Genomic DNA, 288358 nt, shown 5'->3' on the forward strand with positions numbered 1-288358 from the left:
GAACCATACAAGGCGGAAAAAGAATCAATATAACATTTGCATTTTGAATGTAGGTCATAAATAATGATTTCTTCACGCCCCCAAATGAATGCAACACAGTTTCAATCGGCTCCCTTCCTCAAATATGCAACAGTTTGCTTTTTATTGTTCTTTCCAATTGTGCTCTGTATTCAGCTATCACAAAGAAACGACGACAAGGCTTAGGCAGATCCTTTTCGCCATTCATTTTTTACAGAGTTGGGAAAATATTCAAAGAATATCCATGGAAGATTAATTTTTCGTGAAACAAATTTTGGGGAAAGGGAATTTAAAAAAAACAATGGTGGTGAATTTCTTGTCGGCTTTTTTTGGGACTAAAGAAGAAAACAATTTAAGTGGCAGACGAGGATGTTTTCAGTATGGGATGAATTTACTAGATTAGTAAAGCGAAAAACTTACAAGGCTTTCGGCATTTTTAGGCCAATTGTTTAATGTTTTTTTTTTATTTTATTTTTACCATCCTCCTAAGATATATTATATTGAAGCTCCAGTATTGTAATTATCCGAAAAATACAATGTATTTTTTCAATATTTTTATTCTCAAACATTTCAGTAATTTCGAATCTGCCGAAGTATGTGCCTGTTTACCGACAGATACATACCCTCATTACTTTAACATTTATTTATGTCTACTTATTTTAGGACGCACCATAAAGACTGAACCAACATATCCCAACTTTAACCTAATGTTTATACACATATTACAATTTGCGATCTTTGAATAGAACTCGGGAATACAGGGTCAGATATAAACAATTGTTTACATTATTGTTAAGTTTTATTGAATGAATGCAAAAAATGTCGGAAAGAGCATCAAATTTTAGAATAAATTCAGATTTGTTCGAATTGGTCACTTTTGGCACAAATTATGGCCTTCAAACGGCCAATGAAACGGTCATACGTTTACCGAATTTTGTTCTGCGATATTTTGGCCCATTCCTGGCCAAGCGCTTGCTTGAGGTGATCGGCACCTTGGTATTTTTTAGTGTCAACCTTGCTTTTCAAAATAGTCCAGACACAATGGTCCAACGGATTGGTATCTGGAGATGGTGGTGGTCATTGTGCGCTGAAAATGAAGCGAGAAACCTCATTTTGTAACCATTCTTGGGTGGCGTGTGCTGAGTCCTGCTGGAATGTTCAAAGTCTGCGGCCAAAATGTTTGCGTACCCAAGGCTGTGTATACCCTCAGAATATTTTCTCCATAATATTCGGCATTTATTCTGATGCCATGGTCGATTAATGCGAGCGGAGATCGACCATCGGCTGTTTAGGTGGCCCACACCATCACCATGGCCGGCGCTTGAGTTCTGGTGACCAACCGAAGTTGCACATTGCAGCTGAGATTTTCGCAAGTAAACACGATCATTTTGTTTTGCTTATAAACTGCTGGACAGCGAATGTTTTCTTATCGGAGAAAACCAAGTTCGGCAGTTCCCCACTTACGGCCAAGCTAAGCAACTCTTTAGCTTTTTTGAGTCTATTTTCTTTCTGTTGCGGTGTAAGTTCTTGCACTTTTTGGAATTTATGGCTTTACCCCTAGCTTATTTTTCAATATTTGCCGAATGGAATATTGCGCGATGTTCAGCTCACGAGCCATTTTTCGGCCACTGCGAAACCATTTCGAACCATTTCTGCTGATGTTGCTGTTTTCTTTCAGCAGTTTTTTTCCTTGACGTCGGGCTTCGCTATCAGTATCACGGTAACGAGCGATGATACAAAAGATTTATTCACATTTAAATGCTGGAGTGCTCTAACGATAGCCACTAGTGATTTTCCAGCCAAATATAAAGAAATCACAGTATCACGCTTGAATTCCATGACGATTGACTTTTTTCTGGAAAATTCTCACAAAAATGCTTTTGTACGCTTGTAAACAATATAATGAGCTGTCACTGGAATAATTTTAACAGCTGTCGGACGAGTGGCTTAAAAATGACAGCAGTCTGAAGCAGTCTGAAGCAGTCTGAAGCAGTTTTTTCATATTTGGATTTTATGAAAGGACCAGAAGGAATGGTCAGATCTACCCAATTTTCACCTCAGATCTGGTATTGGTAGAAATATTGGAGATGTGCCAAGTTCGAAAAGAATCTGGTGGTACCAAATGGTGTGGTCCAATCTATATTGGGAGATGGGAAATTTGAAGGCAGTTGGAGTTTTCTTTCACATTTAATAAAAGTTGTGCTTTACTTCGACTCCTTGTGGGAGAGCAACTAGAGGGAGTGATTTGATCCATCCTATCTTCGCATCAGACCTTGTGTTGGTAGAAATGTCGGAATATGCCAAGTTTGAAAAGAATCAGATACTCTTTTTGTATTTTATGTGGGTTACGAGTATTTGACATTTTGACCGGTTGTGTGAGAGGTACCAGAAGAAGTTGGGATTATAAACATTTTGACCGTCTGTAGAGGGTGTACCAGAAGGATATGGACCGAAATTGTCAATTTTCAAACCCAGCTTAGACCAGATAAAAATATTACGATGTTGCAAGTTTTACGCTCTGTGAATCATTCAATTTTTATAATTTCGCCAATTTGTACCATTTATAGGGGTACACAAGGATATTCTTCAAATTTTACTGCAATTGACTTTTGATTTCATATAAATCGGATTTTGAATTTTGATATTTTTTTTCTGATTTAAGTAAAAAGTAAAGATCAAAAAAGTCATTTTTTTAAGGGAAAATTTGAACAGTCGAAGTGTCATATTTTGTTTTCGACTGTTTATATCTGATTCGGATTGGAATTTACAATATTTCTGTTCATTTGCGAAAAAGGACTAAACTGTAGATTTAGGGTAAGAATGATTTAGTGTTAAAACTTCTTGGATGTTTCAATATATATGTTGTTTTCTACTTTGGCCCTGCTTTTGTATGTTTAAGTGAATGTGCAAGAAAAATACAATCAGAAAGAGCGGGAGGTACTCTCAAATTCTTCGTTGTGTGTGTGGAAGCAATTGCATATGTATGGCTTGCCGACCCCCGGCTTAAATTCTACACGACCCCAAAATGTGTGTGACGTAACACATTTAGGACTTGCCCTCTCTTGTTTTAATATTTTTCACCAGTCCCAAATTATTAAAAATAAACAAAATTGAATAATTAATTAAATATGTCTGAAATATAATTAGCATTAACGTTTTATTTTAAGTAGCACAAAATTTAAATAATTTATTTTTGTAATGCAATGGTCATATGCGGGGGAAAAAAAGAGTTAAATATTCCTAGAACCCTTACATAATTAATAACTGATAAGTGTTTGTTTTTGCAAACACTTCAGAAATATGCATTCGTTTTAATACGAAATCGAATCGAAGCGAATTCCACACATATGCTTCGATTCTCACAGCAGGGCAGGCAATCCTTTGATAATTCCAATTAAAATAGAATATTTTGTCAAGTTGCCGCACTTAATTAAGAGTGAATACATTATTAATAATAATAAAGGACAAAAGGTATTACATTTGTTGAGTGGCACTCCAAAACGACCATTTGTGGCAGAAGTGGGGTGCAGGAGCAAACATGCCATTAAGAAGTGTTTTCGAGGTAAATAGCTTAGGTGGTTTTAATGCTCATCTGAAGTTTAAACATCCATTCGACATTTTACACACCTTCCCACTTGAATAATTTCCTCATAAAAACCCACTACCCAATAACAATTATGGCCAATGAACTCCTCGTCGAATGCCTATTGAACCATATGTTGCCAGCAAGCCAGTGTTGCTAGCCTTACTAATAGCGACGTTGTTGTTCTTGTTGTTTCAGTTCCTAAAAGGAGGCATATGAAAGGAAAAAATAACACAAGAAACAAGCCACATTTTCGGGCACTAATTTAATAACGTTTGACGTTTAAGTTTTACGAGTGCGACAATGACGTTGACAATAATGACGACAGCGCTTACAACGATGATGACTAGAATGGAATGTCTAACATAATGACATTCTGCGTTGGAGCGGAGGGGACGGGGGAGTGATTACGGGAAATTATATAATAACAACTCCGGCTGCAGTCACATCGACATTAACAGCTGCGACATGTGGTGTTATGTTTAACACACACCCTCCTCGAAGCGCCTTGCCGATTTTTTTTCTTTATAACTGTAAATGATGGTGTTTGCCATTTATGTGGCTGGAACGACAGCAACAACAACAACAACAACAGCGATGGCGGCAGCACCAAAAGGCGTTAATACCTATTGTGTTTGTTGCGGTTTACACCATCCGTGCTATGCATCCCGGCCCAATAATAGCGATGAATAGAATTGGGGGAAATCGGGATTAAACTAAAAGCGAATATATCACGAGCATGGGCGAACAACGGATGATTACGGCGATGATTTTGAGTTTTATAACTAAATTAATGATGATTTGTGATTTTGTGTGTTGGCTACGAACGAAGCAGTAAATAATGTCGTTAAATTATTTTTATTGGGTTTGTCAAAAAAACGCCTTTGCAATTTAGAGGTGATTGTGGAGGGTGGAGACACCATGTTTTTGTGTGGGTTATATTTATTATTGAGAAGGCAGAAAGGAAGGAAGGAAGGAAACAATGTCATTTATACATAAACAGCGACAGTGTTATTTTTGTTGTTGGGTGTTTTAGGTGTTTTTTTCTTTTGTTCTTTCGTTCGTGTTTAGTCGTGTGAATTTGTATTAACGAGCCTGGTTAATACTTAATTTGAAGCATTCTAATCGACTTAATGTTTTAATGTTGAGGAAAAATAAAGGAGGAGAAGCGAGCGTTTGTTAGCAACAAATTTAATTATTGCAAAATGTTTCATTAGATGCCAAAAAATGTAATTCAGTAATGAGTGGAAATGTATTACAGTATTGGTCTGCTTGAGATAGGTTTCCATTTCAAATTGAACTCAGTAAGAAATTTTAAATCAAGATATATCCTGATTTCGGCAAATAATAAAAAAATAAATATCGGAGTGGAGTGGGTTGAAATTGAACACAAATTAAACTCGAGTAAGCAAAGTCTACAGATGGGCAGGTCTGACCAGGGATAACTCACTGTAAAATTTATGTAGATCTGACACTCTTTGGACTGGAATGAACGAATCTCTTAACATATTGGGATACATAAGTGGACTTCAAATAAACAAGCTGTAATTTCAGTCGGGCCGAACTTTAAATACCCTCCACCATTTGGAAAAAATTTGGAAATTTTAAAAAAACAAAAATAAATAAATAAGAATAAAATAATACACAGACGGACGGTCATCGTTAAATCGACATAGAATTTTATGCTGATCAAAAAAAAAAAAAAAAATATATATATATATATATATATATATATATATATATATATATATATATATATATATATATATATATATATATATATATATATATATATATATATATATATATATATATATATATATATATATATATATATATATTGTGGGGTCTAAAATATATATTTCGAGGTGTTACAAACAGAATGACAAACTTAATGTACCCTCCATGGAAAAATCCTGTCATAAGTAGCGGACATAATCCCGATAATAATGGGCATAATTATATTCCATTTGGATATAAATCTCATTATCGGGTAGGTATTTTTAACCTGATTCATTTAAAAGGTCATGGAAATACCTATTCAAGAAGTGGTCACATGATGGAATTGTTTGAATCAGTTCCCGAACAATACAAGAAAATTGGTATTTTCTACTGGAACTTTCTGAAAAACCCCGAGAAAGTCGAAAATTGACCTATTATGGGGCATTAAGATCTACATACTACATTATAGCCTACACTCTGGCCTTCCAAAACTTTTCCAAATGTGCTGGTTCCAAAGATATTAGCGATGAAAATCATGCAATTGAGATTTTCTCTACCAATATGTATCTAACTTCTACAGATTTTTTTAAGTAGAAGGCCTCCTCTAGATTATGTCCAACATCGACTACGCAATCCATAGTTTATCTAAACTTCATAACTTTCGTAAGTAGCCCCTTTGGTTGGGGCTATCGATTTTCTTCAGAGTGGTATGTCCGAAACCGTCTACGCCATCTATATATTTTTTTTTTTTAAATTGGACATTCCTTTTGAGTAGCAAGCCTTCGGCTGGGGTTTGTGATTTTCAACACCGTATATGCAAACCAAGTTATGTATTTCCAAACTTGATACTTCTTATAAGTAGCCGGCCCTGGGCCAGGGCTTTAGAGTATGTCAAACTCTGGCTACACTATCCATAGATTCCCTAAACTTTTTTAAGTGCCTGTAAAAAAATTTCAGGTCAATCCGAGCATAGTCTCTAAACTCAACTTGCTTTCTTTCTGGGGATAATATCAAAACAAAAAAACCAACAGTAAGTGGTCATACTCCCCATGGGGATTATGCCCGTTTAGGAAGCGGACATAATCTCCTCTTTCGTATGGGGGTTATAACCCAAGAAAACCAGGAGAATATGGCCGGGCACCTTAAAAATATTGACAGTTGAGTGGAAATATATAAAATTTTCTCCGACAAATTAAATCATTTTCACCCGCTAAGGATTATCCGATGACCATCCAAAATGGTAGTCTTCTGCACTGTCCTAATGTCTATTCGACGCAAAATTACACTTCGATCGGTCTATTATTTCGACGACTGCAAAAAATAGTTTTTGTTCCTTTTCATTCCCTTAATATTTTGGGATCATCTCCCCAATAACAGAATTTTGATCCCAATCCTAACTACATGCAACATGTCGTGAGGATCAGAAAATGTTTGCGACCTTTAGCGTCATTCCAAATTACCATCGAAGGGGGGGGGGGGGGTCGTGGGTTCAGGTGTAAGAACGGGCACACCTTGCTACGTCGACTCAGTTCGACATATATCGGTACATCGTGGGTCTAGGACCAATATTGTTGCAAAACTATTGGTACCAATTAAACTTATAATACCCTCAACACATAATGTTGCTGTAGAATGAGACTTCTGGATTTATTTATCGTCGGTTCTCGAACAGCAAAAATGTAAAAGTTTCTACTACGATATCCGATTTTACCTTTACGATATCCAAAAAAAAAAATTCTAAAAATAGTAGATGCTTGCACTTGGCTTTGTACCAGAATTACCTGTTTCCTTTTCATGTTCATATTTTGATAGGGAATTTATAGGTTGGTTTGTAATATCAAATTAGTCAGACTGAACATTTGCATTGAGGAAGCTAATCTTTAAATTTAAATTTTAGACTTCGGCGGTGCACTGCTACACCCATTATTTATTTGAATATCCATTATTTAAAAAAGATTTATTGCTGGGAAAGAGTTGATGAAGGGGTCATAGTATTGGTATATTATGGTGGGTATTTTAGTAAAAAACAAGGTCTGCCAAATTTAAATAATATCCCCTTGTTTCATATTTAGGACATTTTAAACCCAAAATATCGGATTACTTATATGAGAGCTATGCTACATATTTGTCGAAGTGGTTTGCGGTTAGATATCTCTCGACATTTATGTGTCCCTCTCAAGTTCACACATAAATGCGCAGATAATCGGCTTTTTCCAACATTAACCCTTTAACTTAGTACAAATGCAATTGTTTTTTTTTTTACTTCCGCCTCCTGACTTTCATCTCCAATTGTGTTTAGTCATCGCTTCTTTTTGCGTTTATGTTTCTTTTTCCATTCGTTGTTTTTGCACATTAATAGGCGACTTGAGGCACTCACTGCACGAAGCGAGTGTGAAAAAATCTCAGCTGTTCTACGCTCGAATACAAATACGAATGCAATAAATTCCACACAAATTGTGGCAACAGCTGGATGCTTTCGCCAGTTTGTAAAACCAAAACGCAGCTAATGCACAGCAACTGTAACAGGGCTACAGTGGTTGTGGACCAACTCAAGATTATTTATAACCCCGGAAAGTATTTGATTAAATTGTTAATGCAACAGCAATCCGCAGAGAAGTGCCAGGACCACAAACGGCAGTCAGAGCAGTTGAAGTGTGGCAAACAACAGAACACAACAACGCAGCAGCGAACAACGTCCGAATTTATTAACATCCTATCTTATTTTGATTGTATTGTTGAATGGCTGTCTGTGTTTGTATTTCTTTTTTTTTTTTTTGTGCAACTCCCAAACCTTGCCACCAAACCAGAAAAGGGATAAAAATAAATTTATTTTTAAATTATCTACAACAACATTTACATGTTGCAAATAAAAATTGTGCATTAACAACGAAATGAGATACATTTGGCTTACGTTTATTTATTACAATTTACATTTACATGGCACTTGCTACGATTGCCACTGCTCCGACCCCCCCTCCCCCTGGCACTGGGTACCGTAGAGCAGCATCCATTTGCAGCAGCATCACCACAGCCAAACAAATTGATTTTCATTTCATTTATTTATTGATTGATTTGCAATTTCGTTCTGTGTGTAAATATCTGTGTCGGTGTGTGTGTACGAGTGTTTTTATAAAACGCACCTGCATATTTAAAAGAGGTCGATATACAGCGGCTCCATTTGAGGTTCAACAAACCACCGGGCAGGCAAACGGAGGATGGGACGGAGCGCCTGAATTGTGAAATAAAATAAACTAGCATTTCGTTTAAGTGTTTTGGTTTTTATATTTTGCAAAATTTATGCTCTTATTCTGGTTTTCTCGTTGCAAACATATGAATGAATGTAGAACAGTACAATGTGTCTAGCAATGTGACAGGTGTACATTATTTTTCAATTGGGGGCTAACAAAGGATACAATAGTGAAAAATTAAGAAATAAAATGGTTCTTTTTGTGAAGCTGTTGAATAAGAAAATGAAATGAAATTGAAAAAGGAAAACGAAAAAAGGAGAATCTCTAGAAAATGAGCTACAAATGCCAATCAATCTCTAAAAATAAATTTCCCATTAGGGTCTGGAAGTGAAAAAAGAGCATATATAAGAAGCAACCTTTGGTTGGAAACGTTTCTTCAAATTTAGAATTTTTATTTATTTTTTGTTGTTGTTGAGAGTTGCCTTTATAAGTTGGGAAAATATATATTTTTTATACCCTGCAACACTATGTATTGGGGTATTATAAGTTTGATTGGGCCAAAATTTATGTAACACCTCGAAATATTGATTTCCCACATAGGAAAGTATATATGGATCTTCCTATCTCGCCGAGCTGAGTCGATCTAGCTATGTATGTCCGTCCGTCCGTCTGTCCGTCTGTCCATGTTAATTTGTAATCACTCTACAGGTCGCAATTATGGCCCGATCTTCACGAAATTTAGAATGGAGGTCGGGCTAGAGCCAGAATAGAACCCTATTTCTTTTTAAGATGATCGCGTAATTATCGATCGCGTAATGATTATGCAGTTGCTCTACAGGACGCAATTATGGACCAATCGAAGCGGAAGTTAGCATGGGGCTGGGCATAAGCCTTTAATTCCAATTTTGGTGGTCATCGGGTAATATTTAGTGGGTGAAATAGACCATAAAATTTCTGTTTAATAAAAGTTAAATTTTCCATTAAAACGCGAATATTTCTAATCCCGACGAAATCACAAATAGACGAACAGGTCAATTCTGACCGTTACGTAGATGCCGATAGTAAATATATCGGATACCATAGTAAATATAGCGAAATATATACAATGTGTATATACAAAGGAAGGGGATGTTAGTTAGAATGCTTATATCTCAAGAATAGCTGGACCGATTTTGACAAATTTTGTCAACTCAGAATTCTCTCTTGACATAAAAGTATAAAATATAAAAAAATCGCAGAATAATATTCCAATAATGATGTTAATATAGATGTTGTAGTATTTTGTGACATTTTTTTATTTTTTCATATTTTTTATCGCATGCGATTTTTCCAATTTGACTTATAATATTGAAGTGTATATTTTGAAATATTTTTTCACCTTACAACACAGGTTGAGGTTATTATATACAGATTGCAATTATCATCCGATCCTATCGAAAAGGGTAGGGTTAGACTCAGAAGGGCTAGGCCTATAGTTTTCAAAGATGTTCGCAATATATTTAGGTGTTGAAATGGACCAACAACTTAAAAATTTCCTGATTTTGCAGCCGTTATAAAGGTCACAAATAGAAATCAAAGGACCACTACGGAATCCGAAATACACAAAAGGCGAACGTCTGGCTTTTTATGCTGATTTCGTTGACGAGTATAGCCAAATATCGTAAACAAGAAATTTATATACATGAGTCTAAATTTGGAGATACAGAAGGACCTCTTGCATTATGAGATGATCGCAAAATATTTAGGGGTTCAAATGAACAAAAAATAGAAAAAATATCTTGATCAAGGGCAAGGAAGAATTCTAGCATTTTGGATAACCGTTGGATTATATTTAGCTGTAAAATGGATCACAACAACTAACAGCACGACGGAGTGCTTAAATATTGGTCAAATGTCCCTGATCAAAATGTTAAGGGTAATATATGCGCAGTGCTCCGCGACATAATTTCAAAAGCGAAATCTTCCAAAATGGATTTGGACATAAGGGGGCTTCTTACATATTATAGTGTTGTAGGGTATCAGATGGTCGGCCCCGCACGACTATAGCCTTTGCGCACTTGTTATTTTTTCTTTCAAAATTTTCTACAGCTGTGAGAGCTGAGGAGGGCAGTTTCACGATACTGAGATACGAAATCTATGAGGAATTTGGATCTCCTCAATAGTTCGATGTGTTGTAGCTCATATGGAGTTATTTTTTATTATTTTCATGAATATCATATAAATAATATTTCCTCAATAATATATATGTAAATGATAAAAATTGTTGACATATATTTTTGAGTCGTTTTTTTATAGAATTTGGAAAATATGGTTTTTCTGCAGATTTTAGACACTTCGACAAAGTAGACTAACCTATGAATTAGAAATGTTCTTCTCTTCGAATGTGTAACGTGGTTTTGTCGTCGGCTTCCATACGCTCAGTGGCGTCCAGGATCAACATTAGGACCCACTAAACCTTGCGGAATGAATAAATGAGTGTTTGTTGACAAATTATACCTCAAATGAAATGCGACGGGTTTCTGTGGGGAACTGAAACCTTCGTGGGGAACGGGAAACCAAGGTCTCTGAGTGGGACGAAAAGCCGAAGCTTCCGTGTAGTACAGGAATCCAAAGATTCTGAGTGCGACGGAAAGCCGAGGCATTCGTGGGGTACAGGAATCCGAAGTCGCTGTAGGGAACGAAACCGGAGTCTCTGAGCGGGACGAAAAGTCCAATCTTCCGTATATAGGGTGAGATGAAAAAAACTACAACCAAATTCAGACTGCTGTCATTTCTAAGCCACTCGTCCGACAGCTGTTAAAATTATTCCAGTGACAGCTCATTATATTGTTTACAGGCGTACAAAAGCATTTTAGTGAGAATTTTCCAGAAAAAAATTATTCGTGAATGCCGATGGTCTCCGCTGGTAGTAATGAGCCGTGGCATCAGAATAAATGCCGAATGTTATCGCGAAAATATTCTGGAGGGTTTATTAAAGCCTCGGGCACGCAAACATTTTGGTCGCAGACCTTGGACATTCCAACAGGACTCAGCACCATCGCACTCAGCACCATCGCACTCAGCACGCGCAACCCAAGAATGGTTATAAAATGAGCTTCCTCACTTCATTTCCAGGCCACCAAAATCTCCGGATACCAATCCGTTGGATTATTGTGTCTGGAGTATTTTGGAAAGCAATTTTGGCACTAAAAATACCAGTGTCGATCACCTCAAGCAAGCGCTTTGCCGGAAATGGACCAAAATAAAGCAGAGCAACATTCGGGCAGCGTGTGACGATTTCATTGGCCGTTTGAAGGCCAAAATTCGTGCCAAAGGTGAACTTATTCTTAAATTTGATGCTACCTCCGACATTTTTTGCTTTTGTCTAATAAAATTTAAAAATGTAAAAATTATGGCGTTTGACTTAATACAGGAATCCAAAGACTCTGCGTGGGACGAAATAGGGAAGTCTCCGTGACGTACAGGAAACCGAAGTCTCTGAATGGGACGGAAAGCCGAAGCCTCAGGAATCCGAAGTCACTGTGAGCAATGTAACCCTCTGTGGGATACAGGAAACCAACGTCTCTGTGTTATGTATTGATATGGCTTCTACTAGGGGACGCCTTTTAATAAAGGCGTTAATAACACCTGTTGTAAACGACTATCAAACTATGGTAACAGGCTCCCTTCAGTAGCCTCCCCAAATACAAAGCAAATACCAAAGTATTAAAGGTTCGGGTGGAACGAGGTGAATGAGAATTTGATTAGTTGACCACAATATATAAAGCTGTGAAATGCAAAAAAAATAGTACGTAATGGGTAGTACCTATTACGGTATCTACCCGACACTTATCAATAATATGAATCAGTCCAAATTTTTAAACGAATGAATTGAATTAGATGATTGCTAATAAATCGCGTACTTTATATGAAATTCTCAATCACATTGATGTTAAACACATCAATATCAGAAGCTTTGTTTTTCACCAATAATACCAGAAAAGATTATATAGATAATTAAATTATAATTTTTAAGCCGCTGTAATTGGAACCTGCTTGACTGTAAATAGATGAACAATTACAACATGGGGATCTCATGCAAATCGTTGATTCTATATGTGGGAGTTCAACCTTTAATATCGCTATCAGCTGCAGGTGTTTATCTGTAACATATGCACCCATCATATTTCTGGTGACGGATTGGAAAAGGCCTTTGAAATCAAAATATCATCATATTTATTAAAAAAATTATTAATGAAAACCAAATTAGTTAGAATAACATAATTATGTGTAAACTATCAAGAAAACTTACCTCACATTTTACAACAATTTCCCCTCCTGTAAAACGGTACGCTACTGCTGAAACAAACGTGAAACATATACAGATGAATGCATTGCCATATATTAGCCCGCATAAAACTTCATGGAAATATGGAAGAATTTTAAATGGAATATAATATTTAAACCACATTGGGTGCAAAAATTAGTTTACATATTAAAATTGCAAAAATTACACAAAAACACACACATGCACACATACGGGCATATACGACTGTGCTGCGACTACGTTGTTCGGCAATTCTGAAAATATATATTAAAATGGTTTGCGGTTGCTGGGAGCCACACAAACACACACACGTATACCAACATCCGTGCACACACACATGCACACAATCAGACTCAGATGCGTTCACGAAATTGATTAAAATTCTTGAAATAAATAGCCTGAAAAACATTGCTGACTGCAAGCCAGTGGTGTCAGAGTGTTGAAAACAGCAGCACATAATCGATCAACAGCGTGTTGAGGATACAATGCAGGTGTAGCGTTGAAATGGCAAATGAACTGTACAACTCGAAGTCGTCGTCGTACAAAAGAAAATTTCGTTATGTGTTCAACATTAAGGCATAATTTTTCGGAATGTTGTAAATAATCGTACGAAATAAATCATTTGGCTCAGTTTTATTGTTGAGTTAAGATTTCGTATGGTTGTAAGAATGTCTACATGTTTTATAACATATATCATTTTTGTTACATATCCACTGCCATAAGGTGAGGGGAAAATTGATGTGGTCATTACGTTTGTAACACTTGGGAGTTATGGTTAAAAAGGGAGATGAAACGTGTTTCTTGATGAGAAATGAGGATTTGAAAACAACAAAAAAATTTTTATCTTGTCAATTTTTTCTTAAAAAAATATTTCCATCTCCAATTATGGCCAATTACGTAAACATCGATTTTGACTTTTCCAACGAGATTTTAGATTTTATTGATGTGGAAGATCGATTACTTGAATTTTTGATTACTGATTATTTAAAAAATAAGGAATCAATACTAAAAAGCGTTGATTGTTGCCGATTTTAACACGTAAATTGATTCGAAGACAATGAATGACTCGAAATCGGTAAAAGGCTTTTGGACATTATTTGCTCGTATTCGCTCGGAAGTTCGAAGAGTGGAATTTTTTTCAGTCATTCCAGTTTAAAAAAAATTAGAGGGAGAGCGGGTTAAAAAAAAAAAATAAAAGAATGCTCGACAATAGTAGAATCTGTTCAATTTTGAACGAATTTTGCTCCCACTCAAAAACGAGAAAATCATGATCACTTTTATTCGAGCAATCAGCGAAACATTGGGATCGCTTGATTTGGACCAAATTCCGCACCAAACGGTGCTCATTTTGGGAGAATTAGCTTCTCAATGTTTGCGTGCGGTTTTTCTGTACCCCGCATAGGACTTTCTGATTTTTAATTATTTTGCAAACCATGAAGGTTGAGGTTTAATTTGAAGCGACGTCCACCTTTTCTGCTTCCATTATTTGGCATTTTCTTCACATAAAGGTACCTTAAATACTTAGTTTCTCTCTAAACTTAAAACTTTTGTCGGCGGTTTTCCAGACAGAGAGGATATTCGTACACGATCTAAGTTTGATAAAAACAAGTTAAAAAGTATCGGCGGGTTTTGCCGACAGATGTATAACCCCAGCCTTGGGTTCTGATTATTTTAACTGTTGGCCCTTTATGGGGGAGGTGTCGAAGCAGTTGGACAATATTGCCCAATTCGATTAATTACATATTCACATCAAATTTCAGAGTAAGGGAAATATTTAGATATAGTAAGTTGTATAGAATCGCCGACTTGTTTCGAAAGTTATGAGAGATAGAAGTATTGGAAATTGTCACCCTTTGTGGTTGAGGTACCAGAAGGGTTGGGAGATATCTATCATCTTCACAACAGATTTTGCGTTAAAAAAAAATGTTTGGATGTGTGAAATTTGAAGAGAGTCGGATGTTTATTACGCGATTTTTTTTTTTTCAAAATTTTTAACATTTTGTGAGGGTGGTACCAAAAGGAGAAGATCGATATATCCCATTTTCACAGCAGATCTAGTAGAAATAATGGGATGTATGAAAAAATCAAGATAATTGGATGCTTATTTCTGATTTTATAATCGTTTTGGTTATTCAAAATTTTGACCCTTTGTGGGGGAGGTACCGGAAAAAATGGACCGATCAATGCCATCTTTATAACAGATGCTGTGTTGATAGAAATATTGAGATGTGCCAAGGCTGAATGGAATCGGATGTCAATTTCCTTTTTTATGAGATTTATGGACGTTTAAAATTTTGACCCTTTGTGGGGGTGGTACCAAAAATAATGGTCCGATATCTATCATCTTTATAACAAATCTTGTGCTGATGGAAATATTGAGCTTCATGGATATTGAAAATTTTTACCAGAAGGAGCCGACCGATATATCCATCTTCACAGCAGATTTTATGTTAGTAGATATAAAGGGATGTATGTGATTTGAAGACGGTAGGACTCTAACATCACATTTAATAAGAGTTATAATTATACAAAATTGTGAGCCTTGGTTGGGGTGGTACTTATGGAGCGGACCAATATTGTCCATTTTTGCCCCTGACCCAGCACTGATGCAAAAATTTGGATTCGCAAAGTTGGAGCAAAATCGGATTATCGTCTCTCCTTTTGTGCAGAAAATATGAAATTTGAAAATTGAAAATTTCTACCTTTGTGGGGGAGGTACCAGAAGGAGTGGACCGATGTATTCCATCTTCATAGCAGACCTTGGATTTATAAAATTATTGGGATGTGTGAAATTTAAAGACAATCGGACTCTTACATCACATTTTATAAGAGTTATAATTATTAAAAATTATGACCCTTTGTGGGGGAGGTATCTGATGGAGTGAACAGATATTGTTCATTTTCGCACTTGACCTAGATCTGATGCAAATATTATGATTTGCATAGTTGGAGTAAAATCGGATTGTCCTTTCACTTTCTGTTCAGTAAAATATTTTCTTTGAAAATTTCGAGTAGGAGGTACCAGAAGGAGAGGACCGGTATTGCTCATGTCCGTACTCCATCTTAGTTTGATAATAATATTATGATGTACCAAGTTTGGACCAAATCGGATCGTGCCCACTAGCCAGACAAACGTACGAACGGACATGGCTATATCGTCTCCAAATGTCCTGAAACGGATTTTATATAAAGAACTTATACGCCATTGCTTTAAGGTTTAAAAGTTTTAGGGGCTCCTCCGTGCATGCAGGGCTAAATGAAATGATCGTTTTACATATGACTCTAACAGGATATTAACGACAATAGTTTATTTTTTTCTCTCCAATTTGAATCCCTATACCATTGGTTTATATTGCCAAAAACGAGAGACTGCCACACTACCTAAGCAATATGTTTCCTGTCAACCCAATGTAAAACAATGTATGAACTAATTTACACGAGCTTTTGTAACAGAAACCAAAAAACACATATGTCCGTAGCCTAATTTAGACATTTCACAGCCTTTCATGTTGCTATTTTTGTACATTCTAAGAGGTTCGTTGGGACCAGATCGAAATCATTAATCACTTCTGTTGTATTGACCATTCTTGTTGCTGCTGTCCCATTTTTTGGGATGTAAAAGTTTTATTATTAGATTGTTGCCAACCGAAAATAATTTATATAAATGTTAATCCTTTATGCTAAATTACATGTTAAACTCATATTTTGCAGGATGGCATAATTCATGACACATTATTCTCAATTTTCAACATCATAAACGCAATTTCAAAAGAATATGGATCGTCGTCTAAGCTAAGGCCGGAATTATCGAAAACTTGTGTTTCCTTTGAGTAAACGGTTTCCTTCAGCCTTAAGAGAACCTTAAACATATTTCATGCCTGAGAATTTTTTCCAACAAACAATCATTTGTTTATGCGTTCGTTGCCTTCTACGAAGCTGATAAATTACCGACAATTTAAGGAGAATTTGCAAGGAATCGTCGTTAACACCAGATAGCTGCAGCTAAAGGCATTAGCAACGCTAGTCTCCAGAGGCCGGCCGGCCAGCCAGCAGCAGAGGAGTGTTTTATTTTCCACATTTATTTAAATTTTCTCCGGGTCTCCAGGGAATCATGTGTCCTAATGTTCTAAAATATCTAAGCAACGAAGAAACCTTGACCCAACTAAATTCTGTGTTAAAAATTGACCTTTTTCTTTCCTTCGCTCGTTTCGTTGTCTTTTTTTCATCTTCCATTTTGTGGGTTATTTCAATTAATATTTCTAAATATCCTCTAGGAGACAGGGATTAGGCAGGAGCAGCAGCGGCAGTATTAGGATTTAAAGGCAAAACGAAACTGTTATGATATTTACTATTTTAGTATTTAGGAATGTGGGTGAGAGTGTGCGTGTGTGGGTGGATTGGCCTTCTATTTGAATTCTACTATTGTATATCTATTTACCAATGGAGTTGTTGTTGCTGTTGTTTGTTTGGCCTTTGTTATTTGGGGTTAAATGGAGTGTATTCAAAATGAATTCATCGGCCTAAGTGGCCATTATTCATGTAAAGTTTTTGTTTTGTATTCGTGGTTTTGCCGAGCACTCACACATCTACACACACATATGCATGCATGTATTGTTTGTTGCAAAAAAAAAAAAAGGATTTGGTTTTTGTTATGTCGGTGAATGTGGGATAAAACGAGACAGGCAGGACGAATGAATGTAATGTAACATATGTAGGAGCAGGAGGAGAAGGAGAGGAGACTGTATGCTGTGGGAATGTGTGTATGATATTAAGGAAGTTGTGGTTTTCGCGGTGTCCTCAAATGCATTGGAATCTGGCAGTAGGGCTCGTAATGAAGTATGTTCATAATGTATTTCATGGATTGGCAAAAGCCTTAATTTGCTCCGGTCATACATGAGTGTTACTACGGAATTTAAAAGGGGAATTTTGCGGTTCTGCATTTCATTTCTGATTATGCCGAAGAGGAAAATTAAATCTAAGATTGATTTGATAATATAATAAGTTTTAAACATAAATACATGAAATTTAGTTCGTGGCAAAGAAAAATGCACTGTGCTGAAAGAAGACTGGAGCGGAAGTAACTTATATCCCTTCTTATATAGAAAGTGAGATTTTGAAAAAGAAAAATGTCCAACGTGCTGCCATAAAACCACGAGAAAGATCGTATCATTTTCTATACGAAGATGGCTTCTATGCGAAAACCGTATCGGCTTCTATACGAAGACCGTTTCGGCGTCGATACGAAGGCCGTTTCGGCTTTTATACGAAGACCGCTTTGGCTTCTACACAAATATCTTCTCTTCTTCTATACGAAGACCTTCTTGTTTCGGCTTCTATACGAAGATCGTTTCGGTTTCTAAACGAAGACAGTATCGGCTTTATACGAAGGCCGTATCGACTTCTATAGGAAAACTTTCTCATCATAGGAAGACCTTCTTGTCCTCCATATATAGACTTTCTGGTCCTCTATAGGAAGACCTTCTGGTCTTCTATACGAAGACCTTCTGATCTTCTATAAGCAGACCTTCTGGTATCCTATACGAGGACCTTCTGGTCTTCTACGTCGGTAAGTTAGCGATGAAATCAAAGTAACCGCTAAGACCTGATACTAATGATGTCAACCTCAACTTTTTTATATCAAAATTTTAGTTTATGTACAAAGACCTTCTGGTCTTCTACGTCGGTAATTTAGCGACGAAATCAAAGCAGTCGCTAGACTTACGGGATGATGCTAATGTTGTCAACTTTAACTTTTTTATATCAAAATTTTGGTTTTCCAAAAATGAGTTAGAGAATCCCAATCCTGGTTTTCTGTACGAAGACCTTCTGATTTCCTTTTATACGAAGATCTCCTTGATTTCTACACGAAGACCTCTCGTCTTCTTTATGAAGAACTGTCCGTCTTCTACACTAAGACTATCTTGAAGGCTTTGTGGTCTTCTAGCAGAAGACCACGTCTTGTATTTCATCAGAAGACCGTCGGTTCCTCTTTTATAAGAAGATCTTGTTCTTATATTTTATAAAAAGACCACCTATTTGTTTTCAATGACTTTCCTCAGGAATACTTAGCTGGACTTCTACCAGAAGACCAGAACTTCTTCTACGAGAATACCGCATATTGTTCTTCTATCAAAAGTCCACCTGTTGGTCTTCTTTGAAAAGTGCACCTTTTGGCCTTTTATGAGAAGTCCACTCTCTGGTCTTTTATGAGAAGTTCACCTTCTGGTCATTATGAGAAGAAATATATAAATCGTGAAATCTTCTGGGCTTCTATGCGAAGTCCTTCTTCTGGTCCTCTATAGTCGTCTATGGGAAGTCCATCTTTCGGTATTTTATGAGAAGAAATATATAAATCTTGAATCGTTTTTTTTTAAATAAATTTAGAGACGGTCTTCAGTTCCGCTTAAAGTTAACCATTGATAAATAAGCGATTAAATTCCATTCGGAAGTTTACCCAAAATAAAGTCATATCCATTTCTATGGAGATTTCAATTCTACCCATTTAAAGGAAAACAATTTTCATTTTGACACATTTCTACGTTATTCGCAAACATACACAGGATAATGAGGAAATACATAGATTTCCATAAAACAATGGTTGATATTGCATAATATTCTACATAACATAAAACACAAGCATTTATACCTTTATCTATATTTTTTATCAATTCGATGCATGTAAAATGTGGATCTGCTCTCGATTCACGTTTAAATTGTTAAAGCTAATCCAATGAAATTGATACTTGTTATAGTCAATTCGTTTATATGTTATTTTATTATACTCCAAAACCCCCTTCAAGTGACTTGGATATCCCTGCAAAATGTCTGTTACCGACCACTAGCACCACCACCACCCCTCCTAAGTCCCACTCTCTGCCAGTAATGCCATTAGTTTGGGATGTTCAATTCTTGTTGTCATAATTCCCAGAAGACACAACAAGCATGGCGTTGCCATTTCTATTATGCTGACATATGGAGCAAAAAAAGAAAACGAAGAGGGGAAGAAACAAAAAGCAATAACAACAATAAATAGCTATGCACCGAAACAATCATTGAAGGCAATGTATGAACATTGTTTATAAATTTAAATAAAACAAACACACACACGCACGCACGCGACATAAAGCAGCAAAAGAGCAGTACAACGATTGGTTTTCATTATATCGGTGGAGGTTCAAACGCAAAATGGGATAAGTGATAATAATCCTCAAGATGGAATGCAAGCTACTTTAACACGATTTCTAGTCTTAAAATCAGTTGCAAATAAATTCATACAGAGCTCGCAGTATTAAAGACAAAACTTTTATAACTTGAAGGTATGGAAGTTGTTCCCTGAATGTATAGAAAAATGCTATATATCGATTCACGATTATGTATAGCCTCAATATGGCGGTTTCTCCCGATTTTTTGGTATTTCAGAGAATATTCTGCGCGTACTATGCGAGATATGCCCCTAATCGCAGTCATGTACTTATTATGGATTCTTTAAATCTAAATATTTTGATTTAATAAAAATACCAAATAGGTTATATAGCAATTTTCCTTCACCTAAAGATAAACAGTGAATATATCTCTCAGTACTCAAAAATGTTTCGAATATGCTTGGCAGCCATAGAACAAACACTTAGGCAGCAGTGAGCAGCGCCACATAAGGTTGAAAATAAGAAAATCACTTTTGACACGTAAGACAGCAGTAAATCAAGAAAATATAAATTTTACATTAGTTGTGGTAATTGAGATGAGCACGAATCGAATAGCAACGCTAACACCAACAGCTACGACGACCTAGTACTAGGACGAAACAAGCAACAACAAAAGTGGCGGCGGCAGCAGCAATGAAACCTCAACGGTAAATGGGAAACGGAAAGAAAATATTAACATAAACACCGGCGAATAAAAAGCAAACACACACACCCACCCATGTACATTCAGCTATCTATGTATATGTGTGTAATCATATTTTGGCGGGGCCCATGCATGTCTTTGTTTATAAGCCATTACCATTATAAATGGCTGTAAAATCGTTAAGGTGATTTAAATTTCATAGATTTTTGGTCGTTGTGGTTGTAATCAAATTGAAAAACGTTTACCCACACAATTTGGTTATACCTCAAAGTACTAAAATCACACACACACACACCCACATGCATATGCACACGCACACAAATATATTTTATATCCAGATAAGCATATGTGCAAAATAAAATTCCAATATAATAATAATTATGCAATAATTTTTAAACATAAACCGCTTAATATGACATTAAAACTCGCCTGCCCACGCATACCCCTCTTGGCAATATACGCAGTACATACATGTATGCCCTGAATGTTTTCATCCGAGTGATTTGTGAAATACGAATATTTGTTTATAATTTGTGTCTCTATTTTAAATTAAATATTTATAAAAGCCATCAGTTGATCGAATTTATATTATAGTATATTTCTTTTGGTAGGTGGGAGGTGAAAAAAAGGACATGTATGGGTGTGCGTTTGACTTTGTATTGGTAAAATGATTACATTGATCCGAAAGGTTTACTGACGGGGATTAGTTTAAAGTTGAAGTTGGAGCAAACGTGGGTGTTTTAAACAATATCGTTTTAAACGTAGATTTTTAACAATATCTTTTTTATACGGGGAGTTTTTTAAATTCCCGTTACCACAAGAAATTTAAAGAAAAGTGTAGGAAGATGTTAAATCTTAAAAAATAAGACTTTACTGTGCCTGATGGGTCAGGAAGTCTCTATAAACGATCTGATGGGCCAAGGAGCCTTTATAGGTGAGTTAGAGGGTTAGAAGTCTCAGAAGTTGAAGAGCCAGGGAGCCTCTATAGACGAGTTGAAGGGCCAGGAAGCCTCTATAGTCGGTCTGAAGAACGAGGGAGCCTTTATAAGCGAGTTGGAGGGCCAGGGAGCCTCTATAGACGAGTTGAAGGGCCAGGAAGCCTCTATAGTTGGTCTGAAGAACGAGGGAGCCTTTATAAGCGAGTTGGAGGGCCAGGGAGCCTTTAAAGGCGAGTTGAAAGTCCAGGGAGCCTATATAGGCATGTTTGAAAGTCTTTTGCCCCACATACAGGTCTTTATATATAAAGCTTTGAAGTCTAAAATGTCTTCTGTCTTATTGAAGATCTCGAAGGTCTTCTGACTTATAGCAGACATCAAAGATCCTGTCCGTCCATCTATTTAAATTAAACAAAAAAACAAATTAAGATATCTGCAGGCAGATCAAGTTCGAAGTTGGGCTATATCGGTCCACGATATGGCATAGCCCTCATGTAAAGGTATCCCCCGATATTCTTTATTTTTATGATTTATTTAAAGTTCGTAATGGGTACTTCAGCCTGTGACAAAAAAATGCGTACGCAGATCTACGTCTTCGTATAGCCCCCATATAACTAAACCTCCCAATATTTGATATTTTGATCATCTTAGCCACATTTTCAATGGAATTGTCTGAAATTCTACATAAGGAGTTCTTTATGAGTACTTTACCCCTTGAAAGAGAATTGTCTTAATTGGTTCACGATATCGTATATTCCCATATTATGGTAACGCCCGATATTCGGTATTTTGATGATTTTAGCGGCATTTTTGACTGTAATTGTTTTAAATTTCCATTTAAAGTTAATTTTTTTGACATTTTTTCTTCAAAATAGTGGAGGAAGTTTGGTACGGCCGAAATTAGCTGCTGTTTTACTTGTTTGTTCTTAATTGTTTTTAAAAATTTAAATTAATTCTATGACTTCCGAAAACTATCAGCTCTGTAGAGGACTTCTTAGGTCTTCACGCGTTTTAAACGCCTTTGAGTTCTCCTCCCTATGGAAGACCTTTTATATTTTCTTTATTCAGAGAATACATTTAAGGCCTTCATTGAATGTATTTTGGGTTCCAAATTAAACTGGTCGTTCCAGATTAAACAGTTTTGTCCATTAAAAATCCTTTTTTTAAAAAAACGTTAAGATTTGAGTCTTTTGAAAACACTTAAGGTCTACTTTGAACATTTTACTTCCAATTATTTTTTATTTATGGTATTTTGGGCAACACTAAACAAAAGAGTACTCACCCATAGCAAGACGAAGCCTCAATTTATTAAAGAAATCTCGAAATTAAAACAATTCTTAAAAATATTGGAACCTCTTAAGGTATTAAAAAGCTGGTCATTTTCTCTCTCTTTCTCTCTCTCTCTTAGTGGTGTTTCTTGAAAACGTCTCTAAAGCGTTTGAGGAATTTAATTATTTAATCTGTAAGTTATTTACATTTCCTCAAGTTTTTAATAAGGTAAAAACTCTGCCATGGAAGTGGTAATTCAGATTTTTTAATAATATTTATATAAGCAAAGACCTATGTTGCAAGTACCTGGAGCATTTTCGGTACAATTTTACGTAAACTGTATTCTAATTTTCTTTTGAACTCCCTTGAAATAGTTTTGAAATACAGTTCTAAATACGTAGTTAGTTGTGAGGAAACCTAAAAATGTTCCAACGGAATTTATTAATTTAATCCACATGTTATTTGTTTGCATTCTAAAAATGTTTCAATTTCAATATGAATTAATTCATACATACATATGTGTAATGCAGACAAACAAATCGCATGCTTTGTCCGCATATTTGTTAGCCCACAATGTATGTAATGTCCCCCTTAGCCGTTATCTGTAGGTTATTGTTTTTGAAAATTACATGCACTTTAAACGTGTCCAAATTAAATTTTAATGTTACACAAAAAGGTACTTAAAATGGACAGCAAAGTATTTGAATGCATAATTTAAGCATTTCAAAATGACAATTGTTGCACACAATTTGAAAATAAAAGACAATTAAAAACCACCAACAAAATTACATTTAAATGCCGTTGGTATCGGGCGAATAATGCAAAGTTATGAGGTCAGTGGTTTTTAATGTGTAATAGGCAATTAAAAAAAAACAATGGCCTCGCATAGCTTGCAAGAAATCCGTTCTGCAGTTATGAAGAACCAATTAGCTAAATTGTGGGTGGTTATATATTTATTTCAAATTCATATGTTTGCTAAATTTTTCCTTGGTACAGAACCAACATCAATGTCATGATATGAGATAATAGCGACTTCATGTGGCTCTCAACAATGATCGGTGGCTACCAAAATTCAGTGGAAAAATTATGAAATACTTTCCAATGCACTACCAATTTGCAGCATTTTTGTATAATATTTACATATGTATGAGTGTAACTGAATGTAATTTAAATATATTCACAAACTCGGTTTTTGTGCAACTTAAATTAACATTATGTACCATTTAATATCGTAAATATTCATGAATGGATCATATCAGCGCAGTTTTCCACGAATTCGACATTGTTTTGCATTTAGAATTTTTTATTATTATTAAATGTATATGAAGCGTTTTTACACCGCGCCGCGATTTGTGCAATACAAATTAATGTTGGAAACATTGTTTTGCATTTCGAATACAAAAGGGCAATTAAAACAAGAAACTGCTATTTATTATTTCAATTCAAATATGAGTGGCATTTAAATATGAATACCATACACATGTTTGTTGTTGTAATTGTTGAGGAGAGTACAAACGGCGTTTGAATAGTTCTCAGGTGTCGATGTTATAGGAACGCAGAGAGCTGAAATGTTGGCTATATGGAAAGGGTGAAGCGAAATTATGGAAAATTATTAAAAAAGCGGACAAATTCTCCGAACTTATAACAACTTCCACAATTTGCAAAATTAAAAAAAAAAATACTTGTCGCTATAGTTTTAAAAATTCTGAATATCAGGTGTTATCTATGGGGTTATACGAAAATGTGCACCGCCACAGCCAATTATTTGCCAAAGAACGTGGTTCTCATTACGAACTCCAAACACCATACTTAAGATAATTTTCCTGAAAAATGTAGCTATAATTAACAAAATACCGAATATTCTGAGGTTCCGTTATATGGTGTCGATATGAAGACGTGCATACGTGCGAACTCCAAAAACGAAAATAAATCAAAGTAATATCGAATATCTGGATGTAAAGTTTATGAGGCCTATACAAAACCATGAAACCGTACAGCCAATTATCTGCCAGAAAATCCTTAAAAACCCGAATTTTGGGAGGTATCGTTATGTCCGGAGATATATGAAGATGTGGACCTGTACGTATATTTTTCTATCATAGCCGGTAGTACCCATTAGGAATTAAAAAAAAAATTTGGAAACAAATCTGGTGAAGAGTGTGATACAAATTCGTTATTGAAAATTGGAATCTAGCTAAGTCCCACGCATCAACCAGTATACGACGCATTTCGTTCGGAAGCTAGAGCGATTTCCACAGATGGACAGACAGTTGTTCGGACATCGCTAAATCAACATAGAATTTTAAGCTGATAAAGAATATATATTAATTGTGGGATTCAAAATATGTATTTCGATGTGCTAAAAATGGAATGATAAACTTAATATACCCTCCATAATAGGATGCAGGGTATAAAAAATTTAAGACAGACACTGCTAATATGAAAAATGAAAAAAACCCTTCAAAATACCAACATCGAGCATTTGGAAGCATTTTGAAGCTAGAAAACCTTTACATTTGGAGCATTCGGCTCACCCTGGGTCTAACAATGTGTCATCGGCGTATTTGCCTGGCCGATTATTAAAGTTAGATTACTAATCTTAAAACATATCATTAGGTCTCTAATTGGGCCTTTCTGACAAAGTTTGTGATTTTTACTAGGGAGGTATGGGGGAAGATAATATCGCAATATGACAATTTCAAATTCCACAATAATTGACGGAAGCTCATGCTGTTGCATTAAATTTAAAAAAATAGGACTGGGCCAATAAAATCCATATTCACATCAAATCTCTGATTGGAAAAAAATTAGATATACCAAGTTTGAAAAGAATCGGTGACTTGTGAAAGATGTAAATACTGAAAATTTTAACTTTTTGTGGGAAGGTACCAGAAGGGTTTGGACCGATATCTATCATCTTTAGACCAGATCTTTTTTTTTTTTAATAATAATAGTGAGATATGTGAAATTTTCTGAGAAGTGGATGTTTACTTGGAATTTCATGAGCGTTTTGCTATATATCGGCCTACTCCTGCTGATACATTGTGGGGAATGTATCAGCAGGAGTAGGCCGATATATCCCATCTTCACACCAGATATTGTGTTAATAAAAATATTGGGAGATTGAAGACGATCGGACTTTTATTTCACATTTTATAAGATTATAACTTTTCAAAATTGTAACCCTTTGAGAGGCCGCTAGATTCCGTCTTTACACTAGATCTTCTGTTGATAGAAAGGTTTCGATGTACGAAATTTGAAGACGGCCTGACTCTAACTTTACATTTTTAAAGAGTTATAAATATTCAAAATGTTGACCCTATATGAGGGAGGTATCGAGTAGAGTGGGTCGATAATGTTCATTTCAGCACCTGAACTGTCTATTTTAGCACCTGATTTAAAAGATTTGAACTAAATTGAATGATTCTTTCTCTTTCTGTGTGTGAAATTATTTTTGGTAACATATTTACCAAACAATTTGTGGAGGAGGTACCAGAAGGAGTGGACCGATATTTCCCTTCTCTAAACTCGATCTAAGTTTGACAATAATATTACGATGAACCAAGTTTGGATCAAATCGGATACTGTATTCTAGAGTTATAGAGCGCACCAGCCAGCAAGACAGACGAATGGTTAACCCGCAATCGACTCCGAATGTCATGAAACGGATTAGGTCCAAAGAGACCTAGGGTCTAAAATCGCTGTTTTGATGAGGCACGTTTTCGTCGCATCAAATGATATATACCCTCTGTCGCCATATGGCTGAGGATATAAATAACTCCATTGGGCACATCACATAATTTCCTCTGGATTACTAATCACAAATAATCCATATTCGCCGTTTTAAAATACAAAATTTTCATTTCGAAGTAAAATAACACACCATACTGCCTCCCCGTTTCGGTCATCAAAAATAACAATAATAAAATATTTATTCTAAAACGTCCTCAAAACATGTCAGTAAAAAACTATTCAATCTTTTCTTGGTCTTTTGCTTGGTCATGATCAATATTTTCCTTTTTTGCATAATTCTTTAATAAAATGTCTTTCTTTTCAATTCTCTGACATTTTAATAACTGCGCAAAAATGTTGGACAATCCATTCCAAGTCTCGAAGTAACACAAACGATGACTAATCAATTTTCGCATACATGTCGAACATTGCATGGTTGTTTGCCCAGTCAGTTTTCGTATTTAATAGAATGACAATTTTGAAATGTGTGTTAGTTCATGTATTGCTCGCTGTAATGTTGTCGTTTACAATTAGAAACACACACACACACATACATATTAAGCTAAACACATCCATGTGTGTGTATGGGTCAATTGTTTGCTAAGGAGGACCCCAAGTATTTACAGCTTTGTCAATCCACTCCTCCAATAGATAATCACTGACAAATGTTGAGTTTGTACTAAAAACTATATTTGCATACTTTGCTGTTACCTGGTTATCTGTCTGTCTCTCCGCCCGTCCGTCCGTCTATCTATCTGTCTGTCTGTGTGTCTACTTGTCTCCTCGATGACTCTGTTTACCACACGTCAGTGATCCAAGGGAGAAAGTTGAGGGAGGTGAACAGCATATTCAAATGTCCATCAATTGTCAATTGCGTGATAAGCCATCTCTTACGGGCACAATTAACAACGAGGACGTTCAAAATGCCAACAGAACCGACATCCAGGGTTTGGAGGTGGTTAATGTCATTCGAAAATGGTGATGGGTTCTATAAACCAAATAAATGGTCACTTAGTTTTCGATGTTGGTAATTATGACAAGTTAGCAGATGGTAAAAATTGTGACACCATCGTTTGTTAATCATGTTATATATGACACGTTTTTTTTTTTTTTTAATTGCAGTTTGTTTTCATTAATGAAATGGTTTAAAATTTGAATATACAAGAATATTTTATAGACCTTTAAATGCCATTCAAAATTTGCATTTAAAATTTATCCATGGGAATGAAAAACTATAGAAATCACTCACCTTGGCATTATCACTTTCTCTGCGGCAGAAATCTGAAAGGAAAAGAAACAGATTTTTAGCAAATGTTAATAAAAAGTAATAAAAACGCCATTCAGTGTTTTTTTGGCCACTTAGGCGTATTAGCAACAAGATTCCAATAAACAGGCTACGGTGCGTATAAGTTATTTTTAATAGACCAGTGAATAGAGCACATAATATGTTCGAAAAAAAAAAAACAACAACAAATTGCTTAATGATAAACCAGACACAATTATTGCCTAATCACAATAAGTGTCTCGTCCACTGCCTCATCATAGTAATTTAGCCACATTTCCTGGGGGCGGGATGGCTTTTTCCCACAGATAGAACTCTGCAACACATTACTATGGCCAATTTTCCAAGCTATTAGTCGAAATGCCACTTAATTCGTGTCACTTGTGCTTTCAGTTAAATAGCTAATTAACAACTTAAAGCAGCTACGATATTGCAGCTTCCACATTTTTTTTCTGTGCTTAGCTACTTTTCGACGATTTAATGCCGCCAGCAGACTAGCCAGGGCATTATGACTATAAGGATAAAGATGAAGCTTAAAACACTTAAGAAGTAGAGTGAACAATAAACACTAAAGTAGCTGCTAATCAAAAGAGAAGAACATAAGCTTTCAATTACGAAAAGTAAATGTTAACGACTACTTGGCGTATACGGCTGGTTAGGAAAGTGGACAAAAAGGATGTTTTCGTAGGGATTCAATAGAAAAAAATAGCAAAGGAAGTAATAGAGCTATAATTTCAGTATTGCTGGTGCCAAACGAGCTTTATAATTTGAATGTGTAATGAAAGAATGGGGACAGACAATTTTACAGTTTTCTCGTCAAGAAACCATTTTCAAAATTAGGAACTACCGGCACATTTAATCCTTTATGGACGTTTTGTCCTCCACTATAAGTTTGAGGTAATATCAACTTTATCACTCCATTTGCAACACCACGAAATATTCTTCGGAGACCTTATAAAGTATACATCGATCATTTAATCAAGGAGTGTCACATCTCAAAAATTCAGTTTCGAAGAAAACACATTTACATTGAAATTTAATTTCCTGAATTAAAAAGATTTTTACTCAAAAACTAATACAACTTCATAGACAATTATTTGCAGAGAGGTCACCAGACATCAATGCCAATTTTCTGTTCTAGTATTTTTTGAGTTTTGTCGCTCGTTAGGTCAATGAAGGATATATTCGCGATCAGCCTAAATTTCAACGCCGCTTTAACGATCGTTTATCTTTGAAATCAGGATGGAGGTTACAATTTTCAAGGCAATTGTATGAAACTTGGCACAGATGTTTGAAGAACTTGTAAGATGTATGGTATTGAAAATGGTCCATGTTTGCCCTTTCCTGCATTTTAGATTTTTTCGTCTAAATTTCCTATAAAATAAGTTGCAATTTGCTTTAGTTTAGCTTTTCTTAAAAAATATTTAATGTAGGTCCATTTTTTGTAAAGGTGCTTAGTGAGTTTTAGTAAATTGAAGGTTTCGGCCTCAACTTCCAACCAAACAAGCTGTAGTTTGATATTTTAGATTTCTTGTGTATATTAGTTCCATTGAAAATATTCAATGTAGGAGTTTTAAATTTAAGTTGAAGGGTATCAAAAGACTTAATTTGTTTTCCTTGCGTTTGGTCTTATAAAAAGACTATTTCCAAAATTGGATTGGGTTTACCCAGTTTTTAATCCGATGATTCCTGAAGTACTTAAATATATTAAATGTTGCGAAATATGTCTCAAAATGTGTAAATGGTTAAGGTTATATTAAGGTTTTGAAAATGTTTAGCCTAAGAATCCAAATCTCGTTCGGGGTGGTATTTTTTATACCCTCGCCCATATGGCCAAAACGTGTCTCATCGTTTCAGTTAATTTGAAGTTGATCTACAGATGTCCATCCGTCTGTTTGGCTCGTAATATTATGGTCAAATTTAGATCGAGTTCCGAGATGGCCCAAATCGGTCCACTCTTTTTTATATCGATTTTATTCAAACTTTGTGCATCCCAATATTTTTGCCAGTGCTAGGTCAGGTGCTAGAGTGGACAATATTGATCCACTACTCCACAAGTACCTTTCCCACAAGGGGTCAAATTTCTACTCCGATTGTCCTCAAACATCCCAATATTTTGGTTAATAAATGATCTGGTGTGAAATGGGATATATCAGTATTCTCCTTCTGGCACCTCACCCACTATGGGTCAATATTTTGAACATCCATGAAGTTCATTAAAACATTTCTGCTAGCACAAAATCTGTTGTGAAGATGATATATGTCTGCGAACTTCACCCACAAAGGGTTGCCATTTTCAAATTACACACATCACAATAACATCACAAATAACGGTCCACTCCTTCTAGTACCTCCCACACAAAAATTCGACATTTTAAAAAACCATGAAGCTCGTAAAACGCGAAGTGGGGATCCGATTCTTTTGAAATTTCATACATCACAATACTTCTACTTAAGCAAGATCCGGTGTGAAGATTGTAGATATCGGACGACTCCTTCTGGTACCTCCCCCATAAAGAGTGAAAATATTGAAATCGGAAAGTATTTAAATATTGAATCGAAATTTATAACAAATTATACACATCACAATATTTTTATAAACCCCAAGTTCTGGCATGAAGATGGAATATGACAGTCCACTCCTTCTAAATTCAACATTTTGAAAAATCATGAAGCTCGTAAAACTCGATATGGTCATCCGATTTTTTTGAAATTTCATACATTACTACTTAAGCAAGATCAGGTGTGAAGATGGTAGATATCGGACAACTCCTTCTGGTACCTCCCCCACAAAGGATGAAAACATTGAAATCGGAAAGTATTGAAATATTGAATCGGAATTAAGAGTCCGATTGTCTTTAAAATTCACACATCCCAATATCTTTGCTAAGACAAGGTCTGGTATTAAGAATTTATTCAACGGACCACTCCTTCTAGTAACTCCCCCACAAAGGGTAAAAATTTGTAATAACCATTAAGCACATAAAACGAAAGGAGTTCATTTGATTATTTTAAAACTTGGCACATCCCAATACTTCTGTTAACACAAGATGTGTTTTGAAGATGGACAATATCGGACCACTTCTTCTGGTCCGTTCTTGACCACAACCGGTTGAAATTTTAAAATAGTTAAAACTCCCATAAAACGCCTACACCAATACAAATCTAATACGTTTTAATATTTTTTATCAGACTTATGTCATATACGAAATGGAAAATATTGGCCCACTCCTTCGGAACCTGTCGTATGAAGGGTCAACAGTTTGAATATTCATGACGCAAGTCAAAATATCTTTAAATAACCGAACATTGGCTAAGGGTATGCAGCTGTCGACAATACCGACTAATTTGACTTAAGTTGTTAGCTTTACTTTTTATAGGTTTCTTGAATATCGTCACCTGTGAGCAATATTGGGGCATACAGAGTTAAAGTAACATTTATGAATCAAAAAACCATTTTCAAAATTTAAACATACGAACATTTTCTGAAAGCTATCAATATAAAAATTAAGGAATTTTGGAGATCTACAGGACGTCATTTGTGTTAAAAACTTGTTTTAGACCCGTCAAGATAGACATACTATATCGATATGCTGATCAAAATTGTACCTCAGTTGGTATAAAATCGGATATTTTATTTACTAAATAAATGCTTATGGAAACAATTAGTTAAAAAAAAATATTTATTTTTTCAACGGGATAACCTCTTACAAATCAGATTGTTCCTCTTCCAAATAATATCTAGGGGTATTTGATTTCTTCTTATTGTTAACCGAACAAAGATCTCCCCTCAGCAATGCTCTTTTGAAAATGTATTGAAAACCCATACAATAGAAATAACAATATAACATATCGCCGAACCCTCCCTATCCCTGCCCCTTAACCAATTCGTTAGTGCGTACTTTTACTCTTTTCCATCAAAATTCTTGGAAAAAAGTTTTGATTTCATTCACTTGAAATGTGAAATTGTTCATTTGTAGCACGTTTTTTAATTAACTGCTACGTAAAGTGTAAGTCATTTTTTAGAGTACAAAACGTGTTGTCATTGTATCCAAATGGAATCCCGGCACGTAGTATCCTGCAATAATGGTAAAAAGTCATCGACAGTGTACCCAGTTGTGTGAGCTGGCCAAGGGGGATGGAAGTGGGAGGGGGGTAAAGTAGATGAATAGCAGAAGGCCACATGAATACGAAACCAAAACAAAAAATCCAAAGTAAATTGAAGAATTCCCATTAAATCTTGTACGCATATTAAAAACAAAAAAACAACAACAACAAAAGAGGATTGATGCCGCCCAACGCACACACACAGACAAACCACAGTAATTGGCCTCAAATGGTTGTTGGGCCACCCAGACGGGGTGGTAAGTAAATGTTGTGTCTGCATTAAGAAAGAGAAAAAGATTCCGAACAAAAATCAAATTGAGTATTCAATGGAAAACGTGTAGCTAAGTTGACTGATCTAGCAAATCTTATGACTGATTAAGGGAAATTAATTAGCCGCACTTAATCAATTAAATATAAGACAGTAATTTTATTGAATTCCATATTAATTTAATGAGCAATGGTGTGGTGGTACATTATAATCTTCATAAATACAATAGAATCGTGACAAAGTAAAAGGTTTTAGAGTGACGAGCCATTGTTAATAAATTTATATTGAATTGAAAGGTAAAGTGGAAATCTGAAAACTATACTAAATACATAAAAGTTATTTCTACAAATAAAATAATAAGATCCTAAGCCTTATGTTAAAACAAGTTCAAACACAAGTTCAAATTAAAAACAAGTTAAAAAGTACCAGTCAGTTTGAACTGCAGAACCCTCAGTTAATGTTAGATTATTTAAACATATTTTGACTTATGTTAAGATTATTCAAATTCCTGACCTTCTATGGAGTACGTTCCGAAGGAGTGGTCCAATAATGTCCATTTCGTATCGGACCAAAACAGTATGACATAAATATTGCGATGAACCATGTTTGAACTATATTGGTCTTCCTCCACTTTATATAGATATGTGATAAATTTTAGAAGACATTAAAATGTGCGTGAGGTACCAGATGTAGTCGACCGAAGTATTCCATTTTCACACTTCATCGAATACAGGTAAAAATATTGGTATAGGCAAAATTACAAGAAAATCTCAAATATTTATGCGAAATTATAAATTCCAACCAGTACACCGGTTGAGAGAAATATTTAGTTGTAAAAAATATGATTTGTTTCGCAAGTTATGGCAGATAACTGTATAGAATATTGTTCGCAGATATATAATATTTTTACGACAGGTCGTGTGCTAGCAAAAATATTTGTAAGTGTGAAATTTGAAGAGGGTTGGATGCTTATTTTGCTTTTTTTAAACTTTTTTCAAATTTTGAACCCTATGTGGACAAGTTTAGAGAAAGCAAAATAAGCATCCAACCCTCTTCAAATTTCAAACATATAAAAGGTCCGATTTGAACCATCTTTATAACAGATCTTGTGTTAACGGAAATATTGAGATGTACCAAGTCTGAATGGAATCGGATGTTAATTTTTTATGGACTATTTGGATATTCAAAATTTTGACCCTTTGTGGAGGAGGTACCAGAAGGAGTGGACTGATATAATATCCCATTTTAAAAATAAGATATTGTGATATTTGTAATTTGGAGAAACCCAGATACTTATTTCGGATTTTATTGTCGTTTTGGCTATTTAAAACTTTGACCCTTTGTAGAGGAGGTACCAAAAGGAATGGTCCGATCTCTACCACCTTTATATCATATCTTGTGTTGATAGAAATATTGAGATTGAATGCTAATTTCGCATTGTATAGATGTTGACCCTTTGTGGGGGTGATACCGGAAGAAGATGGATTCCATCTTCAAACCAGACCATGGGTTAATAAATATAATTTTATATGTGTAACTGAAAGACAATCGAGCTCTTACATCAGAGTTGTAATAATTCAAAATGTTGACCATTTGTGGTGGAGGTACTTGATGGAGTTGGCCGATAATGCCCATTTTCGCACCTGACTGAAGCAAATACTAGAATTTGCAAAGTTGGAGCAAAATCGGATTATCCTTTCTCTTTCTGTGCAATAAAATATGTTTTTTGAAAATTTTTATCTTTGTGGTGGAGGTACTAGGAAAAATGGACCGATATATCCATCGCCGAACTCAATCTAAGTTTGATTAATTTATTATGATCAAATCGGATACTCCATTTGAGAAGTATTTTTAAAAGACATCAGATGGGAAAATATCATATTATTTTTACCATTTTCTCAATCATCGTCCATTGCAACATTACATCTTACGTCAAGTCGGGATATATAGTTCCATTCTTTCCGGTACCTCCCACATAAAGAGAAGACATACATAAAAACCAAATGCTGAGGCCACGAATTTGCGGAAAATAATGCTACTTCAATTAGTCAGAGTTATAATTACTCCCTAGCTTATTAAATATTTAATTCCCAATTTGTTCGAAAAAGATACCCAATAAGAGAGACCCAACAAAGCATACGTATTTCTTATTCAATCGTTGCTAATTTTGTCAGCTACATTGTAATTTCTATTATTGCGATTTTTTTATTATTCCCTTATGAACGAGTGATGAAATCAGCTTTCACACAACTCAGAGTTAATCAAAGAGAAATTGAAATCATAACGAAAGGAGAAAAGAACACAAAATATAAGGATTTCCCAAAAGCGTTTCTTCGAATTCCATTCAGAAGGCCAGTGTATGGGAGCTTAAGTCACACACAAACTCGCACTTACACACTGCAACTTATACGCATCGACTTTTATTCATTCATGTCAGTCACTGGGTCTGCCGACAATGGAATGACTTTCACATGTGAAGAACATAAAAAATTGATCTGTAAAAAATCATTAATTGGAAATCGTTAGACATGAAGACAATGAAATCAATGTTGTCAACTACATATTTCGAACGCAAACACACGCGCACACACATAACCACCAATAAATGAAAAAGAAAAATGAAAATGAAAAGGGAGAAAGACTAGAGTAAAATCTGAAATCATCAATGGTGAAATGACGTTGACGACAGCGATGACAAAGGAGAGAATATTACACCGATGATGAGGAGGATGAGGAATTAAAATCTCCCAAGACGAGGGAATTCGAAACCAGTTAGAAAGGAAGACAACTTAAAATTAAGACATTTATTACAGGGACAATACATCGTTCTTCATGATTGCAAGTTTTGTTTTATTTTGTTCGATTTTTATGACTATATTTTTGTATGGTATCCAATGAGATATGTTTTCTTTCTCGTATGCGTTGTAAAATGGCATACAAACAATGGATGTGGATGTAACGAAATCCAAGGGAGAAGGCAATACAGAAGAGTATTTATGGAATTCTAGTTTGGAAAACCTCTTATAAGTGTAGTTGATATTTGAATATTTTTGTACCAACATACTTTGGGCTATATGGAAAATTTAATTTTCACACCCACAGTGAACTTTTTCCATGAAAAAAACAGAATTTGTAGCTCATTAGAAACAAATAATACAAATTGCTATATTTTTACTATGCATATCTAGATCGGCCCACAAAAAGTCAACATTTATACGGGAAGAACAGCCGATTTGTATATCCTAGTATTTCTACAAATATTTTACATAGAGATGAGATATGTAAGATATATAGTCAAAATATGTAATATAATCATTAACGTCACATAAAAAATAAAAAAATCATTCTTCGATGTTAATAACTGGAGTCCTTCGAGCATTTTGTCTCGTCTTGAGATGTACATATCATCTGTATGATGTTTAAATGTTCATTTGGCAAGTTATCAGTTTAAAATAATTATTTAAAAGAATAAATTTCATTTTGCTATGTAAACAAATAGCAATAAATTCGAGTTGAATTAAGAGGCGCTTTTATTGAGATTTTGTAAGAAGACAAGCAGCGCCAGCTCTGTCTGTTAATAAGCGAAATTCTAGCATTTGGAGCTCAACAGGTTTCAATAGGACGGCGCTACTTACCATACAGCCGAAACTACAATCCATTTTCAAAACCAGAAAAAAAAATCCTCATAAGTTTCCTCACCTTTTTAATGCTTATGCCATTCCTTGGGAATATACGGCTGAATATCCGAAAAAAAACTTAAAAATCGTAAAAATTAAATGGGAGCTATAAGAAAACAGAGACCTATAAAAGATGAGAAGAAAAAACCTATTTCAGACTGCTGTCACTCGTCCGACAGCTGTTAAAACTATTGCAGTGACAGCTCATTATATTATTTTCAAGCGTAAAAAACAATTTTGGCGAGAATTTTCCAGAAAAAAGTTATTCGTGATGGTATTTAAGCGTTATAGTGTGATTTCTTTATATTTGCCTCGAAAAAGACATGTGGCTATCGTTAGAGCACCTCAGCATTCAAATATGAATAAATCTTTTGTTTCTCGTACAATCGCTCGTTACCGGACGTCAAGGAAATGGACGGAAGAAAACAGCAACATTAGTAAAAATAGTTCGAAAAGTAAAGAAGCGACTTGATCGAAACCCGCGTCGCAGTGGCCCAAAAATGGTACGTGAGTTGAACATATCGCAATATTCCATTCGGCAAAAATTGAAAAATGAGGTCGGGGTAAAGCCATTGAAATTCCAAAAAGTGCTACAACTTACACTGCAACAGAAAGAAAATAGACTTAAAAGAGCTGAAGAGTTGCTACGAAAGTGGTGAACTGCCGAATTTGGTTTTTTCCGATAAGAAAACTTTCGTTGTCCAGCAGTTTGTAAACAAACAAAATGATCGTGTTTACCTGCCAAAGAGGCCAGCTGAAAATGTGCACCTTCGGTTGGCCACAAGAACTTAAGCGTTGGTGTGGGCCGCCATAACAACCGATGGTCGCTCTCCGCTCGTATAAATCGACCGTGGCATCAGAATAAATGCCAAATTTTATCGCAAAAATATTCAGAAGGGTGTATTAAAGCCCTGGGCACGCAATCATTTTGGCCGCAGACATTGGACATTCCAACAGGACTCGGCATCATCGCACTCAGCACGCGCCACCCAAGAATGGTTACAAAATGAGGTTCTACGCTTCATCCAAAAAAATCTCCGGATACCAAGCCGTTGGACTTTTGTGTATGGAGTATTTAGGAAGGCAAGGTTGGCACTAAAAAATACAAAAGTGTCGATCACCTCAAGCAAGCGCTTCGCCGGGAATGGACCAAAATACCGCAGAGCAACATTCGGGCAGCGTGTGACGGTTTCATTGGCTGTTTGAAGGCCATAATTCGTGCCAAAGGTGACCAGTTAGAACAAATTTAAACTTATTCTAAAATTTGATGATATTTCCGACATTTTTTGCTTTCATTCAATAAAATTAAAAAAAAAAAAAAAAATGTAAAACTTATTGCAATTCGATAGCTAACACTTATGTTGTTTGTGTCCTCTTTGAGATTCATCGTCCTTTTTATTTTATTTTTAATTTTAACGTACAAAATATATCAATTAGAAGGGGTTGTCCTCCCAACTCAATGTCAAAATAAAATTTCAATTCGCGGTTTATGTTTTCTGACATTTAACTTTAATTAGTTGTATTCTGTCTTTGTTTCAATTTCAATCTTATCAATCATACTAACATTCACAGCTCAACATTCGTAAAGGTCGCGAATTCAGATTTCTTTATAAAAACAAAATTAGAAAAAGATGTTGAACTCAACAACAGCATTGCCAGTTGCGAATAAAAAACAATTTCTGTAAAAAAAAAGTGCGCTCAAATTAAAAAAGTACTAAAAGTACATGCGCCCTAATGGCAATAAACTCACGTGCTTCATACAAAGAGAGCATAAGTTTACTTTTAGCCGGCTTCTCGGCTGTACATCTCTTGCTCTTCTCCTCTGTGTGTGGCAGGCGTTATTAGACCGTTATAAGCGTAGCTGTTATGTTAACATAAATCGACACTGAGAACTGTGACTGGGACTACGACAACATTTTTACTATTGAATGAAATCACAACGTGTGGCACACTCTCTCAAAGAGTGAAATAAGAGAGAGTGTAAAGGAATTTATGCCTTCTGAGAGTGTCGTCCATTTGTGTACTAAAAAACCAGCCTCTCATCTATGCTGAAACACACGAAGCATGTTTGTGATTTCGTTGTGGTGTGTGGAGGCTCACTGAAGTGTAACAAACATCGAGTGGAATTGTATAGGTGTCGTATACAAAACTGCGACAATTTTCGTGAGGCAAATTCAGTACACGGACGTTATTTGCTAACGAAGCACCAGCTAGTTTTGTTTGAGCGGTTAAACAAAATGTTGTGTCTTGTGAGTGTTTGGAAGGAAATATTGCTAATGCCAGCAAATGGCAATACTAATTCAATTTCGCAATGAGATCGTGTAAACAACAACGACAACAAAAATTTTGAAAAATTATAATTGTGTAAAAATATAAATTTTGAAAAGGAAATTATTTTTTATTTATATCAAAAAGTGTTCCATTGAAAAGTCAAAAAAAAAAAAATATTGGAAAATATTTGAATTAAAATTAAATAAAAAATGCCATCATCGGGATTCTTTGAATCATTTCGAAAAGGATACACCAATGAAATAAATTGCCATGTGAAATCCCGTAAAACAAAATTATACACATAAATCAATATGACCTCCTTAAAGTATGTTAAGAAAAAAATATTTCTAAAAATCTGCCTAAGTATATACCTGTAAAAAATCTCCAGTAACAAATTGTATCCTCGGCCGTCACAAGGAGCAAAGAAAGAAAAGAAAAAAAAAGTCATCATCCGGTGGTAGATGTGATAGCAGAAGTGAAAAAAAAAACTATAAGAGGCAAACCTAACGTTGCTTGTTACGTGGTAGTGTGCATGGAATATGACGAGGATGCCAGAAATGTTCATAAGGAAATTTAGCAGAGTCAAGCAAAAGTAGGTTAACATTTTCTTTCATCTGATGGTGCACAAAATGTCTTGGTTTCCGACACACACACACACACACTTATACATTCACTAAACACACACTCACAGAATTATGCGCCTTACTAATCACAAATGAAATATAAATTATAAATGAAAATTATAAAAGTTATTCGACTAAACGACGTTCGTTCATATGCCATGGGGAAATGTTAATAATTAAAAGTAAATACACCCACACAAATATTTCTTTTAGGACTATTTATCATCTTTTAGATTTATATGCCAAATGCGTTTGTTTGTCTCTGTGTGTGTGTGCGTATTTATTTGGTAAACCCCAAAAGTATGCTATGCAAATAATACATTTGATATATTTGCAAATAAATACATATACAAAATTTGTTGACGCTCTTTATCATTATAGCCTCATTATCTAAACGAAACTGATTAAGGCTGGGATAATTGTTTTTCTGCTTTTCATTCTGCTTCTTCTGCTCAAACACGTTTCAACGATTTAAAGTTATGTTTAATGATTTGTAAAAATCAAACAAGTGAAGAGGAAAAGTGTAAACGTTATTTAAGCCAAAAATCCTCATGGATAACTTATTCCAGGAATTTCGAAGAAAGTTTCATGTTTTCAATAATGTTTTACGCCAGCTCTTCAGATTTCTCATGAATGAAAAATATTGTTAATGCATTTTCAAACCCCAATTTAATATTTTGCAAGGCATATTATGTACTTATCTCAAGTTTTCCTTTTTCTTGGAAAGATTTTATTAGTAATTTTTTTATTTTTTGCCTGGTGAAAGTGAAATGAGCGAACATTTATCCTAAATCAATAATGGCTGACAGACGAAAAAGTTAAGTGAGGCTAACAAAAAGGCCAGAAGGTAAAAACACTCGTTCATAATAACAATTTAATTGGGCTACATTTGATTTGGGACTTGATGCTTGGGAAAGTATTTTGTGAATATTTTTTTGTAGGAATTTAAAGGGTATTTTATTCATTTGAGTATCCCCAAGGAATATTAGAAATCTTAAAGATGATTAATTGATTTGTATATCTCCAAGATTGCATGGGAATGTCTTTTTAGTGCTTGAAGACTTGATTGAAGATTCATCAAGGTTGATCCCAAGGATCTAACCCAAATAACCATCAAATATGGAAGCTCAAATTATCCTATATCTAGAAGGAACATATTTTTTAAGTTTTTGGTACTTTTATTTTTATACCATTAGCTATATGGCTACAGAGGGTATATATGATTTTATGCGGCAAAAACCAGCCTCATTGAAATAACTGTTTTAGACCCTAGATCCGTTTGAACCGACTCCGTTTCAGGACATTTGGAGTCGATATAGGGATGTTCCTGCGTCTGTCTGGCTGTTGCGCACGATAACTCTCGAAAGTAGTACCATAATTGGTCCAAACTTGGTACATCAAACTTATCGAGTTTGGAGATGGGTAATATCGTTCCAGGCCTTCATGTCGAAATTTTCACAGAAAATAATTTAATTTAACAAGAGAGGATCATGCAAAATTTGAAAGCCCCGACATTTTTATCAGTGCTAGATTAAGTGCGAAAATAGACCAAGTCGGCCAACTTCTTCAAGTACATCCCGCCACAAAAGGTCAGAATTTTGAATAATTATAACTGTCATAAAATGCCTTCAAATTTCGCTCATTTAATATATCTACCAACACAACATCTGGTGTGTAGAGGGAATATATTGGCCCTGGTACCTCCCTCACAAGAGGTCAAAATTTTGAATAATTTTATCTTTCATAAAAAACGAAATAAGCATCCCATTCTCTTTAAAGCTCGTACTTTTGAATATTTTTAGTAACACAAGATCTAATGTGACGATGGAATATATCTGGTAGCTCCCCCAACGGGTAAAAATTTTTAATAACTAGCTCATAAATCGTGAAATGAGCATCAGATTCCCTTCAAACTCAGCACATCACAATACCTCCATAAACACGAGATCTGGTGTAATGATTGCATATGTTGGACCACTTCTTCTTGTAACTTCCCACGAAGGGTCAAACTGTTTGATATTTTTAACCTTTGTTACTTGTGAAACTCTCAGTGACTCTATTTTGACTATCCATAGCTCAATCATACATTCAGTTAGAGATCTTGTCTGACGGTATACATTTGTCGGAAAAAAAACAGACTGATACTTGATAGCTTTTGGTCTGAATTTGATAAAATTCAAAAATGTAGCCCCATCGGTTCCTATTTATTTTATTTGCCAATATGTGTCGAGACATTCCGATTTTCTGTAGATTTTACCTTTTCCAAAGAAATTGGTGGTAATTTATTATTTTGAGCTCTCAAAAGGTGTGTCAACTATTAAACACCTTCACTTTGGAGTAGCCTCTATATAATGGTATTGTGCAACTGTACCATATTTTTCCATGGAATTGTCTTTTTTTCATATTTTTAATTTCGATTATTTATTACACAAAATAATCTTTAAAGGTCCACATTTTGGTAATGTCAAAAATATTAGGAAATATAATTCCGGATTTAAGATATTTTTAAGTATTCAGGCCTTTCCTTCAACAAAATCTATATACTTCTATACAATAGGGTATTTTATAGTTTCGAATGGCTGAGCCCCAGTTTCAGTATAGCACCCATATAATGGATTTAAACATTGTGAAGGTTAACACCACAACTTTTTCGTGTTTAACTATAATTTGGTTACTGAGCTCTCAGTAGGCATTTTATGGTTTTTAATTTCAGTAAAGGTTATTGAATGTTTGAACTGGGCAAACATACCCTCTGTTTTATCGTGACAGCGATTATTTTTATAAAATTTTATTAAACGACATAAATCTTTAATATTTTTGATTGGATCTGAACAAGGTTCAAAATAACATTTCATAATCTCTGCCATGGTAAAATTAAAAACTTAAAGTCTTTTCAGATAAGAATATCCAGTTCTGCAATTTCCGTAATTTACCTTATCAAATTTTACTATACAGACATCCATCTCTGATTTGTGTATATACAATGGATTTATAGATCTAAATTTTGACAATGAGATGCTGTCAAATGAATAATTTTGAAAAAAAGAAAATTAAACATGTGATTGTATGACTTTATCTCCTTATTTCTTCCATGAGATCTGCTTTCCATTAAGTTATTTGAGGGTTTGTATATACTCCAAATTACCTGGTACTATTTTGCAGCTAAAAGTCCTAATATTAATATATTGTCCCAGCCTCATGACTATCTTCTCAATAAACTTAAGTACTTAGGAATAATAAAAAGTCAATAATTTTGTCACTTGTCCATATGATTGAAGAAAAACACCCAAAACTATGAGAACTCCACAACAATTCCGAGAACTTATTGATTTCTCAAGGTTTCAATGTTAATTGACGATTGCATTGAACAATAAATCAAATTTGTAATTTGTAAGAAAGCAATATAATTTAATATAGTTAATTTCCATTGTTTAGGCACTTTATACTGTAATCAGATTTCAATGGAAATTACAATAATTACACGACGACCATAATATGTATATAAGTATGCATATGTGTGAGTGTTTGTCAGTCATTGTATAGTGTAATTAATAATAATTTGTCATTCATCAAATTATGAATTCTCATTAAATGTTGTGGGTGATTTTCAAAGACATTTTCGGTTGTGTCACTTCAGCCGAATGATCCACACACAAGATTCAGTCAAGCGCTTAATTATTTACAACTACAAATTAAAATATTAATTATTGATTTCTTTAAGTGGAGTAATTATACTGCATCCGAATAATAAGAAATTCATCGAAATACACTTTTTGGAATATTACTCAATTTTCGAAATAATTTATCCATTATAATTTAGCTTTTCGTGCAATCTGTCGCTACATCAAATGTATGTCTCATATTAAGTAATTCGATTTATATTAATGCCAGGGTTTATTGTCTCTCACGGAAGTTAATTATAATTATACAATTTGGGGACTCAAGAGGATTAAATGATTTTCATGGTAAACGAAAATGTGTACACTTGAATAATTAAAAAGATTTGCAAATATGTAATAGGATGTTTGGATATGATACATGAATACAGGTTGAGATAAAAAAACTGCAACAAAGTCAAACGCCATAATTTTTAAATAAAATCAAAAAAAAAAATTCGGAAATAGCATAAAATTTAAGAATAAGTTTAGATTTGTTTGAATTGGTCACCTTTGGCACGAATTGGCCTTCAAACACCAAATGAACCTGTCAAACGCTGCCCGAATGTTGTTCTGCGGTATTTTGGCCCATTCCCCGGCGAAGTGCTTGCTTGAGGTGATCGACACTTTGGTATTTTTAGTGCCAACCTTGCTTTCCAAAATACTCCAGACTCAGTAGTCCAAGAGATTGGTATCTGGACCATTATTGGGTGGCGTGCGCTGAGTCTGTGGCCAAAATAACAATATTCGGCATTAATTCTGATGCCACGGTGGTTTAATACGAGCGGAGAGCGACCATCGGCTGTTATGGCGGCCCACACCATCACCATGGCAGCCGCTTGAGTAGTCAACCGAAGGTGCACATTTTCAGCTGACCTCTTTGGAAAGTAAACACGATCATTTTGTTTGTTTACGAACTGCTGTACAACGAATGTTTTTCTCATCGGGGAAAACCAAATTCAGCAGCTCTTTAGCTCTTTCGAGTCTATTTTCTTTCTATTGCGGCGTAAGTTTGGAATTTCAATGGCTTTACCCCGAGATCATTTTTCAATATTTGCCGAATGGAATATTGCGATATTTTCAGCTCGACCACTGTTCGACCACTGCGGCGCGGGTTTCGATCAAGTCGCTTCTTTACTTTTCGAACCATTTCTGCTAATGTTGTTGTTTTCTTCCGTCCACTTGTCTAGAAATGACAGCAGTCTGAAGTTGGTTGCAGTTTTTTTCATCTCACCCTGGATCAGTGTAAAAATCTTAGACGATTTAGCGATGTCTGTCTGTCTGTCTATTGTAATCACGAATTTTGAACGAATTGGCTACAATTTTGAACACCTGAGTATTTTCCAAGTAGGCAGGATAAGTTCGTAAATGGAACCACGTCTTCGTATAGCCCCTAAATAACGATACCTTCCGATATTCGGTATTTTGATGATTTTAGGCACATTATTAACCGCAATTGTTTTAAATTTCGTATTTGAAGATCTTAATGAGTACTACAGCCTATCACAAAAAAGTACTTATGCAGGTCCGCGTCTTCGTATAGCCCCGTAAAAAGCTCGTCATTTAAACGATGAATTTCCAAATCTGTTTTTTTCCAATATTTTCAATATTTGATCAATATTCCAATTTTTTTTTTAGATTTTCCTTGTATAGGGTGTGCTAACTCCCCAAAATATTGAAAAAAAAAAATAAATGAACAGCCCCAAAACCAGAACCTCAAGCTTAAATAATGTATTCCTTGTTTATATCAGTGAAAGGTCGAATGAATCCGAAATAAATTAAATATTATTTGAAGAGCAAACTGAAAAAGTAATAAATACATTTATTTTTTTTCGCAGTAATGATAAAATACAAATTACAAATGTTGATATTATCCCCTAAATATTGTTAACGATTTAACAATATTTGCCCAATTCCGTACTTTTTGCGGCTCACAAAATATCATCACCAGGTAGATAGTATGAGGCTAATTCAATGCAAATCAGCCATCTGTGAGAAAAATTATGAATTAATAGAATTTTATAAATAAACATATGTCAATTCACATAAAATACAATTCCATTTAAATAGTAATTTTAAATGTGCATTAATTTATAAGTCACCCTGGCCCATTTTACATCAAATAATTATATTATTTACTTTTTTAATTCAATAATAATTTCTGTTTGAGTGATTCGATTTTTTTGTTCACGTTGTTGTTTTATTTATTTACATTTCATATGTAATCTGCATAATTTGTTGCTTCAATATTATCAGTCAAACATGACGACAAAAAATATGCATAATTCTGTATTATTTATTTATTTTTTTTTTGTTTGGTGCAATTTTAGAACCATTGTTGGAATACTTAGAGATATCAACAAATTTTTTTTAGCAATGAAAAAGAATTGATTTTTTATTCTTTTTTTTTGTGTTTTTTGATTGGAATAAATTAAATATTTAATAAACAAGTGATAATCAGTTAGAATACTATAAAAATATTGAACGTATAGAAATGTTCGTTGTCAAAACAACATCATAAAGAAATAAGAATGATATTTAAATGGTTCCATATAATTTTGTAATATTAGTGTTTCAAACTGTATTTTTTATGTGATTAGTGATACTGATTTGCCTCAGTATATCCATAAAGGAATTATGGAATGGTATTCCTGTATATTCTGCAAATTACCTTTCTAATTTAACAGTATAGAAAGAAGGTTCACATCTTTGGCTTGAGTATAAAAGATAAATTTATGAATATAGATTTTAACAGTGAGATGTTGTCAAAAGTAGAATTAAAAATTTAAAAGGTATCAGTCTGTTTTGCCGACAGATGTATACCCTCAGCCAATGCTGGAGTATTTAAATATATTTTGACTTCTGTTATAATTATTCAAATTGTTGACCCTGTATGGAGTAGGTTCCGAAGGAATGGGCCAATTTTGTACATTCCGTATCGAACCTAAATAAATATGATATAAATATTGCGACTTGCCAAGTTTGGACTATACTTTCACTTTATATGAGATATGTGATAATTTTTAGAAAATGTTAAACTTTTCGCGAGGTACTAGATGTAGTCGACCGATGCATTCCATTTTCATAATAATACAGATAAAAATATTGGTATGGGAAAATTACAAGAAAATGAAACATTTAAATCGAATTTTATGCGAAATCATAAATTCCATATTCAACTCAGGTTTCTGGTTAAGATAAATACCTAGACATAGCATAGGTGTGATACATAAAAGTATTAAAAATTGTGGGTGAGGTACCAGAAGGCCTATATGCCCCATCTTCACAGCAGATCTGTTAGTTGATATAATAGGTTGTGTAACATAGAAAAAGAACAGGATGATTATTTCGGATTTTATAGTCGTTTTGGATATTCAAAACTTTGACCCTTTTGTGGGGGATGTACCAGAAATAATGGTCCGATCCCTACCTCCTCTATTACAGATGTTTATAGAAATATTGAGATGTGCCAAGTCTGAATGGAATCAGATGTTAATTTTGCGTTTTATAAGCTGGCCTTTTGATGTTGACCTATTGTGGGGCAGGTACCAGAATGAGTGGACCGAAAATTTCAGTGCTCAAAACCAAACCTTGTGTTAATAAAAATACTGTGGTCTGTGTAATTTGGAGACAATCTTACATCACATTTTATAAGAGTTATAATTATTCAAAATGTTGACCCTTTATGGGAGAGGTACTTGATAAAGTGGACCGATATTGTCCATTTTCACACCTGACCTAGTACTGATGCAAATGTTAGGATTCGCCAGTTTGGTGCATAATCGTATTATCCTTTCTTATTCTGTACTGTATTTTTTTATTTATTTTTTTTTTTTTTAAATTTCGACCATTTGTAATTTAATAACTGTGTTCTGGTCTCTCCTTGCTTTTGATATTCAAAGGGTCTGTACTATGATTTTTTTAAAATCTTTTCAAAAAATAAATTAAAGCACCTTCGTTTAACTGCAGCGTCCAATTATTGGTATTATGAGGTTACAATTGATATTTTCAATCAGAAATTAAATCCATTTTCGTTTAGGGGTACACCGTAAGTGAAGATTCGTATACCATCGGATCTGACTACCTTTCTACTTGCCCTCAGCGTAAATTTCAAAGACGGTTCAGCCCTGTCCGTCAATCTGTTATAATAGCGCTAGAGTCAAAACGAATAAAGATAGGAAGCTAAAATTTGCATCGATAAGTCCTTTGTCTGCAGGCAGGTGAAGTTCGATGATGGACTATATCGGTCCACGATATCATATAGCCTCCAAAAATATTCGATATTCGTTATTTTGATAATTGTAGCCAAATGTTTCAATGAAATTGTCTGAAAATCCACACAAGAAGTTCCTTCTAAGCATTTTATCCCCTGAAAGAGAATTGTCTGTATAGGTCCACGATATCGCATAGCCCCCACACAACGATGCCCCCGATATTCGGTATTTTGATTATTTTAGGGACATTAATCACCGGAGTTGTTTCAAATTTCGTATTTAGAGTTCGTAATGGGTAATACAGTCTATGACATAAAATTTTCCACACAGGTCCAGGTTTTCGTAATAGCCCCATATATAGGTACCCCCATATTCGGTATTACGACGATTTTATGTTCAAAATACACCGAAACTGTTTAAAATTTCCGTATTTCGCATTTAGAGTTTCTACTAAGTACTACAGCCTGTGACATGCAGTTGTCTATGCAGGTACAAGACTTCATATAGCCCCCATATATCGATACCTCCCTATATGCGGTATTTTGATGATTTTCGCTACGTTATTTACCCGATTTTTTCAAATTTCTTATTTGAATATTGTAATGGCCTATGACAAAAATTGCATATGCAGGTCCACGTCTTCGTACAGACCCCAATATAATGGCTATATTCGGAATATTTAAGATTTTAACAGAACATTTATCGGATTTTGCAGGTCCACGTCTTCGTACAGACCCCAATATAATGGCTCCGAATGTTCCGAATAACATTTTAGATTTTAATGGATTTCATTTTTTAAATTTTCCAAATTGGTCCCAAATGGTGGAGGGTATTCAAAGTTCGGCCCTGCCGAACTTACTAATTTTTTTCACTTTTTTTTTTTTTTCTAAAATTCAATAACGGGAATTATCCGCTTCAATGTTGTTTTGTTTGTAATAACTAAAAATCCAAAGATTTCTTCATCTTAAAGAGATCTTTCTGCAAAATAATTACTTATCCCAACTTTATATTAAATTTTTGCCAAAAGAAACAAGGCTTTATTTCACACTTATTTAGCACACAACAGGCACAATTATATGCCAAAAAAAGTAATGAACTGCCAAAAATACAAAACCCAACATTAATCAATCAAAAAGTAATACACTGTAAAATTCCAAGAATTTGACTTGATTTAATCTCGCCCACTTACATGTGTTGTTGTTGTTGCTGTTGTTATTGTTATGAAAGGTCATTGTTTAGAAACGAATTATCCTTTAACTGGAAATCATTTTGGATAACAGAACATTACTGAGATTTCTCGTTTTGTGTGTTTTCTTGGTCTATGCAACTGTCGAGGAGGCAGCAGTAATTGAAAATCAATCATGTGTCAATGCGAAAAAAATATGCCAACACAAGTTTACTCAGCACGCTTATGGAGAATGTAGCTACAATTTACAAAGGGTCTCGAACATATGAATGACATTTAATAGGTTTAATAAAAAAATAAATATTTAATTTTCCTATGTTTCTCTCTACATCTGATTTGGCCGTTTGTGTGGCATATTTAATCTTTACATGGTCACACACACACACATTTAAATAAAAACTTTGTTTGTTTTCTAAATCGAGCGTACAAAAAGCAAATGTTAATGAACAACTTTCGTGTTATTCACATACACACACACAAAAAGAGAAAAATATTTTTTGTGTAAATTTAACAAAAGAACTATAAAGTTCTACGAGAGACACTGCCACAGATTGGGGAGGCAGAGACTCAGTGGCAAATGTCATTAACCCGATAAATAACTTTAGTCAACTAAGTTTTTTGGTATTTAGTGTGAGCGTTTTTTTCTCTGTATTTTGATTTGTGTAATTTACTTAGGAAATGCTAACTAGTTTTCCACCTTACTCTGTATGGCATGTATGTAGGTTAGTGTATGTGTGTGTGGAAAAAAATCTGTTTTTGTACACGTTTTCGCTTTGTCTGAACCCAGCAGTCGACTATGATAATTGTTAGCAAATTTACGTGCCAAAAATGTAAGAATGAGAAAAAAGCAGCCGGAATTAAGCCAAAGAAAAATAAGCATATTCTTGCATAAAGCCAACCAAGAACGGAACGTGTCATTTAGTCCACACCGTTGCGAGACGAGATGAGACTGAGAAATGTCTGAAAGAGAAAATCCTTAAGTCTAATCCTATTTAAATTAGGTGTCTGACTTAATTTATTAAATTTAAAGAGTATATCACAGTTTAATGTAATAAATTTGATTTAATAGAATTATATTATTGTATTCAAGTTGAGTTTGTTGGGGCAAATCTGAGGGTTAAAATTCGACATGGGTACATTTTAAAGAAAGTAAATCGAAAGATTTTTGCAATCAACTTGTATGACTAATATAAATATTACAACGTGTAGTCCAAATCTGGCTATATCGACTACTTCCAATACTATATATGAGATATGTGCATTTTTTTGGAAAATGTGGAAATATGCTTGAGGTAACAGATATTGAGGACCGAAGTATTCCATTTTCATACTTAAAAATATTGGTGTGTGAAGAATATGAAGAAAATCCAACACTTATATCCAATTTTAGGCGAAATCATCAATTACGATAAACTATATATTCATATCTGATTTCTGATTAAGAGGAATATTTAGGTATGACATGCTGAAAAAAATGTTATGTCAGATAAAAATATTGAAATATGTGACTCTTTATATGTTAGGTACCAGAAAGGGTTCTCCAGGGGTTATGTCAAATAAAAGTATTGAAAATTGTGACTCTTTATGGGTTAGGTACGCAAATATATATCATCTCCAAAACAGACCCTGCGTTGGCAAAAATATTTAGATGTGTACAACTTAAAGAGAGTTGGATGCTTATTTCGCTTTCCTTGAGCGTTTTGTTTTTCAAAATCTTGAACCCTATGTGGGGAGGTACCAGAAGGAGAGGATCGATATATCCCATCTTCACACCAGGCCTTGGGTCAATAAAAATATTGTTACGTGTGTAATTTGAAAAGAACCGAATGCTTATTTCGGATTTCATGATCCTTTTTGTTACTTAAAAGTTTGACCCTTAGTGGCGGAGGTACCAGAAGGAATGGTCCGATCTCTATCAACTTTGTAAAAAATCTTGTGTTGATGGAAATATTGAGATGTGCCAAGTCTCAATGGACTTGGATGGTTATTTCGTCTTTTTTTGAGCTGCATGAATATTCAAATTTTTGGACATAAAATTTTATAAAAGATATAATTTTTCAAAATTTAAAACCTTTGTAGGGGAGGTACTTGCTGGAGTCAACCGGTATCGTCCATGTTCGTACCTGACCTAGCACTGATACAAATATTAGGATTTGCAAAGTTGGAGCAAAGTCGGACTATCCTTTTCCTTTCTGTGCAGTTACCTTTTTTTGTTTTTGAAAATGTGGACATTTTGTAGGGGAGGTACCCGAAGGAGTACACCATCTCCGAACTCGATCTAAGTTGGACAATAATATTAGAATGTACGAAGTTTGGATCGAACCCTGCGCACCAGCCAGACAGACAGACGGACATCGCTAAATCAACTCCAAATGAAACGGATTTGGTCCAAAGAGACCTAGGTTCTAAAACCGTTATTTTGATGAGGCACGTTTTGGCCGTATCAAAAGATATATACCCTGTAGCCATATGGCTGAGGGTATAAAAAATCTTTGAAATTCAATAATCAGCTTTTCGAATATGAAATATAATCCGATTATAATCATTAAACTAGCCTCGTACAACTTGAACGGTCAAAAAAGTGTTGTTAAGCTAAAACAAAGGTAAAACTCAACTCGTGTGCGAAATATACGAGCCTCGACAATAACAGTACGAACAGAGGCAAAAAACAACAGCTAAAGTCACTTTCGTACAAAGTGTGATTTAGCAAACAATGGCAATGGCAAACTGGGTTAAAACTTGGATATAACAACAGGCGCACGAACACAGTCACACACACACATACATACACTAAAATTACATTTACACAGATCCACTCATACATTAAGAGTCTTACTTACAATTTATGTTTGGTATTTCATTTTTTTGCAAAGAATGTTTTGTTGCTGTTGTTGCTTTTTGTTGAACTCTTTGTGTACGACGAGTATTTTGGGCTTTAAAATATGGCTTACATCCATGTATCATACACAGGAAATGGGCAGGGACAGTTCCTCAAGTAAGTATGTAAGGAAAAGTACTAAGACATTTAAAGAAAAGGAAAATGAAAGCGAAGATTTTCTAAATGGTTGTTTGGCATCTATGGCGGAACAAAATTTTCAAAAAAATATTATTACAGATGTATTGGTTGTTGGAGAAACAAGCTCATTTAGGAATGACGAAGAAAATGTATTTTTTTGTATGCCATGTAATTATGGCAGCCATAAAGTTTGCAAAGGAAAGTAAATCATTTAAAACCAAAACATTTCCGGCATTTGCTTCCTTTTAATTAGTTTGCATTAATTTCAAAGTCATTTGTTGGCATATCTGTGAAATTTTATTATAAATAAAAAAAATTACATTTTAATATACGTTTGAATAAAAAACGTGGTATATATTGGGGGGACTCGAGTTAAGTAATCAAATGGTAGAATACTATATTTTATGCGGTATTTTCAGAAATTAGATAGATTGTAGTGAGAGTTTCTAGAGGGTCCAAAACATTGTCAAATCCTAGTTTTGTGGTGGCTTATAATGCGATCTTTGGAAACAGGACACAAACATTGAGTATAGCTTTGGCTTTTTGTCGCATGGCGTCGTCCTGTTGTTGCCAATATCATCCTCTTAAATTTATTTGAAAAAAAAAAAACATGGCCCAATAATGTAATGGCCACTCGTTGCTCTTTATCGAAGAAAAATTACGCAATTATCCATCCAGACCAAAATCCACAGTTACTCGTTTTGGTCCTATCGTACGGAGGTCCGCTCCTTCTTTGTTAACAAATTCCATGAAAATAATGTCGCCGAACTTTACAGTGTTATTCAAACGTATACACAAACATATTTGTTCAGCGAAAAGATAAAACTAATTATCTTTCAAATCAGGCATGAAAAAAACGATATCAAGGTCGGCTGCCCAGAATTTTTTTAACCTCTGCCTTGTAAGACAGTGACTTGGAGACCAAGTCCCCAAAAACTTGAATATCCGCAATAAAGGGTAATTATTCTATCTTCCATCCCTCCCTTCGTCTGCTGGCTAATGCGCCAGCATCGGATACTCCCGATTTGATCGAAACTTGGTACATCGTAATATTATTATCAAATTTAGATCGAGTTCGGAGATGGGCAATGTCGGTGCACTTCTTCTGGTACCAACCCCACAAAAATTCAACATTTTCAAAAAATATGTTACTGCGTAGAAAGAGATAGGTAATCCGATTTTGCTCCAAATTTGCAAATCCTAATATTTGCATCACTGCTAGGTCAATGGATAATATGGGTCTACTCCATCAAGTATCTGCCCCACAAAGGATCAACATTTTGAATAACCAAAACTATTATAAAATTCGAAATAAGTATCCGGTTCTCTTCATATTTCACACATCACAATATTTTTATTTACCCAAGGTCCGGTGTAAAGAAGTGATATATCGGTCCACTCCTTCTGGTACCTTCCCCACAAAGGTTCACCATAGTACACAATTAACAATTTTGGCCTATTTCTTCGATTTATGACATTTAATGGAGCCATGAGACCCAAAATGCAAATGGACAATATATACGAATATCTTATCGAATTTATTTTCGAGTCTTATAATTTTCGCTTACCGCTTACAATTTTCGATTCCACCCAATGTAGAAACAAATCAAATTTCCCTGTTTTTCTCATTTTCATAATATAATAATTCATGGTTTTTTTTCTTCTTTCATTTCATTTCATTCCATAAGTATGTATTATTGTTTGACGTATTCCTTTCTTTCGTATGACTGCTAATGTTCTTTATTCATTTCCTTTTGCTTTTAAATATCCCACTCCTGTGGTATTTCGTGGTCTTGTATTTCCGGCGTCGGTGGCATTTGACAGCTGTATTTCCTGACAGCTAAATTAACTGACATATAATTTGCATAAACAAACATACTTAAATGTTTTGTTTCATTTTTGCTTTGAGTAACTCTCAAAAACCCATACATTTTTAAAGATATGAGTTGATGAATTAAAACAAGTAAAAACGGCTTTAAATTTGAAGCTTTAACTTTAAAACTTTACAAAACGACTTAAAATATATCAAAATTTGAGGGGAAAATATGTTTATGGTTGTTAAAACACCTTGAGTCTAGGATTACAATCAAAAACTGTACTGACATTAAACCTATCTTTGCTATATGTCAATAGGAAGTTCACAGTACCGGTAAGCGATTTTGTGTATTGAATATTTTTTTCAGGAGTAGGTTTTCAATAAACCAAGATTATTAAAATATCCTTTAACCGAAAATCTGGTTGACTCCTTCAAAATTTATAATTTATATTATAAATTTATCATCACTACAAACAAGTAAAAAAAAAGTAAGTTCGGCCAGGCCAAACTTTGAATACGACACGAATTTGAAATTTTTCAAAAAAAAATCTACTAACAATTCTGTTTAAATCTTAAAAAATCCATACGAAAACGAGGATGTGCATAGGAAATTTTTGCCATAACCATTATAGTAATCGAATATACAAAATACAATTCCGGTGAATAATTTAGCTAAAATCATCAAAATACCGAATACAGGGAGGAACAGTAATATGGGGGCTATACAAAGACGTGAAGCTGCATAGACCATTTTCAGTCACAGGGTATAGTACCCATTACGAACTTCAAATACGAAGTTGAAACAATTCCAATCAAAAATGTAGCTAAAACCACCAAAATACCGAATATAGGGACGTGGGTGGGCCATACCTAAACCTGTATATTTTCAACACCAAAGGTCCTGAACACTAAACACGCATTTGAGTAAAATTTTAACAACCTACATCAATTCGTTCGGAAGCTAGAGTGATTTCCACCGACCGACGGATATAGCTAAATCGACATAGCATTTTATGCTGATCAATAATATATATGCAGTGCGAGATAAAAAAAAGCTGCAACCAACTTCAGACAGCTGACATTTCTAAGCCAATCGTCCGACAGCTGTTAAAATTATTCCACTGATAGCTCATTATATTCTTTACAAGCGTACAAAAAGCATTTTGCTGAGAATTTTCCAGAAAAAAAGTTATTCGTAATGGATTTCAAGCGTGATAGTGTGATTTCTTCATATTTGGCTGGAAAGCCACAAGTGCCTATCGTTAGAGCACTCCGGCATTTAAATGTGAATAAATTTTTTGAGTCGCGTACCATGGCTCGTTACCGTGATACTGGTAGCGTCGCCCGACATCAAGGAAGTGGACGGTAGGAAACAGCAACATCAGCAGAAATGGTTCGTAAAGTAAAGACCGCGTCGCAGTGGCCGAAAAATGACTCGTAAGCTGAACATATCGCAATATTCCATTCGCCAAATATTAAAAAATGAGCTCGGGGTAAAGCCATTGAAATTCCAAAAAGTGCAAGAACTTACACCGCAACAGAAAGAAAATAGACTCAAAAGAGCTAAAGAGTTTCTTCGCTTGGCCGAAAGTGGTGAACTGCCGAATGAGTGAACTCCGATGAGAAAATATTCGTTGTCCAGCGGTTTCGTGTTTACTTGCCAAAGAGGTCAGCTGAAAATGTGCACCTTCGGTTGGCCACCAGAACTTAAGGGCCGGCCATTGAGAAAGTGTGGGCCGCCATAACAGCCGATGATCGCCCTCCGCTCGTATTAATCGACCGTGGCATCAGAATAAATACCGAATATTATAGCGAAAATATTCTTGAGGCCTTGGACAAACAAACATTTTGGCCGCAGACCCTGGACATTCCAACAGAACTCAGCACCATCGCACTCAGCACGCGCCACCCAAGAATGGTTGCAAAATGAGGTTCCTCGATAAATTTTCAGCGCACAATGGCCACCAAAATCTTCGGATACCAATTGTGTCAGGAGTGTTTTAGAAAGCAAGGTTGGCACTAAAAATACCAAAGTGTCGATCACCTCAAGCAAGCGCTTCGCCGGGAATGGGCCAAAATACCGCAGAGGAACATTCGGGCAGCGTGTGACGGTTTCATTAGCATTTTGAAGTCCATTATTCGTGCCAAAGGTGACCAATCCAAATCTTAAATCTAAACTTATTCTAAAATTTGATGCTATTTCTGACATTTTTGCTTTAATTCAATCAAATTAAAAAAAAAAAAAAATAAAAATTATGGCATTTGACTTTGTTGCAGTTTTTTTATCTCACCCTGTATATCTTCCCTTCCCAAATAACTGTTCATACTAAACATCGATTTCGACAATACTTGTTAATATATCACGCAATACTCGTAAATTTCTCTTTCTATTTCAAAAATAATGTCCCTTTGTAGAACATAAAACATAAAACTCTATAAAAATGTTTATTCTTTTTAAACTGGGTTAGTAAACATTTAAATTAAATGTATCAACATATTCTCCCCTTTATTTACCACTTCACCAAGAGCTCGAATAAAGGACATAATACATTGGTTAAGACTCAAAACTGTGAGTGTTGGGCCGATGGCAGTGCCAATGTGTGACTCAATTATGGCCAATTATTTATAACCACATAGCACAGATTTAACAACACCCCTTGTCAATAGGCTGGCAATATTTATGTTCTCCAAGACCAATTTAACAGCAATTTGTAGAGCTGTAGCCGGAGCAGCAGCGGCAGCAGGCTGGGGTTTTCATAATGAATACAAATTTATTACTCTGAAATAGCCCAAGTTCTTGCTTTTTATTCTATTTATCATATCCATAAAAAGCACCTGTTGTTGTTAACCATTTTTTAAATTGGCTTTCATTTACAACAGCACCAACGGAAACGAACAATGCAAGAAACCATAAATATGCAATAAAATGAGGCGTACGAGAACACAAGAACATGAATACACCATAAATTATCTTTAATAATAAAAAAAAAACAAAATATGGTAACCCCATTCGCAGCGAATGGCGATTTTTGGTTGGTGGCCACCAGACCTACAAGAACAGAGATTTTAAGCTTCTTTAAAAAGAATAAAAACAGAACCACTAATGGCGCCACATAAATTATGCAAAAGCAATCGATAAGAACAACAAATGGAAGAACGCCAAAGACCAACAATGCGAACAAAAGAAACGCGCATTGTTGATAGAGACCGTCATAATAAAATTAATCAAAATCCAATCAAAATTAATTAAACATGGTTTTATCTATAATTGCAAAGGTCTCAAAGGAAAATTGAATTTGTCTTATCTTCTGAGAATAAATCAAAACAGAATTGAAATTAGGTAAATAGAACAGTGGTGCGGAATGAAAGGAAAATGAGACAATAACAAAAAAAATGAGAACAATTAAAAAAAACATATTTTTTATTAAAGTATATTGCTGTTATTTTTTTTATCCCTCATAGGAAAATATTTCTTTATAAATGTGACATAAGTTTGAAAAATTATTCTTTAAACAATTTCGCATATTGAATAGTCTAATTAAAGGCTGTACTTTTTAATAACATCCTTTTGTTGGGAGTAAAAATGTTGTTAACTTGGTGTTAGGTCCATCTACGAAACGTAGGAAGAAAACCTAACCCCTCTCTTTTTTCTTTACACATACTGTACCTATAAAATATTAATCTTACCTAATGTATCTATCACAGCTTCTCAATTTATAAACTTCATTAGAGTTAATCTTCGAGAAAAACATTTATAAGGGGAGGGGGTTTTCGCACGAAATGATTTTCTTTGACTACGAATTGATTTCTATGTTAGACTTTTTTAGAACCCCAAACCAACTTTTTCTTCAATTTCCGTGTTTTGAGCATAATTGAAATAAGGTATTTTGCAGGATATCAAGTGTAACTGCCCACAAGCATATGTTCTTTGTAGGAGACAAAAAAACAGCATAGAATACTCGGAATGAAGATGGAAGAAAACAAAATAATTAACGCAGTAGGTAGGCAGTGATGCTAATGAATACCACAATGCGTGGGAATATTTATGCCAGTAAAAATATCCTTCCAAATTTAAAAACACAATCCATCTTACAAGCTTGTGAAAGTAAGATTAAAAGTTGGGGTCCTTAAATGAGGTTTTCAATCATTATTATATTGCGTAATTGAAGTTTCCAAAACAATTATAAAACAAGTTAAAAAGCAGTAAGTTCGGCCGGGCCGAACTTTGAATACCTTCCACCATTTGGAAATTTTAAAAAAATAAAATCCGTCAAAAGTTATTTTCAAATTATAAAAATACCGAATATAGCTTTTTTATTGGGGTCTATACGACGAGGACCTACATAAGCATTGTTTGTCATAAGCCATTACCATATTCAAATTCGAAACGTGAAATAAACGGTGAATAATGTAGCTGAAATCAACAAAATAGCGTATATAGGACCTGCGGAGACGAGTCTCTTTTACCGTCTTTAGCATCCATTACGAACTTCAAATACGGCATCTCGAACAATTTTGGTGAGTATTGTACCTAAAATCGTCAAAATACCGAATATAGGGAGGTACTGATATATGAGGCCTATACGAAGACCTGGACCTGCATAGACAATTTTCTGTCACAGACTGTAGTTCCCACTACGAACTCTAAATACGTAATTTGAAACTACTCCGGCGAATAATGACACTGAAATCATCATAAAATCAATTTAGAATTATGGCCTTTAAACGGCCAATGGAACCGTCACACGCTGCCCGAATGTTGCTCTGCGGTATTTTGGTCCATTGCCGGCGAAACGCTTGCTTGACACTTGATCGACACTTTGGTTTTTTTTTTTCTTTTTTTTTTTTGCCAACCTTGCTTTCCATAGCCCAACGGATTAGTATCTGGAGATTTCGGTGGCCATTGTGCGCTGGAAATAAAGCGAGGAACCTCATTTTGTAACAATTCTTGGGTGGCGCGCGCTGAATGCGATTGTGCTGAGTCCTATCGCAATGTCCAAGGTCTGCGGCCAAAATGTTTGCGTGCCCAAGGCTATAATATACCCTCCAGAATATTTTCGCTATAATATTCGGCATTTATTCTGATGCCACGGTCGATTAATACTAGCGGAGAGCAACCATCGGCTGTAATGGCACACCATCATCATGGCGGGCGCTTGAGTTGTGGTGGCCAACTGAGGGTGCACATTTTCAGCTGACCTCTTTGGCAAGTAAACACGATCATTCTGTTTGTTTACAAACTGCTGGACTGCTGTTTACAAACGGCAGTTCACCACTTTCAACCAAGCGAACGAACTCTTTAGCTCTTTTGAGTCTATTTTCTTTCTGTTGTGGTGTAAGTTCTTTTTGGAGTTTCCATGGCATTACCCCGAGCTCATTTTTTTAATATTTGCCGAATGGAATATTGGGATATGTTCAACTCACGATCCATTTTTCGGCCACTGCGCCGCGGATTTCGATCAAATCGCAAATCGAGTGCTCTAACGATAGCCACTTGTGGCTTTCCAGCCAAATATAAAGAAATCTCATTATCACCCTTGAATTCCATCACGAATAACTTTTTTTCTGGAAAATTCTTACCAAAATGCTTTTGTACGCTTGTAAACAAAGTAATGAGCTGTCACTGGAATAATTTTAACAGCTGTCGGACGAGTGGCTTTGAAATGACAGCAGTCTGAAGTTGGTTGCAGTTTGTTCATCTCACCCTGTATTACTTTAGTCGTGAAGTATAGATAACAGTCTATGTATTGAATTCTAATGTACACCTACAATTACATTCTCTTTATTTTTATTTATATTTATTTATTTATCTATTTATTTTTTTTTTCTTTTTTGAGGAAGTTCAACAAAAATTTAGGATTTTTAAGGAAAGCGACTTTGGAATTGGGGAGGAATTTCAGAAAAATTCTGACAACACTGTATGGGGGTATATCTAAATCTGAAGCCAGTTTTCTCAAAAAAAAAAAAAGAGTTTTTGTTTTTAATATGGGAAACACGGAGATTGTAAAAACGTGCAGAAAGCGCCTTTAAAAGTGATCCTTTAGAAGACCGCAAAAAGTGATCATTTAGAAGACCGCAAATTTTATATGTGGATCCTTCTGTATGTAAAAAACAAATGCGCCGAGATAAAAATTAAAACTTCTCTAACATATTTAATTTGCAAGAAATACCAACTATTCCAATCTAGGCTTCGATTTCAAAATACTGTGCTGTCAATACGCCGTAAATCCCCACAAGCAGCAACAAATAAAATTATAATCTATCGATTTAGGGAATCAAAATTCATCAGATATCAAATACCGAACGACAAACAAAATTACTTATATAAAAATCTCTCATTGTTTGTCAGAGTGTGTGTGGGGTGTGTCTGTCTGTCTGTCTGTCGTTTGCCATCATTCGCAAATTCCTTGGAAAGTCGTGGTGCTGCGCGTCTCACGTTTCATTCATTTAGTTTTCGGTTTCAATTTCAGAATGACGGGGAGGTTGTCAAATTGAAATATTGATATTGCCTTAACTTCTCCCTGTGGTTTCTTGCGTTCTTAATGTGTGCGTACCATCAGCATATAAAGCTACAGTGGCAGCAGCAGAAGAAATTCACCAGTAGACGGCTCTCGACGTCATGGATTTACAATGGCATGGAGGAGAGATATCATGACAGAAATTGTTACTGAATGTTTCCGTTTATGTTTTGGCTGTTTGATTGCCCGGTTGAATGGTCGGCTACTTGGTGCCATTCAATGAGGGTGCTATGCCACCACTGCATTACTGTTCGGCGCTTTCGCAGACTGGTTGTCATAAATGCTTATCAGTTGTCTTTAGTGACTTTTCAGTGTACTCCACGATTTATTGTTTTCAAATGAGTATTTTCCTTGTCCATGTCCTCTCGTTAACCGTGCCGTGTTCGGAGCGTTGAATTTGTTGACGTCGTTGCCGTTATCGTTATGGATGTCGCTTTGTGCGGTTATTCTGGTTGTTAGTCAATGCCATTTGGTTGGTGTTCTCTATCCAAGCGCAAAGCTATTCGAAAGCCACTCATCATCATTTATTTTTGTGATTATCCATTTTACAAGCCATGGCTCTTTATTTAAGCGGATTTTTATTGTTTTCCAGATGGCAGTGGTGGTGGTCGGGCGACAGTTTGTTAGTACAGTTTGATAGATTCTCTTTTTCGTTTTTTTCGTTTCTATCAAAATATTTCGCCCCTCTTTCATTTGAGAGTAGTATTACCAAAAATACGCTTAATATGCAATGTAAATTTGTCGATTTGCGTACTAACTGTTCGAAATAATCAGAAAGTTGGCTATCACAACAATTTCAAATAATTGTCTTCAATTAATGGTCATTATGTTGACTTCATCGAAGATGAGAAATCTGATTGAGTAAGGCATGTGGAAAATAATTTTTTTGGATCCTGGAGAAAATTGAGGTTAGAAAAAATATGTGGAATATTTAACTGAAAATAAGGGTGAACTTGTTGCAAAATTTTGAGGCTTTTTGAGTTTTTGGAAGTTCAAATTATGGTCCATTAATTTTGATTAAATTGACCAAATAAAATCCGAATATTCGGAATCATACTAAGATAAGAAATGAAATATCGTTTTTAACACAGATTATCATAGATTTAAATTACGACAAAACATGTAGGCAGCTATCAGTTGGTTTCCCGACAAATGGATGCCCTCAAAAAGTTGTTTACTTAAGCTAGGGGTACCAGAAGGGCGGTCCGTTATATCACAGCTTTGAACATGCTTTAAGATACACAAAAAATCTAGCAAGTTTAAAGTTCTGATCCATACTGTGAGAATTATCTTGCACATCAGGCAGATAGTTTGGTCATACAAATATACGGACTGGTTGTATCCATAAGGCTGAGGGTATACACATCTAACAGTTTTCTAAGGGGCTGAAAATTGGGCAATATTTTCGAAACGTCCAGACTCGACAATAATAAGTAAAAAAACAGGCCGTGCCGAACTTTTAATAGCCTCCATCATTTGGAAGGAACTTGAAAAATGTCAAAAAAAAAAAACTTCCGGAAACTACCACTTAAATAAAAACTTTTATACGGAGACTAAACGAAGATGTGGACCTGCATTCCGGTGAATAACTAATAACTTTAAATACGAAATTTGTTACATTTCCGGAGAATAATGTTGCACAAATCATAATAATACCAAGTTTCGGGAGGTACCGTTATATAGGGGCTATACGAAGACGTGGATTTGCAAACAATTTTGTTCCGTAGGTTGCAGTTAATGGTTACAATACGAAATTTGAAAGGAGCTGTCGTTATATGGGGCCTATACAAAAAGTGGGCCTGCATACAAAAATGTTTGTCATAGGCTGTAGTACCAATTACGAACTTCAAATACGAAATTAATTAATAAACAATATCACTGAAATCATGAAAATACCGAATATCGGAAGGTACTGTTATATGGGGGCTATACGAAAACGTGGACTGACATGGCCCATTTATGTAATTAACTTGCCTATTGGTAAGCTATGCATGTACGCAAAATTTTAGCCTGCTATCTCAATTCGTTCGGAAGATAGCGTGATAAGAACAGACGGACATCGCTAGATCGTCTTAGAATTTTACGCTGATCCATTATATATGTGCCTTGTAGGGTCAATTATGAATATTTCGAGAAGTTAGAAATAGAATGACAAATATAAAATATTCTCCATAGAATGGTGGGAGGTAAACAAATATATGGGAATACCATTCATAAAACTCTGCAAGGGGTTCCACAAGCCTTACAATTTTTTTTAATGTTCCTTTAATCAAAGAAAATATCTGCCTTCAACAATTATATTTTTTTCTATTTAATTTCAGCTGTTCAAAATAACTCTGGATCCTGACTGGTCACCTATGCAAAGGATACATTTGGCCAATTAACCATATCGAAAAATATATACACGAAAAAAATACACAAAATTCAAATAAAACTTTGGTGAATGTTGTTAAACGCTGGAGACCATTGCTCAGACACATGAAAATATTCAACACAATGGAGGTGTTTCTCTTGGCCAATCATATGATGTAAGTGACACTAACCCTATCATTCCAATCGAAATCAATATCGGCGTAATGACGCCAATTAAGGCTTTCCCCTCCGCCCAACTGAAAAGAGTTGGAAATGGAGTTGGGCCCAACTTACACATAATTCGGGTAATATATTTATGATAATTACATGTTTACTTGGTGTCGCTCGAACGAACTGGACAATTAAGTGTGGAAAATAAATATTTTTCTTTTTTATTTTGGGAACAAGGGAAAAATGCCAACGGCGTATGTAAGGGATTCGAAAAGGAAAAAAGGGACACAAATAATTCACTCATTAGACTTGTGAAACATGTCGGACAGCAGCACATGTTGACATTTTCCCTTTTTGTCTTCGGACAAACATACATGGCATGTATGTTTATGTCGCCTTGTGGGCTTTGTTGGAAATATAACGTGATTGTTATAAATTAAAGAAATAAAAGGCAAAACAAAAATCAACAACGACAACGGCTTTAGAAAAAAAAGAAACAAAAAACGAAAACGGAAAACTAAAACAAGGGACGCAACAGTGAAGACGGATCGACGGACGGACGAAGGTATGAACGAATGAGCAACTGGCTTGGACAGACGGCAACAGTTGTACGACAACAACAATGGCTGTTTGTTAATGATTGTTGTGAGTTGTTGGTTTTGTTGTTTTCTTAATGCGAGCTTTGAGAGACTAATTGTGGGTCATCATTTTAAATATGCACTAGTTGCAGATCCGCACTTGAGTCGACGACGACGCTACGGCCAAAGAAAGTGGCCAGAAAAAGGTATGAAAATTATTTCAAAACTCGTTAAATAGTTTGACATGCAATCTGCCGTAAAATGAAAATAAAGAAAACCCCTGAAATGCAACCACCTAAAAGCATGCTATACTTTTGAAAACGCCTAAAAGTTGAACAAAGAATGAAAAAAAGCACCACCCAGCCGGTCTTAAAACCTCTGCAGAAGAATGTCACTAGAAAATTTGCTGGCTGCCAGCAAATGCCCTGTTATTAACAAACACCAACAACTACTACTACAAAAATACACAACTCTAAGACAAATGACCTCAATTTAGTTATGAAACTTTAGGTTACAATTTGTTCTTGTTGTAGTTGTTGTTGCTGTCCCATTTTGTTGCGTTTGGTGTGAGTGTGCATTTTTCCTCCTCAAGTATGTATTACAATATTATGAAATGAAATTTATGACATATTTAAGGTTGTTGGAAAGTGATGTGAGCAGAGCCTAGTTATGAAGATTGTTATTTAGGGAATTTTCTTGCAGAACATATTTCCTCAATCCACAAAACATACATACACACTTAAAACAATGTATCATAGCTCATACTTGTATTCGTGCGGTGTAGCATATTTTTGCTATAAACATATTTTCCGAGAAATAATTCATAATTATTGCCATTCACTACGGCATGTTTCAGGGATTAGGGAAGAAATTTATTGCCAGGTATTTAATTTTAGAGAGTAACTATTTGTGCAATGGCAGGAGCTCTTTTGAAGCAAAATTCAACTACCCGTTTAGCAGAAACTTTAGAAGTAATATACGCAAAAACCTAAGCAACCGGATGGAAATTTTGATACCGTCCTCTAAGAAGTAATTGAGAAATTTCGATTAGTTGTACAATATAGCATACTAAAATAATCCTGTTGAAAATACTCAAACCCTGGTCCTGTATTGACCATTGCATGAAAAAGGGCAATATTCCAACTAACTGCCCCGACCATAGAGGGTAATTCCGCCAGTTCATAGGGGAAACATTCCGGTCCATAGAGGAACAACCCTATAACTTAAAGCAAATATACCAGGCTAGGAGGAAATCTCGCAGACCAAAGTGGGAATCCTCCAGACCAGAAGGTAAAGGGGGAACGCTCGACCCATATGAGGACCGTCTATATCCGCGACAATCTTCCCGAGTTGGCATCCCTATGACTATAGGGACCCCCTAAGATCCAGCTTGTTTGAAAAAACTCCCTAACATCCAGCTGTTCAAAAAGAAAAAAACTCCCTGACCTCAGGTACATCTTTACGGTACTACTGGCCCCACCTCGAATCTACGGACTTCCTGTTTTGATTTTTTTTTTTTTTTTTTTTTTTGAGACAAAAATATGTTCCAATAATGACGAAATTTTGTACAGGATTCTTCAAAAAAGCGAAGCCCAGTTCTGATGGATGTTTATACACTGCAACACGATATTGAGAGGGTATTTTATGATTGATTGGCCCAAAAGTCGATCAACCCATTTCGCTCAGCTGAGTCCATTTAGATATATGTGTCCGCCCGTTTTTATGGATAACACATGAAGTTGAATTAGTGTCTGAATATAATCCTATAGTTGTTAGATATATTCGCCAAATATTTAGGGGAATAATGGACCATAACTTTATGGGGATTAGAATTTGAGACAGTGCTAACATTAATAAAATCATATTTCAATCTGAATCGATTTCCACATAATTTGACAAAAATTACTTACACCAAATTCCATCACACCTTCTATATTTTATTGCACTGTGTTTGGTGCATCAACCATTTGAAATCGGTCGAAAATATATAAATATATGGGTGTTATATTCAAATCTTATCCGATTTATAATTAATTCGTAAAATTTATTACTGTAACCACACATTCTGAATTTCATTGTAATCGGACATACATATCGTGTTTGGTGCATAACATACATGAAATCGGCCAATATATATTTATGGGGGCTTTACCCAAACCTCAACAGATTTCAATATAATTTCACAAATTTCTTCGGGTATCAAATTTCATTGGAATTGGACATACATATCGCTTTGGGTGCATCAAATGTGTAAAATCGGCCGAGAATATATATATATATATATATATATATATATATATATATATATATATATATATATATATATATATATATATCTAAACCTGAAATGATTTGAGTATAATTTGACAATTTTTTCCGAACCGATTTCGATATAATTTTGGAAAATTTATTATTGTTCCGTTACGCATTTCAAATTAAGAGACTGTATGTGTAATCGATTAATAGATATGTGCATATAAAATCTAAATTTTTGTCAGGAACCTTTGATTCTGATGCTGTATATAAAGTTCAAAGTGGAATTTCAAAACGAATGTGGCCTAAGTTACATCCAGGCGATGTTGCAGTATATTTGGAACGTTTCGGTTTTCGAGTCCATAAATTACAAAGATACAAACATTTTCCTCTTTCATAAGTATATAGATTCCCGATTATATCCGATATGAAAACTGTAGTCATATTAAGGTATATAAATTTCCAACTATATTAGGCAACAAAATTTATATTTACAGAAATTGACCGCAAGTTATAGTGTCGTGGGGTATTCACGTCCACCTATAGCGTTTCCTTCTTTGTTTTAATATAGAATCTTCTAAGTATCCAAAATTTTCTTATAACCCCCTTTTGCCCATAAAAACAAATTTAGTTCGAAGTATTTATTGTATCTCCCTCTCCCCTCAAACAAAAAATAAAAGTAATTTCAAAACTAAATTCCTTGCTAGATATTGGTGTTCATATTGCTTTCGCTGAACTAATTTCTTTCATCCACCCACTTTAAACGTTAATGTTTGTTTAACAGTTAAAGTCTTGAAAACTCTTGTATTGGCCATTTTATTTTTCAGGTTTGAAACAGAAAAAAAAAGATCCCCCTCCTCCTCTTTGGGGGTATGAAGCTAAGTTTTTAACATTATGCGTAAACTTTGGTATGTTTTACTTTTTTTTTTGTTCTTCTTCCTTTCTGCTTTAACAGCCCATTTCCTCTTGCTGTATTTACGAGCCGCTTTACTCCAATAGACCGACCAGGCACAATTGTTCTCTTCGAATTGCTTACACTTAAACAAGAAACAAATATTGACCAAGTTTCTTCGCATACGTTGGGTTGGTTGTTTGTTTGTAGTTGCTGTCATCCTGTTGTCATTTACTGTGGCGTACTGGGCTCTGGCCAACACGACGACCACTATCAAAATGTCGAAAAAGAAACTTTAAAGTTTCCTGACATAAAATTGAATTAAATTTCTTTCCCAAAAGCTATGTGCTTGTTACTTTTTCACTTGCCAGAGTTTTTTTATGGGGAGGTTGGGCCGCTGTCATTTGTTATGACAACAATGAGATTAGTAAAAAATTAAGTCGAATTAAGCAGATGGGTCTTGGCTGGTCGCCCAACTGCATGCAAAGAAAGCTGCACGAGATGTTCGAAAAAACTTTCTTCTTTTGGAATTTCAATAGCAATTGAGAGAGCCACGCAAGAAAGTAAAACAGAAACTTTTTTATTTAACATTAAATCTTGAGGGAATTTAAACTTCTAAGTGTGTCGTTCAATTTCTCTTCGTGGCGGAATAGAACGTTCCACGCAAAGGCCTTGAAATAATTCGTGTTCTAATTTACGTTCTGATGTGCCATGGCAGCACAAAGGAGGCCACGAGGAGATATCGAGTTGGAGTCGTTAGCATCCGCGGGGAGAAGACATGTAATAATTATATTGTTGTCATTTTCTGTGGTGCAAAAATAACGAGCTTAATTTTGTGGGTTTCCGCTTTGTGTTATCTCACTCAAACTGCGGCAAACAAACTTTGCGGTCTTGGAATAAATCTTTTTGAGGCAAAACGCATGGAAAGTTAAGTGGCTTTTGAGTAGATTGCATGTGTTTGAAGAGGGGATTATGGGGCGTATGATGATTACATTTTAATTGCTCATTCATCATACGCTCCACGTGGGAGGGGGAGGGGGAGCCTTGAAGGGCGGGCCGAGAAGTATCTAAACTTGATGAGATTGTAGATTATAAAATTTGTATTTCAATGACACACGCGTTTTTGGAAATCTTCTTTGCGGTAAGCCAATATTTATTTCTTTTATTTAATTTAAAAATTGAATTTTTTGACTATTTTAATTAAAAGATACATATATTTTAAAGGTGTTCATTACATACAACACCGCAAAATCTTAATTATTGATGGTTTTTTTTTCGACAGCAGAATTTATTGCTTTGAAATTTTTATTTTGAATTTGAAGGGGGTTTATGGACAGAAAAATGCTGTTGTAAAAAAGTAAATAAAAAAGTTGTTCGAGAAAAAAATAAAAAAATATATACAAGTGGGCCTACTTATGAGTCCTAAAATCCAGAAGCACTGAGAACTAAGGAATAATTCCTCTTATGCCTATGTCTCTTTGGAAGAAGTCCGGAAACGGACGGATACGTACAAATGTGTAAGGGGAAGGCCCCTGGTTCCTATTGATTGGGCGGTAGAAGGTGTGGGGAATATTGATCGCTAGGCGTATTTGATTTAGCCTCAATGAATTTTTGCATAGCAGAAATCTTTTTGTCACAGAAGTGTGTATGTTTGGAGCTTCAGTTGAGGACTGACTGCATGTGATGTGTGCGTGTCATCTGTATGAGGAGCACAGAATGTGGGATTCAGTGGATATCACCTATGCTAATGGTCAATGGGATGTGAGTCGTACACACTCCACTAGCTCTACTCGTGCTAGTCTTGTGGAATTTGTAGATAGGGTTTTGTTTATACTGTTTTGTGGGTCAGTACAAGCGAATATTTTATCACTTCTTTGTGACATGGGACCATAACTCGGTTGCAAGATCTGACCATGAAACGAGACCTCCCAGGAAAATTCAACTCTATGGAGGGTACTTTCACAATTCATAATCAAAAGGGAATTGAAGCCCATGTAGCTGAAGCCCGTACCTGGGCGTTGACTTCTCTCTAAAAGAGCTCAGGGTCTAAGGGTGGTCGCTGGCCGACGCATTGTATCGCTACCCCGGTGAACTGGTTAATGTTTTAAGTTATATTTTTCTTAGCTCTTAAAATTTTCAAAAATTTCTCAACCAGTAATAGCAAAACACTTTGGCAACAAAATTCTGATTTTTCAAAAACGTGTTTTAATGACAATAAACGCTATGAATTTTGAGATATTTTTAAAATGACTTTCAACACTTTAACAGTGGATCTTTAAAAATATTTTTAGAATGACTTCCCGCACGAAATGGTGGATTTCTCAAAAATATTTTAAAGGAACTTCCTTAACAAAAATTGCGAATTTTTAGAAATATTTTTACAAAGAGTCTTTAGAAAAAATCTTAAATTTTGTTAAATATTTCCACAATTTCTAAAAAAAAAATTTACCTGGAAAATAATCAAAGAGTTTTTTTGCAACTAATTTTTACAAGAACGACCACTGTCGTGCATATTTTTCTATTTTTACAGACACTTCCAGGACAAATATTACAAACATATTAGGGAATTTTTGGATGAATTTCTTGGATTTTCTAAAAATATTTTTGCATTTTGACATAAAAAATATACTTCTTTGTGGAGTTTCCAAAGAAAAATTGTGAATTTCAAAAAAAAAAAATATGTGCTCAAAAGCTTCCGACTCTGCATACATTTTTCAAAACTTTCACGAAACGAGAATTTGTGGGTAAGCAAAGACTTCCAGGACAAAATTAAGATTTTTTTCTACCAAACGTCGTAAAATTGTTAAGAATGTTCAGGTAATAATTCTGTCCAAAAATCCTGATTTTTAAAGATTTTTTAAAGATCTCCTGTCCAATAATCATGAATTTCTTTATTCTTAAGATTTTCTGTCTAAAATCCTTAATTTTAAGGAATTCATCTACATAAGGACTCCTGTTGATATAAAATATACCTTGTAGTCTTAAATTATCAGTTAAAATATTTTGTAATTTATTGCTACATTCTACATGCTCCGTCTCTGATAGTTCTAAGTAAATTTTATTATTTACTGAACTATAATAAAATAAACCCTACACCCCTCAAATCAAAAGTTTATATCGAGTAAGCTTTATATGAGTCACTAATAAACTGATTTAATGGTGTTGCCGGTAATATTTGTAGTATTATGTCAATGTATTGGTCGGCCTACCATGTCGGTGTGACTTTTAGTGGCAGTGATAATGAATTATTGAGTTATAATATTCAAAACGACCTTTGCCGATACAGACATTTCCAACTTGATTTTCGTATTTTCGTTCCACCCCCCTTCCCACATAACATTCTCATCCAATAAAACCCTGGTTTACACCGAGGGCGAGTAGCTGTAATTTAGTATTCACTAACGTTTTCGCTTTAACGGCCCCTCCTTGTACGAATATTTCTGTGTACTTTTTCTAATATTTGTTTTTGCGGTCTATCCACGTTCATAACGGCAGTTGAGGTAAAAGTATTAGCAATATTTTAGGTAAGTTATGTATAACAGCTGTTGTTTTGGTATAGTTTTGTGGGAGCTCTTTTTTTGGCTGGGTCCTGCCGCGGCAGCCAAGCCAAGTCATACATGTTTTTGCCTTCTTCTTTTTTGTGGAGGGGATAAAAGAATGCCATGGAAATTGAAACCATTAGTGACTTTAGTATATTTATGGCAAATTAAGGAACCGTGTTAAATTGTGTGAGGTCGAATTGCCAAAGTGTTGCTAACCCCGTTGCCCCCACCTCCTCATGTAGTGAAGGAGTGCAATAAAATGTAAGGGGTTTATGACAATGCCAACAAATAAAACTCAGACAAACAAAGAGTTCAAATAACCCACGAAACGACCAACAAATTGACCTCAAATAAGTACTAAACATTAATGGCTGCAAATGATAATAATAGGTCATAATTTTGAGAATTATTACCTTTAATTAGGCAAGGGCGTTTAAGCTGCTGGCAATTTGTTTGTCGCTTAGATTCACTTGAATTTTAAACGATATCAAAGTTCATATTGACAAATGTCACAAATATTGAATAAATGGGGATTTCTTGTCTAAAGTTAGGCAAAGTAGAAGGAGGATAAGGACACCTATATAAATTCGAAATTCTTTTGCAACGTATACAGTATATTTGAAAAGTCCTCATTTAAATGTTTAATGTTAAAGATCTAAATAAACAAATATAGTGCTTGAAAAGGGATACATTCAACTGAAATTCTGCTTAATTTTTTAGTATTTTCTCAACCTTGGGACTAGAATATTAAAGAGCTCCTCAAGTTTGCCATTATGCGTTAGTTTTTCCGCAAAAAAACACGACAACTACTTCCATTAGTTTGCCAACAATACGAGAGAAAGTAAAAATTGGTCAATTTTTTCCAATCAATATTTACTCAAACGTGTATTTTTGTAGAATTTGATCCTTCTTTTTTTGGAATACCTTAAATATTGTTTATTTTTCTTGCCAGGAAAATGGGATTCGAAGGAAAAAAGGGTTCTGCTTTTAAACATATTTACAATGTAATATGATTTTCTTGTTAACGAAAAATAAACGGCTTTGTTCTCGTTCTTGTGCCCACATTCGCTTACCGGTATTTTATGCAAAGTCTGTTTTTTCTTCTTTATTCTCGGGATAGGCCATTTTCCCATTTTAAAGAAAACGGGTAATGGGATAGTGGAAGGCCGAAAAAAGGAAGGATAAGAGAAAAATCTGTTTTGTATAACAAGTTTAAGCAAATTAGTTTCGTTTAAGATTGCCTTTGTTGCCGCTTGCCATAACATTTGAAATTTGTACGTTTACTACACTCCAATGATTTGAGAAAACTCGATTACATCTCAATGAAACTTATTCAATTTTTTTCTACTTTCGCATTACTTTTTTGGGAGGGATAAGAATTTGTTTCCAATCAAAATGTAATGGAGCATGTGTTAAATTGAAATAAAATTTTGTTTTTATTTTATGTAAAAAAGGGCAAAAACACACGCAAGGGATGGCAGTTGTCTTGTTTTTAATGCCAGGTAAGATTATCGTACAATCCTTAGAGGAGGGATTAGAAAATGTATGCATTTGTAGGAAACATGACTGTGGATTTGGACTTGTACTTGAACTTAAATATCTTGAGAAGGGATCAGGTCCTACAGGAACAGCTGTATCGAGAGCTTATGGTATAGTGGTAAAGTAGTATATTTTATAATTTCTAGGTTTGGAACGAATCAAAAAGAAGTCAGAATTAATGGGTGTTGTTCGTCAATTAATATATTTCTATTGAATATAACCATTTTTTATTCTTAATTTTTTTTTCTAAAAACCTATTGAAAGTGTGGAAAATCTGTTAAAAAATCTTCCGAAATTTTTCCTAAAATATTAACTCAATTTACCAGAGTCTTCCATCCAATAAGAGGGCAAAATACAGAATTCCAAAATACGGGTTTGTATGTATATTATGACCCAGACTTACACGAGAAATATGTAAATATTGCTATTACAAAACGAAATCTTGAAATTAATGTGTTACCAACCACAGACGTACGCAGGATACCAAGAGATTAGAATTGTGTCAATTTAATTCATAGTACACCAGTTCCTTACGAGCGTATGAGTGATTTCATAAATTGCATATATTTTCCATAACTAATACGCAGTGTATTTATACCAACGACCGGAGTCCACGGATCTAGATAGGGAACTAGTAGTTCGTTTGATTGAACTAGTTTGGCACATGTCTAACAGGGAGTAGAGTCCATTCCGAAATGTTTACTTTTTCTGCCATTTTTTGTGCATATTACATGGGTAAGATAATTTTTTGTTAGTAGAACCCCAACCATTGGTTGCTGATTTAGACATTGCTTCGTAAATTTCAATAACCTAGTACTCATTTCCAATTCTATGAACATGTGAAATGAAAACTTTTACAATGGAAAAAAATCAAATGAAATATTGTATAAAGAAAATATTCTTCATTTCATATGTTTATAGAATAATTACCAGTCATAGGTCAGAAACTTGGGGTGTAAATATATATTTTCTGGGTTTTGTACAGAATATTTTCCAGGAACTTCGCCGGGAAGAAATGTGAATATTTACATAATTTTATTTGGAGGAACATCCAAGTCTTTAACTAGAATTTTCTTTGGCGCCATTCAAGCCACAGGATTGGAGTTTTGAACAAACGTGGAATATCCAAGCCGTAAAAGTGGAAAATTTAAAGAAGTTTTTAAGGAACTTCGAGGCCATAAACCGTGTTTTAATAATAATGTTTTAAGGAACATTCAGGCCATAAACTAGGCCTTTTTAGGAACCATCCAACCTTAAATAATTTCTAAAGCAAATCCAAACCATATACATTTTTAAAATTTAAGACTATTTAAGTTTAGGACTATTTAAGCCATAAACGCGTTTTTTAAATAATTTTTTTAGAAGAAATTTAAATTATTATAGAGGTACTTTCAAGAACAATCTAAGCCGTAAACGTTGGATTTTTTTAAATATATATATATATATATTTTTTTTTTTTTTTTTTTGAAGGACAGTCTATTTCTGTAGCATCATTATTATTAAGAATTTCTTTAAGGATTATTTTAAACTATAATTAATTTCTCTATATATATATATATTTTTTTTTTTTTGGTATGAATTTGGAATATAAGCCTTAGGTTTCAGCCCATTTATCACAGTACTCGCCAGACATCATATCCGACTACTGTCAAGTAAAAAAATTCGTTTATATTTAGATATAGCTAGTTTCCTTTGATATACGTAAGAGATGTATGGATGTATGGATAAAACTATGTTTTTATAACCTTCATTCGGTACGTAACTCCTAAAAATACCTAGACCCTACAAAGTATATATATGAGCGTAAAATTCTAAGCCGATTTAGAGATGTCCGTCTATCTGTGTGTCTGTCTGTTGGAAACGCACTATCTTTCGAATAAATAGAGGTAGAAGGCTTACATTTTGTATGTCGTGGGTCACGTTTTCGTATAGACAAAATACTTTGTACATACTTTTGAGTGCGGTTGAGGCGCTGGGAAAAACTAGAAATAAACAATCAATATTCAAAACTTACATATTTCCCAGCCGCCATAAAATACCACATGTGAACAATTCGGTGATCTTGTGCGCTGACGCATACGATAATGTGTCTGATAATAAAGGTTATGACCCACACGCACAGATATGGATGCGCTCAGTAGATGCACAAGACCATTAGAATGAAATTACAAGCAGCCCTGCAATGTTCTCCATTCAATATTAGAATAGATAAGAACAATTGTGTGGCTGCGACTAGGTTAAGTTAGATTAGTTTCAGTAGTACGTAAGGAACATGTATTTTAAATAAAATCAGAATTGAATCTACAGCCAAACCGTTCGGTTGGTTTTCTCTTCTCATTCACCCCGTACAACGGTATCTGCCGATATTCGGTATGTTGATGATTTTAGCCACATTTTCTAAGGGAATTGCTTAAAATCATAGAGTTCATCATCGCATCCAACCGCTGTGCAATATCACTGTCTTCATCCTCAAGCCCCTATAATTCGATACCTTCCGCTATTGGATATTCAGATGATTTTAGACATACTTTTTAGTGAAATCGTTTATGACAGAAGTGTGCTGAAATAGGCGCCTATGGTCGGATATATCTCATACCTATGAAGGTACCTTCAAATATTTGGTATATTGAAGGTTTTTTTCATTTTTTGTTACAGAATTATTTTACGTTTGACATAAAAAAATTCCAATAAAGAACAACCACTGTAGCTGGAAATCTGCATCATCGACAATACGAAAGTTCTAAAGACTTTATATACACCAATTTCATAATGGAAGTTGACCCATGGTGGAGGTTATTAGGTTCGTTCGGCCGAACTTAACGCGCTTTACTTTGTTTTAATTAATTGAGATGAATTTCACATCAATTCAGACTTCAATAAATTTTGGTATCATCCGATTTGACACTCATTTCTTCTCAAACTCATCCTATGCTTACTATTTAGGGTGTTGTAGAGTAGATCCCGCCCATTCCTTATTGGTTTGATGTTTAAAATATAAAAGAAATAATATTTTTTGAGATTTCGTAGAATTGTAACTTCTCTATGAAAAAATATCCTTTAGAAAAAAATGATTCTATGTCGTGGTATTTGTCCTAATTCTTTAACGGTGTTTTAAGATGAAGTTATTTTTACATTTCCTAGTTATAAACCCATTACCTTGGGCTTCCTGTAATGAAAAAACAATTAAATTTACCAAATTTTTTGTTGTACACTTAAAAACCTCGAATAGCGTCGTGACCTTTCTTTTAATGTTTTTTAAATACTTTAAGACCCACAACATCTGTGCGACCTTTGTTCACTTCTCGCCTAAAATTTTATTGAAGTACATTAATTTTTGCGTCGTTTTTGTAGATAGCAAAGTGAGTGGGACGCAATTTTACAACATAACCTTCTACTACAACATAACCTTTGACCAAATTACCTTTCATGTGAAACCCCTTTCACGGAAAATGAAAATGCGTACAGCAGCACGGGCCTGAAGCCTTTTGTAATGTACCGTAATGTGTTATATTAATGTGGGTAATTTGTTCCGATACCGAACACAAACATTTGTCCCAATTGTCACTATTTGTGTTGTTATCTCTTTATGCCAAGGAAATTACATAAATTAGAAGAATTAGAACAGAGCCAAGAAATATTGAAGCAGAATGGAAAGAAAGGGTCACAACCATGTTTCCTTAAAGAAAAATATGTGAGAGTAAACATTCAGTAAGGAGATTTTTTTTGTAACTTGAAGTTAAAATAAAACTAGTAAGAAAAAGTCAAAAGTCTGGAGGGGCCGACTATGCGATACCCACACCACTATGCATATTTAGTAGAGCTCCCGTATCAAAATAATTTATTTGAAGTAGATCATACCACCTATCAGCCTTTAGCTTTAGAGCAGTTATATTTTGGTTTCAGAGGGAACCAATATATGGGAGGTATATCCAATTCTTAAACGATTTTAACCAAATTTGATGGATAAATTTATAAATTTAAATTTGGAACCGAGTTCCACCAAATGGAAACTTACGTCCGAAATTCACTCCATTTAGGTTGATATTCGCAATTATTTAAAATACCATAAACCAGAAATCGGTGGAAGATATATATGGGAGCTACATCAAATCTGAGCCGATCTCAATAAAATTTTGCAAAGGCAAGATATCTGGTTTATAAGATATCTGGTACCAAATATCACTGTTGTGGAATGCATATCACGAATGTGAGGGACTTAAAGAACAAATCGGATGAAACATATATATGGGAGTTAAAGCTATGTCAGAACCTGGTACCAAATATCATTGTTGTGGAATGCATATCACGAATGTGAGGGACTTAAAGAACAAATCGGATGAAACATATATATAAGAGTTAAAGCTATGTCACAACCAATTTCCACCAAATTTGATATACTTACTTCGTGACTGAATTCAGTCTGATGTGCCAAAATTCAAGTCATGTGGGCTGATATCGGTGGAAGATATATATGGAAGCTATATCCAAATCTGACCAGATTTGTTAATATTTTCTGGTACAAAAGATCATTGTTGTGGAGTGCATATTTCGAATTTGAAAGGCTTAAACACAAAATCGTATGAAACATATATATCTCTTATACTCTCATAGCTATGGAACAAATCATTTATTGCATATCATTGCATATCATGAGCAGAGGATTTTGATTTTTTAATCATTTAATTCCAATGGAATGTTAATAAAATTTATATGTCAACAGCAAAAATATAAACTCTTTTTTTAATGAAGAAAATTAAGATTTAAAGCGGCAGTACTTCATCATAGTTGTCGCTTGCTTTTTTGTTTGCTATAATGAATGCTATTATTTATTTGTTGTATTAAATGCTAATTTGTTAATTATAGCATAATTTGTTTAATTCCCTTCATCTACATTTTTTTTCAGCTGTATTTCATTTAATTGGATTTTTTTTCGCACATCAATTAATTTCATAAAAACTAAAAGTGATAAAATTGGCTCAATCGAAAAAAAGGTTTACACGTAGATTAATGAGAATTTGAAGAGCGATTGTAGGTTATGTGATGATGCGGTTTTTATTTTTATCTGATTTTATAGAAAATAATTATTAAAAATATATAAAGCTGATGCAAGTAATAAGGATGTAAGCTTTAATCTATCCCTTAAATAACATAAGGAGTTTTAAACAGGTTTGTGCAATATTAAAAGTTTATAAATTAAATGGTTAAAAAAAATATCTGAAATATCAAAGTAGGTTGCCTACTTTTCGAATAGTGATAATTCCAATTTAAAAGTAGATGTTCTGATTATTAATTCCTACCTCTAAATAATCCTAAAGGATCTAAAATAAATATTTTCCAATAATCAACGATCTCTAAAACATACAGAAGTTAAGCTTCGGTATTTGACGAAGTAGGTGTCATCACTGAAATTATCTCCGTCGGAATGATATGATATGTGAAAGATTATCACAGTTTTTGACAGCAGCCACGAGATCATACTCATTTTCACTGCATTTGCCCCGTATTTGCGCTCTCTCTTTATCTCGTTCTAATAGGTATCAAAATAATATTTGAAAACTTAAATTCTGTATTTGCATTTTTTTCTGTCTCCGATATCTGACTATAAACGTCAAAGAAGCCAGCATCAATCTAAAGCTAACTTATGCCCTTTTTACGCTTTTGTGATCAATATTATCCAATGACCATCCACAATAGTTGGTTTCTGCCCTGTTTTAAAATGAATTCCCATGCAAAATTCTATCAAAATTGGTGACCCGTAAATCGACTGAAAAATCAGCAACATTTTCCTGTTTTTAGTCAATTTCATCCCCTAAATATTTTGCGTTTATCTTCGAAAACGATAGACTTCTCTTTTTATCCTACCTCAGTCATGTCAGTTCTGTTTTGACATTTTTTTTAGTAAACAGACGCGGAATACACGTTGTTAATAAAAAAATGTTACGCTACACTGCTCCAGAACGCGGAATATTTGTGACTATTTATTCGACAAATGATCGGTCGGTGACTTTTGCACAACGTGAATTTCGTCGCAGATTTCCAGGTAGTCTAACGCCTACTAGTGAAAAACTGCGACGTTTAGCCGCTCGCATCGAAAAGACTGGCACAACAAAAGATACTGCCAGGCGTGGCAGACCCCCGAGTATCCGTTCTGCAGAGAATATTGATGCTGTAGCCGAGGATGTCATGGAAGCGCAGATGGTGCATCAGCTGTAAGCCGCTGACGGCCAATCGCGTCTTATATACGCCCAAGCCATCCTTAATCACCACCAAGAAGAAGACGATTTTTCATCAAAAATAATCATGAGTGATGAGGCCCATTTCCATCATAGCAGGTACGTAAATAAGCAACATTTATGCTTCTGGGGCACTAAAAATCCGTGTGAAATCCACTAAAGGCCATTACATCCGCTCAAAGTTACTGTATGGTTTGTTATTTTTACTGGAGGAGTCGTCGGACCTTTTTTCTTCGAAGACGTCGCGAGCCAAACGGTTACTGTGAATGGTGAGCTTCTTTTTGTCGCAACTTGATGAGTTGGGATTGGAAAACATGTGCTCCTAACAGGACGGCGCAACGGCACACACTGCAGGTGCCACATTCGATATACTGAAGGATTCATTTCCCTGGTCCCTAATCTCCCGTTTTGGCGATTTGCACTGGCCAGTAAGATCGCCTGATTTGACTGCTCCAGACTTCTTTTTTCGTCAATAAGCCTTAGACTCTTTCAACTCTTAAAGATAATATCCGTCAAGAATGTGGGGACCTATAGCCGGAAGTTTTGGCGAAATTGATGGAAAATGCCTCTAAAAGGGCTCAAATGTCAATAAACAGTGGCTGCGGCCATTTACATGACATCATATTCTCGACTTGATATAAAAAAACTAAAAGGCCAAATAAAAATAATGCACAAGAAGAATCAAAACTTTTCTTTTTTTTTTTTAATTACAGCCAAATACGTCGGAAGTCTACTTTTGCGCCACCTTTTATATTGATTTAGCTCGGCAAGATAAGACTAATATTCCGATAGAGCCAATACAAAATATTTGGCCTAATCCAACTTATGATACTCTCAATGCAAAGTGTTGTGGTGTACAATAGCAAACAATTTGTAAACTTGTTTAAATATTTCTTGAACAAAATTAGTATGATTTTATTTTAAAAATATAATTTTAGAGAATTCTTCCTGGCACCTTTAACCACGATTATATGGCCTAAATTCTATTTGCCTTCAAAATACCTTAAATGTTTTTCTTGCTCTCAGATCTTAAAGTCTTAATAACTTCAGGGTTATTCCCAGCTACAGTTTAGGTCCCAATTCCAAAGAAACTTAATTCGGATACCATCCACATGAAGGAATTCACGTTGAACGGCGGTCTGTTTTCCCTTTGTCCAACAAGAAACAATAATATATTTGATTAACTAGAATTTGATAGAAATATTTGGTATGTGTGCAATACAAACGTACAAAAATTCCTGCATGGCAAAAACACAACGATCGATACAACGAATAAAACACTCACACACCCACATTCACACAACGATATATGACAAATCGCTCCTCGGGATGCCTTCATGGAAATACTATCTTTTTTCTGTCTTCCACATGACTGTATCGATGTATATATGTATGTACATACATACATACATATGTAGATATGCATGTAAATTTTCCTACCTGCAAGTTTTCGAAATCAACAAAATATTGTTCGATTTACAAACGTAGCAGCTATGGGGAAAATGAAAAAAAAACACAACAAATGTACCATTCTCCCTGTTCAGGTTTCTGCTCGAACACTCACTCACACACATACACAGGTACAGACACAATCAACTGTAGCAGCAGTTCGAACTCGTTTTCCAACGATTGATTTTGTAATTTTCTCAAGAGCATTCGTTACGTGATGCTTAAGTGCGTTTTATTTGTTGCCGTTGTCACTCCTGTTGCCATTGGTGCTGCTGCCAGCAAAGCAGCTCCCAGCGTTGGATTGTTGGGTATTTCATTGTTCATGTATTGCATATCGTCGCAACGCATTCAATTGTGTATGACACTTTCAATATAAAAAAAATTACAACAACAGCAACAACTGGGAATAAAGCGTATTGTTATTTAAAAACACAGTACGAGCGAGCATCGGCGGCGGCATCAGCTCCAGCAGAGTACCAAATAAATAAAATTGATGCAAAGGGAATGGAAAATAGCTGAAAATTCATATCCCAGTGATTTTTAGGATTCCTTCTTGGCAATAACATTCCCAGAGCTGTACTCAATACCGAGTAGCACTCACACACACATACATACATACGTATGTGTGAGCAGCATTGCTGGCTGACTGCTCCTTTGTTGCAATGCAATTGTTCAGGCAGAACAAATTGAAATCTTATGATTTGGAAACTCATAATGCAATAAAATTGCACAATGAACACGATCAATGAAAAATGCAGTGAAATGGTGAAATTCACAACTTTTATGGCATTGAAACGAAGAAGAAAATGAATGCCGAAAAGGGAAATAAACATTTAATAACTCATGTAAAGTTAACAGGTGGAAACGAATGTCAGTATATGGACATATGTAATTTATCATTAAATATTACCATTTTACGATACGAAAAAAGTAATTTATTCAATATTAACTAATAAATACTTCGCCGGAATAATTAAATACAGCTTTAGGGCAAACAGACTTCCTTCTTTCAATATTGTTTGATCAAATTAGCCCTTATCGATACGAACAGTCCCCACTAATTGATATTTCGTACCCACGAATTTCGTGGCTAATTGTTTGCATTTGTAATTAAAAGAAAAATCAAATCTTAGAATTATTTATTAGTGCATATAAATTTTCGAAATGGCCAACTGTGATTATTATTCCAAACCCAGAATCTATTATTGATGATAATTCATTTATGGTTCGTTAAATTTTAATACAATTTTCACGCCTATTCAAGCATAATGTTAAACAAAACCGCCATTATTGTAACGAAACGAAATGCCTTTGACGCCTTTTCGCCGAGAAAAAAAAAAGCTAACCAAAAACGTATCCTATTGATTTTCCTTGCCCCATGTTAAACAATGCATACACACACACAATCATTTATGGCCACATACAATACTATATTGGCAGGACAAGCAACAACTCCTTTGCATTTATTAGGCAAGGAAGGCAAACAACAAATTTCTTAACACAAACTAAAAGCCGGAAATTATTTGACTTTAGCGCTGTCAAAGCAAAACGTAAACATTTTTACTATATAAACGAGAGAGGACGAATAGACGAATTTTTATCATGGTGGCCAAAAATATAACCAAACAACAACAAGAACAACAACAGAATTTCAGGGTTGTACAAAAATGAATATTGGCCATAATTTATGGCATACAGAAGGACAAAGGCATCGCCACGACCACCAGCACCACCACCGCTTGTCATCGCAAGTGGGAAGCGAAGCCTTAACAAAACACACAAATATCTAAAACCATTTATTCCGTCCCGCAAGACACTCCGATACACACAGGGACGCACCCACAGACAACACAGCTAGCTGCTACCACAACTGTCAGGTCTAAGAAAATGTATGACGACAAGGCCTTAGACAAACAGCACAGAATAACAAATATTGTGTTGTCTTTTTTTGTAGGGGGTGTTGTTGTTGTTATTTTTTTCTTTTTTGTTTATTTGTTTTTTTTTTGTTTTTTGGAATATTGCAATGAAGGTCCTTTGCCTGCTCTTGGCAGCGTGTAGGAGACACATACCAACCAACATACATGGAATACATGGCAGATATGTATATTTCATGAATCGGTCGGTCCCACATTAAAGACATTTACAAAATGTCATTTATTAATATTATGGCAAAAATCAAATTATTGTTATTTATTGCTTAACAACATTGTCAAAAATTTCTAGGGAAATAAATGAAATTTTTCAAAAACATTGAAATCCATTCTATTAAGGTTTACAGTGACATTTTGGGGTAAATATTATTAGGAGGGGAAATATGGCTGGCTAAGGGTGTTAAAGTAATAAATATAAAATGAGCAGAGCAATATTGAAATGTTTAATTCTTCCTTTAGTTTATTTTAAATTGAAAATGGTAGTTAGGTAAAAATGTTCTCCATATGGTGTGAAATATTATCATATTATCTAATAAAGTATTATTTTGGTTGCAGCTGAACTATACAAAGAGTCAAAGAGGAATATCCCCTTAAGATATTTGTGTATTTTCCATTTATTCAAAATTAGAGATCATTAATACAAGAATTGGGAATCAAACGATGGTTATATGTATTAAACTATACATATTCTCATAAATTACTTCCCAGCTCTAGTAATAATGATATTCAATTTTATATAAATATAAAATATATTTTTAAAGGCTTAATGTAACGTCAGAATAGATTCAATATCAGATTCAAATGTATTTTTAATCTGGCAAAAAATCTGGAAGCTTCTGTGAGCCAAAACTAATCTGGACCAAAAATTAGCATAATAATCTAGAATGATTAAGTTGCCGATAGTATCGGTAATATTGACACTTCGAAAGTCAACTATCAGAAAAACATCGAACGTGGTTGCAGTTCATTTAAATGGGGTTAATATGTCCCGACGAGCTGTTATTGAAGTTGAAAACTATGACGATTTCTAATAAAGTTTATTCGAGCTGTTGTAGATGTAAAATAAAATCGACCCAGCGAGTTGTAAAAAAAAATAAAGTTAGTTTCATTTTCCAAGTATATCTCTTTTTGAATCGGTAACAACGTGTAGCTTTACCAAAATCATTTTCCAATCATCAAAGCACTTAAATAATGCTTTCGATTTTTTATAACATCAATGTTCACATCACATTAATCATAGCGTAGCATCAAATTAATTGGACAAGAGTGGCTATAAAAATATTGAAACCCATATTGAAAATTATCGGCAAAAACTGAAAAATTAGGTCAGGTCCACTGAAATACTGAAAACTAGACAGGATCGTTCCGTCATTGAACAGGCCGGCAGACACTAATACCTCTACGTGCGAAAAAAGAAATCGAACTCGATTTTCTATGCCACTTGAATAAGTGGAAATAAAAATCGATCGAAATTGAGAAAATTCTACCTTTACCGAGCTTTACTTAAATTGTTTGCATAACATTGTCTTATTTGTAAAAACTTTTTAATATTTTCTGAATACACAGTTAGAAACGGAACAAAAATAATCTATATCTTCTAGGCTTTTTTACCCGACTTTACCCGTCCTGAATCTACAACAACATCAAAAACTGTTTGCTGCCCAAATCAGCAAAAAATACTGCCCCCAGATTTCACTCCTAAAGTAAACACCCAACCTCAAAAAACTTGCTCGAATTTGCGCAAAGAGTGAAACTCACTCGAATTCGAGCGAGTGCGCTCGTGTGTGAAGAAAATGGAGCAAACTCAATTTTCCGATGTCGCTCGAATTTGAGTGAGCATATATTCTTCGGTTTTGAGTGGGAGAAAAAATTAGTTCAAAACTGAGCAGATTTCTCTCTTTCCGATCACTGTGTTGTTCGACAAACCACAGCAACATCAAATCCCGTTTGCTGTTACACACACACGCTCACACAAATCAGAAGACAAAATATTTTTTTAGGACTTGAGTGCCATTTAAAAATTAAAGTATTGGGATTCAATATTCGGACGGGTTCCATTTTTGCGGTTAGAAAATGCAGTAAAATGTGGACAAAAATGTGAGCATACATGGAAAATGTATTCTATAGGGGTTGATTCAAATATCAAATTTGAAGCATTTCCCATGAAAAATGGGACTAAAATCATCTAAATACCGAATATCGTTACTTGGTGGCTTTAAGGCAACTGGGGAAAGAGAAACAATTGCGAGCTACAAATAATGTAGGATAATGTGGCTGAAATCGTCAAAATACTGAATATCTGAGTCTGCCGTAATACGAACTCTGTGGTAAAACGTGGACCAACAAAATCCTAGCCTTCCATCTCAATTCGTTCGATGAATAAGGTATTTACAATAGAAAGACGGATACTGCAAAACAATTTTAGAATTTTATGCTGATCTAGAATTTATATACTTTGTAGGGTCCAACGTGGTTATTTCGAGGAGGTACAAAATGACAAAATTAAAATTGGAGGATATAAAAAGAATTACAGAAAATTTAACCGAAAAATTTAATTTTTGGAAAGACACTGTTAGCCAGACATCTTTGTAGCTCATATCAAAAATATTTTTGCATTTGCAGATGAAAAAGCTCAGTTTAATTGCTTTAACTTTTTTATTTGACAGACAAAATTGAAATTAGATGCTTTTTCATTCTCCAAAAAATTATCTATATACTTTTCAAATATTAAAAACGGTTACCATATTTTAAATCTCATGAAAAGTTTGGTAAAAATGTAACCAAATATCCCTATACTTAGAAGTACCCCATATTCAGAGACTTAACTTATTGCTTATTATAATATGTTCCTTGAAATTGAAGAACAGATCCTCAATCACTCAACCCTCTTCATACTGAAATAATGAAACTCATTTCCTTCGACACCCCCAGTATGTGTATGTGAAATTAATGAATTTAAATTACTGAAATATTTTCGCCATTTATTTCCTCTCATTCGTGTGTTTCTCTCTTTTTTTTTTTTTGTTCACATTCATAATTAAAATCATTTAACCCGTAATTGTTGTAATGTTCCCTTTTGTGGGCTTTTTCTGCTTTCCTTGACCACTTGTTAATGTTTCAATCACAGATTCTATTATGAAAACAAAAGCATTTTATGCCTTCATTGTGGTCAAGAGTGGCCACAAAAACAATCCATAAAACAAGAGCCAACAAGAACAGCAACAACAACAACAAAGGCAGCAACATACATACACACATACATATATCACTTCATGCTCCTGACATTCGCAGGCACCCCTTCCCCATCGAGTGATTTCGAACAAAGACAACAGCAACAGCCATTCGGCCACAATGCCATTACAAGGCAATAGAATCCACCAATCACCCCCCACAGACAATCAGTTGCGATGTTGGTTAGAATGAAGAAAACGCAAATAACAACTGGGAAAAAAAACTAAAACAAAACAACCAGTCAGCCAGCCAGGCAGGCAGGCAAGCAGAAGAACGAACCAGTCTAGGCAACACCAGTAGCATAAAAACCCTGCTCATTATGGGTATTGTTTATGTGTTAAGGTTTAAATGCATTCCGAAAAAAGCAACAGCAACAGCCACGACAACAACAACAAAACAATCTCAGAAAACTGGTTGTAATCGAAAGCTTAGGTGGTAGTCGTGGGAGCAAACCGGTAAACAAGGAAAAAACTTTAAAACACAGAGAGAAAATGTGGAGAAATTAAAACGCCCTCGAGCAAAAAAGCAAAATCAGGAAATGAGGAGGAAAACCTCAAGACAATAACAATAAACAGCACTAAGCAGCATAACTGAAATAGAAAAAAACTTCTGTTTGTTGTTTCCTTCGTTTTTCCGTTTAATTCTTATGGCATTTTGTTTTTGTTTTGTGTTCTTCCTGCCTTCCTCATCTTCTTCTTCTTCTCCCAGTGCTCTCCGCTAGTTGTTCTACTTGAAATCGTTGTAATTCACAAGAAAATTAAAGCGATTAGTTGTTTGGTGCTCTTGAAGTGAAGTGAACTTCACTCGACGAATGTCGTTGAAATGCTACTATTGTTGTTGTTGCTGTTTTCTTCTTCTTCTTCTTCTTCAGTTTGTTATGTCTTAATGTATGGCATGGTTTCTGTGCCAAGACGAACATGACAATGGCTTTGTAATGAACACTAATGCCTTCGCCCAATGTCTACCAAACACAAATCAGCCCGGAGATATCTTTCAGGCGTTGTTGGGACCTGCCTCCTACACTACACGCTGGCGAACATAAGTGGAGCACGTGTACTAGCTCTGTGTGTGTGTTTATGTGAGTATATGACATAAAGTTCTGTGGATACCTCTACCTCTAGTTTAACGCGCCACTGGATTAATTGGATTATATGTTCAAATTGGTCGGTCGTTCATATCGTCGAAGCTTTGCCGCAGTTCAAGGTTTTCATTCTTAAGTGCTGACAATTTACTGTTCAAGTTTAAAGGGGATTTTTTCTTCTTTTTTTTGAAATTTTATTGGTTCTAGTTTAACGTATCGACTTCAACGGCTAGTATGTTATACAAAGCTCTTTTTATCCGGGGAAATCCTGGTTAAGAGCAATATGTAGTGGTAGATTAAGGCAAGTGTGTCGGATTCTTGGAATTCAGCAATTAAAAAATATTGAAACTTTGGCCTAGTGTTCAGAGATTTGTTTGAAGTTGAAATTTTACAATTAAAGCTTTTGATCTTAAGATTATTTTTTAATGATTTCAAGAAGTATTCCAGCATCAATGTAGGTTTCGTTTGACTTTTACACCACAAATTTCTATCGAAATATGGTATTTTTAGTGGAGATGGGGTTTTTCTTTTACTCTAATCTTAGCTACCAATGACTGCAGAAAACATCTCATAATACCTGTATCAAGATAGTACAGAAGACCCTGGTAAAATGCTATTGGTGAAACAAGGGTTTCTTGAACCACTCCTTTATAAGACGCACACAACAGGAAAAATATAATACGTCGCCCTAACGCATCCCATACCCTTTCTAATATTCTCTAGGCAATATACAGGGTGATATAAAAAATGCAACAAAGTCAAATGACATTTTGATGACAATTTTACATTTTTTTTAAATTTTATTAAATGAAAATAAATCATGTCGGGAATAGCATCAAATTTTAGAATAATTTTAGATTTGTACGAATTGGTCACCTTTGGCACGAAGTATGGCCGTCACGCACTGCCCGAATGTTGCTCTGCGGTATTTTGGCCCATTCCCGGCGAAGCGCTTACTTGAGGTGATCGACACTTTGGTATTTTTTATTGCCAACCTTCCTTTCCAAAATACTCCAGACACAATAGTCCAACGGATTGGTATCCGGGGATTTTAGTGGCCATTGTGCGCTGGAAATGAAGCGAGGAATCTCATTTTGTATGCATTCTTGGGTGGCGCGTGTTGAGTGCGATGGTGCTGAGTCCTGTTGAAGTGTCCAAGGTCTGCGACCAAAATGTTTCCGTGCCGAAAGCTTTAATACACCCTCCAGAATATTTTCGCGATAATATTCGGCATTTATTGTTTATTTCGATTAATACGAGCGGAGAGCGACAATCGGCTGTTATGGCGGCCCACACCATCGCCATGACCGGAGCTTCAGTTCTGGTGGCCAACCGAAGGTGCACATTTTCAGCTGACTTCTTTGACAAGTAAACACGATCAATTTGTTTTTTTACCAACTGCTGGACAACGAATGTTTTCTCATCGGAGACGTAGATAACTAAATTCGGCAGTTCACCACTTTCGGCCAAGCGAAGCACCTCTTTAGCTCTTTTAAGTCTATTTTCTTTCTGTTGCGGTGAAAAGCTCTTGCACTTTTTGGAATTTCAATGGTAAAGCCGAGCTCATTTTGCAATATTTGCCGACTGGAATATTGCGATATGTTCGACTCACGAGCCATTTCCGGCCACTGCGACGCAGGTTTCGATCAAGGCGCTTCTTTACATTTCTATTGATGTTGCTGTTTTGCTCCGTCCACTTCTTTCACTTCGGGTTACGCTACCAGTATCACGGTAACGAGCGATTGTACGAGACACAAAATATTTATTCGCATTTAAATGCTGTGGTGCTCTAACCATAGCCACTAGTGTTTTTTTCCAGCCAAATATAAAGAAATCACACTATCACGCTTGAATTCCATCACGAATAACTTTTTTTCTAGAAAATTCTCATTAAAATACTTTTGTACGCCTGTAAACAATATAATGAGCTGTCACTGGAATAATTTTAACAGCTGTCGGACGAGTGACTTAGAAATGACAGCAGTCTGAAGTTGGTTGCAGTTTTTTATCTCACCCTGTAAACCTAAAATCTACAGATTTTGAGGAATCTTTAGCCGAAAATGTCCAAAAGTGTGGAAGAGAGGAAAACTTAACTCCTATATTTAGGTTACTTTGCGATGTAAACTTTAAAAATGCCGATACAAGATTATTATATCCCAAAAATTATACATTTTGTTGCCCTACTCTCATACTCTGCTGGATTTTTCTCGTAATAATGTGTATACCCTGAATTCATTCTGGTAGGTGCATCGTAATCTCTCTCTCTCTATTTCGAAAGAATTGAGAGCTCAAGTTGTGTATGTATGTCTCAATCGACAATATAGAGGGCCGTCTTATCTTAGTTCCCAGTTTAATGTTATTACTGGCTTCAAACGAAATCAGTTATATTTTCAAGCGGAATCGCTTGGAATTTGGTTGTTGCAGATATATAACCCTCTGAATAAAAAGGGTCAATATAGGCCGGCCCGTGTTCTTGTATTGCCAATTGATTACAGTTCCTGCCGATATTTGATAGTTTTATTATTTTAGGAAAAAGTTGGAAAATTTTAATAATTTTTTAAAGATGTATAATTGAAATGTTTACTCTTTTTGAAGGATAATAACTTTAACGTTTTTACACCTCCTGCCAGAACGATCTCATATTAAAGCATAATTGTTAAATTTCAACGCAATCATGTACTTCGATAAAAACACAAATAAAATTCAATGTGGAAAAGCATCGAGCATAAATTTCACTATAAAAACATTATGTTCAATTTGTAGCCCTCAAGTGTTTTTTTTTTGTCTTCTCTCCCGCTGAAGGCCTAAAGCTACAAAAATACTGTATGTGTATGTAATAATAAATTTCAATATATCAAAATAAACATATCAATCATCATGTGTATTGTTGCTGATTTGTTTCGTTTTTTTTTCATGGCACTTTAAGTATTCTGTATTCGTTTAAGTGTTGTACACAACAATCAAAACATTAAAATATTTTTTTATGGTTTTATGCCACACAGATACATACATGCACACACGCACATCACATATATAAGTATGTATGTACATTTAAACATGAGCGCAAAAAAAGAGAGACATTATACATTCAACACTTAACATGGTATCAACAACATTTTGCCTTGTAATAACGACGCATCATATTTAGCATATAATAAAAATATGAAAATATCATAAACTAACATTATAACATTGTGCTGGAGGATAGACGACGACGACGAAGAAGAAGAAGATGCTAGTGGTGGTGTTGGAAACCCGTGATACACAAGGAGCAATGTTATTGTGTCGGTCAAAAAAAACGAAATGCGAATAAAAATCACACCCACTCATATATGGTAAGCTGTTGGCTGACTGCAAGAGTGGTAGTAGTAGTCATATATTTCCATGAGAGGTGAATGTACACACACCCCTACCCATACCCACACACCCCTACCCATACCCACACACATGCAGCTTGCAATGAAACTGAGTCAACATCAGGCTCTCCAAAGGAGGAAATGAAAAAATGAACTTTAGCTTACAATGCCCCTAGGCATCCAGAGGCATTACAAGCGACTAAATGACTCTGGTGGAACGTGTGGCAGGAGCAGCTTTTCCAAGGCGAGTGGGGGAGGGAGGAATCAAGTGAACTTTATGATATGGGTAGGTGTGGGCAGGGCAGGGCATACATATGTGTGTGTTTTTGTTATTGTATATGATTATGATACGCGTAAGACTCTGCACAATGCTTCGTGGTTTGTATTATGATTGTAATAATAATTTTAAGTATGTACAGATGATGATGTTTTTTGTTCGTCTTCAGCTGAACGAGAGAAGTCTGATGTAAACAAACAAACAAACAAACCCCCCAAACAAGAACACTCAAGAAATTCACAACAGAATAAATGTATGGAGCTGCGTAAACACACACTCACACACGCATCTACTTTCATACAGTATACTGCGATTCTCATTAAATGTAACTTTTTTTGCAGCCATCGAGAAAAAAATTCTGTTTTATTTAATTCTAAAAGTTCGTCGTTGTATGCTCTGGCGTTGGGCATAAAGTTTATCTTGGATATTATAATGTTTGCGGCAGTAATGTGGAACGTCATTCACCGCGCCCCCAAAAGCAGACACTGAATGTCATAGTTTTTTTGTTTCATAATTATGAGGAGTGTTGCAAATTAAATGCTACGCAAAAGTATTTTTTGTTCGTTTATTTGTTTGGATGGCAAGAAATAAAATGAAATGTGTTGAGTTGCATGGGGCCATGCACGAGAGCAAAATATTAACCATGACAGTTTGAAATGTCAACACTTTGCCAAGAAATTAAATGCTACAAATTTATTATTTTTTTAAATGTTGCAGGATATGAAAGTTGAGATAAGAAACCACCACCAGCTCACAGTTCATCCTTAATTATTGAAGTGGTGTAAAAATCGGTATTAAAAGACGTATTTTTAATTTAATAATTTTTTCAGGGGGTATTTTGGGCCAGTCAATGCCAGCCAGTCAGCCAGAAAATATCACAAAATCCCACAAAGCAAAATGAGGTAGAGAACTCCAAAATGTGGACTAATCTCTAGAATGAAATCTTTTAAGGAAAACTCATACTGACAATATTTATGGCGAATTTCTGAAAATAGTTAATATAAGTAAATTATTTTTCCCAATATTTTTTTATTAGCATTAAATAAATTGATGTGAAATAATGAATCCGTCGGAGTAATTATGTTACCTCCCGAACACAAGGTCAGCATTTTTCAAATATATACCGGGTGATTTTTCAAATATATATAGGGGTGATTTTTCAAATATATATAGGGGTCAGAAAAAACTGCAACCAACTTCAGACTGCAGTCATTTCTACGCCACTCGTCCGACAGCTGTTAAAATTATTCCAGTGACAGCTCACTATATTGTTTACAAGCGTACAAAAGCATTTTGGTTAGAGTTTTCCAGAAAAAAAGTTATTCGTGATGGAATTCAAGCGTGATAATGTGATTTCTTTATATTTGGCTGGAAACCCACAAGTGGCTATTGTTAGAGCACTCCAGCATTTAAATGTGAATAAATCATTTGAGTCTCGTACCATCGCTCATTGCCGTGATACTCGAAGCGTAGCCTGACGTCAAGGAAGTGGACGGAAGAAAACAGCAACATCAGCGGAAATGGTTCGAAAAGTAAAGAAGCGACTTGATCGAAACCCGCGTCGCAGTGGCTGATAAATGGCTCGTGCGCTGAACATATCGCAATATTCCATTCAGAAAATACTGAAAAATGAGCACAGCATAAAGCCATTGAAATTCCAAAAAGTGCAAGAACTTACACCGCCACCGAAAGAAAATTGGCTCAAAAGAGCTTAAGAGTTGCTTCGCTTGGGCGAAAGTGGTGAACTGCCGAATTTGGATTTCTCCGATGAGAAAACATTCGTTGTCCATCAGTTTGTAAACAAACAAAATTATCGTGTTTACTTGCCAATGAAGCTTCGGTTGGCCACCGGAACTCAAGCGCCGACCATGGCGATGGTGTGGGCCGCCATAACAGCCGATGGTCGCTCTTCGATCTTATTAAACGACCATGGCATCAGAATAATTACCGAATATTCGCGCGAAAATATTCTGGAGGGTGTATTAAAGCCTTCGGCACGCAAACATTTTGGTCGCAGACTTTGAACATTCCAACAGGACTCAACACCATCGCACTCAGCACACGTCACCCATGAATGGTTACAAAATGAAGTTCCTCGCTTCATTTCCAGCACGCAATGGCCACCAAAAATCTTCGGATACCAATCTGTTGGACTATTGTGTCTGGAGTATTTTGGAAAGCAAGATTGGCACTAAAAAATACCAAGGTCTCGAGCAAGTGCTTCGCCGGGAATGGGCCAAAATTCCGCAGAACAACTTTCGGGCAGCGTGTGACGGTTTCATTGGCCATTTGAATGCCATAATTCGTGCCAAAGGTGACCAATTCGAACAAATCTAAACTTATTCTAAAAGTTGATGCTATTTCCGACATTTTTTGCTTTCATTCGATAAAATTTAAGAAGAAGATTTTTCATCAAAAATAATCCTGAGTACTATCTTAGGTACGTAAATAAGCGAAACGACGCTTCTGGCACGGAAAATGTAACGCATGTATAGCCATTACACCCGCTCAAAGTCACTGCATGGTGTGCTGTTTTCGCTGGAGGATTTATCGGACCTTTTTTCTTTGAAGACTTCGCGGACCAAGTGGTTATTGTCAATGGTGACCGGTACAAAGCAATAATCAAAGACTTCTTTTTGTCGCAACTTGATGAGTTGGGATTGGCAAACATGTGGGTTCAATAGGACGTGCTAAAGGATGCATTTCCCGGGCGTATAGTCTCACCTTTAACCTATTTGCACTGGCCAGCAAGATCGCCTGATTTGACCGCGCCAGACACGGGTTTAAGCCTTTCAGCTCTTGAAAACAATATCCGTCAAGAATGTGAGGACCTATCGCCGCAAGTTTTGGCCAAAATGATGTAAAATGCCATAAAAAGTTCTCAAATGGCAATAAATCGGGGTTAGAGATTACCTCCATATCGAATAGTTTCATACTGGAATTTTAAAATTAATTGGACCACATATTAACTTGAGAAAAAGTAATTCATTTACTCAAGTTAATAAAGAGAATGAGAATGTACTACAACCCATATAACTACGACACAGTTACCTAACTTTTCACAAGAAGTTTCTTGACCTAGGTAAAAAATTCAAATCGAATCGATTTGAGTTAATATATGTGTATGTAACACCAAACTCCCTCTCTCTCTCTATCATATCCAACATCCGCCCACTGACAATGATATTCTCCAGTATTTATTCCAGTTTTCAACTCAAACACTGCAATTTTCGATTACGATTTTTTCTTTCTTTCTTTTTTTTAACATTTACTGCCTTCTCGCTTGCAACCAATATGTGTCAAATGCAAATTTCGCTACATAAACGACAACGGCGACAACAACAATCGAATTTCAATGAGAATGCAACAAAATAAAAATGAGAACGAAAAAATAACACGGCAATGTACATTTTGATATTGGAGGAGATGAAGAAGAAGAAGAGGGGAAAAGCGCACAGATAATGTGACAAAAGCATTGCTGCTGAATATGCTCGCAGCGTATGAAAGCAGAGGCAGAGTTTATTGTCTGGTTTGGGGACAACATGAAAACGATTTTATTGCGAAGCCTTTATGGCGCAGAGACGGGAACACGGCAGATTTTTTTATTCAGATGGAGAAAATGCACAAAAAAAAACACAATCAACAAAACGGGTAATGTAGGTAAGAAAAAAAAAAAAAAAGAAAACGAGTTTGCGTTTTCCCGTGTTTAACTGGCTGCAAGAGGGAATTTACTCACCGCCATATAGTTTTTAATGAAATTAATTTCCCCAAAGAAAAACATTTTAACAACTGAAACAAAAGAAAGTAAGAACAGCATATGGGAAAAATGAAATCATACTATGGGCTAATGAGATTAACGCAATCTCCTGAGGGCGAGAAATTCGAAAAATACCAGTTTATAGTGTTGACTATTTTTATATGAAGATAAAATAGGGTTTTGAAAAAAATACAAAATGTGAAAGTTTTTCTATAAAAGTTATGTATTTGAAACCAAACCACCCTGACCTATGACTAGGAAATCTGTTAAAATAACATTTGCATTCCCTCTGACATTTGGGGAGCCTTTTAAACTGAGGAAGCTAACCCCCTCTGAGATACACACCCACCTGCCAATAGTCTTCACTAAAACGTAAATTTGAATAGAAACCTAACAATCGTCCAACCCTGACGTATCTGTGCATACAAAATTGCGAAATGATTCGGCCTCCCCCTCAAATCCGTCTTCTTTATAAAGCAGCTCACACACACACATTTATTGATTTTATGCTAAACATTTTCAGCATAATTTATCCTGCATGTGACAACTCATCTTTGAAAATATCTCAAAGAAGCAGCCTACATCGAGGGCATATTCAAATCAGCAATACAGGTTGAAGGGGGGTTATGGATGGCTTTCAAAGCTTCAATCGATGCCATACAATAAGCTTTGTAAATTCTGCAACAATTGGCAAAGTAAGGCCAACAGCGGTTCAAATTCAAATATAGAAATGTTGAGAGCTAAACACAAGGAGAATTGTCATGATGGAAGAGACAATGACAAGGCAGAAATGGTATGAGTCTTCTTGAGCTATAGAATACTACTACTACAACTATGGGTATGTAAGAGGCTATGGGTGTGAGGGTAGGTCGCACAATCAATAATGACATTATTATTGTTATTGTTGGCAAATGATAAGAGAGTATAAAATAAATAATTGAAACTATTCTTTTGTAAATCAGAAATGTCAATTTGTAATTTTCCATGGAAATTCTCTCAAGAAGGCAGGCGTATCCATCTTAATTTGAAAGTCTATTTTAAATTGAATTGATTAACGTTTGAATTAATTAGTTGGTTTGTATTGCGGTGAAGTAAAAATAATTGATTTTCAAGGAAATCCTGAAATATAATACGCAAATCGCGATTGAACGATTAGAAAAATGTCAAGGTAATACTCACAGCTTGATTGGGTATCGAATGGCAAAATTTTAAATTTTATTGCAAAAATGATCATTTTGACAAAGTATATTTGATGCCTACATCGCATAAAAGATTTTATGTAATAAATACAGTAATTTGGATGTAATTTAATAGCATGCTTGCAAACTGCTTGGTACTGTTTGCAAAATTCTAATAAGTTTTCGGAGTGATATTGAGAGGTAGGGGGGAGAAGTAAACATTCGTGCTATAATCATGGGAAAAGAAAGAGGAATATATTTTGCTATACAAAATAAATAAAAGTTTAAAGAAGACTTTATAGTAATCTTCATAGGTATATAGAAGGGCAAAAAAAAAGTAGAGTAATGTAATTTTAAGACATAGCTCTTAAATTAAGGCGAGTTTCAGTCTCTACTGGAATTCTTGCGGTAGTACTTCTGCGAGTAAAATTTTTTTAATAGTTTTGATCTTATTTTATTGGCCTTGAAGGCTTTAGTATTATGGAATGAACTTAATAAATAAATACATATAATATATTTATATGCCGCTAGAATTAGAGTAAGCTTTGCTCGTTTTCGAGTGGGAATAAATTTCGTTCGAAACTGAGCACATTCTCCTCTCGCAGGGTACTCTTTCATTTTTTGTTGTACCGTTGTTTATTGATGTATTTTCATTGATACCCCATGTTGACCCTCTCCTTTATTCACACGATCTCCCAACCTCACCCACAACAAAATAAAATCAATTTTTCCCACACGGTTTTATTCTAACATTAAACTTTTGTACGCACATTTGGACTTCCACTCTTATATTTTGTGAAAAGGAGTACTCGCGAGCATTCTTATATGAAGCGAAAGAATGGAGAACTGACTTTATGTAAAGCTCGATTCTTATCTTCGTATTCTTCGAGTACTGCTGCTCGCGAGTAAAATGAAGCGCATGGGAGATCAGGCCCAAAACAGTATCTTCAGAATTTTTTTAAATACTTGAGAATACATATGACCTAATTTTTTAAGAATTCTCTAATCACAATATTTCTACAAAGCATAATCCATAGTCTCATCCAATATATTGTCATAGAAAGCACAAATTTAAATGTTCCCATTTTTTTAAACACCCAGTTATTTTTTAGTTTTGTGTTTATATAGGACGTAAAGATTAGGTACCCAAATTCGTAGTGAAATTAATCGATTTTGCTTTGTCCATCCCCAATGATGAACTCAAAGATTATGTTTTATACCCTACACCACATACGAGTAGTTATAAGGGTATTATATATTTGTGCATTTGTTTGTAACATGGAGAAGGAAGCGAGATTGACCCATGGTTCCTTTTGATGATCTTCATAGAATCACTTTCTAAGTCGAATTATACATGTCAGTCCGTCTGTCTGTCGGCCCGTCTGTCCATGTTTTTTAATGAACAAACTACAGGTCGCATCTATTATCCTATTGAGATAAAATTTTCCAAACAATATTTGTTTCGCCCAAGGATAAACCCTACAGAAATTGGTGAGAATCGGTTTAAATTTAGATATAGCTCCCATATAAACTTCAACCGATTTCGGGTTAATTGTGCACCTAAATGACCAATGTCAGTCCAAATGACCTGAACTTTTGCACATCCGTCCAAATTAAAGCAAGTACATCAAATTTGGTTAAAATCGGTTCAGATATATCTATAGCTCTCATATATATATATTTCACCCGATCTAGGGGTTTAAGTCCTTCACATGCGTAATATACACTCCACACTTGATATTTGGTACCAGATATCAGATACAGCCCAGAAATACTTCTATCAATTTTTATCGATCTAGGATCAGATTAGGATATAGATCTCAAATGGAGTGAATGGTGTCACTTCCGACCGAATTTAGCTTTGAAGCATGTACTGCAAATTTTGTGAAAATCGGTTCATACATAGCTATAGCTCCCATATATATGTTTCATCCGATTTGGTGCTAAAAACCCTCTCATGCGTTAAACGTACTCCACATTTGATACCGGGTATCAGAAACTGCTCGAAAATACCACTGTCAATTCGGTTCAGATGTTTATATAGCTTCGATATAAATCTTCATCCGATTTTACGGTTATGGTTCGCCATATATGTAAAATCAGCCCAAATTGGATACATTTTTTCATATTCAACCGAATTTTCCACTCTATATTTTTAATATAATCCGTATCGAAGTCATATCATGCACAATACAACAATGTCTGTGAAATTTGTTGAAAATCTATTCAGAGTTGGATATAGTTCCCAACTAGTGATTATTCTAAAGCCATGATACGCATTCAAATAAGGTTTAGAGCTGATAAGATTTACTTCATATAAATTCCAAATATATTTTTTTTTTAGTACGGGAGCTCTGCTAAATACGCATAGGGGTGTAGGGTATCATATAGTCGGCAGATTTTTTGCCTTTCCCTACAGGTTTTGCAATAGTTGAGCTGTGGCCCCGAGACATAACCAAATATTTTTATAGCTCCCCGAATAAAGGATGGTTCTTACTTACCGGAAATATTCAATTTCAGGGTGAGATCCCCACATGATGGTAACCCCAATATGAGGCTTCGTCACATCTTCAAATCTACAATTTGATATTTTGTATTCACTGCAAGAAAAGAAAATTCCTTTGTAATAGTTTTTTAAAATAAGTTTATTGTATGACATAGACCTATATGCGGGAGACCTCTAATTTATTTATTTTTACGAAATTTTAACGTTTCATGAGATTGCGTAAAATGGTAGATCTTTATTAGATAATCATGCTATCAGATATTATAGCTACGTCTTCATGTTTAAAAAATATTTTTTGCCAATAAAACTGATATTTGGTCCAATCCTTCAAGTGCAAGAAAATATTTTTCCTGCAGAAAATAAATAATTTTTTTATTGCAGTTTTGGAAACCTTTTACAGAGAAAACTGTCTTGGTTCAACATTAAAAAAATATGAAATTTGAAATGCTTGTGTCAAATACATAATAGCGTTTTATTTTTCAGCATACGCTAATAATTATCGAATACTACTAAAATCTACTAATTTGTATAAAAATCAATATCTCAATATTTTTAAATAAAAAGAGAAAATAAGTAGGGAAAAATACTATGAAAATTAAACTGAAGATTTGTTTTACACTTAATAATATTAATTACTTAGTTGTTGAACTATGTACCAATCATTTAAAACTGCCAGCACCCTAATTCCATCGTTTAAAAATATATATGAAAGAAAGATAACATTCTAATTCTTCTGTGCACTTCATTGGCAATGTATAAAACGCACAATTACCTTAACAATCCCATTAGCAAGAGGAGGGTTAATAGAAGCCTTACTTGATTACATCTTTACAAACATACGCACACAAACATACACACACCCACATACGAGTATATCGAGAAATCTTTTATCATAATTTATGCAAGAAGTGATTTATTTATTCAATTCCCACAACAATCTGCAGGAATATAATTTGTCTATGGCTGATAATTACAAAAGTGTGCGATTATAAGTTCAGGCACAATGGTATTTGGGCTGGAAAATAATCATAGACACACAGTCACACACACGCAAGCGCACACACACATACTCGCATGCATATCCAAATCAACAATAGTCATAATTTGGGTATAAATTATCCAACTCATAACTCAGACTGGCAAATATAAATCACTATGAAATTACACTTAAAACAATTTCATTGTCGTTGTTGTTGTTGCTGCTACTATTCTAGTTGGCGACAATGATGATGGCCGGATATGAAGTCCTTCTGGTTGAATGAAAACTACCAGTCCCTGTGACAACAAACACAAACAAAGTTCTAACATTATCATTTGTATCTATTCAATTACGGCTAAACGAATGAATGTGGCAGTTGGGATATTGGGTTGTCACGTCATTGTAACGAGCAGAGCTTTTTGTCCCTAAAAACATATATTAGTGAATATGATTGTGATACCCTAATGTACGAGACACTGTTATGAAAGTGATATATGAATTTGTTCCCTTCCGGGAATGGTTTAGCCGCAGAAAGGGGTGTTGTCTCATAATTACACTACACTTTAAACGAAAGAAGACTGATAGTAAATTATTACATATGCACCGAGACCTGGGGAATATCATCATCAGTGTGGCTGGAATGAAGGAATGAATGTCACAGGAATATTAACACAAAAGGGTATGAATTAAGTCATTGTTGGTGTTGTTGTTGTCGTCGTCGTTGTCGTTGGTAGGTGATTAAGTTGAACAGTGTGCGTACATGCGAACGGTTGAACGGCAACGGCGTGAAAGTTGTTCGACGATAATTTCTAAAGATACACTTATTTACACTTTCTCCTTTTATTTATCGATGTTAAGCGATAGCATGTCAGGCGATATATTATCATCAAAATGCAATAAATTTCCAACAATAAATGCTCACTGCAATATATATTTGGCTTTGCAGCACGGGATGGTGTTCTCTAGGTAGCACATTGTTGCGGCGGCATTAAAGTTTACGGCAGTGTGCATTTATGAGAAGGCTTAATGAAACTTTGTCAGTTCGAGGGGGGGAAATTGCGAATTTAAAATTAAAATTTTAATAAATTAGGTATATTAACAAGGGGCATGTAAAAATTTGACCTAATGTCAAATCGACTAACCCCCAAAATTTGGAAGCTCAGTTATAGCAGGTCTATCAAATATTCAATGTTGTTTGAGAGGTGTCAATCTGAAAATCGGGATAGCAAACTTCAAAATATTGAAAATTATAAGCATCGTAAAATATGGATGTGTTTAACTAATCGTGGACCGACAATATGCCTTAAAAAAGCCAAATATCCTAAGAGAAAAATTGTAAACCTCTCTCTACTTTCGACAGTGCGAGCTCTGTCGTGATTTCCACAAAGGGAAAGGCGGACTCGATACAAGATTATTTGGACGTTAGAAAACGAAAAAAGTAATAAACAACACAGGGCAGCCATTACTTCAGGTATTCATTATACCATTTGTCATATGACTACAGAGAGTATATATCATATGATACGGCCTTATCAAAATAACTTTTTAAGACCCCGGATCTCTTTGGACAAAATCCGATTTGGGACATTTGAAGTCGATCTTGGAATGTCCGTTCGTCTGTCTGGCTGGCTGGTGCGCACTGTAGCTTTTGAAGGGAATATCCGATTTGGTATATCCTAATATTATTGTCAAACTTAGATCAAGTTCCGAAATGGGCAATATCGGTACAATCCTTCTAGTACTTCCCCCATAAAAACCAACATTTTCAATGAAAATGAATTACCTCGTGGAATGAGAAGGGATTGTTTGACTCTGTGCAAAACTTGCGAATCTCAATATTTTTGTAAGAACCAGGTCAGGTGCGAAAATGGACAATATCGTCAATCCGCCATCAAGTACAGGGTGTTTTTTAAAGTCCAATAGAACTTGAAATTGTAAAAAATAACACAAAAAATTAATTCGAAAGATCAATACGTGACGAATAACACAAACAATGCTGGCCTCAATTGTTGCTGGTTTATCAGCATAAACCAGTGACTTCACGTAGCCCTACAGGAAATAATCGAGAGGTGTCAAATCGCACGACCTTAAAGGCCAATTGACAGGTCCACTTCTCGAAATCAACTCATCGCCAAATGTTGATTTCAATAAGTCGATGATTGTGTTCGCCGTATGGCAAGTAGCGCCATCCCGTTGAAACCACATCTCTTCCGGATCAATGTCATCCATATTTTTAAACAAAAAATAATTGATCATAGTGGGGCAACGATCTCCATTGATCATAACGCAAGATCCGGTCTCTTTTTGAAGAAATAAGGTCCGATGATGCCACCAGCGTGAAAACCGCACCATACGGTGCATTTCTCTGGATGTAATGGAGTCTGTAGGGTCTCTTGTGGATTGGTTTCACTCCATATGCGGCAATTTTGCTTATTAACAAACCCGTTAAGCCAAAAATACGCCTGATCCCTGAACACAATTTTCCGATAAAACAACGGGTCAAAACGACTACTGATTTTCAAAGTAAATTTTGTAATTTCGTAGCGTTGTTCAAGCCTGAGTCTATTCATGATGATTTATTAGGGTATACTGAAACAAATAAAAAAAGTTTCATCAAAATTTAATTTTTTGTGTTACTTTTTACAATTTAAAGTTCTATCTAGCTTAAAAAAACACCCTTTATATAACTCGTATAAAATATGAAATAAGGGTTCGATTGTCTTCAAATTTTGCACATTCGAATATTTCCACCAACAAAAGATCTGGTGCGAAGATGGGATATACCGGTTCATTCCTTCTGGTAGCTCCCTCTGGACGGGTCACAATTTTGAATAGCCACGATGCTTGTAAAACCCGAAAAGAGCATCAGATCCCTTTCTAACTCGGCACATTTGAATATTTCTATCAACACTAGATCTGTTGTGTACTTGGTGGATATCTATGTATTCCTTCGGGCACTTCTTCCATAAAGAGTCTTCATTTTGAACAACCAAAACAATGATAAAACGTGAATTGTCTTAAAATTTCACTCATTTCAACACATCTACTAAAACAAGACCTGGTGTGACGATGGAAAATATAGGACCTCACAAAAGGTCAAAATTTGAAATAATTGTAGCTCCTTCAAAATGATTCCAATTGTCTTCAAATTTCACATATCCCAGTATTTTTACAAACTCAAGATATCTGGGATGATAGGATATATCGTTCCACTCCTTCTGATACCGCCACCACAACGGATAAAATTTCTCAATAACCTTGATCATAAAATTGGAAATGAGTATCCCCTTGCCTTTAAACTCGGTACATCCCAAAAATTCTACTAACACAAGATCTGAAAATGGGATATATCAGCTCCTGACCGAATGCCATCAAATTAGATGAAAGTGCAATACCAAAATTTATGAGGGTTGACCGTCTTTACGAATCGGATTTATTATATCTTAAATTAAGTTGGGAGCCATTTTCACTTTCACTTTGTTTAAGGCAATACATGTTTACCAAAATGTAGTAGTTATCTCTTAATTCACTCGAATATAAATCATACTTTCTGGAACGTATATGCATAAATCTTCCAGCATCGTAAAGATGATGTTCACACATATTGCACACATTATATATCATAATGAAACATAAATCACAAGAGCTCTATTTATTTTTATTTTTCTTTTGCTGAAAAGATTTTTCATTTTTTTCCACAATTTGATAAAGGCATTGAGAGCACTACGACAGGTATTAACGAAATTGTGAAAAGCCAAAAAAAGAGAAAAAACGCGAAATTGGCTCTGAAAGGTCTTATGCCTCCTTCCCCTCCAAAAAGTACGAAACCGGAAAATAACCTGTTATTTATTTCCTTTTTTTTTAATTGAAAATTGGTAGCTAACACGGTTCACCCTTTACTTCCTATTTAGTATGAAAAATTCACATTTTACTGATGGCATTGTGACATTTTCATGGAAATCGCCTACAATTGTTTGACAAAAGTCTTTTAAATAATATTTCTGAGAATATTTCCCTTTAGAAGATGGCAATCCTTTTAATTACATGTCAAACCTTCTGACAACAACTAAACCTGGGCGATAGGGTATCTATTATTATAGACTGACTGGATCACTGTCACTTCCTTTTTGAGCGGAGAACTGGATAAAAGTATGTCAAAGTTTTGTTGCTTGTCCTGTTTTTCATTTTTGGCTGTTCTTCGGTGTTCTAAGAAATGTTTCCGTACAACATGACAACACACTTCATTTGTTCAGTTTATTGTTACTCTTTTGTACATCAGCTGAATGAATGGGTCCTAGGACTCGAACGCCAACACACACACACAGGACTCGTTTGCTTCAACGCACACTGACGACGCTCGTCTTTGTGTAATGCGAGAAGACAAAGGCAGAAGAATAATGACAGCAGTACTTGAGAGGGTGCAGTGATTTTTACTGTGTGCCAAATAAAATGGCACGGAAGAATGACAGAGAGAGAGAGAGAGGGGGAGTTCTACTAAAGAATGACAGGCGGGCTAAAGGCAGGACGATTAAGTGAAAGCAAGGAAATGCTTGAATGTAAAAAACAACCCCATAGAAACCCATATGGCAGTTTTCGTTTTTTCCTGTTCTTAGTTAAATATATGCTGGCAGACCGGTTATTTTTGTGTTAACGTATGTGGTAGACCATGTGTGTGAGCCAAACGACGTTTGAGTTTATAAATGTCTTTCATCTTTAGTAACATATCACAACATAAGTGGCAACAAATGTCATGTTAACAAGATTTTCCAAAAACATTATTATTGTTATTATGATACCCGGCAGTTGGGGCAGGAAACTGAAGACAGAGACAGAAACAGAAGAGCAGAGCCAAAGAAATAATAGCAAATCATAAGAGAGACATTTTCTTTAAATTATCTTTTGTAGCTATTCATAGAAACTCAAAGGATGCAGGAAAAAGAAAATGGGAAAAAGGGTGGTCATTAAGTAAATCATCTGCTCAGTGGTCCATGTTCAGATTAAATTTCTTTCTTTTGCAAAGAGGTAGATGTAAAAGAGAGAGAGGGAGAGGAAAGTGCACAGAAATTGAACGTAATTCCATAGAATTCAAATACCAATTGTGTACAGAAATATTACTTGCATTTCTATGTGCGTCCTCTCTCTTTCTCCCATTGTAAATAATGTATAAATATTTGGTCTTTTATTACCAGTTAAAAAAATTGCAATAGTTACACTTGAAAAATGATTTCAATGTAATTCCCAAAATGCTGCATTGCAATGAAATACCTGATATTTCTTCTTTTACTTTTTTGTTGCTACTCTTTTGCCATTTTATACTTTTATCCTATTTAGTTCACATTCATAAGTATGCATGCATGCATGCATACATTCACCAGAGGACACATTCGCACACATACACTGCCACACTCACACACACATATGCAACGACAATGACAATGGGGCCACACAATAGTCACCGTACCTTAACGGCATGGCAGCAATGCAACCATAAACAATGTGACAATATTTATTTCGAGAAATCCCATATGAGTTGAGGAATGAATGGAGGAAGAAAAAAAGTCCAGGACGCAGAAGCTTCATGTGAGCCAGTCATACAGAACAGTTCTGTAGTTGCCTGTTCGTTGGGGAAACCGTGTTTTTTTTAAATGGGCTAGAGTACAATGAATATGGACATTTAAAACGAGGTTTGGCAAGGTAGGCCGAATGGCTTTGAAGAAAATAATACAAAAAGAATAGAAAACGTTCTAAAGTGTACTAAATATGCATCTTATGGCGACTAGAAATTTGACATTAGTAAATATAAAACCGGGCGTTTAAAATTTGTACCAAAGTTAATACGAAAAGTGCTTAAAATCGCCTAAAGTCAAAATCCGTCAAATGAGCATATATTCAAGTGCTCGAAAAGCCCAACTTAAATTTTTCGATTAATTCCAACAGTTCGTGTTAGGCCTTTATATTACATAAAATGTAGAATTTGTTCAGTTTGAAAACATTTTTTATTCAAAAATTGATACACCGTACTAATTTTTCAGACCTTTACGGTTTATATATTTTCAATGCCAAAAAGTCCTCAAAATCATTCATTTTGATTTTTACCGAGGAGAATATTATATAATGGGACCCAGAGCCAAAACTATTTCAACGTCGCCATATGTAAACCTTAGAAAAAACAGAGGCCGCGCTATCATTTAATAATAAGCACTTTTCGAAAATTTTTGGTACACATTTCTAAAACCACCTATATGACATTTTTATAAAAATTCAGGATCTCAGCTCTATTCCTTCACCCAATACCAATTCAACGACTCCATATGTAAACCCTAAAAACCAGCAATGACCTCAGTATCAAATTTCAATTTTATATTTTCACGCAATACCAAATTTAGTAACATTTAGTTCGCATATCCAAAAAAATATACATCTCTTTATCCTAGACAACAATAGTGAAACAAAATTAGAACCATTCAGTACTTTTCGTACACATTTACAAAACCACTTCCATATCTCAATCTCTGATACCAACAGAGATCTCAATATCAAATTTTGGGATTCCAGCTCTATCCCTTCATCGTATACCCAATTTAGTACCACTTAGTACGGTTCGAACATTTGGAGTACACATTTCCACTTCCAAATATTAACGACAGACTCCAACAGTAACATCTATAACAAATTTCAGTATTTTCGATCTATTCCTTCACCCAATATCAAAAATCGTACTATTTAGTACTTTTCGTAAATATATATCATGCATTTTCATAACCACCTCCATTTCTTAATTTCACATACCAACAGTAATCTAAATATCAAAATTTGGGATCGCAGCTCTATTCCGTCACCCAATACCAAATGATATCATTCAGCTCCCTTCGTTGAACTATAGTACAAATATCCGAAGCCGGCTCCAAATGTCCAGGCTACACATGAACAGCGAGCCTAATACCAAATTCAAGATCTCAAGCACTATCTGTTCACCCAATATCAAATTGTACCGAATATAGTACTATTTAGTATCTTCCTTTAACTTGTTGTACACATTTCCCAAACCTACGCCAAACATGAGCCCTGATAAAAAACAAATAACAAAAGCTAGGTTCGGACGGGCCAAACTTTTAATACCCTCCACCATTTAGAAGGAACTTGAAAAATTACGAAAAATACATTAACATTATTCGGAGACTATACGAAGATATGGACCTGCACAAGTAATTTTTTTGTCATAGGCAATAGTACCTAGAAGATCTTAGTCTTCAAATACGAAATTCGAAGCAATTCCGGCGAATTATGTCGCTAAAATCATCCAAATACCGAATATTGGGAGGTACCGTAATATAGGGGCATTACGAAGACGTGGAGCTGCATATGCAATTCTTAGGAATATGTCGCAGTATAAATTACAAACTTCGAATATGGAATTAGAAACAATTCGGGTGAATAATGTAGCTAAAATCATCAAAATACCGAATATCGGAAGGTGGCTATATGAAAACATGGATCGATATGGCCGATATACGATTTACGAACTTTTGCCTACATGCAAAATTTTAGCCTTCTATCTTAAGACGTTCGAAAGATAGCGTGAGTATAACAAACAGGCGGACAGACAGAGAGACGGACATCGCTAAAACGTGTTCGAATTTTACGTTTATCCAGAATATATATACTTTGTAGGGTCTATTATGAATATTTCGAGGAGCTACGAACGGAATAACAAAGTTAATATAGTATGATGGAGGGTATCAAAATTCCAGCTTCATCCATTCACCAAAAACCAAACTGTTCCAAATTTAGTACCACTTAGTACAGTTCACACACTTAGTGCATATTTCAAAACCAAAAATACCTAACCCTGATTCTCATTCAAAATTTTAAGTATTTTGCTCTATCCGTTCAAATACTATCAAATGATGCCATTTTTCAACTTTAGTACGATTTAAAAACTTTTCGTAACCTTAAAGTTCGAATTTCCAAAAAATCATTTGATACATCCATACTGCACTCCATCAGTGATTCTCGATCCAAATTTTAGAATTCAAGCTCATTATGTATGTCCAATATAAATTGTTAAATTTTTAGTACTTTTTGTACCCTTTTAGTACAACTTGCCAAAAATACAGTCTTATCACATGCCTACACACCATGAAATTACAATTTCAAAATTTAAAATTCCAGCGTCAACTGCTTCGTCTAGATCTGTGAGTCATTTCACTACTCTTTTATATATAAATAGTTTGGAAAAATTCAAACTCTCCACTGACTATCAAAAAGTCAAAGGCCTCCTTAAAATTCCGGCAACCGCAGTATGGGCTGATTTTCAAGGAGGGCAAGTAACAATAAAACTGTGCTACATTAAATATTTCTTGAAAGGAGTTGAGCTACCCAATTGTAATCTGCAATATCAAATTAGCATTAATTCGAAAATCAGGAGGGGCCAATATAGATCATCCTCAATGCACCTTAGGAGTATCTTGATTCAATAGAAGGGAATCGTTAAATCGATTAAGAATGTTATGATGATCACGAAGATATGTTTACTATGGGAGCTCCGTCGAATATTTCAACTTGTTGCGAAGGAAATGGAGCAAAAAATGTACAAATGAAAAAGTGAAATATTTTTTTTTTTTTCAAGCAGCAAAGGTGCATTATAGTATATGTAAACTTAAAATCAACATCAAAATGCAACAGCTGTTAAAATAATTATCCTTCTCTTTAAAAAAATTAAGAAATTTTAAAATGGTCCACAAATTTTTTATCCATGCTTGCTCATCCTTGAAGATCTACCCCCCAATCTGTTGGCCAAGGAGGATACATTGTACCGGGCACACCTTTGACAGTCACCTAACTGAAGTTCGTTATTACGTATGCCCAATGCCACAAACGAGAAACAGGGGTGCACGTTTGAAGCATGAATATTCAGTTTGTTTATTTTTTGCGATTCATATCCATTTCGAGCCAGTGGTGATGCAGATATTTTACTTCCTTCTTCGTGCTGGAGTTTGTTTCTTTATTTCAAAACGGCGGTTGCCTTTTCTTCTCCTTCCACTACTACTGCTACTACTTTTATTCCAATTTATTGCTATATATTCTTGCAAAGGGACATTTTTTTAAACAATTCCTTCCAAGTTCCATCACCATTGTTGGAGCTGGAGTTTGTTGCAGCTAGAAATTACAAACGCTTAAGTTTTAGCTGGCAATGTTGCTGCTATAGAAATAAATGCTTGCAATAGTTATTGTTGACAACATTGTTGTTGTTGTTGCAATTGTTGGTTATTCTCGTACACAAAGAACGACAATGACGAGTTGTAGAATATTTTGTTTTTCAGCTTAGTGGAATCCCTCAAACACACACACACTCACACGCACACACAACACAAATACATTCGCAGACACATTTATGTGGTCACAGCATTGAATACAAAGCAAAGCGACCAAATAGCTGAAGTAAAAAAAGCATGCAACACTTGAGAAATTTTCAATAAACCTAAACGATGTTTTATTGTTTTTGTTGCCATTGTTGCCGGCACTAACGCCATTGTTGATGTCGTCGCCGGTGCCGCTGCCGTCGCTGTCGTCGCTCGGTCATTGTGGTTATTGTTGTTTTGTACATAAGTTGCATTTCCGTTTCCGCTTAGTTTTGAGCACAAGCAATGTTCCCAAGAATTGCCTTTCGTTTGTTTGCGATATCCTTCTTGCAACAAATGAAGGAAATGAAGAAAATTGAAAATGCCGCATGTTTTAAATATGAGCATTTTTTTTAAGGAACTCTCTCTGAAAAAAAGCGAAGGGGCAGAATGTGAAAGAATAAATAATTGAAAATTGTGCAACTTGAAATGATTTGTTTATAGTTAATTCGCGTGGGAGGGAAAATCTAGTGGCAAGTGTTTTTGGGAAAATGGGAAAGAAGACCAGTAAAGGTGTTTGCTAAGAATTAGGAAATCTTAAAAGAATTTTCCTATAGAGAGACTGTCTTTAAGTCAGGGTCGAGAAAAATAAAACCGGGAGAAAATGGATGTGCACGAGAAGGAATTTGGTTTTCTCCGAAGAGAGAACATTTGTTGTCCAGCTGTTTGTAAACAAAGAAAATGGTCGTGTTTACTTGCCATAGAGGTCAGCTGAAAATGTGCACCTTCGGTTGGCCACCAGAACTCACGCGCCTGACATGGTGATGGTGTGGGCCGCTATAACAGCCAATGGTCGCTCTCCGCTCGTATTAATTGATCTTGGCATCAGAATATTATCGCGAAAATATTCTGGAGGGTGTATAAAAGCCTTGGGTACGCAAAGTTCGTGTTTTTTAGAAGTTTAGTACCATTTTAGAAGCATTCGTAACCTCACATGCACACATTCTCCTTTTCTATGAAATTCTGTGGAACATTTTACCAAAAGTACATTAACTTAGTCAAAATTTGATTTATTTATAATATATCGAGGAATTTTTCATGCGAATTTGAATATAGTATATTCAGTTCGAAACCCGAACTGGCTTCTGCAACATTTTAGAATTCCATATGTGAATAAGTTCCGTTTTAAAGATCGTATTTCATATTAACACTGTTTTGGTAGAAACGACAAGACGTGCTAAATATTGACTGCCAACATTCTTTAAAGATGCAAGCTTTTGACTCCAAAACCAGTAGATTCGCATTTTTTGAAATATACGGCTTGGTAGGGTGGTAAATAGCTTCGTTGAAAAACGTTACTTTTAATAAAAATATCACTAATGGAAACTCTTTTATAAATTATAATAAATAAAAAAAATCATCCCATATACTCAAATGGTTGTTATATCATAAACAATCGTAACAAATTCTGACATTTGTTCATATCTCAATATGATCGCTTTTCAACATGAGGATGAAATTATTTTCAACAATTTCTTAGAATTTTCCGATAATGGAATACCTCATGGGTTCTATATACCATCTATAAGCCCCCTTGAAGCTTTTATTTAAATCTATACAATTAAATCACGACCCCAACTAAATAAATAAAAGAACATTAACAAATCAAATTCAGTTCCAACGAATAATGGCCTCCCCGAAAAAACGCATCAAAAGAATATCAAGGTTTCGATTCCCAAATACAAAATAAAATGCCCATTAAACAAGTCAAGGATTATCGCTTTTTATATCCCAAATTGTACTGCTGATTGACATACAGAAATGACAAGAAATACGTTTTATTGTTCCGGCATATAAAAGAGACACAACTTGAAAGGAATAAGACTGACAAAAGAAGCCCTCAAATACAAATGGTATAATACAGTAGTAGTACATTTCTGGCCAAAAACTGAAGCTCAGTTAAAGGAAAATATGGCAAATTAAATATCTCTGGACAAGAGCGAGAGAGTGAGGGAGAGAGAAAACACAAGCAGCCGTCGATAGCCATAAAAACCATATTCAAGGTTTTTATTTGAGGGCAGAGCAATGTCATACACTAGAAATATTTTGGCCTTAAGGAAAAAATTTGTTGTAATTAAGTTCTAGTGGTTTTGCTTCGTTTTTTCGTTGGTGTTTCCTTGAAGGAGGAGGAGGGCAGCCGTGAAATAAGACCCAGCTCATTAATTATAACACGCCTCAGGCACAAATACAATTAAACGTTTCATCAACACCTCCCTAATAAAAATAAGATGTATATGGTGGACGATGGCAACCAAACTGGAACTGAAATAATCGCCACACTAGCTTCCACTTAACGGCAAGGCGCACGATTGTACACCAGTAACATTTGAACCGTTCCTTCTTCACACAAACAAACACACACACTCGCTCATTACAAGGACTTGACACTAAGCAGGAATAACACAAATCTGTATGTCGGTGGCAAGTGTTTAAGGAGTAAACCAGCCATTCAGCCAGCCCAAGGTATGAACGCTCGACGCTTGGACCAGGTATACACACATCCATACACACATATGATGTGTTTGTGAAACTTTAATACATTCATTAATTTTATTACTAACACGCACACATTAGCACATTTCCCATGAGGGTCATTGACATACATTGAACTTAAAAACATTCACACGCATTCACATTTGCACTACCAGTCAGTGAGCCAGTCAGTCAGTCAGCCAGCCAGGCAAGTCAGAAGTGAAAATATAAACCACACCACACACACACCTTCAAACACACAGGCAATCTAAAGTGGATTGAGGCCATACCGTTTCGTTTCTTTGGTTTCCTTCATTTTCGCAAAAAAGCCAAAAAAAATATTCCGAGCGGAAAGGAAATGAACATAATAAGAAAGGGATAAGGAAAAAAAAAGAACACACAGACACCAACAATAACAAAATATATTGAAAGTAATAAGATTTGATATAAACAACTAAATCTTGAGTGGTTAGTTTTGCACAATGGGCTATGAGAGGAGATTTTATAGCAGAGATTGTTTTTAAACATACAACTTCAAACAATTATCTAGCAAAGACAGAAACCATTTTATTTTACTCATGTCCAAAAATGGTTAATTTTGAAGGAGAGACAGAGCGAAAGAGATTGATCGGGAGCCAATTTTATGCTTTTTTGAATAAATTTACTAGGGTTCAGGAAGTGTTAAAATATGAGAGAGTGAAAAGGAGAGAGCCAAAGATTAATCGAGAGCAAATTTGATGCAATTTGAAATATATGTGTCACAAAAATGAGCTCAATTACATATGAGCATAAATCTAACTATAAAGACAATATAATCAGGATTGCCAACAAAATTTCAAGAAAAATCGTAAATTTTCGAGAAAAAATAGGAATGATCGGCATTTATATTGAATTGAAAGATTGAATACTTTTTTGAGAGAAAATATAGGCATTTCAAATACAAAAAAAAAAAAAAAAACAAAATAAAAACAACTTATTGCATATAATTCAGGCCTGTACTCAGGTATTTTGACAAAGCTATTCTATCTTCTATACCATGGTTATTAATAACATTGATAATATACTTCAAAATAGACAGATATATTTTATTTGCTTCGTTTAGATGTTCTAAAATTACTTTGGTAACGTAAAAGCAGCTTTAAATAGAAATGTGACACAATTTGTGTCGACCTTTAAAATATCATCATTTTTGAGGAAAAAATCGGCATTTCTTATTTTTTGAGCAAAAAATCAAAATGCCGATAAATCGGCAAAATGGCAGCCCTGATTATAACTCAAAAACTTCTGGAAATTTTGAAAAGTATTCCCTGACACACTTTATTTGAGCGCGGTCTGATCTACGCACCATTTTGATACCATTTCTGTATTGCAAGTTCTAATTACAGAATACCAAATATCAACACTTATAGGCGTATTTTCAATAGTATTACTTCCACACTGGTAATTAAAAGACAGAACCGATCTCATTTAAATGCTTATTTACTTGTTTCATACTAGTTATGGATCAATAATCATAGTCCATATCCGAACAAAGTCCCCATTACAAATATGGAGATTATAACCACTTTTTCGGTCATAATCCCAATAATGGAATGGAGATTACAAAAAAAACGGTCATAATCCCTAGAAAGTAGCACACATAACCCCCCTAATATTGGAGGTTTTTTTTTTTCAAAACGTTTGCGAACATAAACCCCATTATGGGGTAGGTATTTGAAAACCTAATTACGGCGAGGTAATTCTTTCGTGGGGGAAGCACCCGGACATTAGAACCGAAATTTCGAATGCAAAAACCGTGTTCGATACGGTTCTAATATGTCATAATCCCGATGGACATAATAATCCCCATAACTGCAATGGGGATTATATCCGGGCACCGTTCCGTTATATGGGGGCTATAGGAAATCATGGATCTATATGAACAATGTTCTGCCAATGTAGGTAGAACACATTACGAACTGGCTAAAAGCATCAAAACACTAAATATGGGGAGGTACAATTTTATGGGGCCTATACGAAGACGTTGATCGATGTAGTCCATCGTCGAACTTGGTCTGCCCGCAGACTAAATACAGATCTATGCAAAGTCTTAGCTTATTATAGCATGCCCTTTGGACTCTAGCGTGGATGAATCGGGGCTAAATCGACTTAGAATTTTACGCTAAGCTAGAATATATATACGTTGTTGCGTCTTGAATGAATATTTTTATGAGTTACATATGGAATGACAAACTTAGTATACCTTCCATACCATGTATGGTGGAGCCAAATTTAAAGCCTTAAAAATTGAAAAACTCTCTTGCTTCCATAAAAGTTTTTCTTCATTTTGTCTAGAGTTATATTTTTCCGAAGTGCTACGGTACGAGAGATACAATAAATCAATTCAAAACATTTTGAGAGCTGTCAATGAAAACATGTTTACAGACTTTACTTAACTTAACTATCCAAATTCTTGTGATTTTCAATTATTTCAGATATAAAGAACCAGAAAGAGGGGATCGATAAAATCCATAACTAAAATTGATATAGACTCGGACTAAAATGAGAAAAATGATGACCTAGAGGCTGTATGCATTCCTTTTCTTGATTTAAGTTTCGTGTCAATATGTAAAAGTGCGGGGTTAGAAGAGCATAGGCAGATAAATTTACAATTAGTTAACTTCATGACTATTCGAGATATTAACCCTTGGTGACCCATATCCACACCCGGCCTTTGTGCCAAATATAAAACATTAGATTTTGTTTAGCAAATGTTTATATTTTGAGTGGGTATCGGAAAGAGACAAACAAATTTTCGAACTCGAAATGTTGAATTTGAAAATGTTTAAAAAAATATCTATAACCTCTTTTTTTCAAGGCATATTTCTGATTGGATCAGTAATATATTTTCCTCCTATTTAAAAAGTGGAGAACTTTTTCATTTCTTATATTTATCTAAAATATTTTCACATTGTGCATAATGTAGTGCTACATAGCCTCAACAAAAGCCTACCATTTCTCTCTATCAGTTCAACAAAACAAAAATAGAATCTACTCCCACCCTTGCCATTCCAACGAAAGTAAAATCAAGAATGAGTGTTGTTACCGTTACAAATGATTTCCTTTTTCCCCCTCCGCCCCCTTGTGTTGTTTCGGTTCAAATCAATTCTATATTGGCATTTTCACACACTGCATATTTATTCGAGTATTGTTCTCTGCTCTCTTTCTCTCTCACACACTCCGTGGGGACACGTGTGGTTGTGTCTCGGCAAAAAGATGTGTTTGTCTTTGGCAAACATAAAACATACGCCACATATTTATAAACAACATTTTTATGGGTTTTTCTTATCTGTTTTGTAAATTTTTACCATAAAAAAAGTAAATAAAATACCTGCTCAAAAAGAGAAGAAGAAGAAGAAAAAAATGGAAAAGCCAACGTCAACAGAACATATGTAGTATGCGGGTGGATGTGAATGTGTCTGTATGTGTGTCTCGTTTTGTAAATATTTTTGTTAGCCGAAATGTTGCTTCAACAACGCCAGGGCCTCCATGATGATATCGACAGCAACAGGGGGAGGACGAATAATATGTCACCAATATCAACAGCATTTGTTGCCTCAGGTTTCTTATTTAGGTCTTATATTTATGTCCGGGCCTTCAGTGGGTGTGGGTGACAAGAGCTACTAGGCAGTAGATGGGGAGGGCTGAGAGAACACACCGCTTTCCTAAGCTTGTTAGGCAATTATCAATTGTGTTGGACGAGTGTAATTCAATGTCTTGGCCTGGTTGCCACCTCCATCCCCTAAATTCATATAAGTGTGCATGTGTGTGTGTGTCTGTGTGTAATACATCCCACATGCAAACATAAAAAGTAAATCTTTTGTTGGGTTTCCTTCGGAAAGTTATTTTTGTTTCCATTTCATTTTGTAAAAATATATATCTTGGTTTTTTATTGTCTTCCCGGCAATTCAATCTTGCGATCCGGCTCCTAATATCTTACTAAGGGGATTTCCGTATTTTCTTTATTGCCTGAAATGAAAGTCGTGTAATTCATGCGGATATAAGTAGTGAGAAATTTGTTAAGTTTTAACACAATTGGTTGTAAAATTTATTATGCTGCCAATAAAAATCCGTAACAAATATGTGACAAATATTTCCTAAACTATGTAGGGGGTGTGGGGAACATACTTATGAGTGAGTTGTTAAATAAATTGAATTGAATTCAATTTTAACAAGAATATATTTAAAGTCTAAACATTGATAATAAAAATAAGTTTACGAGTAACGAGTAACAGTTAGATTTTCAAAATAGAGATTTTCGCTAACTTCATCCGTACATGCCCTTAGCCTCATTTTATGTTCACCAGCTGTAAAAGTTCAATTAATGCCATTTCCCCTCCTCAATCCATCATCTATTCCAATAGATTTCAGTTATTAACAGTCCTGCTAATCCAAATCATTTTTCCCAATCTCCCATTCATTCCTCGAAACAGTCAATAAATACCACAACTCTTGGTTCAAGTGGCCCCTGGTGTTTCGGTTTTTTGTTTTTGCGAAACTCTCTAAAATGTTATTGATTTATGAAAGTGAATGTGCTAATGGCCGGCAAGGGGTTTGTGAATGTTTCTATTCCAGTGAACTCGGTGAACATCAGCCAGAGAGATTATCGCTGTGATGGAATCTCATTCACTGGCAACATGAATTTGCCAATCGCAAACCGACCAAAAAGCTCCAAAGGATTGTAAATTACTGTTGCTAGGATACATTGTGGTATTTTAGCATAAATACGCTCCAGCATGTTTTCCTATTTTGTACGGTTTGGCTTCCACATGTCGAATGGAGGGGCAAATAAATGATTGAACAATAAAAAAGGTATTCCAGCTACCACAATGCAATCAATGTGGCTGAGCTGAGTGTGGAAGTGTGTGTGTGTGCGGTGTGTGTGTGTGTGTTAGTCTCCAAGGGACACACACAAATACGTAAATTGTTAATGAGACATAAAGTTCAAATCACAATCGTCGTTGTCGACTCATATAAATTTATCTTTACTTGTAAATGGTCTCAGACAAAGGACACGTGTGTCCTTCCAATAGGAATGTCAGATATTTTACGAAACTAATTACAAATGAAGATAATGTTAATGAAGAAAGCCGGGTGACAGCATTTAGACGGCTGTTGTTGTGATTAAATGCGTGTTTTAAATCAAAAGAAAAGACATTAAAAAACGGAAGTTAAAAATTACGCGGGCTTGTTAAATCATGGCATTAAAAAAATTAGTATTAGACAATATTTATTTAAGAATAATTAGATCAGACAAATGTTATTGGTTGTCCTAATTTTGAAATATATTATCATAAGTAGCAATTAAATTCCAAACTTAAACTGCTAATTAATAAAATCTTCGGAAATAAACAAAAAAAATTTTGAACTGCTAATGAAGGCGTGTCTAAATTGTTATTTATATAGATATAGCTCCCGTATCATCTAAATAAAAAAATTTTTGAGTTTTGCCTTATTAAAGCGAAGATCATATGTTTTATGAAAAAAAAAAAAAAAATTTTAGTTTTCAACTATGTTGAAAATATTTGAAAATGTTTCTAAAAATAAACTAGAATTGAAATGATATTTTCTGGAAATATAATTGATAATAAAAGTAATGCTACTGACAAATCCTCATCCAACCTATTCCAAAATGATTCCGATGGACAAAATGTAAAACAATGAGATATTAAAAAAAATCAGTCAATATAGTTCGGAAATCGATATAAGTTTATTTGGAAATAGAATCTGAAGCCTTAAAAACCCGTTATCAGGAGGTTACTGTGGTCCATAACAAATAAAGGACATATCCTAAATATTTTATCCTAGAAAGCCAATATAAAATTGATTGGAAAATTCCTCTATAACCTTCACATTTAAACGAAATATAACTAGAAACTTGAAACAGAAACTATTCACAAAAAAACTAGATTCAACGGCCTTGTGAAATTAATCTGCCAGTAAAGTTGTTTTCAGTTAAAATATGTTTGTTAATCTTGGAGATTATTTATTGTAATAAAGTTCATTTCCGAAGAAAATTAAAACTTAACATAAAAGCTGTAAGTTCGGTCGGGCCGAACTTTGAATTCCCTCCACCATTTAGAACGACTTTAGCATTTTTTTAATAAAATAAAATCCGTCAAAAAATTCTGTTAAAATCTTAAAAATATCGAAATAGGGTCTATACGACGACGTGGACCTGCATAGGCAAGTTTTGTCATTTGCCATTACGATATTCATATGCGAAACTTTAAAAAAAATTGGTGAATAATGTCGCTTAAATCGCCAAAATACCGAAAATAGAGAGGTATATTGAGGCTATACGAAGATGTGGACCTGCACAGACAATTTTCTGTCTTAGGCTGTAGTATCCATTACGAACTTCAAATACCAAATTTGAAACATTTCGGGAGAAAATGTCGCTTAAATTACCAAAATACCAAAAATAGGGAGGAATCATCATATGGTAACTATACCAATGTGTTGACCTACATGGCCATTTTTCAATACAAAATGTACTGCTGACATAATACAAATTTGAGTAATATTTTATCAACCTAGTTCATTTCGTTCGGAAGCTAGGGTGATTTCCACAGAGAAACATTTGGAGAAAATCGGTTCAGATATAGCTATAGCTCCCATTTATATGTTCCATTCGATTTGGGGTTTTAATTCCATCACATGCGTAATATGCACTCCACAACATTAATCTTTGGTACCAGATATCAGACACTGCTCAGAAATAAGTGTTAAAAATTTTGTCAAGTTCGGTTTAGATTTTGATATAGTTCCCATAAATATCTTTACCCGATATTAGGTTTATTGTATATCAAATGGCTAATATCAGCCCAAATGGACTAAATTTTGAGTCTTCCGACAGAACTCAGCCTAAAAGCAAATACATTAAATTTAAAAGATATCGGGTATCTGATACTGCTCGAAAATACCTCTGTCAAATTTTAGGTTGAGATTTTTATTTATCAAATTTGTTGAAAATGCATTGAAATTAGGTTCACAGTTGGTTTGAATTCCCAATATAAACTTTTTTATTACGGCAGCTCTACTAAATACGCATAGTGGTGTAGGGTATCATATAGTCGGCCCCACCCGAGTTTTGACCTTTCCTTACTGATTTTTAATTGAGTTTTTTTTTTAATAAAATTTATAAATAAAAATATAAATTTATAAATGAACGTTCGGAAACCCAATGCTTTATAAGTTCCAATTGCAACTAAATATTCGTAGGTGCATTACTAACAACATTCGAGGGTATTGCGAAATTGATCTGCCATTAAAAATGTATTACATATTCATGTATTATATTACAATTTACCTGATTTATTTTTTCTATTTTCGTATTCAACAGTAGCTTCACTTTAATATGCTGAAATAGAGAAAAAAAATATTTATATAAATATGTATTTATAAGTGGCTTAAATTAATCTTTTCCGAATATGAAGCAAAAAGTATTTTTTTTTTATTTTGAGAGAGATGTAGTTTTTTTAGAAAATACTTTTAACAATAGTGGACAGGGTGACCCAATCAGAAACGTTTGGTCATGCAGTATTTTTTTGAAGTTCAAAACATTTTATAATATTTATATATGACCAGTTATGGTACATATTTGTTCATCCTGTTTTTCGAGTTATATTGCCACACCCTGTTTTAAATCAGATTTACATCTATGCTATACAAAAATTGATATATAATATTTTATTGTTTTCTATTATTTCTTTTATTGGGAATCAATCCAATGCTCGTTGCTTGTATTTCCACGCCCACACACACAGATATTGCATATAATCGAAAATATCAATGTGATTCGTTTTAAAGTTATTACATATTCGTGTCCATAGGCATTTATTTGTTTAGATTTCTAAAAAATTCATAATTGAAAATATTTATTTGTCCAAAATAGAACACCGATTGAGTGCTGTAAAAATTGTGAATCGAAAAACATTCTACATTTAATGGCTAAAAATGTTGCAAAAAATTTAAATATTCTGTTCTACTTTTTATCTCTTCCGTTTTGTAACCTCGCCTCGGTGAATGATGACATTTGTGGCCAAATCACGGATTTCAAATATGAGAAATCTTTTTCCGGTTTTGTTGTTTTTGCTGGTTTTGTACGTATGCACGCACGTTTCTTATGTTAATTTATCATTTTATGGTTAAGGTAACGGCACTTGCCCCATTCATTTGGTACGGTTTTCTTCTAGTTTGGCATAAAACCTTCCGCCGCCGCTCCTTTGTAATGACACAAAGCGTCCAAGTTTTTCATCTTTTGATTAAGAATTCAACTCACGCTGGCAAATTCAAGTGTGCAGACATACAAACAAAAAATAAAACATTTGTTATCATTATGTATATTTTGCACTTCTCATGTGTTGGAGTGTTCGACTTCTTATTCACACTGATTCAAAGCCAAGTAGGCACTTGTCTTTTGAGTGTGAATGGAAGTGTGCTGCAGTGTCTGTGTGTGTGTGTGTATGTTTGTGTGGGTGTGTGTTTGTGCAAATAACTGAAATAAAGCAGTTGTGTGTATTCCTTGTGATGGCAGTCTTGTGCGTATAAGTATAACACGACTTATGTTAGGTAAAATAAATTCTGTCTTTGCTCTCTCTTACCTCTTCTTAAAATCTTTGTTTTATTTGCCTGCTTTTCCGAAACGTATTCGCATAATTTCTTCTGTGAACTTAACGAGTGACATTGACATACAAAAAACTGTTCAGCAGGGTATTTGCTATTTTTTTCGGTTTTGTTTTGGTTTTCTTCAAGCATTTCATTTAAGTCATTAGAACACACCCAAACACTGGCACACACGCAGAGAGACAGAGCAGAACCATCACACACATTTTATGGCCTGATTGTGGGACATAATTAGCATTATATGCCGAAAATTTATGACCTTGAATGGGGCATGGTGTGTAATTTCGCAAAAAAAAAAAAAGAAAAACACACACACATAGCAAAAAACAACAACAACAAATCGCAAATGACAAGGGGTCTTGTCAGGGAGAAACATTTTTTTCGCATTGTTTTTATGGCATTCTCTCTGTTTGCAGAATGGCAAACAAACAAATAAATGTAAGGTATTTTGTTGATACTTAAAGTTTAATTGGATTTTTATGCAAAACAATATTAAATTTTCCAAAAAATAACGAGGGTCTCATATGTAGGATTATATTAGGGAAATTAAATTAATAGCTTCTTGTTTTTGTTTTTTTTTTCATTTTTTTACTCCCAAAATTACATTTTGTGAAATTTATATATTTTTGCTTAAAGTCCAAATACATACAGCGCACAAACACTACACACAAACTTTGCAAAAAAAAATGTAAAATAAGGCTTAGCTATTTTAAAATTTAAGTCCTTTTAATAAATTTAAATGCCCAGTATGCCATAGCTGTATTATTGCCAGAAAGATTTAACATCCGCCTTATTCTAAAATAAAATAGGGGCTACATATTCTGCATTCGAAACCGACAAATTAAGGTTATTGTTCCAGCCCATCCCAGCAAAAATTTCGTTGGCGCATGTGTTACTTTCTGTATGGCCAGTAACGACAACCACATACGATCTGCAGTACCAGTACTCTGTTATTCCTATAAAATTTACAAGACAAAAGACAGCAGGTAATGAACGACGGTGCTTAATATCGCTGATACAAATCTCTGTACCAGCAAAAAAAAAAGACAAGTTAAAAAAATCAGTCGGATTGTCGAAAGATGTACACCCTCAGCCATTGGCCGTTTATTTAAATATATTTCGAATGCATTACGGTTATACAAACTCTTGCCCCTTTATAAGGGAGGTTATTTGGAGTGAGCTAATATTGTCCATTTCGATTGTGAAATAAGTCTGATATAAATAATACAGGGCGCCAGATTAGATATGGGATATATTATATTCTGGGAAAATATTAAAATGTTCGTGATATTCCACTTTATTGTATACCGATAAAAATATTGGGGGCACAAAATCTTCACATAACATTTTCCGTTAATATTGAGCTTTGCGAAATTTGAAAATAACCGGATGTTTACTTGGCATTTTATGAGAGTTATAATTATTCACAATTTTGACCCGTTGTGGGGGATGTACCAGAAAGAGTGGTGTTGCATATTTCATATTCAAACCAGATGTGGCGTTGATAGAAATATTGAGACCTGCGAAATTTCAAGGCAATCGGACAATTATTTCGCATTTTATAAATTATAATAATTCAAAAAATTGGTCCATTGTGGGGAATATATCAGAATTAGTGAGCCGATGTATCCCATCTTCACAGCAGATCTTGTGGTAGTAGAATATTGGCATGCGATAATGTACATGTTGAAAGGAATCGGATGTTCATTTCGCGTTTTATGAATTACATGGTTAATAAAAATTTTGACCCGTTGTGGGGGAGATGCCAGAAATAGGGGATCGATGTATCCCATCTTCATACCAGACCTGGTGTTAGTAAAAATATTGGGATGTTTAAAGAGAATCGGATATTTATTTCGCATTTTATAAGAACAATAATTATTCTAAATTTTGACCCGTTGTGGGGGATGTACCCGAAGTCGTGGTCAGTTCCATCCGTTCTTCATACAAGATGTTGAGTTGGTGGAAATATTTGTGCGAAATTTGAAGATAATCGGGGTCTTATTTTACAATTTACAATTATTCCAAATTTTTAACCATTTGTGGGGCAGGTGCCAGCAGGATTGGCCCTCTTCACACCAAGTCTTGTTTTAGTAGAAGTATTTAGATGTGTGAAATTTTGGATGCTCGATTCGCTTTTTATGATCATTTTGGGTATTCATAATTTTGACTCTTTATGTGGGAGGTACCCGAAGGAGTGGATCGATATCTACCATGTATACAACAGATCTTGTGTTGATAGAAATATTAAGATGTGCCATGTTTGAAAGAAAAATAATGTTCTCATCGAGTTTTTCGAGCTTCGTGGCTATTCAAAATTTTGGCCCATTGTAAGAGATGTACTAGAAGGAATGGACCGATATATCCATACCATCTTCACATCAAGTCTTATGTTGGTGAAAGTACTTGGATGTGCGAAGTTATAATTATTCCAAATTTTGACCCTTTATGGGGGAGGTACTTGACGATATAGTCCATTTTCGCACTTGACCGAGCACTGATGCAAATATTAAGGTTTGCCATGTTTGAAAAAAAAAAAACCGGATGATCTTTTCTCTTTTAGAACAGTGTTGGCTTGTTTGTTCGGGATACCGTAGTATTTTGTTGTTGCAAAATGACCCGGCTTTATCCCTTTATTGTTGAACGATGGTAATGTTTACAAGGGGATAAGGCAGAGAATACCTAGGTTTCGGAAAGAGCCACCAATCCTCATCAGTTCCCTGGTTTTTTGTCTGGGATATTCTTCGCAGAAGTTATTTTAAATATAACTTCTATGACAAAAAACATTTTTTACCCAAGTGACGAGATCATAAGCTCAATAGAAGAGGAACCAAAGAATTAAATAAAACTAAAATTCTTTTGGAAAGTCTTCTAAATCTTACAACCGCACTTTTCGTGGGGTAGGTATCAGAAATTTTCTAATAATACCTACACAGAGCTAAGCGAGTTATCGTGCGCACCAGCCAGAAAGACAGACGGACATCCTTAGATCGAATCAAAAATGTCCTGAAACGAATTTGGCCAAGGAGACCTAAGGTTTAAAATCGTTATTTCGATGGGGCACGTTTTGGTCGTATCAAATGATACGACCGCATGGTTGAGGTTATAAATAGCTCAAAAATATTTAATTATGGTTCACACCTCTTTTTAAAATATTTTGTATCCCCACTGGGGACTGCTTCTCCCCGATTAACTGGGATATATTTACTCACCCAAAGATTACCCACATTAAATTCACTGCAGAATAGCCACAACAAAAACAAAAACTTTTGTTGGACAAAACTAACGAACCAATTGTGCCCTGAGTTGACACAGCCACTAGACCTCAAAATATCGCTTTCATCAACATTATTTGATGAAATTATTCCTTCAAAATGATGTGAAATAGTCTCCTAACTTGGCATGGCATTTTCTAAATACGAACTATTTTTGCAGTCCGACTGGCCATGTCTTCATTTGAAGACATCCATGGCGAATGAAGGAAATAGAAATGCTGAAGGAATGATAGAGTTCTAGGTTGCCAGAGTAGATTGAGAGTCCCAGCAAATTGAATTTTTTAAGTATTTGTTTAACCATTCTGTGGTCAGATTAAAAAATGTTCCAATTAAAAAAGGCAAAGCTGACAAGGAGAAGCATATTGAATATATATTTGGATGGACGTAATTAAGGATTATATGTAAATGATAATTAAGAGAAGAAAGGAATAAATAATAAGTTTTGGAAATTGTGAACAAAACTATTTTTTTATTTTCATCCGTTTTTAGATTGTACTAATATTTTTCTTGTCAGGTAATCAGGTGAAACAAAATTTGTCACATGTCGTTATAAAATTTTTAGTAACAAGCCCCCCTTTTTACAAAATTCTTCTCAGAATTTAAGACAACAATTAGCGCTTCTTGTGATAATGATCTGTTCATTACACCAGTATCATTAACCTAAATAATATTCGGTCAGAATGCAAACAAATAAACAAGAATGTCACATTTACATTAAACTCAAAGACGTCTTACTCCAAGTGGTCGTTATCACCGTCGTAAGCACAATATATTCCCTGGGTTTTACTTGAGTTGAGTCCCAAAGAGGTTGATGTGAAGTCACCGACATTAACAAACCATAACTATTCAAGGGATGAGAGGATGATAATCATGATTATTTAAACGAATTATCCTTACAATTGTTGGCAGTAGATTTTGGCATAAAGATGACCAGAAAGACAGACGAACCGACAGACAAACAAACAGAGAGATATTCAAACGACTGGCTACATCTGGCCAGTCTTATTTATGTTAGTATTTATCCAAAGGATACTGCCAGACATCATATCTCCAAGTTGATGACTTGGCATAGCAATTAAATATTTTTATTTAATGAGAGGTTTCCAAACAGAATGTTATGACAGATCTTCTGTGAATATGAAATTCCTCCTGTCTTCTGTCTCTCCGTCTGTCTGTCTGTCTGTTTGTGTTTGTTAAAATTTTAGTTTATTTTCAGCATTTTCTACATTGGGCCATAAAAATGTTCTCATTTCTTAGTTAATAATTAATTGCAAAATATTTCATTTGCATATTTTACGAAAATATTATTATAATCATCGTCATCATCATCATCAGCAGCAGCAGCGGGAGCAGCAAAAGCCGTAATTTGCTTCAACAAAATATGTTAACACACACACAAACACTCCACATACATCGTTTGTTCTTATTTGTGTTTTGTTATTTGATATTTATAAATATGCGAATATTTATGAGAATAATAATGAAAGTATTAACTAAAAACCTCACCTAGAGATGCCCTTCACCCACATCGAGAGAGCAATAATTTGCCATTAATATTATGATTTTCGAGGCACAAAACAGCATCTGCTCGGACAGGAATTGGATGGATATGGGCAGACTGACTGACTAAATGAATGAATGAATTCATGAGAGGAAATATTTACAAATTAACATTACCTTAACTGGGAGCAATCTGATATTGTGTTAACTGATATCTATACCGCCTGAAATGTCTAATTATGTTTTATTTAAATTTTTTAAATGGAATATTATATTTTATTTGCATATTAATATCCAGTGAAATGTATTCGCATTAAAACAGAAATTAAATTCATTATTTAACAATAAATGGATGTTAAATGAAACATAAACTAGATGTAAGAGTTTTTAGACTTTTCAGTCCAATAGTCGGTTCAGCAAACTTATTTTTCTTCCAGTTCCATTTTGGAAAATGGCAGATAAATAGAATTTTTGGTTTTCGTACGTGATTAATCAAAAATAGCTTTTTTCTACAGTCAAATTTTAGTTAGGAAAAAATTTGAATAATATGGACCAGCAAGGTGCGCCAGCAAAGTCTTGATGTGTTAAAATAGTTCAAATGTTGATTCTCTATCATATGCATACAATTTTTGAGTGATTCTGCAATAAAAGGGCTAATTTCTCTTCAAAACAAAGGCCCTCCTTCTATTATTTTTTCTGACCTTTTCGTTTGTATTTTTTAGTTACAAAAACTAAAAATACAAGGGTAAAACTTTATTGTTTTTGTCAAATGTATTTTCTTTCGATAAAATTCTAAACGAAAGGAAAAAAAAAATGTTAAAAACAGGCTGTAACTCCAACACAAACAAAACGAAATGCCAAAGTAGATAATCAAAAAGTATCAATAGGTCCTCACAAAAATTAAAAAAGTTTGAAAATCGATATTTCACACAAAAGTATGATCTATTTCATTTTCTGTGCTGTGTCGATCCCAACAGGTGTGCCTCTTCGCTGTTCTAAACTCTAACGCCGCAAAAAAGTAGGCTCCAATTGGCATATAATTATGACTTGAGAAACTACAAAATCATTTCAAGCCCTAAAGGTTTATATTCTGGCCCTAATGCCGACTCAACGCAAAATTTCGTGAGGAAAACTTCGACATGATTGACACCTGGACATACCCATGACCGCTACTTTCTGGGGTTTATGACCTTTTTCCATAGAAAGTTGCGGACAAAATCCCTATAATAATATGTATGCTCAAAACGATTGGTTGTGCGAAAAAATGAGATTTTTTCCTCTGGGTATGTCCTGCTCCTAAATTTAATAATTTTTGTACGTAGCCAGCCTTTGGTCGGGACTTTAGATTTTCTTCTCTGAGTATGCCCCGCACCAGAAATCAAAGATTTCTAAAACTAATTATTTTTGTAAGTAGTTCACAGCAAACTGTCATACTCCCCATGGAGATCATCTCCATTTTGGAAGCGGTCATAATCCCCACATGGGGGGTATGACCCCATAATTGCTATGGGGATTATGTCCGGGCTCCCATACGGCACCTCCATTAGAACGGAATCATTAAAAAAAAAACAATATTTCTTTTCGGAAACATAAAAAAATTTTGAAAGTAGGGCAATGGGCGAAATGAGCTTTTACTCCCAGACGAGAAAAGTAGATGAACCGAAATATAAACTTGATTTTCTGGGTAGCAATTGCTTGTCTGCGGTAAACAAAAGTTCTGTGATTATTTAAACATTGAGATATTTGTTTTGTTCCGGTTAAATTCGATCTCATAGTAGAAAAAATGTTAAAATTAAGTGGCAATCCTTCAAAATATTACTTTATGGAACACATTTTTTTTCATTCAATACGACGATAGTAATATTTTGACAAATTGAATGGATGCAGCCACATGTTTACCATATTATTGAACACTCAAGTCGCAATTGTGACCATATGGCTTCTAACTTTTACTTAAAATTTAAAACCGAGGTCAAATATAATTTCAATCCTCCCTGTTAGTCCAATTTTTATGAAGAAAGGGACACGGCAAATCTCGAATAAGCTGCTCCCTCTCTCTCTTTCTTTTTTGTTTTCAAGCACTTTTAATTACAAATATTGAAACATTTGTTATTATTCTTACAGGAATATAAGTACACATTGACTTTTTAATAATCAAAATGTTTTCATTCTACGACCCATAACTAAATTCCATACTCCCAAATAATTCGAAAATGCGCTCATAAAAATTTGACAAAACGAGAAAATGAGTTCAAAATTCTCATCAAATGCAATAAGACCCTACTTTCCGTTAAAATTGTGCAACCATCAACCTTCAAATATTTTACTGAACCTTCCATCATGTGATGTCAATTCAATCAATATTTTGATGCATAAGTACTTATGATGTAGATCATAAAAAAGTGCTCTGATCATGGAGAAATTTAAATTTCATTATTTCAAAAATTAAAAAGATTTCAATACCCAGTGAAATGTTAATAACACGAACATGACTGTGATGAAACAGTACCAGAGTATGATTTATTTGTCGCTCCACTGGACTCATTATGATATTGACATCTCATTTAATATAAATAAATCCAAAAAACAGCAAGAATTGCAATTAAAACGAACAAAAAAAAAAATATATGAAACGAAAAAAGTGGTCACCTTCAACTGCCCAAGTTCATTTGGACGTCCAGCTTGTTTAAGGACACTTTGTTGCAGGCCAAACATCGACAATAGTAGGTCATTGACAAGTTTTCGCCATGTTATGTTGGATGTGATGATGACGGTGGTCGCTCATTTCCCAAGCTGAAGAACGACATCATGATGACATACATTTCATTGAGGCAACAACATAATATCAACTTATTGAAAGCCTGTTGTAGCTTTTGTTAGCCCAAAATTAAAAAGTCAAAAGAAAGAAATTGGTAAATATATATAGAAGCATTGCGACAGCATGGTTTCTTTCTTCGGATAAATCGAAAATTATTGTTAAATATTTAATTGTAGATCAAGCCACATGCTATAAGCTTAACAACTTAAAAAGGGAGGAGGAGGTAAATAGAGAGTGGGAGAGAAATTGACAGAAAGTGGTGGTGACAGGACCAACCAATTGATATCAAACATCACTCTGCATATTTGGCGTTTATGTTTTCGTTATAAATATAGGTTTGTGTTGAGTCCTGGGGTTGGATACTTGTTCTATGAAAATATGAAAAGAAAACGATTTCCTTTATAACGTTTTTAATTTGATATTTCTTTTCTTTATAATTTTTTTCCGTCGGTAGCAGGGCTAGCCAAAACACTAACCATCATATTTTTGTGTATATAGCTCACCATCGATCAGTAAGCTTACCACCAATTGTTACTATACCAAAAACAAATTTGCTTTGCAAACAGTCAGTAGATTTTCAGATTTCAATGAAATAGAAAGGTCGCTTAATTTCATGGTTTCCAATTTCGAAAAGAATACACACAATGTTTTATAGAGCGAGAGTTTTCCTCTCAATGATCTCATCTGTGAGGCATACACAATCAAAGCTTTTGTGTTGATGGGGGTTGGCTAGCCCTGGTCTGGAAAAAATGTATATTGTACAAAGATCTTAATATGAAAACATTTCAAATAACATTATAGAAATATTTCTAGCCGTGTCTATAGCCATATCTGATCCAATATCAGACGACTTCGGAGGATTTACTTCAAGGCTTCACTAATGTATCAAATAGGATTGTTTGAAGAGGCATACGTATGAAATCTGATAAAACATATTTATGAAATATATTGCTATATCTGATTTTAGTAAATCCTTCTGGGCCTTATCCCATTACACCTTCGTAGAACATACAACATTAAAAAAGGGAAAGTTGCTATAAACCGATCATCATTAATTTCTTTATTCTGAAGAACTTCATACAGAAATATTTAATTTCTGTTTTGTGGTATGCCGAGGAAAATCCATTTGAAATCATTGAACGAATTTCATCGACCAGAGAACCAACACTTTAAAAAATCGCTGGTTGAAAAGTGATTAAAAATTTATTGTCGTTAATGTAATGGACAACAACAAATTTGCCATAGACTCGAGTGGAGGAGATCTCTTGAAATAATAACAACAGCACACACACATACACACACCAAAAGAAACAACCACAATTGCCAGCCAAATAAGGCTTTGACAGTAACAGGAAAAAACGTATTCACAACTGCCGATACACAAATAACTCCATAAATATTTTAAGCAAACCGACACGACCAATGCAAAACAATATCACCGTTCTCACACACACATACATACCAACCACTCTCTCCCACCCTCCCCCTTTTTCACGCCGCTTACGCGTTTTGAGGTCAACCTCTTGACATTTCCCAGCATATTATGCGGATGTATGTAAACAACCGGACAACAGCAGAACGCGTACAGCTGCAACCGGTCACCAAAATAGGCTAAAGGGAACAACAACAACAGCAACACACAATAGCTCAGTTGGACATGCAGCTGGTTTTGTTTTTGCCTTTTTTCTCGTTTTGACATTTCATTCGTTAATGGTTGGGAAATCAATTATGGACAGATATGTTATGCCAGGGAAATGGTGGGAAAAGTTCATACACTTGGTGACAACAAAACAAAAAAACAACACCAGACCCAGTAAAATTGCAACCTTCAAACGAAATTGAATGATGTATAGGCAATAAGAGACACACTCACATATGTAAATATGGCTGGCTATTCCTCTGTGATTGGTAATTTCATACACTGCATCGGCTGACTAGGGTTAGAAAAAACGAATGGATAAGGATATAATTTTTATTTGAAAACAAGTAAGCAAAGGCTACAGTCGAGCGGGGCCGACCGTTGAATACCCTACAACACTATAATAAAGGATACAGTTTATATAGGCGAGATACTCGAAAGAATTCCACAAGATATTGTGACAAATAATAAAAGATAACCATCAGATTTCGTTCTCTAATTTTCGAATAATAGCAACTTAAACTAATTTGCTCATTTCCAATTTTTTGGTAGATGTTACACGTAAATGGTCTTCCTAGATCTGGAACCAATATTTCCCAAAGACCTATAATCTCTCAGAAGTGGCAAACATTTATTATTGGTTTTTGACTGAAACGCATCTATATGAGATACAGCCATTTGACTATATTCTTCAACGAAATCAGCGTTAACGAAGTAGTCAGAAATGAGTCTTTCTTTGAATTCTCCAAAAAGTCACTAGAATGGCCATTTTCGTATTTTGTCTACAAAAGTTGGAAAACTCCTTCACACATTGAATATATTTGGATGGCCATCCAAAACTGTTTAGCTTTTGGAATGTCCGGTAACCCCCATTCAAATGTGCGTGAGGATCGGGCAATAATTACGACCTGCTGACAATTTTGCAGTTTTTTGGTCCATTTCAACCCCTAAATATATGGCGATCATCTCCAAAAAGAGTAGGCTTCTATTCTGACCCGCATCTTATACCCATGCAAAATTTCGTAAGGATCGGCCCATAAATGCGATCTTTATATGATATCCTAAGTTCCTAACTACTTAGTTTTGTTAGCTGTATAAATATTACCAAATGTTTAATTCAAAATGAAAATATGCCAAAAATATGACAAAATTGAAAAAATATGAGAAAATGTTAGAAAATCAATATTTTCATCTGTAGAGAGATATTTTTATGCGATCTTTTAGACGTTTTTTCTTTCCTGCCAAGAGGCCATTCTGAATTAATGAGAACTGTCGAAATCAGTTCAGCCGTTCTCGACATATAAGAGATTTTTCAAGCATATCTTCTTTGATAAACATATATATCGCACATATTTTGTTATATATCCGTTTTGTTGGATGTTAACATGAATGTAAAGATCAGAAGTAACCTTGTCATGGCTTTGTGATTTCGTCGGGATTTAAAATATTCGCGGTTTAATGAAAAATTTTGAATTTTTTAAACACAAAAGATATGGTATATTTTACCAGCTAAATATTTTCCGATGACCACCCAAATTGGTAGGCTTCTTCCCCGCCCTAAACTCTAGCTACATGCGAAATTTCGCTATATAATTCTATAATTGCGACCTGTATAGCTACTGCAAAATCCGACATTTTTTCAGTATTTGGTCCATTTCAACCCCTAAACATTTGGCGATCATCTCCAAAAGAAATAGGGTTCTATTCTGACCCTAACCCCACCATCGTGCAAAATTTCGTTAGGATCGGGCCATAATTGCGACCTGTAGCGTGATTACAAATTAACATGGACAGACGGACAGACGGACGGACGGACATACATAGCTAGATCGACTCAGCTCGGCGAGCTAGGAAGATCCATATATACTTTCCTATATGGGAAACCAATATTTCGAGGTGTTACAAAAATTCTGGCTCAATCAAACTTATAATACACCCAACACATAGTGTTGTAGGGTATAAAGAACATAAAATAATAATTCTAAAAATTTCAATGTTTTGGAAATTCCTGCTAGTGCACGAAGAGGCTACAAATTTCTTACAGAACGGAAGAAAATATATTTAAATGTTTGGTGGCAGATTATTAATTTTTGTATCAAATAAACAATAAACTATTTATTGGTTCTCTGCAAAAGGTCTGAAAGTTATATCTCCTTTATCAGTAATGCATATAAGCTTTCAGATAGCAGCCAAACGAGGACTACCTCTGTAAAAACAGATTTATGTCGATTTTTAATTTAAATATAAATAATTTCGTATTTATTCGACAGCCTTTAGGCCCTTGGTATAAGTTAAAAAAACATTTTCACAATAAAAATGTATTCGTTTTAAATTATTATTATTTTATTTATTTATTTATGTTTTTTATTTTAAGTTTGAATTTTAACAGTTCAAAGAAATAGCGTTCTGAAAGAGGGATTTTTAAAGTAAAACTCCAATTAACGACTTAAAGTTTATTATTCTTGTGATATTTTCAATTGCTTTTCTAATGACTTTTTCAAAAAGAAACCCAAGCCAATTCTCCAAGTAATCAGACATGGAGGCAAACTATTCAAAAAGTTATCAATATTTGAAACGAAGTGCTTCTCCAATTGTTACTATCCATTTCCACGATAGTGTAATTGGCCATCAATATTAATCGTTTATTTGTATTTGCGTGCATAGCGAGTTCATGGTGTGGCTCTGCACATATTTTATTTATGACTCACACAGAAAACAAAGTTTCGTTCAAAATATGACATAAACACAATAAAACACACACGCGTTCATACACACACAGAGACACTCAATAATTTTACTTAATTGTTTATAACGGCGTCATCGCTGATAGGTAAGGCGTTATTGTATTGTAATATAAACAAAATGCAGAGATACATACGCTCCATCACACATATGCACACACACAAACGCGCACACATTTTGATGGCCACTTTCATTAGTTCGTTATTGACTGACATTATGTCAGTGGAACAATAAATTATTGAACAGATTTCGGTAACTGTTTGTTTGTGCTATTTTCGCCACTGACAGACAGGCTGCACTTTATGCGTGTGTGTGTGAGTGTGTGACATAAATCCAATACAAACACTAAATCCAATAAAAATGACATACAAATTCTATAGAACAAAAAAAGCTTTATGAACTTTTCTATAAACAAATTGATTTATTAAATTTTGATATACCAACAGCCAAAGAGTGGAATTGTTTGAATGTGAAAGGTAGAATAAAACATCATACATCATACACATAGAGACTAGGGGGCGTATGGGGTATATGTGACACACAAGTACTGTTACTCATACGTTACGATGTCCCATTTCTAAATGGAGAGAACCTACATAGAAATAATAGATTTAAAAATACACATTTTGGGAGTTCAAAAGAACGCGTATAACCCTTGGCGAATTTATTTATTACACGTAGTTGAAATATGTTCCATTCACTTACATTTATTTTTGGCAAACCAAATTCCATTAATCAGATTTTTGGATAATTTCAAATTTAAATAAATAATAAAACGAATGTCAATAATAACTAACTTATACTTCAATAAATATTCCATATTGCACTTATTTTGCAATTAATTATTAAAATTCAAATCCCAATTAAAAATTGTATTTTCCCTTTGATATAGTTAGTCATTTAGTCAAATAATTTTTAATTAACAAATGCATATTAAAAATATTATAACATTAAAGGATTTTGAAAGGATGCACACTCAGGTAGGGTGTTTAAAATGTGCAAATCCAATTTTAATAAATATATTTTAATGCAAAAATTTTATTTTGGGTTGTTACTGAAGTGAGAGTTGTAAGAGTAAAGAAGACACCCAGTCCTACTGTTTAGTCCTCAAAGTTTAGAGACATTTTTGTAAATAGTTTGTCCTAGATTTTGCGCCCTTTTATACGTTATGAAAATAAGCACAGCAGTTTCTGAGGATTTCAAGGAGGAAGTTGAACTTTTAACTCAATTTTTTTATAAAAGAATTTATTTGCTTAAAAATAAACATCTCTTGAAGGATGTGGCAAAATAGAAAAAAAAAAACAAGTTCCCTCCGCCAATGTTCGATTATTTAAATAAAAAATGTTGACTGTTATGATTTTTTAAATCGTTGACCATCTATGGAGTAGGTTCCGAAGGAATGTATTGTCAAATTCGTATCGTACCTAAATAAATATGATATAAATATTGCGATGTGCCAGGTTTGGTCTATATTGGTTACTTCCTTCACTTTATATGAGATCTGTGATAATTTTTAGAAAATGTTAAAATGTGCGTGAGGTACCAGCTATGGTTGACCGAAAAATTCAAAGAAATCATAAATTCCGATAAATTAAATATTCATATCAGATTTCCGGTTAAGAAAATATGTTTAGATATAGCGAGTTGTGAGGAATCACTGACTTGTTTTGCAAGTTATTACAGTTGTAATTATTGGAAATTGTGACCCTTTGTGGGTGAGGTACCAAAAGGGGTTGGTAGATATATATCATCGTCATAACAGATCTTGTGTTAGCAAAAATGTTTGTGTGTGGGAAATTTGAGGAGATGGATGAATGAAATTTCAATGCTTATTTTGCTTTCTTTTAGCATTTAGTTTTTACTTACTTCGAAGAGGCACGTTTTGGCAATCATCTTGTCATTGGAAGCAGTGCCCATTACGAACTCTTAATAACAAATTTAAAATTATTGCGGTGAATAGTGTGACAGACAGAAAATCTGTCTGTAATATAGGGACTACACCAAACCTGGACAGTTCTATTCCAGGATGTTTCTTACATACTAAGAAAAAACTGCCAATTTACAGTAAATTCGGTTTAAAATTGTGACTGAAATCTGCCAATGTAGTCCATTTTCAATACCAACAATTGTACGAACCTAAAATATATCTGAGTAAAATTTTATATACCTAGTTCATTTCGATTAGAAGACGGGCAGACAGACGTACAGGTATTGCTAAATCGATATCGAATTTTATACTGATCAAGAATAATTATATAATTATACTTGGGGTCTAAAATGTATTGTTTCGATGTATACAAACGGAACGACATACTGAATATACCCTCCATACTATGGTAGATGATATAAAAAAACACACTAAAGCCAAGCTTGGTCGACCCAAGTTGAAATTTGATCGAAATAAATCGAATTTTTACAGTTTTAAATCAGGCACAAATCGGGATGACAGAAGTCGGGCTGCAGTAAAGTTTATTGGGTCTCCGATGGGTCTCCGATGAGTAATTCGCTCGATTACAAACACCAACAGCAAATATGGCTTAAAGGACAAAATGCATTGATTTTGTGGCCAAGTTATGTGTGTCTGTGTGTGTGTGTGTATGTGTCGGCTGTTCAACATTTTAAGGTTAATAACGAGTAATATTTAACTTAATATCAGGCAATTAATTTATTACAAATACAAATATCAACAGACCTATCGGGCTGCAGTAAAGTTTATTGGGTCTCCGATGGGTCTCCGATGAGTAATTCGATGTAAAACCTTCTGAAAAGAAATCACTAAAAACCATCAAACTAGATCCAATTTTCTGTGTAACCCTTCTCTATTCCAAAAATTCAGATAGTACATATACCGTACATGACCTGAGAGAGGAAATTTTCAACTGTTTATGTGTGAATCATGTTATTGGCCATTTGGAAGTGTCGCTTTTTAAAGGAGAAATGGCATTGTTTTTTTGAGTAAAATGTATAACTTTCGAAAATGAGTATCTCCCAATCTACAACTCTTTATATAAATAAATAACATAATCAGCTGTAGATAAAAGAAAATAATTAATTACAGCAACACCAAGAGCAAAGCATAAATAAAATGTTTATTTGTAATTATGGCGGGTGAGAGTATTAACAAAACAATATTGCAGATTTATGGATGACATTTATAAGGATTTCCTAGCCAATTCGCCAGCAACACACGCACGCACTCACACGCACTGGATGAGGTTCATTACTATTACAACGACAAAATATTTAATGCAATTAACAAGTCACACAACTGATTTCAATTAAAGTTTAATAATTTTTAAAATGATGTCAAGCATTTTCCTCAATGTTTTAAATATATTTAACACGAACAAACATTCACACACACATGCGTATGGCACAAAAACGCACATAGTGTGCGCTTAACAAATCATTAAATAAAAATTAAGCGAAACGCATAAACACACACACGCTCGATTACAAACACCAACAGCAAATATGGCTTAAAGGACAAAATGCATTGATTTTGTGGCCAAGTTATGTGTGTCTGTGTGTGTGTGTGTATGTGTCGGCTGTTCAACATTTTAAGGTTAATAACGAGTAATATTTAACTTAATATCAGGCAATTAATTTATTACAAATACAAATATCAACAGACCTATCGACAGGGAGCGACAAAGACAGCCGGATAGAAAGCGAGAGATAAGCATAATGCTTTAAACGGGCTGACATTTGTGCGTGTCAGGCAGGGGCCAGGGGATGGATTAAGATAAACGCCCATATATCGTATGGTAGCGTATCATGTAAACGTGTTGCAATGTGACAAAAACCCTGCACCGCACCGCAACATACACACACACATGCTACTTTCTCCAAATTGCTCATAAATATTTATTTTTATTATTGCAGATTAAACTTTTTTACGCTGGACAATGGCGTTTGTCATAAAGTGTTTGTTGTTGTTGTTGTCTTTCCTTGGGTTTCTCTCATAAAATATTCAACAATGGCCAACACCCATCAATTCGATGCGATATTGTTCATAAAACTGTTATTTGACATACTAATAACAATTATAAGCCAAAGTTGTTGAAGTGTTCTTTTGTGATTTATTACCGCATTTAATTAATAACACATGCGCACCGACCTGGCCAGATTACAATATTTGCTTTTTTTGTTGTCTTTGGTTTGAAACGCATTTAATGGCAATTTTTGGTTGTTTTGCCAGCCATCAATATACCAAATCAGTCATAATTGCAATTTATCATGACAATGCAAAGTACAAAAAAGGTTATAGTTGAAACGAATTTGGTGCCCTACAGTGAGTAGATTTTACGATGGAAATGTCATCAATATAAAAGTAAAATGTCATCAATATATAAGTGATATTGGTGGACTATATAGAGTGTGAGTTCTTTTAGAAAAGCAAATTAAATTTAATGGCAAATTAAAACAGATTGTGTGGGTAATTTTTAACGACTGCTAAGCTAAAACCAATTTGATTGGAACATACAGTCAAGACCCTCGAAAGCCTCAATAACTAAAACCAAGAGATATCTTTAGAAAAGTGTAGTACAAAAACATAGTAATTTTTAGCTAGAAACGTTTCTATATATAAGAACTACCAAAAATATTTAGAGAAATTATATGTAACTACTTGAAGTAAATTTTGTTTTTTTTTTATAAAGGGACCGACATGACCCATTAAAAAAATCTATCTTAAAGTAATCCAAAGCCCCCTATAAATTTTTAAAGTTCTATATTAAAATAATTCGAAAGAATAGCAAAATATTGGGGTCCGCTTTTGTATATTGTTAAGGACTTTAAACATTTTGGCCTGCTAATACGAAACTCTTGGGGTTTTCATCTACAACCAAGTGTTACCATATCTACTTGAAAATGTTCACAACCCGAACGGGCTATTTGGCACTGAAATTATGAGAAAAGTAAGAAAAAGTGCTAAATATGTCGAAAATAAAGAAGGGTTTATAAACCAAAATTAATGATATAATTATAGTATATATTAGATGTGGAAATTTATCTTGTTCGGTGATTCACAATGAAATTTGAACTAGTATATTTATCACTTTGACACATTTCCCAAAAAAAAAAAAAATAAAAAAAAATATTAAAAAAGAAATATGTGCATAATACTCCTACTTTTTTTATAATATATAAATTCCGAATGCAATTTCCTATAAAAATAATATACCTAGATATATCGTTTACTTTGACGCTTATTTGGAAATTTTGTGTAGAATATTTCTTTCTTCAACATATTCTGCCTAAAACTAAGTTTTATGTTATATTATGCAACTGCTTGAAAAATGATCCAGGAAAAATTGTTCTGAACAATTAAGAAATATATTCACGTATCTCGGCAAATATTTTCTATATAATGTCATATAATGTAAATAGCGATTTCTTTTCCTTGATGATTTAGAGTGATATTTGATTAAGAATATTTTGATGCTATGTGGGAGAATTTTCCATAAACTGACGAAGTACTTTTTATTTAGCTTAATTTGTGCTTTTAATAGGAACTGATTTTCAAAAAAAAAAAAATCGTAGAAAATTAGTATTTTATATTTTCTTTAGCAGGTTGTAGTACTCATTACGTACTTTAAATGTAAAATTTGAAACAATTTGAATTTTGTTAAAAAAAATGTCACTAAAATCATCAAAATACCGAATACTGTACCGGTACTGTTATATGGGGGCTATACGTAGATATGGACCTGCATGGATACCTTTTTGCCATACATTTAAAAATTTAAAACAATTAAACACATCGCTAAAATCATTAAAATACCAAATATCGGAGGTATAGTTATATGGGGACTATTCGAAGACGTGGACCTACATAGCCCATTTAAGAACTTAATTTGCCTACTGGCAAAATACACATGTGCACAGAATTATAGCCTTATATCTCAGCAAAAGACAGACAGATCCTCCATAGCATGGTGGAGGGTATACAAATTATTAGAGATGGGAAATTGTCAACTCTACTTAGGTTACTTTGCAATCTAAACTTTTAAGAAACCAATACACTTAGTTTCTTTTTTGAGCTCAATTTTCATAATCTACTGGATTTTAATTTTTTTGTAATTATTAAAAAAAAAAATGAATTTTGTCGCACATACTTTTAATTTTGTGTGAAGGTAAGGCGTAAATTGACATTCAGGCAGAATTTATAAAACAATTCTCGATAGACGGGCAAAAGGGTATAATGATTGCGATTAAGGGCTGTTAAAAGTAGTTTTAGCCAAAAATGGGTAACAGAGGCTATGTAAGGAGCCAACCCGGGTCAAAACCCAATTTAAAGTCTTTCTTCCCCTTTTTCCTATATCGCGGTTAATTTTACTTCGAATTAAGAACTATCTCGTTCCATGCATAGTAGAATGGATTTGATATCTACGCGCAGGCGTGTTAATTTACAAATTTCTTAAAATTTACAAAATCACAAAAATGCGAAAAATTGGTAAATTCTTGGTAAGTTCTAAAACAAAACAAAGCTCTATGTTTTATGAATATGATAAAAATATTATCCTGTACTTCATTTTCGTATAGACAAAAAATACCCACGCATGGACCATAAGAAAATAAGAAATAGCTAAAAAAAATAAATAAATAAATAAAACTTCAATATTGTTAAAATGTATTGAAATGTACCTAAAACAAACCAAACTCCCAACTGATCCACATTGTGTACCACGTAAATGTGTAGAGTACAAAATGGCCATTGGCTTTAAAGGATACACATATTTATTTTTTCGGGGCCAATTCGCTTTTGTTTTAATTATTTGTTGCAATCGAGTTAATCGTTTTGCCAATTGGGTTTTCATTATGGCATCGTCGATATCGTCGACCATAATTATAGTCTACTTAAAGAGCCTAAAGGAATTTACATTTAATTGGCTAAATGAGGTCAGTTGGTTTTTTTTTTTTCCTTTCCTTTTTTGTTTTTGTTTGTTTCGAATTTATTCGAACGTTATCGTTTACAAATAAATTTTGTCAGCGCGCAAAAATTGGTTAGGGGATAAGAGATAAGAATCGATTAAAGTTTGATATTTTAAAATATAATAAAAATGATGTTTTTGTGTATATTAATGCATATTTATGCAGATATACTGGAACAAAAAAAATACACATTGTTTTCTGGGGTAAAATACGTACTCCGTTCCAGAACCTGCAATAATCTGCTAGTTTTGCAATTTTTTAAGTCTTCATAAATGAATAGTCGTTTATCGAAATAAATGGCAGATTCTTGCAGTTCTGGAATAGAGTAATATTTAATAGTGTTCGAATTTTGCTGTTATGTCAAAGAATTGCTCGACATAAAATTTGAAATTATTCGGTTATAATCTAAATTAAATAAGAATAAGTCATATAGCTAACCAAAATGTTAATATAATCAGCCTAAGGGGCTATTTTCCTTTTATAGTATAAGAATACCCTTAGGATAATATATCCTAATATGAATTTATGTTAATATACCCTGTTATAATACCCTTACACCCATCTGCTCATGTGACAGAACATTACATTTCAATTGTTATTTATATAGAATAGCCATTTAAGATTCTCTACCATATTGCAGAAAAAACCCCCATTTCAAATAATTTTAATCGCACTATGGTGATTTCCAAATCTGTCCGCTTCAAATTTCCTTCAATTCACCTGCAGCGGATGCAATCGATGTGTATGGTGTTTGTTTGTTCAGATGCCCTTTTCGATCAATGAAAAACCAGATGTATATTACATGTTGCAGCCAACACACAACATGTGTCGAAACGAACAGCCTGTATAACGGGTTGAACAGCCAGATTACACATGTATTGAGGTCAATTGGAAAACAGGAGCAACATACGCACACAAATACATAGCTTTGCAACGAACTCGTTGAACTATAATCCAAAAAATATATACATAAAGTGTAGTGTAGAGGCACTATGTGAAGGTACTCCTGGTAGATACATCCGCCAGCCATGTGACATGACATCGTCGTAATGGACTGAACAACGAACAGCCAGACTGCGGGCCTGCCTGCCTGGCTGTCACTTGTTTATGAAAGGCAAACATACAATTCAATTAAACGTCCTTAATAACACATAACAGTTATGATTTTCAGGAAAGTCATACCCCATTTTAGAGGGGTGGTGTTGCCTGCGACTGCTCACGAACAAATGATTGTTGGAAATGCGTTGCGTTCTTCTTTGTTGTGAAGTTGTTATTAATTATTTTAAAGCCCTTTATTGTCACTGCCATGTTAACAACCGTGACATGTAGTTCTCTGCATTATGAATTTGAAAAGAAATGCGGTCGCCATTAGGGTATGCCATTTGGCGAAACAATAGAAATGATTTAAAGGGCCAAAAAAATCGTGCATCTTACAAAGAGGAACGCCCTCAATTTGATGTTGTTGCAGAATAAATTTTAATGAATTGCCAGACAAGTGCTGTATTCCACGAAGTCCATGGTATGTCAATACAAAAGTGAAGAAAAAAAAAATACACCAGTCACTGGACTTTTATTCCTCTAATTGAAATTCTGTAACAAACCATTTCAATTTCAGCGTAAAACTTCTTTGTTTGGCTTTTTTCTTTTTGAAATCAATTTCAGCGATGCTAGTTACTTAGTTTAATTTCTATGGTACTTTTTTTCAAATGTTGATCGGATGACATTTGTATGGCAGACAAGCTATACAATTCAGTCATTGAAGTTCATTCACATTTTTAAAAATACTTTTAGGGAATATATCTCCCCATGTACCTCACCCCTGATAGCTGATAAAGTGCACACCTCATTACCCATATTATTACTAATTTTTATCGACATTGAAGTGAGGCGATTCTCTTCAAAAAATATCATTACATTTCCACCAATAACGTAAACCCTATTTTCCTCAATTTTCATATTGGAAAAATGAAGAGGAAAGTAATGCATGGCAGCAATCAAATTTAATTGCAAACGCACACAATTCTCCCTTCGTCAATGCTATGCTATGCAGTGAAAGTGTTAGCTTTTATTGCCGGATGGGGAAGAGGAACGGTGGGGGAGAAAGAGAGCCATGCCAATGTTTATGCATCTGTGTTGAGCACACAAAAATATGCAAACGCCGCGCTACGAGCTCGGTAAACATGCATTCTATTTGTAATGTATGGTGCGTGTTAGAATATGAATTGAAATTACTTTTATGCAACATGACACTTGCTGCTGCAGTGCCACTCCTCCTCCTCCTCCTCCATCTCACCCAGGACCCTTAAACACAGTAACAATGCCACATAACTAACCGTTCTGTACACAGGCACACACACACATTTACACATTCTCCCCGGCACACTGCCAGCCACCAATTCACCGATTCAACAGCCTGTGATTTGGTTATATCCGTTCGTTCCAATATTCACACGCCCACCTGCCACCCCCACTGAGTTTAGCGTCGACGTACGAACCACCTTCGGTGGCGTCAGGGTAAACAATGCATTTTCAGTTTGTAAACAATTCAATTAGATTGCAAAAGCTTTATGCGCAAATTGCTTTTGAATTATTAATTTGTGTAAATGTGTAAGTGGGTAAATCTGTGTGTGTGTGTGTGCGCAAGTGTGTGTATGTATGCAAGTGTGCTCGTGTCTGCGTGTATACACAGTGCATTTATATTAAAGAGCAAATAGAGCTTGGCATTTCGAGTGCCAAAGGGTGTTTGGGTTTGCATTCAAGCATTTTAAAGTGTCAACCGGATAATGGTGAACGTGTTCATCAAAGGGGACAAGGCGTCTCCCTCTCAGTTCATTGCTTAAATCTTCTTCAAGCGGTTGCCATAATAAATTATGTTGGCTTCACTTACGAAGCCATTGCTAGATAAACCTCTGCTCGACACATATCAGATTGCTTTTTTGTCAGTCGTGCCTTCTTCAATCATGGATTTTGGCTAATGTAACACAAATCTAATTTACAACTCTCCACATAATTTTGTTTACACAAAACATAATTTTCATAAAAACACATACACACTCACTCACAGACTTATATGTCTTGTTTATGGAAGATAAATTGCTCACATTGCCCTTAAAATGTGACCCCCTTGAAGAGGAGCTCAGAAGACACAAACCCTCAACATATTCTGGGGAATTTGCCACAATAAAATAAAAAAGAGAGGAAAACCACAAACAATATGAGGAAGATTAATGATTGTTAAAAGACTTAATATTGTGTAAAAAAAAATACAAAACACACACACACATACTTATAAAATGTGGGCAACATAGAGATAGAGGGGCTACATCATATCACAAAAAAAAAAGAAGCACCCAACAACATCATTATTATTTTCCCCAGCATTTTTTTATTTCTTGTTATTCTGTGAAAAATACAATTTAAATACATTTACAAAGCAAAAGCCTTCTCCGTCTCCCGGAATAGGGCAAAATCTTGACATAAATACACAACATCATTATAATAGACAAGATGAATCAAAAAATAAAAAGGGGGAGAGAAAGAGAGAAATCTTGCAAAAAAAAAAAAAAAAATTAAAAGATGCTTTAACCTTAAGACTTTAACTAGAACCAGTGGAATTTCACGGAACCTCAATTAAAATACTGCGCAGTTTTGGAAATTTTTTTAAACCTGACAAGTGTAAAAACCGCATTTTGTAAACAAAATACAATATTATGGTAATATGACTGAAAACATATTAAAATACTCAAAGTACCTTGAATCCACCGGAGAAATATCCTAAATGTAGACCTTCATTGACTACTTCTTACAAATTATAAGAACCATTGGAAATAAAAATGTCAATTTGGACCCTTTCTTAAAAAAAACATTATTAAAAGACTAAAACAAAGAACCTATGCTCAGCATTGTTTAAAAGAGAGATAAATGTTCATTGGGAACTCAAAAAACTTCCATAATACCCTTTCCTGAACAGACGAAATTCTACACTAAAAAAATTCCCCAAAGTTGACACTCTTATTGGAAGAAATTATAACCATAAGAAACGAATATTTCCAAATTAAGGCCAAGTCGGTTAGAAAATTTTGCAAAATCGATAGACCAATGTATCCCTTTTCGACCTCGAGAAAGTACAGTGAGGCAAAATTGCTCAAGCAATGCCTTAAAATCAGCCTCTTCCGGATGGACTATATGTACCTATTAGAGAATATGGATCATCAAATTTGTTAGCCCCTATAAAATTGTTCTTATTCAGTTACCAATCAGCTCATATTTAAAGCAAAAAATCTGCTATTCATGTTTTGATCTACTATATCAAATTTCAACGGGCGTAAAAATAGAGGGATAATCGTCATTAGAACAATCAAAACTAGTTAGTATAACCATAAAACTAGCATTTGCTTCTCCTTTTGCTGTCTAAATGCATATGTCTTAACTCTATGCCGGTGCACAGTGGGGTAAGATCCCCAAAAATGTAGATTAATTCAGGGAAGCATTCTATCGTTCTGAAATTTTGCTCAGACATTTATAATGTCCGTCAAGATAAATTTAAATTTAATTAGTAAAGACACGAACCAATGTGATTTTTTCTCCGGTTCCCAAAGGGTTAATAAAGAGAGAGAGAGAGAGAGAGAGAGAGAAAGAGAGAGATAGAGAGAGGGAGTAGTAAACCAGAGAAAAATAAAAGGTAAATTAAATTATATTAGTTTTCATCAAATTTCATAATTTTCCGTACAAATTTCAAATTTAAAATGAAATCGCTAAAACCTAATTAAAATTTACGTTGAAAAACTTTGAAACCCTTAACTCTACATTTAAACCGAGAATAATATATTTAAAAAAGAAGCGGTGTCGTGGCTGGACACAAATGAAAGATCTCGAGGAGTACTTTCCGAATCTGTGGACCTTATAGTCAAAAAGAATTTCAGACTTAGGAATTTTTTGCATTTTCTGAAGAATTATCGCTCAATTTTATAGAAATTGCAGATAAAAGCGTCCACAGAACAGAAACTAAAAATGAAGCGGTGTCGAGGCTGGGCGCAAATGAAAGGTCTCGAGGAGTACTTTCCGAATCTGTGGACCTTATAGTCGAAAAGAATTTCAGACTTAGGAATTTTTTGCATTTTCTGAAGAATTATCGCTCAATTTTATAGAAATTGCAGATAAAAGCGTCCACAGAACAGAAACTAAAAATGAAGCGGTGTCGAGGCTGGGCGCAAATGAAAGGTCTCGAGGAGTACTTTCCGAATCTGTGGACCTTATAGTCAAAAAGAATTTCAGACTTAGGAATTTTTTGCATCTGTTCTGTGGACGCTTTTATCTGCAACTAAAAATGAAGCGGTGTCGAGGCTGGGCGCAAATGAAAGGTCTCGAGGAGTACTTTCCGAATCTGTGGACCTTATAGTCAAAAAGAATTTCAGACTTAGGAATTTTTTGCATTTTCTGAAGAATTATCGCTCAATTTTATAGAAATTGCAGATAAAAGCGTCCACAGAACAGAAACTAAAAATGAAGCGGTGTCGAGGCTGGGCACAAATGAAAGGTCTCGAGGAGTACTTTCCGAATCTGTGGACCTTATAGTCGAAAAGAATTTCAGACTTATGAATTTTTTGCATTTTCTGAAGAATTATCGCTCAATATTATGGAAATTGCAGATAAAAGCGTCCACAGAACAGAAACTAAAAATGAAGCGGTGTCGAGGCTGAGCACAAATGAAAGGTCTCGAGGAGTACTTTCCGAATATGTGGACCTTATAGTCAAAAAGAATTTCAGACTTAGGAATTTTTTGCATTTTCTGAAGAATTATCGCTCAATTTTATAGAAATTGCAGATAAAAGCGTCCACAGAACAGAAACTAAAAATGAAGCGGTGTCGAGGCTGGGCGCAAATGAAAGGTCTCGAGGAGTACTTTCCGAATCTGTGGACCTTATAGTCGAAAAGAATTTCAGACTTAGGAATTTTTTGCATTTTCTGAAGTACTCCTCGAGACCTTTCATTTGCGCCCAGCCTCGACACCGCTTCATTTTTAGTTTCTGTTCTGTGGACGCTTTTATCTGCAATTTCTATAAAATTGAGCGATAATTCTTCAGAAAATGCAAAAAATTCATAAGTCTGAAATTCTTTTCGACTATAAGGTCCACATATTCGGAAAGTACTCCTTGAGACCTTTCATTTGTGCTCAGCCTCGACACCGCTTCATTTTTAGTTTCTGTTCTGTGGACGCTTTTATCTGCAATTTCTATAAAATTGAGCGATAATTCTTCAGAAAATGCAAAAAATTCATAAGTCTGAAATCTTTTCGACTATAAGGTCCACAGATTCGGAAAGTACTTCTCGAGACCTTTCATTTGTGCCCAGCCTCGACACCGCTTCATTTTTAGTTTCTGTTCTGTGGACGCTTTTATCTGCAATTTCCCTAAAATTGAGCGATATTTCTTCAGAAAATGCAAAAAATTCCTAAGTCTGAAATTCTTTTCGACTATAAGGTCCACAGATTCGGAAAGTACTCCTCGAGACCTTTCATTTGTGCCCAGCCTGGACACCGCTTCATTTTTAAATATTTTATTCTCGGTTTAAATGTAGAGTTAAGGGTTTCAAAATTTTTCAACGTAAATTTTAATAAGGTTTTTATTTAGCGATTTCATTTTAAATTTGAAAATTGTAGGGAAAATTATGAAATTTGATGAAAACTAATATAATTTAGTTTACCTTTAATTTTCTCTGGTTTATTACTCCCTCTCTCTCTTTCTCTCTCTCTCTCTCTTTATTAACCCTTTGTGAACCGGAGAAAAAATTACCTTGGTTTGTGTCTTTGCTAATTAAATTTAAATTTATCTTGACGGACATACATTTATATTACCCCTAGTATGTTTGGTATTAAAAATGGGACATATCTGGCCACGTTTCGGTAAGGCCCCCATTTAGCGTTACTTTCTGATTTTCGGTATTTTGGATGTTTTGACAACAATTTTAAACAAAATCATTTGTAACTTGATACTTAGAATTCTGAGTAGGTATATTCTCTTCATGTATAAACTTTTCAAGATTGCTCCAGTATTTGGTGTAGACCCTATTTTACTGTACCTTCCAATTTTTCGGTATTTTGAAGGTAACGGCCTCAATTTTTTAACCCGTTGTGAGTTCTGAGCTAATAAAATCTCTCCCAGCTATATTTTGTGAAGATAAATCCACTACAATGTATTGATCATACATAACGGCACATCCAAATTTTTGGTATTTTGAGAATCTATGCCTTCAAAATTTTGTGAATATACCTCCAGTATTATACATAAGACCTATATAATGGTACTTCCCAATTTTAGGTTTTTTGAGGGTATCAGACAGAGTTTTTTTCACAACTTCACAAATTGCCAATGTAAAACCACCTATAACGTAGGTCTCTGCAGGGCTCAATGGGGTTAGATCCTCATGAGATAAATGCAATGGAAGCAATATGTTGCTCCCAATCATATGTTGGCAAAAAAAACGGCACGATTTTTTTTTTGATCATGAAGGATTACATCCCATACTAAAATACAAAATTAAAATTTTAGGACTATCGTATTATCTTTCGATTTTATTTTTTAAACTCCATATACTTTTCAGATATGGCGAAAATATGGCCATATTTTGAAATAATTTCTAAAATATTTTTACATCACTGTTTTTAAAACTTTTTTTATTCTAAAACACTGATAACTACATGTATTCGATGTTTCAATTTTAATTAAAAAAAAACTTAATTGTTACAGTTCTTCTAAAATGTTCCTAGGTCATTCTGGTTCCAAACTGTGGAGTTTGAAATCATACAAGTCAATAGGATACTTGTGTGAATCTTATTTCCGAGTAAAACAAAGATATGCTATAGAATTAATGATCGATAAAGACAGGAGAGTTTTAAGAGCCAACATGGGACAAGTCCATTAAAATCTGATTTTCAGTGATGTTTACCAAAAATTCGGGATACTTAAAGCATGACATCAGCACATTACCGCCGATAATGTCATATGAGGGGTTGAAGATGTTCTCAGAAAATTCATGGAAATAATAAAAAACCTACATGTATATCTCAAAAAAATTTAAGATAGACCTGAGCTGACAAAACTTTCTACAAAACATATTCATGTTCTCTCAATTACATTTCTATAGCTATGTTTCTTATTACCAAAGCAAAGTTCAGATAAATTATGTTTAATAACGAAAACCCATTCTCTTAGATTAAGACATATAGAAAATCTTATTAAACCATCCATACTCAACTGCGAGCCTTCCTCTTATACAAATTACAGAATTGATAAAACCACCGCACAACCAATTCCTAGTGGCTATCCAACTAGGAACCAAAAAAGAACAAAAAAAATTGTCCAACCCATATTGGTTTTTGGTTTCATTTTGTTCCAAGAAAACCCATAAATTCTGGTTTAGCCAGGATGCTTGTATTTGTCTGATATTGAGATGCCCCCTCATAAATTATACTATGCCTTGAGTTGACCTCTTTCGAACAGAGACCAATACGAAAAAGGAAGAAAAAAAACATATTTTTGTAAATAGACCAAAATGGCATATCATAAAGAGGCCAAATGGCTGCTTGTAGGCATAACAACGAGCCAAGTTGAGGAAATGCTATTTATTTTCGGAATATGAAAACATTCATTCAGTCAATCATTCACTGATATTAGGTATATATTGCGGCCCCAAATCAGTGGGAAAGAAAACAAATTCACACCTACACAAATCACTAAATGCCTCCAAATACTTTAATTATTAAAATGAAAATGTGTGCGTGTGTGTGTGTGAGCCTTTGGCACATTTGTGTGCATGCCGCCAGCTACTATTAGAACCTTTAGGTAATTGCTTTTTCAATTTCCATTTTGGGGAATTTAATTCACCTTTCTGTGAGACTTGTGCCCCAAATAGAGCCAACACCTAAAATGGAATTGAAGTTCGCCCGGGTGCTCTGGTAGAATTTAATTTAACCATTTAGCTCTGGTAGCCATGGCGGCTGACACTCCAAACGAAGCATGTATTTCCAATACATTTCTGCTCAATGAAATATGAAATATAGCTCCGACGCTGAATTGTATTTCTTGAAAGATATTTTAAATGTCTCTCTCGCTTCGTTACATCCTTCTAAAAATATGCGTGTATTTCAAAATAAAACAGGAGGAATAAAATACGATCCGAGTTAGAGAATAATCCCGAGATTTCAATGAACTGTTAAAAATGATTGCAGAAGAAAAAAAAAACATTGCAAGTTCTTCAATATCTAATTGAATTCCGATTGTTTGCAAACGGGGGATGTGTAATCCAATCTACATTAACATTGACTGGAAAATGGCAAAGGTAAAGCACGTTTGTCTCTAAGTTGAATGGAAAAAAACACAACCAGTGATATTTACAAATTAAGTAATTGAAACCAGATAACAATGGCGAAAGGTCATAACGGATGGATAAAGGTTATATTAAATTGAGTTTTCATTTTTAATCGAATGTGGGATTGTCCATCAAAGTAAGAGATTGTGTCAAAAACTCCGTATTTAAAAAATAAAAAAGATCAAAAAAGTAATTTATGACATAAAGCTAGAATAGTAGGAACGTAAAGAAATAATGCGGCCAAAGGGTACGAAAAGTACTAAAATTTTCGAAATGCTGTGACATGGCACAAAATGAGTTAGTGATGCTAGAATTCTTAAGTTTTTCATGTGGACCAATGTTGGTGTGTAGTGATGAAATGGGGATTTTTTTAAACCCAGTAAAATTTCACATGCGCCACTTTCAACATTTCTGATAATGAACACTACATACCCTTCGCATTTCATGGTGACCACAAATGGCGATTAGAGGTAAAGTATGTTAGTAGTTCAAACAAACTTAAATTAAAAGGTACTAAAAGTGACAAAATGTGCAAAATGTGTGGTACCAATTGAACCAATATGTACTAAATTGTTTGATATCATATATAAAGAAGCGGAAAAAGGTAGAAATCTGAAATTGGGAGAGGAGGTCACTCTTGATGTGTAGAAACTACACCGATGAAATATTTTAAAAATTAAAAAAATAGAATTCGTATGAGTTTCACGCTATTCGGAAGGAACATGAAAAATTAAAAAAAAAAACCGTCGAAAAAGTACCGCTCAAATGAAAACCTTTATATAGAGGCTATAAGAAGATGAGTTGCTGGATAAGTAATGTTTTGTCATAGGCTGTAATACCCATTACGAATTTCAAATACAAAACTCCTGGAAATACCGAATATCTCAGAGTATCGTTATATGGGTGTAGCCTTATACAGGCCATTCTCTTCCAGGGGGTAAATTACTCACAGGGATTTTCAGACTATTCCATTGAAAAATGTGGCTAAAATCATCAAAATACCCAATATCGGGGGCTCCATTGTGCCTATATGATATCGTGAACCTATATAGACAATTCTCTTTCAGGGCGTAAAGTACGCACAGAGAAACCATTGTGTTGAACTTCGGATAATGTCATTGAAAATGTGGCTAAAATCGTCAATGATTGGGGGCTATACGGTATTGTGGACCTATATAGATAATTCTCTTTTAGGGGTAAAGTAGTCACGAAGAACTGCTTGTGTAGAATTTTAAGCCAATTCCATTGAAAAATGCGGTTAAAATCATGAAAATACCGTTATAAGAGGGCTATACGATATCGTGAACCGATATAGCCCATCTTCGAACTTGATCTGCCTGCAAACAAAAGACAGATCGGTGCTAAATTTAATCTTCCTATTTTTATTCGTTTTGCCTTTAGCATGATTAGAACAGACGGACGGGCCGACGTGTTCAAATTTTACGCTGATCAAGAATATATATATATATCTTGTTGGTACCATAAGTGTTAAGGACTGGTCTTGAAGGAAAGTATTTAGCAGTAAAATTGAGAAATTTACTAAATATGGGATCTGAGAAAATATGCCAAAAAAAAAAAAAAAAATCAGTGCAAAAAAAATATATATTCTTTATGAAGTCTTCAGTTATTATTTCCAAACTTAATAATTAATAACATACTAAAAATAGGAAGGAAATGCCCTGCAAAATTTGGCTTTGCCCTCAGAAAAATCCAATATTTTGATATAACCCAATAAAGCTGTATCTACTGATTTTCTCTATATTAATGAGTCTGTCTAATTTCTAATCGAATCATCGAAATTTTTGGTGTCTCCTTGGATGAAAACTCCTGGTAAGAAATTGTCAATATCGACCCACGTTTTTACTAAAGTATTTTATAGCGTTTTCGCTTGTCATACTCAGGCTTTAACATAATTTCCAATTGAATATAATCATCTATTCTGGGGTCCTTTCGGTCCATTGAGGAGGGTTTTATCTCCTGTCCGTAACTAACCCCTTTTTAATCTTTTTCTGCCAAATTACGTCCAAATCAATTTTCGAATGACTCAATTCATTAAATATACATTACACATTTGAAGCGTTAGTTCACAGTTCCTTTATCGATTCATCAATACTAATTTCTAAGCTCCATCTCGAGTGAAAATTGACAATATCAACCCTTGGAAGATTTTTCTATGCTGACCTAGACTCTGCACCATAATTCAGATGCTCATGCCCCAGGTAATGGTTGTGAAAATATGGCTTCCTGATTGTTGTCAACATTATAAATTTAAAATAGAATCGCTATCTTATTCGGACTGTATCTAATTAACTTTGATTCATTTCAGGCGGAATAACTAATTAATACAATATTTTTTGCAAATATTCCTAAAAATGTAATTTCGAAAATGTGGTCAAACAGTTTTTAAATAACGTCAAAACTAGAATCGAAGATGCAAATGCTAAAAATAATTAAAATGCCCCCATTTCGGCTGGTTTGATGATGGTTTATCCGGAACATTATACAGACGTGTCCGCTTCCGCTGACACACCATTGTGGCGAAGGAAGTGTCAGGAAACGTCACAATAATAAAGGTACATTTTTAAGGAAACATTCTTATGCACACCTCTTTGCCTATCTTTTGTGTTGTTTAAATACTCGACATCAAACCAATAACTGATGATATCTCCATCTTCTCCACTTAAACACGTGAAACCTTTTAGCTTAGTTAGTTAAAAAATCGGCTTATTTCACAATCGTGTACCTGTCACACAAACCACTAACGAACGTTAAAGATTAATACCCAACATTTTTTGAGGTTTTCAATTCGGTAATGCCTGACAAACCTGCGATGGAAGTGGTTTAGCCAAGAAACATCTCTTTAAGTCAGATTTCCCTCACCTCCCTGCTTAGCTTGCTACATCCCAACGTATATCTGCTTCTAATTGATAAATCCCTTTAACAGGATTTTTACTTGATTTACATGTAAACATCTTAAAAATGTCTCTTTTTGAAGGAGCTTAAGTAAATTTCAGAAGAGAGATGGAGAGAGAGAGAGAGAGAGATAGAGGGAGAGAGAGCGACAGGCTAATGTGGATAAGGAATGTGTCTTCTTGATAAGTGTTATTATTAGAATATATACAAATACTTAAACACACACACAAACCCACACACCTACACTAAATATTGAAGCAGCGACAAGGTCGCTCCTGCTGTGCTCAACGGTGGTGTATTAAAGCAGATGTAAGCGTGTGAGGATTTTCTGCGAAGTGAGACGAGTGGTGGTGTTACCTTTTGTTATTATCGTCGTGATGTAAATGATGATGATGATGACTATGACGATGTTGATGCTGGTGCTCTGATGCTGATGTTGATGACAATGATATGTAGCTTTTGTTGTACACAGACATGTGTAAGTACATCTTGGCATGTGTTTGTTTGCTTGTTTGTGTAGGTGTCGTCTATAAGCCCGAGTACAAGTATTTATAAAATGGCTTTTTAGGCGGAACCAAAAACCAACCGACGGTGCCTCATTTTCAGCAATGTCAAAAGTGCGCCATCATGCGCCCGCCTCGGAGGTTTGACAGTGTTTGTATTTAGCATTGTTGATTTTTAATAAAGTACAAGATTTTGTAATTTTACGGCTTATTATGCAAATGGCACTTAGGCTTGTTATGAAATGTTCCCTCCCTCCAAACGCATCAAAGCCGGAGAAAAATTCCAGTTTCCTCCACCTTCAGCTTTCAGCAAAAGAAAAAAAATGGAAAAGTGCCAACACAAAAAAAAATGAATGTATTTACCCACCATAACTTTGGGCGGAATAATGATAATATAAATATTTTGAGAGAATAAAAAGAAAAAAGTTAAAATGTTGACATTTCAAAGGATGTCACATTGTGTGGTTACTCTGAAAATCAGGAAGAAACATGGACAGAAAAGATATATTACTTAAATGGAAAGTTTTTTTTAGGAGAGACCAGTTTTCCTAATACTAATGACTTGTGCTGATATGTAACTTCAAATTCCGTTTTTGCTAGGTGCTTATAGGAAAAATCTACAATAAGCCTTTTGCTGTTCAAACTCTTCTTGTTGATATCTAAATTCTGAGAATTCATATCGGCTTCAGGGCAGTACATTTTTCAAAGATTTTGCACTAATCCCCTACCAACCAATATTTTGCCACTTTTTTACTCGCTCTCCATCTCTCCCCCTCTTTTTCCTACCAAAATCTTAACAAAGTTACGGAAAAAATCTCAAAAGTTTCCGAGTTCAATTGATTCTTGAATTTTTGATTTCTTTTTATGAAATTTTCTTCTGCATCTGCCTTTTAGGCCCCCGCCTCAATAAAAATTTAATCAAATTTCAATTTATTTTTTAGGCTATCTCTTCAGTGCCTGCCATCACTTTGTCTATCGTTTGTCGGATATCGTGTTTGCTTAGCTGCTACCTTTTCAGCCCTCCTTAGATACATAGAAATTGTTTTGGCTATTAGCTATTGAAATGCCTATTCAGCAGGAAATTTAAAATTTAAATAAATTACCCAACCTATGATGAAGATGGGCAAAAATGCGACGACGATGACAGGCTCAAGAGTATGAGAATGATGATGATTTGAGATACTGCTGATGATAGTATCGTCATCCTTTCTTTCATCATTCCGTTTATGGCCCATCATAGTCATCAGAATCAATTGATTGACCTTTGAAGGAAAAGCATTTCATTCGAGTGGAAAAAAAAACTCCAGATCGAATGGAAGAGGAAAGAAAGGAAAAAATGGCTACGTTTGCCAATGTGAATGATTTCAAATTATGATTTCCAAAGTGTGTTCGTGTGTCCTTTTTTCGGTACGTAGAGTTCCCACTAGGAGATGCTTAGGAAAGCTTAGCAGGGTGGAAAATTGGAAATAACTATTTTCATATTCACATTTATCATTCTGATGATGATGATGATGGCGACGATGCTTTGGTAGTTTATTGAACTTTTGACATGGAACATAACAGTTTGCTCAGATTGTAGTGGACCCTTCCTAGCATGGCAAGGTAGAGGTTATATGAACCTAAAATCTCATTGGGATTTAAAGTTGGAAGTTTTAGTTTGGGGTATAAAATCCGCAGTAGGTTCAAAAAACTAAAAGGAATTTATAACAGAAGTTCTTTTTTCCAGCTTCAAGTTAATATTTTTATATCATCAACCATTTTATGGGGTATAGAGTATATTGAAGTTGTCATTCCGTTAATAACTTAAAAAAATTGAGACTTGAGGCTTCATATCTTAAAAACTGCAGAATGTGGGTAGGTTCTTGAAATTACCCATCTATGTGTGTGTTTTGGGAGATGGGGCTTCCGGTAAATGGATACCGAAATTGCTTGAAATTTGACAACTTACACTACGACCAATTAGGCGAGGCTGTATTCTACTCGCCAAACTATAAAATTACATCATTTTCTGGTGAAAACTGTTATCAGGAGAGCGCTATGTGTTGGGGGTATTATAAGTTTAATTGGGCCAAAAATGATGTGACACCTCGAAACATTGGTCTTCTTCCTCACTGAGTTGAGTCGATCTAGATTTGTATGTCCGTCCGTCTGTCCATGTTGATCCTTACGATATCACAAAATATTTAGGGGTTGAAATGTACCAATGTACCAAAAACAATTATAAACTAATCGATGCGGAATTTTGCATGGAGTTAGAGTTTAGGGCTGGGCAGAAGCTAATCAATTTAGATGGTAATCGGACAATATTTAGCGGGTAAAATAAAATATAACTTTTATGTCAAAAAATATCAAAATTTCCACTAAACCGCGAATATTTTAATTCCGGCCACATCAAAAATACATTAAAAGGTAACATCTGGACATTACAATGATGCTGATAGCCAAGATATGGGATTCTCATTCTCCTCATTTTGGAATGGTCTCTTGCCAGAAAGGGATAAAATCTAAGAAAATCGCGTAAATATACGACAATAAAAAAGTGAATCGGATGCGATCTTTTCAATTTTTTTGAATAATACCTTTTCTAAAGTACTTTTTTTTCAACACTATGTCTTGAGGATATTATAAACAGTTCGCAATTATCCCCTGATCGTCACGAAATTTTGCATGGGGAAGGGTTAGGGTCAGAATTAAAAGCATTTAAGGATTCAAATGGACCAAAATCGTTTTACAGATCACAATTTAATATTAATCGACACGGATTTTTTTCATGAGAAGATAGTTAAAGACAGAGAAGAAGTTTGGCATTTTCGATGATCATTGGATTATATTTAGCTGTAAATTTGACCACAACTTTCGTGTGAAATTCTTTTGAATACCTAACAACACTACAGAGAGCGTAAATATTTGGCAAATGTCCCTATCCCTGGTCAAAGCGCTAAGGATAACACCTGGGCAGGGCTCTATGACATCATTTCAAAAACGAAATCTTTCAAAATGGATTTGGACATTAGGGGGCTTCCAACATATTGAAGTATTGTAGGGTAGCACATGGTCGATCACACACGACTATAGCCTTAGCTTACTTATTTCTTAATAAATATATTTTTCTTAAACTTATAGCTTACCCGGATTCGGACGTCTTTTTATAAGAACAGTGGCAATAAGTGGGTTAAATATAAATGTTTAGCCGAATTCTCATCTAATAAGAAGCCAAAGTGCCAAAGCTGAGCTAAAACTATTTTTTCTCTGAAATAGTACTAAATATTCGGAGTTTCAGCAATATGGGTCTATACTAGGTATTTATCAGTGTACTTGTATAGAACATGTCTGGAGGTTTATGACCTCGAAGAATTTGGAAATGCACATAGCAAATAATTTTGATTAATATAGACCCTTTGACAAATGGTGGACCTATTATTCGATTTTTCGGAAGGGGTTAAATTGCCTATCAAACACTCGAAAAGTCTCAATGCAGCTGATTTCGTTGGAAACCTTCATAAATGTACCAAAAACCCAATAGGTACCCTTGTGTTGCAGCTATAATTATACGTGGGCCGATGTATATGACAAATCTCATACATTTATCCTAAATTACGTGATCTCCATCCTGATATTAAGAAACGAACCTCGTTATATCGATTTAGGATCAAAAGGTACCACACTGTGGGAGCTTTGCAGATAGTGGACCTATGTACAGGTTAATGGTTTCAGTGAACCTAAAACACAAAATAATAACTTATTTGGTTTTAAAATTTATAAAAATATGCAACACTTCAAACCTGTTGGTATTATCATATGGGACCTATGCCAAATAATGAGTCAATATAGGCATAGCTACCAACAACTCTGTACGTCAAATTAGTTAAAAATTGTGTATTGAAAATTTAAAAACTAAGGAGGTAAAATTAAATGGGGACCGATCAATTTCCAATTTTGTCATATACAGTTCAAATAAATTTCTACTGATGATGTATAGTGTCAAACAGAAAAATGAGATCCAATCGCTCCAGGACTCTACAGCTACTTATTTGTATACCTAACTATAGGTATATCAAATGACATATATCACTTCAACATATAAGTTGCAAAAACACTGCCATAGATCTTTCTCTTCCAAAAAACAAAAACCTTCAACAACCTGATACAAATATTAAACTAAAGTCCACAGCCAATTCTGCTTAAATCAACCTTTTCTGTTTAATGTAACAACATTTTACTGAATTTTTGGTATCTCAAGTGCTGCCAGGAAAAAGTTTGATTGACATACTGACACCGAATGCCACCAGTCAGTTACTTAAAGGGGTGACACATTTATTTAAGGACCTCTGCGAAATACTTTTCCTCACCATGCTCCGGTTTTCTTGGTTTATTTAGGATTCTTCATATTTGAATACAAAAAGAATTTAACAAAGGAGGAAAATTCTTTAAGCAGCCGTTGGATGATATATAACAGAAGGCGATAGCAACAACAACAACAATAACAAACATGGAGACAGAAATACCCCTTCGTCGTGGAAATACCCAGCGCGCAGACACCGAATGCCAGCGGCAACTTAAGGTAATCTTAGAGACAAAACTGTCGTGGCAACGAACGCCAAGGTTGATGAGTATTGCTTCCAAGGACTCTTCAGAACTCCTTCAAGTGTGCTCTGTTTCTTTTGTGGATACTTGGCATGGTATGGCAACATTGGATGGATTCTTTTTCATCCAACCTCTTGTGTTGGATGCGAAAACTTTTGTAAATATTTCCGAGTTTATTATTTTTAAACTCTTCCATGTGGTTGTTCTTGGTAGTGGTGTTGTTGTTGTTGTTGGCTTTGCCCTGAGGGGTATTCGGTATTGTAATGTTTATCGTGCATAAATCCGTTTAATCTTTTAATGTTTCACGTGTGGTTGCCCTTTAGCTTTCGCCCGCGCCATTATAAAGTTAGGATTTCAAATAATTTATCCCACTTTGCCGCCCAGCCTTCTCTGGCAAGAAAAGATCTGTTTTCCTTTTCGTTTTTCTTTTCAGCCAAACTTCTATCCCGGCTCCCTTGGACGCATCTATTCACGGTGAATGTTTTACGTTGCCATTGGCAAACCAACAAAAACCAATGCCACCTTCAACAAACCAGCCAGCCACCTTCTCCCCAACAGGAAATTTAATTTCATTTGGGATTACGTTAATGAGATCATAATAATGTTAGCATGTGTTGGTTAGTATTTCCAATGGTTAAACTTGACGTCCTTGACGTTGTCGTTCCTTGCATCCCATTGCAAAGCAAAGGAAGGTAGTTCTATTTGTGTGTGTGTGTGTGCGTGTTTTTTCTCTTTAAAGCGGATTGTTGGAAGGACCTTAGATGCTCAGCGAAAAATTGCTAAAATCATTTGAGATGACTTTTAGATTCTATGCAACAACTGTTTTTGGATGCTTTTGTGTGCTGGGGAGAATCATTTTTCAATTTAAAGGTTTTTTTTCGGAACAGAAACATACAAATCGCTTTGTTTGTTCGAGTAATGGCAAATGCTTTGTTAATCCTTAGAAAGCTTAAAAAAGAGAATTCGTTTTGGTTTTTTTTTTCAAACGTGACAAACTTGGGTGTTTTTGTAGATCTTGGGCTCACGCTACCTAACTAAGCCCCACGAATGTTTCTTCCCACCAATGTGAACGGTAATTGAGTATAAATTACATCTGTCTTCTATAGGAAAAAAAGGAACACAGGGCAAATTGTAGACGATGTTAAATAATAAAAAGCGACTGTGACATTTCGAAAATGTCGCATCGTCAAGAGGACCTACATTTTGCAGAAAAGTAAATGGAGACAAATAAGAAACTAGAAACATTTTACATAAAAAGGACTCTATAGATTAACAAACTAAGAAACTAGGTAAGGAAATGTCTTAGATTATGCAACATATTATATATTATGAATACAAACATTATTAAGATTAATATACCATCAGGAGGTATATACTATTTGATACGGCCAAAACGCGCCTTATCGAAACAGGTCTAACCCTAAGACTCTTTGGGCCAAGTCCTTATTAGGCCATTTAGAGTCGATCCAGCGATGTCCGTCTGGCTGGCAGGTGGCACGATAATTCTTGAAGGGAGTATCTGATTTGGTTAAAATTGGTACATCGTAATATTATTGTCAACTTAGATCAAAATCCATTGTCAACTTAGTCCACCCCTTCTGGAACCTACCCCATAAAAGGTCGAAATTAAAAAAAAAAAAAAATATTTTACTCTAGATCACAAGATCTGTCATAAAGATGGGAAGGATCGGACCAATTCTTCTGGTATCTCCCCTACATAGGGTTCAAGATTTTGAAAAACAAAACGTCCAAAGAGAGGAAAAAAGCATCCAATTCTCTGCAATTGAAGGCGATGGTGCTGAGTCCTGTTAGAATGTCCAAGGCCTGCGGCCAAAATGTTTGCGTGGCCAAGGCTTTCATACACCCTCCAGAATATTTTTGCGATAATATTCGGCATTTATTCTGATGCCACAGTCAATGAGCGGAAAGCGACGATCGGCTGTTATGGCGGCTCACACCATCACCATGGCCGGCGCTTGAGTTGTGGTGGCCAACCGAAGGTGCACATTTTCAGCTGACCTCTTTGGCAAGTAAACACGATCATTGTGTTTGTTTACAAACTGCTGGAATTCGGCAGTTCACCGCTTTCGACCAAGCAAAGCAACTTTTTAGCTCTTTTGAGTTTATGTTCATTCTGTTGCGGTATAAGTTCTTGCACTTTTTGGAATTTCAATGCCTTTATCCGGAGCTCATTTTCCAATATTTGCCGAATGGAATACTGCGATATCTTCAGCTCCCGAGCCATTTTGCGGCCATTGCGACGCGGGTTTCGATCAAGTCGCCTCATTACTTTTCGAACCATTTCTGCTGATGTTGCTGTTTTCTTCCGTCCAATTCCTTGGCGTCGTGCTACGCAACCAGGATCACGGTAACGAGCAATGGTACGGGACACAAAACATTTATTCACATTTAATTGCTGGAGTGCTCTAATGATAACCACTTGTATTTTTCCAGCCAAATATAAAGAAATCACACTATCACGCTTGAATTCCATCACGAATAACTTTTTTCTGGAAAATTCTCACCTTTGCTTTTGTACGCTTGAAAAAAATATATAAAGCTGTCACTGGAATAATTTTAACAGCTTTCGGGCGAGCGGCTCAGAAATGACAGCAGTCTGAAGTTGGTTGCAGTTTTTTCATCTCACCCTGTATATCTGTAAACCCCCTCAGATACCGCACCCACAAAGTGTCACAATTTTCAATACTTCTGTCTGTCATAACATCGATTCTTTATTCAAATATTTCTTTCAACCAGAAAACTGAGATAAATATGGAGTTCATGATTTATGATATGGTACGTCGCAATATTTATATCATATTTATTCGGTTCCGATACGGTGTGGACAATATATATATCTTCATCGAGGGTCATCAATTTGAATAATCATAACAGAAGTTTAAATATGTTTAGTTTCGAGAATTTGTAACAGATTTCAAGACCATTGCCTTTTTAAGGAAGAAAATTCCCACAGAGCATTTAAATGTACCTTCGGGTTAATTTAAGTACGTGATCCGATATACCTAAAACTTAATTGTTCTTTACACAAAAAATCCCACAGTAGTGGAGTAAACAGATATAATGACAACATTTCAATTGACTGCATGGCCTCGCTCACCTAAATCGTGAGACGGCAAAACAAAAACAAAACCACCCAGTTAATTGAATTCGAAGCTCTCTATTTGCCAGACAATGTTACATTAACACAACCACTTCAGCGCATTGTCACAATGAAGTTGTCTGGACAAATAGGTTGCCAAAGCAAATGAACTGGTGGCAGACAAAAACAATGCCTCCGCAAAGAAGTGAATGCGTGCTGCTGTCCATTTTAACGCCATTTTCATGGATGACAAGAAAATGTCATTGTTCATCATCAGTGCAAAGGACATCTGAGATTACTTGAAGATAACATTTCTGTCCTTATTCTGTTGTTCTTTCTAATCAAGCTACTGTGCTACGCTACTCCGGGGTATGCCAACCCCCCCCCCCCCCCCCACGCGGGGAATGATATTTTTTCTTGTTAGAATATTTAAATTAGATATTTAAATTTCTAATACAATCTTTAAATTAAAATCCATCAAAAAATAAGTCCCTTAAGGTGAACAGGTGTTGTTGCTGTTTTTGAAATGCATGTGCCTGTGTGAGTGTGTCCTTGTTGCGATGGATATTATCATTGAAGTAGACCCTCGATGGCACAAGTATGAGGCGAAGTGGCATTGTGCCAAGGCTTAATAATAATCATAAAAAATTACAAAAATATGTTCCCCTCAACAACAACAACAACAATAGCAGCAACAACACGAATACCGGCTGTCAACATCCTCTTTAAGTCCTGCTAGATGTAGGTGAGGAACCCCTGTCAATGATGGCTGTCAGGACTACAAGCTGGACATTGTTTCCAAAAAACGACAAAAGCAGAAGCAACAATTCCATTCTGTGACCATTTTTTATCTCTGCCAAAATGTACAACAACAAAAAAACTCCCCACAACTTGGAAGGCTAGCAACAATATTGTTAGTTAATGCTATTTTCCTTATTGTTGTTGCTGTTGTTGTTTTTTCTTTTTATTTATTATTTACTTTTGTTAGATTTTTGCTATGTTTCTGTTGGCTGTCACTTGGTTTCTCTTTTTTTTGTGTATCTTTTGTCATAATTTGTGGTTGTTTGTTGTGTTGTTACTGTCATAAACGAATGTCATCATCACTCGGACCGGACCGTGTGCTGGAAATTATTCAAGGCATGGGGGAGGGGATATGATGACGAGGTGTGGAGGGAGCATTGAAAAATGTTCTTCCGTCCTGGCCGTTTTTTTCCTCTAAGGTTTATGATACCCTCGTGTTTTGTCCATTATAATTGCTTAACGTTTAGCATTTATAATGAACTGGTCGCTAGTGTTGTTGTCAGTTTCTGCTTATTTCATGTTTTTGTGGCCATGTTCTGGGGGGTAACTATGCTTTGCTTTCTCGCCCCTCAAGAAAAGAGAACATACAGATATTATAGCTACAAACCTGTAGGAGATATATTACGAAAATGTTCATTTTGATGGGGTTCTCGACAAAGAAAAAAATGACTTTGGAATTTTATTGCCCTCGTGGTGTTTGTTAAATGTCTGGTCTGCATATGAGAAGCAAAAAAAAAAAAATGCGAAACAAAAAAGGTGTGTTGTATTTAATTTAATTGCAGTTGAGAAAGACTAGACAGAGATGGACACCATGACACATCGTGAAAAACCCGAATTAATTTTATTTATAATTTGGGAATTGTTTTATTAGTTCCACCCCACCAAGTACCTATGGTGATTCATAATTTTATTACCTTTTGAAGCTGACAAAGAAACGTATGTATGTATCACAACTGTAGGGGATATTTTTATAATCAAAATTAAATTACTTGTGAAATTAATAGCGTCGTACTGAAGCGTATTAATTATGGCATCAATTATACGCCATGAATGTCTCTATGCCAAAAATGTCGAATTGGAAGTAATCGAAAATTAGACTAAATAAATAATATTTTTAAAAATGTGCTTAAATTTTTTTGATGGATTGATGAAAAAAAATATCTGGCAATTTTTTCCGACAAATGCCAATCTTCAGCCAATGTTCGGGTATGTAAACATATTTTTACTTGCGTTATGGTTATCCAACCCGTTGACCCTTTATGGGGGAAGTTCCAAGGGAGTGGACCAATGTTCTATATTTCGTGTTTGACCTAAGTCTGACATAAAAGTACCAAATTTGGTCTATATCGGCTACTTCATTCACCTTTACATGAGAAATGTAATATTTTTTGGAAAATAAGGAAAAGGGGGTGAGATACCAGATAAAATGGACCGAGGTCACCCACTTCATCTAATAATGAAAACAAATATTGGGATGAGCATCTAACATTTATTTCCTAGTTTATGCGAATAACTCATCAAACTTTTAACATTTTGTGGGGAGGGGAATACTATATTCACATCACATCTCAGGTTATCAATTTTTAAAAGAATCGCTGACTTGTTTGGCAAATTACAAGAGATATAAATATTGAAAATTGTGACCCTTTGTGGGGGAGATACCAAAAGGGGTCGGCCGATATCTATCGTCGTCACACCAGATTTTGAGTTAATGGAAATATTGCGATGTGTGAAATTTAAAGAGAATCGGTTGCTTACTAGCCATTTTAAGCGTTGTGGTTATTTAAAATTTTGAGCTCTTGAGGGGGAAGAATCGGAAAGAGTCATCTGCTATATTTCATCTTCACACCAGATTATGGGCCAATAGAAATAATGTGATGGGTGAAGTTTGAAGAGAATCGAATGCTTATTTCGCAATGTATTAGAGAAGGAATTATTCAAAAATTTGACGCCTTGTGGGGAGGTACCAGAAAAAGTGGACCGACATATTTCATCTTCATACCAGATCTTTTGTTAGAAATACTGTGATGTGTGAGAATTGAGAATCGGATGTTAATTGAATTTTATAAGAGTTTTAATTATTCAAAACCTTGACCCGTTGTGGAATGGTCCGATCTCTACCATCTTTATAGCCGATCTTGTGCTGATAGAAATATTTATATGTGCCAAGTCTGAATGGAATCGCATGTTAATTTCGCGTTTTATGAGCTCCATGTATATTCAAATTCAAGAAAGGATTTCGAGGAAAATCAGACTATCTGCTCTCTTTCTGTGCAGTGATTCTTTTTTGAATATATATATATATATATATATATATATATATATATATATATATATATATATATATACCCGCTCTAGCCATGTGGCTGAGGGTATAATAAATTTAACCGGAAAACTTAACCTTTTTTAAAATACTAACTTATTTTTTTGTGAAGAAAAATTATCCTCTGGACAACCAAAGTATAGAATGGAAAGAAGTTACGATATCCATAATATGATAACTTTTAAAAATTAGAATTCTCTAGCGTTGAAGCGTATACATTACGACGTAATACCTCATGAGGGCCTATACACCATGAGTGCCTATACGCCATGAGTATCTAAATACTACGAATACTCGGAATAGTTATGAAAATTTTAACCTTAATTAGCATTAGAAGAACAATAAACCAAAAAAAAAAAATGCGGTCATTACAGAAATATAAGTCCAATTATTGGAAATAACGTTATATATTATCCAAAATTAAACAACAGAGAGGTTGAAACTATATTAAAGGTTTTGATGCCAAAAATTTTACTTCTTAAAAATCTCTGTGGCAACTACTTTCCTATTTATGTATTGCCCAAAATAACCAAAAAATTTTCCAAATATGAACCAAGTGCGATATTTATAAGCCCCCTCCCCCCTCCTACTTCATGGCAAATATCAATTACTAAAAATTTTATTTTTCCACATTTCATGGCAACAATTCGTTCGTTATTAATGTCAGATGGAATTCACTGAATCAAAACAATTTCGAAAAAATTACGCATTTTATATACAAATCAGCTTTTATTTCGTATTCCAACAGATGTGTGCCAAAACACTTGGATTTAAATGTGCCACAGCACAAGGCACGAATATTTCAATATAATATTCAATGAACGTAGGCAAAATATTAACACAATTATTATGCTTCCGGTTAACTTGGCACGCATAAAAAAATATGCAACCGGAAAAGAATGTAAATGAATCCGATTTACATATGTGTGGTGTAACATTCAAATGTTCATAATTTCATATACATAATAACGATAAGTGGGAAGAATTGATAAATACAATTGAGAAGGGACAAAACAAATATGCCTCTCCATGTGGGACAATCTACCTGGTAAGGGGTCCCATAATAGCACGACTACATTTGCTTCAAAAGCAATGTATAAATATTCTGCCATATGGAATGCCTCATATATCTTTATAATTTACAAAGCAAATGTGTTTATTTCTACATATTGAAAATATTATTATTTTTTGTATTTCACAAATATTATGCCGCGATAACCTTTGAATCTTTTTTGGTGTTTTATTACAATCACTGATATCGATTTTTGCCATAAATATTATTGATTATTTACATCGATAAAGGTTATATCGTGGCATTTATTTTTCCAAGTGGAAATTATTCGGGGTTTTTTCCAACCTTAATAACACAACAATAAATATTCTCCGATGGTGGCATTGACGTGCCAAAATATGCAAATAAACACATTCAGCAAACAAAAAAAGGAGAAAACAAAAACAGAAATGAAAATATTTGCATTTGTTTGTGTTGTTACCGTCGAATGAGTGACAAAGTGCTTTCGTGTGAACAACAGTGTGCAGGCAGCCAGGCAAGCATGAGTTCATTAATGCGTGCCCTAATCACATTCACATTGCGTGCCAAATGTCGTCACACACAAATGTTAAAATGTTAAGAAAACAGAAAAAAAGTGAACAACCGAAAATTAATCACCAAAAGTGAAACTTCATACACCTCTAAAGATTGTAAAGCTCACAAAAAAAAAAAAAAACGACAAATCCCTAAATTCCTCAACGAAATTTGAGTATAGTTGAAAAACGCTAAGCACAATATTTTTTAGTGAACTTAAATTTAAGTTTTAAGAAAAGGCTGCAAGGAGTCTCGAAATGTTGTTATTATGGAGGATTGAAAGCTCTCACTGACGACTGAAATGGGTCCTTATATATTTTTACAAAGAGGTTCCTTACATGCGACTGAGAGGAGCCCTTACAGACGAGTTTTCAGAGTAGACTGAAACAAGTTCCTTACAGGCGACTGTAAGGCGATAGGAAGTATTTTCTTATAGATATATAAATGAGTGTTTATAGACGAATGAAAGTAATCCGTATACGGAACTGAAAGATGTCCCTCTTTAGGTAACTGAAAGGAGTTCCAATAAGCCACTCAAAGGAGTTTTTATAGGCGAGTGGAAGGAATAATTAAAGGTAATTTAGGTGGATTCTTGTTGGTAACCGAAAAGAGCCATTAGGGGCAACTTAAGAGTCCTTGCTTTCATGCTCAAAAACTGATCACAAATAATAGCTAAAATGCCGAAATGTTTAGGCGAGTAAAAAGGGATCTTACTAAAGGGAGTTCTTATAGACGCTGAAAAAATCTAAAGTGAGTTCTTACAGGCTACAGAAAGATACATTTATAGACGAGAGGCAAGAGTCTTTATTGGCTAATAGGAGCCTTTAAAGCCGACCGACAGGCAACTTTTGCAGACGACTCAGTGAGTTTTATAGACAACTTTACTATTTATAGAGTTCTAATAGATACTGAAAACAGGCTTTAGAAAGGTGTCCTTAGAGGTGACAGTAACAAGTACTTGTATGCGACTGAAAGAATTTCTTTATAGGCAACTGAAAGGCGTACTTATAGATGTTTGAAAGAAGTCCTTTTAGGCAACAGAAAGAACTCCTTATGAAGTGAGTTCTTACAGGCATCATAAAGAAACAGACAGACAGGAGTTTTTATTGACTAATAGGAACCTTTAAAGCCGACTGAGAGGAAACTTTTGCAGATGCTTCAATACGTTTTTATAGACAACTCAAAGGACGTATTATTGATGCCGCAGAGGATTGTTTATAGGCGACCAGAAGCTGTATTTAAAGTTGATTCAAAGGTGCGTCAGAGACTCTTTTCAGTGGACTGTACAAAGGAGTCTCCTATTCTGATTCTGCTTATCATTCGAACTCGATCGAAGGTTGAATCATTAATACATAAATTTTTAAAAGTTAAAAAATGGAAAAGCTTGTAATTGTTATTTCTTTCCTTAGTGGGAATAACTAACAAGATACAGTAATACGTAAGAAATATCACAGATTGTGTCGGATAGATCCGGAAACCTCATAAATACGAAGATGACATGGAATTATTCTCGCCAGTATTATTGGCATATTTGGAGAAAATAACATTTTTTTTACCACATAAGAGCCTACAAGTCCTTTTCTAAAATAATTCCCAAGTTTTGGTTTACAGATCCAGGATAAGGATTACTTAAAATTAAATACTTAAATGTGGTTTCACACAACTTGTGAGAATTAAACGGCTAAGCTCCAAGTCATTTGCATATTTGAAGTACTAACTGTGTTAATGACAACACCAGTGTTATTATTACCTTCCAAACACATACGCACACACACACATACAAATAAAAAATACCATCGTAAAGCGTATTTTCTAACACTCATTCCCTAGCAAATTGCTACAATTTTTTATATTCAAACATTTTATAGGGCTTTGGCATGCTACATAAACGTAATGAGAATATCACGAATTTTAGTTTTGCAAACTTATTCCGTTACACATTTGCCTCGAAATATGCTATTTAATAATATAAGCATTGACGCCTGAAAGTATGCATTATATTTTCCGGCTTTACGAATGAGTAATGAAACCTTAAGAGGAACTTTTATCTCGACTATTATAAGGGTGTTGGCACTGGAAAAAGATTTAAGGATGAAGATACTGTGTCCAATGGCCTTTAAGAGGTCCACTCAAAATGGTAATCGGAGGATGGAAGGACATTCTTCAATGGGTATTGGTTTGATTGGGGTTTAAACAAATTTAAATAAACTTCAAATGTGATTGTACTCTTTTTTTGAAGCTGTCAAACAATACTTAGAGGTGGTTATATTGAAACGCCCCTAAAATAAAATCATACATCATGCAATATTTACACTTGAAGATTGAATGCCTACTAATAAGGCCAAAAACATTGCGTGACAACATTTGGCACTTATAAATCAAATAGAAATGCACACACACAAGCCTCAAGTTGAAAATTGCATTAATTCAAGGGTTGAAATAACGGAAGAAGGAGGAGGCATATCCACTCTTACCCATATCTGCAGTGATTTTTTGCAGCAACAAAAAACCAAATGCTATGAAATTTGAGATTTTTTTCCTCCTCAAGGTCAAAATACTTTATCGCAATAGTTGGCCTTAACATCGGTGAATCTGATTAAGGCACACGTTCGGAATGTGTCATGACTTAATTGATTGCAAGGCTAAGCACTGCAATGTTTTTGGGGGTAATAAATTAAAACGTAACAAGAAATGTGGAAAAAAATAAACAACAATTAGAGGACAATAATTAAGTAGATTTTATGAATAAAATTTTGGGTGAAAATAATCGTCAACGAGAGGTGGTAGCCTTTGACACGTGACAAATTTATTAAGCTTGATTTTTATTGCTGTGATTTAAATACAGAAACAATTGTGAATTAAACTCGGTAATATTTGGGCGAATAATACTAAATTTTTTCGGTCATGTGTAGGCGTACGTGAAACACAGGGTGAGGTGAAAAACCTGCAACCAACTTCAGACTGCTGTCATTTCTAAGCCACTCGTCCGACAGCTGTTAAAATTATTCCAATGATAGTTCATTATATTGTTTACAAGCGTACAAAAGCATCTTGGTGAGAATACTCCAGAAAAAATGTTATTCGTGATGGAATTCAATCCTGATAGTGTGATTTCTTTATATTTGGCTGGAAAACCACAAGTGGCTACCGTTAGAGCACTCCAGCATTTAAATTTGAATAAATCTCTTGTCATTTGTAACATCGCTCGTTACCATGATACTGGTAGCGTAGCTGAACGTCAAGGAAGTGGATGGAAGAAAACAGCAACATCAGCAGAAATGGTTCGAAAAGTAAAGAAGCGACCCGCGTCGCAGTGGCCAAAAAATGGCTCGTGAGCTGAACATATCGCAATATTCCATTCAGCAAATATGAAAAAATGAGCTGGGGGTAAAACCATTGAATTTTCAAAAAGTTCAAGAACTTACACCGCAACTGAAAGAAAATAGACGCCGTCCATGGTGATCGACCGCCATAACAGTCGATGGTCGCTCTCCACTCGTATTAATCGGCCGTGGCATCAGAATAAATGCCGAATATTATCGCGAAAATATTCTGGAGGGTGTATTAAAGCCTTGGGCACGCAAACATTTTGGACATTCCAATAGGACTCAGCCCGCGCCACCCAAGAATGATTACAAAATGAGGTTCCTCGCTTTATTTCCAGCACACAGTGGCCAATCTCCGGATACCAATCCGTTGTAATATTGTGTCTGGAGGATTTTAGAATGCAAGGCTGGCACTAAAAAATATTAAAGTGTCGATCAATTCAAGCAAGCGCTTCGCCGGAAATGGACCAAAATACCACAGAGCAACATTCGGGAAGCGTGTGACGGTTTCATTGGCCGTTTGAAGGCCATAATTCGTGCCAAAGGTAACCAATTCGAACAAATCGAAACTTATTCTAAAATTTGATGTTATTTGATATGAACTTTGGCAGCACTGACATGAATTGCTAAATTTTTTGCTGTGCTCTCGGGAAAAATCTTTAAATGTAAAAAATATACTATTTTTCGGAGTAAAATACACCTGTGCTACTAGTTTTCGACTATATCTGATCACGCCTTATGAAGATTTGCTGAAATATTTGATATTCACGCTGATTAAGCTACAAAAACTACGTGCCTTCATACACCAAAAACTACACTGCTGCGCTAAGAAGGAGAAGATAACAAAATTGTTTATGTGCTTTGATACACTAACAACTTCTACACGGCTGCGCTGAGAAGAAGAATAAGAAGAACACTGTTTATTTTGATGCGCCACTTGTGACACAAACAAATTATCGATTGGTTTTTTTTTTGTGTTTGCAACCATTTTCTTATGATGTCAACCAGATCTAAAATTTATACATGTCCTATTTGTGGTAAAACTATTGGTAAAGTCTACAGTGTTGGATGCTCTACTTGTCCCAATTTTTTCCATCCGGCATGTATTGGTAAGAGCATCAATGAAGTTAAAGCAAACAAAGGATTGGTGTATAAATGCAATAAATGTTCACAAATTTCACAAAAACCTGCATGTAGTAATTCTGGTCGTACTAGTGACAGTGATGTTATTAACCATGTTACTGCTGTCGTGAACGATATGGCTTCGGCATTGAAAACTAAAATTGAACAACAAATGCAATCATATGTTGCCGATTTTCAGAAGGCTTTGGATGATGTCGTTGCATCTTTTCGGCAGGAGTTTCTGGATGGGTTGCGCAAAGTTTCGGACGATGTTAAGAAATGTGAAGACAAGATTGGGTCATTATCTTCAACGCTAAGTACCATCAAAGGGGAAATTGAGATATGCAAGTCCTCAATGTCGAGTATTAATTCTCTCCGAAAACGAATTGAGAAAATGGAGGTACAGAATGGGATTCTTCAACGCCGTCTAAACCGTTCAAATATTGTCCTTAATGGCCTTCCTAGTGGTCTTCACAATATAAGCGACATTGTTATTAAAATTGCAGCCATTTGCCATGTCTGCATTAATCAAGTTGATATACAGCATTGCTGTTATTTTGCCGGTGGTAAATCCATTTTGGTTAAATTGAACTCTGTGCTTTTAAGAGACAGTATTATGGCTAATTACCGTCGAGGTCCTCCTATTAAGTTGAATGCTGTTATTGGTGGAAATCTACAAACGAATGTGTATATAGACGATCACCTGACTCCCGCTTCTGCCAGGTTAATGTATGTTTGCAGACAACTTAGAAACCAAGGGAAAATTACAAAATTTATACTAGTTAATGGTGATGAGCCTGGAGTTAATGTTTTGCTTCCGGATGGCAATGAACGGTTTCTTAGAATTGATGATTGTGAGGCATTATGGAATCATAGCTGAAAAATTTATTTGAATTAATTTTTGAGTAGTTCTTAAGGATTCTTCCTGAGTCAAATGTTATATTAATTTTCTTGTTTTGAATTAGTTTTCATATTATTATTATTTTTTTTTTCTTTGAATATGTTTTTTTGCCTTGATTTCTTTCTATTTTTCTTTTGTTGTATAATTATTTTAATATATAATCTCCTTTTGATCTCAATTTCGGTTTCAATTAAGTTCCCCAGCATAATATTTATTTTTATTTCCAATGATTTCAAATAACCTCGGTCCTATTGTTGGTAATTCGTCTTTTTTCAAAAACAGATTGAGTCAATATTCAAATTGTATGTCCATTGGTCATCTAAATTGTCATAGTTTGCGTCCGTCCATATATAATACCACCCTTTGTGAGCTTAAAAATCTTATTTGTGATAGTGGTTTTGGGTTGTTCGCTGTTTCCGAGACTTGGTTGAAACCTTACGTTTCGTCGAAAACTGTTGCGATTCCGGGCTACTCATTTGTCCGCAATGACCGACCTAGCGCTCGTGGAGGAGGTGTAGGTATTTATATTTTAAAAAATATTAAGTATAAGGTGGTTTTTCGCTCTGAAAATCCTGGAGTTTGCGAGTCTTTATTTATAGAACTTATTTTTGGTTTAAGTAAAGTCCTTTTTGGTGTTGTTTATTTGCCACATGGTAATATTCATAACTTTGAGGAGATACATGAAGATATTTTGTCCAGATACGAATCTATAATTGTTGTCGGCGACTTTAATTGTAACTTGTTCGACATTTCCAAATCGAAATGAGGAATGTTTGTCTTCGTCTTGGTATATCAATTACTCATAACTCGTTGCCTACCCATTTTAATATTGCTACTGATTCTGTTTCTCTTATTGATTTTTTTGCCTGCAGTCACCTTTGTTCTCTTATCTCCTCTGATCAAGTCCAATGTCCTTCTATTTCTCACCATTCTTTAATTTTTGCTATCACTAATATAAATTTGACATCAGCAGAACATTTTTTTGAGTTTCGGAACTATAATGATATAAATTGGGACGGTCTGCTTGATTATCTCGTCAATGTTGACTTTAGTAGTTTATATAGTACATCTGATATTAATTTACAGCTTTCGTTTCTCCAGTTGCTTATTGCTAATCTTTTTTCACATGTTCCTATCGTTAGAAAACGTGTTGTACATTCCTTGGATCCGTGGCTGAAATGTAAATCTATAATACTGGCGATCTCTTTGCGTGATATGGCGTACAAAAATTATTTAAAATTTCCTACGCAGCAAAGTATGGCGGTGTATCGAACCCTCAGAAACAAAGCTAAGTCTATTCTTAGAAAGGAACGTAAAAAATATTATGAAAAAATTTTCAATGGACTAAATGCTACTCGTCTCTGGAGACAACTTCATGCCGGTGGTATCGTTGACAAGGACGTCAACCTCTCAACTGACTTTGATGTTAATGTTTTGAATGAATATTTTACTCAAGAAAATGGTGTTGGTAATGTTATTGTTGATTTTCCAGATATTGATAGACAATGTCATACATTTTCTTTTAATTGTGTTTTCGAGATAGATGTATTTGAAGCCTTTCAGCAGGTCAAATCGAAGTCTGTAGGTGTTGATGGAGTACCCATTAAATTTTTGAAATTAATCTATCCATATATTTCTAGACATTTCACCTATATTTTTAATACAATGTTTACAACATCGACCTTCCCAAATGACTGGAAACTGGTAGCGTAGCTGAACGTCAAGGAAGTGGATGGAAGAAAACAGCAACATCAGCAGAAATGGTTCGAAAAGTAAAGAAGCGACCCGCGTCGCAGTGGCCAAAAAATGGCTCGTGAGCTGAACATATCGCAATATTCCATTCAGCAAATATGAAAAAATGAGCTGGGGGTAAAACCATTGAATTTTCAAAAAGTTCAAGAACTTACACCGCAACTGAAAGAAAATAGACGCCGTCCATGGTGATCGACCGCCATAACAGTCGATGGTCGCTCTCCACTCGTATTAATCGGCCGTGGCATCAGAATAAATGCCGAATATTATCGCGAAAATATTCTGGAGGGTGTATTAAAGCCTTGGGCACGCAAACATTTTGGACATTCCAATAGGACTCAGCCCGCGCCACCCAAGAATGATTACAAAATGAGGTTCCTCGCTTTATTTCCAGCACACAGTGGCCAATCTCCGGATACCAATCCGTTGTAATATTGTGTCTGGAGGATTTTAGAATGCAAGGCTGGCACTAAAAAATATTAAAGTGTCGATCAATTCAAGCAAGCGCTTCGCCGGAAATGGACCAAAATACCACAGAGCAACATTCGGGAAGCGTGTGACGGTTTCATTGGCCGTTTGAAGGCCATAATTCGTGCCAAAGGTAACCAATTCGAACAAATCGAAACTTATTCTAAAATTTGATGTTATTTGATATGAACTTTGGCAGCACTGACATGAATTGCTAAATTTTTTGCTGTGCTCTCGGGAAAAATCTTTAAATGTAAAAAATATACTATTTTTCGGAGTAAAATACACCTGTGCTACTAGTTTTCGACTATATCTGATCACGCCTTATGAAGATTTGCTGAAATATTTGATATTCACGCTGATTAAGCTACAAAAACTACGTGCCTTCATACACCAAAAACTACACTGCTGCGCTAAGAAGGAGAAGATAACAAAATTGTTTATGTGCTTTGATACACTAACAACTTCTACACGGCTGCGCTGAGAAGAAGAATAAGAAGAACACTGTTTATTTTGATGCGCCACTTGTGACACAAACAAATTATCGATTGGTTTTTTTTTTGTGTTTGCAACCATTTTCTTATGATGTCAACCAGATCTAAAATTTATACATGTCCTATTTGTGGTAAAACTATTGGTAAAGTCTACAGTGTTGGATGCTCTACTTGTCCCAATTTTTTCCATCCGGCATGTATTGGTAAGAGCATCAATGAAGTTAAAGCAAACAAAGGATTGGTGTATAAATGCAATAAATGTTCACAAATTTCACAAAAACCTGCATGTAGTAATTCTGGTCGTACTAGTGACAGTGATGTTATTAACCATGTTACTGCTGTCGTGAACGATATGGCTTCGGCATTGAAAACTAAAATTGAACAACAAATGCAATCATATGTTGCCGATTTTCAGAAGGCTTTGGATGATGTCGTTGCATCTTTTCGGCAGGAGTTTCTGGATGGGTTGCGCAAAGTTTCGGACGATGTTAAGAAATGTGAAGACAAGATTGGGTCATTATCTTCAACGCTAAGTACCATCAAAGGGGAAATTGAGATATGCAAGTCCTCAATGTCGAGTATTAATTCTCTCCGAAAACGAATTGAGAAAATGGAGGTACAGAATGGGATTCTTCAACGCCGTCTAAACCGTTCAAATATTGTCCTTAATGGCCTTCCTAGTGGTCTTCACAATATAAGCGACATTGTTATTAAAATTGCAGCCATTTGCCATGTCTGCATTAATCAAGTTGATATACAGCATTGCTGTTATTTTGCCGGTGGTAAATCCATTTTGGTTAAATTGAACTCTGTGCTTTTAAGAGACAGTATTATGGCTAATTACCGTCGAGGTCCTCCTATTAAGTTGAATGCTGTTATTGGTGGAAATCTACAAACGAATGTGTATATAGACGATCACCTGACTCCCGCTTCTGCCAGGTTAATGTATGTTTGCAGACAACTTAGAAACCAAGGGAAAATTACAAAATTTATACTAGTTAATGGTGATGAGCCTGGAGTTAATGTTTTGCTTCCGGATGGCAATGAACGGTTTCTTAGAATTGATGATTGTGAGGCATTATGGAATCATAGCTGAAAAATTTATTTGAATTAATTTTTGAGTAGTTCTTAAGGATTCTTCCTGAGTCAAATGTTATATTAATTTTCTTGTTTGAATTAGTTTTCATATTATTATTATTTTTTTTTTCTTTGAATATGTTTTTTTGCCTTGATTTCTTTCTATTTTTCTTTTGTTGTATAATTATTTTAATATATAATCTCCTTTTGATCTCAATTTCGGTTTCAATTAAGTTCCCCAGCATAATATTTATTTTTATTTCCAATGATTTCAAATAACCTCGGTCCTATTGTTGGTAATTCGTCTTTTTTCAAAAACAGATTGAGTCAATATTCAAATTGTATGTCCATTGGTCATCTAAATTGTCATAGTTTGCGTCCGTCCATATATAATACCACCCTTTGTGAGCTTAAAAATCTTATTTGTGATAGTGGTTTTGGGTTGTTCGCTGTTTCCGAGACTTGGTTGAAACCTTACGTTTCGTCGAAAACTGTTGCGATTCCGGGCTACTCATTTGTCCGCAATGACCGACCTAGCGCTCGTGGAGGAGGTGTAGGTATTTATATTTTAAAAAATATTAAGTATAAGGTGGTTTTTCGCTCTGAAAATCCTGGAGTTTGCGAGTCTTTATTTATAGAACTTATTTTTGGTTTAAGTAAAGTCCTTTTTGGTGTTGTTTATTTGCCACATGGTAATATTCATAACTTTGAGGAGATACATGAAGATATTTTGTCCAGATACGAATCTATAATTGTTGTCGGCGACTTTAATTGTAACTTGTTCGACATTTCCAAATCGAAATGAGGAATGTTTGTCTTCGTCTTGGTATATCAATTACTCATAACTCGTTGCCTACCCATTTTAATATTGCTACTGATTCTGTTTCTCTTATTGATTTTTTTGCCTGCAGTCACCTTTGTTCTCTTATCTCCTCTGATCAAGTCCAATGTCCTTCTATTTCTCACCATTCTTTAATTTTTGCTATCACTAATATAAATTTGACATCAGCAGAACATTTTTTTGAGTTTCGGAACTATAATGATATAAATTGGGACGGTCTGCTTGATTATCTCGTCAATGTTGACTTTAGTAGTTTATATAGTACATCTGATATTAATTTACAGCTTTCGTTTCTCCAGTTGCTTATTGCTAATCTTTTTTCACATGTTCCTATCGTTAGAAAACGTGTTGTACATTCCTTGGATCCGTGGCTGAAATGTAAATCTATAATACTGGCGATCTCTTTGCGTGATATGGCGTACAAAAATTATTTAAAATTTCCTACGCAGCAAAGTATGGCGGTGTATCGAACCCTCAGAAACAAAGCTAAGTCTATTCTTAGAAAGGAACGTAAAAAATATTATGAAAAAATTTTCAATGGACTAAATGCTACTCGTCTCTGGAGACAACTTCATGCCGGTGGTATCGTTGACAAGGACGTCAACCTCTCAACTGACTTTGATGTTAATGTTTTGAATGAATATTTTACTCAAGAAAATGGTGTTGGTAATGTTATTGTTGATTTTCCAGATATTGATAGACAATGTCATACATTTTCTTTTAATTGTGTTTTCGAGATAGATGTATTTGAAGCCTTTCAGCAGGTCAAATCGAAGTCTGTAGGTGTTGATGGAGTACCCATTAAATTTTTGAAATTAATCTATCCATATATTTCTAGACATTTCACCTATATTTTTAATACAATGTTTACAACATCGACCTTCCCAAATGACTGGAAAATTGCTAGGGTTTTCTCTATTTCCAAAAATAAAGGAAGGAACACTATTGAGAATTTGAGACCTATAAGTATACTACCGTCGCTTTCTAAAGTTGCTGAACATCTCATAAGGATGCAGATTCAATCATTTATACATGACAATAAATTTTTGATTAATTATCAATATGGATTTAGGCGTGGTCTCAGCACTACTTCACTTTTAGTAGACTTAACTGACTTGATTAGAGAGACAATTGATGGACGTGATAGTGGTGTTCTTGTTGCGCTGGATATTTCGAAAGCATTCGATTGTGTGGATCATTCAATTCTGATTGAGAAACTGTTCTCATTATATGCATTTGACAGTAATTCTTGTAAATTAATTGCTTCATATTTATCTGGACGTTCTCAATATGTTTCATATAATGGCGAGGCATCCAGCTTACGTAATATTTACAGCGGGGTACCTCAAGGTTCAATTTTAGGTCCGCTTCTTTTTGTTTTATATGTCAATGACATTAGTAGCATTCTAACTAATTGCGACTGTCATCCGTTTATGTATGCGGACGACATTCATTTATTTTTTAAAGGTCAATCAGACTTTCAACTAGAGAATAGCATAAATACAACATTAGCTAATATTTCACGTTGGTTGAGAAATAATAATCTAGTAGTAAATGTTTTTAAGACAAAAGCAATGATATTTGGTTCACCTTGCCGACTGAATAGCGGTATTAATATACAGGTTAATGGTGTAGTGGTGGATTTTGTTGACCGCATAAATTGTTTAGGTGTTGTTCTTGATGCCAAGCTTGATTTTTCTTTGCATATTGATGCACTGTACCCCAAAATTATAAATATGCTACGAAAATTACACTCAACTGATTTCTATTTGCCCTTATTTGTAAAGAGAAATCTTGCTCATTCTATGTTATTTTCGGTAATTTCCTACTGCATTGAAGTGATTTCTGGTACAACACATGAGTATTTAATGAAATTAGAAAAACTTTTTAACATCATTGTAAGATATGTTTATAATTTGCGTCGTTTTGACCATATTTCTGCGCATGCAGTCCTCTTTCTAGGAGTGTCATTCTCTACTTTTGTTAAACAACGCGTGGTTTCATTTCTATATAAATTTATCTGTTTAAATCTTCCCGGTTTTCAGCGAGATCGGCTAGTGTTCTCTCGGTCTACTAGGAATACGCAAATAATTTTCCCTCATTTTTCTACGTCTCTATATGAAAGATCTTTCATAGTTCGTTCCGCACGAATCTGGAATCAGCTTCCAGCTGAGCTACGACAATTCTCGTTTTCCCGCGGTGTTTTTCGCCGCATGTTTGAAAACTTTGTAGAGGCAAATGGAGGTTAACAATTTGTTTGTTAATGATATTGACGATACTGTATCGTTTGATTCAATATTGTTTTTTTTTTATTACCAGCAATAGACTTAAATTTATTTTCATTGGCTGGGGAGCCTTTTTGTCCATATTTTACATATGATTTCTTAGGTTACTTTAAGATACACTATGTAATATTTTTAAGATGTTTTTTTTTTTTTTTTTTTTTTTTTATTTTGGAGTACACTTTTGTAGTTTTCTGATAGTTGTGATACTTATTGGCCTAATGGCTTTTTCATTGCAACATATAAATAAATAAATGAATTTTTATATTTTTTTAATAGCATTAAAAAAATATAAAAATGATGGCGTTTGACTTTGTTGCAGTTTTACATCTCACCCTGCATATTTATATTTAAAACTTCCAAAACGTATCATATGTCATCGAATGTAATAACCCTCTCTCTCTTCATCTCTCTTTACAGAATGGATTATCAACGTCCTCAGCTGTTAATAATTTCCATTTCACTGCTGTATTGGTTTCGCAATACAGCCGATTGTTGGAAATTCGATGGCGGTGGTCCTGGGTCTCTAGGTCCTGGCTATCGAGTGCCTCGCAGTGCTTCCAACCTGTTAGCAGCCCGGGGACCACCACCTGTGATACCAAATGCCGGTGGTGGTGGCAGTGGCAGCTTTGCCAACCTCTTCAATTCACAGCCTCAAGACATACTCTACTCCTGCCCACTAAATAGCATGTGTCAATGTGCCGGATTACCGAATGAGACAACGACGCTTATCGAAATTAATTGCAACGAGGTGGAGCTGTATAAATTTCCAGGTGAGAAAAATATTTACACAACGGGTAAGCCCGGAAAATTCCAGTAACAGAGTAGAGAGACCCAAAGGAAGGCCTACGCGATGTGTGCACAGTTTCTTGTGCGGCGAAAAAAAAACTCCTTCCTTTGTCATTCTTAATTAAAGGGCCAACATGACATTAAAAAAAGGCCAGCTATGGGAAAATTATTAATTGCCTTATGTGTAAGCACGCATTCGACACGAAGCAAAGTGAGTGTGTGTGTGTTCGATCTTAACCACGATGGCCTTCCCGTCGTGATTCTCTCCTGTGTGAACAAACAACACAAGAGATTGTGTTGTTATAAAGTCCCCATGCAAACACTTATTTACGAGGCGATGTGGGCGTAGTCAATGCGTGCGTGCCGCTCTGTTGGTTAACTGTTTTAAAGGCTTTTGATTTTTTGCGGTCACTTTTAAGCGGTCATGGCAGAGATGTTAATTTACAGGAAGCCCTTTTAAAAACGTGGCGCAGCAAGAAGAGGAAACGGAACACATGTAGCAGAGTGCCAAGTGGACCGGCCTGACTGCCTGATAATGGCATTTGAATGTTAAAGGTTGTTGAAAGTGTGTTCGTTTGATTGCTCTTGTTCGATTGCTTGTAAAAGGGGCCTGAGAGTGAGTTACCCTGGCCGGTGGAGGGAGAGAGGTAACGATCAAAACCGTTAAGGTAGTGGTTAAGCATATTCTCATGCATAGATAGTGCCGGTGTTGTTTTTGTCATTATTGTTCGGTCATCAGACCGTAGTCAATGTTTACCATCAGCAACGACAACAACAACAACGCCATGGCATCAACATAAAAGACAACAACATCGATATATCAGTCGCATCATGGGGATGATGCTGCTGCAAAGTGGTTTTTATGGTTGATTGCACTGATTGCGGTGACGGCAATGCAATTTGCCCTTTTAGTCTCTAGGTAACAGACAGAAGCCGTTAGCATCACACGAACACGCACGCACTCACACACACACACAGAGACACGCGTTCTCATGTTTGCCGAAGAAACATAACCTAATGCGCTGAAGAGCTTTATGAAAGCATGACAGTTGCAACGTTTACCTATTACTTTTTCGGTCCATTACATGTATACACAGTGACGTGTCATTATGTAAAGGTTGCGAGTGTGTGTGTGTGTGTCAGTTGCAACCCGTTCATCGAACGATGCACACACTCACACACATGATTTGGAACGAAAAATGTAACATAAAGGGACATTTTTATGGTTTTATTGAATTTTTTAGGCGTTGATAAATATGACCGAATATAAAGAGGATGGTGGTGTGGAGGGGGTTACCCATACCAACAACAGAAATAAATGCATATAATAAGAAGGCAACAAATAGGGTTAAAACGAGAAAAAGAATAATAAGAGAATACATATAAGATCTGAAAAAACACAGGTTCTACTTTGTTTAAACAAATAGTTATTTAAATTGAGATATACAACAGCCCGTCGAAGCTTGTTTCCAAATTAATTTTTTGGTAACGAAAATCCATAGTTTCTAATCCAGGTGGAGCTATGAAATATAGTGTTTATGCTTGTAGTGCAAAATGTTGTAAAATTAAAAATTTAAGCCAAACTACTTAAAATCTTGAAAATTTGAATTTGAATTTGAATTTGAAGGGAAGGAAACTCGCTCTCGCTTAAAACCCAAAATAATCCTTAATATGTCAAATGGAGGAGAATACGCAGATAGAACAGTGTAGGCTTGTTTGTTCGGGATACAATAGTATTTTGTTGTTGCAAAATGGTCAGGCTTAATCCCTTTATAGTTGTTTTTATAAATACAACGTTTGTTTATTAGTGGAGAACGATGGTAATGTTTACCAGGGGGTAAGATAGGAAATACCTAGGTTTCGGAAAGACCCACCAATCCTCATCAGTTCCTTGTTTTTTGTCTGGGATATTCTTCCCAGAGAAATTTTAAAAATAACTTCTATGACAATTTTTTTTACCTAAGTGACGAGATCGTAAGCTCAACAGAAGAAGAACCAAAGAATTACGTAAAACCAAAATTCTTTTGAAAAATCTTCTATATCTTACAACCACACTTATATACATTTACATCTTTCTCCACTTGTTATGCTTTATATTTTGTGAAATATAGGAAAAATTCTAAAAAGAAATAAAGTACGTAAAGAAAAATTGTACTCTCGTAAGCTTTAAATATAAAGCTTTTAATGAAATGTATTTCAAATATACATAATTGAGTATTAGGGACTCTAATCTATGGGGTACAAAATAAAGCATCAGTCGGTATTGTCGACAGCCGATATTCGATTATTTAAATATATTTTGACTTCTATTATGACTTTGCAAATGTTTGACCCTCCATGGAGTAGGTTCCAAAGAAATGGGCCAATATAGTAAATTTTGTATCGGACTTAAATAAATATGATATAAATATTGCGACGTGCCAGGTTTGGACTATATCGACTACTTTATTCACATTAAATGAAATATATGAAATATATGGCCGTAGTTTGCCATTTTCATACTTCATCTAATACCGATAAAAATATTGGTATGGGAAAAATTATAAGAAAATCGAACATTTATATCCAATTTAATCCGAAATCATTAATTCCATATTGATTTCAGGTTTCTGGCAAAGAGAGATATATTTAAATACATTAAGTTTTAATGAATCGCTGACTTGTTTACCACGTTATGACAGATATAAGAATTGATAATTGTGACCCTTTGTTGGGGAGGCACCCGAAGGGGTTCACAGATATATATCATCTTCCAAACAGATCTTGTGTTGGAAAAAATGTGTGTATGTGTGAAAAGAGTTGGATGTTTATTTCGCTTTCTTTGAGCTTTTGGGTTTTCATGATCTTGAACCCTATGTGGAGGAGGCACCAGAAGGAATTGTCCAGTCTCTACAATCTTTATAATAGATCTTGTGTTGATAAAAATATTGAGATGCGTTTTATAAACTTCATGGATATTCAAAATTTTGACCCTCTGTGGGGGAGGTACCAGAAGGAGTGGAAGGAATTGTCCGATCTGTACCATATTCACACCAGACCTTGGGTTTATTAAAATACTGTGATGTGTGTAATCTAATTTGAACACAATCGGACTGTTAATTCACATTTTATCAGAGTTATAATTATTCGAACTTTTGACTCTTTGTGGGAGAGGTACAAAATGGCGTGAGCCGATATTGTCCATTTTCGCACTTGACCTAGCACTGATGTAAATATTAGGAGTCGTAAATTTCGAGAAAAATCTAACTATCCTTTCTCTCTCTGTACAGTAAAATATTGTTTTTTTTTTTTTTTTTTTTTTTTGAATATGTCAACCTTTTGTGTGGGAGGCGCCAGGAGTTGGCTGGTATTGCCCATATTGATAATAATATTACAAAGTACTAAGGTTAGTATGAAAATGTGGAAGGAAAAATTGTTAAAATATATTTTTTAAGGAAATATTATTAATTTAGCCTTGAAAATAAAAAAAAAAAAAACTGATCGTTCAATTATTGCGGCAAAAACTTTTTTGCGAGACGAAATTATACCTAATGAGAACCCTAAATTTCAAAATACAGCTGATTCCGAGTAAAAATTGAAAAATAATCTACCCCTAAATTATATTTTATTTTATTTATTTACTTTACTTTACTAAATCGACCACTGTACATCGTCGATTCTGAATTCGAGGCTGTCATACAAAAACGGTGAGTTATAGGTTTCTTTTGAACTTCCTTCTGAAACCAGTACCTGCTGTACCTGTTTGAAATCCCGCCTTTATTCCCACGCCCGTACAGATTTCCTTAGATTCGTGAAATTATTTAAAACACAAAAAAATGTCTCACAACTAACTTTCCTCCGACACGATTTCAATAATTTACTTTTCAACATTTTTTTTATATTTTTAGACCAGACAAGAAGAAAAAACTAACAATTTCATTCAATGTTCTCTCTTACTTAACTAATTGGCTAATGTTTTATTTTCAATTTGCCAAAAAAAAAGAGCCAAGAAAAACTCCGACGACAATGAAAAGACGGTCCAATTTTATTTTTCACATTTTCCCCCGAAAAAGTCATTGTTTAAATTACTGCACATTATTGCCTCTCTTTCAACACTCTCTTCACACTGGCCTGCCCTGTCCTGCCTCTACCCAATTAATATTCCTCAAGGAACTGAAAGTTTCATGCTGCTGCGGCTATAGACCACCAAAAAAGGACACTTCCGTATGTAAAGATTCATTAAAATATACACCAAGACTCTGATTGAAGTTGGAAATTAAAGAAATTAAGAAAGAAACACAGAACAAAAAAAAATACACAAATGAAAATCAGGGAAATTGTATTCGGTTTGTATTGGAGAGCAGCAGGAGACAAGATATCCTCAGGACTTCGCGTGTGTCTGTGTGAGTAACAGACAGAAATAAAGCAATTAGAAGAAACGTCGAAATGAAAGCATTTTTAACTTCACGAGGTACAAGGTGGTCAAAGTTTGGTGCAAGGTGCCCTTAAACCTTCCCAACCTTAGCAAGTCAACTCGGCAAATGAACGGCTGATGTCAGTCAGCTAATGAAGAAATCATGACAAACTTTCAGAGCCAAAAAACAAAAAACATCAGACCGTAGCCGTTGAATAACTCACCAAAGTCTGTCTTGGGAATGAGTTTCCTGCATTTTTTTCCTTCTTTTCTTTTTTCACTTTCTTGTTCTTTTTCTTCAAAGTATTTGGGTTGAGGAAAATTAAATGAATTTTTAATTTTCAAATGAATTTAATTAATTCTTTCTTGTTTCACTTATTTGCTGCGATGCATAAGGAACAACAACATCAGCACCAAAAGTAAAGAAGAAAAAAACAACCATCCAGGCTGGGAGAATATGGTTAATTTAATGGAGAATTAAAATCCAGAACAAAAAAAAGGCTGATAAGAAGCAGCAAAGTAGACTGTTTATGATCTAACAAAAATGAGCTGAAATTAAACGAAGAAATGTCAAAACAAAAGACGGCAAATGAAAAAGGTATAAAATTAGCATTAATCTAATGGCAAATTCAGGCCAACTATGGAATTAGGAAAAGAAGATGAACAAAGTATTGGGCAAGGCAAAAAAAAACTCATCAAGGATTCGTATTCAAAATTATGCCATTAATAATTAAACAAGTTTTAAGAAAATGTCTCAGATCTCAAATATAGCATCCGGGAAGGCGGGTACATTTGCAGCACAATAATAAATGTTAAATATTATAATACTGTAGGTGTTCATCACTCGGCGGATAATAAACAATCATAATTTTTGGGGAGGGTAATTATGAGAGTTCGGTTTTTTTTCTAAGTGAAATTATGAAGCAGTTTTTATGTAGAAATAGGCAAATGTATTGTTTAAAGTCACAAAAAGTTTGATTTCCCAACGAAATACCGGAAATTTTGTATTTTAAAATCTTAGATGATTTAATGCATCCACACAAGAATGCTAAAGAAGGCTCATGTTTTTGAATAGTCCCCAAATACCTGTTGTGCACTCTAGATTTTACAATATATTTTTTTTCAATTAGAGTTCTGCAAATCTAGGTCGATCGAACGACCTAGTTCCCTATCTTGTATCGTGAATCGAAATATGGAAAAAAAATGCGTATGAGTGCTATAAAATATATGAAATCACTCATACTTTCAAGAGCTGGTGTACTGAACTATAAACTAGACAGACACATCTGTTGTTCGAATTTATTTTATGTCTCTATGTGCGTGAGAGAGATAAGGGGAATGGAAAAACTAGCTTGCACTGATAATTTTCTGTCAATTTCCTTTTAGTTTTTTTATACCCTCAAGCAAATGGCTACAGGGTGTATGTACATTTGATACGGTCAAACTTATCGAAATAACGGTTTTAGATCCTATGTCTGTTTAGACCAAATCCGTTATATTTTTGTCAGTGATATGTCAGATGCGAAAATAGACAATATCGGTCAACTCCTTCTGGTATCTACCCCACAAAGGGTCAAAAACTTCACTTCACAGAAACTTAAACTTCACAATTTCCAATACTTCTATTAACACAAAATCTGTTGTAAAGATGGTTGATATCGGCCCACTCCTTCTGTACCTCCCCCACAAAGGAGTCAAAGTTTTGAATAACTAAACGCTCATAAAAGCGAAATAAGCATCCGATTCTCTTTAAAATTTCAAATATTCTAATATTTTTTACATTCGAAAGATGTGGTGTGAAGATGGGATATATTGGTCTACTCCTTCTGGTACCTCACCCACGAAGGGTTTAAAATTTTAAGTAACCAAAATGCTCATAAAATGCGAGATAAGCAGCAGATTCTTTCTAAACTTCGAACATTCCAATATTTCTATTAACATAAGACTTGGTATATTTAAATCTTTCTCTCAACTGTGGATCTGGTGTGAATAAGTAACCTATCAGCCCTGTCCCCTTCCCAACAAAAGTTGAAAATTTTGATTATCATTTATTCGCATACAATTGGAAATAAATGGTCGATTTTCTTTCAAATCTTGCACTTACCAATGTTTTTATCAGTATTTGATTAAACAAAATTCCTCGGTCCGCTATAAATGGTACCTCACACATATGTCAACATCTTCCAAATGATTGTCACATATGTCATAAATAAGAAGAAAATAGTCGTTGTAATATTAATGTTAGACTTAGGTTAGATACGAAATTGACAATATTGGCCCGCTACATCTCCCATAAACGATTAATAGTTTGAAAAAACATAAAGCAAGGCTTTCGGCAAAACCGACTGATACCATTTAAGTTGTTTTTACAAACTTAAAAGTAACAGCAATGCAAAACGAAAATTTCCGACCACGAATTGTTTTGTGTAAATGCAACAGGCAAGTTCAGGGTGGAAAAATAACAATTTGTGTAAGTAAAATCTAGATCTGGAGGTAGTATTTTTACAAGTGCAGGTGATCATGAAGTTGGCCATAGTTCATATTTTGCCTTGTTGAGGGTATAAAAAGCTTGACCCGTCCGAACTTAAATCGGTTTTTACTTGCTCAAATACACATTCAACTGGTGAACATTTTCAACGAGTCATTATCATCACTCGTTAATGAGTTTTATCTTGAAGTTTGAAAATATTGCTTGACTGACCATTCTAATTGGTATTTTGACCTTAACCGTTGGTTTATTTTTGTCTCTTGCCTGAGTTTCTTTTCAGTTTGTTTTTCTCCTTTATATATATTTCTCAACAATTTTATTAAAGCCGAAAAAGAAGAAGACGAGGACTAGGAAAAAAGATTCAATTATTTTAATGATTATGAGGACTATATGACGGTAATTATTTTGCCCATTTATGTTTATTAATTAAATTGGACTTGGCTTCGTTCGTACTTTTGCCATGTACCTCTGCTACTCTCTCTCTCTCTCTCTCCCTCCAGCCCTCTGTTCCTTCGTTTCATTACAGGGTATTGTATTGTGGGTTATTTTTTTTCGTCATAAAGTTTGTTTCGTTTTTGTAATTTCCTTGTTGCATTTCCTCTTTAGTTTTCCGCTTGTTTTAACATCATAACAGTGAAACTAAAAATCTGTTTTTCATTTTTGTTTCATTTTCTTCACGTGAAATAATATAAAATTGTGGTGGGGCAGGCAGGGGGTAGAATGGGGCGAAAGGATAGAGACACAAAAATGAGCTGAGTAAAGGACATACAATGGCTAAGACTGTAGCTTGTATGCCGGCTCAGCATTTGCATTGCAAGGAATGGAGGGTCTAATTCTGCATTTATATTTACATTTAGTTTCTATTTCAGCAAAAGAAACGTACTTTTCAAGGCTATTTTAACATTGTTAAGTGAACTGCATAGAAAATAAAGCAACATTTAAGTGTAACGAAACACATTTTTATAAAAGCACTGAAAAAAATTAAATATTTTTGAACTTCTCATAACTTTGTGGAACCATGAGCAAATCAAATCGGATGAACAATGTATTGGGAGCTATAGCTATATCTGAACAGATTTTTACCAAATTTGAAATGTTCAATTTGGTCGTAGGTGCCAAATTCCATCCCAATTGGGCTAATATTGAACGTTTGGTGCACAATAAAAGGCAAATCGGACGAAGCTGCGGAAGCTATACACAAATCTAAACCGATCTCAATAAAATATGGGAAAAGGTATTTCTGTGCTGTATTTGATATATTTCCCGAAATATCGTTATTACAGAGTCCATATTACGGCTGCTGAGGACAAAAATATCAAATGGGATGGACAATATATATGGGAGCTATAGCTATATCTGAACTAATTTCGATCAAATTTGGCATACTTATTTCCAGGCGTAATGTCAAACTATTTGGGCTGATAATATACGTTTGATGCACAATAAAACACAAATGGGACATATATATGGGATCTATATCTAAATGTTGATTATCGATATCGATAATCTCCTATTTCAATAGGGTTCGTCCATGGGTCAAACAAATGGCTTGTGCAAAATTTCATCTGGATCGGACAATAAATGCAGCCTGTACTTTGTTTACAAAAATAAGTGGAGAGACAGACGGACGAGCGTACATGCATAAATCGACTCAGGATGAGATTCTATGCAGATCATCAAAAGGAACTACGGGTATATCTCGTTTCCTTTTGCCTATTACAAACAAATGCACAAAGACCAGATACCCTGGTCACCTGAAGTATTACAGGTGTACATTTCAGTGATCTTGTGCGCGGTCAGATACAATAAGGTTTAAGGTAATGACCCACGCACAGTATCAGTGTCATCTGTTAATATGTCAGGGTAGAAATGACAAATTTTGTCTATTTCCCTTTCGAGATGATCTTAATGATCTGAAATATTTAGTGTGGATGATGGCATGCAAGAATGCAACCATGCTCGCCATCTCTAGGTTTCTCTCTCTCTTTTCCCATTCTATTTGGATTCTATTCAATGTGTTGGGCTGCTTAAGTGGCAACTTTAATTTTCACGCTCTACTTGGGCACGTTTGTTGCACTGGCTGACTGACTGGCTGGCTGGCTATCGCTGACGACTTTTACATTTGCTCGGGCGTACAATGCCATTACTATTACCCAGACTAAGTTTAGATTTAAATTGCTCTTCTATTGTAGATATTTACCATTATGGTTGTTGTTGTTGCCATCGTCGTTGTTGCATTCCATTGTTTAAACTATTTTATTTTAAATGATGTACTCAGTTACTGCACTCCAGTCCTGTTTATCCTGTGCAAACCACCAACACCACCGTTGCTGAGAGCTTCTGCCCTGTGGGAAGTGCGTTTCGCGTAACATTTATTTTTTTTTTTCCTAAATTTGCTAGTGTTCGAGTTGATGATATTCCCATTTCAAAGCGGTTAAGAGCGTTTCAAAAACTAATTAAAATAACAAACAAAAGCAGTTAAATTTCCAAACCGTTTTGTCTGAATTCCATTGAGTGCTGTTTCTTTTTTTTTACACGGTACACCTGAAGTTTACAATTTCAGAATATTAGCCATTGCTTGATGCGCTGCAAGTAATTTTAATTTGCATTCCGTTAACAATAATCAAAATAGATTAAAATTAACACTAAAACGTTAAATGTTGAGGGAAATGCTTTCAAATTTGTTTTAAAAATAAAACTGTGAATTGGGTAGTCGGAAATAAAAAAAATCTGGAGTTATTTGGACTGAATTAGTGACATATATTTAATTTTGGACAAAAATAAATGGACGATTAACTATTTGAATGCCGACAAAATTAAACAAAACAGTTTAAGAACAGGGTAAGGTAGCCAGGTTGGCCCTAAAGTGGTTCAAAGTTCGCAAGCCAACAATGTTATACTCAATCAGAAGATTCTCTAAGGTCATCAGACATATTTTTCCCAAACATCGGGCCAAATACGAAAATCAGGGAAAATTATCTGTACGACAATTTTCGAGTCATGGTCTGGGAAATTTCAAATGGAAGTGATCGAATACTGGATTAGTGGATCAAAGTCCCAAAGGGGTTTTGGCATTCCAGGACGATTTTCTTAGGGCTCATTATATATGGCCTTTACCAAACACAAATGGGAATTCAACCTCTCCTCTATACTTTAAGAATAGAAAATTTGGTCATGTTGGTCCACTTTTTGGAGTAGCCCCCATATAAGGGTATACCCCGATATGAAGTATTTTTTTACTCTTTTGCCAATTTTTTCATGCAAATTTTGGTCAATTTTAGTAATTTGAGCCCTAACTACGAAGAAACCACCCATGCAAAAAATCTTCAATATAGCCCCACGTTTTGGTATAACTCTGATATGAAGGTATCCCCTGATTTCCGGGGTCCTGACAACATTTTTCAATTGATTTCGCCCTTGGTTTCTTGGTGGGAAAAACATCTTGGTAGAAAATGTTCTGCTCTTCTTGGAATTTCAATGGATTTGACCCGATCTCATTTTTCAATATTTGCCGAATGGAATATTGCGATATGTTCAGCTCACGAGCAATTTTTCGGCTAAACTACCAGTATCACGGTATAATGAGCGATGGTACGAGACACAAAAGATTTGTTCACATTTAAATGCTGGTGTGCTCTAACGTAGCCCTTTTTCCAGCCAAAAAAAATAGAAACTACACTATCACGCTTGAATTCCATCATGAATAACTTTTTTTCTGGAAATTTTTCACCAAAATGATTTTGTACGCTGGTAAACAATATATAGAGCTGTCACTGGAATAATTTTAACAGCTGTCGAACGAGTGGATTAGAAATGATAGCAGTCTGAAGTTGGTTGCAGTTTTTTCATCTCAACATGTATATAAAGGAAACTCCTGGTTTTACATATTTTGAGGGTTAAATTTTGGTTAAATTTTTTAATCGATTTGGCTCAAAATTTGTATTTTTCTTACCTACATATTTCAAGATATGTATGAATTTTGGTATAGGTCCCACTTAATGGCACTCCCAAGCCCATGTTCCCAAAATTGACCCCGGAAACCCAAAACCCTTTTAAGATTTTGACCTTCTAACGGAATAATTAAAATTTGCTGAGTGTAATTTGATAATTTTTCGAAGACGATTTTATTCTTCCTTAGACGACTCTAATGGAAAAAAATTAAAATTTTTTAAAAACTCGTTTAGAATTCCATGAAGAGTATTTGATATTTTCTTGTTTTTTTTTTTTTTCTTTTTTTAAGAAAAACCAAACTCCCTGCAAAAATATAGGTAGGTTTTAAGTTTTTTTTTTTTCATTCACCATGGGTCAGTTTCAAAATTTCCTAAAAATGTTATCAACAATTTCTATTGCCCATTTTTATTCAACACTTTGGCTTTATATGTCTAAATTTCTCAGAAAAATCTATGCTCAACCAAATAATTGGGATATCGGTATTTAGGAACTTACAAAATGGTGGACCGATCAAAAAAAACAACATTTATTTTTTTCAAAACAATTCGATTTCTGGTAGTTTTAACTTTCAGACAAGAATTTAACTTTTTTATTACATTTCAATCGCTTCGAGCTTTTTTTTCACGGAATCCCGTCAAATTTTGAAATAATTTTTCTCTTTTTTCTCCTAAAAAACACATGCATTCTAATTTCGATTGGCATAAATTCTTTTCCCTTTGAATATTTTTGGAACAAATATTTTGTGAAATTAATTTAATACCACAAAAAAAAAAACACACAGACTTTCAATACCAATTATATTTTTGCATATTTTATGTGGCACAATTTGTCGAGAGCGATGCAAATATTCAACAGAACAAAAAAGAAACACAGGCACGCTGTACTAAACCTAAATTTTAAATTGAGTTCAACATATGGCCACATCGATGGATTTGCCAACCAAAAAAAAACAGCATCATTTAACCTACATTTAACCGAAAATTGTTATAATAAAATTTTCAAATTTTTCCACCGTATTGAACATAATTGACCAGCTTTGATTTATTGTTTTTTGTTTTCGGAGAGCACAAACAAAAGACAAAAAAAAATGAAATTAATTGTTTTATCTGCACAGAAATTTGTGTCTAGCAGAACCAAAAAAAAAAGGAAAAACCAAATCACAAATAAATTGAACACATCGAAAAACACCATTCTAAATAGGTCAGCAAAAACATGTTTGCCAAAACCACAATAAATGGAAAAGCCCGTAATAGAGAGGATGCCAAGGGGACAAGCGTACAAGTGTATGTGTGTGTGTGTTTGTGGGGGTAACATGATTATGACCAATCCAAGTTGTGTTGGTTGGTTAGCAACTTGACAACCACATTACGCTAAATACAAGATGCCTTCAAACAAACAAAACAAAAAAACCAACAAAATCAAGGAAAAACAGCAAATTCCTAGAATCTCATGACACAACGAAGCCATCAACTAAAATGTGTCCATAATATATGGCGACTGTTTGCTGGTTAAGTGCAGCAGACAGTGTTGCCCTTTTTTGAACTTTTTCCAAACAATAAATGACGGAATTTTGTATTATTTCAAATATTAGGAGTAGATGTGGTTTTGCATCCCAAATTCAATCCTGTGCTTTTTCATATTTGAAAACCAGTTTTTCAACTTCCACAAAATATTTGCAATACTTTGCAAATTTTTAATTCTCAACCAAAATTTTGATATAATCTCAAAAAATCATATTTAAAGACACCTGGAAACCCCCAACATTCCTGTCTTCCAAGGTATTAGCATGACTCAACCATTATATATAACTCTTTCAGAAAACTTAAATAAATAAAAAAAATCCAGCCGAAAATCGTATTAGGAAATAAAAGGATTAATAACTACATTCTGTCACAAATAGGAATGCTAAATGCGACACTCTTCACAAGTCCTTTTTTGCTGTCATAATAACAAATAAACTAGGTCAAACTTGTCAAAATTGCATCCTAATTCTAGGTTCCTAACCTATACTATCCTTCGTGGACGCTGCTACGGAACCGATTATTATGAATCTGACAAGTGGAAGACCTATTAATTTTAAATTATACGTTTTTTCCAAAATTTTCACAATTGAAAACCCTCTTTGGGAGATTGATAGATAACTGTATTCTTTTTGGTCCATTTTGGTTGGTTTCCATGGAAACTTTTAGTCGGAAAATGTTCAAACGACACAACGGACAAATGCATTTGTTTTACGCCTAGGTTGGATCATTTCTAATGCTACACTTACACACACACACACACACTACCCATATATTCATACATATGTATGAGCGTTTGTGTTCGCTGAGATGTTGCCGAGCTAAGTGCAAAGTTAAAAGGCAAAAATGTTTTAGTGGTTTCAAATGGTGTTCATTCTTCCTGCATTCCGTTGTGTCGTTCGCTGATGTTTTTCTTTCCCGTTCGTTGTCCCTGATAGTTGATGGCTCATCAGATACAGCCGCTAAACTGCACAAAATGCTTAGACCAGACTGGAAAACATTTATTTCATGTGACATGCACTGCATGCCGAACAACAACATCAGACACACACACACGACGATGCCTGCCTCGCCTCCTTTTAGCAGTTGCAAGGAAACAATAAAGATGCTTTTTCTCTGATGATATTGACGATGATGACGATGCTGATGACGTTCCTGCTGCAGCTGATAATGACGTCGATGGAGATATTGCAGATAATTGCAACCCAGATAGGCATATTGGGAAATAGTTGATGCTTTTAAGACGAAACAATAAAACGCCATTAAGAGCAATTATTAAAATGGCCATTCGGACTCAGATGAGTGGAAACGAAACACAAAAAAGACAGTTTTAGAAAAATAGCCTTTAGATAATTAATAGAAAAATGACAGGGTTCACGTTTTATTGAAAAGCGAACGAAAGCCAACTAAAGTAAAGACAAAGGCAGTGGAAAATTCTTTTTTCTTGATTGCAATATGTATGCATACCTTTAACAGAGGTCACTTATACTACCTTTGTCAAAATTTAGATGGAGCCAGATTTTTATACCAGTTTTGACAATTCCGTTTTACATGATCTGTTCCATAATATTGAGATTTATTTCTGTTATTTGTTGGAACATTTTTTGAGAAGTATTATAGGAAAAACACATAGACATACATATATCGGAAATTATTGGCGATATATTTTGAAAATATTACGTATATTGAAAATATTGGGGATAGGGATGTCATTAAGAACTCAAGGTACTAAATTCCTCAGAATTCCGTCCACGATAAAATAAAATCTACAAAAATCCGATGTTACCAATCTAAGATTTAGACTGAAACTTCAGCATATATGTGAATGGCAATAGTCTGAGTAAGGTATATTCTATTAAGTACTTACCCTATGAAAACATCCCCAAGGATCTCAACGTATTTCGAATTAATGCGGATTAAATACATGTTCGGCTTAAACATTAATATGATTAAAAAAATGACCATGGTGAACCATAAGTCCCGGTTATGACCTTTTTCTTTCTTTATCCGATATATGATATTGGGGGGCACAATGAACATTAAAGTTATCCTGACAGACAGGAGTCCAAAAAAGTCTCCGAATCGAGCTACTGTAAAATCGAATCTTGAACTTTTACATATTTAATGTAAAACTATCTTTCATAAACTCTCCAAATCCTATCATCTCGATCAACAAAAAATGTCTTGGTGGACACCAAGATCCTGTGACTTGTTATTCTAAGGACATATGTGCCATGCGCCAAGAATAGCAAACGATAGTATAATACAGAGTCCGCCAAATAAAATGCTATTAAAAAAAAAAACTCATGAATATTTTTTCAAAATCCATTTCTATTTGAAAATACAATCCTTCCGGTTACTATTAATAAATAATTTTATGGCAACCTAGATGGAAATGGGCGTATAACCTTCAGGTTTAACCCAGATGTTACATTACCCCAATTTTGGTTTTGGCCTGCATGACAGGGTATGGGTCTCTCATGCTTTTTTGCATAGCAGAAACCTTTTAGTCATAAAAGCGTGTAGGTATGGGGCTCCTGTCGAGGACTTGCCGCATGGATTCCATGGGTATAACTTATACTGATGGCCAATGGGATGTGAGTCGGTTATTCTCCATTAGCTCTACCCGTGCTAGTCTTGGGGAATTTGCAAGTAGGATGTTCCCTCGTCGCAGAGCGCCAATTTAGTGTAGGTCGTCTTCCTTTATGTTCTATGGGTTGGGGCTTTAGAGGCTTAAGCGGGTATGTTTGCCACGGCCTCACCAATCCCCAGGTCGCATGCGACCGAAACTGGAAGTAACTCGATTACGAGATCTGACCATAGGATTATTTCCGCTACAGCAGGTGGTGGGAACTCATAGGGAATATCCACTCTCTGATCATCACAGATCTTCACGATCTTTATCGGGGACATTGTCAAACCTAATCGGCTGCCGTTCGTCAGCGTGAGTGCGGAGTGGTGAATAGACCTTGCTCGTCTTTGTGAGAAAACTACGTCCATGTAAACGTAGTGATTAGACTGCTCCATCAGTGTAGCACTCCTCCTTTTCCCTAATCAAACCTTTCTTAGATTAGGTGAGTAGTCCCGTGTTGCATGGAAAAAAACTGGTAGTAGTTTCGACTATAAAGTCTTATTGGAGACTTTCTGATGCCACGGGTGTCAGAAGCCCCTAGATATGTTGATCTATCCTGACTATGGAGAGGCCCGGCTTTGGGTACAACATGATGGTTGTGGTTTATACCCAAATCGCAAACAGAGCTTCGGCTCGATGAGGAGTTGCATCCTCAACCGAGTGCTGCGACCCATTCTAAGTAAGTCTACCACTCTCTAAGAGCACTCTGGGCAATTCTAAAGGCCGCTGGCCGACGCATCGTAATGTAACCACGGTGCAATGTTGGAGCCCTCAACTTTTAAACCGACTTCATAACCAATATTCGTGCATATATAATTTTACAATATTTCAGAACTCGATTTGAACTCTGAAAGATAGAAGAAATGTAAAATTAGATATCCCTCCGTATATCGTGAGTAGTTCCCTCATTCCCCCTTTGGTATTTCATACCAATTGAAGAGCTCTTATTAATCTCTCTCCACCTACTATTCAATGGTCTTCCACAAAAATTTTGATTGAACAAAAAGCTATTCTTATTCCCCCCTGATGATGTCAAAACTGTGTACATATTCAAATTGATACCATTTATGCTGGTGAGGGGAAAAACACCATTTCCTTTAACAATAAACCACTTATGTACTTCCCCCCCCAAACGTACAAATTGCAACTAATACTTGAACAACAAAACCTAACAACTAAGCTCTTTTAATTTTTGATGATAGTGTTGTTGTTGTTGGCTGGCTGTGTTGTTATAACAGCGCTGCCATGTCATTGTCTCCACCGAAACAATTCACCAAATTTCGTCAGGCACACACGAATTAAGTAGCAAATGTTGGAATTGTCTTTAACAATTAGGCGCATAAGTTGTGTGCCGCTGTGGCCGTGGCAGCGGCAACAGGCCCCTCTCTTCGTCAGCTAATGGGACCACAATTTGCATTTTTAGGTTTCTAGGCGTTCATGCTATTTTCACTTGGAACGCCTGCTGATGCGCCGTTGCGACAACTGTCTTAATGGCCTTGATGATGAAATTGTAATGGAATGGAGCAACAGCAGCAGCAGTACTAGTGGTGGCAGGTCCTCTTCCCAGTCGGCCGGTCGGTCGTTCGGTCGATGTACTATTCTGTTTGTATTTGTGTGTTTACTTTCAATGCATGCAACATCTGCTATGCATTGTTGGCTTGCATGTGTGCGCTGATATCTGTGTGTGCGTGATTATGGTGCTATGTTTTTGTTTATTGTTGTGAAACAACAAGAGTTTCTGCATTTTTGGCGCAAAACCCCTACAGCATGGTTTCACGATGTCCGCTCGCCTTTACAACCAACATTTTGGGTTTGTATTCGCAGTCGAATTCGTAAAAATGACAGTGTATTTTTAGCTGGGGAATGCACCAACGTTGATGATGATGACGACGACGGCCGCGATGATGACGATGATATTGTTGCTGTTGTTACCTCTGTTAGGGGGTTTGTTGTCGTTCTGTTCTGTTTCAGAGGTTTTTTTTGGCTGCCACAGAACATGCATAACTGTTGTTCTACAGAAATAACCGGCTGAACACAATGTGGGCGAGTGAGTGTATATGTGTGTGTGTGCGTGTGTATGATGATGTATGCATTTGTATTGTATTCATACATGCATTGTGTTCTTAAGCATTGCTCAAAAACACAATGCTCTGTTGCCGAACAGCAACAACAACGACATTTGTCCATACACGTGCACGCACACATACACACACACACTACCACTATGCCACTAAACCCCCAATTGCAGTGAGTGGCGATGGTATGCGGATGTGGGGGCGGAGGGGTGTATATTAATAAAACATGTGTCAGTTTATGTTTTATGCGACACTGTTTTCGTTGCACACCGATGCCGCCGGAGAGTATAGAAAGCGACCAACCGAAAAATGTTGAAAAACGAAAACTGGGTTATGTGGTAAATATGGCCATGAAACTTGTTCTCAGTACAAGAACATGTGGCCTACATCTCCATACAGCTGTGTATCTTTTTTTTCATATTCAAAAAACGAAAAGAGATGAAAAATCCCATATAAATATTTGCATACTTTCACACACGGCCCACACACACACAGGCACACAAATACAGTCGCATAGATGATGCCTACCTTCAATTTCCAAAAAGGTAATATTTGCATTTGCTTAATTCAAGAGGCGGTACTTTTTCTTAAACACAGTGACATTGGGCGGAAGAGGTAAAGCGGAGCTTTTTTATATGTACATACATGGGTACAATTTATTGGCTGAAATTTAAAAGTGGAATGGAAAGAATGATACAAAATACTATTTTTTGCAGCATTCTATTAATATTAAATTTTAGTCGATTTGAAAAAGAGCAGTTAAACTAAATACATTTAAATGCAAAATAAATAAATCGAAATCATGTTCATAGGGAAAAAATATATTTGAACTAGAATAATATAAATAAACACCAAGCTAAAGTCAGGAAAATTTAATTTCCCCCACAACATGAGAAAGTCTTAAAATCAAAGCACACTAAGTTGAACAAAAAAATTCAATTTTTAACAGAGATACTCCATTATGTTAATACATATCGTCAATTTTATTCAAGAGATAAATACTTAACTACAGTATACTTAACACTTCGTGTATTGTAGGTGGCTGCAGAAAAACATAAATCGATAGGTGTGATTACATTGGAGCTATACCAAACACGTACCAGCTTCCATATAATTAAGATAGAGAGCTTACATGTGTCATTTGTCCGAACTCAGATCTAATTCGAAAATGGGGTTTATTGTTACATTATTTCGTATAGACCCGCATATAGCTGGACCTCTCGTCTTTGAGCATTTAAATGATTTTAGCGACTCGATTCAATGGAATTATCTAAAATTTCGGTATTTAAAATTTCTAATCAGTAAAAATGCCAATAACATAAAAAAATTCTATGTAAACCTATGTTTTTGTACAGCTTCCAGATCCCACTTTGATTTTCAGAATAGATGAGGGATTGACAGTCCGAGTGATTCATCGAGGCTCAGGCGATACGAAACTAGAGTCTTGAAATTTTTGGGTGAGGTTCAAACCTTGGTGCGGAGGTGCAAGATAAGGCTGAGTTTTTGGAAATTCGAAAAATACAAAATGTAATATGTATTTTGATGTAAATACTTTATGATGTAAAAAAAGTACTAAATTTGGTATAAAGTGTAGGAATACAATTGGGATTGTGAGTTTTGGTATTAAGGTGTGTAGAATTTGGACAATGACGTATTTTTGAAAATATTAAAAGAACTTAAATTATTAAATTCGATATGATGATCACAGGGAGTATGTGGGTCTAGAAGAGCCTGAAATTGTAAAATTCGGAATTACAAGTATATAAGAGTATATAGTAGTACTACTTACTACTTTCCAAAAGTTGAGTTTAAAAATAAACCCTTTATCTCAGAGTACTTTTAAAAGAGGACCTACGATCCATTTTCAATTCTTACAAACGGAATAAAAAACAAGTAAAAAAGCTGTAAGTTCGGCCGTACCGAACTTTGAATACCCTTCACAAAAAAAATCCGTTAAAAATTTTGTTAAATTCTTAAAAATACCCAATGCAGCCGTTATATTAGAGTCTATACGACGATAACCTTTATCCTTTACAATATTCACATGCGAAACTTAAAAAAATCGGTGAATAATGTTGCTAAAATCATCAAAATACCGAATATCGGGAGGTACATTATATGGGGGCTATGCCAAAACGTGGATCTGCACAGGCGATTTCTGTCACAGGGTGTAATATCCATTACGGACTTCAAACACCAAATTTGAAACAATTCCGGTTAATAATGTCGCCAAAATCATAAAAATACCGAAATTGGGTGGTATCGTATATGAGGACTACACGAAGACGTAGACCTGCATATACAATTTTCTGTCATAGCCTGTAGTATCCATTACGAACTTCAAATACCAAATTTGAAACAATTCCGGTGAATAATGTCGCTAAAATAATCAGAATACCTAATATCGGAAGGTACCTTTATATGGGGGCTATGCGAAGACTGTAGCCTGTAGTATCCATTACGAACTACAAATACCAAATTTAAAACAATTCTGGTGAATAATATATCTTAAATTACCAAAATACCGAAACTAAGGAGGTACCATTATATGGTGGACGTACATGGCCCAATAACAAAAGTTCTGCAGACAAATTATACATTTGAGAAAAATGTTATCAACTTACTTATTTCGATCGGAAGCTAGAGTGATTTCCACAGACGGATAGATGGTCGGACATCGCTAAATCGACATAGAATGTTAAACTTATTTTAATGTATATTCCGAGGTGTTACAAACGGAATGACAAACTTAATATACCACTCCATACTATAGTGGAGGGTATAAAAACTTAATATACTCTTAGTTTCATGCCTGACTTCCTTATACATTTTAAAATTTCCTTCATTCAGGACTTTTTAATAAAAGTACATTGACAACAGTATGAAAAGTGATATTAAAATATTTTTAGGTATAAATATTTTAAATTTCCGGTGACAAAGTATCGGGCAATGGTCTAGTGAAATATACAATGCCGCTCCATTGTTGATATTAAAAATTGTGCATTTTTTCAGAGAAATCTGTCTTCCGGAAGACTTCACGAAATCCATAACATTTTCAAATACCACCTCTAATTCAAAAAATAGGAAACAAATTGAGCAGATTTCTCTGAAAAAATGCACAATTTTTAATTGTGTCTAACACACCATTCCAATATTTAAATGATTTAAAATATTTTTTTTATGTTTTTCTTTTTTTGTTCTGTATTGTAAATTAATTCAAAACTAGAAAATTTCCAATAATTTGCATTTGGGTGTATTAAGTTTGCAATTATTTAGTTCATTCCTCCTTTTCCACATTGGTAAATACATTTCTGCCAACACTCTATCGATTCAATACTGTAAGGCATTCATTTTTTTGCTTTTCTTTTCCAAATGCTACACTCTTATTTAAATATATGCTCATAATATGTGTGTTTGTAAAATTTGAATTTTTGCTCTATTCAAACCAAAATCCATTTTTTGGTAAAATCCTTCCTAAAATATATTTTTACATATATCCCCATAAATCACAAAAATATTTCGTAATGCAAAGTTGTTACATGTACAATAATTTATAGACTACTGAGCCAAATCGAAATAAATCCTAAATAATATTTATTTTCTGGGGAAAACTGTTATGCCACACAGAGATGCTGGGATAAGCTCAATCAAAGCTCACAGTAATTAAATCAATGAAATGCAAATTCAAATTCAAAGAAAAAATAAATTGTAATTTAACAACATAGTTTATCTGTAGAACGAGTAGTTTAGCAATGTATTCTGTTGAATTGGAAGAAAAATTAAATATATCTGATAAAAAGCACCTGCAAACTGGCTAGTATTTTAAAAGATTTTTGTCAGGTTGTTAAAATATTTTTCCATGGAATATGTTACTCTCAACAAGGTTATCAAGCCTGTAACAAATATTTTTTTTTTTCCTCATGAATAGAATAGAAATAAATTTTGAAGTTCCCAATTTGTACAATGCCAAGGCAATTTTAAATATTATGGTAAATTAAAATAATTATATACAATTATATACAAATACAGTATTTAAATAACTGAAAACGTTTAGAGCCAAGATTTTTGGTTTTCTGAAAATGTTATTCATAGTGCTAATCTGCAATCATGTGTTTTCTGCTAACATGACTCTGATGTTAACAGTGCCTCCACATATTTTTACACCCTACAACACTAGGTATAGGGACTATTATAAGTTTGATTGGGTCAAAAATAATGTAACACCTCGAAATATTAGTCCCCGACATAGGAAACTATATACGGATCTTCCTACCTTGCTGAGCTGAGTCGATCTAGCTGTGTATGTCCGTCTGTTCATGTTAATTTGTAATCAAGGTCGCAGTTATGACTGATTGAAAATGGAGGTGTGATCAGGGTCAGAATAGAAGACTGTTGTTTTTAGAGGTAATCGCAAAATATTTACGGGTTGAAATGGACCACACACAGAAAAAGTTTCTGATTTTGCAGTTTCTCTACAGGCCACAATTATAGACCAATCGGAATTTAGCATGGAGTTAGAGATTAGGGCTGAACAAAAGCCTATCAATTTGGATGGTCATCGGGCAATATTTAGCGGGTGAAATAGACCCGAAATTTTATATAAGAAAATTCGCAATTTTTCAATTAACCGCTAATATCATTAATCCTAGCGAAACCAGAAACTTCTTTCACTTCCGACCATAAAAGAGACGCTGATATCCAAAAGGTCGGATACATAGCAAATTAGGTACAATGAGAGTGAGTAGAAAAAACTGCAACCAATTTCAGACTGTTGCCATTTCTAACCTACTCGTCCGACAGCTGATAAAATTATTCAAGTGACAGCTCATCATTATATTGTTTACAATCGTACAAAAGCATTTTGGTGAGAATTTTCCAGAAAAAGCTTACTCGTGTTGGAATTCCAGCGTGATAGTGCGATTTCTTTATATTTGGCTGGAAAACCACAATTGGCTATCCTTGGAGCACTCCAGCATTTAAATGTGAATAAATCTTTTGTGTCTCGTATCATCATATACTGGTAGCGTAGCCGGAAGCCAAGGAAGTGGACGGAAGAAAACAGTAACATCGGCAGAAATGGTTCGAAAAGTAAAGAAGCGCCTTGATCGAAACCCGCGTCGAAGTGGCCGAAAATTGGCTCGTGAGTTGAACAGATCGCAATATTCCATTTGACAAACATTGAAAAATGAGCTCGGGATAAATCCATAGAAATTCCAAAAGGTACAAGAACTTACACCGCAACAGCAAGAAAATAGACCCAAAAGAGCTAAAGAGTTGCTTCGCTTGGCCGAAAGTGGTGAATGGCCGAATTTGGTTTTCTCCGATGAGAAAGCCATTGTCTAGCAGTTTGTAAACAAACAAAATGATCGTGTTTACTTGCCAAAGAGGTCAGATGAAAATGTGCACCTTCGGTGAAACACCAGAACTCAAGCGCCGGCCATGGTGATGGTGTGGGCCGCCATAACAGCCGATGGTTGCTCTCCGCTCGTATTAATCGACCGTGACATCAGAATAAATGACGAATATTATCGCGAAAATATTCTGGAGGGTGTATTACAGCCTTGGGCACTCAAACATTTTGGCCGCAGACTTTGGATATTCCAACAGGTCTCAGCACCCTTGCACTCGGCACGCGCCACCCAAGAATGGTTACAAATTGAGGTTCCTCGCTTCATTTCCAGCGCACGATGGCCACCAAAATACCAGGATTCTATTGTGTCTGGAGTATTTTGAAAGTAAGGTTGGCAAGTTTGGTGTCGATCACCTCAAGCAAGCGCTTCGCGGGGAATGGGTCAAAATACCATAGAACAACATCCGGGCTACGTGTGACGGTTTCGTTGGCCGTTTGAAGCCCTTAATTCGTGCCAAAGGTGACCAATTCGAACAAATCTAAACTTTTTCTAAAATTTGATGCTATTTCCGAAATTTTTTGCGGGACTGAATGACATTATTTGGAGAACGAAATCTGACAAAATGGATTTGGACCTAATGGGCTTTTAACATATTATAATATTGTGACATGTGATACCCACATGGTCGGCCCGGCACAACTATAGCATTTGCTTACTTCTTTCAAATAAATTCTTTTTCCATAACTCATTTTGTCCAGTCTTTATCTTTTATGTCTCTGTCTATAGATTGCGTAATACCGACGCAATCATTAAATACACTTTGTTGCGTTTTTAAAACTCCTTACTTTATAACCTCCCAAAAACCTAATAGTTTTCATGTTATCAATATTAAATTCTGACACAATATGAATCAGAAAATGGAATGCAAATGTGTATCGATACCTTATTTTTAGTTAAGACACTCTTCCAGTAAAGAGCTATAGGTTCTCCATAATATTTTTGTATACATTAATTTCATTTTGAAAATCTTTTGTTTTTTTCTGTAAAATAACTCTACATCTAATATCTTCCTTTAAAATTCTCAACATCAATACGTAACCTAATATTCAAACTGTGTGTATAATTTCATTTTCATATCATCGGAATAAATAGGTCAAACTAAGCAAACCCAAAGAAGAATAAAGAAAAATTCACTTCTGCTTTTATTATTATTATTATTATTATTACGAATGAATCGAATGAATCTTCTGGACAACAAAGGTTCATAAAGAATGGAATTGAATGATGGCTGTTAGTCAATAATAAAACAAAGAAGAGAAATAGTTTTTTTTTATTCTCCTTCTTCATCTCGAGAATCGTTTCTATTTCTTTTCTCTGACAACCGTAATACATATTTATTTAGTAAACAAAAAAGATATTTATTTTGCACTTGAACATTTCAAAAGAAAAAAAAATATGAGAGAGGAAGGAGATAATATGGTGCCTATATATAGAATATGAAAAGAAAATGACTTTTGTCATTTTCATCATCATCAGTGAACTAAAAAATAGAAAGGATTACATAGACAAGGGAAAGCATAACGAAATTAATATTTCCAAATAATTTTAAAATCATGTAACTGAAAAGAATAATATTTTCAAAGGGACGCTAGATCAATAGTTGGGGATTCCCACATTGATAAAATAGTCATTTCTTGAAAAGTAAGTCTTCAATAAATTTCCCTAAAAAATATAAAAATTGTCTTCCAATAACCAAATTTAATTACCACCAGCATATGTGTTGCATAGCAAAAAGTCATTTTTCACTTTCTGCCATAGGGTGTCAATAGAATATATTATATATTTACATTATTTATTTAGGACAGCCTTTGTATATCAATACGGCAAGGCTATTGTGATGCCGAAAACTATAGACACCAGAAAGAATCTATTTGTATTTTCTTTTTCACATCTTATTTTCATTGACATGTAAGATTTTCCTTTGTCGGTTTTGTTTTTCTTTGCCTTTATGTGTGGATGATGTAATCTTACAGACAAACTTCGGATATTTATCCGATGATCATCCACACATGTACGCAGAGTGTGTATGTGAACTCACATATCCGACAAATACTATAGTGAATGAATTGTTATTGTTCTGGTTCTTACTATTGCAACAATACATTTTGGGTTATTTTTCCCCTGAAAGAAAAAGGAAAAGCACATTGAAGAAATAGAAACAACAACTTGAACAAATACTTGATTAAAAAGCCCAATGTAAATATGTATTAAGAAAATATTTAGGAGTTGGCCCAAAAACCTTGCACACATGTATACACGTACATATGACCGGCCACAGAGGCCAGGCAACGCATGAACAGATGTACAAACACACAGGTGCTACCCAAATACAAATACAAATAAATTCAAGTGAAGTGAAAAGAAAAAATACACAGACCACTTAGAACTGAACATCGTCGTTGTGTGTATTCTAGCATGACGTATGAGCAATATTAATTTTTTATCACATGTCAATCATACGCTCCAAATGTCATGAACCTGTTTGTGGATGGGTGAAATATGTAAAGGATTTAAATGAATGATGAATGTGTGTGTGTGTATTTCTGGGAAAAATGATCCAAACTAAATGCATTTTATATTGGAAACCGAATTACTAAAAATTCCATATTTCCATTAAGTACTTGCATGGAAAACTTTTCGGAAAGAGCAAGTTCTATTTTTAATCGGAAAGCAACTAAATAGAATTTAAAAGGTATTAAATGTTACCAGAAAAAAGCAAATGATTGCTTTGTCATATTAAAGAGGAGGTTTTAAAGACAAACCGAAAAAAATATGTTTTAGGAATAAAATCTCCTTTGAAATCTTATCAAACTTCGAAAAAATCTCTTCTTTGCATACAACTCAGGAATATCAATTAGCACTTGTCAGAAATGTTATGTTAACTTTACAGGTCCTACTGATAACCAAATGCCGCCACACAATTCATAAATATTCAATACGATTGTTTGGCAAGTGTTTATGGCTACATTCACCCGAGTATGTAGTCCAAAGTATTGTAAAATGGGGGAGAATTTTCACTTTTTTCCTTCGAAATATTAAACAGTGTTGAAAATTATCCTTACAAGTTGTTAAATATTCTTTACGACCATTTCCTTTTTGGCTGGCTCGTTTTATAGAATTTCTTCGTTGCCTTATATTGCAGGGTCGTTTGTAAAGTTGTTTGCCTGTCCGTCCATTCGTTTGTCTGTCTGTCCATTGAAGAGTGGTTTTATAGTGTGGTCGTTTAGTCAAAGCTACCACCGTTTCCTTTCTTTTTTTCGGGCTTGAAATTCGGTTTAACTAAACGTAAATTTATGTTGTTTGTTATTATGTGGCCATCTTTGGTTTGGCACATTTTTGCCATTTTAATGACTCTAAAAATGTGTGTATGAGAAGAACATTAGCAACAACAATAACAACACCAAGACGATAGCAACCCAACAAATTTTATTTAATAATATAAGGTGTTTATGATCATATCTGAGTATATGACGCCGTTAGTCTCGGCAACGATGTAGGTAGGTATTGCCCGACAATAAAAAGAGGAATATCCATAAAAGCCACACCAACAAAAACACATGGAGGAATCAACAAGGATAAACTAAGGGGAAATTGATTTGCTAACAAGTCCATAGTTAAATTTAGTGGAAGAAGAGGAGATAGCATCCTAACAATTTGCAAAAGTTATATCCACAATGTAGGAAAGTGTTGGTGTGTGTGTGTGTGATAATGAGTTATGGTAGTTCTATAGTTTTCTCTCATTTTTACAGATAAAACAAATGAAAAGTTTTTTTTTAAAAAAGAGAATACATCATTACAAACGAACATAGTTTGGAGATTGGAGGATAAAAATATGAAGGAGGACAGTTTATTTTTCTATTTAATAATTTTTCTAATTGGTAGTTTCAATCGTCATACAGTAATCGTAAATTATTAGAAATGTTTTAATATTTGAAGAATATAATTATATTCGAGACTCGAATTTTGTGTGCTAACATCCATATCAGAAATTCGGGTTTTTAAAGCGATTCGCATAGCAATTCAAAATCAGGATTGAAAACAAATGACATCCAAAAGTCCTCTTGCAATTTACATTTTACAAAATTAGGCCAGAGATTTATGTGGGGTCGAGGGTCAATTTTTTCTTAAAAATGACAGATTTTTATTTAATTTTTTCTTAGTTGGTAAAAATTAAACTATTTTTTATAGAAAAAAGTTCATTGATTGTAAGAACGATCTTAGGGAATATTTTCAGAAAGTATGAATAATAAGCACTTTATATTAAAATATTAACATTTCAATTGAGTCATTCCTCTACTCCGCACCATTTCTGATTTTATCAAACCTCCAAAATAATTAAATATAAAAGAGAATTCGAGCGAGAGTACTCCTGCGAGAAAAAATGGAACTCGAATAAAACCTCCTTTTCCCTCCAGTCAACAGCAACGTCAACAGTTTTTAGCTTGCCAGAAATCAGGCCTGGGAGAGTGGGCAATATATTTGAAGTTGGAGTCAGAGTCAAGGCAACCTCGATTCCGACTATGGATAAATGTTTATATGTTTATATAAATGTTTCTTAGGCTGGTGGTAATGCCGACAGCTGTATACCCTCAGCTAATGTTCGGTTATTTAAATATATTTTGGCTTTTGCCATGATTATTCAAATTGTTGACCCTTCAGAAGGAGTAGTCCAATATTTCCCATCTTCACAACTCATCTTGTGTTGATAGAAGTATTGGGATGGGCCGAGTGTGAAAGTAATCGGATGCTCATTTCGCGTTTTATGTGCTTAATAGTAATTCTAAAATTTGGCCCTTTGCGGGGGAGGTACTAGAAGGAGTGGTCCGTTCTTCTTACCAGGCCTTGTGTTAGTGAAAGTATTAAAATGTGCAAAATTTGAAGATAATCGGATTTTTAGTTACAATTTTATAAACGATATAGTTATTCAAAACTTTGACCCTTTGTGGGGGAAGTACCAGAAAGAGTGGACCGATATTTCCATCTTCACACCAGGGTAACAAAAATATTTTGATGAAGACAATCGGCCACTGACATCACATTTTATAAGAGTTATAATTATTCAAAAATGTTACCCTTTGTGAGGGAGGTACCTGATGAAGTGGACCGACATTTTCCATTTTCGCACCTGGCCTAGCACTGATGCAAATATTAGAGCAAAATCGAATTATCCTTTCTCTTTATGTGCAATAAAATATTTTTTTTTTTTTTTTTTTTGAAAATTTCGGCCTTTTGTGGGGAGGCGCCAGAAGGACCAAAATTGCCCATCTTCGAATTCGGTATAAGTTTGACAATAATATTAAGATGTACCTATTTTGGACCAGATCAGATACTTCCTTCGAGAGTTATCGTGCGCACCAGCCAGACAGAAGGACGGACATATATGTGTGACTCCTCTGAAACGCCACTAAAAACCAGAAAACTTGCATGAAATATTTATTCAATTTCTTATACCCTTCAAAGTGCAGACTGAGGAGAATATTTAAAATATTCAAAATGATAAAGAGATTGGCATAATCGCAATATATAATATCATTTTTCAGAAAGTTCTTCTTCTTGGATTTTCCGGAAGCTTTTTTAAAAGCAATAACTAAATGACAATTGAATAACAAATCCCGCAGAAAAGTTTCGAATTGGGTTTTCGATCCAAATTTGAACTTGGAAGTGGAAATTAAGTCGGAAAAATACGCTTTCTGCATCATTTTCAAAAATAATATATTATGCCTATCTAAAGACTTCAAAGCCCCGTTGATTTCTTAAACTCACCAAAAAGATAAATACTCAATTGCTCTCTGCTTACTTCATTTGGAGGATTATTGGTATTTACTCACTCACTTTTCGTTTTCGATTTTGTCTTTCAATTTTTGGCTTTTATCCTGCTTGGCGTTCGACCGAAACTGTGGCGGTTTTAATAATAATTTTCAATAAACTTTTTGGCAGCTTTATTACGGAAAATTATTTTCCTTCCCCAATATTTCCCTTGGTGTTTCCATCTAAGAGCTTGGGGATAGTTTCAGTTTTTTTTTTCTTTCTCCTCCCAGAGTCAAGCCAACACTCTGCCAATACATATGTCTATGATATGTTTGTGGCTTGGGTGGTAATAATACATTTTTGCTGATTTGTTGATTTTTTTAAGGATAATTCCCCAAAGGGATAACTGGTTGGTTGTTTGGTGTTTCATTCGATGAAAAGGGAAGGAGAACGTAGATGGGGGAGAAGGAAAAAAAAACAAAAACACAAACCAAACCAAAAAAATATTAACGATAAACCTCCAAATACAAATAACAAAAAATGATTTATATTTTTCTCCATAAAAATGAAGTACCCTACAGCCAAAAAGGAAGCCGGCACCAGAGCAATATTGGTGGAAATAAACGTCTATGAAAGCAATGAAAGTGTTTGGGATATTAGATTTGTTTGTTTTGAGTACTTGGGGCATCTGTTGGGAATGCTTTTCGGCTAAAGAAGCGTCAAAATTTTATGAAAATTTAAACAACATCCTTTACAGTTGAGTTGATTTCTTTTCTTGAAGGCAATCCTAATACTATGGATTTGTTCACGCACACAAGGAAAAAAATGTGTGAAATAAGCTACTGATGTGCTTAAGGAATAGAAGGCAAGACGCTTCACTTCACATCTGCTCATCAAAGAAACCCCAACCTTGAGGAAAGCCTTTAAATTGTCAATGACCTTTTTTGCGAAAAAATAGCAAATACTATCATGTAAAATTCTGGAATTTATTTGAAATGTCACATTTATTCTTTAACTGAGAAATTCTAGCTTTAATTGGAAAATGCAATTGTTTTTCACTGATAAATTAAATTTGACATCGACTGAAATGAGCACGATGCCTTTCCAAATATGGGGCAGCCATCCCCCGTTCTCCCTCCTTCCCCCTTGGGATTTGTCTTCCAGTTAAAATGCTAATTGAAAAATGGACACAATTTGTGTTAATTATTTACCCAAAAAAAAGAGTAGAGGTCGATGTTATTGCCTTCCTTACAACGGCAAAAACTATTCGATCTTGTTGCCGAACTGTTATGGTGTTTGTAGTTTTCCTTAAAAATTCATCACGTGTTAAGTGCATTTTCATGTTTTTCCGGTTGAGAGGTAAAACAAACAAGAGCAACAACAACGCCAGTAACAAAAAAAATTCATATTTCTGCATATACAATACAGTTTGGATGTTGAGAGAAATTTGACAGAATGCATGCAGAGGGGGGGCTGTTACGATGAATGTGAATGAGTTCAAAGCAATGTGCAATACTAACGACGTTAAGTAACAATAAAATGGAAATTTTGTTAGTTTCCGAAACTAAAAACGTAAACCTTATGGTAATAATTATACGTGGGATGGGAAGACATAGGAGTGAACAGACGTAAGGCAGTATGACACTGAATTCATGTGACATTTTTAAAATGGCAAAGCAATATCATACAATATGCAGGTAAAGATATTCATAACAATCCAACTAAGACATACAAGAAAAGTGATGAGATAACCAACGGTATCTTTCAGCCCGCTGTTCGTACTTTGACCTAAAAATGTCTTACCTACGATATCAGTTTCACAAACGCCAAATAAACACTCACCTGTAAATAAAAATGAAAAATAAAAGTTAGAACTTATTACAAAATATATATTTAACAGGTTAAATGGAATCAGTCGGAACTGCCGATAGCTGCCTCAGCCAACGCTCGGTTATTTAAATATATTTTGACTTGATTTATAAATATTTAAACTTCTGGCCCTTCATAGGAGGGGTTTAGAAGGAGTGGGCCAACATTTTCCATTTTTTATCTGACATAGGTCTAATAAAACAATTGAAAGGCATCAGATATGTATTTTATATAGACTACTCGCTTCACTTTATATGAAACTTTTGATAATATTTTGAAAAGTTCGCGTTTTATGAGTGTTATGGGGGAGGTACTAGCTCATTATATTGTTTACAAGCGTACAGAAGCATTTTGGTGATACGGAAGAAAATAGCAACATCTGCAGAAATGGTTCAAAAAGTAAATAAGTGACTTGATCGAAGCCCGCGTTGCTGTGGCCGAAAAATGGCTCATGAGCTGAACATATCGCAATATTCCATTCGGCAAATATTGAAAAATGAGCTCGGGGTAAAGCCATTAAAATTCAAAAAAGGGCAAGAACTTACACAGCCACAGAAAGAAAATAGACTCAAAAGAGCTAAAGAGTTGCTTCGCTTGGCCGAAAATAGTGAACTGCCGAATTTTGTTTTCTTCGATGAGAAAACATCCGTTGTCCAGCAGTCCAAAGAGGTCAGCTGAAAATGTGCACCTTCGGTTGGTGTGGGCCGCCATAACAGCCGTTGGTCGCTCTCCTCTCGTATTAATTGACCGTGGCATCGGAATAAATTCCGAATATTATCTCGAAAATATTCTGGAGGCTGTATTAAAGCCTTGGGCACGCAAACATTTTGGCCGCAGACCTCGGACATTCCAACAGAACTCAGCACCATTGCACTCAGCACGCCCCAGCCAAGAACGAATACAAAATGAGGTTCCTCGCTTCATTTCCAGCGCACAATGGCCACCAAAATCTCCGGATTCCATTGAACTATTGTGTCTGGAGTAATTTGGATAGCAAGGTTGGCACTAAAAAATACCAAAGTGTCGATCATCTCAAGCAAGTGCTTCGCCGGGAATGGGCCAAAATACCGCAGAGCAACATTCGGGCAGTGTGTGACGGTTTCATTTGCCGTTTGGGTGCCAATGGTGACCAATTGGAACAAATCTTAACTTATTCTAAAATTTGATGTTATTTCCGACATTTGTTGCTTTCATTCTATAACATTTAAAAGAAATGTAAAAATATGTATAAAAAACAAAGATATTAAGTTGCTGCCAAATATTTAGTTTTGAGAATTTTCTTCCCTCTAAGTATCTCTCTTTCCTGAATATATTGGTCTCTATTTACAAATTTGCTAACTTTTCATGCGAATAGCCTTCGATTTAGTTACCTATGTCAAGGCCGCCATTAAAAATGACAAAATACGAAAATGAAGCAAAAAAAAACATGACATTCATTCAATAACGTATAATTGAATATTAATCATACGCCATATGTTGCGGACAAAATGTAATTTCGTCAAAGATCTTAAGGACATTTCATTTTCACCTTCCATTCGTCAATACAAACGTATGCCATATACATATCGACATAATTGAGAAACACTGTTGACTTTTTCAATTATTTGCGTTTTTCGTCTTGCCAAGTGTTCGACATTGACATGGCTTTACCTTGCCTCGCGTCTTTTTTTCAATGTGGCATTGATTAATAAATATAAACGAATTAATTACCCTTCCTTCATTATGCCAATTCGAGTTGTATAAATCATGCAAAAAATGGGCATATTTTAAATCAGCTGCCATAAAAGGGGAAAGAGTGGAGGTTGTGTGAAAACGATTTAAGAAGGGCCTGAGAAAAATGATTCAAGGAAATGAGGATATGAATACGATCTGTGTTTTCAAGAGAGGGTCTACGTTAATTGACAAATCTATTAATAAGAAACGTGGTTTTATTTAAAGGTTTATTCACAGAGTCTTAAATTTAGCTCAGTACCAATTTTAAATTCAAAACGGACCAATTAAGTCATTTACCAACCACAGCTTGTGGACTCATTTTCTGTAGTTTATTTTTTCCCCCAATTAAATCGACGAAAATAGTATCTTTAAAGTAACACAATACCTAAATACATTAATTTATATACAATCAGAGGCTTATATCAATTACTCTCAATATGCTGTTTTATTCAAAGCCCAATTCCGCCCAGCATTTAGCTTTATTGACAGAAAAGCCATTAATGTCCACCTTGACATATTTCGCAGAAATTGATGCTGCTAGCATTTTGCCTTCTAATAACAACAAACAAACAACATTTATATGGATGTAAGTGTATGGATGTATGTGTGTGTGTTTGTCTAATATATGCGCATACATACATAGAAATGTTCATTCACCGATATCCAGATTGATGGCAGCAGCAACAGCACGTTTTTATTTCATAATTTATTCAAGTGCAAATTTCAATCAATTTTCCTATATTAGAGCGCGAACCGTTGCCATTTCGAAGATAAATTCCCATAAAAGGAAAGGATGGATGGATGGTTGGATAGAAGGATGGCTGGATGGATGGATGGATATAGTTATGTATGTGTGGATTGGCTGAAACTACACATAAATCATGCAAGTGGAAATGAAGAAAGTGGGATAGGGCGGCTTGGTACCAATTTGAGCTATTTAGAAATGTACAGGCCCCAAGAAAAACAGTATAAGCCTTTAAATTCAAATCGCGATATTAAAGGAAATTTTCTAATGAATGGGTTGAGATTTCACTTACTTTATACTAAACTTTACAAAACATAACTACTTAATATTTCTTAAAACTGTATTCGATTTGATACTACCAAAAATATTGGTGTTATCTTTTGTGACATCTTATAACAAGAAACAAGTTTTTTTTTAACCTGAAATAACTTATAATCATTAAACTGTAAAAACAACTTTCAAAATATCCAATACTTTGTCTAGTGCGTGCTTCGTGCTGTACGTACATATCGTACTTTCCTGTAGTTTATACTATAAGTTATTTCTAAGTCCTTTTTAATGAAAAACTTTGATAGGCGATTATCCGTTGTTAGTGCAATTGCTTGTAATTAAAAAGTTTTTCTACGCAATATTCTCTTCTTCGATTCCTTCTTCATTTGCCATTCCTTATTTATGAAGAATATTGCAAAGAAAAAAAAACAGGTTGCTTTTGGTGATAGCTTTAATAATAATAATTTAAATTAATTAGGGAAAACTAAAAAAATCACATTTTAAAATAAATGGGGTGAGAGAAAGGGAGAAAGCCGAGAGAAAGGAAAAGTGGAAATAGAAAGTTGCTTTTTTGCAGATATAAGAAACTTTTGAATAAATAGTTTGGAAAATTCATCTGAAATCTAGAAACTAGAGGAAGTAACATGAAGTAGTCAAATCCAGAGACTATACAGAAAATAAGTTATTCCAATAACTGAAATATGTATTAAAAAAGTTTCAATACAAAGTAAAAGTCAATGATCATTACATGACATCAAAAACTTATCTAATAATCTAGGTTTGTTATCATAATTTTTTTCTAAAAAAAAATAATGTGTGAAAACATCTATCGCTTTCTTGTAAAATCTGCATGAATTTCATTAACTGATCCGTAGTTATGTCCTTAGTCAATCATGAAATGAAATAAAACAATGGCAAGTATTGCAATTCAATGTGGTAATGATGTGTTTATTGTAAGAGGATGAACGATATGGATAGCGATCTTATCGAATAGGGCAATTCTTGGACTACGACTAAAGTTGTAATTACATAAGAAACTTGGCATATTTTGTGACATTTCATAAAGGGATTACAGAGCCGCACTAAAATCGTGCCGTCGTTTTCTATTATAAATTGACATTAATATGCCTAGCAATGACTTCAAGCTTTTTATGTATTTGGACCTCTAGAAGGGGTAAAAAAGGAGAAATTTTCGAGAAAGCACAAATGACCGTTCGGTCGCAGCAGATATGCATTGACGTTTGCGCAACAGAATTAATAAATTGTAATCAGTACAACATGTTTAGTTGGGAAAAATATAAGCCGTCTGCGGAGTTTGACATTAACAACGTGTAAGTCCTGGACATTAAAACTTCCTTTCAAATCATATATTATGAAATCTAAATTTTTTCCGCAAAAAAGACGAGGATGTATCATGAAGACAATTCCCTTAACATTTAAGATTTATCCAGCGGTTCTGCTAGTTTCACAAAAAAAACCTTAAAAATTCACCCTGGGATCGCCTAAAAAAATATAAAATCAAAGTACATTTGTAGTCCAAAGGTTTAAGAAAAATATATTAAAATTCTCTTTGAGGTCCACGTTGAAGTCTTGAAAATCCATTTTTTAGTCTAATAAGGGCCACTGAGAATTTAAAAAAATGTCCACAGAGACTTCCTTCAAAATCTACCTCTGTCCTCCTATACGCCTGTTCTAGTTCAATAGGTAGTAGCACAAACATAAATTAAAAAAAAAACAAGTTAAAAAGCAGTAAGTTTGGCCGGGCCGAACTTTTAATACCCTCCACCATTTGCAACGAATTTGGAAATTTTTAAAAAATAAAATCCTTAAAAAATTCTTTTAAAATTTTAAAAATACCGAATATAGCCGTTATATTGGGGTCTATACGACGTGGACATACATAGGCATTGTTTGTCATAAGCCATTACCATATTCAAATTCGAAACTTGAAATAAACAGTGAATAATGTAGCTAAAATCATCAAAATATCGTATATAAGGAGGTGCCGTTATATCGGAGCTGTGCGAAGACCTGGACCAGCATAGACAATTTTTTGTAACAGGCTGTAGCATCCATTACGAACTTCAAATACCACATCTCAAACAATTTCGGTGGGTATTGTACCTAAAATCGTCAAAATACCGAATATAGGGAGGTACTGATATATGGGGCCTATACGAAGACCTGTTCCCGCACAGACAATTTTCTGTCACAGACTGTAGTTCCCATAACGAACTTCAAATACCAATTTTGAAACAATTCCGATGAATAATGTTGCTAAAATCATCAAAATACCGAATATAGGGAGGTACCGTTATATGGGGGCTATATGAAGACGTGAACCTGCACAGAAAAATTTCTGTCACAGACTGTAGTTCCCATAACGAACTTCAAATACCAAATTTGAAACAATTCCCGTGAATAATGTCGCTAAAATCATCAAAATACCGAATATTGGGAGATACCGTTATATGGGGGCTATACGAAGACGTGGACCTGCACCGACAATTTTCCGTCTTATGGTGTAGTATCCATTTTGAACTTCAAATGCCAAATTTGAAACAATTCCCGTGAATAATGTCGGTAAAATCATCAAAATACCGAATATAGAGAGGTACCGTTATATGGGGGCTATATGAAAACATGGACCTACATGGCCCATTTACGAACTTAACCTGCCTACTGGAAAAATAAACATGTGTGCAAAATTTTAGCCATCTATCTCAATTCATTCGAAAGATAGCGTGATTACAACAGACAGACGGACAGACAGACAGACAGACAGACAGACAGACAGACGGACAGACAGACAGACAGACAGACGGACATCGCTAAATCGACTTAGAATTTTACGCTGATCAAGAATATATATACTTTGTTGGGTCTGATATGAGTATTTCGAGGAGTTACAAACGGAATGACAAAGTTAATATACCCTCCATAGTATGGTGGAGGGTATAACAAATGGAGATCAAGAGAAAACTCCAAAAAAATACCGTTTTTAGTCTTCTTATTCTCAATGGAAAATTTCTTAGGAAAATACGTTCGTAGGCTTGTAAGAATCCATTAATTATTTTTAAATAGTTCACAAGAGAAGCCTTGTGCTGGTCTAGAGATAAATTCTTACAAAGTCCCTAGATTCAAGTTCCCTCTTAACCTAAAAGTGTTTTTTTTTTTTTCTTTAAATTTAGGTTTAGTCCTAGCGGATTCAACTAACATGTATCGTTTAAGTCGGTGAAGGATGCACCAAATACTCCTTAATACAAAAGGTTTTATAAACTTGCAATAATTTTCCACAATACCCTCAAAAATTAGCATGTCGAAGTTTAATATATTTTTAAATGACTTTTAATTGTGGCTGAGGGATAACCACAACTTTTTAAAATAAAGTATGTCGATTTCCCCTTTTGAGGCACTTCACCAATCAGCCCAACACACACCCCACAAAGAATTCTTCACAAATAAATCGTTGCTAAGTGCATGTATGTAAAATACTAAACCCCAAGCAATTCTTGTAGAAATAACTTAAATGTCAATCATTCATGACAAGATTTAAAAGTCTGAAAAACATGAATTTAATGAATTAAAATCTATTCATAAACAATTTTGAATTTGGAGAATATATGAGGAAGAGGAAGCAATTTACAAAGAAAATTCGACCAAAGATATGTTCGCACAGTTTCTTTCGTCTGTTTTGAATAAAGAAAACTTAAACGTATTAAAAATATCCTCAAATATGTGTATATGTACGTGTGTGTTTATTTATTTTTCGTTGGCATTTTTCATTTTGACAAAAGTTTGCGTGTGTGTGCGAGTGTGTGAGTGGGCATGGCCTTGATGGAAAACGTACAATAATATGCAGATGCAAAAGAACACACTCCAAATAAAAATCCACCAAAGAAAAATCTACATAAAATGTAAATGTTATGTGTGTTTCAACAAGTTTCCTTTTCTCGTTGGCCGTCAGTCAGTCAGCCAGCCAACCATTCTCTGCTGTTCACAGAGAAAAGCGACTCAGCCAACTAACAACAACCGGAGACATACAAATGGCAAGGCAAATTTGAAAAACATACTCTATATTTCCACAGAACGAAAAACAAGAAAAGAAAACCAGAAGCACACATCAGCGAAGTTGCCGAACACACCGTATGTGTGGCAGGCAGCATGTTGTAAAGAAAACATTGTAGAAAACCTCAAAACTGTGGCATTTATGGTCGGAGTGTTTTTTTCGGAAACATTTCCTTTCTTCTTCGCTCGACACGCACAACTCTGAGCTTGACTCAAACTACATAACTATTTTTTATTCATATGTTTTCAAAAATATATATGAACGTCGAAATGAAACCGCACACTCACACAGACATTTCTATAACATATTCAAATGTATGCAATGGAAATATACACATATGTATGTATGGGATGGTGTAAGTGAGCTCTGGCATGGCTCAGTTTTAAACAATAACAAAGATCCGTTTATTTATAGCAAGTCCTTATGTTATTGTTGTGTTGTCGTTGTTGTTGTGTTGTCGTTGTAGTTTTGTTAGCTGTAGAAATATTACCAAATGTTTAATTCAAAATTAAAATATGCCAAAAATATGCAAAATTGAAAAAATATGAGAAAATTTTACAAAATCAATATTTTCATCTTTAGAGAGATATTTTTATGTGATTTTTTTAGACGTTTTATGTTTCCTGCCAAGAGGCCATTCTAAATTAATGAGAACTGTCGAAATCAGTTCAGCCGTTCTCGACATATAAGAGATTTTTCAAGCATATCTTCTTTGATAAACATATATATCGCACATATTTTGCTATATATCCGTTTTGTTGGATGTTAACATCAATGTAAAGATCAGAAGTAACCTTGTCATGGCTTTGTGATTTCGCCGGGATTTAAAATATTCGCGTTTTAATGAAAAATGTTGAATTTTTTCAACAAAAAAGATATGGTCTATTTTACCCGCTAAATATTATCCGATTACCACCCAAATGGGTAGGCTTCTTGCCAGCCCTAAACCCTAGCTACATGCGAAATTCCGCGTCGATTGGTCTATAATTGTGACCTGTAGAGCAAGTACAAAATCAGGATTTTTTTCAGTTTTTGGTCCATTTCAACCCCTAAATATTATGCGATCATCACCAAAAGAAATAGGGTTCTATTCTGACCATAGCCCCACCTCCATTTTAAATTTCTTCACTGGGATTTTTTCAAAATGTCACATGGAACACTGACAAAAACGTTCCAATTTTTTTTTAACTTCGAACTCTTTGGGGTTTAACATAAAGAGGACGCTAGTATTGTCCATTTTCGAATTGATTATACATTTTAGGAAAATTTTACGATGAAACAAGCTTGAATCAATTAGAGGAAACTCCCACTAGAAGCTCTCGTATGACAACAAGAGACAGACTGCTAAACCGACTCCAAAATTTTAATCCAAAGAGACGTAGGGTTTAAACCCACTTTTTTAGTGGTTCGGCCGGCCTGAACTTTTAATACCCTCTACCATTTGAAGAAACTTGAAAAACTTACAAAAATTCCGTCGAAAAATACCGCTCAAAGGAAACTCGTTACATGGCGGCTATACGAAGACGTGGCCCTGCATTTACAATTTTTTTGTCTTAGGCTGTAGTACCCATTACAAACTTTAATTACGAAATTTGAAACAAATCGGGGGCTATACGTGTGGACCTCTATAGACAATAATCTTCCAAAGTGTGAAGTACTCAGTGGCTGTATGAAGACGTGGGCCTACAGAAACAATTTTCCGCCATAGGTTGTAGTACCCATTACGAGCTTCACATACGAAATTTGAAACAATTGCGTTGAACATTGTCCCTAAACTAATCAAAATACCGAATATCGGGAGGTATCGTTTATGGACGCTATGCGAGGTCATTTTTTGTCATTACGAATTTTAAATACGAAATTTGAAACAATTTCGGTAAAAATGTCGCTAAAATCACCAAAAAAAATGGGTAATATACGATATCGTAGACCAGTATAGTGCATTCTCTTTCAGGGAGTAGGGTACTATCAACGAACTCCTTGTATAGAATTCCAGTTAGTTCCATTGAAAAATGTGGCTAAAATCATCAAAATACCGAATATCGGAGAGTGCCATTATATGAAGGCTATACGATATCCTGGGCCGGTATATTCCAGTCCTTGACCTGCCAGCAGACAAAAGACTGATCTGTGAAAAATTTTAGCTTCCTATCTTAATTCGTTTTAACTATAGCGTGATTACAACAGACGGACAGGGCTATTTCATGTTAGAAATTTACGCTAATCAGGAATATATATACTTTGTAAAGGTCTAAAATTATTATTTCGATAAGTTACAAAGGGAATGACGAACTTAATATACCCACCATACTATGTATGGTGCAGGGTATTAAAATTCCCTAATTAGTGCTGATTTTGTCTGGCTTTATAAAGCCTTTCTTATCGGCATCAACCACAGAAAAAAGTCCAACTCCTCAACTTCATGTCAACTTAATTATTTTTCGAGAAGATCTGAGGCCAGGTAACTGATTTCCGCTTCCTTTCAAAGAAACTACAGTTTCTAATAACCTTCTATATATCATCACTTGATTGGCTGATAATCAGGTTTTGTGTAAATGCAATTTATTTGTTATGACTCCACATTGTGTTATTGCCCGATTAAGTTAATGTTGGTTAGAGGCATTCATCGCCCTTGCGTTGAATTCGAAATGTTTATCTGAGGTGCCACATTCCATATGCCTTGAGCATAACATTCAAATACCACAACAAAAAAATCCAAATAGCAAAAGTTTTTACTAAATAGCACTGGATCTGATTTAATCCATTACTTTTCGGCTTTATCACGCCCTCGAAAGGATTCCGCAGTTAAAACATTTTCTTTTTTCTCCAAGTTGATTTTATAGGCAAAGCAAACAATAAACCCTTCTCAACTTTTTTTTTTTAATGTTTACTCTCCTTTTGTCGGTCTCTGTACTATATCTACGCTAAAGTAGCAGCAACATGTACATGTGTGTTGGTGTGTGTGAGTACCCGGCTTATTGTGAATGAAATGTTTGGTGATTGTAAAGTAAATATTTGCATATTTTTTCTGTTAAATTAAATTTAAGAAAACGAAATATTCTGTAAACGTTTTCGGCTTTTCCCTTTTTTGCCTTTCGATTGGACTCATCCTTTACTTGATGTTGTCCCACGCATATAGGTGTTTGTGTGTGTGTGCGGCATATTGGGAATACTGGGACACAACAAAATTGCCAGATTTTTATCAGATGAACAAATTTCCCTTTTGTTAAATTGGAGAATGGAAAAAAATTGACACCAAATTTACATAAAAATCGGTCGATCGATATGGTTAGACAGAAAACCCAAAAGGCGATATCGAATAAAATATAACAACAGCAACAACAACAACAACAAGACAATCAAGGAAATATTGAATAATTTTTATTATTATTATTTTTGCCAAAACATTTCAGTTATCATAATGGTGATTTCATTTTCGTTTACTTTCCTCTGTCGTTCTTTATTTGCAGAATTTATTCACAGTTCGGTGCGCTACATTGAAATGTCCAACACCCACCTACAGAGTGTCGATGACGAAACGTTCCAGGGCCTCAGACTGAAAACATTGAAACTCATTGACAACGAATTACAGGATATATCCGAGCGTAGTTTCAGGTAAGTCCACATTTCGAAAATGAAGACGACGCTTCGTCTTCTTCCACTTCTTCTTGGCAACGTAATTTGAGATGAAAATCTTGAACAAAAAAAAGAAATGAAAGAAAGAAAGACATAAAAATAAATATGTTTCCCACAGCTTTGATCTGCAGGGAAAAAAAACAGACATCTACAGACAGGGCAAATGGATGCGGTGACCTAAAAATGAAACTAAAATACATACACATGAGCGAATGCATACAAAAAAGGCGAAGGAAACCCTTCTCAAAGCCATAAAGCAGCTTATAAATATTAATGGGATTTTAACGAAGCAGGAGCAACAGAAGCAGCAGAATTTTCCTTATTTCATGATAACTGAATAATGGTTCGCTGCTGTGTGTGAGTGTGTGTGCGGTGGTCACTCATCATGCCAGTGGCCACAAGAAAAGAATAAAAAAAAATATAGAAAAAAATAAAAACGAAACACAGCCAACCACACATGGCGAGAGCGAACAACTTGTTTGGTCATTGTATTTCTATTTAAGCCAAAAAAGGATAATACTAAACTATTTTCTATTAACTCTAAACACTGCACTCAAAAAAGGATATTGCATTTCGTTACTGACATATATTCTGTGCAAAATACTAACAAGATTGCACACACGCACACACATACAAACCACATAGCGTTGTTCCCTGCACAGAGCAAAAAAATATCAATAATATGTGAGCAGAAAGCGTTTATATAGGTTTACTTTAAAATGGATACAAACATTAAAGTGGGTAAGCACACCCTGCCCCCACTGGGGCAATCAGCTTCAGGCCTTTCCCAAGAATTGGCTACAATGAGTCCACTAGTATATCCAGCCGAATGAGTTGAAAACGAATATTTGTGGCATCTTACGAACCATACATAGCATAAAAGGTATATTAATTTTTTTCGGTTGCCAGAAGTCCATTTGTTTATATTACTCTGGGTTATTATGGGTCCAAATCGTCAACATAAGGAACCTTCAAACTTCCGATCTTTTGTAAATTTTTCCATTAGGGCTTATATTTGATATTCGCAGTTTGTAATGGGTACACAGCTGAACTTACTTTTTTGTTTAAATCTCTTTCACTTTTGATTACCATTTCTTCTATTTCTAAAAAAAAGCCATTTTTTCTATTTCTAAAAAAAAAACATTTAAAAAAGGATTTTTAATTTGTAGAAATATTTACGATTACTAGTTTACTTGAAACCACTCTAATATCCATGTGTTACGTTAAAGTAAACCCAACACCATTCAAGTGTTTAAAACGATGTGAAAAATGTCGATGTTATGGTTTTGGGAATGTTACATCCTACCAGAAACGTAAAGAATATTATTATTGAGATGGCAAAAAGTGCAGCATAACACACACACACACATATTCACATATTAGGAATAGAAAAAGAAAATACATACAAACCGGGGACGATGGAAAAAAAGAACGGAAGCAACAAACGAAAACAAGAACTTCTCATGCTCACATCAAATCCACATGAATCCCAATATAAGTCCCTATAAATACACGTTCCCCATAACGAAGTTCTAGAGAAGATTCCTCTACTACTCTAAGACCGACCCTCCGAATAGAAAATACCACAAAAATGATTTATTACGGGAGATTTGTTAAAATGTTATGTTTCTTCTACACAGCGCGGCGAAGACAAACTAAACTAGCAACAGAACGGAAACGGAGCACAAATACGGTGAAAAGAGAAATGGCAAACGACGAACGACAAACAAAAAACGATAAACAGCTAAGAAAATAATATTAATGCCCAGCTTAGTAGGGTGGAAATGATAAACTAAAATAAATAATCCATAAAACGATGAACAAATACAAACAGAATTTGATCAAAAGCTAATAAAAATGCATAGCTGGAGAAATTCGAATGGCAGAGGAAGTAAGCAAAAAGAGAGCGATACAATGTATGTGCTCATACACGTGTGTGTGGAAGGAATTGAGAATATTTTCCTGGTATGGAATTTGATTTGTTGAGATATCGGAGAATTTGTGTGGGTTATAGTAAAGAAATTTTGGAGGCTTTAGATATACATTTGGTTAAGAAACGATTTTGCATTTGTTTAGAGAATCTTAATGCAACAAGCAAAAAGTAGTACACTTCGGCAACTTCCGAACCAGGGAAATACCCTGGAGGTCCTGAGGCCTAGCCCCACTTCGAAATGATCCCTTTCCGGCCATTTTATACTCGAATGACTAAAATGGATTTCTGTATTTATTCTTATGCCGCACCACGATACAGAGCAACACTAGTTGCATCTCAAAAAAAAAAAAAAATAAATAAATAAATAATAAAATTCAAAAAGTACTGAGATTTAGATTTAGAAGTAAAGCGAGGTATTTTATTCTGTGGAAATTGATTGATTTTATGGGAATAGCCATTCTTTGTTGGTATTGAAAAAATGTTGGTATAAAAGAAAGGTACCAGAAGGAATGGTCCGATCTCTAATATCTTTATAACCGGTCTTGTGTTGATAGAAATATTGAGATGCACCAAGTCTAAATGTAATCTAATGTTAATTTCGCGTGTTAAGGGAGGTACCAGAAGAAGTAGACCGATATGTCCCATTTTCACACCAGACCTTGAGTTATTAAAAATATTGTAAGAACCAGATGCTTATTTCAGATTTTATAATCCATTGTGGGGGAGGTGCCACAAGGAATGGTCCGATCTCTACCCTATTTACAACAGATCTTGCGTTTATGGAAATTGCAAGTTTACGATATCTTTCATCTTCACACCAAATCTTGGCTTAATAAAACTATTATTATGTGTGTAATTTGAAGACAGCCGGACTCTTACTTTACATTTTATAAGAGTTATATGGGGGAGGTACTTGATGGACCTGATGGGCCGATATTTTTTGTTTTCGAGCATGACATAGCACTGATGCAAATATTAGGTTTCGCAAAGTTGGAGCAAAATCGGATTACTCTTTCTCTTTCTGTGCAGTAAATTATTTTCTTTGAAAGTATTGACATTTTGTGTGGGAGGTACCAGAAGGAGAGAGTCGATATTGCCCATCTCCAAATAAAAATATTACGATGTGCCAAGTTTGGACAGAATCGGACACTCCCTTCGAGAATTATAGTCCGCACCAGCCAGACAGATCAACGGACGGGCGGACATCGCTAGATCGACTCCAAATGTCCTGAAACGGATTTGGTCCAAAGGGACCTAGGGTCTGAACTCGTTATTTCGATGAGCCACATTTTGGCTGTATCAAATAATATATACCCTCTCTAGTCATATGGCTGAGGAATTACAAAATATGGAAGATATGGACCATATAGGCTAAAAAATTTCGGGCTTAGGGTTTACTAGAATTTTCTGAAGATGTATCGCTTATCTTAAGTAAAATTACAGATAAAGGGTTTAAGGCGTACAAGTGTTTAGTTTTAAAACAGTTGAGCGATATATTTTCGGTATGTTTTAAAAATCCCTAGCGATTACATTTATTTATTTATTTATTTATTTATTTTTTTGTAATTTTGTAATTTTTAATTATATCCTTTTAGTTGTCGATTTTTATGTAATGTCTGTAATTTGTGCCTATGTAACTGATCTTTGAACTTATTTGTCTCTCCTTAACAATGGGTTCAGTAGAAATATATACGATTTAAGTTTTTACAGTATTTTGTGACTTTATTTAGTCTGGAAATCACCGACAGATATTTTGAAAACTTGAAGAACTCGAAAACTGTATATATTCCAATTCCCAATATTTGCATATCCCTCTAGTAGCATATCATCAGTTGTTGAAAGGTTTACGTCATGATTTCGAAAGTTTGTCACAAATTCTTATACCAAATTACAATAAAAACAAAAATTAAGAATCAATTAAAGATTGATGAACTAACTTTTAAGGCTTAGATATTTATGTCACAAATGCTTTATTACAAATGAACTATTCTCCTACCTTCATAAGAGGAACCTTAAAAACTTATAGACCCAAAAATATTTTACTAGTGATTTCCAATGTTTTGTTTTACCTGTTCCACATATGGATAATGGATTAAAGACTTAGCCGTTCTGCACATTGTTGTTGGTGTCCAGAATTTGTTCAATTTGTTGGTCATTATATGATCGTGGTTATTGTAATAAAGCATGACTGAAGTAACTATTCGTTATTGCAAATTTTTATCTCTACGAAAATGTTCCGAGATTATTAATATTTTCACAAAAACTCCATTTTTATCTATGTGTGTATCTCATTAAAATGCCACTACCTTACTGCATCGTAATTAATAATACAAATGGCAAAAACTATAATCCCAATCAGAATCTTATTTCACATGCGAGAAAACTCATTAGCCGGCGCCACATAAACGTAGCTGTGCTGTAGTTCTGAACTATTTATTCCAATGCAAACACTTTGCCGTAACATCCAACAAAATTGCAACTGCATTAAGGATCCGGAAAACTCTCAATCGAACATTGTCGGTACATTGTAACAGCAACAATGCTGTACATCACTCGTACACCAAACACATGCACACACACACACACAGACACACTCACATGTACAAAAATCATTTCCTGTTTCCGCCAAATCAAAACGTACAAATGACCCTGCTGCCGATGCTGCTGCTATCTGCCCCATTGTCGGTTGCTATGCTCGTTAACTTTTGATTTCATCGAGAATGCAGCAACCAAATGGCTAATAATGAGGCTAAAATACATCCAGACCGACTATCCATACAAATGAGTTGCAGTCTTTGATATTTTTGTGCCTATAATAAGCTGTATTGAGTTGATGAAATGCGATTTGTGTTTGTTCGTGGAGTACGGGGTGTGTGTATGTGGTAAACATCAATAAACGTCCAGGCAAACGACTGGAAACAGTGCATTGCGGTCGCTTGGGTTTGCAAAAGTATTTTAAACGTTAAAATTTAATAAGACACTTAAGTAGCTTAAAATAAACTGTTTCAAGATTTGGCGTATAGGCTCCTGTTCTTAAGATGAAGAGTTCTAAAGACAATTCTCTTGCTCCGATTTCAATATTTTGATAAGCTGCCATCAGAAATATGTAATGAACGATATTTATCTAATCCATATAGATAGATAAGAGTTAGATCATCACGAACGTATTTAAATTTTAAAGGTTTTTTTCTGCTACTGTTTATACCTATAATCCTATAATCCTATTTTTTTATTTATTTATTTATTTATTTTTTTTTTTTTTGTATAGATTTTGACCCAGATATATATAGAGACTTGTAAGGTATTTTGGCTTAAAATCAAACTCAAATTATATTTTTTTTTTTACTTTTGTGTTGATATTCTCTAACCTTGTTCCACCTTTTTCCAGTTCCCTAACCACTGTAAGCCAAACCCTTTTACACAACAATACCAAAATAGATAATTATAGTTAACTGAATGGTTCTATTTTCTAATTTCGATTTTGTGAGAAGTTTATATTTGACCATTGATTGACATTTTGCAGGCACAACACGCACACAGACGCTGCCAGCCAAAACCATCCACAACATCTAAAACGGAAACACTCGTAACAATAATCACCACAATTTCACAAAAGGGGCATCTAGTACAAAACAAATTATTTCCATTACTGTCCTTCATTAGGATTCGATTCATGAGGAAAGTTCAAAATGATTTTACAATAATTTTGACACATTTAATATGAAACTTGTCAACACATTTGATTTGTGGTTCCTCATAAAATAATTGGAGAGGCAGTCAATCATTTAGTCATTTTATTAAAAGGGCTATTAAGAGGTTTTCTACAAGAAATAGCATACTATTTTCAGGTCAATAATTTTTTAAGTTAATATTAGCCCAAGCATAAAAAAAATTGTGGGACTTTCTGCAAAACCTAAGATGGGGGGTTTACTAAAAATGCTGAAAAATTTCGCTTCAATTGATTTTACTCAGCAGTAATTTTGGACCGCTGACGATAAATGTGATATCTTAACCAAAGAACTTGACATTAACTATAGTTCCAATTCACCAATGAAAATATAGGAAAATTCTTAAATTTTTATTTATTTATTTTTTTTTTGTAGAGGATATTTAACAATTTTCAGCCCTCGCCGACCAGTTCGCAATTTTTTTCTATGAAAATGTGTCATAAAAAAATGTTATTATTTCATGTTTTCATGGAACAAGAATCCAATCTAAATTTTTCGTTAGTTTCTTTTCCGAAGCGAATTGAGTAAATATAATCAGCAACTATTTGAAACTATGTGAGATTTATTACGTATAAATCTCACATAGTTACAGTTACTGAATAGGCAATTAAATACAGGGTGATATAAAAAAAACTGCAACAAAGTCAAATCCCATAATTTATTCATTTTTTTTTTAATTTTTTTGAATCAAAGCTCAAAATGTCGGAAATAGCTTCAAATTTTATAATAAGTTTAGATTTATTCGAAATGGTCACCTTTCGCACGAATTATGGCCTTCAAACGGTCACACTCTGCCCGAATGTTGCTCTGCGGTATTTTGGCCCATTTCCGGCGAAGCGCTTGCTTGAGGTGATCGACACTTTGGTATTTTTTAGTGCCAACCTTATTTTCCAAAATACTCCAGACACAATAGTCCAACGGATTGGTATCCGGAGATTTTGATGGCCATTGTGCGCTGGAAATGAAGCATTTTGTAATTATTCTTGAGTGGCGCGTGCTAAGTGCGATGTTGCTGAGTCCTGTTGGAATGTCCAAGGTCTGCGGCCAAGATGTTTGCGTGCCCTCCAGAATTTTTCGCGATAATATTCGGTATTTATTTTAATGCCACGGTCGAATAATACGAGCGGAGACCGACCATCAGCTGTTATGGCGGCCCACACCAGGCGCTTGAGTTCTGGTGGCCAACCGAAGGTGCACATTTTCAGCTGACCTCTTTGGCAAGAAAACAAGACCATTTTGTTAGTTTACAAACCACTGTACAATGAATGTTTTTTCATCGGAGAAACCCAAATTCGGCAGTTCACCACTTTCGGCTAAGCGAAGCAACTCTTTAGCTCTTTTGAGTCTATTTTCTTTCTTTTTGTTGCGGTGTAAGTTCTTGCACTTGTTGGAACTTCAATGGATTTATCCCGAGTTTATTTTTCAATATTTGCCGAATGGAATATTGCGATATGTTCAGCTCACGAACCATTTTTGGGCCACTGCGACGCGGGTTTCGATCAAGTCGCTTCTTTACTTTCCGAACCATTTCTGCTGATGTTGCTGTTTTCTTTCGTCCACTTCCTTGGCGTCGGGCTACGCTACCAGTATCACGGTAAAGAGCGAGATTTATTTAAGTGCTGTAGTGCTCCAACGATAGCCACTTGTGGTTTTCCAGCCAAATATTAAAAATCACACTATCACGCTTGAATTTCATCACGAATAACTTTGTTTCTGGAAAATTCTAACCAAAATGCTTTCGTACGCTTGTAGACAATAAAATGAGCTGTCACTGGAATAATTTTAACAGCTGTCGGACGAGTGGCTTAGAAATAACAGCAGTCTGAATTTGTTTGCAGTTTTTTCATCTCACCCTGTATGTAGTTATATTAAAATCGGAACCAATATTTGCTAAACTTCATATTTTTCTTTCTTTGTATAAAGTTTCCCTTACATTGGACAACGCCTTCTATTTTTTCCCAATATTACACGGACCCGACACCACAGTCTGTATCGCCAACAACGGGCAATTGGGATTTGGAAGCCCTTGTACATTTAATCTTTATGAGTTGTTGCGGTATTAGAATTAGATTGTAAAAAACTAGTATGAATACCTTTCGAAAGCTATGAAAAAAATATTTTAAATGGAAATCCCTGTACAATATAAAAAAGGACAGAAATATTATATTTGACCCCTAACAAAATCTCAAAAAAAAATAAAATCAAAGAAATTCCCCAGAATTCCTTTTATTGATTGTATTTGTAACTTACCACAAAACGCATACACGTTCGACCACATACATACATATATGTATATGTACATGAGTTGCCCACAAAAAGCCTTTTATTTTACACTTACCACGTTATATTCGTGTGTGTTTGTGTGGGGGAGATTATAAAATAAATACGTGTGTGTGTGGTTTATTTTGCCATCGAACGTAGACAGAATTGCTGCCTATTATTAACTCTTAACTAAGCTACATGTTGTACATGTCCCTTTGTTGTTGTTGTTGTTTTTGGTCTTGTTTGTGCTGCACTTGCGGTAATGCTTTTTTTTGAGTAGGAACAATTGTTGTTGTTGCTATAGTTGGGTTTTATAAAATAAAACCGCAAATATTAGTTTTGTGTTTGATTATATCCAGTTTTATGAGGGTTTACTTGTTAAATGTCTCGGTTTTCATAATTGCCGGGGTTGCCTTAGATTAACAAATACACACACACACAAACACACTCATACAGATATGTAGGACCACTTCCCAAACACATACAAAGGATGCCGCAATTGTTTCCTTGCTTCTGTATGCTACGAGTGTATGTTAAATTTGAAGAGTATGAAAGTTATGGAAGGGTCACAAAAAATCCCGGTTATTCAAAAAAATCTATATAAACTTCAAATTAGAAAAATGAGGATTTCAGTTTGGAAGAGAGATTGGCAACCAACCAACAAACTGCCAATAATTGTCAAATCGGTGTAAATTGCCCAAAGACATGCTATATAGAGGTTATTTTTAAGTCAGAGCAGGCAAGTTTAATTTGCAGATAATTTATTGAAAATATAGATAAAAGGTATATAGAGACTCTTTGGGTAGGAAAACTTGATAATCGAAGGGTTTGAAAGGCCTTGTAAGGATTTTCGTAAACATGATTTCCAGAGCCACAAACAAAAGCTATTTCCACATTTTCTTTTTCTTTTGAGTACAGACACAGATATGGAATATCTGACACAATGACAAGTAAAAAAACACCTGAGTTCGGCCGGGCCAAACTTTTAATACCCACCACAATTTAAAAGGAACTTGAAACAGTTTAAAAAAAATTCGAATAATACGGTTTAAATGAAACTGTTATATGAGGGCTATAGACAGTTTTCTGCCAAAGGGGGAAGTATCCATTACGAACTTCAAATACGAAATTTACAACAATTCCAGTGAATAACGTCACTAAAATCATCAAAATACCGAATATCGGAAGGCATCGTTATATGGTGGCTACACGAAGACTTTTAACCTGCATACGCAATTTTTGTCATAGGCTGCAGTACCCATTACAAACTTCAAATACAAAAATTGAAATAATTCCGGCCTATGATGTCTCTAATACCATAAAAATACTGAATATTGGAAGGTCCCGTTATATGTGTTGTATACGCAGACGTGGACATGCGTAGAACAATTTCTGTTATAGGTTGAAGTATCAATTAAGATAAGATAAGATAATACGAAATCCGAAATATTCCCGTTATATGGGGGGTAAACGAAAACGTAGATTGACTAGACCCAGTAACAAACTCATCCCCCCTACTGGGAAAATACACATGTGTGCAAAATTTTAGCCTTCTATCTCAATTTGTTCGATCAAGAGCATTTATACTTTGTTGGGTCTGACATAAGAATTTCGAGGAGTTACAAACCGAATGCCAAAGTTATTATACCCTCCATAGTATGGTGCAGGGTATTAGATTCACTTATCAAAATTTATATAAAAATTACGAAAGGATTTAAGATATGAGTTCGAAAGAATTATATACAATGAAAATTATAACATTTCCCCTCTTTTGTTCATTGCAGCACAATGACTCACAGCTTAATGACATTGGACATATCAGGGAATAGAATGCAGCATATACCCTATGAGGCGCTACAGAAACTACACTCACTAACGCGATTGGTTGCCCAAAGGTAAGACTTTCTAGGAGTATCCCAACCCCTTTTTTTCTCTCACCTCTCTCTCACAACAATAACAACCTCCCATTAAAATGTTACAAAAGCAATATTCATTATTTTCATTCCCTTACCCATTTCTCTGCTTTTAACACCCCTTCCAATAGGAATCACATCACATCTTTAGATGTCAACTGGGAGGCACAGCATGACACCTTAAGGTCTCTGCATTTAGCTGGTAATGACATTACCGAAGTATCGCCCACCTCACTGCATGACGGTGTCAGCCATCCTTCATCGGCTGCCATTCAAACCATAACCAAAGATGAACACCTTCTCAAAGGCGGCTCACACATATCCTCCAATTCCATAACAGGCCTTACCCACTCGATGGGCAGCAGCGGTGGCGGCGGCAACAGCCATCAAGCGGGAAAACCATTTAATCGTTTACAGAAATTGTTATGGCTTGACCTGTCGAACAACAGAATTTATCACATCTCACCCAACTTTCTGCCCCGCAGCCTCATAACAATTGACTTGTCTGGCAACCTGTTGTCAGCCTTTCCCCATCACCTGTTCGAACATCTGTATGAGTTGCGAATTATTTCACTGCGTGATAACCTGGTGAAAAGTTTAATGACAAAAGACCAGAGGCAGGTGCGAATACATTTGGAGAAATTGGACATGGGCAAGAATCTGATAGAGGCATTGGAAACGGATTGTTTTCAAACGAATTACTCGGATGTCCATATCAGAGCGTTGAATTTGGAAAAGAACTACATACGACACCTGCCGGCGGCTGTGTTCCGAGACATAGGTACGGTGCATTTGGTGTTGGCCTTCAATGAGATTGAGAGGATACATGTCAATGCCTTTGAGGGCATAGAGGAGACACTAGAGTATCTGGACTTAGAACGTAACAATTTGAATGCAGTTCCTGGGGCCATAAGTCGCCTGAATCGCCTGAAATATCTCTACTTGACATCGAATAACATCAACCAATTGAGTAATTTACCGGAGAATACTGAAAACCTAAGAGTTCTATCGCTGAGTGGCAACAACTTCACCATGATCCCCGTATTGGGTCTTAAGAATTACACCAATCTCTCGTATTTGAATATGGGTTATAACTCCATAGGTGATATTCCTGAAAGCATTTTCACCGTGGACTCCTGGGGTTCGAATTTGCAAACGATTCTCTTGAGAAATAATAAAATCACCCATCTGCATTTGAATTCCTTTGCGGGATTGGATCAAATACAGGAGATTTCACTCAGTTTCAATGACATCAACATCCATCATCCGATGGTATTTGAAAATGTCTCCAAAACGTTAAAGATTTTGGAGTTGTCGTTTGCAGTGTTTCCTGCACGCAGCATGGAATCCATAGATCCATTGGATGCCCTCTACCCCTTGTCACAGTTAATGTGGCTGGGACTGGACAACAATAATCTCAAGCATTTGAACAATGAGTCATTTTTAAATATGCGCGAACTTTCATACATCAATCTGGGATTCAATCAACTAAAGTCGCTGCCTAAAGGCTTATTTCTGCCGGAGGTACATTCGCATTTGGTGGAAATCGACTTGGGCTACAATTCCCTTGAGAAGTTGGCCTCCCTCACTTTCTTCAATCTGGGCGACTTACAAACGCTCAATTTACAGTCAAACAAGATACGCTTAATCGAAAAACATGCCTTCTACAATTTGGAATTCCTGCGATACATCGATCTGTCGTACAACAAATTGTCCAACATATCACATCAAGCATTTACCACACTGCCAAACTTAGCGGCTCTGGATCTGATGTTCAACAATTTGTGTTCATTCTCGCTGAAATCGTTCCACTACGTCTCGAACACCACCACCCCGCTGAAGCTGAACCTCACCTACAATCGCATCGGCCACTTCGAGGACACCCTCTCATCCTACATGTACATTTACAACTTGGACATGAGCCACAACTTGATCAACAAGCCCGAAAGTTTTGCCAATCTAGCCAACACATTGAGATTTCTGAACTTAGCTCACAATTCCATACAGAATTTGGCCAATCATGCATTTGGTGATTTGGAATTTCTGGAAATACTCAATCTGGCCCATAATAACATCACCAGTCTGAGACGTCGCAGTTTTCAGGGTCTAAATTCATTGCAGGAATTAGACTTGAGTTACAATCGTTTGGATCAGTTACAGGTGGAGCAGTTTTCGAATTTGAGGAAGCTAAGGATTCTGAAAATACGTTGCAACAAATTAAAAGCCTTGCCACGCGAAGTCTTCATGAACACCAGGCTAGAATATTTGGATATATCCGATAACCAGTTGACAGTATGGCCAGTGCCGGCCTTCTCCGATGTGGGATTCACTTTGCGCAACATACAAATGTCTGCCAACCTCCTGGAGTACTTGGACTCGAGCATGTTTATTAACTCCCAATTCTTGTATGATATCAATTTGTCGTACAACAAGATAACGGTGCTGCCCGACAACACCTTTAGCTTCTTGAATAATCTCACGAATTTGGATTTATCTGCCAATCCCTTGGTTACCACCAATCTCAAGGAGATCTTCCTGCACACACCACGTCTAAGGCGTCTCAAGATATTCAATATGGGTCTCTATGTTCTGCCACAACTTAATCTTCCGCAACTTTCACATCTGGATGTGAGTGGCAATTTTTTGCAAGAACTATCATCGCTGCATGAAATGCGCCAGCTGAGATATGTAAATGTGTCGCATAATAAATTTGTTAATGCCTCGTGTGCGGTGGAACATCTGCCACAATCGGTAAGGGTCTTGGACTTGGCCCATAATCCCCTGCGACGAATAACTGTACATGATATGGCCGCCCTGAGACACCTGTCAGAGCTGAATCTGCTAGATGTGAAGGTAATCAATCCCCTGGCATTTTCCAAACTGAGATCGCTGAGAAAGTTACACCTGACAGCCCACAGTAATTTGGGTGAAATCGTTTCCCGGATACCGGGACTACAGGAACTGAAAGTACACAGCGTGGACGCCAATATTGGCGGTCAATTGTTTGCCAAATTAAGCAACAACACCAAACTACATTTGGTGGAATTGTATGGGACCAACATTCAAACCATATCGCCCGATGCATTTGAAGGCCTGGCCCGCAATCAAAAGCTACAGGTCAAAATATCCCACACGAAAATTTCCGATCTACCACCGGGTATCTTCTATCCATTGAGATTGGTGCCACATCTTTCCATCGATATATCGGACAACAAAATCAATGCCCTGGCAGCCGATAGCTTCTATCCAAATAAAACCTATTGGGATACGGTGGGTACGCGCAGCATTATCGGTGGTCTACAGACCTCCAATAATCCCCTGGAATGTGAATGCGGACTTGTGTGGTTTGGCCACTGGCTGCGGAGATGGCTGCGTGAATCTGCTCAAATAAAAGTCATCCAGAAGGATGATATGAAACAAATGGTGCAGGTATGTATGAGGAGAGGAGTGATATGTTATTTAATCGGAATTTTGGCAATTGTTCGAAAATTGGAATCAATTTTATAATTTTGTTTGAAAATATGGAATGTTGAAGATATTTTTCTCAGTGTATCTGATATTCGTATGTCAATTTAAATATTCGATAGTTTAATGGTCGAAAGCGGAAAAATATCGAAAATCTTAAATTATGGTATTTAAAATTGATATTTTAAAGTTTGGGTGCCTCGAATTAATATTTATTAGAACCTGTAGAAGAAATGCAACACATTAGAGGAAGTAGGAATAATTTGTACTGTAAGATATGAGAACAAATACTGATTTCTGACTTACTGAAAGTACAATATAATTTCAGAGCGAGACCACATAAATATGAAATTCATGGAAATTTTATATTTTCTCTTTTTATGCTCACTTAGTGGATTAATAGGACTATAATCACGGAATTGTGAAGGAAATTTTCTCAGATATTTAAAGGTCTTTATTTTTGGTGTTTGGTGTTTAGTCGCGAATCTTTCAAGAAATATTGTTTAAGGATTTAGAAGATAATAGCCGTAGATTTATATATATTTTGGGACACTACTTCAGAAGCTGACACAGTTTTTGTTTGAGATTTTCATCACGTCCGAAAAGGAGTTTATCTTGGTTATTTTTGAGATTTTCTCAGTATGAAATGTTAAGTAAATTAAGCAAAGCCCATCCTTCCTTCCACATGTCTAGTTTAGATTCCCCAAAAAAAAAAAAAATAAAACAAAAAAGCAACTAAGTTCATCCGGGTGCAACTTTTAATACAGTCTACCATTTGGAAGGAACTATAAAAATATAAAAATAAATCCGTCGAAAGATACCGCTTGAATGAAAACCAGTATATGGGGCTATACGAAGTCGTGGACTTTCATACGTTTGTTTATGAAGACGTGGACCTGCCTATGTCTTTTTTTTTTTTTTTTTTTTTTTTTGTAACACCAATTCAGATCTTCATTTATGAAATTTGAACAACTCCAGTAAATAACGTCGCTATAATCATCAAACTAACGAATATCGGGAGGTATCGTTACGAAAACGTGGACTCCCATAGGCAATCGTCACAGGCTGTAGTACCCATTACGAACTTCAAATACAACATTTGAAACAATTACGTTATGTTATGTCTATAGAATCATAGAATCTAGAATATTGAGAGGTTCCGTTATATGGGGGCTATACGAAAACGTGGACCGACATGGACAATTTACGAACCTATCTGCCTACTGGCAACAGACGGACATCACTAAATCGACTTAGAATTTTACACTGGTCAGAATAACTCCCTCCATAGTATGGTGGAGGGTATAACAGTAAAGAAAGGGGGAAATATGATAACCTAACCAGAAAGTGTTATACGGAATATAAGCACAGATATTATTTCACATATCAATGGGTGTAGGGTATCTACATCATGATCCGTTCTCTAAAATATTTACTTTCATGGAGTATTATATTAAAATTATCTAAAATCTTTAAAAAGTCGTCGGAGAACACATAGACCATAAAAATCATGAATTAAGAAAACCTCTATGTCTATTAAACCATACACGTCCGTCTCTCCTTCCAACTGAAGAACGCTGAATAGATCTCGCCCTATTAATAATAGAAATTAAAAAAAAAACTCATACAGGCATAAAAATAATTCGTGGATATTCAGTATTGAAAATTACCTTTATAGGTTCAAATTTAAGTACAGCGCCAATTTAACAGTTCCGCCTGAATTTAAGTATTTCAATGGTTTTGGCCTCAAATTCCCAACCAAATTCAATCATAATTTAATTTTTCAAGTTTTAAATGGATAGTTTAACTCCTCAAAAAGCATTATAGATACACTTTTCGGTATATTTTCCAATATAAGGTTATCCCGTCTCATTTTCGGTATTTGGTAGAATAAGGCCCCGATTTCCAACCAAATCACCTGAATTTGGGTATATCGAGTTCTCTGTTAATTATTTAACTTCCCGCGAAGACGCCCCTTAAAATCATTCCTTTTGATGTCCGATATTTCAAGCGGTACCTCCTGAATTTTAGTACTTTGAAGGTTTCGTTTCTAATTTCCAATCAAATCAGCTGTAATTTGATTATCTTAGCGGGCAGTCTAATTCGTCTAATTCCTCAATTTAGGGGTTTTAAGGATAGTTTATTCGGTCATAGCACACAATTGCATACAGTGAAGGATTTATTTTAAATTTGGCAACTCGGGAAAAAGTTTTAAAGCCTCAGGAATAATTTCGCATATCCTAAGGATGTGGTAGATTACAATCCTCTCTCTAAATTCTTTAATTTTTGTTTACATTGTTTAACTATTTATTTTCTTTTCTTTTAAATTCGAATGCCAGCTTCCTTTGCGTTCACGTGATATACGCGTAAGCGTTCTATTTTATTTTCTGCTCAGCTTTATATAAGTGTTGTGTTGTATAATGCTTGGAAGCTAGTTAAAACTTTGATTGCCAACAAACTGTTACTTTTTTTTCGCATTGAACAACAAAACACACAAACAACTTTCTTTCTTTTTGTTTTTTTTTTTTTTCTTTCAGCGTGCTCGTGCCAATACCTGCCATGATCCCACCTCTGGCAAACAGATGCCGATTTTGGAAATTTTCCCCGAAGATCTACTGTGTCAGGCATCAGCCCTCAGCAGTTCCGGCGAAAAGCTGTTTCTCATTTCGTTTGCTGTCATCGTCCTGCCCCTGTTCGGTATGACACTTTGATAATCGTAAGCCTCATTATCCTCATTTCATTAAATGAATACAAAGAAGTCTTTATTTGACTTTGTCACGCCATAATGCGATGTGTAGCTGGCAGCCAGGCAGGTAAGCTGGCAGGCGGATCGACTGACACCCAGCCAGCAAACCATCCACCGCCAACTCATACACATCGCACAAAGGCCGTGATCTCTTACTTTTGTACAGTTAAATGATGTAAATTATTTCCCTTTGTAAATGAAAATCTAGTGTAAATGACTACGTTTAAGCGACAAAACTGAAAATGAAAAACGAAAAATAAAGTGAAAACTAACGTAAACAGTTGTTAAAGTTTTATACCCCTCGAATATGTCAAAGTGACTACTATTGTACTGTCGAACAAAACACTCACTCACTCAGTCACTCACTGGGCGTGGATAAAAACAAAAAGAGAAAATAAAAACTCCCATTTAACGTTGATATGGAAATTATGAATGACATGTTATTGCAATTTAAGGAATTTTAAAAATAAGTTAAAATATTTATAGGTATAAAAACCGAGGAAGAAGAAGAAGCAGAAAAACAAAACACTCACACAAAAACAACAATGGGCCATTGATTCCTATTATAGAAGAACAACAAAAAAACAAATAAAATAATTGATTAAGACAGAAAAACCAAAACAAAACCCAACAAAACTCATAAACGAATATTTTATTGTAAAACAATACAAATACATCCAACTTATACATACATACATATACATATAGATAATTATATATATTTATAAATAAAAAACGAAAAACACATCAACTAAATTAATGATAATTAATAGCTTAATAATACCATTACTTAGTTGTATATTTAGCGAAAGCCTAAACAAAAGGACTTAAACAGATGGGAGCGTATATTAACGCTTCGCCCTGAGCCGATGGGAAATTAATGAAGCAATGATCGCTCATTATGTTCGTTTGTATGTACATACTATATAAAATGATATTTGCAACAAAAAAAAAAAAAACACTAGACATATACATATGTATATTAAGATTATATAAAACTATGTATTTTTACTGCCACCTTTTCGTGGCAAGGTTTGATTTCAGAGATTCATTAGGTTTTGATTTGGAAATATTAACTTTTTTTAAATTTTCTAAAGTTTTACATGACCTGACGATTGTTTGTCTAAATGGTACCAAAAGTGGAATATATTGGCCCACCCAATATTCATCGCTAAGGAAAATAGTTCAGAACTCCGATAATTTTAAAATGATCGTCTGTTGTTGGTGTGATAAAGCCCACAAAAATTAAATGCCCAGCCAAATATCCACTTTCTGAAATAGAAAAGTAAATCCGAGGCTTCTTCCCTACACGAAGAACAAAAATTAGACTTCAAATGACCTGGTATGTAACTGAAATTAAGCTTCATAAGGCAAATATGTTTAATCCATGCTTTTGAATCCAATTCCCGTTTGGCGTGCGTCGTCGGATATCTTAAATTTATAAAAAATCTTCATATTCCAATTTTTACAAGATATACCAAATGTGAATATACGACCGGATAAATACACAATAAAATTAAATTTACACGTAGTGGAATGTTAGATCAATTTAATCTGTGGCACACTTTGAGTAGCAAAAAAGAGGAAATTCAAAATGTCTAGACAAAACGGAAGAAATGTTTATGGTTGATGAATGGATTCCGGACCATATGAGAACATCAAGAGGGGGAAACAATCTCTTGAAAAAAAAAATATCCCGAAGTGGACTGGAGTATAAAAACTAAAAATGCTTTAAATACGAGTCACCCCTTTACTTCTTTATGGTCAAGAGTTGAGGGTGTTATTGCAGGGCAATAGACTTCAAATGATCAAAACCAAAAAGAGGAAGATAGAACGAGATTGTACTGATATCTTCCCTTTCCGTACTTGATCGAAGTTTGGTAATAATGTTAATATTACAATGTGGCAAGTTTCGACATTTCTCAAGGCATATTTGACCTACGCAAGCCTCGTAATTACTTTAAATGTTGACCCTGTTTAGAGAAAAGGCCACGAAAGAGAGTGGGCGATATTTCCAACTATTGCACACGACCTACGTTTCATATAAATATTCTTGGTTCAAGACCTGTTGTGGGATTCTCCATCGCAGTTTTTGAGTTACCGACAGTTATCGGTAAAATTAAAACGCAAAATTATAAACGAAAAATCCAAATTAATGTTGGCAACACTGTTTCTATCGCTAGGACTAAACGACTAATTTATTTTGGTCGGTAACTTGATGAAAAATTTCGTTAATTACCGCAATTTTAAGCATTTTAATTTTACCTTTTTTGTCTTAAAAAATACCGAATGTAGCCGTTGTATTTGGGTCTATACGACGACGTGGACCTGCATAGGAAACTTCTGTCTGAAAAAAATCTGTTTATAATGTAGCAAAAATTATCAAAATACCGAGTATAAGGAGGTACAATGGGGGTTATACCAAAACGACGTTTTGCACAGATAATTTTCTGTCATAGCCTGTAGTATCCATTACGCACTTCTAGCACAAAATTTGAAACAATTCCGGTGAATAATGTCGTTTAAATCATCAAAGCACCGAATATCGGGAGGTACCGTTAAACATGGATCTACATGATCACCAAAAGTCCTGCAAACATAATATACATTTGAGTAAAATTTTATCAACCCACTTCATTTCCTTCGGAATCTAGGGTGATTTCCACAGACGGACGGACATCGCTAAATCGACATTGATTTGTGGGGTCTAAAATGTATATTTCGAGGTGTTACAAACGGAATGACAAACTTAATATACCCTCCCTCCATACTATGGGGGAGGGTATAAAAATTATGACAACATTTTTTTACAATTTTTGTGGGTCGATATTGCACTTGCCTGGCATAAGTGAAGTTTACTTATAATTTTTTTGTGGGCCAATATATCCCATATTTACACAGGATCTGGGCCGGACCTTAAAAATATATTATATTATGGAAAATGGGTCAGAATCCTGTGTGGAAAATAATTAATAAAAAATTAATAAAAAAATACAGGTCGAATGTTACAATTTTATTTAGAAATAACTAATAAATAGCTAATTGGCAAGAATCTAGTTTCTTTAAATTATTATTAAGTTAAAATTCACTTGACTTTTTTCTGTTCAAAAATTTTTAGTTTGAAAAGACAATCGTGATACTAATTGTAGAACAAGAACATAAGTAAACCTATTAACTAATAGTTAAATTATTATAAAAAAAACACATACTAAATTTACGAACAAAACTTACCTATCTATAATCTGAAAATAAAAGAAAGAAAAACGAAAAAGGAAATTAATATGTATTCATAAGTAGAAAAATAAATTTTAATTGTAAGATTTTAGACATTTTGTAAATAGAATGCAAACAATGTCCACTGAAACCAAATGAAAAACGAAAAAAAAAAAACAAAAACAAACAGCAAAAAACCCTAAGAACAAAAAACCAATTTTGAAAATATTAACAACAGAACTGATGCATTTACATTATGATTAACGATATTACTTCTAACTGATTATTCTAAACAGGATATTATTATTACATAATCCCTACACACACACACCCACATTCTCATACACGTACTTACATACTCATATATACAACCAGATTCTAATTAATCCTCATTACAACAAATTATTCCATAACCACTTTGTCGCAATTAATTAAAATTAATTGAATAACTTCATGTTTCTAGTTGAGTTCATTTAATTTGTGAATTTTGTGAATAATTTTTATACTGCATTATTTACAAAACAAAAACATCACTTTGTAAATAAAAATTAGAAGAACACAGAATGTGAGTCGAAAAAAATAAATAAAAATAGAAATAACCAAAAAAAAAAAAAAAATACACGAATTTTTAACCAAAAAACAAACTAAATTAAGATGGAATGAGAAAATATGTGAATAATATTATAAAAAAATGAATAAAGGAAAAAATAAACTAAATAAAAATGAGATTGAAAATAATAAAATAAAATCTTTACTTATTTCATAAATTAAAAACGTAAGTATTTTCTTCAAATAATTAAAACTGTAGTTAAAATAAAACTATCCTCCCGCAATATTTGTCCTTAATATCGCATGAACTCCATTTTCTGGTACAATTAATAATAAGCTTATTTTTCATAAATTCCTTTACAACGGTCCCAAGCTATAGTCCAACCCTGGAGCTTAACACTGTCGCTTCCAAATAAAACAAATCAAAATTTCAAGTTCAAATTACGTAAAAGTGACCTACAGCATTTCAACATCATTTCGAATCTAAGTCACAAGGGAAACAGAAAAATAAAAAACAATTACAGATTTTAGCCTAAAAGCACACACACACCTTCTTAATTATATTAAGCTCGGCTATTTTCCGTTACACTTGTTTCTCTTCATCATTAAAAGCACACTTTTAGGGTTTAGATGTTGCTGCCAACATAATGTCACAACATTTTGTTTGACAGTTGTTGAAGCATACCCTGAACTTGACAAAACAACAGCAACAACAACAAAATCATCAACTTTCCGGCCGGTAGGTAACCTGAGAGCATTTTCACAGGCAAACAAAAAAGATGGGAACTTTTTCGCCGTAAACCGCAAAGGCCCCCTCAAATGAAGTGGTAAGCAAATGAAATGAATATCTTTTGCTCTAACCTCCCCCTTTGAGAGCAGATTATAAAAGGGTACACATTTGCTGATGGTGTTGTTGTTACTGTTTTTTCCTAGTAACATTCAGGTTGTTTTGAACAAATGAATGGACAGACAACCACACGGACACACTGCTAGCTGCCTAACTGTCACTGGGCCCACACCAAAAAAAAAGGGGACTTAAAACCTTTGTGTGGTTTCTTTGTGTGGCCGTCATGAGCAGCCTTTCATAACTTTAAGCCCACCACAGCAACATGGATAGAAAATCCTTTTCTGTGGAGCTGCCCAACAACAACAAGAGCAACGGCAGTGGTGCTGCAGGATTGTGTTTAATTTGTGTACAAGCTTAAAATTAACAACATTTATTTGGGACATTTGAAAAACATTTAACCATCTTTGGTTTTTGCAATTTGATACGATATGAGCAGCTACGGCCCTTTTTCAGTTCGGTCATAATTCCAGAAATAATAAGGCTTATTATGTAATTTGTGGCTTGCAACGTCTAGGCATACTTTTTGGATTAGTTCCGGCAAAAACAATACTAAAATTAAATGTTAGAATTTTTCGAAAAATATACAACATTAAGTTTATAATTAAAGCATTATACATCCTTCTGCTGGGACCATTAGAGAACATCATGGCCCAAATTTTGCAAACCACCCTCAAAAATAGTAGGAGCTATACATATTCACACATAAGTGTTAAGTAACTGCTATGGGAATCGCATAATTATGTGAAAAATACAACTTTAGGGCCAGACAGGGCAGGCAACTATCACAACATGTGAGAGTGAGAGGAGATATTTCTGCAGTAGTAGAGTGGAATTGTACGTAGCTGCACTGACTAGCAGGACGATTCATTGTCACAAGGATAAGCGACCTCTGAGGTGCTTAAACTTGAAATGTTTTTTTTTTTTTTACTAACGGTATAATATAACAGGAGAAAAAGCATAAGACAATCGAGTGCCCAAGTGGAAATAAAACACCAGGTGGTCCGGGAAAATTGTTTTGAATGTTGTGTGAATTTCATAAAAAATAAGGCAAATATACATATATACAGAGTTTACCTTTCACCCTTCTTGATTTGTGTGGGAGCGCCAACAAGTCATTCCTCCTTGAAGAAATTTAGTGAGAATTGAATCGCTCGAAATTGAGTGCTTAAGAGTTAAAACGAGTGGAAAAAACTTTTTCGTTTGCTGTGTGTGTATGCAACAAAAAACCAGTGTCATGTGTACAAAACAGCAGTTCTAGGTTGAGAGAAAATGCACATCCATACTATTACAATGTTATGACAAAAACTTAAAGAGTACCCGGCATAAGTAGAATGTTTCGAACGATTTTTACTCCCACAATGAAACCAGAAAAAATGGTCGCTCGTGAAATTAACGATTTTTTTTCTACTTCCGAGAGTGTTCATGCTCGAATTCGAATAAGTTTCACTCCTTACTCAATTAAAAATGGCCAATGAAGCCGTCACACGCTGCTCGAATGTTGCTCAGCGGTATTTTGGCCTATTCCCGGCGAAGCGCTTGCTTGAGGTGATCGATACTTTGGTATTTTCTAATGCCAACCTTGCTTTCCAAAATACTCCAGACACAATAGTCTAACTCTGGAAATGAAGCGAAGAACCTCATTTTGTAAGCATTCTGAGTGCGTTATGGTGGTTGTTATGGTGGCACACACACTATCACAATGGCCGGCGCTTGAGTTCTGGTAACCAACCGAAGGTGCACATTTTAAGCGGACTTCTTTGGCAAGTAAACACGATCATTTTGTTTGTTTACAAACTGCTGCCGGACTACGAATGTTTTCTCACCGGAGAAAACTAAACTCGGCAGTTCACCATTTTCGGCCAAGCGAAGCAACTCTTTAGCTCGTTTGAGTCTATTTTCTATCTGTTGCGGTGTAAGTTCTTGTACTTTTTGGAATTCAATGGCCTTACCCCGAGCTCATTTTTCAATATTTGCCGAATGGAATATTGCGCTATGTTCAGCTCACCAGCCAATTTTCGCCCAAAGCGACACGGAGAGATTTATTCACATTTAAATCCTGGAGTGCTCTAACGAAAGCCACGAGGTGTTATCCAGCCAATTATAAAGAAATCACACTATCACGCTTGAATTCCATGGATTCCATAGCATGGATTCCAAAGAGACTTAATATAAAAATTAAAAAAATGTGGAAGAGGGAGAACTTTGGGTGGAAGGTGGAGGCGAAGATGATCCATATTGTTATACACAGTACAAAGGTTTTCACCGTCAAAAAAGGTTTCACATTCAAAAATATTTTTAATGAAAATTAAGAAAGCATACGCAACATATGTATAAACGAAATTTTTGTGTAGATCCAATCATTTCATAAAATTTCAATAGGAATAAATATCGATATAGCTATCCATCAAGCCCTAAAAACCTACCAATTGTGTCATGCTTTGATATAAAACCAATATTTTTCCACTCTAGTCCAAAATAATTTTAGTTTGATAGAAACGCTGATTTTGGTACCACTAATGTACTAAAGAAATTAAAAATTCAAAATTCACACACTGTCTGTTTTCGGCCCATTCCTTCCATTTCCCCAAACGGAGAGACTATTTTATGTTATTTTATCGTGGTCTAATGTAAATTTTAAAGTGAACTAGAAAAAATTATGGAGTCCTTTAAATTAAAATTTTATTTTCGAAGTATGCAAATCATTTGAAACCAAAAAAGAGAGGACGATTTTATAACAGAATTCTCGGACTTATCGTACCCTGCTGCAAAATTTGTGAAATATATGTTGAGTTTCCAATTTGTATAATAGGAAAGCGGAAGAAAATGGAAAAAAATAGGATTTTGAAAATCTTTGAAATTCTGTAGGGATTTTGACATCAGATCTTTGCGGGGGAGGTACCAGAAAAAAATTGATCCATATAGCCCATCTTCACCCTATATCTTGTGTTGACAGAAGGGTCGGCCAGCTCTCAAATTTCATCCTAACCTGTGCTTGTTAAAATTATTAAGAATAAACGAAATAAGAAACTTCATTCGCACTTGATTGCTACTTGATTTTTATTTAATTGTCCAAAATATGCACCAGGATATGTTTCCCGTCTAAACGTCCCATAAACCTAAATTATTTAACAAAATATGTACCAAGATATGTTTCCCGTCAAAACCTCCCATAAACCTTAATTATAAACAAATGAGTTTTCCAAAGAACAATTCCCCGAAAATCTGAATGCAGTCGACTAAACTTTTGCATATTAAAACATTTAGTTTGCATCACTTCACTGGCGTGTTCCAATTCGCAAAATTTGAAGTCAAAATGTAATTTTGTCTTAATTAAAATGACTTGATTAGAGAGTAAATAGTTTAAACCACAAGTACTTATTTCAGCTAAGACATGTTTTTGTTGGCCTCTGCTAAGCTATGCCATGCATCAGCTAGCTTTTCTTGGGAGGTGCTCATTTAACGGCAACAAGATATCTCCAGGAAAAGTACAACCTGCAATTCGTTTAGACTGCTGTTTTAATCGTAGCAAGAAATCTAGTTACGCCCACATACAAACGTTTACGGGGCTAGGTGCGTGTGTAGGTGTATCTGTATGTGGTTGCAATGGCAATGCAATTCAGATCCACTAAACTCAACTCAATTCAGTTTAGTTTTCTATTTCTTCTAAAGAGTTTATGGGTTGCTGTTGCTGCTACGTGTGTGTCTGTGTTGGTATCTGTGCATGTGTTAGTGCCAGTGCAGTAATAGACACTGCAGAACATAAACTCCAATGAGAAAACGATTTAATCCTCAGATATGTTGGCTCAGAGGCAAAATGAAAATGAAAACGAAAAATTGCACTAAACTCCATAAAACTGGAAGCAAAACAAGACCAGATCCAGTCAAAAGGAAATAACAACACACATATGTGTGGGTATTGGTGTGTGTCAATGTGTGTGTGCATTTGAAGTGTATCAATGAATGTGAATGCGGTTGCACGAAAAGTTCATTACACAATTGAAAGGTAAAATCTGCTATTTTTTTGCATCGTCCCGAAAAACAACAAGAAAGGAAAACCTCGAACTAAACAAACCATTAAAATGTGACTCAGGGATGTCATGGTCAGATATTACGAGAAGGTGGATTTGAATTTGGAACAAAAACAGAGAGAATTTTAAAACATTCTGAATTTGCAAGGACTCGTTGGTAGTGAGAAAATTACTAGAACAGTTTTAAAAAAATAATAACGAAATAAAACAAGTAAAAAAACAGTAAGTTCGACCGGGCCGATCTTTGAATAACCTCCACCATTTGGAACGAATTAGGAAATTTTCAAAAAAAAAAATTAAATCCATTAAAAATTCTGTTAAAATCTTAAAAATATCGAATATCGTAAGGTGCTGATATATTGGGGTAATATACAAGATTGTGGACCTATACAGACAAATCCACGTCTGGAGGTAAAGTACTCACAATGGACTTTTTGTGTGGAATTTCATACAATTTAATTGAGAAATGTGGTAAAAATCATCAAAATACCGAATATCGGAGTTACCGTTATATGGGGGCTATGCGATATAGTGGACCTATATAGACAATTCTCTTTCAGGGGGTAAAGTGCTCACAAAGAACTTCTTGTGTAGAATTTCAGACAACTCTGTTGAAAATTGTGGATAAAATCATCAAAATACCGAATATCGAGGGGTACCGTTATGTGGGAGCTATACGATATCGTGGACCGATATAATCCGTTTTCTTGACCTGCCTGCAGACAAAAGGCAGATCTGTGCAAAATTTTAGCTTCCTATCTTTATTTATTTTGACTGTAGCGTGATTACAACAGACGGCACGGACAGGGCTAAATCTTCTTAGAATTACGCTTTGTTGGGTCTAAAATTATTATTTCGATGAGTTACAAACGGAATGACGAACATAATATACCCTCCATACTATGTATGGTGGAGGGTATAAAAAATAAAAATCTTATAGAAAAGATCATAGTTATTGATATTTTTACTTATTAAACTGGATAAACATGTTTGCACTAACAATTAAGGGGGCTGCGAGAAGCCACACAACCCACAGAATAACTGCTTCACGTCTCTCCTCTTTTTAAGTCTTCTATCATGCTGCAGTGTCATAATATAAAAATGGACTAATCTCTGATTTTCCTCTGAATAAAACAAAATCCACAGCGACATCTCTATCCGACGATCGAAAGGACATGGAAACCAAACAAAAAACCCGTAACTGGAACAAATGCCGTCGCATACTGCGAGCAGACAAGTTACTAACGAACTAACCCGGTACTTAGTCTAACGAAGTTACATGTTTCAAAATGAAATCTGTAACTAGAAACGGTAAACTGAAGGCACTCTCTCACACTCACACACGAACAAATATCAATGTAGTGGTGTGTGAGTGGCCCAAACTTGTTTACAATTTAGACTAACTTACTCTGTCCGTGGAGAGCTGCAGCATTGACATTACTTTTGGTCATGTTGCAGAGGATTCCATGGACGTGTTTGAAGACATATTCTCAAGTAAGCCGTACGACATGCAAATCCCATGCACCGGCAATAGGCGGAAATGATTGTCGGTCTTTTAAACGAAACAACTCATCCATTTGGGAGATGATCACTGGCGTAAGTTACGTTCAGCATAGCTTGTAACTAAAACAACAACAACGACAGGCAAAGAAGCCGGGCCCGGCTAAGCGTCGCAGGTTAACGATTACATATTGACTTTAGTATCAACTTGAACAGGCAAAGAAGACGCACGACAAGGCACATCACAGCAGAGCAGAGCACAACAAAACAGGAATATCCAAAAACGAAGAACACAAATGTAAATTGGTTTGCAGACAACAGGATATTGTAGGAAATGTTTGCTTATATAAATGGCAGGTAAATGCCCCAATAGATTGTTAAACAAATGCCATTGAGGTATAGAAAATTGCAAAAAGCATTCGTACACACCGACACTGAGGCTTAGAGGTGGTTGGTCTATTAAAACTTTCAAATCGGGTAGGCCATACATTTATAGAAAAACACGGCGCCCAACGTATGCAATGCAAACGTGAATAGAGTGGAATACAAAATGGGCAGAGAGATTGTTTATAGATACACATCGCCTCTATTAATTTCTTTAAGTTTGTGCATACATGCAGATTCAAAAGCAAAGGGGATGTAGGAATCGGCACCCTAAAACTGGTTATTTTTCTGAAATTACTGTACATTTAACACGAGAAAGTTAATTTTTTTGTTAGCTGCACCCTTAAGCTATTTTATATGGCATATCACGGCATTTATTGTCTTTTTGAGAAATAGATCTAATCTAGATAATTTATAAATCGGTTCAACAACGTTCCACATTTATTAACATAAATTTTGGATCTGCCCAGGGACAGATTTAATGTCATTATAATTTCGGACCTGACATATTTTATAATTTGGGAGCATAGTACTCTTAAAGGCCTTCGGTGGCAATCCTAGCGGAGCTGAATTTTCACATACAGTGTGAGATGAAAAAACTGCAACCAACTTCAGACGGCTGTCATTTCTAAGCCACTCGTCCGACAGCTGTTAAAATTATTCCAGTGACAGCTCATTATATTGATTACAGGCGTACAAAACCATTTTGGTGAGAATTATTCGTGATTCGTGATGGAATTCGAGCGTGATAGTGTGATTTCTTTATATTTGGCTGGAAAACCACAAGTGGTTACCGTTATCGCTCGATACCGTGATAGCGTAACCCGACGTCAAGGAAGTGGACGAAAGAAAACAGCAACACCAGCAGAAATGGTTCGAAAAGTAAAGAAGCGACTTGATCGTGAGATGAAAATATCGTAATATTCCATTCGGCAAAATGAGCTCGGGGTAAAGCCATTGAAATTGCAAAAATGCAAGAACTTACACCGCTACAGCAAGAAAATAGACTAAAAAGAGCTAAAGAGTTGCTTCGTTTGGACGAAAGTGGTGAACTGTCGAAGTTAGTTTTCTCCGATGAGAAAACATTCGTTGTCCAGCAGTTTGTAAACAAACAAAATGATCGTGTTTACTTGCCAAAGAGGTCAGCTGATAATGTGCACATTCGGTTGGTCACCTGAACTCAAGCGCCGGCCATGGTGATGGTGTGAGCCACCATAACAGCCGATGGTCGCTCTCCGCTCATTGACCGTGGCATCAGAATGAATGCCGAATATTGTCGCGAAAATATTCTGGAGGGTGTATTAATGCCTTGGGCACGTAAACATTTTGGCCGCAGACCTTCGACATTTCAACAGGACTCAGCACCAGCGCACTCAGCACGAGCCACCCAAGAATGGTTACAAAATTAGGCTCCTCGCTTTATTTACAGCGCACAGTGGCCAATCTCCGGATACCAATCCGTTGTACTATTGTGTCTGGAGTATTTTGGAAAGCAAGGGTGGCACTAAAAAAAAAAAAACAAAGTGTCGATCACCTCAAACAAGCGCTTCGCCGGGAATGTGCTAAAATACCGCAGAGCAACATTCGTGTGACAGTTTCAGTGGTCGGTTGAGGCCATAATTCGTGCCAAAGGTGACCAATTCAAACAAATCTAAACTTATTCTATACCACAGTACTGTGACCTTGATCACCAACAACGACTCCAAGGCCAAATTTGAAAATATATACAAAAATTATATATATTTGAAAATATATACAATATTTAAGTAATTGATCTATACTTATAGCAAAACCACCTAATAATCTCAATAAGAGATATAAGAAGTGATTATACCTGAAAAAAAAATCAATATTTTTTTTTCAGTGCTTCCAATTTAAAACCATTAGTACTTTTCTTACATCAATTTGTGAGAATATCCAAAACTCCCTCCATGTGTATGTCCTTGTGCCCCTAATACCAAATTTCAGAAGAGTAATCAGCTCTCACATAACAAATAGTCGTAGTTTCGAAAAATCCTTTCATACACTCTCCGTAGATAAAATCAGAAACCACCCCACATTTTTTAGATTTCCAGTTCTATATGTTCACTTATGTTGTTTTTCCGTTTCGAAAAACCCACATAAATGTGTGTAAATCGAAGCTAGAATTTACTGCGCCGAATAATCCGATTAAGAACAAATCTAAAGCGTTTTAAATTCCAAGCAATTTTGAGTTTTGTACCACATAGTACATGAATAAATGGTAATACGTTCGGGCATACATAGTGAATTCACAGGCAAGTGTTAAAGCAATTTTATGGTTATCACAAGAAACAGAATATGTCAAAATTTGCAAATTTTCCGTAAAAATCAATTTTATATATTGCTATCTTTTAAAGTTTGTCAAAGGGGTAGCAAAATTTTTTTTACTATTTTTTTCAAATTTTTAAAACTTACATTAGCGTATGAGGTTTAATTTATTTTGAAAGACTTCAACATAAGACGTTTTTTGCTAAAAAAAATCTGAATTTATATTAAAGTTATTTTATTAATTTTTCAAGGTAAAACTGAATTCCAATTTGTGGGGGAGGAACCATAAGGAGAAGAGGTTATATTCCATCTTCATACCAGTCCTTGGTTTAATAAACATATTGTGATGTGTGTAATTTAAAGATAATCGAACTCTTACATCACATTTTATAAGAGTTAAAATTATTCAAAACGTTGACCCTTTGTGTGGAAGGTACATCTTGGAGTGGACCGATATTTTCAATTTCCGCATCTGACAAAGCACTGATGGAAATATTCGGATTTACAAAGTTGGAGCAAAATAGGATTATCCTTTCTATTTTTGTGCAGTAAAATATTTATTTTGAAAATGTCGACCTTTTGTGATGGAGGTACCAGAAGTTGTGAACCGATATTGCCCATCTCCGAACTCGGTCTCAGTTTGACAATAATATAACGATGTACCAAGTTTGAACCAAATCGGATACTTCCTTCGAGAGTTATCGAGTACACCAGCAGGACAGGCAGACGGACGGACGGACATCGCTAGATCGACTCCAAATGTCCTGAAACGGATTTGGTCTACCGTTATTTCGATGAGCCACGTTTTGGCCGTATCAAATGATATATACCATCTCTAGACATATTGCTGAGGGTATAAAAATCAAAATTAAGCTGTTTCTACGACTTAAGCTACTCTTCAGAAAACCAAAGAATTAAATATGTCGCAACGCCATACAAACACAATTATATCTGCATTAACTTCACCACAAGTCTAGACAAGCCTTAATCCGAGCCACAAAGTATTGTTCCAACAATAAATACCGCTGTAATTTCCAAGTCATAGCTACTGAAATTAAATGAGAACATACATATATATGTCATATGTTAGAACATTTGGAAATCAAATAATACAGCAGTATTGAAACCCTTAGCATTTTATTTAGATTTCTTTAATTGATAAATTATTGTGGTTTGTACATTTTTCCCCGGAACATAGATTTTTTGGATTAATCCAGCAGAACTTTACTGGAAAAAAGGTATGAAGGACTTTTACTTAAAAAAATCCTACGTCGATGTAACAGTTATTTACATATATACACACATCTATGCTTACGACTCAAGGGACCACCTATCATTAAATACATACCGGTCCTCTGTGGGAACCATATCCATAATTGTTTCTAAATAAAATCAATAAAATACTACAATAAGCGTGGCTCTGTCCCAATGTTAGCTGTGTGCGTGTGTGTGCGTATAGCTGTCTGTGTATAAATTATTGCTATCTAAACCATTCGAAATCACTAAAAATCAAAATATTATCATTGTAATGTTGTCGTTGTCAGCCACGCTATTGTTGTTGTTGCTATTGGACATTGCTATTATTATTATTATTGCTGCTACTGCTGCTAAGCATTGCCTGCCAGCCGCCGCTGCCACTCTGGCCAACATTGTTTTTCTTTATTCTCGCGTCCTGCAGCCCAGCTCCGTTGCTTTTCAAACAAAAACATGGCCATTGTCAAATGCTGGGGCCAATTTATTTAAACGCCAACCCGAAAGCTCTTAAATCATACTAAATTGCCGAAAATGTCATAGACGCTATTGTTGCTGTTTGCGGGCTATGTTCCTGCCTTCCAGTCTGCCTGGCAGTTGGTTCGCCTGACTGCCTCTGTTTCTGTTCCTACTACTGCTGCTGCTGTCGTTACTACTGCCGGAATGTGTTAAATTCTCATGGATCATGGGAGGGGGTTTTACGAATCCGGCAGACTGTTGCTTGCCCTATCTCTATAATGATACAGGCCGTAATAAGCGTGAGCTGGTGTCTGAGTGTACATTTGTCGCTTTGCTCTGTGCATGAGGTGGCGTCGGGGATAAGGACATGTAATTACATTTAATTTATGTGTTAATACACACACACACTCTCTCACACACAAACACATACACACATTGAAACAGAAATTAAACCGAAAATTTATGAGATCGAAGTGAAAATACAAACATAATGCCAGCAATAATACAAATGTAATTGTAAATCAAAGTGCCTGTATGGCATACGCATCTATATGTGTGTGTATGTATGTGCGTGTATGTTCAAGGGTTCGCTGGATTGTAGCCTAAATGCTATTCCTATTAGAATATAGATTTTCGTTTTAGCTGCGTATTTAAGGGTGACGCAAAAGCAAACATCACAAGTCAAACAAATAAATATACAGAAATAAGTTAATTTGTTGAAATGAATATTTTACCGCCATGATAATCAAAACAAAATATAATTGGGGGTGGTAGAAATTGTATAAAGACTTCAAGAGTCAATTTTGGGTATTAAAAAGTATTACAAATGCATAAAAGGAAGTTATTTAGAGAATATATTTGAAATTGAATGCTTTAAGCTGTATACAAATAAATTAATACGCGATCCGTCATTTTTCACGTCAATAGGGGTATTTTCACATAAACTTTGACAAAAAAATATTACTCATAATGAGAACGATTTTAAGATTTCACCTTCTTTGATTTGCACAATTTTTAATTAAGATTAAACAAAATTAAAAACAAGCTAAAAAGTCTCAGTCGGTTTTGCCGACAGATGTATACCTTCTGTCATGATTATTTAAATGTTTGACCCTCTATGGGCCAATATTGTCCATTTCGCATCGGACCTAAATTTGGACTATATTAGTTACTTTCTTCACTGCATATCAGATATGTGACAGTTTTTAGAAAATATTATAATATGCGTGAGGTACCAGATATAGTCGACCGAAGTATTTCATACTTCATCTAATACTGATACAAATATTGGTATGGGCAAAATTATAAGAAAATGGAACATTTAAATCCAATTTTATGCGAAATCATAAATTCCACATTTATCTCTGGTTTCTGGTTGGGCGAAATATTTGATTATAGAAATTGTAAAGAATCGCTGAGAGATAAAAGTATTGAAAATTGTGACCCTTTGTGGGTAAAGTGGGGTCAGATGGCGTTCGCAGATATATATCATCTTCACAACAGATCATGTGTTTGTATGTGTGTAATTTGAAGAGAGTTGGATTCTTATTTCGCTTTCTTTGGGCGTTTTGTATTTCAAAACCTTGAAACCTATGTGGGGGAGGTACCACAAGAAATGGTCCCATCTCTTCCATCTTTATAGCAGATCTTGTGGCGATGGAAATGTTGAGATGCCCCAAGTCTGAATGGAATCGGATGTTAATTTCGTGTTTCATGAGCTTCATGAAAAAATTACCCTTTGTGGGGACGTAGCACAAGGAGTAGACCGATGCATTCCATCTTCACAACAGATCTTGTGTGGAATGTGTGAAATATGAGGAGAACGGGATGTTTGTTTCGGATTTTATAATCGTTTTGGTTATTCAAAACATGGACCCTTTGTGGGAGAAGTACAAGAAGCAATGGTTCGATTTCTACCATTCTTATAACAGATCTTCTGTTTATGGAAATATTGAGATGTGCCAAGTATAAGCGAAATTCGATTAATTTTATGAGCCTCATGGATATTGAAAACGTGGACCCTTTTGTGGGAGTGGTACCAGAAGGATTGGACCGATATATTCTTCCTTCACACCAGACTTTGGGTTAATAAAAATATAGTGATGTGTAGACAATCGGACTCTTACATCACATTTTGCAAGAGTTATTGACCTTTAGAGGGCAAGGTACTTCATGGAGTGGACCAATATTGTCCATTTTCGCACTTGGCATAACACTGATAAAAATATTGGGATTTGCAAAGTATACACAAAATTGGGTGATCCTTTCTTGTTCTATAAAGTTAATTATTTTCAGAACAGTGTTGGCTTTTTTGTTAATTATTTTCTGTGAAAATTATGAACCGATTTTGTCCATCTCCGAACTCAATCTAAGTTTGTTAATAATGTTACGATGTACCAAGATTGGACTTCCTTTGAGAAATATCGCGCGCACCAGCCAGACAGATAGACGGACAACCGTAGATCGACTCCCAATGTGCTGAAAAGGATTTGGTCGAAAGAGGCCTACGGTCTAAAACCGTTATTTCATTGAGGCCCGTTTTGGTCGCAACTAACGATTGAGGGTAAAACAAGTTCTTGGTAACCCTCATACGAATTTTCTACCTCCATAAGTATAGTATTTAGTGTAGAAACAAAACAATAGTATTTCAGTACTTTGCTAGTACGGAATTCAAAAAACTTCACTCTTTCCGATGTTTCGAGCCCTAATGCAACATTTCAATACTCCAGTTCAAAAAATGTAAAAAAATTAAAAGAAAATAATGATTTTAGTACTCTCTTACGTAATATCTGACATCAATAGAGACCTACGTGTTAAATTTAAAGAATCTAGCCCCAAAAGTATAGAACATTTACCCTAATAATACAGTTTTAGTAATTTTTGCACCTCGTTTTTTTTTTTTTTTGTTTTGTTAAAAAGTCATTTTGTCTAAAAAACCATGTAAAATGTCATGTATAATCTGTCATGTTCACTTACAAACATTTCTTCTGAAATTTGCAACACTGCTAAGTAGGAACTTTACTTGAATTTAGTTTTTTAAACAGTTATCCCTATAGAACACCCCACAATTATTGCACATGCATTAAAATAGTAATTAAACCCCACTCTTCCGCTCAGATATATTTACAGCCATTACCACAACTGATTCGCGTAAATGACTCCAGGGTAAATTCGTCATTATAAAAGCATAAACTTTATCCATTTTAGACTCGTTCTCTCTTTACCTCTCGCCTCCTTGAGCTGGAGGATGGGTTATAAATTTCACAAGCAATGAATATTCAAGTTCTCCTTCCTTGGCTGTAATAAACTCAATCTTCGTGTAAAAAAATATTGAATTACAGTTTCATTTTCTTTGATTTTTTCCCAGAATTAAAAGCTTTTAAGAAACACCCCTTTTCTGCTTGCTTGCTTCGCTTTCCTTCTGTTCTGCTCCGAGAGGTGCTCCTTTTTATTTTACACATTAAGTAATTAAAGACAATCAATTTCCGTTTAAATGTCTTCAGCAGAAAATTGATTACAGCTACAGCAAGTAGTTGCCAGCGCTACGTAGTGCCAGCATAATTCCACGAAAGTCATAAAGTCTTTGGCGAAAGAAGAAAAATTAACCATAAGAAGAAAAAGTACAATAAAAACAAACTATGAAAAACCAGCCAATCGCTGGCTTTTCTCGTTTACTCCGCAAAGCCATCAACTGGGTGGGTGGGTACGGTGGTGCTCGCTCTCGCAACTCACAACTCTCTGTTAACAAATTGCAATTTAAATTACAAGCGTCGGCGGCATAAGCGACAAAACTGTCATCAATGGCGATGGCAAGCAGCAATGCTGCCATCACCCGCCGCCCAATGCAGTCGCCTGAATATCCGGTTAAAATCAATGTCTGGTGGATGGTTCCAGCGGATATCGTAGTTGTTAAATACAGGAAGTTCATAATGAAAATTCACGTAATAACAACAGTTAGTATGGCGGCTAGTTGCCATCATCATCGTCGTAGTCGTCGTCGTCACTATAAGCAGGGTGTAACAAAGCAATATTGGATAGACGGCGAAAACCTAAAAGGCTCATAAACATCAGGTTGGTCGGCTGTGAGGAGAGTGCCAAAGCTCCAATCAGCAGAGGTGAAAACCAATGACACTGCTGTCAACAAAATTTGTTTAACAGGCGACAACACGGCGACGATAGTGTGAGCAGTAGACAAATGTTATAATAATGTTACGCTAGTCCTTAGCTGATGGCTTCGTGGTGAAGAGTTGAGCCATCATCTGTCTGCCGCCCATCATCACTGGCAGACATTAATTTCCGTAGCATAAAATCATTTTGCAAGTTGAGTTTTTTTTTGTCTATTTTCGGACGCAAAATTTATCCAATATATGCAGAGTGTTTCCTTGGGGGGTTCCACACAGTGCCGGTGGTCGGTCTTCACTGGTGGTGGGAAAGGTTTAGTTGTGTCCATTGCCTCAGTAATTAATTATGCATATGATGCCCTACTAAAAACTCAATTTTTGGCAATGGCTTCGTCATCAAAACAGCATCGTCGTCCTTTTCACAATTTGCCGGTGACCGACCATAACGAGAAAATTTTATTTTTGTTGTTGTTGCTTAAGCTCATAACCATGATAATGTCAGCAGCAATATACTCGTACACTGGAACTTCATTTCAGTTCTTCACTCGACATTCACCTTTGGCTCTTCAGCTGAAGAACGCTAGCCTCATACCCTCGAAGAGTTACTAAAATACAATCATTTGCAATGTAACAAAGTTAATTAATGAATTGTTAATGACACATGCAGCATGTTAAAACAAACATTGTATAACCGAAAAACAAAAAAAAAAAACACCAACAACATGAGAACTTTGCAGTAATCTTGAGATTAAGGTGACCAGTTTGTGAGAGGGAAATATATATTTATTTTATATATATTTTTTAATTTTTTTAACGACTCTGAAATAACCTCGTAATGACTATCTCAGCTTGCGATGTTGATATAGAAGATTCAATAGTAAAAGAAGCATACTTCCTTTAGGTCTCATTGTAACACATCGAATAGACGCAGATGTTCCCTGAAAGTTCGTTCTTTAATGTGTGGTAGCCAATGTTGGTTTCAATTAATATGCAAAGTAGGGACCACAATATTTTTTGGAATTGAAGTTAATATAGGACAAATCTCAAGTTAAATATAGGACGAAGCTCATTTGTACATCAAAAATTGCATTATGAGAAATAATTTTTAACAAGTGGCATATATGATCTGAAAATCCATTTGCAGGTCTCAATATTTTCATGCAGTTCCACATGGTCGTATCAAGTGGTATATACCGTCTGTAGCCATATGGCTGAGGGTATAATAAAGTTTATTTTATTATTTATTAACAAATTTTATTTATTTTTTCTTTGGTAAACTACTTTTGCCTAAGATCTGTTATTAAATCAACCCTTTACGGATCAGCATAACATTTTAGTGGCTTGAGTAATTGCCAGACCTCCGAGCGAGTTTAACTCTCTACTGAAATTCGAGTGGAAGCATTCCTGGGAGTAAAACAATGAGCATACTTAGACAAACTTGTATAAGAGCGAGCATGCTTTGCTCGTTTTAGAGTGGGAACCGAATTCGCTCGAAATCAAGCAGATTCTACTCTGCCGGGTACTCGTTTAGTTTTTGCGTTGTTATATTTGTATGAATGGGTGTTTTCTCTAAACCCACAACTGCAAACGAAACAAAAACCAAACACTTTAAAGATCATTTTCGGCAAACTGTGCCAACAAAGCAAACGATAACCTTATTATATTTCTGTTTTTTTTTAGACAAAATCCAAAAACTCGTCATTTTTACACGATAAGAACCACCCCCATCTTCACCAGTCCACAGTCCACACCAACATCAAAACTTCTTTTCTGTTACACACACACACATGACAAATATAAGAATTTTTCCGCTCAATTTTTACTTATAGAGTAAACTGTATTACGAGCGTTTCGACTCCCACTCATTTTTCAACAGGAGTAACCCAGGATTGCTGCCATACATAAGAAAGGAATGAAAAGTAAGCTTCCTGTAAAACTCGTACTTTTCCAGCGCTTGCTCTCGCGAGCAATTTTCACTTTCGAGTAAAAACGAGCTATTCTGTGATCTGATTATTTCTACTACATCTTATCTTTACGGGCGACTCAAATCATTTGTATTGAACGATTTTGGCACAAGGAGAATAGACTGAAGTGGAACAAATTTAGGAGTGTCCACGACCAATACATAATTTTGAACATTACAATCACAATTCAAGTTGATTTGCGTAGCACCTCTGCCAGCAAATAAGATTTAGTATAGATTCAGAAGATAAACTGTTTTTCACAAACAAATCCAAAATGGGTTCATTATATCAGCATCTCCTTATTTCCGGTATTATGAAGATTGCAAACAAGATTTTCAAAAAAAATTCCGTAGTTTAGGATTTTGAGTTGAATAAAAATTTGATACTCGTTCTGGATTACGCCCTTTATAGCTCACCTATACGATCAAAATTTCATCTCGGATCAAAATTCCATCTCGGATCTTCATTTAAGCCTCCCTATTTTGCTTAATCCCAATTACTGGTATTTTGAGGGCCCTTTATTCTTCAACTGAATTTGATACAGTCTTGACATATTTTCATATATCGTCCATTGGTTAGGGTATACCATGATGGAGTGTATACAAATTTGGTCCCACCGAATTCCACTCCATTTTAAAATAATTTGAGATGAATTGAGTAAAAACAAGATTTTTTATTACAATTTGTATTTCAATACCATGGAAAAAATGGTATATATGTTATATCTTACGGTGATATTGTTGAGGTGAAACTCTAATTAATGAAAACCTATATATCCACAGAAATCCTGTGGGTGTCTACTATTGAACCCTTATTGGCCTGTTATTTATACAAAGCGTTCAGAAATCAGCTTTTTTCGAAATAAATCATAAAACTGTATAAAAAAGAACTTTGCAAGTATCGCGTTCTTGCTTTGTAAACATCAGCTAACTTGGAAGAGACTTTCACCCAAAAAAAATACTTGCTTAAACCATTCCCAGTACATTTTGCTGAAATTTATTTAAACAGCTCCGTTGGTCACCCTGCCTTGACACATTATTGCTCGCTTATGACTCATGTATATTCCATTCATCATTAGATGTGGAACCCCAAAAGTAATTTGCTGTCGTAAAACATTGCATACTTAAAGGGATCTAAAACTGAATATTTTCAGCAGAACCATGTATGGTGGGTGTATGAATTTAGTTGTTTGGTAATTGCACAAGTGTGGATGAATGTGATAAAACTGCTTCAGAGTCATTTTGGAAAAGGGACCAGGGGTTCACTTCAAAACGGGACGGAGAATGTTTCATGCGATGAGGGCGTAAGATAAGAATATCTACTTACTTTTAGTAACTCACTCAAACACTACTAATAACCCTTAAAAATTATAATCTACTCTGATGACAACAGCTCCAACAAAACAAACTAAATTTTTATTAAGGAACATCATCAGAAGCTCAGCAAAATGAAAGATGAATATGGTGCTACGTTGAAATATGAATGATTATGAATGGATTGTGAAATACGTAACGAATGAGATAAGAGCAAATCACCCAAAAACACAATTGTTGGTGTAACCCAAAAAATACACACACACATATACACACAGAAAAATGTATGGTCCTCAGCAATATTCTTTTGGATAATCCTGAAAGTGACAATGACAATTGTCGTAATAGTGCAAAATAATGTTTTATATTTGGTATGAGCGTCAAGTTTGTCAAGCGGATCATATCACATTTTATTTCAAGTCTTTTAACCCATATGGATGGCCATTTGTCATGGGATAATAGGTGAATGCATTAAAAATTGTTGCTTTTTAGGGAATTCAATGAAAATTAAAAATAATATCATAATTGGAATGGACTTCGGAGGTAAAGTTGTAGAGCTAAAAATTAACTAATCCTATGCTAATTGTCAGAACTCATTAGCAATCCCTTCCATTATTTTTGTACCGAAGAGCAGCAAGTACCAGGTCAATTCAGCCATGGCCGTTACGATAGAAACCTAACCTACATGGGTATTGTTTCTCCGCAGTCAGAACAAATTCAAAGATGGTTTTTATTGGTACTCGTAGCCTTCAACATTTTTATACTCTCAGCCATATGGCTTAAAAGGTTACAGTCAAAACGCGCCTCATTAAAATAACGGTTTTAGATGCTGGGTCTATTTGGACAAAATTCGTTTCAGAGCATTTAGCGTTGATCTAGCGATGTCCGGCTGTCTGTCTGGTGTACACGATAACTCTCGAAGGAAGTATCCGATTTGGCCCATACTTAATACCATACGTAAGATTATTATTAAACTTAGATCGAGCTCGGATATTCACAATGTCGGTCCACTCCTTCTGGTACGACCCCCACAAAAAGTCGACATTTTCAAAATAACTTTTTACTGTACAGAATGAGAAATTATAATCCGATTTTCCTTTGCAAATCCTAATATTTGCATCAGTGCTATGCCAGGTGCAAAAATGGACAAAATCGGTCCACTCCATCAAGTACCTCCCCCACAAAGTGTCAAAATTTGGAATAGTTATAACTCTTATAAAATGTTATGAGGGAGTCCGATTGTCTTGAAATTACAGATATCACAATATTTTTTATTATCCCAAGGTCTGGTGTGAAGATGGAATACATCGGTCACTCCTTCTTGTACCACCCCCACAAACGGCCAAAATTTTGAATACTCATAAAGCATATAAAACGCGAAATTAACATCCGTTTCGATTCAGACGTGGTACTTTTCAATATTTCTATCAACACAAGATCTGCAATTAAGATGGTAGAGACCGGACCATTTCTCCTGGCACCTCCCCCATACATAGGCTTCAAGATATTGAGAAACAAAACGCTCAAAGAAAGCGATATAAGCATCCAACTCTCTTCAAATTTCACACAAACAAACATTTTTGCTAACACAAGATCTGCTGTGAAGATGATATGCATCTGCGAACCCCTTCTGCTACCTCACCTACAAAGGATCACAATTTTCAATCATTTTATCTATCATAACTTCCGAAACAAGTCAGCGATTCTTTACAACTTGCCAAATCTAAATATTTCTCTCATCCGGAAACCTGAGATTAATATAGAATTTATGATTTCGCATATCTAGCTCCCTTATTGGCCCGAGTCAGTATGATTTTGAAGGGGAAAAATTTGGACTTCTAAGAAACAATAAAAAATAATTTTCAATTTAAGGACTCTTGCTTTTCATTTAAAATACAATATTCCCAAACTGAATAATCCTGCAATACTCAATCCCCTCAGGACACAAGAAAGCATTCATGCATGCAAGTTATTGCAATAAGCCGAATCAACACTCATTCACAATTAATGTTAATCTGCTTGTGCTTGGGCTGAGAAATTTCCAGAAATGAAATTCAAAACATTCAATTTGACAAATGAGGTACATTGGAATTAGGTCTACCTCAAGAACAAAGGTTCAACAAAGAAGTTTACGGCATTGCCAAAAGGAGCGACAAAAATACCTCAATGGAGATCGGGTCAAACAATAACTGCACTATTAAATGTCCAACTCTAACCTCAATTGTAAAAGTTTCCGGTGATTCGATTCATTCGAATGAAACAATGATTGTTGCTTTTGTTTTCCCAACCAACTAAACAATACCGGCCAATATGTATGGCAGCAGGTAGGTGTAGGAGCTTTTTGCACGTCTCTCCAGATCCATAAATCAGCAATCCATCAGTTCATGCTGTTATTGCCAATTGTACTCTTTGTATCGTTATAATCAGCTTTGAGCCGGAGCATTTCTTATGCACCAGACTTTACATAAAACAGAGTCCCACACACACACCGACACTCTCACATCGCATTGATACAAATCGCATCGAATCGAATCAAATGGAATCGCTCAACATGAAATGTATCCCATTGTAACACATGGAAATCATTTATTGCATTTCTTCCCAGTTGCACAACATTTATGCAATGCTTTTATGCTGTTCTTCGTCAAGGTATTATTCTTTGAAGATTTTACACGGAGAAAATAATAAAAGGCACTAACAAACAAAATTTGTGGGGAAGAAGTAGGAAACAATATTAGAAAGATTTTAACATCGTTTGAAAGAACAATACGAATTTTCCTGTTTTTAAACAGGGTATTGTGGAACGATACAAAATCCCATTCCAATTCCTGAAAACTTCTATTGGTAAACTTTGATTTCCAACTGCTGATACACACGATTCCAGAATTTTTCTGGGTGCATTAGCAATTCAGCAAATGTAATTGTTTCTTGTTTTACAATTCCAAACTTCTATGGAAATCCTTCAAATCGACTTCAACAAGTTTAAATTGCCTTTCTCATTAGAAAAGTTTTTCGTTGCATAACCGCATTTGGATTGAAAACTGAAATCCTTATACTTTGATAAGTTGGAAGGATGTTTGCTAAACAGCAGAATCTTTGTATTTTGTTGAGCTATGCAAGGTTCATGTAATTACGATTGGCCGTATTTAATACAATAAGGGCTTTTTTCGGTTTGAGGGCTTATTAATGATACAAAATGGCTTAAGAATGAAAAACAAGAGAATGTGTTGATTAAAGGACCGTCCGAAGTCTAAATGGTAAAAAGTACAAGTACCTCTTTGTACTCCAGAACTTATTCAAATTCTTAATAAACCAACAATTAAAAGCTGTGCCGCAAAAAACAGCTAAGTTCGCACGAGCCGAATTGTTAATACCCTAAACCATTTGAAGGATCTTGAAAAATGTAAAAAAAATCCGGCGAAAAATATCAGATAAATGAAAACCGTTATATGGGGGATATACGAAGACGTGTACCTGCATAAGTAATTTTTGTCATAGGTTGTAGTACCGATTTCGAACTGTAGTACTGATTCCGAGCTATAAACATCAAAATACCGAATATCGGGGGTACCGTTATATGGGGGCAATAGGATATCGTGGACCTATATAGATCATTCTCACCCAGGGGTACAGCATTTAGAAGTAACTCCTTGTGTGGATTTTCAAACAATTTCATTGAAAATTTTGGCTAAAATTATAAAAATACAGAATATCGGGTGGTGCCCTTATATGGGGGCTATACGATATCATGAATCGATAAAGCCCATATGCGAGCTTAACCTGCCTGCACACAAAAGACTGATCTGTGCAAAATTTTCCTTCCAACTTCCTCCATACTGTATATGGTGTAGGTATAAAAATATAAATATAGAAGACGCCAGAAAAAAACACTGTTAGACCCAAGGTATCTTTGGACGAAATTCGTTTGAGGACATTTGAAGTCGACCTAGCGATAATTTGGACATCCGTGTCCGATTTCGTCAAAATGTGGTAGATCGAATATTATTATCAAATTTAGATCGAATTCGAACTAACTTTCCTCATACCAAGAGAAGGAATTATCCGAGTTTATTCCAACTTTGGAAGTCTTCATATTTGCATCAGTGCTGCCAGGGAAAAAAATAAACAATATTGCCCACAACTCTACATCCGATGTGAAGATAGAATAGCTCGGACTACTCCTTCAGGTACCACCAACACAACGGGTTAACATTTTGAATACCATCACATCACACACACATTTGTTTCAAACTCGGCACGCACATCCCAATATTTATAACAACACAAATTTGGCGAGAAGAAGGTCGGACGACTCCTCAGGTACTTCCGCCACAAAAAGAGCCAATATTTTTATCTCTCTCAAAAAATACAATCGAAAAATGATAACTCCTTTAACTTCGCAAAATGCTACACCTCCACTAATTTTAGATCTAGCGTTAATATGGGTATGAGATATGTAGCTTCATATAGATTCGATTGGAGATTCCCAGGAAATATATACATCAACAAAGGGTCACATACTGAGAGTATATATATTTTATAATTTATTTATTTCTTTAACTTTTTTCCATCAAATTTAATACGAAATTCCTTCAAATTTCCACCCGTTGATGGTTCTTGTCTTTGCTATATGATAATCAAAGACATTAATTACTATAGTCTAACCTAAATAGATTACGAGATTCGGGTACACATTTTTCATCTAATATTGAAACAATACATTCGATACCTTGAATACAGGGAAGACCGTCTTCATTCATCGTAGAAATGTACTACTCAGTGGGTTGTTTTTGTCATTGCAAGCAATATGTGAGTCTGAAAACGATGACTTCATACACCATGCTAATTTTGGAAAAAGCGATGTGGCAGACTATAATCACTCAACGTTTAGCTAATAGGATCATTCCTAAATTTTACAGGGGTATTACAAATACATACTGTTTTGGATACTTCTAACGTCTTTGCGAATTTCCACCCTAAAAAGAATGCAATATCGTTTACAATATCTTGAACGAAATGAATTTCTCTTTAGTGATTTTCAGGATAAGGCTAAGAATTTCCACCGAGATTTGCGTTCTTGAAAACTGTCAGCTAACATGCTCTATGTTCGGCATTACAATCCACTCCAGAGTTAAACAGAATTGGAATCCAATATCATCTTAGGTTGGCCCATCTTGAGTCATAACATTTAAATCCAGAGACAGATGAACACTTCGGATGATTATGCAAGATCCTCTACTTGGCCACTCCGCCTGCTTTGTAAAAATGTAAAACTTCCGAGCATTTTAAATCAGTGATAACATATGAACGAAAGATTTCCTTTAAATTTATCTATACCAAATGTAAAAAAAAACGAAATTCTCCAAAAAACGACAAAACTCGCTCGTTACCCGATATAGTGTCCAAAAGCTTTTCAAGGGCTATTCTGCACGCTTCACACAAAAACAATAACAACATCTACTAATGTGGCCGAAAATGTCATCAAAATACACACACACTCGTGTAAACCTCTCCTCACTGACCAAAACGGCATACACCAGTCCATCATCTTTTATGAGTTCTTTTTCTCTGCTTTGTTTTACTGCAAACGACATAAAAAGGATGTTTGGTTCTGGCGAATGAATGACAGCTCTGGACAGTTGCTGCACAACTAAGCATACACTTCAACGGAAGACAGACAAGCAAAACGAAATAATTTTGACAAAATAGCTTCAAGACACTGGCAAGACACACAACAGACTACGTGGCCATGAAAATCAAGCCCGGAGACCAAAGACAAATAACACAGACACTCAAACACACACACACAAACAAATTCCGACAGAGTCTATCTCCTTTTAGGCCAACAGTGAAACTAAGGCAAAAAAAATGTTGACGAAGAAAAAGAAAATATTCCCAAGATGTTTAATGTTTAACACATAATTTAATTTCGACCAAGGACGACACCGGCATCTCCGAGTCCCCAGCAGAAACATACGACAAGGACCTTTAGTTTATTGACACAGAACCCACAAACCAAATAAGCGGTAGTCGGCTTGACTTCTTTAATTTTTAAAAATGTAAAAAAGGACTTCATTTACTATTCTCTCCTTAAACAGAGGAAATTTAAAATTTAAAGTTTGGCAGAGAGCAAAAAACCAACATGACTTGATTTCCTGACACAGCCATCCTTTTTTCCTATGCGACATATACCCTACAGTGGGCAAGCAGTGTCCTAATGCAGCAGCTCTGCCATACAAATATTTTGTTTAGCAGCATTAGAAGTGATTGTTGACCAAATGTGTTTTTCGTTTTGTTTCGTTCGCCTTGCCTAGCCCAGCCTCACCTCTTTCGTTTCGTTTCGTTTCGTTTCGTTCGGTGACGTGTCGTTTTGTTTGTTTGTCAGTTTATTTTAGTTTTATTTAACTTTTAAAGCTCTTAAGCAGCTTCCTATGAGGGCAAAATGTCAAGTGCTGTCTTGTGAGATGACAAATAAATGTTTGTATGTACACAAGTATATAACCAAAACAATGATGATATACATGCTTAGGAAATACACATATAGACACACATGTACATACACTCACACAAGGATAGACACAACACAAAATATCAAGAGATTTTTCGAATGTAATCACACACAGACCTACATTTGGATATATTTTGTTTATGTGATTGCACATACGTATGTCGATGTGACTGCCTGTGTGTGTGTGCGCGTGAGCATTTATGTGTATGATATAAGAACTTGTATATTTAGTGTCTTACGTGTTGATGGTCAGTTTTACTTCTGGTAATTGTGTGAAAAGTTGGCATCTCTTCACAGTCATGCTTATGTTAGAGGAAAAATAATTTGACCAAAATCAACCCAGAGCCAAATAGATTCACTTACGTTTCGACTACGACAATTAGATTCACAAGGTTCTGGTTCGGAACGAATGTATTAGAATGTAACGGGGAAATACAAACAAAGACAAAAAAAAGGCCAGATTCGAAAGTATTCACGAGCAAATATTTATTAACGGATACATCGACGAGATAAAGTATAAGATCAAACCTTTAAATAACTCCAGAAAGGCCTTACAGCTATACTTTTACACTGATAACTAAATTTAATTTCAAATATCCCAAAAAAACTATATTAAACTATTTTAAATTAAAATAAAATAAAACCTAGTGCTACTGAGGTTCTCAGAGGGATTTCATAGCACAAGCTACGATTTGTTTTACCAGACAAAAAAAAATTACACGATCCTCTCCAATGAATTGGAGACAAAGATTCTGTTAATTTTTGACAACTTTAATATTTGTTATTTTTATACCCTCAGCCACATGGCTAGAGAGGATATATATATTATTTGATACTGTCAAAACGAGCCTCTTTTTGGGCCAAATTCTTTGCAGGACATTTGGCGTCGATCTAGGGTTGCCCGTCTGTCTGTCTGGTTCTTGCGCAATATAACTCTCGAAAGAATTATCCAATTTGATCCAAATTTGGCACATCGTAATATTATTGTCAAACTCAGATCGGGTTCGGACCGGTCCATCCCTTCTGGTTGCTCCCCCAACAAAAGATCATAGAAAAAGAAAGACTCATTAGATTTTGTTCAAACTTTGCAAATCTCAATATTTTTGTCAGTTATAGGCCAGGTGCGAAAATGGACAATGTCGGTCCACCCTATCAGGCTCCTCCCCCACAAAGGATCAACATTTTGAATAATTATAACTCTTTTAAAATGTGAGGTGAGAGTCCGATTGTTTTCAAATTACATACATAACTGTATTTTTATAAACCCAAGGTCTGGCGTGAATATAGAATATATCGGTTCACTCCTTCTGGTATAAAGGGTCACAATTTTGAATAAATATAACTTTTATAAAATTTTCACTAAGAGTCCGATTATCTTCAAATTTCACACATTTCAATATTTCAACTAAAACAAAGCCTGGTATGAAGAACTGATTGAACGGACCACTCCTTCTAGTACCTCCCACATAAAGGGTAAAAAATTGGAATAACCATTAAGCACATAAAACGCGATATGATCATTCTATTAATTTGAAACACGGCTCATCCCAATACTTCTATCAACACAAGATATGTTGTGAAGATGGACAATATCGGACTACTCCTTCTGGTACATCCCTACAACGGGTCAAAATTTTAAATAACTATAACCCTCATAATTTAAAGTGAAGCAAGTAATCAATATAAAATCCAAATCTGATACATTTTAATATTTGCCCACTCCTGCGGAACCTCTCCTATGAAGGGTCAACAATTTTGAAAAATCATAACGCAAGTCAAAATATATTTAAATAATCAAACATTGGCTGAGGGTATGCAGTTGTCGGCAATTCCGGCTGATTTCATTTAACTTGTGTTTTTATAACAAAAAAATGTGCAAAAATGGACACTATTGGACTACTCTATCAAGTACCTCATCCACAAAGGGTTAACATTTGGAATAATTATATCTCTCATAAAATGCGAAAAAAGCTTCAGCTCAAAGACCGAAAATGGTAAAGACTAGACAAAATGCATTCTGAGCAAATGGTTGGTATCTATACTATATATACTAGATAACAGCTCATGACAGGGCAATGTGTTAAAAAAAAACATTTATAGAAAAAAATGACAAACAAAAGTTTGAAAAATTCAAAAATTGTGTTTCAAAATTATATTATATAGACTTTCCTAATTATTGCATATTGCCTAAGCGGTTTTAATCGCTTAACATTGCTAACTATGTTGTTACGATATCATAACAACAGAAGTATTTTTACAGTGTTGTCATATCTTGACTCTGGCTTGTCCCATCTTTATACTTCTATGTCTTTGTTCAGCTTCTCTCCAAATGTCATATATTCCAATATTTTTGCTAATACAAGTTCCGATTTAAAAATGATATATATTGGTCTACCACTTCTAGTACCTTTCCGCATAATGTGCTAAACAAGTCGGCGATTCTTTTCAAAGTTGGTATATCTATATCAATCAAAGATCTAATTTGGAATTTATCGGCTCACTCCTTCTTGTACCTCGGATTTCGACCTCGGATACCGCAGAACTCAATAAATCAAACTTCAAATAGAATTGTCTGGCATCCAAAATCTTTGGATCGTATATATAAAATTGTTTTTTTTTAATTTTCCTTTAAATATCTAAAATTCTCCTTCACACTCTAATAAATTTTCACTTATTGCTGATGTATACTACTATGCCCTTATTAGAGAGAGAAAAGTGTTAACGAATTGCGATAACGTCAGCAAATGTTGGCCATAAGGATGTTGTCTTCGCATTGAATGCTCTTTATGATTTTTATTGATAGCACTTGCCCAAAGAGCATCCAGTCATCTAGGCAGCTAGTCAGTGAGCCAGCCAGTCAGCATACATGTAATTGGAGCTTTATGCACATAAACATGCTAAGGTCAAGTTGAATAAATTTGATCCAAAAACAAAACAGGCTACCCCCTTTACCCTTAAACCGCAATTATTATTCTTAACACCTTCTACGTCTCTTCTACCGCTCAGTAAGAAACTTTCTCTGAAGGGCACTGACTGACTGGTCATTTGCTTTGCTTTTGCTTTGCCGAGAGACAAAGGTTAATCACTAGCCTTTGGAAAACAATTAAATTTGTTGCTGCCTCTCATTTTCCGTTTCCTTTCCTTTGCTCTGTGAATGTGAATGTCAGCTGTATGTTAATGACATTGTAAACGAACTGTTGTGGTATTTGCTAATCTCTGCTTCTCTTTGCATTTCTTTAACTTTTTAATGAATGAATTTAATTGAAATACGAGCTGGGTTAGGTACTTTGATACTCATTACATAGTTTTTTTTTTCTCCATTTATTTTCATCTTCGTTTGATTTTCTCTGCTCTGCTCCTTTTTATGCCAATCTGACTTTTTCCCCCATTCGCAGAAATCAAAGAAATTAAGAGGCATTTCATATCGGCCTTAATTTATGGCTTAATATACAAAATCAGTGATTTATATCGTTGCTGCTTGGGAGAAAGGCTGGTTGGCTCAATGGCTGGCTGGCTGACTGACTGTTGGTCCCTTGACTGCGTTGGGATATATTGCCTGTTGTGGTTGTGGCTGCGGCCACTATCGGGATTTTGTTATTGCCCCGTCTTCGCTACTGTTTAAGATTGCACAAATAAACGGGAATTTTCCACTACTTTGAGTTTTAATCGAATTGTTATACATCATGACCTTTTTAATTACATTATTTTCACTTTAATTGCTAATCTGCCAATAACTGGCAGTTTATTTTCTCATACTCGAATAAATATTTTTGATATGCGAAAGGGAAAGGAGAATATTTATTGTTTGCCAATTGAAAAAAGAATGAGTTGTAATTTTGTTTCGTGATACATTTATGAATTAGAACAGCAAAAATTACAAAATAATGGTGATTTCTGACAGTCCTAGCCACTTACAAATCAGCATACTAAGGTAAGTAATCGGTAGTCGGCCACTAAATGTCGAACTCAGCATTTTCCTTATGACATTTCAAACTTCGCTCTTTTCGAACAGCATTTGAAAATATAAATTCTATCTGGTCTTGCTTTAGATTTAATTAATTCACAATATCATTGTACCAATCAACAAAATGAAAGGCAAAACACACACACACATAAAGAATGAAAAACACAATACTAACAAACACTTTCCATCTGTTTTGTGGGATTATTTAAATGTTTTGAAAATTGACTTTATGCTTCACTGATGATGCTGAAAAGTGTAGACATTTTCCAATGAATAATTACAAATGGAAAAAACCACATTTCAATAGACCGAAGCAAATAATAAGAAAACATATCTGTAAATTCTCGTATGCAAATTGTTTTAATGCAAACAAGATCGATAGGGAGATACCTTAAAAATCTAAAATTATTCAAACTGTCGACCCTTCATAGGAGAGATTTCGAAGGAGTGGGCCAATATTTTCCATTTCGTATTTGAAATAAGTCTGATAAAAATATTAACAAGTATCAGTTTTGGATTTTATATGGCCTATTACCTTCACTTTATAAGGGATATTTCTCAATATTTCGAAAGGTTCGAGTTTTATTAGAGTTATAATTCGGGGAGGTGTTGTAAGGGAGGTCCAGAAGGAGCAGTCCTATGTTGTCCATTTTCGCAAGAGATCTTGCGTTGATAGAAGTATTAGGATGTGCCGACTTTAAAAGTAATCGGATGCTCATTTTGCGTTTTATGGGCTTCGTGGTTATACCAAATGATGACCCGTTGCGGGGGATGTACTAGAAGGAGTGGTCCGATATATCCCACCTTCACACCAGATGTTATGTTGGTAAAAATAATAGTATGTGTGAAATATGAAGAGAACCGAATGCATATTTCGGATTCTATGATCGTTTTAGTTATTCAAAACTATGACCCTTTGTGGGGGTACCAGAAGGAATTCACTGACCTCTACCATTTTCATAACAGATCTTGTGTTGATGGAAATATTGAGATGAACCAAGTCTAAATGGAATTGGACGTTAATTCCGAATTTTTGAGCTTTATGTATTTATACCCTACAACACTATGTGTTGGGGGTATTATAAGTTTGATTGGGCCAGAATTTATGTAACACCTCGAAATATTGGTTTCCCATATAGGAAAGTATATATGGATCTTCCTAGCTCGCCGAGCTGAGTCGATCTAGGTATGTATGTCCGTCCATCCATCTGTCCGTCTGTCCATGTTAATTTGTAATCACGCTACAGGTCGCAATTATGGCCCGATCCTTACAAAATTTTGCACGAAGGTGGGGTTAGGGTCAGAATAGAAGCCTATTTCTTTTGGAGATGATCGCATAATGTTTAGGGGTTGAAATGGACCAAATACTGAAAAAATGTCGGATTTTGCAGTAGCTATACAGGTCGCAATTATAGACCAATCGACGCGGAATTTCGCATGTAGCTAGAGTTTAGGGCGGGGAAGAAGCCTACCAAATTGGGTGGTCATCGGATAATATTTAGCGGGTAAAATAGACCATATTTTTTGTGTGGAAAAAATTCAAAATTTTTCATTAAACCGTGAATATTTTAAATCCCGTCGAAACCTCAAAGCCATGACAAGGTTACTTCTGACCTTTACATTGATGTTAACATCCAACAAATCGGATATATAGCAAAATATGTGCGATATATATGCTTATCAAAGAAGATATGTTTGAAAAATCTCTTATATGTCGAGAACGGCTGAACTGATTTCGACAGTTCTCATTAATTCAGAATGGCGTCTTGTTAGGAAAGAAAAAACGTATAAAAAATCCCTTAAAAATATCTCTCTAAAGATGAAAATATTGGTTTTGTAACATTTTCTCATATTTTTTCGATTTTGTCATATTTTTGGCATATTATCATTTTGAATTAAACATTTGGTAATATTTCTACAGCTAACAAAACTAAGTAGTTAGGATATCAGGATATCATATATAGATCGCATTTATGGCCCGATCCTTACGAAATTTTGCATGGGGATAAGATGAGGGTCAGAATAGATACCTACTCTTTTTGGAGATGATCGTTATATATTTAGGGGTTGAAATGGACCAAAAAACTGCGAAATTGTCAGCAGGTCGTAATTATCGCCTGATCCTCACTCACATTTGAAAGGGGGTCACCGAACATTGTAAAAGCAAAGCAGTTTCGGATGGCCATCCAAAAATATTCAATGTGTGAAATAGTTTACCAACTTTTGTAGACTAAATACGAAAATGTCCATTCCAGCGACTTTTTGGAGAACTCACAAATACAGAAAAGACGCACTTCTGACTATTTCGTTAACGCTGATTTCGTTGAAGAATATAGTCAAATGTCTGTATCTCATATAGATGCGTTTCAGTCAAAAACCAATAATAAATGTTAATCTTTTGCCACTTCTGAGAGATTATAGGTCTTTGGGAAATATTGGTTCCAGATCTAGGAAGACCATTTACGTGCAACATTTACCAATAAATTGGAAATGAGCAAATTAGTTTAAGTTGCTATTATTCGAAAATTAGAGAACGAAACCTGATGGTTTTCTTTTAATATTTGTCACAATATCTTGTGGAATTCTTTCGAGTACCTCGCCTATATAAACTGTATCGTTTATTATAGTGTTGTAGGGTATTCAACGGTCGGCCCCGCTCGACTGTAGCCTTTGCTTACTTGTTTTAATATGTTTACCCTTTGTGTGGGAAGTAACTGAGGAGTGACCCTTTATGGGTTATTATAACAAATATTTTGTTGATAGAAATATTGAGATGTGCAAAGATCTGAATGGAATCGAATGTTAATTTCACGTTTAATGAACTTCATAGATATTAAAAATTATAACACTTTTGTGGGGGAGGTACCAGAAGGAGTGGACCGATATATTTCATTTTCACACCAGACCTTGGGTTAATATGCATATATTAGGATTTGCAAAGTTTGCACAAAATGGGAGGGTCCTTTCATGTTCTAAACGGTAAATTATTTTCTGTGAAAATGTTGACATTTTGTGGGGCAGGTACCAGAAGGGGTGGGCCGATAATGCCCATTTCCGAACTCGATGTAAGTTTGGCAATAATATTAAGATGTACCAAGTTTGGATCAAATCGGATAAACCCTTCGAGAATTATCGTGCACACCAGCCAGACAGACGGACATCGCTAGATCGACTCCAAATGTCCTAAAACGGATTTGGTCCAAAGAGACCCAGGGTCTAAAAGCGTTATTTCGACTAGGCAAGTTTTGACAGTATCAAATGATATATACCCTCTCTCTAGCTATATGGCTGAATGTATAAAAAATGGAAGTAAAAATCAATATAAGTAATGGTTAAATAGGAACCCATTGGAGGTTTTGTGGTGATATTCATATTTTAAAACTTGGTCATTAAAAAAATTTGCAATAGGTGGGAGCAAAATTTAGTTTTTTAAAGAATATATATATGGTCCTCTATTATAAATTATCTCCATTATAAGAAGTATAAGCATTTGATAAATATATTCAAACTTACTCTCTTATATCTGAAAGAAAATAAAGAAAATATATTTGAGCATAACAACTACATTCATTATTGAACTACAATATACAGATAACATTGAATATGTGAACGATAATAATTTATTTAATTTTCTAAATATTTATAAATAAATATTTTTAGTAAATTTTACACATGAGTGAGCTTTACTCACTTCTCTAATGAACTCAGACATAATGAAAAACTCGTTCTTTGGTATGTTCGTTTTATAACTAAAATATACACAGACTGATTAGACCGCCTCACTGATTTCGTCAAATAATAAACAGCAAACCAGGCAGATGTGGAGTGTAAAATAGTGTATGCAATTCATATTTTTGTCTATTTATAATTATTCTTAGTTCCATTTTCAAATAGAAAATGTTAACTTTTAAGCTTTTTAGTTAATAAACTATGTCCTCCAAAATGTATTCTACTTCAAATTATCCTAACTTTTATATATTTACCCCAACATCCATGTTTTTGTATTGTAATCCCTACAAATTTGCTGGTCGCACCTAAAATCCATGCCCAACTAGACTAATAAGATGGAAACCACGAAGCAACAAATTTTAAGAAAATTACAAAATGTTATTAGAGAACACCTATAGCAAGTGAAGAATACAAACAAACAAGAAGAAAAAAAACTAAATGATAAACGTCAGCAACACCAAAAGAAGCAAAATTGGCAACAACCGCAACAGCATTAACGATCGACTTGGCATAAGTGTTGCAAGAGAATATTGCATGGAGCACAACGTTATTAAGCAAACGCGTGTGTGAGTGTATGTGTAGGCATATGCCCGTTTGGTATCGGCAATCTGTGGATGTGTTTGCTGCGAAGTAAAAATCATCTGTCACGTGATATATTACAAAAGACCCCAACTAGTGTAGCCAGGCTCATTTATACATCCAAACTTTGACTAGCATACGGCCAAGTTAAGAAGCTCAGTTTCTCACCCGACACATTCGGATCAATCAGTCCTAAGAAAATCACAAAGTCAGTGGATATGAGCGATTCGGGAAATAATTAATTAAATTTGAAAGAAATTTTTTAAATTAAAAAATTCGTAGAGAATCTATTTAACGAAGTGTGATGGAATATTTGATGTGGCTCAACTATCGCAATTGAATATTATAATGGCTTATGAAAAATTTGCCTATACAGGTCCTCGTCGTCGTATAGACCCTAATAAATGGCTACATTCGGCATTTTTAAGACTTTAAAAGAACGGATTTTTTTTCAAAATTGCCAAATTCGTTAGGGTATTCAAATTCCGGCCCAGCCGGAATTTATTTATTTATTTATGTATTTAATTATTTTTTTTTTTTTTTTTTTTTTTGAAAATTGAATTCTATATTGCTTCGACATGTTCTTCTGAGTATATCGCTGTTTGAATGAACGATTCGAGTTGAGTGATTATTTTTTAAAAATATTTAAATAATAATAGGTACAAAATTTTAAAAAGGTGTGGCAATCATGTCACCATACATATTTTCTTATCCTGGCTTCTAATAAGGTCATAGCACAGATTTTCTTATTTTCGTTGGGGAGCGAAACTTTCTCTCGGCTAGGTATGCCCGAAGAGAGGGAGTTTTTCACGGAGTCAACTCTTCACTCTCCTTATTTTTGTGGCAGCGATCCCGAGTCACTCATGTTTGAAAAATTATAATGGGAGCAAAATAACTCAGAAAGGAGAAAGAGTTTGCTCTAAGAGCGAACATGAGTAGAAAAATATAGGGGCGGAATAATGGGAAAAATAATGGAGTTGAATCTGCTTGTCCTTCAACAAATTTTGCATCCACTTTAAAACCGACTTCGAGCGAGTTTCACTCTTTACTTGGACTCGAGCGAATTCTTCGGAGGTCTGTGTTTAGATATAGACCTCATACAACTGCACCTGTAGATTATTGAAGTTTTATACAAAGCTGAAATTTGACACTGACAGATATTGATAGAAATGTTCTCCCCCTCAAAATTTGTCTATATAGATCAAATATTTGGTAAATGTTCCATATATATAATTCCATAGTTTATTTAAGTCTTCAATATTACAGTACATCTTATCTTCGAAGTTTTCAGACACAATTGTAAGTACTTTAGCAATTAAAGTTCAGGTCAGGATTTTAGAATAGCTCCAACAAATCTGTAGCTTATTGTGAATGTCCCAAACAAGATTTTACGCAATGAATATTTTGACATGTAACCTATGTTTTATTTTTTTGGGGTTCTGACTTCTTCAAACAAAATCTTAAAACTTCTACCTAATATCAGTTTTTGGTAGAACAAAGTTGAAGATTTTCTGATTTCCAACTGGTGGTCAGAATAGAACATCGGCACTGGATGCTTCCCTATACACATCTCGTCCAAAATGAAGTATTGAATACTTAGTTCGAAATAAGTTTTTGATAGAACAAAGTTGGAAATTTTCTGATTTCCAACTGGTGTCTAGGACAAAAGATCGGCTCTGGATGCTTCCCTATACAAACTTCTGGATGCTTCCCTATACAAACTTCTTTTACATTTTCATGTAAATACATAGTTCAAAATAAGTTTTTGGTAAAACAAAGTTGGAGATTTTCTGACATCCAACTGGTGTTCAGAATAGAAGATCGGCACTGGAGGCTTCCCTATACAAACTTTGTTCAAAATGAAGTAGAAAAATTAAAAACGAAGTCTTCACGATTATTTTCGTGTAAGTACTTAGTTCAAAATCAGTTTTTGCTAGAACACAGTTGGAGACTGTCTGATTTCCAACTGGTGGTCAAGACAGAAGATCGACTTAGGAGGCTTACAAATTAATGGTTTGTACCTCCTTAATAAATATATAAACACTTTAAACTGAATTTTTTATATGACATTTTATGTCCAGAAGTATTGGTGTAGAGTATCGGCCCTCACATATTTTGTTGAAAACCTTTTACATTTATCGGAACAAATCTACTTTATTTTCCAAGGGTAAAGGCTGGGAAGACTATAGTTTGGTTTTTCCTAACAGATTATTTCTAAAGAGAATACTTACGTATAGGAGCCGAGATTCGACACCATATCAACAAAGTAATTTAGACAAAAAAGCAAGTGAATATCTCATATTACCAATTTTTGAAGATATTTATTAATAAAGTATAATCTCCCACTTTCTCACAGTAACTAAGTTTTGATCAACCTTTGCTGTTGTAGTCATAAATGTACTGAGAGATTATAAAATATTTAGTATATAGGATATATAATGAAGCTACAGCATGTTCTCTGATCGTCATACCTTGTATACAGAATTCCTATTTTAAAGCCGAAACACAACGAAATTGCAACTATTTTACAGCTAGTGCCACTTCCCACAGGGAACTTTGAATTACAACCAACTCCAAATGCCATGTGTGTACATCTCTTTGGCCTATACTAGGCCACACCAGGTACAGGCGAGCGAGAGTGGGATAGAGACAGAGAGCGGATTTCTAATTAATTCAAGCAAGATTTCTAATTATCTGACGGATTAGCTTAATTGGTAACAAGCGTACTTCCTGTCGTGTTACATTGAATGTCGAAACACACACTCACAAACAATGATACATAGCTACCGACCGACGGAGCGAATGAACGAAGCAACGAACGAATAGAGTAGAGTAGACCCTGTAAACACGTTCACATAACCGTAAAGTTGATATACTCCGTTCTCGTGTAAACAGAAAGACAGCCAGACCACATGCACGCTCCCAAGCTAACTACATTTCACATTATTCATTACAAACGCTTTTTGGAGTGCCCCGGTATGAGAGAGCTGGATATTTGACGATATTTTGTGCTGCTCCACAGATTCTTGTGGAAAAATGCTGAAATTTTAATGTTGCTGCTCGGCCCGCTACTAAAAGCCTAGTTTTTGATTTGCTCTGCTTGTTTTTGTTTTCTTGTTGCATACCGAGTATATTTGACGTTGCAATATGTGCCGTAAAGAGCTTTGTGTGTGTGTGTGAGTGCCGGCGAATGGAGGAGGCCGTATTTTGCCATATGAACCTACGATAATTGCATAGAATATAATTTTTACACGTTTGACAAACAGTGGCAACATCAGACGGCAGGCAGCAGCAGCAGCAATGACGGCAGCAAACGTTGTGGTTTCAATTTTCACCAAGTTTCCATAGAAAAGTTGAAGATTTTCTTTGGGTGTTTTCCAACTCTGCAATTTTCCACCTCGCTGGTGTTGCTCTGGCAGTGCTGCGGTAAAGGCTTTTCCTCGCCATGTGTAGATATAATGTTGTGCTTATTAATACTGCATCCTCTGTCTATAAAGTCATAGTGGCTTCCATGCGCCCCGTAATCCCCTCGCCATTCGCCACAGCTTGCAATCACACATTTCGCCATGAATGAAAACTTTTCTTTTTTTGGAGGGAAGCTACGCTGATGTGTTTGCCTGCTTGTTTGTTTGTGGGGTGAACTAGCGAACGAACGAGCAAGCGAGCGAGCGGTAGAGGCAGTGGCAGGAATTTAGTTTTGTTGGATTTTCCTGCTTCGGTGGTTTAGATGCAGCTGAAGCGGCAGATGTGATGTTGCCTTTTGGTTCTGGGGCACGATGCATGTGATTTCTTTCCGGTATGGTTGCTGTTAGATCAAAAAGTTTTGCTGTTCACATTACTTCTTGTCGGATTTTTGTTATTGTTGTACGAGTGGGAGTATGTGCATGTGTGTGTGTGTGATACTAAGTTAAAATGTTGACGTTACGAGTGGCAGATGAGTAGAGGTTATTAGAGTCTATATTAGTAATTGCCTGATTTTTGGGCTTACAATGGATGTGTTGGTGAAATGAGTACAAGTACAGGCATGAACACACACATATGCACAAACATACATTTGTACATTACCATTCGGACAAGAGGTAACTAATGTGTTTTGTAAAACTTAATTAGACCGAATCAGAGTTGTAGGCTGGTGATGAAAAATAGCCTCTTCGCTTTTTATAATACGAACGCAATCCAAAAAATGTTGGTAATTTGGAAAATGATATGCCAATTGGGAAATAAGTAATAATAAGAATATATTTAGGACTCTACACTTGTGAGAGCAATGCTGCCAATTGACTACCTAGAAATCATCAAATGAAATATATGGGTATTATTAAAATAATAATTATCATTATCACTTTGATTCTTTTTATGGAATATTTTTATTTGGTCCTTCAGTTTTTTTTTTTTTTTTGTATCAAGTCGAAAATAGGATAACATTTAAATGGTCGCCGCATTTGAGCCCTTTTTATGGCATTTTCCATCACTTTGGTCAAAACTTCTGGCGATAGGTCCGCACATTCTTGACGGATTTTGTCTTAAAGAGCTGAAAGAACTGAGGCTTGTTGACATAAACCCGCGACTTCAAAAATCCCTACAAAAAGAAGTCTGGAGCGGTCGAATCAGGCGATTTTGCTTGCCAGTGCATATCGCCAAAACGGGAGATTAGGCTCCCGGGAAATGCATCCTTCAAAATATCAATTGTGGCACGTGTAGTGCCTGTTGGAACCACATGTTTTCCAATACCAACTCATCAAGTTGCGGCAAAAAGAACTCGTTTTCGTTGGTTACACGCGGATTTTCAGTGCCCCAGAAGCGTAAATTTTGCTTATTTACGTATCCGCTAAAATAGAAACGGGACACATAACTCATGATTTTTTTAATGAAAAATTATTTTCTTTTTGGTGGTGATTAAGGATGGCTTGAGAGTATATTAGACACGATTGGCGGTCAGCAGCTAACATCTGATGCTCCATCTGGACTTTGTACGGAAATATCTTCAAATCTTGTACCAAAATTCTTTGTAAAGACCGTCGACTGATACCCTTTTGCATGACACGTCGTCTGGTCGATGTCGACGGAGCTTCCATGACATCTCCGGCTACAGCAGCAATATTCTTTGCTCGGGATACTCTGGGGTCTGCCACGCCCGGCAGCATTTTTTGTTGTGCCAGTCTCTTCGAGACGAGCGGCTAAACGTCGCAGTGTTTCACCAGTAGGCGTTGGACGGCCAGGAAATCTGCGACCAAATTCACGTTGTGTCTCCGACCGATAATTGGTCAAATAAATAGTCAGCAATATTCCGCGTCCTGGAGCAGTATAGCGTAATATTGTTTATTAACGCGTATTTCGCATTTATAGAATTTTCTGATAGGACGTTTACTTCGACACCTTATACATACACAAACAGAATTGGAACCATTTTCCTATGCCCATAAATTTTACAGAAAATTCAGAGCTTGGAATGCTTATTTGAAATAAAGTTAAATTGATGTCATTGTACCATGGGTATTTGGTGAATAGAACATATCCTCACCAAAATTCGTCAAAATAGATCCAGGTTCTTGCATATGCCGATAACTCCTACCTACCTACACAATCATAACGTCAACTCACTAAAAAAAATCTAGAAAAGAGAAGAGGTTTTAGTAGAGGTTACCTTAACCGGTTTTTGTGGGAAATCAAACATGCTCTTTATATTTAGATTGGCGAATAATTGGATCAGCAAAATGTTTTCAGATTTAAACGCGTTAAGGCCCTATTAATCTACCCTAAAAAGTTTAATAAAAAATCTGTATCGCTATAAATTAATGTCCCTAATATTGATGGCAATAAATTGATTTAAGCAACGCTGCTAAACTCCAACAAATTTGAATACGGTTTTGGAATTTCTAGGAAAACTGTTAGCCATAAGAATAAAAACCAAATTTACTATTCATGCCAAGTAATTGTTTTTCTTTCGATTTCTTTTTTTTTTTTTTTGGTATTTCAACCTATTTGTAAATACAATCCGGACAAACACTCAAGCAGAGCCATCCATTCATTCATTCATTGTTCCGCTCTTTGTCTGTCGAGTTATTTAAAGAGGAAAAACAGTGTTTCATTCGGCTATTGTGGTTAAAAGCACGCACTTGTGGGCCCTATACCCAGGGAGTCGGAAGTAGAGTTGCCAGCATTGTTGGTCCTTATTCCATCGCTGTTTTCATTTGGTTATTATAACGATGTCCAGAAAATGTATAACAAATTGGCATTTCAGAGGGAGCCTGGCCCACGGCCACATCGGAAAATTAGGTTGTATTCCGAAATTTCATAAATCTAATTGACTTAACTTTCCATCTATGCTTTTTTTCATTTTCAAGTGGGAACTATTTCTTGACAATTTCCCATTTTTTTCCTTAAAGTTGCAACTTTGTTTTGTCCCACCGCATACACGCGAATAAACTGCCCGAATACTGTATTGAAAAACCAAACCAACCAAATTGAGATACTGAATACGAGCACGAAAAAACACCATTGCACACACAATCACAAACACACATTCACACACACACGCACAAAGGCACCAACCATCAAATGCAAAACTCATACGCAGACAAAAAAAAAACAAAATGAAAATAAAAACGGCCATGAATGCAAAGTACTTTATAAATAGACGGACACAAGAGAAATGAAGAGTTTTTCTGCCGTTACCCAAAAAACAACACAAGCGTAGCTTTTTAAAGTCATTTTTTCAGCTCTTTCCCATTCGAATGAAATAAAATATTGACATTTTGAAAAGAAACAAAAAAAAAACAACAACAATAGTTTTTTTTCTCACAGAGACCAATAATTGAGTTGCAAATTCAATAAAAAAAAAATTTACTTTAATATCAAGTGTCAGTATCCTCAATTTGGGCGCCATTTATTTATGCCATTCACATTAGCCAGCCATTGATTTTGTGTATCACAAATGCCATAAAATTGAAAGATAATTAACGATTGCAAGTTAATTACTGCGTTGAATGAATCTTGGAAGAAATTACTATGTTCAACAGATATTCTCAGAAGTAAAGAGCACCAGGTCACACAGATTACTGGGGATTCTCAATGTGAACACCACATATTTGATTAAGGTTTGTGGTCTCAAGCTATAAATCCTTAACGCCGTGAAATTTGCCACGACACTTTATCGAATTGTGTGGGGTTAACCTTTGACGTTTTTAAATCAATATGTGGGAAATATATGTGGGCAATGGAATGTTGAATGTTACTCCCACTTAAAACAAAATTGAGTTACTGATCATCTACGATATGTTAGATTAATAACCATAATTATTCAAAATCGTAAATTCTCGAAATTCGCATAGTCTATATTTCGATCATATTAGTCTTTTCAAATATTCAAATGTTAGACTCGTGGGTCTATATGACAAAGACCTAAAATGGTAAAGACGAGACAAAATGCATTTTGAGCAAATGGTTTGTGTCTACAATAAATGGAGTAACAGCTCATGGCAAAGACATGTTAATATAAAAACCACAATTACAGAATCGAATAATAAATAAGAATTCCAAAAACCCTAAATTTCGATGTCAAAATTCTATTCCACAGATATTTCCAGAAATTTGGATATGCCTTAGCGACTTAAATCAGTTAACATTTGTAACGATGTTGTTCTTATATATATTATGATATCATAAAAACAGAGGTATTTTCACAGGGTTGCCATATTTTGACTCTATCTTATCCTATCTTTATACTTCTATGTCTTTGTATATGATTAAAAGGTGCAAAAGATAACACTCGGGGTATCTTTTTAAACTCAAATCAAGTTTACAGGTCGGCAAAAAAAGACCACCTTGCTAGAAACTTTGAATATGGTAATATTTGTGTCAGATTTAGGTCAGGTGCGAAAGTAGAAAAGTTTCATAATTTTAAACAAATGTAACTCGCATAATATGCAAAAAGATTAATGTTAATAGTTCTACTAGTATTTGATGGGATAGATGACCGTTAATACACTTTTCTGGTACCTTCAAAAAAAAATAAATAAATAAATAAAATTATGAAAAGAGAAGGGTGTACCCGATATTATTCAAGATAACGTAATATTTGTATTGCTGTAACGAGAAAAAATCGAAAACATTGGCCCACTCTTTCTGGTAGCTTGCAATAAAATATAAAATCAGTACCCAAGTTTTCTTCACATTAAGTATACTGAAATTTGATGTGGTACTATACACAGTATAACTTATGTATGTGTGTTTTCCTGTGTCTTCTTCCCCAAAAATGACTAAATTTTTAAAAATTCTGGGAAGATTTCTCGGGTTCAGAAAGGTTTAATAAAGAGAGAGAGAGAGAGAGAGAAAGTAGCAGAGAGAGAGGGAAAGTGTTTTAAGGCATTTGAAAATTAATTTATCACGTTAAGGAAACAAAACGTTACCATTGTACAAAAACTAAGAATTTAAAGTGGAAAACCTATTCAATAATCTTTTTTTTTTTTTTTTTTTTTGACTCATGGGCGAGCACACGGTTTTGAACTGGGCTGAATTAAGGCATTTTACTCTCTTTCGCTCACACTATCTCTCTCTCTTTGTTAACCCTTTCTGAACTAAAGAAAAATGGTATGTGCTTTTGCTAGTTAGATTTAAATTTATCTTCACGAACAATTAAGCAGGACTGTATCGAAAAATATATGTCTTCCCAATAATTGGATACTCATAATTTTCATCCTCAATACATATAAATGACATATCAATTGAGGGAGGGTGCATCCTGATTAACATAAATAGTACGTTCTGATGCATTATATATATATTCGCCTGAATACTTTTTAACTTTTTTTTTTTTTGAAATATATTTTAGTGTTAGATCTATGCAACGCAATGTTTGTAACAGGACATCAATGCATCAAACGAAAAAATTTCAGACGCAGATTTGTTTTTGATATTCCTTAAATAAGGTTGTTTGAAACATAAAAATTCAAACAAAAGCCGACAGAGAAAGACTTTTGAAAAAAGGAAAAAGCATTTGACATCACAAAAAGGGGTTAGCCACGGCAATGGACAACTGTTTAGTAACTGGTAGAAAAAACATATTTTTGAATCAAAAATTAGATTTTTTAAATCTCTCATTAGTAATAGAAATTATTCAGGTTGATTTAGGATTTAGAAATACAACTAGATTTTATTCTAATTTAATTCTGTTTTAAAATTTGGTTTTATTCTTTTTCATTCATAAAAACTTCAGAATCTTGAAATATCTATCCTTTGTCTGGAATATATAAAATATATATTTCGCCTATATTCTGACCCTGCATTGTGTTGCAGCCAAAAAAGAGAACCCATGTGTCTCATCGTTTTTTTCCCCCTATCTCATAAAGTTTTGCTGTTATAGGTTCCAAGAGTGTTGAGCATGATTTGTGAGTCTCATATCTTGTAAGCCGTTTAGAATTCTTATGCATAACAAAAATTGTTAGCACATATAAGTAATAATAATCTTTGACCTTTAAAAAATACATATTAACACATTTATTGATATTATTTCTTAAAAAAATTTCAAATTTTTACCCAAGTGTCTTGACCAATTCCAGCAATCGTCGATGAAAATATGTCAATTTTCTTCATTAAATAATCTAATACAATTGAAAGAAATAATTGTAAATGTATTATATATTTTGTAATTTTGCTTTGTCTGGTTGCTTTAACAGAAACTATAAATATTCGTTAAGGACGGAGAGAAATCGAAATAGAACGATTTTTGTAACTACACATTAGTTGTAACTTAAATCCCGTTGTTGCAATGCACATTCCACAAGCTTTAAAATAAACATGGCACCAACAACAGAGACATAGAGAGACCCTACAGAAAGCGAGAAAAGAGGATGCCTGGCTGCCTGACAGTACCTTGTTAGGGGTTTGTTAGATATTTCGACAATCTTTTGTGTTTTGTTTCGTTTTGCAATGTTTTTCTTTTATTCGTCAGTGTGCCGGGACATTGTTGTTCTTGTCAATGTTATTTGTTTGTTTGTGTGAGTGTGTGTGTTTGTTTTCTTTTTTTTTTTGCGACAGCGTTGGCGGTGGTCGGATATGCAATGAAGCGCCCTTTTGTTGTTCCGGCTGACTAAATCTTTTGTTGTCATACCTCAATAGGGTCACGTTAACAATACCAATGAGAATTTGGCTTCCTGTGAATTTTTTTGCATTATTTTGTTTTTGTTGTTCTGGCTGATGCAGAATTTTGCTTGGCTATGGCCGGCCCGGCCCGGTCTGGCTGTTGTTGTGTATATTTAGGTTGATATTCACACCGTACCTCAAAAAGAGTATGCATTACAGAATGTTTTAGGGTTTTTTTTTTTTTGTGATTGGGGCGGTTTATTTTCCTTTCGACTTTGCTTTTCTTTGCTTAAGGACAAAGAAGGCAGAGATAGTTTAATATTGATATAGGTATGTTTCTTTGAGAGGGCGATTGTTAGCAACATGCAGCAATATTTTAAGGCAGAAAAGGGACAAAGGAAGCAGGCTTTAGTTTTCGTAAGAAGAAATCTAAAATATTAAAAGGTTCTGGTTAAGCTTAAGCTTAATACGAAGCTATTTAAAACCAGTGAACCTCATATGAACTATGGATATCAATTTCAAGGAGCAAGAACATGAGGATGGATTAAAGCTGTCATATATACAAAATAAAAAAATTGGATAAAATTGAATTATTTGACTGCGGTCATTTTTGTATTTTTTAAATACAGCTGGCGGCAGGTGTGTTGAACAAAAATTATGCCATTAAAAAAAATAGAAACTCCCAATATCAAACTCTCTTTGAAGCTCCCAATATCAAATTAGATAAGATTTCCGGGAATGTGGACTAATGCAATAATTTAATTCTGCCCAAAACTATTCAAAAATAAACTCGTTTTTCTGCTGACAGTAAATATCTTCACTTTTAACTAGAAAAATCATAAACATGGAATATAAAAGATATGCTGTCAAGGACTTGAAGCTCTCTATAAATACATTTCTTCCTCGAGCTTTTACTTTACCCTCAGTCATATGGCTAGAGAGGGTATATATTATTTATACGGCCAAAAGCGTGCCTCATCGAAATAATGGTTTTAGACTTAAGGTCTCTTTAGTTCAAATCCCTTTCAGGATATTTGGAGTCGATCTAGCGATGTGCGTCCGTCCGTCTGTCTGGCTGGCTGATGCGCACGATAACTTTAGAAGCGAGCATCCGATTTGGTCCAAACTTTGGACTTCCCAATATTATTATAAAACATATATCAATTTCGGGGATGGACAATATCTCTCCTCTCAGAACAATATTTTTTTAACCCAAGGTTTGGTATGAAGATAGAATATATCGGCCCGCTGCTTCTGGTAGCTGCCCCACAAAGGGCAACAATTTTGAATATCCATGAAGCTAATAAAACGGAAGATTAACATTCTATCAACACAGTATCTACTGTATAGATGGTAGAGATCGGACCTTTTCTTCTGGTACCTCCCCCAACAAAGGGTCAAAGTTTTGAATAATCAAAACGATCATAAAATCCGAAATAAGTATCAGGTTCTCTTCATACTTCCATTATTTCTACTAACACCATATCTGTCGTAAAGATGGGATATATCGGTCCACTCCTTCTAGTACCTCCTCACAAAAGTGTCAAACATTTTGAATACCCTTAAAGCACACAAAATGCGAAATTAACATCCGATTCCATTCAGACTTGGTACATCTCAATATTTCCAGAAACACAAGATTTGATATAGATATGACAGATATCGGACAATTCCTTCTTGTTCCTCCCGACAGAATATTCAAGATTTTCAAAAACAAAACACTTAAAGAACGCGAAATGGGCATCCAACTCTCTTCAAATTACACACAAACAAATATCTTTGCTAACACAAAATCTGTTGCGAAGATGATACATGTATATTTGTGAACCCCTTCTGGCACCTCACATCTAACATTACTTGCGATACAAGTCGGAGACAACTTGCTATATATATTTCTCTCAGCCAGAAACCTTGGGTGAATATGGAATTTAATTTAAGGTAATTTGGCCCATACGAACTTTTTTTCTGTAATATATGAAGTATGAAAATGAAATACTTCGGTCTACTATATCACGTACCTCACGCACATTTTAACATTTTCTAAAAATTATCACACATCTTATATAAAGTGAAGGAAGTAACCAATACAATCCAAACCCGGCATGTCGCAATATTTATATCATATCTATTAAGGTACGATACGAAATGGACAATATTGGCCCATTCCTTCGAAACCTACTCCGCGGAGGATCAACAATTTGAATAATCATAACAGAAGTCAAAGAAGGCTTAAGGTATATATCTGTCGCCAAAACCGACAGATACTTTTTATTTTAATTTTTCCTTTTTTTTCTTTTTATCTGAATTTTATAACACAATATTAGCAATAGAATTTTTCATATAAAAATGAAAGCTATCTGAAATCCATATCCCACAGATGATCAAATCATAGTACTAACCTTTCCGTTTTATCTTGTCAATGAATTAACCATTGAAAATTTTGCTCTGAGTGGCAAAATTCTAAAAAAGAAGTTTACTTTCATTTGATTTCTGGCTTGTTTCTACAAAACTTTGTGGGGATTTCTGTTTTCTTTTTTTTTCTAAAATTTGTTAATTCAATTGGGATTTAATTTGTTTCTTCTAAAGTTGTTGTAACAAGGGAACAATTCCTGGCAGTATTTTGTGTCGTGTTTCGGATTATTGTGGTAACATTTGTAAAGCCATTTTGTAGATTTGTTCGATTGTTTAACAAGTTACGTACATTCTTCTATTGATAAAAGCTTCTCCTCATTGTGTGTGTTTCAAAAAAAAAATGCCAAACTTCTAATGGGATTTATATGTATTAAATGTTTTGTTTTTAAATATTTGGCATTGTCTTTGTTGGCGCTTCTACTCAATACGGTTTTGTGGCAAAACATAAAGGCATTGCTTCCTGACTTCTGAACATTTTTGGCTTTGCGTTGATAGCATAAGTAAGAGTTTTCAATATTCAATCTTGTGTTTCCTCTTTTCATAAAACTTTGGTATTACAATATTCTACGGAGAAAGGGGCGTCATCGAACAACAATGACTAATTCCAACCACACTTTTTACTTTGCCAGTTCATTAAATATTTGTTACCGCAAATGTTTCGACAAACTTCTTTTTGTGGTACTTCTGAAGAAGAAGCAGAACACAAATGTTTTGTTGTTCGGTTTTGTTAACAACGCCTCAATTAGTCGAAGATATTAATAAAAGTATTTTCGTTGAATAGATTTGCAAATAACAAACAATGTAATTCGTAGAAGGCTACACCCATTTGGTTTAGAACATCTCTTGGGATACACGGCCTACACGATTTTGAATTACAGATGTCTTGGGAACACAACCTGAAATACATATGTATATATACATGTATCTATGTATGTTTGTACTTGTGGTCGATTCTAATTAATTGGCTTGTGGAAGGTCCTAATGAAGATTAATAATTAATTAAAATTAGCAAAACTTTCTATTCGACTTGTTTTAATTAATTAAAAGCCTTTTTGGCAAACTATTTGGTTTGTTTTCCGTCAACATTAAAAAGGCATATCATTTTATTCAACTGGTGATATTTGGAAAACTTGTTCAAGGGGGCGTATGATTTTCATTAACTTTTGTTAGAGGCAAATTATCATACGCTGTTTGTACCGGTAACTCCAAGGGAAACAAAATATAGAATGCGGTTAATAAGATATAGATTTTCATGTCTCATATAATTTTGACCCTATGTTACGGATATTACAAAAAAAAAAATGACCAATCAAATTAATTTTTCCGAAAATATCAAGATGGGCATATTCAGCTCCGAATTTGAATACCCGCTTAGAATCACTTTCTGAATCGATTTATACATGACAGTCCGTCTGTCCATGATTTTTTACAGGTCGCATTTATTGCTCGATCCAGATAAAATTTTGCACAAGATATTTGTTTAACGCAAGGACGAACTCTATTGAAGTTGGATATAATCGGTCAACATTTAGATATAGCTCATTAATGTAGTTTCATCCGATCTACATTTTTGCATTGGTAAATAGTCGTCGGCAATATTACTAATCCTCACAACAACTTAAAAGAGGGGATTACTTAAAATATGGACTGTACCAAAATTTGGATCTACATATGTTTATCATTATCTGCCAGTAGCATTTCTACATAATAATACCTCAAAATACCAACATTTGGCAAAATTATGTCGAAAATATTGCTTAAATGTAAATTATGCTTGATACCCCTAGTTTACCTTTATATTGGGACTATGCCAAAAAGTGAACCGACATGATCCAATTTACGCGTCTTCCAATCATAGATTTAGCAAATATTCTAATATACAATAAATACATACAAAAAATTGGCAAAAGACGGACACGCTTAGAAAAAATTGTAATCAGCTGGTAGCTCTACCTTAACTTTTTATTGTACCATGCTTTTTGCGAAGTGGCTTAATTTTTTATAATTTTACTATCAAATAGCCAATCTCGGGTGTAGAAAACTTCAAGTTTATTTGATCTTACTCGGTTTGTAAAGCCTTTATGTAGCCATACGCAAGGAACCCCACTATTTTTAGACTTGCTTTTAAAAATTTCGGCTCGGAAATGTATACAAAACTTTGAATTATTTTAGTAAATCTATGATTGGAAGAAGCGTAAATTGCGAGACACGCATTAATGCTATTCGCCAGTTTCACCATGGAATTGAAAGATAGAACTGTCAAAATCATATTTTTGAAGGAAAATCCAGGCATTCCATTATTTTTTTCCGCTGTTTAACTGATATAAAAAAAGAGAAAAAAATATTGAAATAATGAAAACAACTTGTTTCATGCAAATTTGACAGGGAGCGGGCATAACCTCAGGGCTATATTTCTGTAGTTTTACGAAGCTGTTCTACCTCCCTATTGTACCATGGCAAAAAGTACAAAGTTGGTCAAAACTAAAACAGTTTTTGTTTAATTTATGACATTTTTATTATTTTATATCCGATCGAATTCAGCCTAGATACAGGAACTTCAAATTTGCAAATAGTTTAGATATGTATATGCACTCCACAAGAATAATATTTGGTACCAGACAACTTATGGATCTCAAAACCTCTGTCAAATTTTTTTTGAGATCGGATCAGATTTGGATGAAGCTGCCATATATATATTTGTCCGATAAAAGGTTTATTGTGGCTAATATCGGCCCAAATGGACTGAATTTTGGAAATTCTGGCTGAATTCTTCTACAAAGAAGTACTTCAAATTTGGTGAAAATCCGTTCAAATATAGCTATAGCTCCCATGTATATGTTTCGTCCGATTTGGTGTAATATGTACTCTACAAGAATGGTCTATGGTACCAGATATCAGATATAACTCAAACAACTATGTTTCAAACCTTGTCAAGATTGGTTCAGATTTTTTATAGCTTCGATACACATCTTCATTCGATTTTACAGTTATTGTTCACCTTCCTTACTTTTTCTTTTTTTTAATATTTCATAATCTACCGAAATTTTCCTGTAATTATTGAAAACATTTAATTTTGTTCCACATTGTAATCGGAGACTTATTTCACAAACTACGACAATAATTCAAGATGTTCGGCGGACTTGTGTGTTAAGTTTGATCAAAGATGGTTGAAAATTAACTGACAAATCGTACCCCGATATGAGATTTGTGGTTCTGTAGAAGAAACCTTAGGTAGAATATTTTTAACTCTATTTATTAGCTACATAATTTTCAATAACGCTTCAATGATGACAATTTTTTCAAGATATTGTTTTCTAAAATATCATATACCCAAGTGCTACCCACTGCCTCGATTTCGCTAACACGCTTCAAACGTACAAATTTTCTTTGTTACACTGTAATTTCCAATTATTTATGGCCCCCAGCATGGCATTCAATCTTTAACCTTTACAGCATCTCGCCGTTTAACATTTGATTGGATTTCACTTCGCTGCTGTAATAAAAGTCGTGGCAAGCGGTGCATAAAATGAACCATAACACCGGCTATAATTAAACCATCAACCTCCAACTAATTACAACAATAAATAAATGTGAAAATAAAATCGGCTACACAAAAAGGACTGCCAGAGCTACGACCACAAGTTTATTGTATTTCATCTGAAATGAGCTTACCCCAGGTAGGGGCCATGAAGTTAAGTACAAAGGACTAGAAAAGGAAAGGGAGAACGCGTCATGTTCCAAAGTCAAAGGCTAGTAATTACAATTTATTACGCCTTCAAAAATAAACAGTCGAACGATACCATAAATCTATGATGAAATTGGAAGCAAAGAAGCGAAGCCATTTTTACGGCTTTGCCCAGATATTTGCGCGTGTCTTACCTAGTATTGTACGCAAGTGAATTGTTGACTACATCAAAGCTACACACGAAACAACAATAACAACAACACAGAGTGTGCCAATCGAAATACCTCACTGTACTAATAACCCAATAAGCTGCTCAGTGGCCATAAATACATAAATCTTTTGACTTATATCGTTCAGTCGTTCGCTGGTTGGTTGGTTCATTCGCTCGCTTTGTCTACACGTTGTTTAGCAGCCAAACACCACAGAATAGAATCAGCGCAAATGGGATAAGAACAAAAGTGTGAATAACAATTGAATCTGTTCTGTTCTTTCGCTGTTTTGTAGGCGGCAGGAAGGGCAGGGGGAGGGGCGCGCCGAGAAAGGAAAGAAAATATTATGTTCTTCTAACCAATCGGTTGCAATTCATTGACTTTTAGCACAACAAAACATTTCTCAAAAACATAAATTTTCCCGTGTTTTTCATTCGCAAGACAGTTGGAAAATGAATAACCCGATAGCAGTTACCAACAACCGACAGCACAACAATGGTGGCAATGAGGCCTTTACTTAGTCATTGGCCTCCAATAATGGCACTTGTCCTGCACACGCAGTTCGCCTCGCCACTGCTGTCGTATTTATTGTTTCTGCTGTTGACTGTTGAAATGTATATAAATATTTTACAACTTTCAACTTTGAGCTAGTACCATAGAATAACAAAAAGCTAACAAATAATTTCGATTTGCTTCTAGTTCTGCCCCCTCTCTACAAAAGCATTTACCCGAAACATAGAAAAGTTTGTGATTCCTTCATTGCACATACCTAATCTAAATTATAGAACCATTTTCTTGTTGTTGTGGTTGTTGCTCTGCTTCTTCTTCCTCTCCTTCCGATCACTAATAAAAAAATTAACAACGACGAAATTGCATTTTCTGTGGCAACGAAACGATACCAGTCCGAAAGGTGTACAAAACTAATTTCATCCATTATTACATTCATCCATTTCATCCAGTAATGAACAAATTTGGCAATGTTTTGTAAATTCGTCTTGGTGGGGGGATCGGAGAAAGTGACAAAATTTATTGCCACTGTTGAAATGTCAATACATGGCTACCAATAACTTTGCTCTCAACTGTCAAAGAAAACTAAAAGAAACATAAATTGGTCAGGTGGGGCAGCAATTCATTTGCAAAGAAAATGAAGAAGAAGAAAATAGACATAACCATGTCTAAAGGTTGAAAGTTATAGGTAATATTTACATCGTAGGTTCAGTTTTTAAAGATTGTTTCTTTGGGGTATAAAAAATGGCCATTAGATCAGTTATGTTTGAATATTTAAAAAAATTTTATTTTAAAGCATTTGGAGCGGATCTTTAAAAATAACCTATTTTATGTGAAAACTGATTCAAAACTAGAGGGAACATTTGCAATGAAGAAAATAGAACAGTGTTTGGCTTGCTTGTTTGGGATACCATAGTATTTTGTTGTTGCAAAATCGTCAGGCTAAATCCCATTATTGTTGTTTTTAGAAAAACAACGTTTGTTTATGAGTGGAGAACGATGGTAATGTTTACCAGGGGGTAAGGCAGGGAATACCTAGGTTTAATTTAAAGATTATACCAATTGAACCAAACTGTCCAACTTCGGTCCGACTTCGAACCAAAATTCGGATGAAACTTCCAATTTCGGAAGCGTATTCGGTCCGGCTTCTGGCCGAAAGTTATATAGAGTGGTTTACGTTTTGTCGGACCGAAGGGTCAGAAGGTCTGTAGTTTTAGCCGGCTTTCGAACCGAATTCCGGAAATTCGGAAGAGAAATTAGAATTGTCGGTTAAAAGTATTAGTCTATTTTGCGCCAGATATATACCCTCAGGCAATGTCCGTTTATTTAAATATATTTTAATTTGCGTTATGATTTTTCAAACTAGTGACCGTTTATGGGAGAGGTTCCGAAGGTAGTGGGCCAATATTGTCCATTTTGTATAGGACCTTTGAAGATATAAATATAACAAAGTACCAAATTTCGACTATATCGATAACTTTCTTCACCTTATATGAGATATGTGATAATTTTTGGAAAATTTTGAAATGTGCCAGATACAGTGTACCGAAATATTCCATATTTACACTTCATCTATTACTGATATAGATATAGGGATGTACAAAATTTAAAGTTAGTCGAAAATTAATTTCCAATCGTGTTGGGAATAATTGTTAATCAAATTTTAATCTTTTTTGGGGCGGTACCAAATGGAGTTGACAGACATATCACATATTTACATTAGGTCTATGATTGAGAGAAATATCCAGATACTTGAAAATAATTTCCCGACTTTTAGGCTTGTTAAAGGGGTTAGAGTTATTCAAAATATTGACCCCTTGGGAAGGAGGTACCAAAATAACAAGACCTCAAAATTCCATATACAGGTCACCTCCCTGATTGAGAAATGTTTTGCATGCTATGAGGAAGGATAATGCGATTCTCTAACTCATTGCTTGAGTTGCCGACAAGATTCGGTAACTTCGAAACCCAAAATATTGATATAAAATAGAAGTAAGGGCTGACAACATTGGTATCTATCGGTAGGCCTAGGCGACCACTTTGATTTCCTTGCAAACTTTCCAACAAATTTTGTTAATTATTTTTCCAACTTTATTCGGTAACTCAAAAATAAATCAGAAAATTCCACTACAGATCTTGAATTCGTAAAAATATTGGGATGTGTGAAATTTGAAATAAGTCGGATACTCAGTTCGCATTTTATCAGCGTTAGGGTATTTCAAAATTTTGACCCTTTGTGGAGGAAGTCACCAAAGGATTGAACTCTTATATTTCATCTTCATTATTGATTTAAGGTTGGTGACAATGTTGGGATCTATTAAATTTGAAGACAATTGGTTACTTACTTGGTTAAATGTTGTCCGATATTCTCGACCATTTTCGCACCTGACCTTGCAATGATAAAAATATTACGACTTGCAAAGTTGGAACAAAATTCGATAAGCCTTTGACTTTTTGTGAGATAAATAATTTTCTTTGAAAATTGTGGCGCTTTCTGGGGTAGGTACCTGAAGGAGGGCGCCGATAGTGTCCATTCCCCACTGGATCTAAGTTTCATAATAACATTACGATTTGCCAAGTTTGGACGAATTGGAAATATCTGCGCCCCAGCCAAACAGACAGGCGGACGGGCATCGCTGGTTGGGCTCCAAATGACATGAAATTGATTTCCGGTTGTTGCAAAATAGTCGATTGATTTCCTACAAAGAGACCTAGGTTCTATAACCGTTATTTCGCACATTTGCACACCGTTATTAGAACATTTTGTCCGTAATAAATGATATATACCCTGACTAAGGGTAAAAAATGGGTCGGCCATAATGTGACCCAACGAAAATGTACGAGTGTGAAATAAGGAAAAAGTTTATAATCATTAAAATGATCAGACACGAATCGTAGATAGGAAAAAATAATGAGATCACTTGTGAAAGTTCCTTTGAATAACTCAGTAAAATCGTAGCCTCAAATAGACAATTTCTATTAAGATGACAGTAAACTCCGGATAATTCATAGTCAATAAATCAGAAACCTCTATAATTCGTAATGAAGTGTCGTACAGTTGACAATGACAATGTTCTTCATTTAGCACCGCTTTGTCGAAACCCTAAGTAATTTGCAAGCTTTTCGAGGTATCTGAATTCCACTTTTTATGGATTTATTAATCCATGCTTTTATTTTATCCACGATTTCAGCCCACAATTTCCTGTGCATATTTTTAAAATTGTTTTAATAGTTGTTCTCTAAAAAGAATCACTTAAACAAATTCGATATTTCCTTTTTTTAAAATAGCCTCCCAAGTACAAAATGTTCACAGTACAAGTGTTAAAGGCGGTTGAATTGAAAACACTACAACAAAAAGTAGAGGTACATATTGCAAAAACCAAAACCGAAAACCCTTATTGTGCTAATTTGTATTTTGCGTGTGCTCCTTCTATAAAACCAGCCAGCCAGCCATCCAACCAAACAGCCAGTTGAGTAGGCAGCAAAGAAATAAACACCAGTGCACACTTTGCCGACTACACATCGGTTAGTTTTTTTATTTCGTATGTGGCAGCTAAACACAAACATACGGCACACTTTATTTTGTTAATTTAACAAAAATCTACATAAGTTGTAAACTACAAAGAACGTATGCACGCACGCACAAACCTACACATACACACACCCATGCACTCGCATGTGAAACACAATCTCATCTAAAATGCGTGTTAAAGCAACATTTACCACAAACACACACACACACACGCAGAGAACCCAATCCAAATGAAATCATACCAAAAAGCATCGTCAACAACAAAGATTGCAGCCGAAACAAAGCAAAAAACGGAAAGAACAACGCTAAGAACATCAAATGCGAGTTTAGTTCTGTGTGGGAGCATTAGAGTGTAACTGCGGCTTTGTGACGTCGACGACTGCCAGTTTAGTTGGCGAAATATTCAACATACTGCTTGCGCACACACACACGAACTCATGTACATAGATTTGTT

The 288358-nt window shown here is 35.0% G+C and overlaps 1 protein-coding gene across 2 annotated transcripts; it reads left to right on the forward strand.

The window, feature by feature from the left end:
- Positions 1-38137: 38137 nt before the first annotated feature.
- Positions 38138-231307, forward strand: LOC101893846 (chaoptin). 2 transcript variants are annotated; one of them, XM_059125173.1, is made up of 8 exons: positions 38138-38795; positions 61554-61760; positions 173846-174198; positions 214569-214713; positions 224442-224552; positions 224702-227999; positions 230375-230401; positions 230573-231307. In XM_059125173.1, the coding sequence occupies exons 2-8, from the start codon at positions 61711-61713 to the stop codon at positions 230744-230746; spliced, it is 4158 nt and encodes a 1385-aa protein (XP_058981156.1). In that variant the 5' UTR covers positions 38138-38795; positions 61554-61710; the 3' UTR covers positions 230747-231307. The 2 variants fall into 2 exon arrangements, with proteins under 2 accessions (XP_058981156.1, XP_058981157.1); XM_059125174.1 differs by lacking the exon at positions 230375-230401.
- Positions 231308-288358: the final 57051 nt, after the last annotated feature.

This window comes from Musca domestica, unplaced genomic scaffold (assembly GCF_030504385.1).
Source record: "Musca domestica strain aabys unplaced genomic scaffold, Musca_domestica.polishedcontigs.V.1.1 32, whole genome shotgun sequence".
Lineage (NCBI taxonomy): Eukaryota > Metazoa > Arthropoda > Insecta > Diptera > Muscidae > Musca > Musca domestica.

Coding starts and splice junctions, on each gene's coding strand:
- LOC101893846 (XM_059125173.1), top strand. CDS start 61,711: ATGAAAATATTCAACACAATGGAGGTGTTTCTCTTGGCCAATCATATG. Junction 214,714..224,441: donor ATATCCGAGCGTAGTTTCAG/GTAAGTCCACAT, acceptor TGTTCATTGCAG/CACAATGACTCACAGCTTAA. Junction 230,402..230,572: donor TGCGTTCACGTGATATACGC/GTAAGCGTTCTA, acceptor TTTTTCTTTCAG/CGTGCTCGTGCCAATACCTG.